At 36.8% G+C, this 285419-nt stretch overlaps 27 protein-coding genes, 1 non-coding gene and 2 pseudogenes across 43 annotated transcripts; 18 read left to right on the top strand and 12 right to left on the bottom strand.

The window, feature by feature from the left end:
• Positions 1-2753: 2753 nt before the first annotated feature.
• Positions 2754-7378, top strand: LOC103953279 (mediator of RNA polymerase II transcription subunit 1-like). The gene is made up of 5 exons (XM_009365014.3): positions 2754-3046; positions 3756-4289; positions 5270-5732; positions 6016-6093; positions 6706-7378. Exons 1-5 carry the CDS (start codon positions 3039-3041, stop codon positions 6757-6759), a joined length of 1137 nt encoding a protein of 378 aa, XP_009363289.2. The 5' UTR covers positions 2754-3038; the 3' UTR covers positions 6760-7378.
• An 11576-nt stretch (positions 7379-18954) lies between these two features.
• On the top strand, positions 18955-22064 carry LOC125470613 (receptor-like protein EIX2). The gene has a single exon (XM_048569917.1). The coding sequence runs from the start codon at positions 19006-19008 to the stop codon at positions 21952-21954; it is 2949 nt and encodes a 982-aa protein (XP_048425874.1). The 5' UTR covers positions 18955-19005; the 3' UTR covers positions 21955-22064.
• Positions 22065-25299: 3235 nt separating this feature from the next.
• LOC125470537 lies at positions 25300-30500 on the bottom strand (annotated as a pseudogene).
• Positions 30501-32276: 1776 nt separating this feature from the next.
• Positions 32277-35414, top strand: LOC103953351 (receptor-like protein EIX2). Its single transcript, XM_009365094.3, has one exon. The coding sequence runs from the start codon at positions 32315-32317 to the stop codon at positions 35255-35257; it is 2943 nt and encodes a 980-aa protein (XP_009363369.2). The 5' UTR covers positions 32277-32314; the 3' UTR covers positions 35258-35414.
• A 35423-nt stretch (positions 35415-70837) lies between these two features.
• LOC103953283 lies at positions 70838-73754 on the bottom strand. Of its 2 annotated transcripts, XR_007252886.1 has the most exons (4): positions 73420-73754; positions 73147-73245; positions 72891-73043; positions 70838-71202 (listed from the first exon to the last, which is right to left on the bottom strand). XR_007252886.1 is itself a non-coding variant. In XM_018648926.2 (3 exons), exons 1-3 carry the CDS (start codon positions 73331-73333, stop codon positions 71183-71185), a joined length of 360 nt encoding a protein of 119 aa, XP_018504442.2. In that variant the 5' UTR covers positions 73334-73367; the 3' UTR covers positions 70838-71182. The 2 variants fall into 2 exon arrangements, 1 of the variants encoding a protein (XP_018504442.2); XM_018648926.2 differs by lacking the exon at positions 73420-73754 and having other exon boundaries at positions 73147-73367.
• A 10521-nt stretch (positions 73755-84275) lies between these two features.
• LOC103953284 (CTP synthase) lies at positions 84276-90418 on the top strand. 2 transcript variants are annotated; one of them, XM_048569870.1, is made up of 22 exons: positions 84276-84589; positions 84724-84890; positions 85302-85381; positions 85826-85912; positions 86021-86071; positions 86161-86278; positions 86388-86444; positions 86529-86593; positions 86682-86765; positions 86915-86965; positions 87071-87133; positions 87221-87267; positions 87383-87452; positions 87545-87607; positions 87764-87853; positions 87940-87978; positions 88057-88284; positions 88365-88450; positions 88674-88722; positions 88804-88884; positions 88980-89073; positions 89721-90418. In XM_048569870.1, exons 2-22 carry the CDS (start codon positions 84773-84775, stop codon positions 90029-90031), a joined length of 1932 nt encoding a protein of 643 aa, XP_048425827.1. In that variant the 5' UTR covers positions 84276-84589; positions 84724-84772; the 3' UTR covers positions 90032-90418. The 2 variants fall into 2 exon arrangements, with proteins under 2 accessions (XP_048425827.1, XP_048425826.1); XM_048569869.1 differs by having other exon boundaries at positions 84277-84571.
• Positions 90419-90859: 441 nt separating this feature from the next.
• LOC103953285 lies at positions 90860-95841 on the top strand. The gene is made up of 8 exons (XM_048569760.1): positions 90860-91334; positions 91428-91480; positions 91603-91662; positions 91768-91845; positions 92930-93059; positions 93225-93322; positions 94243-94428; positions 95410-95841. Exons 1-8 carry the CDS (start codon positions 90860-90862, stop codon positions 95557-95559), a joined length of 1230 nt encoding a protein of 409 aa, XP_048425717.1. The 3' UTR covers positions 95560-95841.
• Positions 95842-100512: 4671 nt separating this feature from the next.
• On the top strand, positions 100513-103154 carry LOC103953286 (protein SOMBRERO). Of its 2 annotated transcripts, none has more exons than XM_048569886.1 (4): positions 100513-100725; positions 101244-101449; positions 101629-101909; positions 102191-103154. In XM_048569886.1, the coding sequence occupies exons 2-4, from the start codon at positions 101278-101280 to the stop codon at positions 102842-102844; spliced, it is 1107 nt and encodes a 368-aa protein (XP_048425843.1). In that variant the 5' UTR covers positions 100513-100725; positions 101244-101277; the 3' UTR covers positions 102845-103154. The 2 variants fall into 2 exon arrangements, with proteins under 2 accessions (XP_048425843.1, XP_048425844.1); XM_048569887.1 differs by having other exon boundaries at positions 101253-101449.
• Positions 103155-111649: 8495 nt separating this feature from the next.
• Positions 111650-117674, top strand: LOC103953288 (CTP synthase). Of its 2 annotated transcripts, XM_009365022.3 has the most exons (22): positions 111650-111908; positions 112156-112355; positions 113011-113090; positions 113212-113298; positions 113421-113471; positions 113562-113679; positions 113792-113848; positions 113964-114028; positions 114199-114282; positions 114369-114419; positions 114504-114566; positions 114680-114726; positions 114863-114932; positions 115025-115087; positions 115198-115287; positions 115412-115450; positions 115564-115791; positions 115884-115969; positions 116108-116156; positions 116285-116365; positions 116452-116545; positions 117026-117674. In XM_009365022.3, the coding sequence occupies exons 2-22, from the start codon at positions 112238-112240 to the stop codon at positions 117214-117216; spliced, it is 1812 nt and encodes a 603-aa protein (XP_009363297.2). In that variant the 5' UTR covers positions 111650-111908; positions 112156-112237; the 3' UTR covers positions 117217-117674. The 2 variants fall into 2 exon arrangements, with proteins under 2 accessions (XP_009363297.2, XP_048425875.1); XM_048569918.1 differs by lacking the exon at positions 112156-112355.
• A 385-nt stretch (positions 117675-118059) lies between these two features.
• On the bottom strand, positions 118060-123330 carry LOC103953287 (ABC transporter D family member 2, chloroplastic). Its single transcript, XM_009365021.3, has 10 exons — positions 122814-123330; positions 122537-122726; positions 122347-122414; positions 121573-121899; positions 121318-121482; positions 120622-120850; positions 119716-119954; positions 119293-119617; positions 118870-119141; positions 118060-118429 (listed from the first exon to the last, which is right to left on the bottom strand). The coding sequence occupies exons 1-10, from the start codon at positions 123153-123155 to the stop codon at positions 118244-118246; spliced, it is 2343 nt and encodes a 780-aa protein (XP_009363296.2). The 5' UTR covers positions 123156-123330; the 3' UTR covers positions 118060-118243.
• Positions 123331-127367: 4037 nt separating this feature from the next.
• Positions 127368-129605, bottom strand: LOC103953289. 2 transcript variants are annotated; one of them, XM_009365023.2, is made up of 5 exons: positions 129350-129605; positions 129059-129193; positions 128703-128740; positions 128524-128590; positions 127368-127882 (listed from the first exon to the last, which is right to left on the bottom strand). In XM_009365023.2, exons 1-5 carry the CDS (start codon positions 129521-129523, stop codon positions 127475-127477), a joined length of 822 nt encoding a protein of 273 aa, XP_009363298.2. In that variant the 5' UTR covers positions 129524-129605; the 3' UTR covers positions 127368-127474. The 2 variants fall into 2 exon arrangements, with proteins under 2 accessions (XP_009363298.2, XP_048425673.1); XM_048569716.1 differs by having other exon boundaries at positions 129333-129474.
• A 1088-nt stretch (positions 129606-130693) lies between these two features.
• On the top strand, positions 130694-136587 carry LOC103953290 (pentatricopeptide repeat-containing protein At1g79540). 8 transcript variants are annotated; one of them, XM_048569711.1, is made up of 5 exons: positions 130694-133184; positions 133650-134733; positions 135168-135257; positions 135366-135689; positions 135860-136587. In XM_048569711.1, the coding sequence occupies exon 1, from the start codon at positions 130719-130721 to the stop codon at positions 133074-133076; it is 2358 nt and encodes a 785-aa protein (XP_048425668.1). In that variant the 5' UTR covers positions 130694-130718; the 3' UTR covers positions 133077-133184; positions 133650-134733; positions 135168-135257; positions 135366-135689; positions 135860-136587. The 8 variants fall into 8 exon arrangements, with proteins under 8 accessions (XP_048425668.1, XP_048425667.1, XP_048425669.1 ...); XM_048569710.1 differs by having other exon boundaries at positions 135168-135249; XM_048569712.1 differs by having other exon boundaries at positions 133650-133717; positions 134494-135249.
• Positions 136588-136713: 126 nt separating this feature from the next.
• Positions 136714-141197, top strand: LOC103953292 (pentatricopeptide repeat-containing protein At2g26790, mitochondrial-like). 3 transcript variants are annotated; one of them, XM_048569707.1, is made up of 4 exons: positions 136714-139618; positions 139716-139873; positions 140028-140144; positions 140688-141197. In XM_048569707.1, the coding sequence occupies exon 1, from the start codon at positions 137026-137028 to the stop codon at positions 139543-139545; it is 2520 nt and encodes an 839-aa protein (XP_048425664.1). In that variant the 5' UTR covers positions 136714-137025; the 3' UTR covers positions 139546-139618; positions 139716-139873; positions 140028-140144; positions 140688-141197. The 3 variants fall into 3 exon arrangements, with proteins under 3 accessions (XP_048425664.1, XP_018504453.2, XP_048425663.1); XM_018648937.2 differs by lacking the exon at positions 140688-141197 and having other exon boundaries at positions 139995-140343; XM_048569706.1 differs by lacking the exon at positions 140688-141197 and having other exon boundaries at positions 140028-140343.
• A 151-nt stretch (positions 141198-141348) lies between these two features.
• LOC103953293 (isocitrate dehydrogenase [NADP]) lies at positions 141349-145335 on the bottom strand. The gene is made up of 15 exons (XM_009365031.3): positions 145067-145335; positions 144475-144518; positions 144288-144397; positions 143914-143951; positions 143745-143822; positions 143597-143650; positions 143420-143521; positions 143208-143299; positions 143006-143109; positions 142659-142727; positions 142465-142580; positions 142262-142296; positions 142033-142175; positions 141792-141914; positions 141349-141703 (listed from the first exon to the last, which is right to left on the bottom strand). The coding sequence occupies exons 1-15, from the start codon at positions 145116-145118 to the stop codon at positions 141610-141612; spliced, it is 1254 nt and encodes a 417-aa protein (XP_009363306.2). The 5' UTR covers positions 145119-145335; the 3' UTR covers positions 141349-141609.
• Positions 145336-146817: 1482 nt separating this feature from the next.
• Positions 146818-150423, bottom strand: LOC103953294 (serine/threonine-protein kinase RHS3-like). Its single transcript, XM_009365032.3, is given in 5 exon segments — positions 146818-147987; positions 148433-148962; positions 148964-149224; positions 149325-149405; positions 149929-150423. Coding segments are annotated over 4 exon segments (1701 nt in total). The 5' UTR covers positions 149364-149405; positions 149929-150423; the 3' UTR covers positions 146818-147116.
• Positions 150424-150983: 560 nt separating this feature from the next.
• Positions 150984-153697, top strand: LOC103953295 (peroxynitrite isomerase Rv2717c). The gene is given in 5 exon segments (XM_009365034.3): positions 150984-151246; positions 151249-151364; positions 151505-151645; positions 152438-152506; positions 153309-153697. Coding segments are annotated over 5 exon segments (492 nt in total). The 5' UTR covers positions 150984-151200; the 3' UTR covers positions 153429-153697.
• Positions 153698-157726: 4029 nt separating this feature from the next.
• Positions 157727-160731, top strand: LOC103953296 (aspartic proteinase NANA, chloroplast). The gene is made up of 2 exons (XM_009365035.3): positions 157727-158652; positions 159750-160731. The coding sequence occupies exons 1-2, from the start codon at positions 157985-157987 to the stop codon at positions 160573-160575; spliced, it is 1494 nt and encodes a 497-aa protein (XP_009363310.2). The 5' UTR covers positions 157727-157984; the 3' UTR covers positions 160576-160731.
• A 10701-nt stretch (positions 160732-171432) lies between these two features.
• LOC103953297 (YTH domain-containing protein ECT2) lies at positions 171433-175401 on the top strand. Its single transcript, XM_009365036.3, is given in 10 exon segments — positions 171433-171880; positions 172019-172095; positions 172444-172597; positions 172681-172695; positions 172698-172741; positions 172894-173304; positions 173385-173918; positions 174043-174255; positions 174348-174500; positions 174956-175401. Coding segments are annotated over 10 exon segments (1674 nt in total). The 5' UTR covers positions 171433-171843; the 3' UTR covers positions 174992-175401.
• A 2085-nt stretch (positions 175402-177486) lies between these two features.
• Positions 177487-195986, bottom strand: LOC103953298 (nuclear-pore anchor). The gene is given in 51 exon segments (XM_048569883.1): positions 177487-179239; positions 179370-179547; positions 179713-179817; positions 179984-180112; positions 180195-180262; positions 180351-180391; positions 180393-180418; positions 180420-180479; positions 180651-180704; positions 180810-180965; positions 181375-181446; positions 181533-181682; positions 181787-181864; positions 182157-182267; positions 182580-182633; positions 182727-182882; positions 183168-183260; positions 183352-183468; positions 184016-184118; positions 184195-184379; positions 184468-184542; positions 184620-184703; positions 184966-185016; positions 185167-185214; positions 185378-185557; positions 185777-185830; positions 185935-186075; positions 186151-186285; positions 186443-186545; positions 186989-187062; positions 189752-189795; positions 190057-190135; positions 190282-190338; positions 190340-190396; positions 190522-190626; positions 190736-190876; positions 191519-191587; positions 191662-191765; positions 192489-192510; positions 192512-192538; positions 192883-192975; positions 193085-193205; positions 193296-193405; positions 193718-193795; positions 193885-193974; positions 194199-194264; positions 194361-194453; positions 194634-194762; positions 194952-195050; positions 195151-195297; positions 195533-195986. Coding segments are annotated over 51 exon segments (6303 nt in total). The 5' UTR covers positions 195839-195986; the 3' UTR covers positions 177487-177854.
• A 2264-nt stretch (positions 195987-198250) lies between these two features.
• On the bottom strand, positions 198251-201655 carry LOC103953300. Its single transcript, XM_009365038.3, has 5 exons — positions 200545-201655; positions 200371-200428; positions 200102-200185; positions 199734-199869; positions 198251-199127 (listed from the first exon to the last, which is right to left on the bottom strand). The coding sequence occupies exons 1-5, from the start codon at positions 201236-201238 to the stop codon at positions 198840-198842; spliced, it is 1260 nt and encodes a 419-aa protein (XP_009363313.2). The 5' UTR covers positions 201239-201655; the 3' UTR covers positions 198251-198839.
• A 5765-nt stretch (positions 201656-207420) lies between these two features.
• LOC103953301 (18.1 kDa class I heat shock protein-like) lies at positions 207421-208277 on the top strand. The gene has a single exon (XM_048569885.1). It carries the CDS (start codon positions 207630-207632, stop codon positions 208107-208109), a length of 480 nt encoding a protein of 159 aa, XP_048425842.1. The 5' UTR covers positions 207421-207629; the 3' UTR covers positions 208110-208277.
• A 2624-nt stretch (positions 208278-210901) lies between these two features.
• LOC125470630 lies at positions 210902-210999 on the top strand. Its single transcript, XR_007252926.1, has one exon. It is a non-coding gene; the product is annotated as a U6 spliceosomal RNA (small nuclear RNA).
• Positions 211000-211969: 970 nt separating this feature from the next.
• On the top strand, positions 211970-213116 carry LOC103953352 (peroxidase 7-like). The gene is made up of 2 exons (XM_009365095.2): positions 211970-212254; positions 212361-213116. The coding sequence occupies exons 1-2, from the start codon at positions 211970-211972 to the stop codon at positions 213114-213116; spliced, it is 1041 nt and encodes a 346-aa protein (XP_009363370.2).
• Positions 213117-214267: 1151 nt separating this feature from the next.
• Positions 214268-216944, top strand: LOC103953303 (metacaspase-4). The gene is made up of 2 exons (XM_048569846.1): positions 214268-214688; positions 215679-216944. Exons 1-2 carry the CDS (start codon positions 214343-214345, stop codon positions 216506-216508), a joined length of 1176 nt encoding a protein of 391 aa, XP_048425803.1. The 5' UTR covers positions 214268-214342; the 3' UTR covers positions 216509-216944.
• Positions 216945-217017: 73 nt separating this feature from the next.
• LOC103953302 (protein FORGETTER 1) lies at positions 217018-229988 on the bottom strand. The gene is given in 32 exon segments (XM_048569847.1): positions 217018-217417; positions 217633-217744; positions 217922-218050; positions 218483-218585; positions 218673-218726; positions 218976-219094; positions 219180-219257; positions 219337-219460; positions 219548-219659; positions 219814-219925; positions 220025-220112; positions 220243-220338; positions 220810-220916; positions 220992-221127; positions 221203-221300; positions 222859-222952; positions 223083-223255; positions 223327-223397; positions 223752-223871; positions 223949-224048; positions 224130-224273; positions 224403-224531; positions 224658-224739; positions 224978-225037; positions 225139-225275; positions 225606-225683; positions 225811-225992; positions 226772-226848; positions 227774-227904; positions 227985-228158; positions 228339-228404; positions 229530-229988. Coding segments are annotated over 32 exon segments (3777 nt in total). The 3' UTR covers positions 217018-217385.
• A 15259-nt stretch (positions 229989-245247) lies between these two features.
• LOC103953305 (E3 ubiquitin-protein ligase RGLG4) lies at positions 245248-260366 on the top strand. Its single transcript, XM_048569818.1, is given in 13 exon segments — positions 245248-245760; positions 254880-255161; positions 258274-258358; positions 258478-258618; positions 258716-258829; positions 258911-259008; positions 259089-259168; positions 259266-259371; positions 259460-259587; positions 259685-259712; positions 259714-259812; positions 259931-259987; positions 260063-260366. Coding segments are annotated over 13 exon segments (1563 nt in total). The 5' UTR covers positions 245248-245502; the 3' UTR covers positions 260150-260366.
• Positions 260367-260444: 78 nt separating this feature from the next.
• On the bottom strand, positions 260445-262496 carry LOC103953304 (annotated as a pseudogene).
• Positions 262497-263335: 839 nt separating this feature from the next.
• On the bottom strand, positions 263336-265110 carry LOC103953306. Its single transcript, XM_009365046.2, has 2 exons — positions 264853-265110; positions 263336-263748 (listed from the first exon to the last, which is right to left on the bottom strand). Exons 1-2 carry the CDS (start codon positions 265033-265035, stop codon positions 263566-263568), a joined length of 366 nt encoding a protein of 121 aa, XP_009363321.2. The 5' UTR covers positions 265036-265110; the 3' UTR covers positions 263336-263565.
• A 6239-nt stretch (positions 265111-271349) lies between these two features.
• On the top strand, positions 271350-275071 carry LOC103953307 (NAC domain-containing protein 86). Its single transcript, XM_009365047.3, is given in 5 exon segments — positions 271350-271757; positions 272031-272159; positions 272162-272310; positions 273131-273505; positions 274474-275071. Coding segments are annotated over 5 exon segments (1053 nt in total). The 5' UTR covers positions 271350-271600; the 3' UTR covers positions 274717-275071.
• A 1767-nt stretch (positions 275072-276838) lies between these two features.
• Positions 276839-278360, bottom strand: LOC103953353 (transcription factor MYB8-like). 2 transcript variants are annotated; one of them, XM_009365096.3, is made up of 3 exons: positions 278121-278360; positions 277897-278026; positions 276839-277606 (listed from the first exon to the last, which is right to left on the bottom strand). In XM_009365096.3, the coding sequence occupies exons 1-3, from the start codon at positions 278248-278250 to the stop codon at positions 276880-276882; spliced, it is 987 nt and encodes a 328-aa protein (XP_009363371.2). In that variant the 5' UTR covers positions 278251-278360; the 3' UTR covers positions 276839-276879. The 2 variants fall into 2 exon arrangements, with proteins under 2 accessions (XP_009363371.2, XP_048425833.1); XM_048569876.1 differs by having other exon boundaries at positions 277897-278042; positions 278121-278261.
• Positions 278361-285419: the final 7059 nt, after the last annotated feature.

The raw sequence follows: 285419 nt of genomic DNA on the forward strand, positions 1-285419 counted from the left end.
GAGGCATCAGCGACTTTTCCTGCCAAATTTCTGGCGACCCAAATCAACGCGTGGCTGTCCGAGCAGCCGCCCCGTGACTGCACGTGAGGGAGTGTGCGGCGGCGAGTGGGGGTACCCGAGGTCCCCCTTTATGTTTTTCAACGTCCTGAATTTGTTTATGACTTCTGTTTCCCGAAATTCAACCGTTTTAGTATAGTTTTATTAATTGGTCCCTTTATGTGCTTAGGTGCGTTTGTTAGTGGCGTTTCCGTCTTCTTTATTTTGCACGGCTCTTCGACGACAGAATAAGGTGAGTAGACCCCTTCCAAAATGCATATTTTACTATTAGAAATGCATACATGAAAAGCATAATTTAATGGCTACGTTTTATGAAACATTTATGAGTAAACTAGATTTACGCTTTATGAAATATCATGCTTTATCGACATTACGTTCTTTGAAGTATATATGATTTATAATTATATACTTTGAACATGATTTATGATATGATGTTTGAGCTATTGAGCTCTGATGAGATATACATATATTTTAGAAATATTATGTTATGTTTTTATGTGCTTATTTAGTGGTTACTCATATGATCTACATATGGGAGAATGATACTGCCTACGGGCGAATGATATCATTATATGGCTTCGGTCGGGTGATGTAAGGCCTACGAGTGAATGATATTGCCTTCTGGCAATTTTGATACCACTACTAAGCACACTATATATAATATATGTTTTATGAAGTTTTATGGCATGATAGGGTTTTCGGAAAACCTATTACATACTATGCTATTGAATTTTAATAAACTTTGGGGGATAGTACGTTGTTGAATAACTGTTTTAGTATTACTTACATATAAACTTGGTCCACTCATGTTTTGTTTTGCACCCCCTCAGGACTTAGAATCAAGGCGTACAATTTCAGCGTCAAGGCACTCCTGCATCAGCATCTTCGAGTCCTCTCGGTGTAGGACCCATCCCTTTTGTTCATTCAATTTTATATTATTCCTTTTTAGTGTCTCGGATTAGTTGTATGCTCTGAACACGTTCCACAATTGCATCTTCATTATAATTAAATTTACAATTTTTATTTATGTCGGTTATTCGTTTTTAGTTCTCATGCATCCTAATATGGCTTCGTCACCTTCGAGAGTTGGTCAGCATGTGTCTACCGTGATATTTGGAGAATATTAGGGTCAGGCGTGTCATAAGATTTTGACATCTCCTTTAAATCAGAAAATCACTTTTTTTTTCTTTGTCAAAAACATTAGCATACTGAAGATAGTGAAGAAAGTTCAGTTTCCATCATAAAATAAATTGATAATATGGGAAGTAGCCCAACTCCTTTCTCAATATGGCTCATCACGTGTGTCAAAATTCAAGCCTACTACATGGAACACAACGAGGTGATGTGGAGTGGAACACAATGGGGGTTGATGTGGAGTGGAACACAATGGGGGGTGATGTGAAGTGGAACATAATGAGATGATGTGGAGTGCGTGTGACCGTTTGGTTTTACATATAGGACAACCTGCTATGATACTGTGAAAAAAGTTGAGGTTCCACTATAAAACTAATTGGCAATATAGGGAATAGCCAAACTCTTTATAAGCCAATACAAAGTCTTTCCTCCGTCAATGTGGAATTCATTCTCAACAAGAAGGCCTTTCTCATCATGCTTTAACAACCCAAAAGTTGTGGATATTTGAGTTAACATTCGGTTTTTTTTTTAGAAATATTTATATTTTTAAATATTGTATATTGTTTGTTATATTTGTATTGAAACTAAATTGCATGATTGTGCTTGGTTTGATGCTGTATTTATAATGTGAGGGTGAGTACTTTGACTCACCCTACTAACCCTTATTAACATACCCAACAAATGAGCAAGTGTCACAACATTTTGTATTTCCTTTGGTCGAGCTCACAACATTGTGTTTTGAGGCTTATTTTGTTTGAGGTCAAAAAATATTTTTAAGTTTCAGAATTAATTCAAACACTTTTACTTAAAGAAAATGAAGTATTGACCTTAACTGAGGGGAAAAATTGTTTGTATTGACATGTTTTAAAAAATGAAATATCCATCAATCTATGTCAAAATACGAAATTATTTGTTAACTTAAGTCAAAATCCACAATTTCCAAACGTTGGCTTATGGAGATTGCTTCTTTTACAGTTCAATTGAGATTCGTTGTTGCACACGTCTTTGATTTACTATCAAAGTTTTAACGAACATCGTTATTTTATCAAAAGAAAATTTCAAACGTCGGCCAAGCAAGTTGCTAGTTGGCCAAAACAACGTACTCGCCCCCTACACTTGATTTTGATACGTTGCTCGAGGGATCACAATAGTTTAGAATTAGACTATTGCCTTGTGAAAAAAAAAAAGCAATTCTTCGTGTTTCAATGTTAGAACCTCACCCAGTACAATTCAATTAGGTCACCACTCGATAGTTGGTCAGAGACCCAGAGCAGCGTGTGCCCAAACAATCTTACCTAAGTGGTTCACATATAGATAGAGATTAGGCCCAATCCTCAAATGTTTGTATAGTGGGCTGTATGAGAACAGAGAAACCCAAACCGAGTAGAACTTGCCCCGAACCATTCCCTGTTGCAGGTAGTGACTACCGGTACAAGTGCAAAGTGCGTCTTCTAGTTAGCCTACAGCAGCAGCCATATTTCACTCGTTATATAAATTTATGTTATCGCCTACTTGGCTTCTGCCTCTGGCTGTCTTCTTCTCTGCATCCCCCATCTCTCTCTCTCCCTCTCTCTCTCTCTCTCTCTCTCCCCTCCTCTCTCTCTCCATCTCTCTCTGTGGTTGTCTCTCCAGGCTTTAGACCTCCCTCTTCCTCCTCCCCCTCTTCTCTCTCCCTCTTTCTCTAGCTTCCCCTTGGATTTTCGTGCCATTGTTGATGAACAAATCCTCGGAAACAAACCATTGATTTCTGATAACAATTTGACTCGATTCTTCATTTGGGTTGTATCCAGAAACAGGTGTTAATGCTGTGAGTTGTTAATCCGAGAGGTCGAGTTCTTCAGCGGACGATGATGAGGTCTGCCTGCTGCTCCTCCCTTTTCATGTTTCTTGGTTTTTGTTTTGCTTGATTGGTGTGCGATTCTCAACGAATTAGTCCGAGCCATCGATTGGTTTTGTTGGCTGGTTGGTTCTTGGGATCGGATTTCATCATTTCTTCCTGTTTCCGTAACTTTATTTTCTTTCAATTTTCTGAACAATCGTTCGTCTACTGGATGAGAGATCTTCTTCTCTCTCTGATTTTTCCACTTGGGTCTGTGAATCAGTTTCTGGGTCCAATCGGATTCCGTTGCTGAAGCAGAAATGCTTCAGCTTCCGCAGATAACAGAGCTCCGATTCTTCAGATTCAGCTCTCTGTTGTCAGCTGCAGAAAAATGGTATTTGAAAACTGGTTTCGATTTTGAATCACTCACCAACATTCAAACCAATCTCACTACAACCCAGCTTCTGTTGACCAATTCCGATTCTCCGTTTTCAATCAGATTGCAAAATTGTTTCCAAAAATTTCAGCTAAGATCTTGAGTTTTGTCATCTCTTCAGTAAAACACCTAATCCAACCCAGAAATTTGATCTCGGAAGCAGAAATTCTGAGTTCGTTTTATTTGTTTCCTTCTCAATTCGTACACATTGACGTCGATTTGTTCTTCGATTTTATGAAATCAGCTGCAGAAACGAATTTGCATTTGGATTTCTCTAATGGGTTGTTCTTGAATTTTGTTTTTTTCCAGGTACCAGAGAGTGAGCCCAGATTGCGTTCCTCTGAGCAATGGCAAGAAACCAACCATGAGAGCCATATCCAAAGACGATGGGATTGCAGACACCGTGACAACAAACAGTACAGTCACATCTCTAGAACCCACCAAACCCTTCAGATTCCGATCCCAACCCACGCCTCAAGACCCGACCCAATCCCAATTCGGAGCCCGACCCACTTCCCCAAACGGTGAAATCCACCATCAGACCCAGCAGCGGCAGGACAAGAGTCCCAGCCGGACTCCCAGTCCAATCCGCGGCGCCGGCGATGTGCTGCTGCAGTGGGGCCAGAGAAAGAGGTCGAGAGTCTCCAGGACCGAGATCCGAGCTGTCACCGATGAGTCCTCTTCGTCGGCTCAAGCGAGGCAAGCTTCGAAGCTGCAGAGGAGAGACAAGTCCATGTCGCCGCCTCCTCCTCCGCCGCCCCTTCCGTCTTCTTCCTCCGCTACGTCGTCGTTTTCCAATGGCAGCAGACTGAGAAAGGAAGGCTCCGGGTCGCTTCCTAGCAGGTACCCTTTACCTACCTTCCAACGCCTTTCATTATTTTGTTTTTCTGTCTTTCCTTTTTTCTCCCTATGGATTGATAATATTTACCTCTTTTTTAGTATAATTTCCACTGCTCCGGATCACTCGGTAGATCTTGCATTGTCTCTGTTGTGAAAATATTTAAAGTCCGGTCCTCCAATCAAATTGGTTTTACTTTTTGGGCCACCATTTTTTCCTAATATATGCTATGATTTTATCATGGGGGTTTTCCCATTTAGGGTTTGCAGCCTGAGATTCTGTTTTTTCAGATACTGTTTAGTCCTTTGGTTCAAGATCTAAAATTTACAAACCATTTGGGTCCCTTTTGGTACAACAAACAAACCGATGTTCTTGTTCAGCTTATCCTGTTCAATCCAACTTGAAAGACCACTTTTTTTTTCTTTTATTTGACCCTTTTACCCCTGGACTACCCTCAAATTTCATTAATCGGAGACTCTCTCTCATCGAGTGGGTATCAAAAGAGAAAGAGAACAAATGGATTAGTGCTCTGTTTGGCTCCCTCTAGCTTTTTGCCTTGTTTTTTACTTTTTTTGTGGAGTGGATTTATAAGATTGTTCATTAAATTCCCCCTCATACCCTTTTGTCCTGATCTTCAAAACCCCCAAAATCTCATCACCTTCCTTGAAAATCCTCCCTCCCATTTTACCTTTTTTACCTCATTGGAATTTGCAGTATATTTTTCAGATTTTCTTGGAGATTGTGAGAGTATTTATCTAGTAAATTAGTATATAATAGAAGGTTAATCATGCTTTTTCTTCATTTAATTGGGTATTAAACCCTGTCCTTTTCTGCTGTCTGTCCCTCCGATCTGCTCTGAGAAAGTGTAGAAAAAACCCTCCACCTAATCTCTCCCACTCCCAAAAGTCCCCACCTTTTTCATCCATCTAAACCTCCCCAACTCACACATTTATTACGATCTCCTCTTCTCTTTTGCCATGACCAGGAATTTGGTGGATCGATCTGCTACCGTTAATGGGTCACCATCGAGAAACCCTGCTGGTGGCAGCAACGGCCGAGCTGCTTCCAGATCCACTGCGGGGAAACGATCTCCTCCGCCGGAGAAAAATGAGAGAAAGGTGCCAGCTTGCTCAGGCAGGTCATCAGCAGCGGCCAAAGATGACAACAAGCCAAATGGAGCTCAAGCTGATCGTGGGAATCATGCTGATTCTAGTTTGTTGCAATCGGATCAGTTGGCCGTCGGGGCAGGGGCGGATAATTCTTCCGCCGCAGCTGCAACGGCTTCCGCGGCTGCAGCGGAGAAGGTGAACTACGAAGTGGTGGAGTGGCCGAGAATTTATATTGCTCTGTCGAGGAAGGAGAAGGAAGATGATTTCCTTGCAATGAAAGGCACAAAGCTCCCTCAGAGGCCCAAAAAAAGGGCCAAAAATGTTGACAGAACTCTGCAGGTATATTAAAGTCCAAATCATTGTTCTTCAATTTTAATTTTAATTTGGGTTTAATTGAAAACAAAAACGGAACTGGATCCTCTCCTGAGTTTAGGATGGGATCGTCCTCAGCAGCTTATCCAGGCTGTTGAAATTTGATCTAACAGTTCCAAACAAATGATCTTTTCAAAAATTATAATAATTGCAGTTGTTGGATCAATGTTAAATGGCCCGAAGAGAGGATCCAGTTCCAACAAAAACTTAAATTAATTTAATTAAAATATTTTTTGGTTGTTGTTGGCAGTATTGTTTTCCAGGGATGTGGCTGTCTGACTTAACAAGGAATCGATATGAGGTCAGGGAGAAGAAATGTGTGAAGAAGGTAACATGCTTGCTCTGCTCTGCTTTTTCCTGGCTGTAATCCTCTGTCTTTTGTGTTTGATGAAATTTACTTTTACTTACCCTAATGGCATAACCTTCCCAATTTACCCACTAAATTTGAGGTCACTTTTTTATTTTTATTTTTTTTTTATTATTAAAAAGGAAAAATTAGGCTGTTTTACCGTTATCGCAATGTTTCGGTTCAATATTGCGTTGTTACGTGATGAAAAATTTAAACATGATAACGCATTAGTGGTTGTAACGTCACATGCCAGTGAACATGAACCATGTTAGTCATTCACTTTTTTGTTTAATCGACATGCTCAAAACATTGTGATTACTTGTCCTTCACTTTTTGTGGAGGGAATGATTAGGTGCTTTAAGTGGAGAATAATAATTAATAATTAACATTGTTGATTTGTTGAGCAAATGCATGTACTGTAATTAAATATCAAACGTTGATTTGTTTGTAACGTTGATTTGTTTGTAACGTCTAAATATTTGTTCTTTGTTATTCACATATATACAATGTAAGAAATAATTGTATAAAATACAAAACGTTACATAATATTTTGGTCCACTTTGTGCTGATTGGGTTGGGTTGCATATGCAGCAAAAGCGAAGGGGACTCAAGGGAATGGACAGCGTCGACAGTGATTCCGAGTAGCAAGCTTTTTATTTTTATTCCAAAAATTGTATAATTTATCCAAAAAAATTATAGAAAAGAAAAAAAAAAAAAAAACGCTGGAAGTCAGGGTGGGTGGGGGTCGGGGCCCCACTGGCCGAGTCGTTTCACGGCCTTTTCGTAGTCCACCTGCCCTTGCTTTGTAGGACACAGTGTTCTCGCCGTCGATGTCGATGATAATGGGTTTTGTTTTGAGGATCAACGGCTGAGATGTTCTTGGGGGTTTCAAGGGTAGTTGTGAGATTTTGGATTTTGGGGTGGGGGCATTTTGGTCAGCAGATGTCACGGACCGAGAGGTGGATGTACAGGGGTTATTAAAGGGGAGCTTTCATCCTCATGACTCGGTCTGTGTACGTCAGCCAACTCGGCAATTTAGATAAAATATATAACTAGAATTTTCTCCTTTTTTTTTTTTCGAAGGTGGCTTTTATTATTATTGTTTTAATTTGTTTTCTTCTAGTTTATTGGTATCTGTCATGTCATCGAGTAACTAATGTTGGCTGTGCATTCCTTTTGGTGTTTTTTCATGCTAATCTCGTGTACAAAGCTGCTTTGCTTCTGCAGTTCCCCTCCCATCAATGACAAAGCTGTTTCACTTTTCCATTTTGTTTTTCTTTCCTTGTAAGTACAAAATTTTCCTACGTTGTGTTTGGCATGCACCCGATGAATAAAACGTTGTATGGCATGCACACACTATCATTTTAGTTCTGGTAGTCATATGATGAGAGAGATAGACTCGTTAGTGTGCACTCCTTGGCCTCGTGTTGAGATGATATGGGTTTTTGCTTCATTGAAACTCGTATCATGGAGTTTGACTTAGTTACGTCTAGGTCTACAATACGAAGTCTGTTTTATTCTGACATAGTGTAAACGCGTAAAATACAATTAATACATTAGTGGTGGTGGGATGTTTGTGTTTAAATTCCATCATTACTTAAGAAAATGGCAACCCAACTCAAAAAAAATGCATCAGCTCTAATCCAGCATCCTGCATCCTGAGTCTGATTGGAGTTTGCAAACTTGTAAAATGGGCTGAAGACTTGGAATTTGGACACCAAGTCCAATTAATTTCACTTGTATGTTCTCAGCGGCCACCTGCAACCCAAAAAAAAAACTTTGTACAAATGGATAGCTGCCATGCTTTTTATTCAACCCTAACATTGCTCACTCTTTGCTCTTCTTGTTTTCTGGCAGTCACCTTTTTTTATTTTATAACTTTGTAGAGACGGATTAGGTGAAATTAACTATTCGTCAGGCACCAAATTTGTCTTCCAATGAGTTTGCAACAGAATTGCCTGCCTCCTTAGGAGTTCAAATAAACTTATGACACCTTTACCTCGAAGGCAACTTGTTTTGGGGCTCGATTCCAACTTCTATTGGAAACTTGTCATCCTTAAAAACTCTAAACCTTTGGAAGCAACGATATGAAAGGATATATTCCCGAAAGTTTAGGGGCAACTCTCTGAGCTAGTTGACCTGGGATTGTCTAAGAACTCATGAGAAGACATTTTAACATAAACTCATTTGATAAATCTCACGAGATTACAATGTATTGATCTGTCCATAGATCAAGATGTCACTTAGTTTCGATGTGACTTATGAGTGGATTCCTCCTTTTCCAGCTCCACACAATTTACAGTACAAACTGTAACCTTTCTGCATGGCTTAAATCTCAGACTGAGTTACTGAATTTCACCTTTAGCAGTACCAAAATCTCAGATATTTTCCAAATGAATGGTTGTTGAACTTATTTTCCAACATCGTACATGTCGATTTATCTCACAACCAAATCCGGTGAAAGCTTCCATCCCAACTCAAATTTATATCATATAGATTTGAGTCATAATCAATTTGAAGGTCCACTCCCACCTTTATCTTTTAATGCATCTGTCCTCAATCTCGAAAGCTATAGTTTTTTTCGGGCCTATTCCTTCAAATTTCGGACAACTGATGCCCCAATTAGAAATTTTGCATCTTGCCGAGAATCACTTAAATGGTACAATTCCATCCTTTCATTGCAGCATGAAAAACTTATCAATCTTGTCCCTAACGAGCAATCGGTGTAATATTCTGTGTTCAATGGGTGTCCTGAGTTCTCTTGTCATATTGAAGATGAACAACAACAATTTTGGCGGCAAAATTCCTTTGAGTTGAAGAATGCAACTTCTTTGTGCAATATTGATCGGGGCAACAAATTTACCGGAAGTGTTGCTTTATGGATCAGATTACACTTCTCCGAGTTGTCTACGCTACGTTTGCTATCCGACTTTTTAAGTGGACATATCCAGCGCCATAACAAACTTTCAGGGACATTCCCAAGTGTTCGAAGAATTTGACTGCTTTGAGATTATTTCCATACCATAATTATACAGTGCCTACATATTATGATGTGCAAACAACAGTCATGGCAAAGGAAGTGTACTTGTTTATTACAAGATTGCTTTGAAATGGGTGTATAACATTGATCTTTCATCAAATAATTTAGAAGGAAAAATTCTTGAAGAAGTGACCAGCCTCATTGCAATGGGGACCTTGAGCTTGTCAAGAAATCAGAAGAGGGAACATTCCCTCAATGATTGGAAATTTGCATTGGTTGGAACTCTTGATCTCTCACACAATCGCCTTTCCAGACAAATTCCTTAAAGTTACTCCTCTTTAACATTATTGGCTCACGTGAACTTGTCTTTCAACAACTTGGCTGGAAGAATTCCTTTGGGCAACCAACTCCAGATGATTGATGACTCATCCATTTATGAAGGCAATCCATCACTCTGGTGGGGTTCCTCTTTCAACGAAGTGCCCGGGAGATGAAACACCTAACAAACTGCCTTTTTGCTCTAGTGATGCAGGAGATAATAAAGTTGACAGCGATGACGGAAAGCTTTGGTTCTATGTCAGTATCAGACTCGGGTTCACCACAGGCTTTTGGGGTGTTTGTGGCACATTACTCGTAAGGAAGTCATAGAGGTATGCCTATTTTCCTTTCCTTGATGATATCAAAGATAAAATAGCATTAGCAATTGCATTGAAAGTGGCTCGGTTGCAAAGAAACTTTAGATTCGAAAGAAAAAAGTTTATTCCTGCTGAAATTCAAACACTTCAGATATTTACTGAACTCATATAGTACTAATACCATGCGTGATGCTTTCTATCGATCTTATAATGTGTAATAAGCTACTAGGACAGGATGTGTTCTGATTTCTTCTACTGATGAATATCGTACTTTTAAGCACTTCAGTTGTTTGCTGTGATTAAGATTTAACTTCAATCGATTGCCAGACGCTTGAAATTCAAATGCGATACGGATGAAAATCAGTGATAGAAAAAGTTGTTAAACAGTTCAATACTCATAACCCAAAACTTGTGAAGTGCAGCACAAGACTCAAGTCCGGATACTGCTGTACATACACATCTTAATCATAACACTTGCCGTTCTCACCAGTTTGCCCGTAAGTTTTTTATTTCTTTAATTTATTCTACCATGTATTGTTAAGATTTTAAGATTGTCAAGCGTGATCTGAACCCTGCATGACCATGGATACCAAAATCGTATGTCCATGCATGCATACGTTCTGGCTCGCACAGAGATTATTTGAGTAAAATTTTGTAAGGCCTCGGAACCAATAGTTAATTATGTAAATATTGACCTCAAATTCAACATTTGCCCTGTGAAATTACCTCAGATGGCTAGCAGTAGGCTTGTTTGCTGCTAAGAGCATGAAGGTCTATTTGATCAATGCCCTGCTCTTTCTTCTGCTCCATAAGCACCAAAAGATACACAAAGGTACCATCAATAGAACCCGAGTGTAACCAAGACTGCTCCAAACGGAGAAAAGACAAATAAAGATACAAATAAACCAGAATAATATGAAGGAATTACTAGAAAAAAGATACAAATAAAGGAATGATACCTATGTTAAGAAGACTCAAGAATACCTAAGTCGTATAGTCCTGACGCTAGGATCATGTGTCTCGATCCTAACTCTTGAGGGGGCGCAAAAACCGAAAAGGTGAGTGGACCATAATTTATAATAATACTAATGATATGAAAACATTTTATTTCTGAACATACTAACCCCCTGTTTTGAAAACACATATATAATACTACGTATAGGTTTTATGAAAAACCCTAGCATGCAAGGAAAAACGTTTATAAAACATGTTCGAGTAAAACCATGCTAAAAAATGTTGAAAACACCACCCGAAGGAAAATCCGTAAATCTCCTCAATACTGTACTCTCTAGGGGTATCATAGTCGCCTGAAGGCAGTACATGTCAATCACCCAAAGGTGAAGCTAAAAAATACCTGTCCATCATCCGAAGGTGAAGCTGAGATACCTGTCCATCACCTAAAGGTGAAGTTGAAATACATGTCCATCACCCAAAGGTGAAGCTGTTTAACATATCATAACATCCACACTAAAACTAGTCGTGGCTAATAAAGTTGTCCGACACCGCTTTCGACGGTGAAGCTAGGGGTATGTCATAAATCATATCTCACTCCTCCATCATCTGTGTCCTATGGCCATAGAGATCTATACCCATGGTGTGTGGATGTGCCGTATGATAACCCACTAGATAAGTACTAAAACATATCTCAAAATCTCATATCAAATCCGGAGCTTAAAAGCTCAAAGCCTCATCTCGTAATTCCATGAGAATTCATCCTTGTAAATCTGTAATGTAAATCTTATCCAAAATTCGTAGAAATCAATATATTCAAAATCCATAGAAATCCATATATTCAAAATCCAAAATTCGTATTCATTCATAAAACATAATTTTGATGATTCATAAATATAGAAATCCGTAACGCATAATCTAAAACATACTCGCAATCATGAAATATGAAATACATGCTAGGCTAATATTTTATAAAAATATATAAGTTAAGAAGGGGGTCCATTCACTGATTTTATTGCCCGAGAACCGCTCGAACTAGTGAGGATGATGTCACTTCCCGCCAACACGCCTAAACACAATTAAGGACCTTTTAGTAAAACTCTACTAAAACGTTATAATTTAGGAAAACGAATGGCGGATTTAGATTCGGCACATAGAAAAACCTAAGAAGAGACCTCAAGTTTTTCCCCGGAAAATCGAACTACTCCAAAAATTCCCAAATTTTATAGGAATGAAGATCTCGGTGAGTGGAGCAAGTTTTATACATGTGACTAGGGCTAATTTGGTTGGAAAAAACTCCAATTCATCTCGAACTCGCCGAAAACCTTAGAAAGGGTGGCATTCTGATTTGACTTCGCCGGTGCTCCGCCGCCTACAAGGTTGTTTGGGGTTTGTTCTTGGGCTCAAGGAGAGTCTAATGGTGGTGGTTATCGATGGTGAGGGTTGTCAAAATGATGAATCGCTGTTGGGGTGTTCGTCGCACCCACCGGTGAGGTTCTTCATGGGGTTAAACCTAGTCGAGTTTGGAAAAGAAAGGAAGAGAGGAGGCCGGGATGATGAATGGTGGGGGTGGATGGTCGCGATTCACTGGAAAAATGATTGAAATCGTGACAGAAACTGTGCAGGAAATCGGTCCAAAGTTAGGTCAAGAACCGGGTCAAAGGAATCCGGTGTTTCACTCCTATCTCATTTCCCCTCGTTGCTCTCTTCTCATTGGTTCACTATTTTCTCCTATTTTCTGATTGGGCAGTGCCCACCCTCATTTCTCTCCTTATCTTTCCCATACATATGGCTTTCCAGATTTTGCTCTAACAATTTGGAGCCTTCTAGAAAATGATCAATTAACCATTTTGTCCTCAACTTCGTTTGTTAATAACTCCTTCATTATAACTCCAAATTGCGTTATGTTTGCTCCCACGCGTTTGTAGTGACGATTACTATGAGGATGCGCTAAGAAAACGAATATTACATGATACAACAAGACGGTCAAATAAAGTCAACACATTTGCCTCGAAAGATATTTTTGTAATTTTCACATTTGAAAATTGTAAAAACCGAAATATTTGGGGGCAGGGTCGTTACAAAGAAAACGAACATTGCCTACCAAGGTTGTAATCTTGCCTGAATCTCCTTTATTTGTATTTATATAAAGTAGATCTGTTGTTTATGCATCTTTAATTAGATCCTATGTCATTTTCAATTACTTTCGTTCAAGTTTTATCTATGACTAATCATGCCAAACTAATCCATCTAGTTTCCTTGCTTTTAGTCCAAACTGATAAATAAAGGAATAACTTGAATGACCTTGATCAAAAGGCAAGAAAAGAACTTAATACAGACTTAACCCATCTGTGAACAATCCCTATGAACCAAGGAGTCTATGTGACTTATGGCACCAGTAAACATTTAATTTAATAACCAAGAAGATAATATGTTGAACAAACATAACAGTGGCATGCTCAAACCTATATTAGTTTTGATTGTAAGCCTCAAGGCTTAATAAAGGCCCCACAAAGGCACTATTCAAACTAATGATAAACAGATATTACAGAAAACCAAGCATCAACAAAAAAAAAACTTTGCCCAACAGGCAAGACAGGGAAGTTATGCAAGGGACAATCTAGCCCGAACAAGTACATAAACAATGATACTAAGTCGTGGAATTTTGTCAGTCATTAAGTAGTTTTTGCTAAATATATATATATATTTTTTTTGGGTTCCTCATTTTAAATTGTCTTATGATTGGGCTTATCCTTTCATGCTTCACACAATTAACATTGGCTACTGTAAAAGTAGGTTTTGCCTTCGGGGTATGGCTTTAGTCTCAAATTGAACTCCTTTTTGTCCAAATTCATAGTACTGGAATCTCGGATTTCATACCCAAGGACTGATTCTTGAAGATATCTTCCCAAGCTCAGTACTTGGGTTTATCTTACAACTAAATCCATGGAAAACTTCCAATCCAATTGAAATTCTCAAATACATTGATTTTGGATTTGAGTCATAAATAATTTCATGGGCCATTACCACTTTGGTCAGGCGACAATGTTGTTCAATTTAAGCTCCAAACCAATTCATTTTCTGGGTCAATCCCAAATGGGAATCACTCTATCTTGCAGAAAATCATTTGAACAGTACTATTCTGCCTTTCATTTTCAACATGAAATGTCCAAATTTATATCATATAGATTTGCGCTATAATTAATTTGACTGTTTAATCCCACTTTTATCTGCCAATGTCACCATCTTAAATCTTGAAGGCAATTCATTTTCGAGGCAAATTCCTTGGAACATTGACCGATTGATGCCCACATTACAAGGATTGTATCTTTCTAATAATCAGTTGAAATGATTGTATCCATTCTATATTCTTCTCTTTTTAGGAGGCAATATATAAGATACAACTTGTAACACAAGTAATATTAAAGTAATTATAATCAAACTAGGAAACATAATATATTCCTAATCTAATTGGGCTCACGCCAGCATTCCCCCTCAAGTTGGTGCATAGATATCTCCTAAGCCTAAATTGTCAAGTGAGTCTTGAAATCTTTCCGTAGATATTGCATGTGTTAGAATATTTGTCAACTGTTCTTCTATCTTCACAAACGGAATGTCAACCAACCTAACATCAAGCTTTTCCTTTATGAAGTGTCTATCCACCTTAACATGTTTGGTCCTATAATGCTACACTAGATTGTTAGCTATCTCTCGAGCTGCTTGATTATCGCAATACAACAACATGGATCCCCTGGGTTTAAAGCTTATCTCAGTAAGAAGTATCCTAACCCACAAAAGTTCACAAATACCATGTGCCATCCCCCTGTTTTTAGCTTCTGCTGATGATCTGGCCACCACATTTTGTTTCTTACTCCTCAAAGTCACCAGATTACTAGCTATAAATGTAAAATAACCTGATGTAGACCGCCTATCAGTAATGTTCCTAGCCCAATCTGCATCAGTATATTCTACCACCTCCATATATCGATGCTTTATGCACATTAGGCATTTTCCCGGAGCTTTCTTTAAATAGCTCAGAATCCGCATTACAGTTGCCATGTGATCCTCACTCAGTGTATGCATAAAATAACTCACCACACTCACTGCATAAGCAGTATCTGCTGGTTTGCACACCAGTATACCTATCTCAAATAACAAGTCCAACACATACTTACGTTGTGACAAGTAAATCCCTTCTCAAGATCTAGCAACTTCAATACCTAGAAAGTATTTAAGTCCCCTTAGATCTTTTATCTCAAACTCGGAGGCTAAGTATCCATGTAGCCGTTCAATTTCCTCCGTATTATCACATGTGACAATTATATCATCTACATATATAATAAGCAAAGTTATTTTGCCATCATTGCGTTTGATGAACAATGTATGATCTGAGTTGTCCTATCGATAGCCATACTTCTTTATTGCCTAGGTGAACCGCCCAAACCAAGTTATGGGTGATTGTTTCAGACCATACAATGCATTTCAAAGTTTACACACTTTCCCACTAGAGTTCACAACGCCATATCCTGGTGAAAAATCCATGTACATCTCTTCTTCTAAATCTCTATGCAGAAATGCATTTTTTTACATCAAATTGTCTCAAAGTTTGGGTAAACCCTTTAGCCACTAACCTTGCCTTGTACTTATCAATTGTTCCAATCTGCCTTATGTTTGATAATGAATACCCACTTGCAACCCACTGGTTTCTTTCCCTTGGGAAGTGAAACCACATTCCATGTTTATTCTTTTGTAATGCTTCCATCTCAATTTGCATTGGCTCTGTCAATTTCAAAATTTTCAACTCTTCTTCCACTCTGGTGGATATTTTAATATTATCCATCTGCTGAAGAAATGCACATTATTTCGACGAGAGTCGATGAGTGAAGACATAGTTCGCAATGGAGTACCGCATCTTCGTCTCTGGATAATACCTATTTGGTCGTTTTCTTCGATTTTGTCGAGAAGGTAACACATAAGATGATTTAGTAATATCTGAATGAGTACTTACCTTAGGAATATCCGTTTGATCATGGTCGTCCACTGGATGAGTATAAAGGGAGTTGTCGTGTTTAGATTATACTCTGATGGCGTTATTATGTAATTGTGGAAACCCACCACTTGGGCCTGCATCACTCACTCGCACATCATTGCTCAACAAACTAGACCCACTTGGGCCATCAAAAATCTGCTCTTAATTAACCCACACCTCTTGATTATTTAAGCAGTCCTGAGGCCCACTTGGGCTATCATTATTTATACAGGCTTGCGGCCCACTTTTAGCACAATGACCTGCGCTTTGGTCAACAACACCTTGGTTAATAGCTAGCCCAATTCCACTTGGGCAATGCTGATCAGTTTTTGCATGAGCTAAATTTAGGATGTCACGCCTACTTGGCCCCCTTGGGCTGCTAAGCCCACATGCGCTATCACCCATCTCAACGACACCGAACCCACCATAATCGTCAATTAAGATTGTCTCCCCCTGAGGAGTATGTTGGGGAGGAAAAAGGAATTGTCTTCAGAGAATGTGACATCCATGGGGATGTATGTATGGCCTATGGATGGATGATAACATCGATAACCCTTTTTGTTGAGGACTAAAACCAAGGAATAGACACCGCACTGCACATGGATCAAGTTTACTTCGTTGATTTTTGTGAAGATGGACCTAGGCCACACAACCAAAAACTCAGGGTTCTAGATGAAGGGTGGAAAAGAGCCAAGCATGATCGACAGGCACATCCAAAGAGGTTCTAAAAAAAAGGACACGCGATGGCATTCGGTTCATGAGATAAATAGTATAGGTGACTGCATTAACCCAATATGTCTTGGGTGCATAGCTACCAATAAGAAGGGCATGTGTAATCTTAATTATGTGCCGATTTTTCCTTTTGGCGACTTCATTTTGTTGTGGTTGGGGGGGGGGGGGGCTAAGGGCATATAGTTTCATGGAGAATGCCCTTTTTCGTGAAAAACTAATAAAGTTCCTGATTAAGATACTCACAACTGTTGTCTGATCAAAGCACTTTAATAAGGAGTGAATATTGAGTATAGACCATATGATAAAAACTTTTGAAGATACAACCCACATCGCTTTTATTTTTCATAAGGTGCAACCAAGTCATTCTGGTGCAGTCATAAACAAATGTTACAAACCAACGCATACCATGCCGAGTAGTAACCGGATATGGCCCCCACACATTAGAATAAATTAGCTCAAAAGGAATTGTTCTTCTACTCAAACTCGGGGGATAAAAAGCTTGATGACTTTTGGCTAATGTGCAAACATTACACTTTAACGAAGAATCTGAAATATTACCAAATAACGACGGAAGTAATTTTCACAAATAACCAAAAGAAGCATGACCAAGACGACGATGCCACAATTGAATGGCTTTCAACTTTCCATTATCACGACCTTGAACTTGATGAATACGGCCATGTGCAACATCATCAACATAGTATAACCCCCTTCTCTTAATACCATGCCCAATGATCGCCTGAGTTCAGATATCCTGAAGTAAACAAAAAGACGAAAACATTTGGACAACACAGTCTAATTGCTCAGTGACTTGTCCCACATATAACAAATGGCTAGAGAGTGTGGGAACAAGTAAGCAATTGTGTAAGGAGAAAGTAGAAGCGAGTGCAATCGAAGCAGCCCTTGTAACCCCCATTAGTTGTAACAATACTATCCCATGGTGGTGGTGTTATAGAGTTAAAGAGAGTATGATCATAAGTCATATGATCAGTGGCTCCGAAGTCAATAATCCAAATTGTATCAAGATCAATAGACTCAATTAAAATAGTGCATGTGTTACCTGGATCATCGGATTACTCTCAAGAAGCAATCAAATTCAACAGTAAGAGTTGTGGGCCCAAATTGTTTGGGTGTGGGTTCCATTCCTCATTAATTTTTGCTGGTGAAGTAGGCCTATGCCCAATCTGCCAACATCAACGCCTGGTCCAGCATCCGTGCATGTGCTCTTTGCACGCTGGCCTATTTCACCTTGGGCTTTAGACCCAGCCAGCCCATCCCGCTGGCATGGAGATTTGCAAGGTTTGCAAGAAACATATTCAACCATGGAAGCTTTGTTTAATTTTTTTTTTTTCTGGATTAGACGTGAAGGTTTCTTGCTTCGAAACCTTGGAATTTGGTGGTTGATTTCTGGATTAGGATTGAGGGAAGGTTTCTTGCTTCGAAACCTGGGCTTGAATATGGTTGCTAGTTGCAGATGGCTATTAGGCAACTAACAATTAAATCTCAAGTCGACAGAGAATGAATCTGAGGGTTTAGAGGAAGAGACAGGCCGAAACCTGCTCTAATACCAAGATAAAGTTTGTGTTTGGGGTTTTAATTCTCCATTCTATATTCTTCTCCTTCTAGGAAGCAATATATAAGATACAACTTGTAATACAAGTAATATTAAAGGAACTATAATTAAACTAGGAAACATAATATATTCCTAATTTAATTGGGCTCGGGCCAACATTCCACCCTCCATTTGCAACTTGCAAAACTTGTCAATCCTTTCTCGGAGAAATAATCAGTTATTTGGAGAATTTATGCAACAATGGTGTGTGGGCCCTAATGTTGATTGTTGATGTTGGATTCAACAATCTCTCAGGTAACATCCCTTGTTCAAGGGGTGTCCCAAGGTCGCTTCTTGTATTAAAGATGAACAATAACAATCTTGGGAGCACAATTCCTTATTCCATATGGCGAAGTGCACAAGTGGCAACTATCAAGTTCTCAAGATTAAAATACTATCGACAAGGTAAGTGCCAATTACCAAATTCATATACTACGTATTTACCCATGACTATCATGTACGTGTATTGTACTTGCAGGCTACTAAATAAAATCATGTTTCTTTTTTCCCATATTTTGTTGAATTTTTCTATTCGAATACAAGTTCTCACATAGAAAGCAAACATCATGACTATTGGTGATATTTTGGAAGAAGACTTTGTAATTTTGTTTAAATAAATAAATTTAATATTGGAACGATGCCTTTGAACCATGAACATTTAGTTTGAAAGTTGGAAGTACAAATAAGTGGAAGACGGCAAAGGAAAGAAGAGAAAATTCAAAGAATATAGTGATCAAATTCAAAGAAGAGAAAATTCAACAAGAACATGAGTGGAAAATACACGCACGGACAAATTTTGCTACTGTTCTTGTTTTTTCAAAACGCCCCGTTCCAACTAAAACGGGTTGAAGACTTTGAAAATTTGGAATATAGGAGGCATGATCTCAATTATAAATTCAATTATTTTGCTCAGAAGCTATCTCCACCAAAGCAACGAGAAATTTGTACAATAATGGTTAGCATTGCAACTTACTTATTCAACCCTTCTTATCACCTCAAAATCACTCACTATTTGCTCCTCTTGTTTTTGGCCTCTTCATATCTACACACTAGTGTGAACTCATGCCTCGATGAAGAGAGACGTGCGCTTCTCGCCTTCAAAGAAGATGTTATTGATCCTTCCGGGAGGCTTTCTTCATGGGTTGGACTTGACTGCTGTCAATGGAAGGGAATTTCATGCAACAACGGCACGGATCGTGTTGAAATGATGAATCTCCAGAATGCGTATATGTATACGCTTTCTGCTTTTGATGGAGAGTGGGACGAGATGGAGTACTCTTCTTTGGCTGGTAAGATAAATCCTTCTTTACTTAGCTTGAAACATTTGAATCACCTAGACCTAAGCCGGAATGATTTTCGAGGGATTTCCATTCCCGAATTCTTTGGTCAGATTAAAAGTTTGAGGTATCTCAATCTCTCATCTGCTTCATTTGGAGGAGAGATTCCACCCCATCTTGGTAATTTGTCAAACTTGAACTATCTTGACCTCAGCCAAGAATCTGACGACTCTTTGCTTGAACTCCCTTCCGAAAACTTGAATTGGCTTTCTCGTCTCTCTTCATTAAAGCACCTCAATCTCAAAGGACTGGACCTCAGTGACCTCAGGGTAAGTTGGCTAAATGTTGTCAACATGCTACCTTTCCTAATAGAGTTGCACTTGTCATCATGCCAAATTCAAAGCCTTCCACCACTTTCACCAGCAAATTTTAGCCTTGCATCACTTTTGATCCTTGATGTGTCATACAACGATTTGAAGTTTCCGTTTCCTGAATGGTTTTTCAATCTGACTAACCTCAGAAAACTTGATTTAAGCGGAAATTCTTTGAGTGGTCCCTTGCCAAGTGAATTTGAAAGCTTCAAATCACTTGAACACCTTGACTTATCTTTCAATAGCCTCGAGAGTCAAATTCCGAAACTTGTTGGGAGTTTTTGCAATCTAAAGATCTTAAATCTTGCACAGAACCAATTTGATGGGGGGATTCAAGAGCTTTTGGGTGGTTTATCAAGTTGTCCCAATAGTGTTTTAGAGTCACTAGATTTGTCTTCTAATATGTTGCAAGGCCAATTGCCTGCCTCTTTAGGGATGCTACATAATTTGAAGTTTCTTACCCTCTACGATAATAATATGAATGGGTCAATTCCTGAAAGTTTAGGGCAACTCTCTCAACTAGTTCACCTCGATCTATCGTTCAACCCGTGGGAAGGCTTTTTAACTGAAGCCCATTTCATAAACCTCCCAAGATTGAAATACTTTGCATTAGGCAGAATCGATCCAAACCCAATTCTACCTATTCCCCTCACTTTTAAAGTGCCTTATGATTGGGTTCCTCCTTTCATGCTTCACAAAATTAACATTGGCTACTGTAAAGTAGATCCTGCATTTGGGGTATGGCTTCAGTCTCAAACTGAACTCCTTTTTGTCAAACTTCATGGTACTAATAACTCGGATTCCATACCTGAGGACTGGTTCTTGAAGATATCTTCCCAAGCTCAGTACTTGGATTTATCTCACAACCAAATCCATGGAAAACTTCCACTCCAATTGAAATTCCCAAATGCACTGATTTTGGATTTGAGTCATAACCAACTTCGTGGTCCATTACCACTTTGGTCAGGCGACAATGTGGTTAAATTTAAGCTGGAAACCAATTCATTTTCAGGGCCAATCCCATTGAATTTGGACCAAAAGTTTCCCAAATTGGAATCACTCAGTCTTGCAGAAAATCATTTTAACGGTACCATTCCGCCCTCCATTGGCAACATGAAAAACTTGATACTCCTTTCTCTGAGAAGCAATCAGTTATCGGGAGAATTTCCACAAGAATTAAGTTTGTTGCCTGACTTAATGATTTTAGATGCTGCATACAACAATCTCTCAGGCAAGCTTCCTAGTTCAATGGGTGCCTTGGTTTTTCTTTTGGCGTTGAAGATGAACAGCAATAATCTCGAAGGTGAAATTCCTCTTTCCTTGGAAAATTGCACTTCATTGAGGCACATTGATCTTGGGGACAATAAATTTACTGGGAAAGTACCTTCATGGATAGGATTGAATGTGCCGTTTGTGTCAATCCTAAGACTGAGGTCGAATTTTCTAAGTGGACATATCCCACAACAGTTGTGCAATCTCGAGAACCTCCACATCTTAGACCTTGCTCTCAACAGCTTTTCTGGGACTATTCCCAAGTGCTTGAATAATCTCACTGCTATGAAAGTTGCTGCTTATTACAGTACTGCTTATGATGTATATCTGGTGTACCATCAACAAACAACAGTGATGAAAGGAAGAGAACTCCAGTATAACACATCTCTTATGTATGTCAAAAGCATTGATCTTTCAGCGAACAGCCTTGCAGGTGAAATCCCTGAAGAACTAAGCAGCCTCGTTCTGCTGCACAACTTGAACTTGTCGATGAATCAATTAAGCGGAGGCATCCCCTTGGAGATTGGAAATTTGTTGCAGCTAGAAAATCTTGATCTCTCACTCAACCAACTTTCGGGACAGATTCCTCAAAGTCTTTCATCCTTGACCTTCTTGTCTTACATGAATGTATCATATAACAACTTGAGTGGTAGAATTCCTTCGGGCAACCAGCTCCAAACACTGATCGATTCATCCATTTACGAGGGCAACCCGTTACTTTGCGGGTTTCCTCTTTCTACTGCGTGCTCAGAAGATGGCAATCCTACTGCCAAGGATCCAAAAGACAATGACAATGAAGATGGACATGAGGAGTTGTGGTTCTTTATTAGCCTGGTACTTGGCTTTATCGTAGGCTTTTGGGGCGTTTGTGGCACATTGATTCTGAAGAAGTCATGGAGGCATGCTTATTTTCGATGGTTTGATGCCATCAAGGATAAGGCACATTTGAAAGTACTTAGTCATTTTCAAAGGAACTTTTGATTATAGCATAAAATATAAGTAGTTTTTGAAATCAAAGTACTTGAGTAATCTGAATGTAATAAGTTAAAAAAAAAATGTATGTAATAAGTTACCAGTATGTTTTAATAGTACGTCGAGTTTCTTCTAGATAACAAGTTACCAATAAATTGTGAATTAAGTGTGTATCCTGATGTTTGTTTTGCAAGGATATCGACCTAATACAACAGCCAAAAGAGATTCACTTTCATTTGTTTTTCTAAATTTGAAAACCAAACAAAAAAAAAACGAAAAAGAAAAATACCCAGCGAGAGTCTTATTAAATGAAGAAGAAATTTACACCTGGCATTATGTTTAATTATGTCATTAAATCAAGTGGGTTTACGATTTAAGGTTTAGGGTTGTTTTAATTAAACAAACTTAACAGAGTTTGTTGAACTATTCAGTATCAGATGCTTCGACACTAACCTAATAATATATATATATATATATGTTGTGATGTAATAATTTAACTAACCTTCTAACTTAATTGTTATAGTTGTAATTGTGTTAAAACTCTTGAACATGTCATAATATTCTTGCTAGGTCCTATATTGAAAATCATAGTCATGCACTTTCTTTTCTCAAAAAATTAACAGTCTTGCTGTGCTGTGAAAGAGGCATGAAAATAATGAAATACTAGAATATAAAACGTTGGTACTGGAATAAATAAAATCCTAATATTATTTCTTTGCCAACTCTGCACAATGTCTGTTCTTTGAGAAACATATTTGAAAATTTGTTTATCAAAATGTTGTAATGTATAAAGGACTTGCTGATCATTAAATCAAGAAATTCTATCATATTATGAATGTTCCTCTAACAATTCCTCGTATAGAAACCTGAAATAAAAATCAAATATTAGATATTCAACATCAGAAACAACTTATGTTTCAACTAAATTTGTCATGTCAAAATAAAATTATTTATGTACACTAACTTAACCTGTTTACAGTGTTTTAAAAGACTCATCTTGGGGCGTGCTTAGACGGCCTTGATGGCTGGGCGGCTAGCTTGGTGTCTCTTTTTCCAAGAGCAATGTTAGGCGTCTCCTCATGGCGTCCAGCTTTTTTTTTTTTTTTTTCATCTTTTGCTTCCATTTTTTTATTTTTTATTTTTTTATTTTTTTTAGGCAGGACGTTTTTCAATTACCCTAAAAATAAAAAATAAAACAGAAAAAATCAATTTGTGTTAGACCAGCAAATAAACAGAGTAAATATTGCTGTTTTGGCAAAGAAAGTTATATATTCATGTGCAATAATATGTGTAAGTATTGTAGCCAATCAATTTAAGTATTTTACCATGCCAAACCTAGTAATGCATCATGGAACGTCCTCCTAAAGGCAATTACGATTCGACCAGCCACACAATATTCATACCAAAATCATCAGTATGTACAACCAGTAAAGTCATGCACCCTACCATTATTACTTCAACTGACTAAGTAAAAACCTTGGTCGTAGTTGATTTTTCTTTGTAACCTGGAAATTACCATCGGATTGAACTTTTACATAAGGAGAAATGACTCTTTGTGATAAGGAACTTGACTACCTCATCGGGCAGCGGTCTTGCATGTTGCGAACTTGCAAATTACAATCTCCACCATGTTCAGTGGTATTTTGACGTACGCCAATGTGAAAATTCACATTTTGAACCTTTATTCAAGATCCGACGTATAAAAGTCAGAGAGAGGAACTTTCAAGTTTCAACTGAAGGACAATAAAAATAGATATATCAAAGGAAAGAAAGACTTTGACTAGTTGAGTGTCAACATTATTGCTTTTACTTGCTGACTGCTTTCTATATGTTGAAAATAACGGACTAGGCGAGTCGAAGTACATGTAATGGACTACAGTAGCAATCTTACTCTCTAAATGTGCACAAGGCCACAAGGGGGTAAGAAAGAACCAAGACCCCATGAACAGCCATAACTACGAAGTAGACTACTTTATTCGCACACAGAGCAATTATAAAGGATTAACTTCTCAATAGAATAACCCCCCATCCCTATGAAATTTATTAAATAATGAAACACAAAAATAGAAGAATACAAGGGGGTATGAGGCCTAAACCCGCGAATAGAAAGCCAAAGAAACATCAGCGAAACGAAAAACAGGACGAAAGATATCAAACATAGCAGACTTGTCTATGCTAAGATTGCGATCCAACTTTTTAAGCGGACATCTTCCCTAGCAATTGTGCTATCTTCCCTCCTTCGTATCCTATATCTTGGTCGCAACAACTTTTCTGGGACCATTCCCATATGCTTGAAAAATATGACTTGTTTTGTCGATGGTAATTCTACTGTGGCCTACTGTGCACTAACTCGACTTGTTTATTGTTCGTATTTGACTAGTATTACATATGAGTCTATCATGTAATTACCCGCTAATTTCGCGCATACGGCTTAACTAATTAGAAACTTATCACAATGCTACCCCAGTTTCATCTTAATTAGTTTTGTTTATCCTTTTCTGACACACGCATACGGCTTAACTAATTATAACATTAATTGCATATTAAGAAAATTATTCATACCTTGCAATGAAAATCTGACCTGTGGCTCGTAACTCTAATAGTTAACACTACTATAGTAGCATGACAAATTAATAAATCTTGGTACAATGGATAGTTTAGTCCAAGAATACGCAATTGTTTATGTATACAATCAATAATCCAAACTCCCAAAGTCAAGAAAATTTAATCAATTCATCTACATTTGTGGGGGTATAGCATACTTGCTTTGGCAATCAGAGTCAAGAAAATGTGTTGAGGGCTTGGAATTTCTGGGCACCATTAACTTCAATACCTTTTTTTTGAGCTCGTTGCTGCCTCCTATAATTTTACTTTGATTGAGTAGCCATCTGCTGCAAAGAAATATTTGTACAATGGATTAGATGCTGTCCACTTCCACTGTTCACTGTTCACTGTTCACTGTTTGCTCTTTCTGTTTTTGATCACTTCCTATATGCAGATTACTACTAAGCTGTGTTTGGGTGGCAGACTTCCAAGCGCCGTGAAATCATGCATCGAGGGATTTTATGCAATCAGGGTTGAAAATCATGAAATTATTGTCAATGACGGTTTGATTATTGACAGTATCATGTCTTGATCTCTAGTGGAACTTTGTGCCTCTGGGATTTCTTAGATACTTGTAAACACTTGCACAAATAACAAAATGCTTTTATTTTTTTTTTTTAATTTTTATTCTTCCCTGCGTTAGAATTTACAAATGTACGTGCACTGCACTATTGTACAAACACTGGAATGCTGTCTCTCTATGACACCGAATCTAGACTCGTCAAATGATTAGATGGTGCATTCATCATATTTAATTAAGAGTTTGTTTAATGTTTTCATTTAAGTTCATGATTAGTATTAAATAAGTTCATACATAGTTTTAAGTTATGATTATGTATGATCATTAATAAGGGTAACCTATTCATGGAAGGTTATTCCATGCCTCAACCATTTAAAACCAAGTCATTCAGAAATTGAGAATTACTTTTAAACTTGGTTTAGTGAATAGTGTTTTCTTCATATCTTTAAACACTTGTCTCTTTGGTAGATTCCTTAGAGTGGCGAGTTGTTTATCTTTGAGTGTTCACTTGTGGTTTCTCTTTGATCTCCATTATCCGGTGTCAAATTGGTTGTCAGAGCTTTATTCGATCATATCGTGGAGGCCAACAAGCTCGTCCGGACTCACCACAACGTGAGAGAGATATGCGTGACATTGTAATGGACAACCTAAGGAGGCAAGTGTAGGAGCTCCAATGTCGTCTTGAGCGCTATGAACCTCTAGAACATGATGATCCCTGTCATGAAACAGAGAATTAATGATGGATTCGATGAGAATCTTTTTTCTAGTGACAAATTTCTATATCTTAATCTTCCTCCAAAGTTTGACCTTTGACCAAGTGGTGCTTGTGAAATTTGTTGTGGTATATATCGATATAATTTTGTCCATGATGATGGTGATGACGAGCGTACAATTGATGACGTTGGTCAAGAAGTTTTCCAGTCTTTGTCAGTTTTTAATTATTATAATGGTAGTGAAGATGTGATAACAATGGTTGAAGAGTTCCAGGAATAGCTATATAATGACGCAAAGCCTGAATTCATGATACTTTTTGGGAAGATTTCATTGTTCAAGGTATGAGAAGGAAACCATTGAATAGAATTTTTCAATATGGTTTGAATTATTTCTACTCAATCCCAAATTATGAGTATGAAGTGATTCAGAAGCATTATCTCAAGGTAATTGTTATTAAGGGAAAAATATTGGTGCGTGCATGGTTTATAAGAATGTGGAAAATCAAAAGTTCTTTGTATTGTTTTGTTTCTTGGAAATTTTCAAGTTCTTCAAATTTATTGGTGTTAAATTGGATGAGTGGAAAATGTTAGTTGGACATCCGAAAGATTGAGGAAAACCAAACAAAACTCGAGAATGAGTTAGTGCGCAGTGGAAGCGTATGACACCAAATATGGACTCGTCTAATTATTAAATGGTGCATTCATCATATTTAATTAAAAGTTTGTTTAGTGTTTCATATAGGTTCATGCATAGTTTTAAACCATGGTTCATGTATGATTATTAGTAAGGGTTAACCTACTCATGGAAGGTTGTTCCATGCCTAGACTATTTAAAACCCCTACTCATGTACGGAAATAATCATTCAGAAATTGAGAATTGCTTTTGAACTTGGTTTAGTGATGAATGTTTTCTTCCTATCCTTAAGACTCTTATCTCTTTGCTTGTGATACAAAATACTGATCAGTCAATTTAACATAACATGTGCATGTACCGAGAGACAAGGGAGGAGGAGAGGGTGGAAGAAGGGAACACAAATTCCAGTTTTCATTCAAGTTCTCTTTTCTCAGGGTAAAATCAATTTAGAAATTTTAGAACGGTGGGGGTTAATATAGAACCACTCAAGATACTATCAAGCAACTGAAGAAATACAGATAATGTAGCTTAAATTATACTGGAAAGAGAAAATACTACCTCAATAAAAGTTTCCACCGACGTCTCATCCTTGTATGCATGAAACCCTCTGAAACACTGCAAAAGAATATGCACAAAAAGAGATTGAGATCAAACATATCAAATGAAGAAATACATACACATTAATCAGTGAAGACATAGTACGCTTCCAAGCTGCAATCACAGTCAGTAAGTTATAGACAGACAGAACAAAAAAGTTGTGGAGGACATGGACTAACAGCATGAAAATGTTGGTCCAGCATTACTTATAAATGAAGTTTGGAAAAATTGAATGACGGGCTGTAAACAAGAGTAAATCAGACAAAGCAAAGCATATACGACAAAGAAAAAATCTTATTTCCAGCACATAAGATACTAACTTTATACAATTCCCATATCATATCATATCCAGTCATCAATAGAAAAGTAATATGACATAATATGTTTAAATGATGAGGATAAAAGATGGAAGTAACAAGTTTAGGTGAAAAAGGACACACCTAAACATGGTAACTAATATAAGCATGAAAAGTTGATAAACTCCCAACTGTTCGATCCAATTTCTTGCCTTCCACGTGACGAGGAAAAATAACTGCACTGGTACACTGTACAATTTATTAAAGTGAAAATAAAAAAACAAACTGACCATTTCCCTGACATTACCAAAAGTGACAAATCCTGGCAGACACTGCTTCTCAGTGGGAGCTTCCTTTAAGTTCTAAAGGACGGGTAGGAACAAGGAGGGGCATTATTAATTCCGGCCATACCTCTTGATTCAACAAATTACTAAATGGTAATAAAACCATCACACTTAGTAATTAAAAAATGTCAAAACGAGAGTAAATAGATCCAAGGAAGCGTAGCTTGGAGGGTAGCAGCGTTTAACAAGCTAGCATATAGACTTCAAATTCTCTTCCCGGGTAAAAAATTTATATTTCCAATTTAAGATTGTATACTTATCAAACCTGCAAGAAGGAAGTTGCAAGAACAATATCTATAGTCCTTGAATCTCATAGGGAACACTACCGTCACTTTGTTTGCCTGCAAAAAACATCGCAAGTTGTATCAGAATATGTTTCTACCGCAGTCACTCTAAGTAGCTAAAGGTTAGAACATAAAAACTACAAAGAGCAAAATGATAACTTGTTTAGCCTTAACATGTAATTTTACCTGAGGAATAAGGAAAAACTGACTCGTTTGGTCAATGCAAAAGAGCAACAAGCTCATCAGTATTGGACGCAACAGTCCTCGCAGCAAGCTTCTTCAACCCCACGCAATGGAGCGCCTAGCACCACTTCTCTTACAGATGCAATCTTTAGCAAAAGAGCATGTCTGTACTCTACTACGCAAAATCGACATTCACAGAACAAAGTCAATAAAAAGGAAAAATTGGAAGTCAGCCAAAAAAAAAAAAATCAATAGATAAATGTATAAAATTGGAATGTATAAGAAAAAGGAACGCCCGAAAGAGGATAATCTAGTAGAATCCAAATAAAGTTAAGACAATGTTGGGTTTTACACCAATGGACCAAGCAGTCCAAGAAGGGTTTTATAGCAATGAACCAAGCAGTCCAAGAAGCTAAAGTTATTTGGAAACAAGCCAAACTTGTCTAACAAGCTAAATGCATACTTAAACGCAATAACATCGAAAAGAATACCACCCCGACTATTATTCATTGCCTTGACTGGCTTTAACAAGATCTCCTAAATGTTTTGAAAACATATACCCATGGCAATGGCAAGCTTTATAATGAACTTAGAAAAGGAACTCGTTGAACCTTCATCTGGAGGAGTTTGGAGAGATTGAGCTTCAAGGTAAGATTAAACCCATCTCTTTGGGGGTCAAGAATTTGAACCACCGCGCCATATGCAGCCTCTATAGCTCCGGAGGGAGGGGCGCCCAAGAACACAGTTTCCGGAGGTGGAGTTGTTAGCGATACCGAAAGCAATAAGATATGTGGGTTCTTCATTGTCAGTTGTCACCTGCATAATATCAATGTCATTACACGACCCATCTAATCAAAACTGTTCAAAATTCGAAATTGAATTCTGGGCTATCACCTGAATGTGGTAGCGAACGTCGTCTAACTCGGCCCGGTGGTAGTACCATACCAAAATGAGAGGGTGACAAGGAGGAGGAGGAAGAAGAAGAAGAAGAAGAATTGAACCGTTGAATTGGGAAAAGGGACGAACTTTTGGAGGCGATTGAGCAAGGTGTCGAGGAGGAATCTTGACTGGGACTGCAATAGAATCATTGGGATTGAATTGGGTTTGAAGATTTGAGGGCTTTTGTGCGTAGGTAGAGAGAGCTCAGAAACTACAGAAATGGCTAATGGATCTACAGTGGAGAATTTGACATGGCGGTCCAATCAGGGAGTCGGGAGTTCCAACGATGTCGTTTTTCGCTTTTACCTCCCCTTTTTTTTTTCTTTTTTTTCTTTTTTTTTTTAACTTTTACCTCTTTTTTTTTTTTTTGCTATTTGCTCCTTTTGAAATTTGGATGCCGGATGGTTGATGCTCCAGTTTCGGAATTTTGTTATTAACTTGGGTACCCTAGTTCTTTTCTATATTCCAAAATTCCACCCCCTCTTTGCAAAAAATAAAAAATAAAAATTCCACCCTCTCTTCTTCTCACTATGCCACTTTGTGTAGTTGCTCTTGACTTCCGAGGTCTTTGAGACATTTTGCCAAATATATTGCTTCCATGGCACAGCCTCACTAAGGAGAATGTCAAAGAAAACATTAGCTAGATTCATGTTTATCATAAATAGAAAATGATTAAAATGAGAGAATCACATTTACTAATCCTATTACGAATTTACTATAATCTCTACTTAATTTGAATGTTTAATAGGCCAAATAATCAAACATTTATAATTTAAATATTTACGAGAACAAAACAATTTTACCTGATATTTTACATGAACTTGTAACATTTCAACATGTAATTATCAATGAATTTATCACTTCACTAGTATATCTTATAATGGAGTAAGTTGTGAATTTTTTACCAAATAGTTACTTGCCTTATGATATTACTCTTTTAAATGTCGAAAAAGTTCTAATTTCAAAACCTCTACCCCATTAATGTAATGCATGTTGAAGAACATTATAATGCATGTTGAAGAAAATAAGAAAGGTGATGATGATATTTGGGGGGAAAAACATTGAAGATGTTTGAAGTTTGATAGGTGAGGAATAAAAACACAAATGTATGAATTCCTCCGGCTATTGTGTTGGTACTTCTAGTGCAGTATCGTTTATTTGTATTTGCACCAATGATTCATGGAGGCCTTCTATCCAATTATTTTAGGTTTACTTATGAGTATGGCGGTTTCGCGCCCTCTAAGACTGTAGTCTACCTCGTTGGACCTTATGAGAAAACTATGATCACAACTTTGAAGCTCAGGGATATTGATCAATTGCCTGCTGATTTTCATTCACACCGTACCACTACTGTTTCATCTCCCTAGGAAATCGACAAGTTTGCCTTGTCATGACGGATTCACAGAGGGGCCGGGACTCAAAACTTACGGATTCTTGTCATGACGCTTCAAATTACACCCAAAAAGGAAGGGAAGGAGAGGAGTGTCCAACTCAAGGCTACTCGCCTCTTTGGCTGCAATACCAAATCTTTCACAGATTTGTGACCCTGGATGCGCATATTATTGGTTGTTTTGTACGTACAACAAAATTCTTCTATCCAATAATTCATGGACACCTGCACCTGCTATCACCCCACATTCTTCTTCAAACTGATTTTATTCTTATCATAATATCTTATCTCTCCATCCGCTTTTTAATGAAAATTTTAATTACAAGGTTACCTATTTTTAAAATGACCGATAAAGACCTTAAAAGATAATAATAATTTCACGGCCACACCTGTACCACTAGCAACACGTAAAGGACTTTTGCTTCTTGCTCAACTCAAAGATTTTGTAAGTTTATTCATAATATCAAATTTTGGTTTGTTCGAATGGTTTCAAGTTTATTATCTTCCAAACTCGCGCGTCCCTCAGTGACTACACTATTACGGCTGGGATGGCAATCGTGAAACTCGTCCTGCGGAGGAAGAGAGAAAGTTTTAGTGTAGGAATAATTAAGCTTCCTGAACATCATCTTTGGTTGGTTTTATAACCATTCCCTAGATGTCCCAGGCTTTGGGACAGTCAATAGAAGAAAGGGGTACTGTATGCCTAATTCTATGATGGAAGAAAGCAAGCAGATAATTATAGCCAATAACCAGTCTTCTTGCCCCGATGATCTTACTGCATTTACAACTGTTCCCTATGCTTATGCAAGCATGTTAGATGATGGCCATCCAGTTAGAATTGAGAAAGCCCACTGCTTGAATGCCAATGATGTGATTAAAATTTAATAAGTGCGGTGACGGAATCTAACTGTGGCGGGACTTTTGTGTTTGTTAGTGACATAATCTTCATGGCACGCTCAGTTCAGTTAACTGCACATCGACCTCGCTGGGCATTTCCTTTGAGTACATATCTTCCAAATGTACTAGAGAGGATTTTGATATGCACATTCCAAGTCTCACTAACACTTGCCTGATGAATAGTGAGTGAGGGGGCATCAAACCATCGGCTATCCCTGGTATTCGACTTCTAGAGCTGATAGTTGGACTTGCTGTTCTATAAAATCCATAACTTATGAGTTTAGAAGATAGATCAACGTTACTCAGATGATTTAATTAAGGGAACTTTAACGAAAAGCTCATGTTACTGTTCACTTTAACGAAAAACCATATTTTTACACTAAAAAGTCAATATCGATACTATTCACTTTACCTTTTATTTTGTCCTTATCGTTAAAACTCAAAGTTTTCAAACCCTTTTCATTAGTTTTCCTTTTAATTAACTTAATTTTGTATGATCAGTTACTTTTAAACTTATTTTATAAGTTAATAACTCGATGGTTTACGCAACAATACTAAACCAATTAACCCTATCATGTTTGTGTAATGTACTTGCAGGCTACTAAATAAATCATGGTTTTCCATATTTTCTTGAATTTTCCTTTAAGTATTCGAGTACAAGTTCTCACATAGAAAGCAAACATCATGACTTTGGTGATATTTTGGAAGAAGTATACTGTCAGTGTCGGCAATTTGTTTTCAAAAAAAATTAATATTGGAACAATGCCTTTGAACCATCCAACACTTAGTGCGGAGAATTGGAGGTTGAAATAAGTGGAAAACATCCCAATCAAAGACTCTGGTGACCAAAACTTAGAGCACTCATGAAATTTGGAATTTAGGAGGCATGAGCTGAATTATAAATTCAACTATTGTGCTCAGAACTTCAGAAGCTATCTCCACCAAAGCAAAGAGAAGTTTGTACAACGATGGTTAGCTTTGCAACTTACTTACTCAACACTTCTTATCACCTCAAAATAGCTCACTATTTGCTCCTCTTGTTTTTGGCCTCTTCATATCTACACACTTGTGTGAATTCATGCGTCAATGAAGAGAGACGTGCGCTTCTCGCCTTCAAAGAAGGTGTTACTGATCCTTCCAGGAGGTTTTCTTCGTGGGTTGGACTTGATTGCTGTCAGTGGAAGGGAATTTCATGCAACAACGGCACAGGTCGTGTTGAAATGATGAATCTCCGGAATGCGTACACGTATACACTTTCTGCTTTTGATGGAGAGTGGGACGAGATGGAGTACTCTTCTTTGGGTGGTAAGATAAATCCTTCTTTGCTTAGCTTGAAACATTTGAATCACCTAGACCTAAGCCAGAATGATTTTCGGGGGATTTCCATTCCCGAATTCTTTGGTCAGATTAAAAGTTTGAGGTATCTCAATCTCTCATCTGCTTCATTTGGAGGAGAGATTCCACCTCATCTTGGTAATTTGTCAAACTTGAACTATCTTGACCTCAGCCAAGAATCTGACGACTCTTTGCTTGAACTCCCTTCCGAAAACTTGAATTGGCTTTCTCGTCTCTCTTCATTAAAGCACCTCAATCTCAAAGGACTGGACCTCAGTGACATCAGGGTAAGTTGGCTAAATGTTGTCAACATGCTACCTTTCCTAGTAGAGTTGCACTTGTCATCATGCCAAATTCAAGGCCTTCCACCACTTTCACCAGCAAATTTTAGCCTTGCATCACTTTTGATCCTTGATGTGTCATACAACGATTTGAAGTTTCCGTTTCCTGAATGGTTTTTCAATCTAACTAACCTCAGAAAACTTGATTTAAGTGGAAATTCTTTGAGTGGTCCCTTGCCAAGTGAATTTGAAAGCTTCAAATCACTTGAACACCTTGACTTATCTTTCAATAGCCTCGAGAGTCAAATTCCGAAACTTATTGGGAGTTTTTGCACTCTAAAGATCTTAAATCTTGCACAGAACCAATTTGATGGGGGGATTCAAGAGCTTTTGGGTGGTTTATCAAGTTGTCCCAATAGTGTTTTAGAGTTACTAGATTTGTCTTCGAATATGTTGCAAAGCAAATTGCCTGCCTCTTTAGGGATGCTACACAATTTGAAGTTTCTTACCCTCTACGATAATAATATGAATGGGTCTATTCCTGAAAGTTTAGGGCAACTCTCTCAGCTAGTTCACCTCGATCTATCGTTCAACCCATGGGAAGGCTTTTTAACTGAATCTCATTTCATAAATCTCACAAGATTAAAATACCTTGCATTAGGCAGAGTAGAGCCAAAGCCAATTCTACCTATTCCCCTCACTTTTAAAGTGTCTTATGATTGGGTTCCTCCTTTCATGCTTCACAAAATTAACATTGGCTACTGTAAAGTAGGTCCTGCCTTTGGGGTATGGCTTCAGTCTCAAACTGAACTCCTTTTTGTCAAACTTCATGGTACTGAAATCTCAGATTCCATACCCGAGGACTGGTTCTTGAAGATATCTTCCCGTGTTCAGTACTTGGATTTATCTCACAATCAAATCCATGGAAAACTTCCACTCCAATTGAAATTCCCGAATGCGGTGATTTTCGACTTGAGTCACAACCAATTTCATGGGCCATTACCACTTTGGTCAGGCGACAATGTGGTTAAATTTAAGCTGGAAACCAATTCATTTTCAGGGCCAATCCCATTGAATTTGGACCAAAAGTTTCCCAAATTGGAATCACTCTATCTTGCAGAAAATCATTTGAACGGTACCATTCCGCCCTCCATTGGCAACTTGAAAAACTTGTTACTCCTTTCTCTGAGAAGCAATCAGTTATCTGGAGAATTCCCACAAGAATGGAGTTTATTGACTGACATAATGATTTTAGATGCTGCATACAACAATCTGTCAGGCAAGCTTCCTAGTTCAATGGGTGCCTTGGGTTCTCTTTACATGTTGAAGATGAACAACAATAATCTCGAAGGTGAAATTCCTCATTCCTTGGAAAATTGCACTTGTTTGAGGAATATTGATCTTGGGGACAATAAATTTACTGGGAAAATACCTTCATGGATAGGATTGAACGTGCCGTTCGTGTCAATCCTAAGAATGAGGTCAAATTTTCTAAGTGGACATATCCCTCAACAGTTGTGCAATCTCGAGAACCTCCACATCTTAGACCTTGCTCTCAACAGCTTTACAGGGACTATTCCCAAGTGCTTGAATAATCTCACTGCTCTGAAAGTTGCTCATTACAGTGCTTATAATATATATCTGGAGTACGCTCAACAAACAGGAGTGATGAAAGGAAGAGAACTCCAGTATAACACATCTCTGATGTATGTAAAAAGCATTGATCTTTCAGCGAACAGCCTTGAAGGTGAAATCCCTGAAGAAATATGCAGCCTCGTTCTGCTGCACAACTTGAACTTATCGATGAATCAATTAAGCGGAGACATCCCCTTGGAGATAGGAAATTTGGTGCAGCTCGAAAATCTTGATCTCTCACTCAACCAACTTTCGGGACAGATTCCTCAAAGTCTTTCATCCTTGACCTTCTTGTCTTACATGAATGTATCGTATAACAAATTGAGTGGCAGAATTCCTTTGGGCAACCAGCTCCAAACACTGATCGATTCATCCATTTACGAGGGCAACCCCTTACTTTGCGGGTTTCCTCTTTCTACTGCGTGCTCAGAAGATGGCAATCCTACTGCCAAGGATCCAAAAGACAATGACAATGAAGATGGACATGATGAGTTGTGGTTCTTTGTTAGCTTGGTACTTGGCTTTATCGTAGGCTTTTGGAGCGTTTGTGGCACATTGGTTTTGAAGAAGTCATGGAGGTATGCTTATTTTCGGTGGTTTGATACCATCAAGGATAAGACAAAGTTAGCAATTGCAGGGAAAGTACTCCGTCGTTTTTAAAGGAACTTTTGATTATAGCAGTAAATAGTACTTTTTGAAATCAAAGTACTTGAGTAATATGTATGTAATAAGTTACCAGTGCATTTTAACAGTATTGTATGTAATAAGTTATCAATAAATTATGAATGGAGTATATATACTATTGTTTGTTTTGCAAGGGTTTCGACCTAATACAACAACCAGAAGAGATTCATGTTCATTTGTTTTTTATTTTGACAAAAAAAAAACCTCAGCAGGAGTCTTATTAAATTAAAAAGAAAGTTACACATGGCATCATGTTTAATTATGTCATTAAATCAAAGGAAAATTAATAAAAATAGTTTGAAAACTTTGAATTTTAACGATAAAGACAAAATAAAGGATAAAGTGAATAGTACCAGAATTGCCTTTTTAGTGTAAAAATGTGGTTTTTTGTTAAAATGAACAGTACCATGAACTTTTCGCTAAAGTTCCTTTAAATCAAGTAGGTTTACGATTTAAGGTTTAGGATTGTTTAATTAAACAACCTTAACAGAATTTGTTTAACTATTTATTATCAGATGCTTCAACACTAACCTAATACATATATATATATATATATATATATATATATACATATATATATATGTTGTGATGTAATAATTTAACTAGGTCCTATATTGAAAATCATAGTCATGCCCTTTCATTTCTCAAAAAAAATTAATATTCTTGCTGTGCTGTGAAAGAAGCATGAAAACATACTGGAAGATACAACATTGGTACTGAATAAATAAAATCTTAATATTATTTCTTTGTTGGCAATCAACGTCAATACACTTTGAAAAATAAAAATGGTTATCAAACGAGCCATTAAAACACGAAGGTATATTATGCATTTATTTTAGGCCAAATTGGATTAATCATCCCCATGATCATTGATTACTTGCATAGTGACACATGTAGAAAAAAAGAAATTAGGAATTAAATCTTTGTGGTCAAGACCGTTAGCAAACTTACCCCGTAAAGAAGATTTCCGTTAAAAGTCGGTTAAAAGCATAGATAAGATGTATTATAATCTAAATCTGGCCTTATTAACTCCTTTCTCTTTCATCTTTGAGAAACCCACCAACCCACCAACCCACTAAAGACTTTAATGTCAAAACATTACATGGTCTTATCTATTTCAATCCCTATTTGCTAATCAAATTCAGTAGACTTGCAAGTGGCAAACATGGAAAATGGATTGAACACTTGGAATCTGGCGGGTAATTAATTCAAATATTGATTTTAACTTGCCGACCTCCATAAAATTCGGTTATTATGCTCAGTAGGCCAAACCCACTATGTTTTGCCCGTTGGCCATCCCAATTTCTACTTGTCAATCATGAAAAATTCGTAGAAAATGTCTTGTATTTCCCATTGAGGAATGACTATGCAACGACCGTGACAACCCCATCGCACAGCGGTCTTGCAATTTAAATTACAATCTTCACCATGTTCATTGGAATTTTGACAAACACCTAGGCGCTTAGAATTTTGACAAACACCTAGGCGCTTAGAATTTTGACGAATTCCTAGGCATTTAGGCATGTCTAGACGTCCTTTTTAGTTTTTAAATATCTAGTGATTAATCGTGACGGTGGTCAACCACTTAGCGTTTAAACAGGCCCTAACCAGCCTTAGGCGGCGCTTTTTAGAACAATGATAAAAGGACAAAAAAATAGATATATCAAAGTCAAGAAATACTTTGACTGTCACTTAGTACTACGGTCTAGTGGTATTCTTTTACACTGGTAAGTTCGAGGTCTTCAATTCAATTCTCGCCAAATGCAAATTTCAATCATATTATTGTTAGCTCATTATGAGGTTTAGCCCACTCTCCCACCTCTTAGTGTAGATAATATCATTTGTTTAAGAGAAAAGAAAAAGACTTTGACTAGTTAAGAGTCGGCATTATTGCTTCTCTATTATCTACGAGCAATTCATTTGACGAATTCTTTCTTGGGGTCCGGTACGAGCATTTCTCGGACATTATCAAAAAGTGACATCCTGCATTGGCACACGGGAAATTTGTATAAATAACCAAAAGGGAAATTTTATTTAAAGCCATTTAACCTCTTTCTACACCTAACTTAAATTTTAAATGTTAATTGTCTATTTTACCCTATTTCATAATTACTATTCAGTACAAAATGAAATTAATAATAAAAATCAAATTTATCAATAGAACCACATACTATAATTAAACTCTAGCATCACCCTTTGTTTATCCTACGTTCATTCCGACTAAAACCACAATAGCTCTGATAGAGAAAAACCAGCTTTTCTATTGATAGATGGTGATTTTGAAGTTTTTAATTCTCCAACTAAGGTATGACTCAATTTATGGATATTTTGTTTGTTTGCTTCTTCTTTAGATTAAATTTCATACTTTTTATATTATATTGTATTTGTTTTTCTCTGCCATCTATATGCCCCCCAAAACACCAATGCAAGGACTTTTGATTAGTATTGCAAAGACATAAAACTTAAGTCTTGGTGCAAATAAAGATTGTTCAACCTTAACCACGAACTAGTGGGTGGCATGTCTTGCACCTTTTTATTCGAAATAGCACCAATGTGTTTATTTGTTTATTAACATAGCAGCAAAACACTCAACCCTATGTCACTTCAAAGTTTCTTAAAAAGTACATGACAATGCTCGATTTAAAAAGGACTTAACTGGAGACTGCATAACATTCTCTTGGCAAATTCAAGTCTATGGAATGATCTCTTGGATCCCAAGTCCATGGATGGGTTGTGGTAGCAGAAAGAAAAAAAAACAGCCATTGAAATGCTAGTCCTATACCGCATATGCAATTATAAAGGGGCAAAGGATACCTCTTTGAAAGAAAAAAAAAATCAATTAGAGATGTTATTTTATAAAAAAAAAAAAAAAAAAAAAAAAAAAAAAAAAAAGGTGTAAAGATACTTTTACATTTTGAATTGGGTTTGAGAGGGTAGTTTAGGTAATAAATTTAGGTTTAAAGAGATATTAATTCTTTAATAAAAAAAAACAATATGGGTGAATAGAGCAAGTTGTGTGTAGAAAAATGTTAGATGGGTTCAAATAAAATTTTCTTAACCAAAATTTGAACCCTATATAGAATTATAGCCACAATTTCAAAATTATGATAATTATAACCAAAAATTAATGTGAAGGTACTAATATACCCTATTTAATAATATGGGTCTGCGATGTCTCGAGCTTTTCTTTTCATGCCAAGTGTTGTCGTTGCGTTGCTTTGCACTCGCACTGCAATGGAGACACAAGCTTCTTTCTTTTTAAGGAAAAATAATGAAAATGGCTTGAAAACTTTGAGTTTTAATCAAAATGACAAAAAGATGTTGCAAGTGAATAATATCATGAGTGACTTTTTAGAGTAAAAATATCTTTAACGTTAAAAGTGAATAGTATCATGTGTGTTTCGTTAAAACTTCCTTCTTTTTATTCATCAAACACAAGGACAAGTTGCAGTAGCAACAGTAGCACCTTCTTGCCTATAATTTCCTCGTCAACCAACAATGATGCCATTTCATCCCTAAACCACCGCAGGTACCCTCTCTCTTGAATTTTCCCCAAAATCTGACTGCATTTTGTTTAATTAATGGTGTTCTGGGATTGAAATGGTAGTTGGGTTATGATCCTTCCGAAGACTCATTCGTGCTCGAGGCCAATTAAAAGCCAAGGTTTGTAAATTTGTAAAATTTCCAACTCTTAAGCTTTCATTTGTTTATAGTATCTCACTGCCTGTTATGGCGCTTCAGGCGCTCGTACGATGGCGATACAGAGTAGGAAGAGTTGGTCAGGGCTTCTTGTAAAAGCCTCTTGTTCCTAAAATCAGAGCCCACGATTTGCTCCACAGCTGCCACGGATTGCTGCGTTTTTTGCAATGGTTGGACCTTACGATCCATGATAGAAATCATCATTTGCGGATTTTTTTTGTAGTACTTTTTATGTCACATCCCGATGACGTACGTCCAGGATCGACACGTGACGTCACCAAATATTCGTACATCTAACATACCCTGCCTCTAGAATATGGACATACACCACTCAAGATCCGAATCGCGTAGTAATTTTTGTATACTTTATGGCTGCATCTAACCTCCTTGTTAGACTAGACTGCCTATGTACCCTAAATAGGGATCAAGTCATTCGTAGTTCACCTTTCGTCAAACTCTAAGCTTTCCCTAAAATACTTCTAGCAGAAATCATAGAGTACCACACTACACATCAACCTTGCACCAAACAATAATTATCACCTTATCATGCATGCAGTTAAGCCATTCTCACACATATGCTTTCTAATTCATACATCATATAAATCACTATGTTTCACATAGTACCGCAATTCATAGTATGCAACATCTCAAAGAACAGTCAATGAAGCACAAAGTTATTCTCTAGCCACATCGGTTAACAAATCTAATCATAATGACAACAATCACAACCAACATCATTCCACAATCACATCAATCAATAACACATATCATAGACCGAAAATGCAGGGTTAGAGTGACATAGTTCGGCCAAAGCCTACATCTCTGAAGCTAAAATCAAATCCAAGGAACCAAGATGTCACATGATGCGATTTTGGACCACACAATGAAATTCAAACCAGGATATGATTCCAGACCATCACTTAATGAAATTGCGAAGTAAAAGGGATTCCGGACCATCAATCAACGAAATCCATGTGGATACGATTTCGGACCATCACTCAACGGAATCCATGTGGATACGATTCTGGACCATCACTCAACGGAATCGCGGAGTATAAGGGATTCTGAACCATCACTCAACGGAATCCATGTGGATACAATTCCAAACCATCACTCAACCGAATCACGGAGTACAATGCATAACAACCACTCAATGAAACAAGACATGGATCAAGTTACTCAAGTTACAAAGGCTCAACGAAACGAGAAATGAAAACGAGGGGTGAAACAAAGGGTTAACGGTCCACTATTGGCCTTCACATTTCATCACATCAAGCCAATCAAACAAAACAAACCATATTTCCAATATGCACGTCAAATCCCACTTCATAAAACTACATCGATGGCTAAATATAAAAATTAACAATTTTATAGGAAACATAATTATAAAACCATCTCATATCCACACAGGATAATAGTTACGAAAACAGGGTAATCACGTATATCACATATATTAAAGTCACTCACATTTCACAAATAATTCAATATGCATTTCAAATCACATGTCACAAACATTTCCAATACACAAGTCAAATCACCCTTCGTAATAATAGATCGATGGCTAATTATTATAATCACATTTCACCACATCATACCAATCACTTTGCTCTCAACATGATAGCTCAATCGATAGCTTGTAACATATCAAGAATCACGAAGCACAAGATTAACATTTAACTATGTTAATCAATAAGTGACATAGCATATCATTTCACGATTTTAATTAAAGAACTCTACATAATTCCCTACAAGGATTATGAGTAATAACATGGCAAATCTAATTTATATTCACAAGATCTATTGTGGGTAATTCCCATTCACTCGAATCTAGGGTTCTAGACTAACCTTATGGAAATGAGCAAGAGTAAGGATTCTAGGATCACATTGTCATAACAGTTAACATACATATCATTCGTATTATTAAGAAGATAAATAAACACACACATAACGCAATATGACGTCCCTTTCACGTAAACCGATATATATACTATCTGGGATAACTCACTAACCAATATAGGCGCACTAAACCCCACAGTCTCTAGTAATAGTGTTTTTAATATTTAAGATCAATTCGTAGCATATTGACCAAAAGTCAAGTCTCTATCAACGGTGGAGTCTCTAACCCTATACAAGTCAATCTAGAACATACGTCCATGGATTTCCGATCCATAACTCCCCAAGGGTCTCATTTATCTTCTAGAACAATATTCTAAAATTTCGGAACAATCCAACGGTCGAATTTCCGCCAATTGCTAGAATTAGGTTGCTACCAAAGTTTGGTATTAAAAACTTAGAAATCCAATTTGGGAAGATCTGTACGTCGGATTCCCAATCCGTTAATTCCTATGGTCCTCAAATATTATGTACTATAATGCATTAAAGTTTGGTAATGATTTAACAGTCGGATCATCATTTGCTACACTATTCAAGTGGCGGACCTTAATGGAACTAGGTTCAAACGACCGAATTTCGTCAATTGGATGTCACAGATGGATTCCGCGTATCGAATTTAGCCTAGAAAGGGTAGGTGAGGTCTCGGCCCACGCGCCGCCACATGTGGCGGCCAGTCGCCCCGACTCTCCGGATAATTTAACTATTTTCAAAAATTACCAAATCTCACATAAATGTATATCTTGATGAGTGGAGCAAGTTTCATAACTGTGACTAAGCCCAATTTGGCCGGGAAAAGCTCCAATTTCCCTCGAACGCGCTAGAAAACCTAGAAATGGGTGTTCCTTGATTCATCGCCAAAACGAACTCCAACGCCTCATCCAATGCTTGGGTCTTGCTCCAGGGGTTAAGGGGAGGCTATTGGTGGTGGTGATCGACAGTAATCATTGTCGAAATCACCATAACATGAGAAAACTCGCCGAAAAACCCTCGGCACTTTGTGGCTTTGACCTAGAAAAATGGAAAAGAAAAATTGGAATATAACACTACAAGGATGTAAGGCTCGTCAAGAGCTTTTCATGGACACCAAGATCAACTAAAACGGAAGTCGGATGAAGGAGACAAGGCCGGGTCAAAAATGGTGGTTCGCAGGTCAAAATGACCCATTTCGGGTCTCTCCTTTCCCCTCCTTTCCTTCTTTCTGATTGGCCTCACACTTCCTCCTTTTTTCTGATTGGTTCTCTCTATCCTTTATATGATTGGTCCCTTGCCTTCCACTATCTTCTCCTAATTGGGCCCCCTTCCCACAAAGTGGGAGTTTGATTAATTTCAAATCTACAGTTTAGTAAAACAACTTCAAATGTTTGTAATTATACTGTTATAATCCGGATTCACAAACGGTTTGCTTATACGCTCGTGGTTTCGAGATTTATTCAAAAACATTAATTGTGACCTCGAAAGGTCAACGAATTTTAAAGATTAATTACGAAAATTCAAACCCGATAACTATTCAATTTAATTCCTAAAATTAACTGATAAAGATAACGTAAACGTGAAATACGAATTTAAATAACGAGATACATAATCAATAGTAAAATTCCGGGAACAGGATTTCACATTTTAAATTTTTAATATCTATGGGTTTTTGTTGGGTTTGATGAGACTGGAACTTTGAGACTAGTATGAACTTGGTTTTGAGTTTGAAGCCCCGTTGTCTTTTTGGACCTTCTGGAAACCTTATTTTCAGGGTATATTAGTACTTTCATCTCAATTTTTTATTATAATTATCATAAACTATGTGCTTTTAAAGTGATTTTTTTGGTTATAAACTATGTACTTTCATCTCAACTTTTGGTTATAATTATCATAAACTATGTGCTTTTAAAGTGATTTCATCTCAACTTTTGGTTATAAAAATTTGGCATAGGCAATTGAAGTGATTTTTTGTTTTTTTGTCAAACTATAAGTGATTGGGGTTGGGGATTTGGTGAGTAGCTTGTTTGGATGTGCTTTTAAAATGACTCAAAGCCCTTTTAGAAAAAATGTTTCAAAAGCACTTAAAGTGTTTTTTTGCAAGAAGCATCAATTATGTGATTCTTCTAAGAAGCACCTTACGTGCTTTTTCAAGATTTACTTGTATTTTTACTAATGATTGGTTTTAAAATATTTTCACCAAAAGCGCTTTCAATAATTTTAAAAGCACATCTAAACGAATTATTGGGGTGATGAGAAGTGGGGATGAACGAGTTTGGGAAAAGGGGGGGGAGGGTGTGAAGGTGGGGGAGGTGGCTTGGGGTTTCCATATTTCTTTTAATTTTACAGTTAAAATGATTTTAAATTCCGACATCAGTTGGAACCATGGCGCTGTAAACCATGTAAACCAGTCGAAGGTTCTCAAGAACACAGGAAACAGAAATACAGTGAGAGAGGTGAAGAGGATTAGAGAGAGATTTAGAGAGGGAAAAGTTATATCTTCATATCTGAATATTATCGTTAGTTACAACTGTTTACACCAACAGTATATATCAGCAAGCCTAGCTTGCTTACTAAGCTACAATCTTTAACAACCTAACTGCATTCTTATTCTTTGGCCACATGGTTCTTTTGTAGCCATTGGATCTTAATATCTCTAACATCCCCCCACAAGCGCAGGAGCAGGAAAGCTGAGCCTGAGATTGGCACAATGTGTCTGAAAAAGTGGTGCAGAGAGCCCTTTTGTAAGAATATCAGCATATTGGTCATGTGAAGACACAAAATGAACTTGGAGCTGTTGTTTAGCAACCCTTTCGCGAACAAAGTGCACATCAATCTCAATGTGCTTAGTTCTTTGATGCTGAACTGGATTACAAGTTAGAGCTATAGCAGATAAATTGTCACAAAACAGAACAGGTTGCACAGACAATGGAACGTGAAGAAACAACTGTAATTGTTTGATCCAATCAAGTTCAGCTGCAGTTGTAGATAAAGCCCGATACTCAGCTTCCGTGGATGACCGAGAGACTGTGTTTTGCTTCTTAGAAGACCATGAAATTGGATTAGAACCCAGAAAAACAACCAAGCCAGTAGTAGACCTGCGATCATTAGGATCCCCGGCCCAGTCTGCATCATTATATGCAGTAACATCCAAAGAACCCTTGATATAGTGAAGACCACAACCTTGTGTAGCCTTTAAGTAGCGAAGGATGCGTTTAACAGCCACAAAATGGGACTCCATTGGACACTGCATAAACTGACAAACCTGATGCACTGCAAAGGATATATCAGGTCGAGTGAAAGTCAAATACTGGAGAGCACCAACTAAGCTTCTGTATAACGTAGGATTATTATAGGGCTTGCCATCATCTTTGAGTAAACGATTATATGGCAAACATGGCGTAGCACAGGGTTTGGAAAGCAACATTTCAGATTTAAGTAACAGATCCGAGACATATTTAGCTTGAGATAAGGAAACACCATCCTCTTGATGCACAATTTGAATTCCCAGAAAATAGTGAAGGGGCCCCAAGTCTTTGATATCAAATTCCTTAGTTAAGGATTGAATGACTGCAGTAATAGCTTGTGTTGCACTCCCTGTGATGATGTTATCATCCACAGAGGTACCCACAGTCTTGACAAACAATGAGGAATCTGCATATGTGGAGAGGAACCCCAAGGATGGTAGAAAGCTAGTGAATCTCTCATTCCATGCCCTTGGGGCCTGTTTTAAGCCATATAAAGATTTGTGTAATCTACACACATAAGCCTCATGTTTTGAATCCTGAAAACCAGGGGGTTGAGTCATGTAGACTTCCTCTTGTAAGATGCCATGAAGAAAGGCATTCTTCACATCTAGTTGCCTCAAGGACCACCCAAAATGTGCAGACAGAGCTATAACTAATCTCACAGTGGTAGGTTTCACAACTGGACTAAAAGTCTCTCCATAGTCAATACCCTCTTCTTGATTGAACCCTTTAGCAACAAGTCTAGCCTTATATCTCCCAATAGATCCATCAGCATTCCTTTTGATCTTGAAGACCCATTTGCAGCCTACGAGGTTCTTGTGCTGTGGGAGAGGGACCAGAGACCATGTACCTTGTTGATGCAAAGCTGAAATCTCATCTTGCATAGCTGCATACCACACTGATGACTTTAAGGCAGATTTATATGTGGCAGGCTCAACTTGACTCAGATCAACTCCCCCATGTTCATGAACAGCAGCTAAAAGGACAATTTTCTTGGAAATACTGTTGGAAGTATGCCCACAAAGCCACTCATTTGATGTAATAGCTTTTTGGAATACTTATTGTGTTAAACTTTTATATGTTTAATAGAGGGCAAAGCTTATTGTTAATCACTATTTATAGTATCTTGTGTTTAAGCAATAAGGGAATCCAAGGAATGTATTTGATCTAAGAGACAAGTGATTTAAGTTAGTTAAATTAACGAGACCTTTCTCTTATGTTCATTCCTAAAACGTTCCTAGCCATAGGATTGCCAATTGGGCATTGACAATCCGCTAAGGTTAGTATGTGTTATGTCGACTCAAGCGTGAGTATGAACTAGTCTCAAGTCATTTGGTGTTGGACACTAAGGCAAACACATAGGTGCTCGAAAGAGTAATCGAGTACACTGAACAACGATCAAACGAGAGTTCGAACATACATGCCATGTGAGAACTCAATAGTTGCAATATGCAAAGTAGTCCTTTGACCTGAGGCATCATTGATGTCTAATGGTTAGGTCCTTGATCTTTGATTATGTCAACGGCATTCCATTGGAGTGTCCACGGCATTGTTGGGGTCAAGCTATCTAGTCATGTAGGCATATGAATGTACAACAAGGGATCTTTAACCTTCCATGATGGAAGGATAATACTCTAAGATATGATTCGAGAGTCTTTGGCCAAAGCATATGAATATGACTAAGGAAGATGTTCCAAATCTTATTCAATTGAATCATATAAAGAAGTATCACATTGGATAGTAGACCTGAAACAAACTATCACTTAAACAATGTGATTAAGAGTATTGTATTAGAGAATGACCGTATTGCATTGTAGTTGTAACTGGATAGGTTCTCCAACCACTTCTACTTAGCTTGGGTAACCATGACATGCTGCTAGGCGTCACCCATGGTTTGTGGAAGCCCTAAAGATTAGCAAACACTAATTTTAAGGGAGAATTGAAATGTGGTTTCAATTCACAATCGATCGTTAAGAGTAACATCGCCCACTACCTCGCTAATTGGAACCTAATGGATCGTACACCGAGTAAGGATATAAGTGAAGAAATTATATGAAATGGATAAGCAATTAAATGGTTTAATTGAAGAATGGTCAAGATTAATTAAATAGTTAATTAATTATACGAAACGTTCGTATTAGGCGTTTAAGTTAGTTTTGGGCTTCGGGGCGCAAAAACGTTTTGGTCCACAAGGCCCATTATGTTTAAGTTGTATGACAACTAAAACAAAATGGGCAATTAAGCCCAATAACAACATATGGCCGGCCATAAGGGTGGAGGGTAGTGAACTTGGCTTAATTGCAAGTTTGCCACTCCATTGTGAGGTGGTATAAAGACATCTTTATAACCATTTCATCCTAGGGTTTTTCTAATTGAATTTGGGTGAAACCTATTCTCTCATTTTCTACATAGAGGCCGGCCACCTTAGGGGAAGAACATCTAGCAATCTTTCTTCCCTAAGTCATCCATTTCATCTTCACACAACATCTTTGGTGTGGAGACTTAGAGACACCAAACTTTTGGTGTTTTGGAGAACAAATCCTCAAATCCTCAAAGAAGAAAAATGAGCACTAAAAGGGAGGAAATCACAAGGAAGATCCAAGGAGCAAGGAGGTGACTTGAAGGCCCTCCACTTGGGTGAATCCCTTGTGCAATCAAGGATGAGCTTCAAGGGTAAAGAATCTCTAAATTCTTATTCTCTTTAATATTGTTAAAGAGTCTTATGGTTCACCATATACTAGGCTTTGAAAGTCATGGGTTTTATGAATTGTTTTTGAATGCATGCCTACTTTAAAGTGTTATTAGTATGCCTATGTATTCAAATGTTCATGCATGTTCTTAGCTAGGACAAAATTTTTCCTTCAAATACCACTCTTGGATCGTGTTTGCATAGGATGAAGATTGAGGGGTGGTATAGGTAAAACCACTTGGAGATGTTCAGGTTGGAAGTCAGGTACCACAGGGAGTGGAGGGGATAAGGACTGTGTAACTGGTAGACCACTGGACTGAGCAAAACTGGAGGATCCTGAGGGGGAAGTTGAAACTGCACCTGCTATGTTATTGAGCTCAACAGAGGATGGAAGAACATTAAGAGTGGGCAGAGGACTCAGTGGAGCAGCAGAACCTATATGTGGAGACCCAACAGATAGCCTAGGAGTAGAAGAACTCGGAATAGATGGTAAAACAAGAACATTATTGTTATCAGGGATTGGAATCTGGGGTGATATGAATGATGGTAAAGGGGCAGAACAAATAGAGGAGTTTTGAAGCACCAAAGACTGGTAAGGAAACTCAGTTTCATCAAAAATCACATGTCTAGACACATACATTTTCTTTCTAGACACAGCATAGCACAAATACCCTTTATATTTGGATGTATACCCCAAAAAGACATATTTGGTTGTTCGAGGTTCAAGTTTGGTGCTAGTGTATGGTCTTAACCAAGGATAGCAGGAACATCCAAAAACCTTGAGGTGGTGGATCACAAGTAAATCATTATGCAGCAATTCAAATGGGGACTTATTGCCTAATACTGGAGATGACATTCTGTTAATTAGGTAAACTGAGGTTTGACAAGCAAAAGACCAAAACAAGGGTGGTAAGGAGGCAGTTTGTAACAATGTAATAGATGTTTCAATGATGTGTCTGTGTTTTCTCTATGCCGTGCCATTTTGCTCAGGTGTATGGGGACAGGACAGCTGGTGACTAATTCCTTTATCAAGGAGAAACTTTTGAAAAACCTTACTTATATATTCCCCACCACCATCACTGTGAAGAACTTTAATGGATGTACGAAACTGAGTTAAAATAAAATTGGAGAATGAGACAAATGTGGCAAAAACATCACTTTTATTGCAAATTGGGAAAATCCAACAATACTTGGTACATTGATCAATAAAAGTCACATAGAATTTGAACCCTTCTAAAGAAACACAAGGAGCAGGGCCCCACACATCACTATGGACAATATCAAATGGTTTGACAGATGGAGAGTTCGAAGGACAGAATGGAAGTTTACTAAATTTACCCTCCAAACATGTTTGACACAGGGAAGGAGTGCTATCTGCAATACAAGATATATTGGACTTCTTTAAGATTTGAGAAACTATAGGATTGGAAGGATGACCTAATCTTTGATGCCAAAGACTGATTGTCACTTGTTTGCCAAGAAAAGCTACAGATTGGGCTGGTGGCTGGCCTGGAAGAGATCCTGATGAGATGATAGGGTACAGGCCATTGTTACACAGTCCTTTGTAAAGAATCCTCCCTGTGGCTTTGTCCTGAATCCAAAATGAAAAAGCATCAAAAATCAACCAGCAATTATTGTCCAAACAGAGACGATGCACAGACAGTAAGTTGTGAGACAATTTTGGAACATAAAGAATAGAATTGAGCTTGACAGGATGTATTGGAGTTGGTAAAATAGAGGAACCAATATGGGAGATAGGTAAACCTTCACCATTAGCAGTCTGAATTACTTCATTGGTTGGGTATGGGGTGGCCAATGAGAGATTACTCAACTCAGAGGTCATATGGTTATTAGCACCAGAATCAGTAAGCCAAACTTGCTGCTGCATTGGTGCAGAAGGCACTGAAGAAGAAGAGAACGAACCAGTGCGAGTAGCTGCATGCATTGCAGTCAGTTGTGTAGAAGAAGCCTTCTGAAAACAAGTTTCAGTACTATGATAAGGGTTTCCACAAATCTGACATGCTGGAGATTCCACAGCATTCCTAAACCTGCAGGTATCAGCAAGGTGATTTTGCTTTCCACATATTTGACACCCTGGAGAAGTATTTGTATTTCTGAACCGGCAAGTAGAAGCCAAATGATTAGTCTTTCCACAGATCTGACAAGGTTGAGCCTGAAAGCCATAGTTTTGAACCCGTGGTGGAGATGAACCAAGAATGCCAGGAGCAGGGCTTGAATGAAAAGTCTTGTGAGTGCCAAACTTTGGATTAAAGTTCGAGTGATACCGATTTCGACCCTTATTAGTGCTGGTGAAGGACTTATAAGCAGGGGAATGCTGACTGTTAGGATTAGAACCAGGACTGAAAGCAGATTGGTGTTTGGAAGAGAAACTATTGTTCTGTGCCACAAGTGCAGTTAACCCAGGTAAACCAGATACACTGTCAATTAAGGCTTCTTCCGCAAGTAATTGAGAACAAAGATCTTTCAGAGAGATAACAGTTTCACGACCTCTAATTACAGACCTAATGGTATTATATTCAGCAGGCAACCCATTCAGTGTAAGAATCACAACATCATCATCTTCAAACACCACACCAGCAGCAGTTAACAAATCCCTTGCTTCTTTAATCTTCTGCAGATATAATGTGATAGAATCAGTCCCTTTCTTTATAGTCTGAAGCTCAGACTTGAGTTGAAAGATGCTTGCTTTTGTAACAGTAGAAAACTGTTCTTTAAGTCTGAACCATAAATCCTTAGAGCTGGTACTGCCAATAGCACAGGAAATAGCAGCAGGAGATAAAGTGGCAGTAATCAACTGCATCAATGCTTTGTCATGCATTTTCCAAATCTTGTACTCATCTGTTATTGTTCGAATAGAAGAATCAGCACAGAGGACTGCAGAATCCGCAGATGATTCTTGAGCAAATTGCACAGGACATGGTGTTGATCCATCCACAAACCCAATAATACTATGTCCTTCAAGAAGCAACTGCATTTGAAAATGCCAAGCCAAGTAATTCGTATCATCCAATTTCATATGAACTGAATTTGAAACCGACGAAATCAATGAAGTAATCGGGGACTGGAGAATCTGTAACTGAGCAGCTGTGACCATTGTTACCGAAATCAAGGAATTCTTGAAGTAATTTGACTGAAGAATTATCACAAACACTTGGTGTGCACACTGTGTATATCGCAGAACAGGAATAACGGGGATAGAAGAAGAACCCCAAAATTTATCAGACAGAAACACAATTTCACAGAAGAATATGGAGATGGAGCGGAAGCAGATAACGATCGAAGAACCGTCAAGCTGTTATGCTTGTTCCGGCGATGATACCATGTAAACCAGTCGAAGGTTCTCAAGAACACAGGAAACAGAAATACAGTGAGAGAGGTGAAGAGGATTAGAGAGAGATTTAGAGAGGGAAAAGTTATATCTTCATATCTGAATATTATCGTTAGTTACAACTGTTTACACCAACAGTATATATCAGCAAGCCTAGCTTGCTCACTAAGCTACAATCTTTAACAACCTAACTGCATTCTTATTCTTTGGCCACATGGTTCTTTTGTAGCCATTGGATCTTAATATCTCTAATAGGCGCCACCGGTAGCGATTCGGTGGTCCGCCGTTGTTTGGTACAGTGCGAAAGAATGTGGGAAGATGGAGAAGAGAGAGCAGCACGGATCAGTCTCTTTTTCTTTTCTTTTTTCTTTTTTTCTATTTTCTTTTTCTTTTTCTTTTTCAATTGTCATTCTTACTCATAATAAGTTGCAGTAAAATAAAAAAGAAACTTAATTGCACACGTAAAGCGTGTTACTGATTGCTAGTGGTAATAAAACCATCACATTTTTTTTTGTCGAAAACAAAGCAAGAAATTTCATTGAAAGAAGAATGCTCAGTACAAGTACATCAAATTAGCCCAAGAAGTGGGGATAGCCGAAGGCAAACTAGCAAAAATGCAGAAAATAAAAAAACCCTAATCCACAACCCGCACGGCCCGACCTCCACCGCGCCACCACCTCGCCAGACACTGGTAGTCAACAGAAGAAAACCAACTCCGCGTTGAACTCGACGAAGGGATCGTAGTGCAAAACAAATCAACCTGCAACAATGAAAAAGTCCCAACCAATTTTTGCCACCAAAATTGCAACACCGGAGAAGAGCCAATAAATCTGAACCCCGAACAAAAGCACCTTCAAGTAGAACCAAAAACCAAAACAAAAAGAAGGGGATGGGGCTAAGGGGCATCTTAAAACCATCACACTAAGGTAGCATTATTTAATAGACCATCACATTCTCTTCCCGAAGAAAAAGTTCATATTTCCAGTTTAAGATCATATACTTATCAAACCTGCAAGAAGTTGCAAGAACGATGTCTATAGAGTCCTTGAATCTCATAGGGAACACTACCGTCACTTTGTCTGCCTGCAAAAAACATCGTTTTATCGGACTAAGTTTCTACCGCGGTCCCCCTAAGTAGCTAAAGGTTTTACACCAATGGACCTAGCAGTCCAAGAAGGATTCTATACCAATGAACCAAGCAGTCCAAGAAGCTAAACTTGATCTTTAAGTTAATAACTTGACGGGTTTACTCAACAAAACTAAGTCAAATAAACCTAATGGTGATGAGTGACATGTAATCTTAGTTAATGTTACTCATATAATCTCGCCTATAAAGAATAGTAAATAAGATGATAAGTTGTGATTCATATAATGGACGCTGAAGACCCTTAATTCAAAGTCCCTCCTGCATGTTTCTACAACCCGACACATAAATACTAGCCTCACATTCATCAACCACGGCGATTGAATTAAAATAACAATATGCATTGTTCTTCCGACAACCTTGGCGATAACCAAATAGATCGATGATAGGTCGCGCACACCAGAGCAACTGCCCCCGTATCATGTCGCGAAGAGTCCCCGATTTTTGACATTTACAAATAGAAATAAACTCAATGTGCTAACTGCAATCCCACCAGCTTGCTCGTCTTTAGTTGGTTCAGTACTAATTAAAACTTGTGCAGACGGTTCAGAAGTTCCATTGTTCAACAAATTGATTTTAGTCACCTTGTTATCTGCAACCAGATATACCTGCCAAGACAACCGCACAAATAAACAACTTTTTCAAAAAGTGCTTTCAAAACTTGGACCACACTTCAGATGTCAAATTCAATCAGATTTACTCCGTAGCTCTACAATCTACATATTACACATGACCAAACGCGCTTTTGAATAACCAAAAGCATTTCCATAAAATAATATAATTGAGTAATTTCAAATTTAAAATATCGATGATATTTGATGGCTTATATGACAATTTTATTTTTTTTCTGTTTTATGCTCCATTTCATATGTTAAATAATAATGTTATTTAATTTTTTTCATCTATTTGTGAGCTCCAATTATTAAGACAACCAATCAAATACTTAAAACACACAACCACATCTATTATATATTGTGTCACATCTATTAAAAAATCATTAAATAAATTTGACAACATATGGCTTTGCCTTCAATTTGCTCAGCGCCACATAAAAAATTAAAGGTTCTATTGAACAAAGTTTGCTGCCATTTATTATTATTGTATGTTTATATGACAATTTTGATATCTTATTTAAAGATGCTTTCACCCGATCAAGAGTTCCAATGTCAGTTTATTTGGCTGTTACCTTCTTTTTTTTATAACTTTTGCCTCTCTTTTTTCGCTACCTGCTCATTTTGGAATTTGGATCCCGGATGGCTCCAATTTGGAGTTTATTATTATTAACTTGGGTACCCTAGCTCTTTCCTATATTCCAAATTTGCACCCTCTCTTCTTCTCGTTATGCCACTTTGTGTAGTTGCTCTTGGCTTCTGAGGTCTTTGAGACATCAAACATATTGTTTCCATGGCAGCTTCATTAAGGAGAATGTCAAAGAAAACATTAGGTAGATTCATGGTTATCATAACTAGGGAATGAGTAAATGAGAGAATTTCATTTACAAATCCAATTATGAATTCACTATAATTTCTACTAAATTTGAATGTTTGATAGATCAAATAATCAGATATTTATAATTCAAACATTTACGAGAACAAAATAGTTTTACATTATATTATAAATAAACTTGTAACATTTCAACATGTATTTATCAATGAAGTTGTTGCTTCAATAATAGATCTTAAAATGAAGTAAACAGCGAATTTTTCCGCAACTAGTTAATCGTCTAGTGATATTACTCTTCTCAATGTTGAAAAAATTTCAATTTCAAAACCTCTACCCTATTAATTTAAGTTATATAGTCTAGAAGATATATAGATCAAGGTTGCTCAGAGGATTTAACTTGTTTAATCTTCTGTGGGATCCTCAATAGAACGAAGAAATGCTTGTGCTTTTGTCATTTTATCTGGGAACAAACCCAGCTCAATTTTGGCGGCTTACGTTCAATTTTGTGCAAGCTGTGATTGTAAAACGATTCAAGTTGTGAACTTTTTTTTTTATATTCTGGAACAGTATAGAGGGAAGAACCTTGACTGTACAAATGTGTCAACCAAATGGTTTTGCTTCTGGTTTCAGCTCCCCCCACAGAAAGCCTAGGTTTTATTTGATACATTTGGAGGCAAAGCCCATATTTTTATGTGCGCTTTGCTTTTATGGATGCAGATGTGCATTCAGAATTGATCAAGGGCCTTGAAAGTAGGGTTAGATCCATTTCTAAATTGATTTGGGTTTTTGGTGTCAACAATCACAACTCTTTTCTTTTTCCTCTGTTTTCTCTCTTTTTTACTAATGAGGGACATAGGATTAAAACCGAGAATCCTTCAAACATCGAGAACAGACTTAGCACTAGACTAAGAGCTACTTGATACATTCACAGTTTGACCAAAAATTCTTGAATGAGAAGAGAATTACCGATAGACTAAGAGCTAGTTTTTGTATATGGTGTTATTTTGCCAAAAGGGAAGTAAAATTAAAAATATAAAGAAAGGCCCAAAAGAACATGCCTTTCTCATCATAACTATGATAACAGGTATTGGGTTTCAGCCCACCAATGGATCCAGCCAGGCAAAAGCAGATGGTGGGAGAAGTGGTAGAGGTTGCAAATTTTTCGAATCATATAAATGTTTAATTATTCCTGAAAAGAAGTAAAGATTGTTGTGCTTTCTTGTTGTTAAACCTCAATCTCGGAAACAATCAAAAGTTGCAGTGGTCAAGAATCCCATTAGGTCATCAAGCATGAAAGCAGCAAGCCTGGGTTGGAGGATGCAGCATGCCACCACTTACCTTGGATTTCAACTGTAAAAGATGATGATAGAATAAAACAAAAAATCATTCCTAAAAAGGAGATTAAAAAAACAAAGTGATAATTTTTAATTAAAACGATATTTTAATCTAATTTAAACTATTAGAATGAAGATTCGAAATGATTACCACAATCTTTAACCAACACCAATATGTAAGAACAATTGATTAATGATCAAAATAAACCATATACAAAAAGAAATAATTTCTACAGACCCATATTGTTCATCTTATGTACATCTTTTTTTCTTTCTAGCTATTGTGTTGAATAATTAAAAGAGAACCAAGGGTCAAAATTAAGACAGGATGCAGAAAATGAAAAGAATCAGCGGTAATCATTCCCTAATACAAAAACAGCATGTGGATTCATTGTAAGGATGCTGCGAGCGTGTTTTCACCCCCATTGGACCTAAAACTACTTATTCACTTAGCATCCTAAGAGCAAGTCCACCAGGAGTGGATAGCCCCGCATCGAGCCAATTCCCTCCAGCCCAGTCCAATCGGCCAGCTGACAACCCAAGCCGTCCCATAGGGCGACCCATAATGTGCTAAGCCAAAGCCCGACCTGTGTGACTTCATGCTGACGCCAGCGTGATGTCACAGGCCATTTTAAATTTTTTTTGCGCCAGGTTCGTGGAAAACACGTACACGTGGTTGCAAGTGGCCGACAGCATCGCAGAGGCTGGGCCCACTGTGCAGGCGCATTATGGGGTTTTGGCATGGAGACACATGGCTCATCTCTATCCCTTGGATTTCCAACGGCTAGTTTTCTGGGCCGTTGGATTTCCAATGGTAAAAAAAAAAAAAAAAATTAAAATTAATGACTACTGATGTGGTACAATGAGGACCGTTCGATTTTCAGTTCAACAATCCAAATTTTTCAACAAAAAAAAATTAAAAAAATAAATAAAACTTCAGAAATTAATAATATTTTTTTATAAAGTCAGAAATTAAAAATAATAATATTTTAATAAAATTGACTAGGCTATTTATTTTTAGGAGTGGAGATGCATTTAGCCTATTACTGTTCAGTGAGGTCTATCATTGTTCACTAAGTAGATTAAATAGGTTGAATGTTGGTGCTTTTTTTTAGAGGTGGACTTGCTCTAAGGATCTCCCCCTAGTTGATTAATATAGGTACGCATTTCGGATAAGGTTTTTTTCATTTGGTGCACTCATGTGTCCCTCTTTACATGTGAAGGGGTTTCGATTCAATAGGCGCAAAGGGGATTTCCATTCTTCCCCCTTCTATTTCTATATATTCGACCCCAATAATTATATAAACATTGAAAAAATCACCTAACCTTACTGCCAACTTTATAGTTTTTTGCAACTATAATAATTTCGTTCAGTTCACATATGCGTATTTCATGCAACCAACACAGAGCCAGATGGAAGCAAGGAGGATCTATCTGGTAAGAACTTTTAATGGTATTGTGGTCCAGTACTTAATCGTGCTGAATGCTATTCAGCTCCTTATTAGACATCCCCTAAGATCAAAGAACAATTGATTCAAATCTTTTGTATGATCAGTTAGCTTTTAACTTATTTTATAAGTTAGTAGCTTGACGGTTTATGCAACAATACTAAATCAATTAGACAATAAAACACGTTGTGTAACATTCCACATCGACTAATGAAGAGGGAATAATGTACCTTACATGTACATGCTCCTTTCCCTATAGCACGAGACATTTTGGGAACTCGCTGACTTCGGATTCCGTCGGAACTCCGAAGTTAAGCGAGTTTGGGCTAGAGCAATCCCAGGATGGGTGACCCATTGGGAAGTTGCACGTGAGTTCCTAGAAACAAAACCGTGAGGGCGTGGCCGGGCCCAAAGCGGACAATATCATGCTACAGCAGAGTTGAGACTGGGATGTGACAATTTGGTATCAAAGCCACTCTGCTGTTCGGTACAAATGTGCCGGCGAGGACGCTGGGTTCCCCTTAAGTAGGGTGGATTGTAAGATCCCACATCGATCAACAGAGAAGGGGTGATGTGCCTTATGTGTACATGCTCCCCTTCCTATAGCACGAGACTTTTTGGGAACTCACTGGCTTCGGATTCCATCAAAACTCAAAAGTTAAGCAAGTTTGGGCGAAAGCAACTCTAGGATGGGTGATCCACTGAGAAGTTGCTCGTGAGTTCCCAAAAACAAAACTGTGAGAAAATGATAAGTCCAAAGTAGATAATATAATGCTACGACGGAGCTGATTTGGGATGTGACACGTGTTGTTAAACGATTGAATTGATAGTGTCACTTAGTTTGACAAACTAACAAAGATGTATAGAACGAGTCTATAATCTCGAAAAATTTAAGCTAACAGATAATGAGTTGAGCAGTGTGTATGTCAGACTTGCAGAAAAATGATAATTAGCCATCAATCACGCGTAAGATGGACAAAGTTTCAAAGTTTCGTGCTTACGTCAAGCATCCTTGAAAATGCATGTCCGGATTCAGTTGGCGGGAAGGCATTGCGTTTGCTTTTATTATGACATGTTCTAGCGCTTTATTCCATAACTACCGTAGCTTCCCCATCAACCATCACATGCAACTGCCTTCCTTTATCTGTTGGCGTCTTTGAGATTTGATTCCTCTCTCTCAAATGTCTCTCACACCCCCTACGCACACGGTATTTCACTGAATCAACCATGTTGGAGAGAGGAGAGGCCCCAACTATCATCCACCAGATCTGTTTTTATTATTTTGTAAAAGATCATTGTCGGTTAGGTGCTTACTTCTGTTTTACCTAATCACATTTCTTTTATGTGTGTGTATAAAGCTCATGTATACAATCACAATTCCTTGAAAGAAAAAAAAAATCACAATTCAGTAAATTTTCAGTTATGTTATTACGCCAATAGGCACTTAGACGCTCGAAATAGACGCCGTTGAGCATATAGTATTTAGTTAAAGATCCTGTAAACATTGTTGTAGTTAGGTGAAATTTAACGATTGCTAAATAATAGACAATTGGTAACGCCTATTTAAGCGTTTGAGTGATGAATTCTGTTAATAGGTCATTTAATTACAATAATCTTAAAACCACTTTAAATATGCATTGAATTTGTTTATAGATACACCGATAATATTATATATAACTCCTCTCATATGTAGGTTATGATATCAATATCGATGAAACGACCAGCTAGTATTATTGAATCCGAGGGCTTCGGTGAATCAATGACACATACATTGTCGGCATATTACCCATTCGACGAGGCAGCAGATATGACACTCACATGGCCCTTCATATGGAGCTAAATATACATAGTTATGTAAGCAGTAGTACTCTATCACCATCATTCATACCTGCCTTTTGGAATTTCTGTAAGATGATCTCTCTCTCTCTCTCATGTGTTCCTCTTTGTTATTACAAGAATCCTATCACTTTTGTTTTGGTTTCACAATCACAATTAAAATTAGGGTTTCATGATTCCCCAACTACTCGATCGATTTGAAAATGTGAAGGCATATATCATTCTTGGCCTGCATCATCATTTTTTCGCTTCCACGTACTTTTGATTCTTAAATTTCCTATTATGCATCATATCATGAACCAAACAAGTTAGTACTCACTATAACAATTTATAACATATATATATATATATATATATATATATATATTATATCTTTGTGAATTGAACATTTTACTAAACTTTATTCTGAAACAAGTTGTCTGCCATCATGTGAAATTTTTCTACTTACATTACAAGGAAAAAAACGAAATCATGTGAGCTTTTTCTTCAAAGAACAATGCTTCTTGCATAACAAGCAAACAAACAAGAAGGGTATGTAATTCACATGTTGATGTAGGTCAAGAAGGAGGTCCTTTTTTACGAAGAAAATTTAGGAAATGAATTCGACTCAAGATTAAAATTGTAGTCAAGGTTCATCGTTTTTGTTAGAGATTCTACATCAAGAGTTTGACAAAGCAAATTACGATGCATTATTATTACACCGAGCATTTTAAGATAAAAACATATATATTCATGTTGGAAAAGCAGATGGTTAAGTTGGAGACAATATTTGTGATAGACCATTTGGCCCGTCTCTTTGAATCTTAACATGGTGTCAAAGCAACTACTAGGTTTATCTTAAACTTAAATGACCAATGTAGAATTGGTAGCATGTGTAGAATTGGTTGTATGTGTAGCCCACTAAATAGTGATCTCACGTGAGGGGGCGTGGTTAATGCATCTATATTATTTGTAGTCAAGGTTCATCATTTTTGTTAGAAATTCTACATCGAGTGTTTGACAAAATAAATTACGATGTATTAACAAATGATTTCATTATTACACCGAGGCATTTTAAGAGAAAATCATATATATTCATGTTGGATGAGCATATTGTTAAGTTGGAGATAATATTTGTGTTGGATCATTTGGCCTGTCTCTTTGAATCTTAACATGGTGTCAAAACAACTAATAGGCTTACCTTAAACTTAAATGACCAATGCAAAATAGGTTGCATTTGTAGAATTGATTGTACGTGTGGCCCACCAAATAGTAATCTCACGTGAGGAGGCGTGGTTAATGCATCTATATTATTTGTAGTCAAGGTTCATTGTTTTTGTTAGAAATTCTACCTCGAGAGTTTGACAAGATAAATTACGATGTATTAACAAATGATTTCATTATTACATCGATGCATTTTAAGATAAAATCATATATATTCATGTTGGATGAGCAGATGGTTAAGTTGAAGACAATATTTGTGTTGGCCTGTCTCCTTGAATCTTAACATGGTGTCAAAGCAACTACTAGGTTTACCTTTAAACTTAAATGACCAATATAAAATTGGTCGCATGTGTAGAATTGGTTGTATATGTGGTCCACTAAATAATGATCTCACGTAAAGAGGCGTGGTGAGTATACCATTACAACTTAAGTTAAATGATTCGATTTCTAATTGCAGCTAGATGTGTTTAAATTGTGCGAAATATGATATGATTAATGATGGACCCTTGGCCAATCTATGAAATCTTAGAGTTTCAGCTTAGGTTCATCATTCGTGTTAAATAAAGTACATGCATTGTAGGAGGCAGATTATCTGACCTTTCATTTTCCGTGTCCTTCCGTGCTTTCCTTTTTTGTGTAGTTATGGTAAAGTCATATTAATATTTTATATTATTTTTTTTATAAAAATAATAAGACAAAAAAGAATAGTAATATAAAATATTGACGTGATTTAACCTTGATCATACAAACAGAAGATTACGAAAGAGCACGAAAAGTAGGAGGGTAGAGAATCTGCTTCCTGCATGGTATCTCTCAGTACATGTATGCATTTATATATCTAGGATCGATGTATGTAGCATACGCATGTATCATCTAGCTTTATTAGGGTAGCTTCTACTCTTAGTTTCTCATTTCTCATCTATCAATCAATAATATATCTAATTTGTCTTATTTGTTCTTTCCCATGTGGATTCAAGGATCTCGTTGTTGAATACGAATAGTTATTCTTCAAGTTTGGCTTTTATCATGCGTAACATATGTCATCTGATTTTTTTGTTTTTTTTTAAAACATCAACGGTACAAGGAGAATTTATTGATATAAAAAAAAATATACTCAAACATAACGGACATAAACCTAGCCTCTCATAATACAAGAAAAAAAGAATTAAAAAAATACATGAAAAAGATTGGATTTGAATCATTAATTTGATGGACAATAATAAACCGCAAATATGTATTTCTGTGCATAGTTTACCTAAATAGGTTGCAACATATTTCCAATGGTCCTTTTCAAAACCTAGCAGTTAATTTGGTTTCAACATAAACTACAACAAACATTCGGTGTTCAGGCTATCTTTTTCTCTGTTTCTTTTCCAACTTATTGTGTGGTGTTTGATGAGAAGTGAAAGAGGATAGCAGCAGATATTGATCATTCACATACACTTGTGAGTTCTGAGACAGTACTGACTACTGAGACGGGAAAATAACTAGAAACAAGGTACACATGGGGTATCAAATATCACTACCCACATGGCTTTGCCTACAGAAGGCATCTTCAACCCAGCGATAGTGTTAGGTACGCGGTTGTTGCAAAGTCCAATTCCCTCTATCACTTCATCTTGGATATAATATATGTACTAGTATAATATAATTGTTTTCCCTATAGTTTCAAAATTGATTGCTTTTAAAATGCAGATATGTCATTTTTGATAGTTGTTAATGAATTTAATCTGCATATTTTTTTCTCTATCTGATTGATTCATTTTACATTGACGTTAGGTTAGATTCCTTAAACGTGATGAGACTGATGAAACTCACTTGATCAGGAGGAGTCAAAGCACGGCATTGATTAATTATATATGTCGATAGTTTTGTTGATTAAAGCACGCGCATGCAATTAAGCAGCGTAGAATGATCCTTAATCTGCGTTGTCTCTGACAAAGCACATCTACCCTCTCGAAGAAACAAAGAAGGAAAAAAAAAAGACTAGCTAGAAGATATGACTAATTTTTATTTTGATATATCTCTTTAAAATTATTCAAGGTTGTATTCAGAAAAGAAGCACGATGATATATGTGTGTGTGTGTGTGTGTGTTTACATTTTCAATCTCGTTGCATGTTCAACTTTTTTACTTGATTGAGAATTGTTTTGCTTTTGGAGACGTATCTAAGTAGACCCAGTATGTTCTAGTGCTTCCAATGTTTTATTTTGTCTATATTATTATATTAAAGACTTGGTATGCATGGTATTTCGTGTCAGTAAAATAAATGTATTTGTATATGCTTTTGTCCACATATCTATTTTATTGACACGAGACATAATTCGTAATATGTAAGTTGTTTTTATATTATATCTACAGGACCATGGTTACGCACAGGAGCTGTTTAGATCTTCTTGGTAAGATTATGGATCAAGAAGAAAATTAAATCATTTTATTATCCATCTTTTGCTTATGTGTACACTTGGTTTGTGCTCCTGCAGGCAGCAGGATCCAATTTTTTTGCTAATGCCCTCATGTAACAGTTAATGTATATGTTAATTCTTTTATACATGGATCCTTTTATCTTGTTATCTTGTTTTTCATGATCTAATCCAAAACAAGAGACAAGAAAACAGCTACGTACGTAAATGTAGGGGTGGAAAAAATTCCCAAAAATCCCGAACCGAACCGAAAAAATTCCGATCCCAAACCAAAAATTTCCCAAACCGAAATTCCCGAAATTTTCGGGATGCTCTGCCAAACCGATCCCAAAATTTCGGTATGGGATTCGGGATTGGCTTCTCGATATTTCGGGAATCCCATACCGAACCAAAAATATATAATATTAATTATTATATATATATTATTCTTTTATAATTGATGCTATAGTTTCTAATTCATGCTCTGCAACCTGGAATGCCATACACCTTGCATATTTTTCATGTTTTGTTTGATATTCATATGGGTTTTATTATTGCTGCTGCCATGGCTGATGATTTTAGAAGGCTTGATTTTTTTGTCTCTCAACATATTGCAAAAAGGGTTTAATTAATTTGAATTTTGACTATGATAAAAACAGTCAGGCATGCCAGTGTTTAATTAAATGATAGTGTGAATGAAATGAAATTCCTAATTCATGAATGTGTTCTTGAATTATATATTTGAAGAACAATTCATAATTTCATATTTCAATTTGGGATTCCCGATTTATCCCAAAATCCTGAAAATATTTCGGGATTCCCGAAATTTGGGATTCCCGAAAATTTGGTTTGGGATTGGTCTTCAAATTCCCGTCCCGAAAAATTTTGGTTTGGGATTCGGGATACTAGTTTCGGTATGGTATCCCATACCAAACTACCCCTACGTAAATGCAAGAAATCTGGATCCATCAATATTAATTAATTTTTTAAATCCTTGACCCCCAAAAGAATATTCTGTAAGATACAAATTATATAATGACTGGTGAAATTGCTCATTCAGATCGTTTATAGAATTGACATGCATCAACGAGGTGGCTTGCCCGATCGCAATCTGAGTTCAAAATATTGCTCTATAGTCAAAAGCTAACTGCTCTCCTCCAAAAGGCTTAATTAGCTTAATCTTCGTCTCCCTACTCATTGACTTATTTCTAGGGCCACTGGTTGACTTGGTCAGCTACTTCTCTGAAAAGATTCATGTCATATTGTAAAACTATTCATTAGCGTTTGTTTAATGATTTTGATTGACAATTGAACAACGTAATATATGTGAGAGTACGTGTTGTATATATGAATAAGATCATATTCTAATTATGTTTTATCTCTTGCTTCACTCGTTGATTCTTTTTTATGGGATAAATAATTGACCCGACATCTTCTTTTTTTCCTACAATATTTGATGTTGTGAGCCTGGAAAATCAAACATTGTAAGAGACTAAAGACATAGGTTAAAATCAGTCACGCCCAAAGGCCAATGGTCGCAACTTATTCATGTGATTAAAATTCTATATCATTTCATTCTAAGCTGTAAAGTAGAAACTTCACTACTTGAATCAGGGTACAAAATGTTTGCCTTGGATAGCATATATAAACGAACACTTCCAAAATATTTCTCGACCGTGACAATAACTAAACGAAATGTTCAAATTCAGTTAGATGGCAATCGAAGAACGAATTGTCCTTTTTGTTTAATTTCAGCCTATATATATGCATTGACAAACTTGCAAGTGCATTCCTAACGTATGGCATTAATCATGCCGGACAAATTGGGATTCTTCGATCCTTGGATTAAGGGCAGACTCCATCTGTGCATTGTGTCTCAGTGCACAACGACATGAATGGTCGCCAAATAGGACAAGTCAAAAGAAGCAGCTGATCATGTGGTGAAGTTGATCGGAATCAGTTTTCTGGCGTTTTCTGGGACATATATACCAAGTTTTTTTTTTTTTTTTTTTTTTACTAGAGGGTTGCATATTAATTGTTCCTAGGAATTATTTGAAATCATATAATATCTTTCTACACCCAATTTAAATTTTAAATATGAGACATCCTTTTAAACCTATTACATAATTACTATAAAGTACAAGATGTTATTAATAATAAAACTAAATTTTATCAATAACCCACACCCAATAGTCAAACTCTTACTATCACCAATCTTTCTTCTACGAAACTTAGAAAGAAACAAATAAGTTAGATTTGTGACTGAATGCCTCACATAAATCACAAGTCCATGAAGGCATATGCCACTTCCCAGTCCATCCTATAGAAAACTGAGTCAATCACTCCAACGTCAAGGCAAACAAGACAGAAGATGGAGATTATGTACTAGTTTTTCTTTTTCTTTCTTTTTTTTTTTTTTTTTTTTTTTTTTTTTTTTTTTTTGGGTGTGAAAGGAAGCGATAGTAGATTCATTGATTGAGGAACTTCATTACATAGTTTGAGATACCATAAGCCATATCAAGGCAACGCACATTCTTCCAAGAGTAAATCAGAAATAAATAAAGGAGGAGAAACATCCCATTCACACTCCTGACTCAAGGAGAGACCAAAACGTGCTAGCCTATGGGCAATAGAGTTGGCTTGGCGGCAGATATGGGTAAAAATAGCTTTAGTGATTGATGGAATTAACGCTTTGATATCTTCTATAATCTGTCCAGTTGGGGATAATTAATAGACGACACCTTAGACGCTTCCACAATCTAAAGCGAATCACTTTCACAATTGTTAAGTTTTGAAAACCCCTATTCGCCGTCCATCTCAAGCCTTCTCTAACCGCTATTGCTTCCGCTTGAAGTAGAGAAAACACGTCCACAAAGCACCTACTTCTTGCTGCCACAAAATTGCCAGTGTCCCCACGAATAATAATACCAAAACCGGCCAACTTCTTTTCTACATTCCAAGAACCGTCAATGTTCATCTTGGGCCTCCCCGTTGGCGGTGCAGTCCATTTTGCTTGAAGTGGAGACTATGTACTAGTGAAAATTGGTAAGCACAAAACCAGGTTGATGATATTTATGTAAATATTCATAAAATTAAATTCAAATGGCAAAGAGCATAGGCACCTACAGAAAAATTATGGGTTATTGCTATAAAGTGGTAACAAGTTAAAGGAAAAAAACATAAACTTTTGGATAGCAATTTTGACGCTCATCTTTAAGTGTTTTGCACTCAAAAGGAGGAGTGCAAGAGATTCGATCGACTATAAAAATCACCGGCCAAGTTTTTTCCGAACATTGTAACAAAGATTTAAAGCCGAATGTCAATAGAAAAGCTGTAATCACCATAAAGGATACAATGAAGAGAGTAAAATTGCTGATGGAATTGGCAACAATATGACCGCAAAGGGTGGTGAGGCAGACATCAAACTCAGTAAAAACCAAAATTAGGGATACATAAATCAAATCTAAATCATATTGATTTGGTTATTCTACGAGAGAAGAAGTTATCCACAAATTCAACAAGAAAGAAGACAAATTCAACAAGTTAGTAGTATGGGTGTAAAGATAAGTTTACATATTGAATTAAGTTTGTGAGGGTATTTTAGGTAGTAAATTTGGATTTCAAAAAATATTGGTAGTTTAATTAAAAATATTATGGACGTAGAAAATAAATTAAGTGTAAAGAAAGATTATATGGATTCAAATAAAATTTTCCATTACTTTATTTTTTTTCTCAGCCATAACAATTGTGTGTATGAAAAAAAATCACATAATTGTAAATAATCAGTAACTTAAAGTAAGATGATGAACGTAGGACGAGTTTAATTACCTTTTAGCTTTTCATCTTCAATTCTACTTCCGATGACCAAATTGTATATACTTTAGCATTACCCTGTTACTAATATACTTTAAAAATCATATATATTAATTATATTGTCAACTCATATTATAGCATATAAAATAATATGTTATATACTAAGTGTTTTTTGGTACACGTAGAATTTTCTTCGTTATAGAATCGACCTCGGTAAAGTGTCAGTCCGCTGCTTGTGCTTGACCAAAATCCACGTCCTTTTTTATATATGAATATGATGTATGATATCTTCCAGATTAAACAACACATTTAGCTAAAAATTAATGTTTATCCATTTTTGTAAAAAAATAAAAATAAATAAAGTATCGAACCATACTCATTTTATCCTTATATTATTAACTAGATGATCATGCATATGTCATGAGATGCGTATGCAATGACGATAATATAAAGATTGTGCTATTTTTTTATTTTATTTTTTATACATTCATCCGTTAATTTATATCATTTAATTCTCTTTAATTTATTAAATAGATGGTCAAAATTAAGAGATGTGTAGAAGATAAAAAGCAATGTGTGAATAATACCACCTTTATATAATCGGAGGATTGAGAGAACAAAAATTCAGCACTTATTTCATAATTGTTGTAATTGAAGTCTCATGTTGAACAACTACGCATGAATTTATAAGACTGAAAACAGAAACGAGTAAGACTAATGACAGCCTGCCTTTTTCCCGATACTTCACTTCTTTCAACCCTACAAACAGACCCCTTTCCCTGCTTCAGCGGCAGCCCACCCCATTTCTCATAGAAATCATCAACTGATCCCGTTATTTCACACCAATTTCATGGATTGCCTATATTATATTTATTATACATATTTTTATTATAATAAGACAAGGCATGGAAAGGTTTATGCCTCTCAACGCTACGCCTCGTATTTTGAGACAAAAATACCTCGACTTACGCTTTCACCTCTGAAAATATTTGTATCAACTCATATAACTTCAAAATAAAATTGACGATAGGGATCAACTTTTCTGATTTAACTAGGTTTAGCTACATGTAAACAAGAGATACACCATATCCAAATTTACAACTATTTATCTTAACAAACTCCGACCTTGAACGTCTAACAAATATGTTGACTGATTCAATGTTTGTGATTGATTAAATATTCTTCGGGTTCACAACCCTCATCGTCAATTAGTTTTTGAATGAAGCCTCAATTTTTTTTACGATATCATAGTAGGTTTGTCCACATGTGATGAAGCCTTCGCCAAACTTAAATTGTCCACAAGATTCACGTAAAAAAATGTTATCATGAAAAAAAAAGGAATCCAATTTTATAGTAGTATCAAATGAGATTTAAATGATTAGCTCGTTGTAAAATTTAGCCCACTCCGTTACTTTTCAAAGTGGATAATATTGAAGACCTTAAAAAAATGAGAATCAAATCAGATATCTTTTACATTAAAAAATAAACAAACAACAAACTTTCTATGGGCTAATAAGGAGTTAGATTACTCAACCTAGATTTAATTAGTTTTAAAAGTGAATTCTTAACTTACTTTAATTGTGAACTAAAATAAATTAAGTGAACCGAAAAAACAAAAGTATCTGGTTGGTCCCATGTAAAGAAAATTTTGACATATCATTCGTCTACTAATATCTTTTTTATGTAGTAGGTTAAGGTACTAAATAAAATACTTACCTTTTTGTATTTATAAACGGTATTAGGGACATGAATTCAAACACAAAGCTTTTGTGTCTAGTAATGCTCTTAATTACTTGGGTAATAAATATATCTTGCCTGATGAAATACCTTAAAACGTTGAGAAAGATAGCTGGTTGTGTTTTTCTGCTCACCAAGAAAAATTGATCATTTTAGCATATCAACATGTTGCTAGATTAATGTTACGCAAATTTATACGAGAATCAAGTGGGATACTAGTTGGAGAGATGATCAAAATACAACTATTTCTGTTTAGTTTGGAGAGATATGGTTAAAGATATGTTGTCCAACCAAAAAAAAAAAAAGCAAACGTTGTCGGCAGCGGTTGGGATTGGTAGGGCCAAGCTGCCGTACAGAGGAACGGTCAACCGTCGATCACTGGCGGGTCCAGCTAACTAACACCAGAATATAACACCACGTCTCCCTAACGTGGCAACTGCCATACCCGACAGTTACCGTGACTTCGTCGTCTCTGTCTCGGTTCACGTGTAGGTCTGCAAACCACATTCAACAAGCTTTCTTTTCAGTCAAAAAGCTTTCATTTTCAGCGCCAAAAAAGCTAGAAAACAGAAATTAAAAAGAAATTCATTATATCAGTTTTTCAAATTAAAAAAATGATACTTTTATTGCGTTTATATCATCATTCTAATAAAGATGAAATTCATCTATATTGGTGAATTTTATCTTTGTTAATAAAATACTATAAATATGGTATGAAAAATGTAATAAGTGTAATTACTCTTTTTCAACGCTTGGCCGACTCATAGAAAGAAGGAAGAAAAAGATAAATTTGATGGGTGAGAGATTGGTTTGAAAAGGTTTTGAATACATCATTTTTGTATCACGTATCTTTAATTGTGATAAGTTATGCATACATGTTGATTAGTAACTCTATCTCATTTGATATGAGTCATATGTTTTACTTATCACTAGCATCTTGCCATACGTATACGCGTGACAATTGACTTTTTTATATATTTTTATTTAAATAATTAATTTACATATTTTAAAAAAATTATTAAAAAAGAAGAAATGAATTCAAGATGTGAAACCATCCACTAACATGGGAGTTTTTGTTTTTATTTTTTTTTTCTATAATTTTAAATATTAAATTCATTCAAAATAAAAATATGGTTAAATACTTTAGTTTCTTTTGGTTCAATTGTAATTTATGAAATTCCTAAAGGGCAATTTATAATATTTTGAATGTTTCACCATTTTAGAGTGCTCACATTATATATATAGATATCACATAGCACACCAATGTAATTAAATAAGTTACCTCTCGTAGCATTACTTGTTGATTTATAATATTCTTTTGTTTTGAGAATTGTTATTAATACTCCAAAAATCTCATTTTCCATTCAAACTTTTTATAATTAGAAAGAAAAATACACTTGTAAGGAGTGTAGAATGATATTTTTGAAGTGCTAATAACAGTTTCTGTCACATCCTCGCCCAGGCCCCCACCACATCCTAGGCTCGACTTCACCGTAGCACAATATTGTCCGCTATGAGCCTCTACCACACCCTCACGGTTTTGTTTTTGGGAACTCAGATGAGAACTTCCTAGTGGGTCACCCATCCTGGGATTATTCTCACGTGAACTTGCTTAACTTCAGAGTTCCTACGAAACTCGAAGAAATGAATTAAAAACGCGAAACCATCCACTAACATGGGAGTTTTTGTTTTTATTTTTTTTCTATAATTTTAAATATTAAATTCATTCAAAATAAAAATATGGTTAAACACTTTAGTTTCTTTTGGTTCAATTGTAATTTATGAAATTCCTAAAGGGCAATTTATAATATTTTGAAAGCTTCACCAAACTGGAGCTCTCACTTTATATATATAGATATATATCACATAGCACACCAATGTAATTTAAATAAGTTACCTCTCCTAGCATTACTTATTGGTTTATAATATTCTTTTGTTTTGAGAATTGTTATTGACACTCCAAAATCTCATTTTCCATTCCAAACTTTTTATAATTAGAAAGAAAAATACACTTGTAAGGAGTGTAGAATGATATTTTTGAAGTGCTAATAACAGTTTCTTTCACATCCTCGCCCAGGCCCCCACCACATCTCGAACTCGACTTCATCGTAGCACGATATTGTCCGCTATGGGCCCCTACCACACCCTCACAGTTTTGTTTCTGGGAATTCAAATGAGAACTTCCTAGTGGGTCACCTATCCTGGGATTACTCTCGCGTGAACTTGCTTAACTTCGGAGTTCCTACGAAACTCGAAGCCAGTGAGCTCCCAAAATGTCTCGTGCTAGGTAAAGATGAGAATATACATATAAAGGTTACAGGATCCTCACCCCTAGGCGATGTGGAATGTTACAATCCACCCCTCTTAGGGGCCCGACATCCTCGTCGGCACACATACGGCCAGAGATTGGCTCTAATACCAAATTGTCACATCACGGCCCAGGCCCCCGCCACATCCCGGGCTCAACTCTACCGTAACACGATATTGTCCGCTTTGGGCCCCGACCACGCACTCACGATTTTGTTTTTGGAAACTCACACGAGAACTTCCCAGTGGGTCACCCATCATGGGATTGCTCTCGCGCGCTACTCGCTTAACTTCGGAGTTCCGATGAACTCCGAAGCCAGTGAGCTCCCAAAAGTTCTCGTGCTAGGTAGAGATTGGAATATACATATAAGGCTTACAGGATCCATTCCCCTGTGCGATGTGGGATGTTACAATTTCCTTTGTTTTTTGTTTTAATATTGTGGGGTTATAAAGACAAAACTATAGAAAAGTGAAGTAATTTTTGTACCATTTATGTTGGTGGGCCTTATTTTTAATAAAGATATGATGCAAATATAGTCCAAAAGGGTAATGTTTGGAAAAACAAAATTTAAAGATAAAATTTACAAATTAAATAATATATTATCAATAGGAATTAGCACATTTATTAACGGCTAAGTAATAAATCAATCATCAACTTCCATGGCATTTAATTTACAAAATTTTGTCACTAAATTTAGTTTCTTTAGCATTACCACTGTAAAAATGTGATAAGAGTAAAAAGACATTAAAAAAACAAGACCAAGAAGAAATTTATCCCCACCTTTCTTCTTCCCAACTAAAATCCATCCCTAATTAATCGTTCATCTGTTAACCCTCATAACAAAAAATATTGATGAGATTATGACAAGTCATAGAGTTCGTTAAGCAAGGCTGTTAGATTGTTTAAGTTTTGAGTACTGTAGCACTATCAACGACTCCATGATTTTCAGAAAACTTGGTCAATGAAATTCAATCTTCTCTCTCTCATTTCTTCAATCTTAACATGGTACCATTTCCGTAATTAAATTGCTTTTGTAGGATAGGTATTTGTTACTGAAAATCTGATAGTTTGCTGGTGTTCGATGAACATTTTCCGGTTTAGTGATGATGCTGATAGCTTAAAGTTTTTGGGATTTTGTCCAAGATGGTATCAAACAGCTCCGACTATAATTACATGAGATTATCAGTTCTAAACCTCCAAAGTCCAGACTCTATCCGTCACTTATCACTTATCACATTTGTCTCTCTACGTACATTGTGGACCGTATGATTAGCTGGTTCAAGGCGCAGTAGTTTATCAACAAACATGACAAGAAGCTGTATGTAATAGACTACGTCTCCTTGTTTCGTGGAGCAGTTCTCCAATAATTAAGGTCCGTAATGACTTTAGGGTAAGACCATTGTACGTACGTAGTTTCAAGTTGGTTGCTTTAAGTTTCTAACCACCTTTCACTGTCAGCAGCACCTGATGGAGCCACTTCAGACACATATATTAATTTATACAGAAAACCCTAGGGTTTCTTTTACTCCTTTGGGCCACAATGTACCATTCGCCAATTGGTGGGTTTGACTTCGCATCCCTAAGGTCACGGAATTGTGACTACCATGCCTCTACGTCTCCTACCAAAAAACCCCGTGCCTCAAATGGTAAGCTCTGATTAATTTCACATTTTTTTTACGTGGACAAGAATACTAATATATATAGTCCGGTGGATAGAAATTCTAATAGCCCTCAAGAAAAAACAAATAATAGGCAAATAGTCCTCACTGGCTCCAACCATTTGTCCGCCACTGCTAACGAGAACAAGTCAAATGCTCAAATGGTTGGTGCCAGTGAAAGTGATTCTCCTTGATGCCTTTCTACAAACAAATTATCGCAATTTTCACTACTAGAATTTTGGCCCTTTTCATTGGTGTCTATTATAAAGAATGGGCACTGATATTGGTGGCAAACCCCAATTACTACCAAACAGCCACTAAATAGAAGTCCATGTCCTATATAGAAGTCTCTATTGCTACAATCACCACCAATTAGATAATGGTGGTACAATGAATAATTACACCTTTGAAATATTATATAATTTTTATACATCGGTGTTCATATTGTAATATGTTTTTTTTTTTAAAGGGCCCATTAATCTGGGCACCCATACAGTTAATAGACTACACAAAATTGCATGTTTGCTGTAGTCTTCCATAACTAATCACATATTAAAAAACATCAGGTCTAAAACCAATGAACTATACTAAAAAATATGAAACTATCCGTCAAAGTATGAAACAGACACCAAATTTGAAGGAAATTGCCACGTAAAAGACTTCACATTTTCTTGAACACCTCCAAACATGTTTTTTAAGAGTGACATGCTCTTGGTAATGCTTGAGCCTCAGTAATTGCTATCTCTACCTGCAAACACATAAGCACATGGATCAAATGACTAAAATATACACAAAAGTATGCCTTTACAGTTTTATTGTTTCCTACAACCTGCATAAAAAGCATATACTTGCACGTACAACTCTCTAACTTTCCACACGAAAAATTGAAGTGGCAAGTAGATCAATTTTTCAGCAGATAAATTTATGAGTCTCAACATTTCACAAGCGATATACTTGCGAGTAGATAAATTTTCGATCAAAAGATATGGTTATCAATTATGACATCACAAAAACATTCTAAAGGTAAGACTCACTGTTTTGAACTAGTGGCTTGATGTTATCAATTTACATCAAAGTGAACCATTTATCTAATTTTTGGGTCTTAATATATATATATATATATATATATATATTACAAATTCAACATCAACACAAGCACCATCAAATTTCAATTTGTTTTCATTTCTTTTTATTCCTTTTTGTTCAACCCAATCAACTTCCTTGAGAAATAAAACAAAAGGTAAAGAGAGAAAGAGAGAGTTCCCAACTTGGCTCAACTTTGCCTTTGGAAACCAGGCACTAAAAATAGAGATGGACTTGGTGAATATAGATAGACTTGGTGGCTCTGAAAACAAGTAATAAGATAAATTTGTTAAGTAATTTTATCATGGTCAGGTTTTTTTTTGCTTCACAAGCTATACAATAAGGACAAAACAATCGTCCCACCAACTGGTCCTCATATTGCCCACCTAATCTCTACTAATTTCTTCTAATTAATAAAATACTCATTATCAACCAAAATCTTATAAAATTACCACTTTAACCCTTTAATTAAAACATAATATGAATAAGAAATATGGGGTAGAAAAGTAATTTCACACAACCAAATTTTGTTTTTTTTTTTTTTTCAAAACCTCATCTACATGTGATGTTAAAATACATCCATCATTAAAAAAAAAAAAAAAAAAAAAAAAGAAAACCTCTCACTCCCCTCACGTTCTCTCTCTCCCTCTCTCCACCTCATTTTCTAAAAAAATATGCTCATACACACAAAATGTGTAGCCAAATGCTAGTATCATATATAATATCCTTACCCAACAAAAAAGAGTAAGGAAAAAAATATACAGCAACTAAAATTACGGATAAGAGTTAAACACTAGGGTCACTTAAGCAAAAAGTATGTGCAATAAAAAAATTGAAAATTAAAAAGGAATTTTACCTTCAGCCACAAACCTGTGCAATTCTCTTATCCCTCAAATGCACAACAATGAAAGAAGAGAAACTAAGAACGCTAAATAAATTTAAAGAGGAAATTACTTAAAGAGGTAATGTATAAATCAACAAAAACAAAACCCAGCGGGAAATAATAAGATAACCGTTCTTGAATTTTAACCTGACAAATTCATGGCATTATTAGGCAGCCACAAATTTTCTGTTTTGACAGCCATTGTTTTCAATGGTCTTTATCACCTGGATTCAAGACGACACACAATCTAATAAAGCTGACACCTTCATATAAGTTAAATTTATCAAACTCAAATACCAAATTGTAGAAAAATTAATCGAAATCCAATTGAACAGAGACAAAACCCAACTCAATAACCAAGAGAACAAAACCCAATTAGCAAAATCTCATATTCAAACCTAGAAATCACCAAATCAGACAAAACCGAGAAAACACAATTGAACACAGGCAAACCCCATGAGGAAAATCACCTGAGTTGCAGACTCCGAGAGCCAGAAGTGGCGGAGAGATTACAAGTTTAGGCGAGTCGGCAGGGTTGAGGTATGAAGATCGACAATACGTACGAGTTTGGGCTCGATGGGCGAGGTCATTGACGTGTGCGGAGCAGAGGGCAATAAAGGGACCTATAACCGGAGATTTTGAATTGAAACCGATTGAAATTTCTTAGATTGAAAGGGAAAAAAAATCTAAAAAATCGAGAAAAAAATTCATAAAATTGAAAGGGACCTGAAATTGAAAACATGTTGTCCTCGGCAAACGAGCTGACGAGTGAACCGTCCACGTCTGAGACGTCAATGAGGAGAGGTTGTGGATCTCCAGGTCGACCTGAGGATAAAGAAATCCAATAAGGACGTTGAGAATGTAGATCCCTAAGCCATACGACACGTATTGTTAGAATTCCTCTATCCCACATCGGTCAGAAGGCTTGAGAACAAACCCTTTAAATAGAATTACATTACTCTAACTAACATCAAGACCTTTTGTATTAAAACTCCATACCTAATAGATTGAGCAGGTGGCTAAGTGGGGACAATATCGGTGTTGTTTGAGTGAACTCATGGCCCGCCTACCTGAAATTTAAAATGGTATCAGAACTTGGAAAAGCCTTAGCTCGGTAGGCTCTCTATCTCAATCCGAGGAACTGAACTAGAACTCAGGAAGAAGCTAGCCTTAAATCCGCTTTTGATAGTCTACTTCTCTTTTTGGCTCCATGTGGTTGCCGATGTGTGGAACTTCACATGTGACCGATAAAATGGGGTCTCACGTACGAGGAAGTGTTAGAATTGGCCCATAGCCTGTCTACCTGAAATTTAAGATGTAAAAGCGAGGACCCAAGAAAGCTGTGACCGATAAAATGGGGTCTCACGTACGAGGAAGTGTTAGAATTGGCCCATAGCCTGTCTACCTGAAATTTAAGATGTAAAAGCGAGGACCCAAGAAAGCTTTACCATCAAAAAGGTAAGGAAGCTAGGGGGAGGAGGAGAGGGGTTGAGTGCAAGAAGGAGAGAGAGATAGAGAGAACGGCTGGTTAAAAATTAGGGTTGAAGTAAATTTTGTTGTTGTCGCGTTCTAGAGAGAGCGAAGAGTGGGAGATAAGATCGGCAAATGCCATGGTTATTTTGGGTTGTCGGCAGTGAGAGAGGAGATAAATCTGGAAGAAGTAGAGAAAGAATAAGTGGGAGTGAATTGAGATCAAATAGAAAGGAATTTTTAGAGTTGTGGAGTTGGGGTTGCTGTGATGAGTTGACATTGTAAAAATAAGGGGTTCATCCAAAAGCCTTCGCTCCTGTTCAATAAAATCTCTTTTGAGCTTCTCGTAATCTCGATCTCGACGACCATCGATGTCGAGTTCAAACTCTGTGACAATTAATGTACGCGGTCTTCCTTCTGGTCATGTGGTTGCCGATGTGTGGAACTTTACATGTGACCGATAAAATGGGGTCTCACGTACGAGGAAGTGTTAGAATTGGCCCATAGCCTGTCTACCTGAAATTTAAGACGTAAAAGCGAGGACCCAAGAAAGCTTTACCATCGAAAAGGTAAGGAAGCTAGGGGAAGGAGAAGAGGGGTTGAGTGCAAGAAGGAGAGAGAGATAGAGAGAGAACGGCTGGTTAAAAATTAGGGTTGAGGTAAATTTTGTTGTTGTCGCGTTCTAGAGAGAGCGAAGAGTGGGAGATAAGATCGGCAAATGCCATGGTTGTTTTGGGTTGTCGGTGGTGAATTGAGTGAAATATGAATATCAGCGGATGTTGAAAATATCTTTTAGGGTTTGATAACTTTGTGTTTTATATGGATGTGAAAATATATGTGGAATAATACTATTAAATAAATATAAAACTATTTTTGACAAAAAAAAAATGGAAAGCAAAACTGAATCCTAAGTTAAAAAACAAAACAATATGACTTTGGTGTCAAAATTTTTACAGTTGACACTAATGAATAGTGTTGAAAAGGTTTAAGGCACCAAATTTAAACGATAGTGACACATACATTTACAAAGCCACTAATAGAGAAGAGTAAACTGTCGATTTACCCTATGAACTTTCATCTAACTTTCGATTTCCCCCCTGAACTTTTCTATTGGAAAATTAATGACTCAAACTAATTTCTTTTAGCCGATTTGCCCCCTACCTTTAGTTTTTCATATGGTTCATCCATATTTTTGTTAAGTGAGGCTATGTGCACAACATGTGAGTGTAGTTAAGTCATTTCACTCTTAAAAATGATTAAAAAACTGAAAATAAATAATAAAAAAAACAAAACTTTCCCTCTATTTTTTCACATTAATTCCTATCCTCAAATTTATTTTTCCCTCTCATTCCTATGCATGAGAAATGACATATGGTGTTATTGTCTTCATAAGTAGCTAAGTTAGTCTTTTTCTTGAAGCATCTACTACCATTTTTATTTTCTCTAACAAATTAATAATTTGATAAATGCTCATGGTGTTACTGTCTCCAAAACAGTGCATTAATATAAGAAACATGTTCATAATACTCATAAAAAATGCTCAAGATAATTACATAATTTTCATAATGTCATAATAATCTCAATACAATTCCACAAAATAATCCTTAAGAAGTTGGAAAACGTAAGAGATTTTACCATCCATAAGGTATATAACTTAGCTACATTTGTAGTACATGCTTCAAGAAAAAGATTAACTTAGGTACTTATGAAGATAATAACACCATATGTCATTTCTCATGCATAAGAATGAGAGGGAAAAATAAAATTGAGGATGGGAATTAGTAGGAAAAATAGAGGGAATTTTTTTTTTTTTTATATTTATTTTCAGTTTTTTAATCATTTTTAAGAGTGAAGTGACTTAACTATACTCACATGTTATGCACATGATTTCACTTAACAGAAATATGATGGAATATATGAAAAACTAACGGTAGGGGGCAAATCTGCTAAAAAAATTAGTTTGAGTCCTTAATTTTCCAATAGAAAAGTTCAGGGAGGAAATCAAAAGTTAGGTGAAAGTTTAGAGGGTAAATCAATAGTTTACTCAATAGAGAATAGTATCCTCAAATCGGTGTCCTATAGCACATTTTCTAGTAGTGTTTGGCCGGCAAGACAGGTGATGGTTTTTATGTTGTGCATATGGAGGCCAATGGAGGCCTCCCAAGGAGGAGATGAAGTTGGTCACGTATTAATTTCAACGCTGATGTGGTCACATGTAAATCTGAGGTGTTCAGTTTTTCATGGGTCCAACCATAAAGTATCATATACACGTACCTACCCAAAAGGATATATAACTTTCACAATTCAACCCACGTTGAGTATAAATGGTTTATAATCAAGGATAAGCTTCGTCAGCACCACGTGTCCCTATTTATTATGCCATATAAAGAAAATATTTACATAAAACCGTTACACTAGCACATACCGTCTTGTGTTCGTCAAACAAGTTTACACATGTTTTAATTTATTAACACAAAACATTATATTAGTATACTCATGTAGTATGTTACCAACCTTTAAGGATGTTAGTTATGGTTAAGAAATATAAAACCCTAAACTGGTGTAGCATTATTTCATTTATTTGTTCCGATATTTATTGGGCTATATATAAAGTTTATTCCTTTCTGGAATAAACCCTGATTGATATGAAGTTTCATTATAAAATTAATTGACAATATAGAAAGTAGTTCAGTTTACTTATATGTCTATTCAAGGTCCATTCCATATCATTGTGAGATTCATTCGTAACACACCCCTCACATGTGACGAATTTTCAAGGTAACACGTGGACAACATATTGGGATGACGTGGAGCTAGCAGTGTGGCTGTCAGGTTTCACGTGACACAACTTACTATGATACTATGAAAGAATTAAGTTGAGGTTCTACCACAAAACCAATTGACAATATAGAGAGTAGTCCAACTTACTTATAAACCTATGCAAGATCACTTCTTCTATTAATGTATGTAGGATTCATTCTCAACGAATTCTGATAAGTCTTGAAAAATACGGTCGAACATCCGGCTTCCCTAAAAAAATAAACAACTCGGAACAAACATCTGCATGCATAAGTCCGAAGTAATAAAGATATCTTTCAGTACGTGGCCCCGAGTCTCTTGTTGTTTGGCCTGCATGCATTCCAGTTGGGGGTTTTGGAGCAAGTGAGGAAACAATAACCGTTTGTATTTCTTCTTATATTTTTTTTTTCATTGTTTGATACGGTTCCTCTTTGATTTGATTTGATTTGATTTTTTATTGGATTTTAGTAAACCGTTGAGAAAAAAAAAGAAAAAAAAGGGAAAGACATTCCTCTAGCATTACATGTCGTTCATTGTGTATTTCATTGTGTATTGTATATAAGTTAGAATTTTTCTCAATCTCAACCATTGTTTAAACAAGATGGTTAAGATTGAATCCAAAACTACCATAATTTCAATCAATTAATATTTGTACATATGAATGATGGCATTGATTAATGAACTAAAAAACTATAACTCGCATACACGTAGCTTGCTGTGATTAAAAAAAGACATTTCACATACGCAGAAGTGCGGGCAAAGAGGTTATTTAATATATCTGCATGCATGCAAACATACGCCAGCTTCAACCCCACTGGCTCTGCCTCCTTGTACACCGCCGGCCTTGGCTCCCACAGCCTTTTCTCTATGGCCCTCCCCTTCTGCTCAGGTCAGGTCAGGTCACCCCCTCAATCCTAATTCCCCATTTACTCTCTTTTCTTATTAATTATTTAATTTGCGTATCAATGTTGTGGATATATATGCAACTTAGTCACTTTAATGGTCGTATTCCCTAGTGTGTATATTCCGAAACTTATTGGACAAGTAGCGTCCACAAGTTTAACGCGTGATAAATAAGTTCTAAGATGATTGACATAAGATGAATGATGCAGGTGAATCTATAAAATTATGACTAAAATCTTCCATTAACATTAAGCACTCTAAGTTGCGTGAGTAATGATTAGCTTTGATATATGAAAGTTGTTTTCATCTGGTTGTCAATGGTTGCAAGTTGGAGTCACATGGACGTGAAGACGATATAAATTTGTGAAGAGTAATGGATACCAATCGTGAACGCATGGTCTCTCATTATGGTGGTCTACAGCTTTGTTGTCTAACTTGTCTTATCTCGTTATAAAAATATCGTTTAAGTATCTTATTTTGTGTAAATAAATAAATAAGAGTAATGCTTACATCTCAATGAATGCTAATTCGAAAAAGAAGAATTTGAACTATGAGGTGAGTATGGTAAATACTTGATACCAGTAAGCTTACAAAACCTGACCATAGACGATTTATTTTAAATTCTGATTTGTACATATATTTGAGTAGTTTACTGACGTTCTTTCAAAACAAACTAACAAGGGAAAAAAAGAAAAACAACAAAATAAACCATGAACAAAAGGTGCTTAGGCATACTTTTATGAACAGTGCATATGATTTGGAGGTATTGATGTAGTTATGTATGAGGAAAAATAATTAAAATTATAGCTTAATTCATTTGTATTAGAGAGCGTGGACTTCTTGTTCAATAGTTGGGTGCACTAACTAGGCGTGGGTTGTTTGCTTCAATAGTTTCATGTGATCATTTCTAATCTCCTTTTATGGCATGCTAATTATCTTATACAAGTGAGTTTATTAGTACAACAATCATAAGTTTAGTGCCTTAAGGAACAATTATTTTGACTTTTTGCTGCAATCACGACATGTATTTAGAAGTGCGACAAGAAGTTATCCTAAAATCTGAATATATATACCTTAAAAAAATGAGAGCGGTACATTGGTTCATTGGCCGTTGGACGTTGGTTAGTAATTGGCAGGTAGTTTTCTTGGGATACAAGGATGCTTGTTTGATCTTCTCTTTCCTTTTTGGACTGCTATTTTATCCTTTTGAGTTTTCCACAAAGTTCTTTTTATCCTTTAAGAATTTTGATCCCATTTCTTGTTCTTTGTTTTTCTCTATTTTATTCATCTTTTTAGCACTTTCGGAAAGTGGGTTTGGATTAAAACCATTAACTCGATCAATGTGAATGCATGCGAATATCCTTTTCTTCCATGCTCAACTCACATATATTTTTCTTTTAATTACCCATCTAAATAAACAAGCATTTTCTTAACTTTTTTTCCCTTGTGAAGGGAGATCAATTAAATTTCGTCACAAGATTATCAAAATAAAGAAAATAAGGTGGATCCCTTGTTGTCATATGATAGATCTATTACATTGGAGATAGCTTAGGGCTTACGTGGTGGGGTTACATTCTAAAGGAATTAGCAAGTGGGTGGTCGGGACATTTATTCATACTTACTGTACTTGAAAAAAAAATATAAAAAGGAAAAGGAATAGCTCTCCTTTTAACAAATTATATTTCGATATAAATTGATTTGGGGTCAGTTTGCAGTGGGTTAATTATATTTTGTTTCTTAATCTTGTTATCAAATTGCGGAAGATACATGATTAAGGGAAATATTCTTTCTCCTCAAAGATTGACTTTGATGTTGCAAAAATGAAGCCTTATTGGAACTAAAAAGCAAAAAAATATGGAAGTAACACCTCTCGTGGCTAAAGGCTAAAAGCAATATCACCGCCATCCAATTTTCTGCCACCTCTTTATATCTTATTTGCATCCTTTTTGTAACATCAGAGTCAAGCATGGCAAACTGGTCAACTTCAGATCATAATAGATAGAAAGATACTATATTTAAACACTAGTGTTGCGTAGCATATATCTGACATTTTATATTATCATACATGATTGGTTATGAAATTTTAGAAATCATGTACAAAATTAAGTCGAGAGCCTTTAAAAGGCAGGGTTAGCTATAAGATTTTAAGAGTCGTGTGCAAAACTGTGAAAGGTTTTGAAATTTTGTGCATTAGGCAAGATTTGAACCCATAGTTCATGCAACAATCCGGAAGCGCTAGACCATTTGCGTCGGGCGCTCAATATGTGAAGAATGTGCAGATATGGATATAAATATCATACATACATGTGAAACAGAAAATTAGAGGCCATGTGCGATGCCACTGCCCACACACCTTCATAGATGGCCCAGTTATCACTTTATGCAAAGGGATTTCTATTTTTTCAAAAGAAAAGGGATTAGATGTGGAACTCATTTCACATCGAACTTCAACGATTTGAATTATTTTGTAAGTCTCAATTCATCTATCATCTTCGCAAAAATTTAATTCAATTCAAAATTATTTGCTTATTTAAATATCAAGATAAAATTTTATTGTTTCTTATATAACAAAATATTCGTTAGTTTCTTTGAACCTAATTAGATGTCTTAAACATTTCCGATTTGGCTAATATTTTGCAAAAATGATCCATGAAGTGGAACTTGAAAAATAGACGATACAGTTCGTTAAAGTTTGATTTAATATGGACCTCATAACTAATCCTTATTTTTATAAAAAAAATAAAAATCCATTCTCTTAAAAGATTTCCTTACTTTTGAGATTGCCCTCACCACTCGATAACTTCTGAATAACCAACCATCCACGATCCTAACACAACCAAAACAAAAATCCATTTCCGCCGGAACCTTTTTGTCTTGTTCAACTGTTAGTACATAGCATCAGCATATTTGTTTCTGACAAAAGAAAATAAGTTGAGGCCTCTCCCAAGAAAAGGGCAGAAGCCAAATTACCAAAGACAAACGAAAAAGGGAATCCTAATACAGGTGATAACAATTATCTATTATCTATAAAATATATATACACGCAATCTATGTCATAAGGATAAGGTAGCTTCAGAGGTAGTAAAACTATATTATCCTTTTGTAACTAAGATTACGTCTTCTCTTGTACCTAAATATTTGTTATATGTCAACGGTATTGTACTATATGTTAGACATTTTGAGTAGAAATTTCATTGTTTCATATTGGTCACTATTAAAAATTTCTCTCACTTTATAAGGCTTTATCCCGTATAAAAAATGATTGGAGTGATGGACCATGAAGAATAAAATTAAGCTCAACCTTAATATTGGACTTTTGAGTGCACAAATTAATTGATAATTAATAGATCATTAATATTAATATATAATTAATTATCAAAAGATGGGCCTTGGAGCTCTTGGGCTCGGGTTCTAATAATTAAATTATTTATTTAATTAATTAATTATTTTTTATATCAACAGACTCATCTTTTCAGATGAAGTGATGAAAGAACGCCAGATAGAGCAAAGCACCCCTTTGAGAAGATGTCTCCCAACAAACGCATCACATTCTCATATATGTTGCGAATAGGCATAAACCTATTATATATACATCCATATGCATGACATTTAGAACAACAAAAAATAAAATTCTTCTTCTACAATCCCAAAATTCTTACTGAGAGAACCACAAATAAATTCGCCATAAGTCAAGTTTTCCGGTGCTGGAATTCTGACTTAAATCGTTGAATCATGGTGAAGTAGACGTCTGTAGAACTACAAGCACTGAGTAGGGACGAAATTTCTGTTTCAAGGACATTGTGGTACGCAAGCCTCAATCTTCAATTTGCATGTTTAATATTATTTCGTTTTGTTCATACTTTGTTAAATTATTTATTCACATTTATTATTTATTAGCATATATAAATTTCTCATTGATTGTTGATATTTATCCAACACTATACACATAATAGACCTTTGATATGGTGAAGTGGGAATTAGTTAGGTTTAATTTGTAAGAACATCGGATATAGGTATTAGGTTTTGGTTTTTCTATTTAGGGAAGAGAATTAGGCCTCGTTTGATAAAGCAATTAAAAATTTTTTAATAAAAATAAAATATCTTGTTTATTTTAAAAATAATGGTCTCTAAACAGCAATTTTTAAAACCATCATGCAAGTTGTTTCGAAAAGTTGCTTTAATAGAAAGTAGAGTTGAACATTTAATGAATATTTTCAATTCTTGTAATAACCTCATTAGTTTTAAAAGTGACATTATTTAACCTTCTACACTCATTTTATCCCTTGAAGAACAAAGTGACCGCCACCACTTGCCACTACAAATACTAACCTTACACCACCACTGTCATTACCACCATAACCATGACCGCCACCACCGCCATTACAACCGCCACAACCACCATTGTCACAACTATTGTTGCAACCATCATTGCCACCATTGTCACCATCACCACCATAACTAGTCGCCACCACAACCGCCACTACCATCACTGTTGTTGCATCTACCCCCATTGTTAACTCTACACCTCAACCATCACACCCCACTATTGGTGTCACATCCCAGCCCGGGAGGGACCACTTCTCGGGCCCACTCCACCACCGTAGCACGATATTGTCCGCTTTGGGCTTACCATTCCCTCACGGTTTTGTTTTTGGGAACTCACGAGCAACTTCCCAGTGGGTCACCCATCATGGGATTGCTCTCGCGCACTACTCGCTTAACTTCGGAGTTCCTACGGAACCCGAAGCCAGTGAGCTCCCAAAAGGCCTCGTGCTAGGTAGGGATGAGAATATACATATAAGGATCACTCCCTTGGGCAATGTGGGATGTCACAATCCACCCCCCTTAGGGGCCCGACGTACTCGTCGGCACACCACAGCCAGGGTTAGGCTCTGATACCAAATTGTCACATCCCAGCCCGGGGGGGGACCACTTCCCGGGCCCACTCCACCACCGTAGCACGATATTGTTTGCTTTGGGCTTACCATTCCCTCACGATTTTGTTTTTGAGAACTCACGAGCAACTTCCCAGTGGGTCACTCATCATGGGATGAGAATATACATATAAGGATCACTCCCCTGAGCGATGTGGAATGTCACAATTGGCACCACCAAAATACTGCCACTTTTGTTGTTGCTATCACAACTGCCACCACCACCACCCTCGCTACCATTGTCATCACCACCACCTAACTACCATGTCCACTTTTGTCGTTATGTACAATTATATCACTTTTACATTGAAATTTACCAAACGGTTTTACATTACTTTTCATACTCACAACATTTAAAAATACAGTTTATCAAAGCTCAACTGCTTTCTTTGACAACTGATTATTCTTAAAGCACAACATAACTTTTTTTTTTTTGTATAAAAACACAGCAATCCCAAACTGGATCTTAGTTAGGTCTAATTTGTACGTATATCGAATATGGTTAAGAGGTTGTTGTTTTTCTTTATTTGGGGGAGATAGAAGAAGAATAAAATGCATATATTACGATCATAGAGAATTTTAATCACAATTTTATATTAAATACAATTATATCACTTGCACATGAGATGATAAATAAATATGGAACAAAAATGTGTTCTCCCTATCATTCTTCTTTAAAGAAAATAAACGCCTCATCTAGTACTTGTGGTGGGTGTGCGACTGTGCGTTTATACATATGTATATGTATATATAACATTATTTGAAGGTAGATGGGGGAGAATACCATTGGGATTATTTGGTCATGTAAATATGCATATATTTGGTAACAATCTGCGGAGGTTGCAAGTTGGAAGGTTGAGTGCGACATATACAAGTGGAAAGTAGTGGTTATAAAAAGAGGATATGTTTATTAATTATAGGGATTGTATTGCCCTCAAATTTGTTCTAGTTGGCAGAAAAGTTATACATTTTTGTCGGGCCGTATGAAAGTGTATACCCAAAAATTGTTTGAAGACCTTCTATATATGTTAAATTTGTTAAAGTTAACAAAAAATCATGCAGCATAAAATGCAAAATTGGTCAACTTTTACTAAATTATCCATTACCGACCAGTTTTCTAATTTATCTTAATCTCTTATAAAATACAATTAATTTGGAGTAATGGTATTCATATCATATTTTTGTACCATATTTTTATATTATATTAAATGACATTTGATGTGGATAGTCATATCATTTGAATTAATCAGATTTTTAAATTAGGAATTTTAACAAAAAAAACTTATGGTACTGTTCATTTTAACGAAAAACCACATTTTTACACTAAAAAGTCAATCACTTAAAGTTTTCAAACCCTTTTCATTAGTTTTCCTTTTTAAATTTAGTTCATTATTTAATAAACTAATAATTAAAAAAAACTAGTTAATTAAATGATAATTGTGGTATACAAGAAGAAGTCTTTCTTCTTCATTTCCTTGGGTTTTACAAATTTTTCAAATGATATGGCTGTCTACATCTGATGACACCTAAGACGGAATAAAAATAGGGTACAAAAATATAGTATGAATAACATTATTCATTAATTTGACAAGAATAAGGAGATTAGTGGTCGTGATTTTATATTATAGTTCACGTACAAGTTATTGGTGGGATGGGGTATACCTCGGCTGCTCAGCTGCAGCAGCTGTAACGTGAAAAAAAAATTGATAAAATGGAAGAGCATAAACTTAGCCCTTTTTTTAGAGGGGAAAATGAAAAATGGTTTTCTTTGTCTATAAAAGGCAGTCATATGCCTAACCAATTCCTCACTGCATTAACTACCACATTATTCTCTTCTCTCTCATTTTCTCTGTCTATTGCTGTTAAGAAGCTGATGGTTTTTCCTTGCTTGGGATTTTGTATGATATAACACATCCTCTTTACACTTCTGTGTTGGATTAAGGAGAGAGAGAGAGAGAAATCAGATAACGTTTCAAAGTCACCAAGAAACAACTGTAGAAGTCAAGAAAGTAAAGATTTAGTAAACGCTACTGTGCTGGTGGCTGGTGGGTTTCTGTTACAAAGTAAAAAATTCATAGCAAAATAAATAAATCCAGCCTTTTCTTTTTCTTCTTCTTCTTCTTCATTTTGTTTACAGAATCAATGCTGGAGACTAAAATGCTTATTGGGGCTGATGGGATTTGTTTGATTTGCGTAGGAATAATTACACAGAAAAAGTTGGTGGTTTGAAAGACGGAGAAGAAGAAATGAAGTATATTTTGGTGACAGGGGGAGTAGTAAGTGGACTTGGGAAAGGAGTGACTGCTAGCAGTATTGGCCTTCTTCTCAAAGCTTGTGGACTTCGAGTCACTTCCATTAAAATTGGTCTCTTTCTCTTCTTCTCTTCTTCTCTTCTTCTTCTTGTTTTTGTTCTTTTCGTTTTTGTTTCCTTTTATTTATTATTGTTATGTTGCTAATCTCTGCCGTTTTAAACCTTTTGAGGCAACCCATTATGCCGGTTTTGTTGGAAAGCTCATCCACTTTTTCCATTTTTTTTTTAAGGAAATAAAAAAAAAAATAGATGCATCAGATTTAGCTTTTTCTGCTAAACATTCTTCTTCTTTTTTTTTTTAATAGCTGTATGAAAGATTTTAAATTTCAATTAGTGTAACTTTAGGAAAAGAAACCTGAATGCCTGCAATTCTCTTATCAATTTTCATATGGATTTGCATCTCTTTTGTGGGAATTTATTTCTCTATTTTCTGATCATGATTTCTCTGTTCTTTTGTAATTCAGATCCTTACCTAAACACCGATGCTGGAACTGTGTCCCCAATTGAGCATGGTGAAGTGTTTGTGTTGGATGATGGTGGTGAGGTACAGAAACTCACTCTCCTGCCCCCTTCTAGATACTTATTTCCCCTTCTTTTTAGGGACAGTTTGTGAGAGGAACTGTGATTTGTTAGAAGCTTTGGATCTTCCGAAGAAAAGTTGAGGAATGTATTTTTGGATGGCAAAAGGCAGAAACCTTATTGTTTTTTAACTAAGGGATATATTGTATCTACTCTAATCCACAGAGAAGGGATTAATTCACACTCTGGTACAAAGGGGTAGGCACACCAGTCCAACTGGCTTAACCCACGTTTGCATAAGCCGAAAACTTTATTAATGTGAAATATTTGTTGTTTATCAGTCTAATCTGAAATTTTGACTCGAAACTAATAAATTATAAATATGAAATTTGGACTCAACTGTCAAAATCTGAAACAATATTTGCTAATTTGTCGTTTTTTTTTTTTTTTTTTTTTTCAATGTTCACAGGTGGACTTGGACCTTGGAAACTATGAAAGATTTCTAGATATCAAGCTGACCCGCGATAATAATATTACTACTGGAAAGATTTACCAGGCAAGTGAATATGTATAGATATATATGTGTGGCTGTGTGTGTATATTATATTTACAATCTACATAATACCTACTAGTGCATATTCCAAAAATCTTTCTTGTGTCGCAGGAGGTTATTGACAAAGAGAGAAAGGGAGATTATCTGGGAAAAACTGTCCAGGTTTTTGCCTACCTCTAACTTTTGACTCCATAGTACTATATTTATTTAGTCCTTATGTTTCTCATATTTTTCCCCTTCTTTTTCTGCAGGTTGTTCCTCACATCACAGATGCAATCCAAGAGTGGATCGAGCGTGTAGCCAAAATTCCAGTCGATGGAGAGTCAGGTGCAGCAGATGTTTGTGTCATAGAATTGGGTGGAACTATAGGTATACATACATACGTACATATATATATATATATATATATATATATATATATATTTCACAACAATGTTCTTGATTTCTTTTAAATTACTAAAAACATTTATGGTTGCAGGTGATATTGAATCCATGCCTTTCATTGAGGCATTAGGACAGTTCTCATATCGCGTCGGTAAGCAAATTGTATTACATACTTCAGATGACACATTATGTAAATTCTTTCTGAAAACTTGGTTGAATTTTTTTTCCATTTCAGGTAGTAACAACTTTTGCTTGATTCATGTGAGCCTTGTGCCTGTTTTGAGTGTTGTTGGTGAGCAGGTAAAGCTTCTTATAACTCGGTAAATTTTTCTGTTATTGAGAACAAAAAAACTACTTTGCTCTAATGGATGTATCGAATCATGTTCAGAAAACAAAACCAACGCAGCACAGCGTTCGTGGACTGAGATGTCTGGGTTTGACACCACATATCATAGCTTGTCGCAGCACAATGGTCTCTCTCTCTCTCTATACATACACACACACACACACACACACACACACACACACACACACACACACACACACACACACACACAAACGCGCACATATGCTGCCCAATGTTTTCTTTGTCATGTTGCCTATAAGGTTCTAAATTTACAGGCATTAAAAGAGAACGTGAAGACTAAAGTCAGTCAATTCTGCCATGTACAGGTAAATGTTTGAAAAAATTTAGTTCAAGCATTTTACTTGAAATCTTGTCTGTCTGCTTTGTAAGATGCTTACTTTACTAAAACTCCAATGCTAAATATTTTGTAGAAAGAGAACATCATCACTCTCTACGACGTTCCCAACATCTGGCACATTCCATTACTTTTAAGAGTAAGTTGTTCTCCACAAATTCTGAAATGTATCGACTTTCTTAAATCATTTTGAATCTCTAATTATCACACGCTTCTGGTCAAATAGGATCAGAAAGCTCATGAAGCAATCTTCAAAGTGCTCAACCTTCAAGGGTTTGTCCAATGAACTCTTCTCTCTTTTTTCTTTTGCCATGTAATTTTGGGATGGAATCCTATTCATCAGTTGCCGTGGCGTTTTAGTTTTCAAACATTCATCCATAATGTGCAGATTAACAAAGGAACCTGAATTGGAAGAGTGGACTTCTAGGGCTGAAATTTGTGACAAGTTGCATGAGCCGGTAGGTTCCAAGACCCAAGCAATTCCTAATGTCATGCGTCTAGGTCTGTCTGTTGGTGGAAACTTGAAGTGCCAATGTCATTTGTGTAACAGGTTCGCATTTCCATGGTCGGAAAGTATACAAGCCTTGCAGATGCCTACCTCTCTGTACAAAAGGTGCACCTAGCTACCACTTAATTCTGTTAGCAAGTGTTAATTGTTTTGCTTTCATTTTGACACTCAAATTCTGAAATATTATGTATGATTGAGTTTATTAGATGGTTTGCAAATTGGTGATGGTGCTGGATGTAAAATCTGTACTACTTTCTGCAGGCTCTTTTGCACGCTTCTGTTGCTTGCGGCAAGAAACTTTTCGTGGATTGGGTTTCGGCTGAAGACCTTGAAGAAGCAACTTCAAAAGAGGTTATTATTATATATTATATTTATTCGTAAAATTTATGTACATTTTACCTTAGATAAAAACTTGACAGAAAATGTGCATATTGCAGAATCCTGATGCCTACAAAGCTGCATGGAAGTTATTGAAGGTTTGTACTGATGCTTAATAGCCTTCTTACGTTGTAGTTTCTTTCTTTGTTACCCTTCTGACTGGCGTTTTTCTTCAGGGTGCAGATGGTATTCTTGTTCCCGGAGGGTTCGGTGACAGAGGAGTGCAAGGCAAAATTCTTGCTGCAAAATACGCTCGGGAAAAGAGAATTCCTTTCCTTGGCATTTGTCTAGGAATGCAGGTTGCTGTGATTGAGTTTGCACGATCTGTTCTTGGTCTGAAAGATGCTCATAGTGCAGAATTTGATCCTGACACTAAAAATCCCTGTGTTATATTCATGCCTGAGGTCTGTATTTCTTGAATTTTTCAGCGAATGGACTTTTATCTTGTTTTTCCCATTATCTGATATCTGTGCCATGTAAGCAGGGCTCGAAAACTCATATGGGAGGCACGATGCGTGTTGGATCCAGGAGAACATATTTTCAGTCTACAGACTGCAAATCAGCTAAACTGTGAGTACTAATTTGGAACGGAATACACGCATTTGATTTTCATAGATCACATCTGTTTGAATCTTCACTCGTACTTTTTCATGAGAATCAAAGTTTCTGAGGAAATTATTGATCTGCAAGGATCAATCAGTAACTTGATTTAATACACATAAAAATCAGAGGGTACCAGCATGCTGAATGAGATGCCTATATTGGCTAATCTGTGCAATTTCCGTTTTGTTAGATATGGAAACAAACGCTTCATTGATGAGAGACATCGGCACAGATATGAGGTACATAACATCCCAATGCAAACAGTTGTATATTCTATGACACTAATTTTGTCAGGAGGACTGATTCTGTTGGATATTCAGGTTAATCCTGAAATGGTAGCACGCCTTGAAAATTCCGGCCTCTCTTTTACTGGCAAGGATGAAACTGGCCAACGCATGGAGGTATAAACTTTCATTCTGTCTTTTCAACTTTAGAATCAAATGGATTTGTATACTGCAGTGATTCTGAGGTAACAATTGGTATATCAAAATCACAGATTGTTGAGCTGCGTAATCATCCATATTTCATCGGTGTCCAGTTCCATCCTGAATTTAAATCGAGGCCTGGAAAACCTTCTGCTCTATTCTTAGGTACATGCCTCATTTATCCTTAAACTTGTAAACTCAGCTTTTTGTTTCAGTCATACGACGTTACATAAACTTGAGACTTACACCACACATACTGCTAGTTTTTGGTTGAAAGTTTTGATCATCACTAACCTTCCAACCATTGGATCCAATCTCTACACTTGAGATTCTAAAAATAGCTAGAGACAAACAAAAACTGATTATTCATAGCAGTTGGTAACTTGGTACTCAACTTGAAATTAAGAGTGCTCAATATTGTTCCTCTAAAAATTAGGCCAAGCTTAATTATTATGCAATATAGTTCAAATGTTCCATTAAGACTCTATAGTTAGAGAGGCGCAAGATCATTTAAACCGCTATGAGACTTTAATTCCCCAATGTGGAATTCACACTCTCAACATAATAAGGTGAAAATTTCTGAAGTTGACCAGCCTGATCCAATTTACAGCTAAAAGTGTTGTAACATATTTGAGCTAGATGATGGTTCTTCAGGTTGTGTACCTCATTGCCGCAGTTTGATCATTCAAATCTTACTTTATGCCAATTTTGAGAACCCGAATTCAAAACTCTTCTCTACTCACGACGTGCATCAGATTGCAGAAGTAAAACAAAACCTTGTAAATAACCATCAATTTTGTAATATCGTGCAGGGCTTGTAGCAGCAGCATGTGGGCAGTTGGACAATCTCTTGCAGGGCTCCGAGAGCAAAAGAAACGTCCCAAATCTAGCTGCCAATGACATGCTGTCCCAAAGGAATATTGTCCCAAATGGAGCAAGCAATGACATGTTGTCCCAAAGGACTTGTGTTCCAAATGGAGCAGGCAATCATATATTCCAAGCAGCATGTGGAAGGAATGTCCCAAATGGAGCAGCAAAAGCATACCAAAACGGATCTGTAACAAAGTTCACCAATCGAGCACAAGACGGTGCTTACAGCATTTTCAATGGGATGCACTTGTGAAGGCAGTTGATGCCTCTATTCAATATTAACTAGTAGGAAATAATCTTTTGTTTGTGGTGTGGTTTAGGGGACGATTATTATCATTATTGCTAATTAGCAGGGGTTTTAGGTGATACAATATGATAGGATTGGTTTGTACAGTCTTTTGATATATGGTTAGATATACAGCCATCCAAAGACACAAACGTTAGAAAGAATGGAGGAGAGAGCCGAGTCCTGTGGTGTTTTTTGAAAAGCAGGTTTCAGCTTGTCAAAGTCTACGTGCTGCACTCAGAATTGTGCAGGGCATTTGTTGCCCCTTCTTCACCCCCCATGCAGATCCCTACCCTTTGTTTTTGTCTTGTTTTTAAGGCAGTAATAACTATATATTATATATGTTTTGGCTCTCTATGGTTAGATGTATTGCCCAAATTAGCATTCCCATTGGCCACTACTTTCTCTGGATCAGTGCATTTTGTAATCAAGCTTGTTCATCTTTTGATAAATGACGGGTTTCATATCAGTGTTGAAGATAATGTATCGATAACATGTTAATACATTTTGTTATTAATATGTTATCAACAATCCGTCATTTAATAAAGAAGAAACATTATGTCCAAAAAAATGATTACTCATGGTCCGAACTCCAAAAAAAAAAGTTCAGTGCAGATATTCAAATCATAATGGTGTTAAGTTTCTAAACTAAATGTTTTAAGTGCTCAAATCCAACTGCTCACCAACTTTGAGTAGTTCTAGGTTCGCTGAAATGTTCAGCAAACCAGCACCCGAACTCGAACTAGTAATTCGGTAACACTCTGCCGAGCATAAAAAAATAAACTGAATTGAAGGATGTTCGGTGGCACCCGGCCGAACAATTTCAAAACAAAAGTTCCGCAGGTGGCCCTGCACTTTTCTGAGAGACCACATCCCTTAAAAATACCGAAAACCGACAAACGGATAAGAAACAGTGAAGTGAAGCTGCTGGGGATGGAATTGAAAACAGCGATGGCTCTGCTAACTAATAGCCTGCTAGTCCTACGCGCCCAACAACTCGGTCCGAGTCGAACTCACGCCCCTGCTACGAGTTATCTATACCATTCACATCCCTGTGGAGCAACATCCTCCGTTTCGCTTCGGTTGTGTCATGGGAACCGAAAAGTCAAGACACAAGCCTCCAATGCAGATAACCAAGCAGTGAAAGTGGAAGAGAAAAAGGAGGAGGAAGAAGAAGAATTTCAAGTTCTGACGGCCATGAAAAGCGGTTTCAACGACATTGTAATCGTCGACACTCCGAAATCGAGAATGCTGCTCCTCGATTCTTCTTGTATGTGTTTCTTTACATATTTTTCCTCAGTCCGATTGTTACCCATTATTTTGTTCTGCATTTAAATGTTGTTTTTGTTTTGGGTTCGTCCAGATGATGTGCATAGCATTGTTTACAAGGACCAGAAGTGGACTGCTTTCTACTGGGTATGTGTATTTCAATGTGTTTACGCACCCAAGTTCGGATCTTACTTATGTAGTTTAGATTAGATTAGAGTATCGCTCTAATATGTGAAAGAAAGTCTTTGTGTTTGTATTGTATTGTGCAGGATGAGTTTGCTAGCTTGCCTGCTATTGTTCCGAAAGGTCCTATTGCCATCCTTGGCTTGGTAATTCATTTCATTTTGGACAAATGTTGAGCATCTTGTGAAAATCCTTTCGTATTGTAACTAGTGTTTTCCCAAGTACAAATGTTGCTGAATTGTTCACGGCAGGGTGGTGGAACAGCTGCTCATCTGATGCTCGACTTGTGGCCGTCATTGCAGCTCGAAGGTTGGGAAATTGATCAAATTGTGAGTGTTTTGAAAAGCATTTGACTTGACTTCATAGGTTTGAACAATCTTTCATAATTGCACTACTTGAACTCTACATATATAAGAGAAAGCTTTTTCATGACATTGAATTACTATCATGTGGTAACTTAAAGAGCACATTCAGACTATCGACCAAAGGATTCAAAATCGCTTTGTTTCAGTTTGAAGCATTATCTACGTAGACATCTCTAGTACTAAGCAGTTCTATGCGCTTCATCTTATTTCAATTCTGATGTAATTTGTTGGTGGCTGCAATTCTATTGCAGCAATGCCAAGATGCTCTACTTTTGGTCTAATATTCTCTTGTCTAGCATTACTAGTGCATTTATTGGTCATGGGAATCGTAACACGTGAATATGTCATGGGAATTTTCAAATCATATGCCACCGGATTGAAATCATGCTGATGGTGTGGGCCTGCTAGCACAGTGTATCTCTCCATTGTCTAGGAGAGAACATGTAAAGCATCTCAATGTTTCCCTAACTGGGCTTGAAAATCTTATATTCGTGGAATACAGTGGCATCACTATCTAAGGTCATTGCCCTTAGCGGCACCTTTAAGAATAGTAATCCTAACAAGTTCTTTCTGGAAGAAATAGAAAAACCAAGTATATGTGCTGAAAATTATTTAGCTGTGAGAAAATTTCTTTTGAAATTTATTAAGTTATGAACATGACTCTTATCTCAAATAGCTGAAAAATATGCTGAACTACTGAAAAAGTCAAACGCACAAGGTTAACAACATTTAGATTAACAGTGTAAACATCACGGACAAGAAAAATATCACTAAACAGGCTACTTGGTCTGCAGTCCATTTCTTAAAAATGTTACCTTGAGAAGTTGTACTATCTCATCTGTTTGGCTCTCACGACTAAAGTCACTAAGCTGCATTGTTTGCTGAATATGTACTTGGACATATGATTAAACTAATATACGGGATCCATCGTGGTTGTAATTTTCAGTTTTTTCATATGTTTAATCTTGGTAAATCATATTTGCTGATATATGCTATGATCTGTTAGTACGGTGAATGCTTCCTTACTCAAAATTTCAAATGTTTTTAGTTGATTGATAAAGCAAGAGAATATCTTGGACTGTCTGATCTTGAGAAGCATACTCAAGCTGGTGGCGTACTTAATGTTCATATTGGTGATGCCCTTTCTCCTTCAGTTAATATTCCTGGAGGATATGCTGGTGAGATCCTTGTCTACATGGCTCGTTGTATTACCTGGCTCACATTTTAAATTTCTTAGGATGTTGTGGACAGATTCGAGGGTTTGTTTTGTAATTTATGTACTCTTGTGCATACTTCCCAAGTACATACATTGTATATGCCTCATTTTTTGCAATTCCCTACAGTTCTGTCCTACTGTATTGCTATCTTGTTCTTGCAGCAAATATCAGGCATTGTCATTGACTTGTTTTCTGATGGAAAAGTTTTGCCACAGTTGCAAGAGGTATGAAGATTGCTATCTGACTTGTTACTTTTCCAACATTTGATACACTTCATCTCCAGATGATCTTGTCATCAATCCCACTTTTTACACACCAATATCTGGAAACATATAGAGAATGCTATCCCCTTGAACAACCTTATTCTGAGTTCCATTAGAAAGACCTAGAAGAAGTATTTTGAAGGGGTGTAGTGAAATTTCCATGAGAATTTATGCTTTATGCAGAGAATGCAGTTATTTAATCAAGGAATAACAGGAGGAGCAAGGAAATAAGGAGAGAGAAACATGTATGGTATAGACTTAAAAAAGTCAACTTGAATTTGCAGAAGAAATCATCGAATGTCATTCAGAATACTGCTTTGACTTGGCCAGAGAAAACAGCCCTTGTAAACATGGATGTGAGAATGAAAAAGGAAGTCATAAAGGAAGGACCCATAGGGAAGTGATGTTAAATGTTGTTAAATGCAGGATCAATATTAGTTGAAAGCTCAGTTATAAGCAATCTAAGTTTTGAGATCAATTAATTGTAAGTTGTACAACAATCAACAGGCTCACGCACTTAAGGACGTTTTGCAGAAGTCTGACTTTAGGGTTTAATACAGCTAATGAAGATTGAAACCAACAAAATGTCCAATTATTATGTATGCTCAAGTTACGTGTTAAGGTAGGAGCCTGGTAAGAAACAATCTGGATCTAAGATTTGTACAACCTAGTAATTTCGCTAGGACTAGCTACTATGTACTTTCATACTTGCTAATTGTATTTTGGCTATCGCACAGCTGTCCTTTCTTCCAAAATAAGCTATGATGTATCCAACTGCCTATATGTCTTGATAATTTCGTTGTCCTCCATTATGACCACATCACACGTTACCTTGTGTTTTAAACTTTTAAGTTATGATTATATTGTATTTTATATGACAGGTTACAACTTGGTTGGAATTAAAGATTCAGCTGATGCCCTATGGCCGCCTAATGGTGAATTGTGGCGGCATAGATGAACCATCTGATGTCAGGGATGGAACAGCTCATCCAAAAAATATATCCACCGATGACAGTTGGCTGCCAAATTCTACTATCCAGGCATTATCTAAAGCATTCCCCGGACAAGTAGGGCTTTTTGGCTTGAAAATCTTTTGATTAAGTATTTCCAGCTTGCAACATCTAATTACTTATCAGGATTGCACTAATTTGTTTATTCTAATCATATTTACAAACCGAAGTTTAGATACTATTATAACAGATGAGAAAGATGAGCTATTTTTCTTGTTTATTGAAAAGTCCAAAAATATAATCGGCATGTTTTTTCTGTTCTGTGAAATTAGAATGGCTCAAATCCGAATGTTTTAGTCTTGAATCACTTATCTTTCATAGTTTCCAAGGGTTATCTTCAATCATGGCTAGAGCTAACAAGTTAGGTGGTGCTCGTGCACCTGTATCCGTATTTGAGTTTGTGCATAAGCACAAAACACAATGAACTTGTTGGTGTGTCGTGTTGATATAAATTATATGAATTATTGGGCTTGTGTTTTTCAGCTTAAATTTTGGGATCAAATTTCTTTGATTTTAGTCAACGGTTACTTAGCTTGGTAATGAAGCTTTGATTGTTTGTCTGATTAGTAATTATGTGCTTGAATCTCATGGTGGTTGGTCATTTCCTAAGTTTAAGGATTTAAGTTTTGAGTAACACTGAACTGAAACAATTACTTTCCACTGAACACCCCAAGTGTCCTCTGCTTTTACGATACCAAACTTGATACAGAGAAAACATGCAGTATATACACAATCTATACAAAGAAAATTCAACTTAATCTGCTCGTTGCTTTGAAATATGTTTTGAGTTTTTTTTGGGGTACCATCGCTTATCCCTTGTACTGAATTCTGTAGTTAAAATGCTATGATAATTTTGGGCGCCAATTTGTTAGTCTTTAATTTGAGCTTCTTAGCTTTTCTGTGCATGCATTCTCCAAGTCTTACATGGATCTCATTGTCTTTGTTCATGCTCTGAGTAAATCAGATTTTTGTTTCATTTACTAGGTTAATGCCTCTTATATTGAAGAAAGCTCACAGTTTGATATATGAATAACACAGGTAAGCTGGAAGAAAATGCCGCAAACTTTTGGTGAAAATTATCTCGCACTGACGGGACCTTTGCCAGAACTGAATTCATGGTCTGCTGCAGTAACAGGTCCTTTGACAGACAGTGTGAAGCAATGGAGACCATGCGAACCTTTTTCTTGACGGAGTACTCTAGCTTTTGTTGTGAATGCGATCCATTAAACACCCACCCATCATGTTCTTGGAGATAACTACGGAGCATCCCCAAACATCGCATGATCACAAAGAATGCTGCATCAGCTGAGGTTTAATCCAACGAGTGAAGGTTGAAACAGCCTATACTAAGATGTATACATTACTTGTATCTTAAGCTTACAACCAACAACTTGGTCAGCTTTGCTCTAATGTATCAGTTTTTGCTACATGCATCCCAAATATATAAGATCTGATCAAGCGTTACCACCCTTTTTATGTTTCTGAATTTTGCACGGTATTTTTAGATTCTTGCAACATCATGGGAAACCCAAGGTACAGTAGATTCGTATGACCAAGAGAAAATCACGTTGCTCCTTTCTGGTTACTCATGCCCCTTTCCAATTTTTCATATGCAACCATACTTTGACTGCTTGTAGTTGCGGTACAGCTTTCTGTTTGACATTCAGATGTACCACATGACATGTAACCCTAATCCTTTTCTGAAGCAACAATACTCTAATTTAAGGGGCTTTGGCTAAGACAGATAAAATAGTAAGCGATAATAATTAGGTACCGAACTTGTTATTTATGTAAGTCAAACCTAAAATTTCTAAATTACAAGTGAGAAATAATTACCATATCAATAGACTGTAGTTTAGTGACAAGTATATTTTATTATGTTAAATCTCAGGACTTGTATCCAAATAGAAAAGTCAAATAGTAGACGTTTGATTTTGTGGTTTAATGGGACGAACACAAAACGCGCCATAAGAGTGTTCACTTTGCATGCATCTAGGTCGCCATGCAAATTAATAATTTAGAGCTGACCAGAGAGAGTGGAGTGGGTTAATGATTGTTGGAGTTGGAGCTACAATAAGAATCATGGAAATGAGCGTACGATACATAATATATATATATATGTATGTATGTATGTATATGTATTATATCTATGCATATATTATATATGGAACATGATGCGAGGAAGAATAGAAGCTCCCATACTCCATGGGATTCCCATATTATTACATGTTTAATGATGAAATTAATGCAGTGTATACTTATAATCTAGTAGTGTTCGTAAAGGCAACGGCACCAATAAGTGTTGTTGCATGTAAACAATAACCATACAATATTTCTCTAATACGTATGCTACTACATTGCAAATTTGCATAAAATACACTGTTACACGCTTAAATTGAAACAAGGCTAATTATTGTATTACTAGAACCCTTAAATGTATTTATAGGCTCCCCAAAACCCTAGTTTACTAGAACAAATTATCATTTGATGAAATGAGGAATCCAAAACATGAAAAGGCTGCACACACTTTCTATTAGTTTTGAACCGCTATTCCGACCAAAACAAATCAAACTAGAAAAGCCAATGGTAATACTAACTTGATCGGAGAATATGATTGGAATAACTTTTTATAGGTGTCGCAATTAGAGTAGTTTAAGTAATACCACGGTTTGCTAAACACATGATCAACCTAGAACCCTCTAGTCAGCTTTACATCTTTGTTTCTTATCTCTCTAACGGTTATAGAAACTGTGACGGTTTAGGATCTTTCCTTGTTGATAGTCAACATAATAATAGGTTTCGACCAAAAAAATTTGGTTGAATTTAATCTTGCTCACCACTAATTAACCCTATCAACTTTTTGTAACTAACATTATTGTTGTCCACAATAGAAACACTTCGAAGAATTTAAGGGATCAACTTGGAACCAAAATTTGTTTTTAAGGACCAAATTTGTACAACTCCAAAGTTAAGCAGGCAAATTTGTAATTACCCAATAACCAAAGACAGTATCCACATGTACATTGTGCTAGTGAAGAAAGATTTTGTGGTTTAATGGACCAATACGAGACTTCTCAAAAATATAAATACTTGCATGCATCTAGGTGCAAATTAATTGGGTGCTGACCAGACTCCAGAGTCATGAATAAATGATTGTTGGAAGTCCAACAAGCATCATGGAAAAGAGCGTTTAGGGTTCATGATGCGAGGAGAATAGAAGCTCCCATACTCCATAGAATTCCATTCTATATTTGATGAATTAATGCTGTGAATGAAGGAATGAAGTATGTAGCAGTGTTCGTAAAGGCAACGGCACCAGCTGTGTTGTTGCATGTAAATAATATACAAATAAATATGTATATATATACATACATAACCAATATGTATCAGAAACCAGTACTACTCTTACTGCTTGAAGTAAAGTAGTATGTGTACTTATATAAGATAAATGATAAGAAAACTCTTTTAAAGTGAGACTTTCTATTGACTCTTTACGCTAAAGAGACTCTCTTAAAGAGGAATCTTTATGGATTCTCTGACACACCACAGTTTAACGTTAATTTCTGTATCAACATTATAAGACATTATGTTTAAAACATGAAGTAACATAAAATCTATAAAGAATCTCATTTTGAGAAAGTTTTTTTTAACATTTCTCTTTATGTAACACAGGTGCACTCATTCAGCGTGTTTGACCAGGAAATATATGCATACAGATATATAAATAAGAATGATAATATTTATATATGGAAGATCGCGTGGGAATCCCTTTGGGTCTGAATAGAACTGAAACAAAGCCATCCCAATCCCGGCTACTTGCATTGCATTTGGTATTAAATTAATCTAATCGAGGCCTTGAATTGTGTATTCTGTGTTGAACCAGCACGTGTAAATGCCACGGACTTTAAGCATTCTGCTTTCTTATCATCCATATTCATATATATAATATGATTTTTCTTCATCTCTTTTGTGATGTTTTAGTTTTTAAAACTTAAATTACCTCCTCACCCCACAAGGCTCCCAGGTTCAATATCGGGGAGCTTTTTCCATTCTTATTGAATATATATGTAGTAGAGAAATATTCTCTTGTCAATATGCTTGTGTTGTTAGATTAAGAATTTGTGATTTATTAAACTATCAATAAACTTCGTCTCTTATTTATTAAATGTGTAATTTAGATTCATAATTTAACAATATAAGTATCGTTCGGTAAAATAATTAAGTCTGTTAAGAGAACATTTATTTATTCATTCAATTATGCAAGGACTTTTAATTAAACTAATGATCAAAGATAAACTCTAGTGTTACATAAAATAACAGTTAACTTAATAGTTAGACAAACATAAGAATCAATGCTCTAATAAGTTCTTCATAGAAAACACGATGTTAAACAGAATTAGAAATCGACATGGTTAAACTGTCATTACAGTGTGATATATGGAAGATATAATTAGGTCAATGTATACATAAATAGTTCATATCCTTTTAGGATGAGTTGCATTATCCTGGAGAAGTTGTAGCATAATCGGAAACTGACGTGGTACCATTATCATTATCAGGTCAAGTGGACTAGCGGAGATATATAGCTAGCTTTGGCATTGGTTGCAATCCTATTGAATGGTATGGTAGGACACGCCATACATATACCTTCATCAATTTGGGTGGTTTTTATGGTTTCTTTTACTGATCATATACTTAACATTTTAAAATCTGCCTAGGATCCGGAATCATGATATGCATCAAAGTCCTCGATCATGGTCGTCGATTGCATGCAGCACAGCGCCCCATTACCCTAAAACACTGCCAATGGCAATGGGGATGGGTAAATAAGTAATATGGCATGCATGCATGTTTTGAACAACTAAATGAGGAACCTCTCAAGTTTCTCGTTTGCACTGAATTTGATGCAAATTTTGTCATTTGATGAACGCGTTTCAGGGCACTCAGTCGATGATCAAACGTACATCCTTTGGGTTTGACCGCAGCTTTTAAGAAAATTTCTAGCTTCTATGAAAATTAAATTATTAAATAATTTAGCATGAAAAGAACAAGTAGTGCAAATGTAGCTATATATATATAGTAATTTCCATGAATAATATTTGAGCAAAAGGGTCACATGGTTTATGGAAAGAGCATATACGAACTAGATTTGGAATATAAGGGGCTCTGACCAAATACTATGAGCATGCGTAACTGAAGACAAAAAGATAAAACTGGATAGAAAAAAACGAAAAATATAATTTAAAAATGGGGAAAGAAGAAAATTGACTGTACTAAATGGGAATAAATTGACATTCTTGCAGATTTTCTTCATTTTATTGAGGATTAAGGTCTCCCGTTCAACGACATTTACCAAAGCCCCTACGCAGCATACCCTCATGAGACAACAAGACACCGCCCGCCTCATACGTTATTAACTCACCAAAAATTACATCCTTTTTTCTTTCCATACATTAACTTAAAGAAAACAATATGGAGACTATGTTTTTATACCAGATGAATATATCATTTGATGAGATAAGTGATGTGTACAAATCATGTTAATTGATATATTTATCTCATTGAAAAATGCTAGAGAGATCATATATTTGTACCAGCTTACCATTGATGTGGCAAATTATGTATGCATGTCACTTCATTTAATGAATTAATATCATTGGAGGTTGATTGTAGCATCACTTGCCGCATAAGATAGTGCACAAGTGTTGTATGAATATATGGTCTACCTAGGATTACTCTTTATCTCATTAGATGTTGGATACGTACATCATTTGTCACACCATGTGGTATACCATGGAGTACAAAAAAGTGATCTCCCTAATATTATTCGTTCACTTAATTATTTTCTAGATTTCTTCTTTCCCATATTTCATGACAATAATACTAGCTGTAATATATAAGTAACATATATGGACACACAAAATTAACAGGCTTACTAACATGTCTTCTAATACTGGTGAAAGGCTCACATGCATTAGCTAGTGTGTTAACAAGTATGTTAATTTTACGTATGCAATTAGCTTATATTATTTTTATCTTGTTTATTGTTTATTGTTTATTGTTTGTTTCTTTATTTCTTTGCCCATATTCTTCTGTCAGAAGTTAGGCTTTAAACTCATCCATAACTCTCTCTCTCTCTCTCTCTCTCTCTCACTGTCTCCTCCATATCTTTCTCTCTCTCTCTCCATCTCTCTCCCCCTCTTTAAACCTAGGTACGACGTCGTGCCCTTGAAGCGAAGAAATCAGCAGTATTGCTTGTTCTCTCAGTTGTCTGCCTTTTTTCCTGCGTTACCGGTTGTCTTCATTTCCTTGTCTCAGAGGAAAAGTGGGAAGCCTTCTAGCTACCGCAAAAAGGTATGCTACTTGCTTTTTGTTCTTTCTCTTCATGCATCCTTGCACTTTATAATTTTCTCTTCTTCTTTTCTTTTTTTTTTTCCCCAACTTTATTTCGACCTAGCTATATCTCTTATTAATCACTTTTGAAGCTTATTTTGTAAATATGTGAAGTTTTTCTCCAAATAAACCCTAATATTAGTGATAAATAAATAAGTATTTACTTGGATTTCTAGGTCTTGCATATCTCATGGGATTTCTAGTCTTACAAATCTCATGGGATTTCTAGGTTACGTTATGATTAATTTCCTCTGCTTACATACAACTACAAGCAAACATCTTTACTTTGGGGGATGAAACTCCATAGAATATGATGTAAGGGTTAATTATAAAAGGTTTTAGGGATTATGTAACTTTGGGGGATAAAACTCCATGGAATCGGAACGAATTTGTTTGAACGAGTGCAATTAATTGGTTCCTTTGTTTTTCATATTACTTTGTATTCTAAAAGTAATGGCATGCATGCCTTTCTTTTTTAGGGTGAGAAGTTTATTTATATAAAGAAGGAGGAGGATGATGGCTGCAGGAAATGGACAACTGACGGTTCCTCCAGGGTTCCGTTTCCATCCGACAGATGAGGAGCTTCTCTACTATTACCTTCGGAAGAAGGTGTCTTATGAAGCCATCGATCTTGATGTTATTAGGGAGGTGGATCTCAACAAACTCGAACCCTGGGACCTCAAAGGTGTGTGTGTAGGGTTTTGACAAGAGACCTGTTCTTGACACTCCAAAAAAGTCATTATATATGCACTCTTTCATGCGTCCCTATGGATTAGATATCTACATGTTCTGAGCTCATATTACACACAGACATATGTGACCTAAATTAAATTTTGGTAATAATTGTTAACATTGTGTATACAGAGAAATGCAGAATAGGGTCAGGGCCTCAGAATGAGTGGTACTTCTTCAGCCACAAGGATAAGAAATATCCAACAGGAACTCGTACAAACCGCGCAACCACAGCTGGGTTTTGGAAGGCAACTGGGAGAGACAAAGCCATCCACCTCCCCAACTCCAAGAGGATTGGCATGAGGAAAACCTTAGTCTTTTACACTGGGCGCGCTCCCCATGGCCAAAAGACCGACTGGATCATGCACGAGTATCGCCTCGAAGATGACAACACTAATGCTGATCAAGTTCAGGTAAAATATTGAAGTATAATTAATGTTAAAACATCACATTTTTATTACACTGCTTGACTGAATCACATGGAAAACAATTTTTGCGCACTTTTTTCAGTACAAATGTCAAAAAGCTAGGAAGAAGGTGTGCGTCTAAAAAAAGTGTGAAATCATTTCCCTTATGTGATACATGATGTGTCAATTTATGGAATGTCCTTATAATTGATGCAACAAGTGATTGTATGTCACATCATATAATACGGTTCACTCATGTCGATATTCAAAATAACTTGGTTAAGCAGGAAGATGGGTGGGTGGTATGTAGGGTTTTCAAGAAGAATCACAACAGAGGTTATCTACCAGAATTTGCTCATCAAGATCATCGAGAGCATGATCACTTCACGAACATGAAGGCAAGTGGTTCTCATGTTCCGATACTACTAGATCATTACGATCATCATCAGCAAAAACAAAATCACCATCATCTGGAAGGACTATATAATTATCCTAGTAGCTTTGATCACGCTGGATCCATGCACCTCCCACAGTTGTTCAGTCCAGAGTCGGCTGTCGCTGCTTCATCTTTTGTGTCACCTCACAATATCAACTTGAACACCATGGACATTGAGTGTTCCCAAAACCTGTTGCGGCTAACATCCACTGCCGCGGCCGCAGCTGCAGCAGCATCTGGTAGTTGTGGTCTCATGCAACAGCAGGAGAGGTCCTTCATTAGTGGTGGTGATTGGTCATTCTTGGACAAGCTCCTTGCATCTCATCAGAACCTCGATGTTAATCACTCAGCGTCGCAAACGGCCAAGTGCAACCCTTCTTCATCGACTCAACAACTTAGTAACTCTCATGATCATGATCATGTGGGTACTTCATCATCAACGCAGCAGAGATTCCCATTTCAATACCTTGGGTGCGCAACTGACATCTTAAAGTTTTCCAAGTAGCTAGCTAGCTAGGGCAGCTAGGGCTCTGCAAGCCCGCAAAGTCGCGGATCTAAGGATACAGCCACTTCATGCATGGATGGATGTCCATCCTATAATTAACCTGTGTGCGGCAGTCCTTTTCAGTCTTAATTGTTTTGGTACTTTTATCAGAAATTTGGTTTCTATATCCTTTTGCTAATTAATGTAATAGTTTTCCTTTGGTATGAAAATGTATATAACTAAGTTCAAACAAGAACGAGATTTTCTTTCGAAAATACCTGGTAGCTTCCATTCCATGTTTAATATAAAACAATATTGTTTTTAAATTTAATTATTCTAGCTAGTTTGAAATAAATCTCCATTACTACAAGAAAAACAGATTAGAACCACTGAAGTTCACAAAATGAGGATGGTAAAAGACATATCAGTACCTAATCGAGTAATTAAAAGATATTAATGGCTACTTTTAGTCTTTTAACTTATCTTATTCTGTACAACTAATATTAGTGACTATTGTTAATTTTTTTTAGTGCAAATAAATTTATAACATTCTTTTCTTTTAGGCAGCTAGTTTTCGGTTCTACATTTTCTTGCCAAAATTGGTCATAACTTGCAGGTTGAAGGTCGGACCTTATGTCCATTTGCATGTTTGTATATGCGCACAAATATACATTGAGAAGGCTTAAACTATGGTCACCAATTAACTATAGGCTCAAAGGTTCCACCAAAATTGATGGATAGGGCCTGGAAACCCTCCCCCCAAATAAAGCTATATATGGAAGGGCACATATCTCTTTCTCCTTACTCTCAAGATTAAATTATATATGCATGAGGAAATATGGAAGTGTCCCAACTCCCGCACTTTGCCTTGTATGTGTCAACTTTTCCACACAGAATTTTTTTTTTTTTTTGGGTCACTTTTACAGACACAATTGAACACGGCCTCCTACTGTTTTTCCTTTGGACTGAATTAATTGTCTGGTCTTAATTGTTACACCTTACAGGCCTAAGCCTAACAAGGTAGCATACACACACACATACGTACACAGGGTTATATTAGTTGTTGCTATACCTAGCAAATGGGGAAGATATATTAGCTAAACCTAACTTGGTATGGTAGACTATATGTAGTAAAGGAGATGGCAACATATTCAAGCCTTCATCGACCAGCTAGAGCTAGCTAAGGTTCCTCATTTGCTCAATTGTGGTATGCTTTTGCTCCCCGGATAGCTTTAGAAAATTTATTTTGTGTTGTTGGTTTTTGTTAGATTGTTTTGTTACTTTGTCATTTCCTGAATGCACTACATTATCTATCTTGCCTGCTTGTGACAAGGTGTACAATATAAATGACAACTTGGCCATATCATGTGAAATCTCTCTTCATTTATATGATGAGTTGCAATTTCATTTTTTTTATGTTGCCTAACCATCTCACTTGAACTTTTTTGTTCTATCTCTTTAGCTATCCTTTTTATCATGCAATGTTGTTGATAATTGGAACCATTTACTTTCTGTATCGTCCTTTAAAGTTGAAGATTGTAAAAATTCTGCCAAATCAAAAATCGTTTAACCACTTGATTAACGTTGTTCAAATTTCAGTAATCTATTTATAATAACCATTAGATGACTAAATAATTCCATATTTAGTTAATTTTTTTACAAAGATGATCTTTAAATAGTAACAAAAAAAATACACAATTCTAATAATTGTTAAAAGATGACAAGAAAAGCCGAAAAAGTCCCAATTAAAAGGTTTTCAGCATTCGTCTTTTTATTTTAGGACGGAAGAGAATTTAATTCTTACCAAACCCGAAACTAGGACCCTTGCATACATACGCTAGATCTTGCTTGACTTTGTAAGGCTCTTAAATCCTATGAAAAATTATTGTTTTCGATATAGAGGAACTTTAACGAAAAGCTCTCAGTAATGTTCACTTTAACGAAAAATCACATTTTACACTAAAAAGTCAATCATAATACTATTTACTTTATCTTTTATTTTGTCTTTATTATTAAAACTCAAAATTTTCAAATTATTTTCATTAGTTTTTCTTTCAATATATCTCCAAGTTCCCTGCAGACGTTGAGTTCTTTTTTAACTTTTTCAACAGCTAGGAATTGTCTCAGACATACGCATGCCAGTGGGACATGATGTGCCTCGGACTATATACTCGTGTCTTTGCATCGTTGCAATTGCCTATATTATGTGTTGAATACTGAGTATTTTGCCGGCGGTGTTGACACGAACCACAGGTTACCATGTGTCGAAATTTCCCAGTGACAATAATTGAACCTCCTAGTGTTCCTTCCCTTTGAACAGAAGGGAACTCTCATATGTTTGAACTAAATATATAAGTTGCTGAACTATAGCTAAGGCTAACTAGATAGGCTAAGAGCACTTCCAGCGTGCTCTTTTGCCTGTGGACAGGCTTCATTTGCAATCCAATCTCCTTCCAAAGTCACGCCAGCTTATTCGAGCAATTGGGCTGAGGGGGAGCCCGTGGGAGAGCTCAGACCATCTCCAACCGATGGCTGGCCAAATGACTCATTTTAGCCCTCTGGCCCTCCAAGATTCTCCAAGATATTAATATTTTAATAAACAGTACAGGGTCATATTTGCTTCCGTCTCCAACCGAGGGCCAAAGGGCCAGAGGGCTCGTTTTAGCCCTATCACAAAAAGCCGTCTCCAACTGAAGGCCACAGGGCCAAACATAACTTATTATTTAAAAACTACAACTTAAATGTTGTTTAAGTTTCATGTTGTTAAATGTTTTTTTTTTAAACAAATATGAAAAACTAGAAATGTTTTTAATAATTTATTAAATGTTGTTAAAAACTACAAATTTTGTAAAATAAAAGTTACAGGAAAAAAAATGAAAAATAGAAGTTATAGGAAAAATTTAGTAAATAAAAAATAATAATAAAACTGTAAAAAAAAAAAATTCAAATCAATCCTGTCGGTTTTAACCGACATGATTGATTTGAATTCTGGCCAGCCCTCTAGCCTTCTTCGATTTCGTGGGACCCTCTCAGATTCCACAGCCATCTGGCCCTCTGGACCCTTCGGTTGGAGATGGCCTCAAACACAAGTCCAGGGACCGAGTGCCTGAAGGAGAGTGATGCAAGGCTGACGTTAGCCACATTATTAAAAAATTTGCGTCAGGCGCATGCATAACACGCGCGCGTGGTGGGCCCATTACCGACAAGATTTCAGGCAGTAGGCCCCGCGCTTTACAGGTTGTCATAGCTGTTACCGGAGGCAATGTGGCACCCTCTTGGCCGTTGGATTTCAATGGCTTTTTTTTCTGGACTATTTGATTTCCAATGGTAAAAAAAATTTCAAAACTCCCCCAACAGCTAGATGACGTGCCACAATCTAAGTCGTTCAATTCCAAATCAACGGTCCATATTTTTTCGCTTTAAAAATTAAAAATAAAATGAAAAAAGTCTGATATGTTACCGTTATGCCACATGTCACAATCTGCAGGGCTGGATTTCAAATTTTCTGTAATCCAACGGTAGAAATTAACTAAGTTAATAAAAAATTTAAAAAATGTTAAAAATTAATAAAAAAATTAGAAATTTTTTTTAAAATAATTTAATTTAATTTTTCTATAAATACCTTATCATTATCTTCCACCTTACACCACACTTTCATATTTTCTCAAATACTTTCAACCACATTCCAATCTTTCTCTCAAAGTTTCTATATACTTTTGTTTCCAAAAAAATGGCTAATGATGCAGGTACGAATTGGACGCTTATTGAAGTTGTACTTTTGGATAATGACACATGATGTAACGAGACTGGTTAAAAATCTTATCTGAAATTATAAATAAAATTAGTATTTTGTATTTTATAAAATAAAAAATACTAATATTTATTGCCTATTGCCATAACTATTCAGTTTAGGGATAAAGATGCAAAAAATAATTACTATTCATTAAAAATAATTACTATTCAATAAAAGGGATTCAATTACCAATTGCTATGGGGAGAGCCCTTACATACAGCAAGTGCTCTAAGTATCAATTTGGTTGATGGGCCTTGCTGACGAGGAGAGAGGATACACCACATGCATGTTTTGTTCAATCAAGCTTGTGTTTGCTTTCTATATATAGATTTATTTTTCGACAAGACATCCGTTATCTCATGTATTAATACATGCTATTTGGGATTGCAAAGGCAAATACTTTTAGTAATTGCAGATTTTTTTTATTAAAATTACAACTGGAAATGCAAAAGCCAAAATTACTTTCTCTCAAATGCAGTCATAAATGATTTTGATTGTCATAAAACGCTTTTAAGTCATTCCAAAAGTAATCCCAAATATAGCTTTAATTTGTATCGTTAGCTTTTGTTGTTTTGATATTTAATTTGTATATGTATTGACTGAATCAATCTTATATATATGGAACAGGAATTACACGTATTACATACTTACGTCCCTTATTATTGCCTAGCTGTGAACAAGTTAAGAAAATCTTTTCGTTTCTATATATGATGAGAGAAAATCTTTTCGTTTCTATATATGATGAGTTGCATATTCAAGTTTTGCTTAATTAAGCTATATATTGGTCTCTTCTCTTGCATTATCTTCTTTCTTAATTTCTTCTTAATTAAATTTGTTTCGGTTCTATTGAATCCAAACAAGCATGCCCTCCCCCCACCCTCAATTGACTTGGATATATAGGGCTTGTTTGTAAGTGTTTTTAAAATGACCAAAAGTTAGTGCTTTTGGGGAAAATATTTTTGAAATATTCCGTTATGTCTGACGGAATATTCCTTGGTTCCGTTAGTCACTCCCAGGCGCGTGGCCTACGCATGGGTGCGCGCATGACCGTGGGCTAGGCTACGTGTGAGAGCGAATCCGGCCTCCAGCCGACGAGTGCTTGACACGTACGGGTGATCTGTGACTTCATGTAGATCATTTTCGTATATTCAAACCTTCCGTTTGAGCAAAGTATGGGAGATTTACCTAGCCTTTTTGAATATGTCCTATTTAATTTAGGAAAGTGTTATTGACACTCCAAAAATCTCATTCTACACTCCTTACAAGTGTGTTTTTCTTTCCAAATATAGAAAGTTTGGAGTGTAGAATGAGATTTTTGGAGTGCCAATAACAATTCCCTTAATTTATTAGTTTAGTTATTTCACATATAGGTGAAAATTATCCCGAGGATGTATGAGGTCAAGCAAGGCTAGGAGGCTATGATTCGACCACGTATCAGTGAGTGGGCATTTGTTTTCGTGTGTGTGTGTGTATATATATTTATTTATTTATAAACTTTATAGTTTCCACAAATGCTTTTGAATCGAATTATGCATATCATGCCATTATTGTTTTTAGATTGATATTACGTTTATTATGCCATGACTAAATATGTTATAAGAAATGTTATATTGCTGTGAAATGCCAAAATAATCCTACGGGATGCACAAGTACGTTTATTATGTTGACTAGAATTATTGAATGGTTATGGCATGTTTATATTTATGCATGTAGTCTGCTCATCATTGATGCACCTTGGTGTTAGTGCCGCCCGGGGCCAGGGCTAATCTTTCACTTGTATGTTCACCTCAGCACCGCATGCTCGCCTTGGATCCAAGTAGGTGCCAGTCTTGTTGTACAAGTTGCATTAAGCAACTTCGACTCGTAGGTGACCGCGATTATCGCTAGTCTTCACGTAATTGTAGCACTAGAACGTACTTATATAGTACACCCCCAATCCTGTTCATGTCAGAAACTATCTGCATGAACTCGTGTGCTAGTGTAGATTGATGAGCAACCTGTTTTCATTATTCTATTGTTGAAATATTGTAGTTTGGCATAGTTTGGCATTATTGTTTAATTACGGTTGTTTTCATACTTGTAAGTAGTATGATTTTATGGAAACTATACATGTTTTACAGCGAAAGGTTAGTATGTTCTGAAAAATAAATGTGTTTTATAAACCTTTGTTTTTGTGCCCACTCACCCTTCTGTTTTTTGCCCCTCCAAGTCCTAGATAGCAGAATTATTCTTTGGCGTACGAGGATTAGCCGGCGATTCTGACATATCCCTATTTAAGTGTAGGAACTTATCTCGTTGTGTACTAAGTACTTAACTAGTTTCGACTACACACTCTTTGTCATTTATGCTCTGAATATTTGTATTCTATGGGTTCTATCCACTAATGCGCACTCACTTTATTAGTTTAAATAAGTTCTAGTTTCGGTTTTAATTTATTCACATTTTTACATCACCTACACCTTTGGGTGACGGCCAGCATAACTCGACTCCGGTTGGGGTGTAACAACATAAACTGGCAGAAGTTTAAAATTATTATCCCATACATGCATCATACATCTCTATCTATGTAAAGTCTTCAGAAGGATTTTGAATCTAAAACCAAAATTAGTTAACCTCAAAAAATATTATTAAAAAAAAAAAGTTCAGTGAAAAATAAAACTTGAGGCTACAACCGTTGTTCGACAATTAGGAGCGTAAATTTTACACGGAGAGAAAAAAACCGCTTTGGGTCTAAATCCAAAATTTTAAGATTTAGACCCATAAAAAATGTCGAAGGGAATAAAGTCTAAACGTTTGAGCTAATTAATAACTTTCAAAGTCATTGAGTTGGATAAGAGTGAAGAATTTGATATATTAATTCAAAGACAGAGACAAAAGGGTTCTCACTTAAGGAAAGAAACTCAGGTAATAAACCATTTTCATACCCTTCGATCTCTTACGAATCTGATATTCTTGGTCGTTATCTTGCCATTTCTGGAACGGTTTTACTTTTTCAAATTGTAATTTGTTTGGTACATTAACTAAACCACCAAATTCCATAGTTTCTCCAGTTGGATTTACAAACTTTGCAGAGAAAATTTGCACACACAAAACTACTTGCCACAATTTCTTTAAAAATCAACTGAGAGCTTATTGATTTTTCTACGCAAATCATAATATATATATATATATAACTCGATTTCCGTCACAATGAGTGCTTGAATATTTGACAAAATACCTTAAAGAATGATTCTAGATAAAATTTAACTAGACAACGCTTGAGCATCGTTTGTCCCAACCTCCACCCTAACATGACTACTAAGGGTCTAAATCTTTCTATCGAAAAAGTTAAAAGTTAAGAACAGCATGAAAGCATGGTTTGGATTAATAGGAAAAGCCAAACCTCAAAGCTATATTTAAAAAAGTGATTAGGGAGGATTAAGAGAAAGTCCTAAGATGTAACCTAAGTAAGGGATAATGTAGATTAATTAAGAAAATGAACATATTAAACAAAGAGGAAGGGACTCGTTCTGCACACGGGATAGGTGGATATTGCTATTGGGCAGATGCATCCACAGAGGCATGGAAGCATATCAGGTTATCAGCATATGTTAGTGTCAGTGACTCAGTGAACCCTAGATACATGGTCACTGCCACGTGTCTGGTTTTGTGTAAATTATTATTAAAATCCCTAGTTTGTCTGGTGTGAATGAATGGCTAAAATGGAAAAAAGAAACAAACAAAATTGAAAGATAAGATACTCTTCGGCTCTTTTTATCTTTTAATCCTTTGATTCGATTCCCTCAAGCCCATAAACTTTTTAGTAAGCCATCAATTGAAGGGTCCCCCTCTTGGAAACCCTAAAAAGTTTAACCGCTAGATATTTGCAATTTCATTTAAAAATGGTAAAGTGAAAAATGAAAACCTTTAACCTCAGCTTTCTAATCACTAAACAATATAAAATAAAAGTGGAGACCACACGATATTTATTTTGTAGGTGTTCAACTACCTCATTTTGATAAGAATTACTTACATCGCTTATACTGTTGTGACATACATTATTATGTGTGTTAATTTCTTTATCATATAACAATACATTATTAACTTTCTTTATCATATAACAATGCATTATTAACTTAAAATGTTGTCACAATGATATACTAATTCATGAATGAATAACCCATCAGAAATTCATTTGGTCTACTCATTCCGCTTTCACATTATTTTTGAAATTATCAACCTTTCTCATAAACTATTACTTTCAACAAATTATTTTTGAAAAAAAATAATATAGATTTTAGACATCAAACTAGTTGGATAGAAAACACATAAAACATAAAACTAAAAATAATTTTGATTCAGGTGAAATTTTAAACATCTTATATGAATTATTATTATTTTATTTTCATATAATTTAGTAAGTAACTTTAACGAAATTCAAATTCAGACTTCTAATCTTCACTTAGTATGACAATAGGGAAGTGAAGAATCAAAGAACTTATAAACATGAGAAGTAAGCAAGGGAAATCGATCAATCACTCTCCTAGTTGATCCAGTTTATGGTCTTCAAGGTACTTGATCGCAGGTTTACAGTGAGACCTACGTCGTTTTCTTTATGTGTTTGTAAACATAAAGAAATTATGAATGAGAGTAATTTTCCTCGCCATACACATGACCTGCATCCAAAACTAACAAGAAAAATATCATAAAATCATAGCGCTGGATGGCATCATTGGTTACAAATTAATAAACTTATCATGTAAATTAACCAATTAAAGGGTCCTACGTTAAACAACCAATTAAAGGGTCCTCTAGAAAAATCCTAAAAAAACTGTAACTGCTCCTAGATTTTTTATATTTCATTTATTTTAAGGAAAGAAAGATAAAATGGAAATCTTAGTAATGTCTTGGGTTGGGTTTTTTACAAGTCAAAAAGCGAAGGTCTTTTTGGCTTCTTAAGCGCTTGGGTTCCGCCACCCGCCGCCTGGGGACACAAGAACAAAGGAGAGGCCTTTGGTCCTCTATCTTGTATTCCAAGTCCTTCTTTTCGTGTTTAACGAGAGCCATACCAATCTCTCCCCCGTTTCCATTATTTCCACAGAAAAAAAGTGCAAAAAAGAAGAAGCAAAAGAGAAAAAGTTGCATTGATTTTGCGGTTTTCTATGGTTTTGGCTTTGGTTTCATACTCTGTGTAGATTTTTGGCGATACCCAGTTGAGTATTTATCTGATAGTTTGTGAACCCACATCAAATCCCAGAGAGCAAAGCTTAGGAGGGGACCAAGCCCTTTGTAAACACCGCCATTGTTAACAAGGTTTGATTTCTCTCTCTCTTTTTTCATTCCTCTTTATCTATCTAGCCTGCACCCATAATATCTATGCAGATTAGCCTCTCATTGGTAGGAAAATTTAATTATTATTCTTTGGTTTTATCAGACAAAAACACCAACTGGGTCTCACTGGCTATAACTGATTAGCCTATAAGTAGTGCTAGTCTTACTTGTTCTTGCTATTACATTTATTCTGCATTTTTTGGGTCTTAGACATGTTGGGTTTTCTCAGATTTTGATAGCATCAGTAAGCAGAGGGAGGTTCCTTTTTTGTTTGTGGAAAAGATACAATTTTTGTGACAGAAATAGACAAAATGAAGTACGTGTTGGTGACGGGTGGTGTTGTTAGTGGACTCGGCAAAGGGGTCACAGCCAGTAGTATCGGATTGCTCCTCCAAGCCTGCGGCCTTCGTGTTACATCCATCAAAATTGGTACCTTTCTCTTTTATAGAGTGTTTTCCCAGTTGGTTTTGTTTTAAATGTGCAACTTTTAATGTTGTTTTATCCTTTGGATGTGTGTACAAAACAAATTTGCAAAGCTTCTTTTTGTTGTATTAGGACTGGTGTCTTTTTTTATCAATTCCGACATTGTAACAGTACAATTTTCTTCCACTAGCTTGAGGGCCTGTTTGGGATTGTTTGTGGAAGGGATACAAGTTCTTTCTGACAGCCAATAGTGTTTCTGACTCGGTTGGCATAAATTTTTTTAAGGTTCTTATGACTCATAGAAGTGCTTTCTGCAAAAGCACCTGCCAAATGCATTTTAGGAAGCACTTCCAAGTAATTTTTCAGGCAGCACTTCTGATTTAAATAAAATTTTCAAAGTGTTTATATGCTACAAGTGTTTCTGGAGAAGCGATCCCGAACGGACCCAACTCTTGAATATAGTTCTGTTATACTATTTTTGGATGCCAATTTCTCTGATGGAGAAATTATATTGAAATGTGTGTTTTTGATGCATCGAACTTATTGGGTATTTTACCACATATTCTTATACAATTTACTTTTATTTTTATTAAACAAGGGAATTTTGGTGCTTCTTCATACTTTCGTACCTGCTAATGTGAAGTTTTATCTATGTATGCAGATCCTTACTTAAACACGGATGCAGGGACAATGTCTCCTTTTGAGCATGGGGAGGTGTTTGTCTTAGATGATGGCGGCGAGGTAGTGTGCCTGATAAATGGATTTAATCTTGCATGCTGTTCTTTAACTTTTGTGGGTTTTGGAGGTTTCTGTTGTTAAGGTAGAATGCTCTGGGCATGACCTGTTTGTTTTGATTTTGAAGGTGGACCTTGACCTAGGAAACTATGAGCGGTTTCTAGATCTGACTTTGACCCGAGACAACAATATCACGACTGGAAAAATTTATCAGGTTATTTTACTTGCTCCTTTTGGTTTGTGGAGATATGTTTGAAGTTTTGATATAACTGAAGAATCATTTAAGCCATGCCAAACCACTTTCATCATTTTAATTATTATCTTGGTTGTTTTCAGTCTGTTATTGACAAGGAGCGAAAGGGAGATTATCTTGGAAAGACTGTCCAGGTCTAAATCAACATTCTTTTTTTTTCACCTTCCAATATTTGAATAATTTTCCCCCTTTGTACCTGACTTTTATTTCTCCCTTCACACCAGGTTGTTCCACACATTACAGATGCCATCCAAGAGTGGATTGAGCGTGTGGCAATGGTACCTGTGGATGGGAAAGAAGGTCCAGCTGATGTTTGTGTCATTGAATTGGGTGGAACTATAGGTACATTAAAATCTGTTAGTTGTTTAGGATGAGGTATTTTCCTATTGCTAAATAGTTTAAATACAATCTTATCGAAATAGATTAAAATAAAAATTTGCTTCCCATATTGCAGGGGATATCGAATCAATGCCTTTTATTGAGGCCCTTGGCCAGTTTTCATATCGTGTAGGTAAGGCAACGAACGTGATCAACATAGCTTCTTGTATTACATATATGTATATAAATTAAATGTGTTATCTCTTTGATTTAACTGGTTTTCCTTCGGAAAATGTTTTTTGCTGTAGGACGTGAAAATTTCTGCTTGATTCATGTCAGTCTTGTGCCAGTTCTCAATGTTGTTGGTGAACAGGTAATCGAAACAGTGTCTATTATGCTATATTATAAACATTGTGCAGGTTATTAGTAGTTATCAGTTCCACTGATCTGGAACCTGCCAAAGTATAGTGTATGCATCTTTTGACTAATTTGCAGTCATATACCTGCTCTATTTAACTTTTTGTTTAAATATTGAATTTGTAGAAAACAAAGCCTACACAGCACAGTGTTCGGGTACTCCGAGGACAGGGTTTGACACCTAATATTCTAGCTTGTAGGAGTACAAAGGTCTTGTCTTCTGCCTTCCTCTCCAGATCTCTTTTTTCAGTAGTTTGTGGCTGCAGAATCTCAAGTTTTCTTTTTGTCTTTGACAGCCACTTGAGGAGAACGTTAAAGCAAAACTCGCTCAATTTTGCCATGTGCCGGTACCATAACGATATAATATGAATGCTAAAGTTTCTCCTTTGACTTTAACTGTTATTTACTAATTAGGTGACGGCCTTATGCAGGCTGAAAATATTGTAACTCTTTATGATGTTCCAAACATTTGGCACATCCCTTTGCTTTTAAGAGTAAGTACGGTGCTTTTGCAATAAATTTGGCAATATACTTAATTACAACAAGAAAATTTTCACTCTGTCTTTTTCTGTTTTCTTATCTTTTGGTCTTCTGTTGTCACAAATAGGACCAGAAGGCACACGAAGCAATCTTGAAAGGATTCAACCTTCTTGGGTTTGTCTTGCAAACTCATTATTTGTTTTCCTTATAATATCTTGCTCTCTTACTTGCTGCATGGATGCTCCCACATACTACGAGTAACAATTATATGCTGCTTCAAACTACCTTTTAACCTTCCCTTAATTAACAGTGTTGCTAGAGAGCCAAATTTGAAGGAATGGACAACCAGGACAGAAATTTCTGCTAATTTACATGATCCTGTGGGTTTTCAAAAGTTCCTCAATTTTGGATTTGATTTCTTTTATTTATGTAATACCATTATCTTGATCTTAACCGTTCGTATGCTTTACAGGTCAGAATTGCAATGGTTGGAAAATACACAGGTCTTTCAGATGCTTACCTCTCTGTTTTAAAGGTAAATCGTTTTGTAATCTCATTGTTATTTTATTTCAGACCTCTTATACCATGAATTGCATAGTATAAAAATTGTGAGATCAGATTCTAATATTTAGCTTCTTGTTCCAGGCTCTTTTGCACGCTTCTGTTTCTTGCCGCCGCAAACTTGTTGTAGATTGGGTTGCAGCAGGTGACCTTGAAGATGTTACTGCTGAAGAGGTTGGCGCTAATTTAACTTTCCATATTGCCATAAATTTAGTTTAGCGAAACAAAATCTTCCCCAATGAAAAGCATTTTTGTCCGCTCTCTTAATATTTTTAATTTACTAATTTAATGCTTGCAGGCCCCCGAGGCTTACAAGGCTGCATGGGATCTTTTGAAGGTGATCCTTTTATAATAATCGTTTCCGTTGATGGTCATTTTTCATGATGTTAAATTGGCTGTATATTCAGGCAGTACTTCCTTCATTGATCCTCTAAATGGTCTTCATTACAGGGTGCTGATGGTGTTCTAGTTCCAGGAGGGTTTGGAGATAGAGGAGTGCAAGGGAAAATTCTTGCGGCCAAGTATGCTCGCGAAAACAAAGTTCCATACCTTGGCATATGCCTGGGAATGCAAATTGCTGTCATTGAGTATGCACGATCTGTTCTTGGTATGGCTGATGCTAACAGCACAGAATTTGATTCCGAAACTACAAGTCCTTGTGTCATATTTATGCCAGAGGTATGCAATTCTATACTAGTTCATAAGGTGATATAACTTTTATACTTGAATGGCTTTAGTTTTTCTAAAGCTGTCTTCCTTTCAACTGGAAGGGTTCAAAAACTCATATGGGAGGAACTATGCGTCTGGGGTCTAGGAGGACTTACTTCAAGGTTAATGACTGCAAATCTGCAAAACTGTGAGGACTTCGAATTGATTTAAGCTAACATCTTATATATACAGTACATATATGTATGATGTATGTGTCTTCATAAACTTCATGGACCCTGTTCGTCAATCATGCTAATATAGCAATTTGTTTTGGGTTTATGTTTAGGTACGGTAATGTGGCATCTGTTGATGAACGACACCGACATAGATATGAGGTAAGTTTTGTTCATGGTCAGCACATGTAATTTACATGCATTCTACATAGCTGACATACGATGATAAAGAAGAGGAATTGTCCTGAGTTGTCTTCTCTTTCATGAAGCAGACTTTGTGTTATGTGTAGGTCAATCCTGATATGATATCGCAACTTGAAAATGCTGGTTTATCATTTGTTGGAAGAGATGAAACTGGTCGGCGCATGGAGGTAACCATACGTTGATAGCTGTATATGGATCCAAGTTGCTGAACAATTCTTTTACTCACGAAATATAAATATTTAAATAAATGCAGATTGTTGAGCTGCCTACACATCCATACTTTGTTGGCGTTCAGTTCCATCCTGAATTTAAGTCAAGGCCTGGGAAACCTTCTGCTCTGTTCTTAGGTACTTTTTTGTTCTTTTTCCTCTTTTTTGGTCTGAACTATATTTCGGTCAGGCCATGTTACATTCATGAAACAATGATGCTATCGATAAAGGTTGCAGCTATGAGAAAATTCTTCTGTCAAGTGTTAGTTACCCTGTTATGTTAATAACTTATCTGGATGATTTAGTAAGACATCCAGAGGTCTGGATGAAATTTTGGTTGCATCTTTGTGAAAGTCTCCGAATGCTTAACTTAGGGTACATTGCACCAAATAAGACAATTGTGCTTTACACCAGCTCTTCAGCACATGGGGATGCACTGCGGAATAAGTGTAGAGATCACTTTAGGTTTTTTTATGTGAGTGGTTCATTGTCAGAGAACGACAATGGTTGTAGCATAGCATTGGCCGTTCTATTTGTTTTCTGTGATCAGGAAGCTTGATTTTAAGTTGCGTCTAGTTTGGCTAACGGGATTAATTTCTTGTTCTGTCACACTCACAGGACTAATATCAGCAGCATGCAGGCAACCGAATACAATCCCACAAAACAATGGCCATCTACCAAAGCCAGTTGCAAATGGGACGAGTAATGGACATGTGACAGTGAAACCCCACCAAAACGGACACGCTTTCAAGCCATCCAATGGCTCCCTAAATGGTGTGTATAGCAACTGTAATGGCGTCCACTTTTGAGAGAAAAGTTGGTGATGGCATCGTGGTATTGTTTTCTCCGGAACTGCTTTTGGTAGGTGTCGGTTTTGTGTACAGACGGTGAGTATGGGTAGATGGTGTAGCGCTAGAGGGCTTGTCTTCGGGATGAAGCTGGATTTTGAGTTTTTGAACGACACAGCTGGTAACTCCAAAGAAGATTTGGCTTGGAAGTTTGATGTTGCTCCATTGAACTGTCTTGGTTTTTTTGCTTTTAATATATGTGAGGACTTTTGACAGTGTTGGCCTTTGGCAAAAGAGATTAGAGGCAACGTTTTCAGTTTTCAGTACATGTTTTTAAAGAACATGTTTTGTTTAATCTGAATAATTACCAAGGACTGAAGATCTGTGTTCCCCTGTGATGGCTTCTTTTGTTCCCTTTTGTTTTACATCTTTTGGATATTTGGACATCGGAAATGAAAGGGTTTGTGGTTTGAAAATTATCTTTAGAGGAGTGTTACCGACCACTAATTTGTATTTTTACTCTATTTACAATCTTACACTTTTTGGTGTCGCAAGGTTTTTTTTTTTTTTTTTTTGGGGATTGAACTCGAATGCAAGAAGACAGATACACTGCCCTAACAATTGCTTGAACTACGCACAACCCATCTGTAATTTTATAAAAATGTGACAAGTCTGCCAAACTGCCAATTCATCACTCTATTCAAACTCGTTCTAAGATTTGTTGTCTGCAAATGCTTTTAAAATGATCAAGTGTTTTTCACTTTTACAATGAATTCGTTGCAAAAATATTTTCACCAAAAGCACTTTCAACAATTTTAAAAGCATTTTCAAATGAGCCCGATTTAAAGACAGACAAGAAGCACATTTGCCGAACTACTTTCATTGCATAAATATCTGTTGACTCATAGCATCGGATATGGAAATTGGCGTTTTACAATTTTTCACCTTCTGCAGTTTATGAAAAGCTCGAAACTTCCTCATTTAAGAGAAAACGAGGGACGTAAATGTCAGACAGGCAGCAAATCATGCCATGTGAAGGCAACTACAATTACGGATTTGATAAGTTGTACAAGGGTTCTTGAATGATGGATTCAACGTTCCAATTCCGTTCGGCGCTGCTGGGTTCTGCGGTGGATATCCGTAAGTTCTTCTTGTGGAAGTCGTATAGAGTTCGCCGGTGGCCAACGCTTATATATGTTATGCCTGCCTTTTCAATCTGCTGATATAAATGAGCCTGCCAAACCGGGAGATCATCATTATAACTTGGAATTATATCATGTTATCTTCATAGTGATTCAACAACTATGCTTCTAGGCCTCATGGGAAAAAACTGAAGCAGGTGGACATCGTATGCATATGATATCGAATGAGTGGTACAAAATCGAAACTTCGAACAGACTTGGAACAAGTTCAGTACCCTACACTTCAACTTTTTATAGACCAGATTATTCGTTTCAGGTGTTCGTGTGCATAGCGTGAAATTTAACTAACTGTTGCATGTATGGCATCCATTCCATGCCAGTAAACGGTTAATGAGGTTTAACTATAAAGGCGTCCAATACGTTAGAGATAGTTCCTGAAGATGCTTTGGACTGAAAAGTCCAATACATGTGGGAAGGACTAGGAAGATAAACAAAAGAATCTTGAAAGTCTTAGGAAAGAGCATGGTAGTACCTCATTGGCTTCATCTAAAGCACTGGTAGATTCATCCAGTAGAACCAACTGTGGTTTCGAAAGCAGTAAACGTGCAAAAGCAAGGCGTTGCTGCTCTCCAAGGGAGAGAACACTAGACCATTCATATGAAGTATCCAAACTACTGAATCGGGATAATATGTAGCCAAGTCGGACATCCTCCAAAACCTGTATCAGGTCCTCCGTTGTGGGCTTACTAGGATTTTCACTCGTATGTTCCGAATTTGGTGCCTGCATCAAGAAAGGAAGTGACCCTGCAAGAATTACAAAACAATTGTCACAGCTGAATAACAGCTTCCTCAGAACACATACCATGATATATGATATACTGAGATTAATACGAAATAACAAATCTACACGTTTAAAAACTTCTATACATGTGGCAAAAGGAATTGAAGTACATACCAGTTGGTTTAGTACTGCCCGCTGTGGAAATCGAATCCTCAGCCCATGTAGGATAAAGTAACTGTTGGCGAAGTGTTCCCAATACCATATATGGTCTTTGAGGAAGGAAAAATATGCCTTTATAATTCCTATTTGAGGGCTTTCCAAGTTCCCCATATTTATCATTACCAGTATCTACCTCAAGATGTGCCACACCAGAAGAAATGGACGGTTGATTATCTTCTCCGTCCTTCACATAGAATATGATTTTTCCTTTTCCAGTACTCCAAAGACCAGACATAGCTCTCAACAAAGATGTTTTACCGCTCCCACTTGGTCCTGTTACCTGTTCAAATGATCATGTACCGGAAAAGCTGTTCAGCACGCAGTCAAGACATGTTTAGAAACTAATGATAAATTCAATAGAACAATGGAGTTACTAACCAATAAATGCTCATTCTTGTTGATTACCAATGACAAATCCCTAACCAATGTAGTACCACTTGGAGTCTGCACAGTCAAGTTCTCTATATCCACTAACATTTGTTGCTTTTCTATGGGAATGGATCCATTTGACTCCAGTTCAGATAAACTTTTGACGTTACCATATATAAGACGTATCCCTTCTGAGGGGTCTGAATGGCGTTCCAAGTTGCTGCTATCCAACACATCGTCAAATTCACCTGTACATGTCAAATATCACTAGGTAAATAAGTTTATAAAGTTAAAACACATCTCCGACAGTAAAGATCTCCTTGCGTGGAACCAGAAGAGAAAGCATTGCCATATTGGACATCATAACTAAATTTATTAACGAGGTCAGACAGAATGATAAGATATATATTATTACGAATCTGTAAATGATAGAATAATCTAATTAACCTGAAGAGTAAACTTCAGAACTTCCAAGTATGAAAGATTTGGTTTTAAAAAAGTGGTAAGTACAACATAAAAGCTATGGTGAAGAGTAGAAAAGTTGAGATGAAATTTTGGTCACATTCTAGTAGTTTTTGCATCCCTAGTCGTAACAAATATTATTGAAGATGGCTTCAAATGCCCTGAACAAATACAAAAAGTTATAACTATGTGGTCAAATGATGTCTGTAACTATCTGACTGAATCAAAGAAGACATTAACCCTGTATAGAGATTAGAACATCAATAAGAAAACGTGCCATTATTCTGTCAATTTCTTTCTAGGGAGACTCTAATCCACATTCGTTCAATTTTAAGACCCCGTTATATCATGCAAATTAGACAGCTTCCTTATAAAGTTCTATCTGGTCATATCAAAGTAACATAACAGATACTCGTTATAGCAGATATATAAATAAAGATACAGAGACAATACCAAGTCGATCAATTACAGCTGAAAATGCACTGATAGACTGAAATTGGTAGACAATAAGGGAGAAGTCTCCAAGAATATGACTGAAAGCAGATACTGACTGATTAATGACACCAAACTCAATTTTGCCTGAAAAATACATAGGGGCAACAACAGCAGCGGGAAGAATCTGAATAATATAGCGGTATCCATTGGTGAAAAACTCGAGATTTCTTGAAGATATCAACAATTTCTGCAAGGTTGGAATATGAGTTAAACACAACCAACTGGATGTGCATGGCATAACAATCTACATGCACAGTAATTATAAAGCAGTAAAACTACTAAATGCAAACAGAACATCATGCTCTAGATCAAACCTCACAGGCATTTGTGTACCAAAATTAACTTTAACAGGAAGTCCTAAGCATAACTGTATAATTCTTAGGCCTAATGATACAGCTCAGCCTCGGGAATGAGGCACAGATATCATCGGAAAAAAATTGTTTTTGTTGATTACCAAAGCGATAGAGGTGACATCAACAGAGAGTAATATAAGTTGAAGTTGTGTAGGATGCTTTGTTGTGATTAAGTACACACACAAAAACAATAATGCATTGCATCAACTTAAATTTGTGAGAGAAAAAGGAGTCCTCAGCGTAAAGGCTAATGACTGCATGCAGAGAAGTGAAAACAGAAGAAGATAAAAGCTATTCATACACTTAGATTATCGAAAGCACTTGTGAAGCGTTGTAGCAAAAGTTGCATTTCATTTGCTTCACCACTATAGAAAGCAATGGATTCAGCATTTTCTCTGACGCGCACAAGCCCATAACGAAAATCAGCTTCCTTTTTCTCTTGCATGAAGTTTAAAGAAACCAAATCCTGAAAACACAGATACAGCATTCTCAATAAACCGAGTTTCAATTGCATGCATGGGAAATATTTTTTCTGTTAAACAGGGAAAAAAATTACCTTTCCAAGAAAGACACTTATAGCTGTTCCACCAATTGAATATACAAGTAGAACAACAAACAGCGGAGGATAGATACCAAATAAGATGTTACTGAATGAGATGAGATCTATCACAGCATTGAAAAGTGTTAAGGCGAAGGATAAGGCAGTCCCTGTGAACGAACTCAGATCGTCAACAATGCGCTGATCTGGATTATCGATGATTGATTGGGATTGAATTTTGTAAAAGGTTTGGTTGCTTAAGTAACGATCCATGTAATATTTTGTCATCCAAGATCTCCACCTCAAAGAAAGAGTTTCTCTTGCATAATCTCGCAACACAAAAATCTGCACAAAAAGTTGTCAACACAAGAAACAAATATATCAGAAGACCAGGTCATTGTTCCAACTTCCATGTAACTGCACAGGCAAACGAATCAACAGCATTCATACGAATACAAACCCAATGGCAACGATCAAAATGCAAAGAAGTGGAAACTTGTGAGCAGAAACACCGGAAACACTATATGCATCTAACAGCTTTAAATTTTTTTCCAGTGTGGGTTGCAATTTACTGACACAAACCTATGGTAATAGTTTCACCGTTCATTATTCTCATGTTGTCCTCTTTTTGAAAATATCTTAATTATAAATTGCAAGAAGCTGCCTTTTGTATTCTCCTTTCTGGTGATTACAGAAGGATGGAGGCGAAGACGAAGACCCGAAAAATTGGGAAACAAACAAAGCAGAGGGAGGGATACCTAAGTGAAAGTGCAGCAAGCAATTGGTGCTCACCGGAATTCCACCAGCAAAGGCACCCAAGTAGTAAAACAGCTGCTTCGTGAATTGTTCTTGATCCTTGTCTTCAAATCATCATCAAAATCCAATTGTTCAAGCAAAAAGGAACAAAATTCAGTACAAATTTTAACTTAATTGATCACCAATAAGATTTTAACAGATGAGAGAGAGAGAGAGAGAGAGAGACTGGCAAGGGCGTTATAGAAGTCACGGCCGAGGAAATTGAAGCCGACGCTGATGCCGGTAGTGGCGAGAGTGAGAGCGAAGACTGCGCCGAGCTGCATCCTCGCTTGCGCCTTGTCGTCGGAGAACCAATAGGGAGCCGCCACCTTCCAGAATCTTCGGAGGAGCGTCTGCAGTTCAGGCACCTCCCTTTGCTGCAGTAATGCGACCAACTCATGAGGAAGAAGAAGAAGGAGAATCAAATCAAAGAGAAAAAATAGAGAGAGAGAGAAAGAACGGACCTTTTCTGCAGCTGGCGGAACTGGCGTAACGGGCGGCGGCGGTGCAGAGCCCGAGGCGGCTGCGCGGCCAGAAGATCTCGAAGAAGAAGGTGATGATACGACGTCGTGGCTCCTCTTTCTCCTCCTCATCATCCAATTGCTGCTTCTACCAGTGCTGGACATGGTGGACAATGATGGAGATCTGGAGAAGAGGATCCAATTAGCATACGACGGCGTTGGTCCTCTTTCGACTCCGACGCTAACTCTCACTCCAAATTGGCGGTGGTTGGCGGAGTTATAGGCGGAAGATGAGCAGAGTGAGAAAGAGTGTGCTGGTTGTGCCTGTATAATCATTTTTTCCATTTTTTTTCTTTTCCCTCTTTTAACTGACTTTCCTTTTATTCTCCAGTGATTGATTTTCCTTCCATCCAAACAGTTTTTTTTGTGATAATTTGATTACTTGCAAATATCAAATGAGTGTATAGTTACAGTGCAGATTCTCAGAAAAATATGGATTATCCATTTCAGCAAGTTTTCATCATACGAATGATCCCAGTTATGCCACGCCATCATGCCACCCCTCCCTCGCATTTCCATTTTTATTTTATCCAGGGTACTTGTGTTTTGCAATATAGGGTCTAATTTTGATAGAAATATCCGATTTTGACCCATTTTGATTTAAAAGAACGGATTCAAAATCATTGTTCTAAAAATCGGCACTAGTCAAAATCATTGTTTTTAAAAATTTCTGTTTAGCACCGCTTAAGCTTTGTCTAGGCACTAGGCGGTTGGCCACAATTCCGATTAATGATTAGACGTTTGAAAATTAAGAAATGGTATCTAGACCTATTGAGCCGTCTGTCTAGACCGCCTAAACTCACTTAGATATCCGCCCAGGTTGCGACTCACTTAGACAGAAAATAGATAACTTTCATTTTGCATTTACACTATGTTTGGATGAGGGAAATAAACATGGACTTTTGGTAAAAGTTGGAATTTATAAATTGACAGACACCAATTCTCTTGTTTTGGATTCATAAACATAGAATTTAGAATTTCCTCGTTGAAAAAAACTTGGAATTTGGGACCACCAAATCCCACGTTCAAATTCCATGTAAATAAGTGTCATTTCTCAATTCTATGATTGAGAGTTTAAAAATAACAAAATTCCGTATTCAATTCCATTGTTATTTTAGGTTAACTAAACAAGAAAATTTACAAATTCTAGAAAATAAAATCTCGTCATTTCAATTTTCGTCATTTTTAAATTCCTTAGTAATCTTAAATTTCTTCACTCAAACATAGTGTTAATTTTTTCAATAAATTGTAAGAGATTTGTTGAATACTTGAGCACACATTATATATTTGTTCCTCATGTTTTCATTATGTTCCAATAGATCATAATATATATGTCATTCTATTTTGTAATTTATGATGAAATAATCTATATTTTAAGTATAAACAAACACTTATTTACACGAAATGTAATATATTTAATTAAATCCGCCTAGTCCACCTAGACGCCTAGGCGCTAGACCCTAACCCGCTGTCTGACTAGCGCCTAACATCTTTTAGACCTTATCCAAAACTAAAGTTGAAATTTTGAAATCCGAAATAACAAAACATGAATTGAATGTATTTAATATTTTGAACGATTTATCGGATTCTAGGTTAGGACTGAATAGCTTTTGTCTTGACAAGGGGTACTCTCCGATCCAAAATTTCGAAACTTGCATAACTCTATTATGTACACTTAGTTATGTACTTATTGACTTTGAATTTTTAATACAATGTTCTCAAACATGTAATATTTTTTCAATTACAACTCCCTTGAATCCATACATACAAAAATGAGAATTTGAAATACTCTAAAATTTGTGTTATGTAAGGGATCCATGACAATGAGATATTTTTTTATCTTGGTATAGATGAATCATACAACTCCCATAATTTTGAACATCGGTGGCGGCTAAAACCATGGATTATGACAAGCAAATCATATTCCGATCGAACATCAGAGGTTTCATTTCCTGATGTTCAATTTTTCCCTCCATCAATGGCGTAGCCAGAAATCATTCGGTTGGTGGACTAAACTAAAATTATTACTACAAAATCAAGTTTTTAATCCTATGTTGCCTACATAAAGTTATATAATAGTACAAACTTGAATGTAGTAATTTGAAGCAAGAATTTTATGCTATGTTTTCTAGGTTTCTAGCCTTCAAAGCTTTCAAGTGAATAAAATAAGGAACCATTTGTGATATGGAAGTTTTAATTTATTACTATTAAATATAATAGTGGTTAAAGTGAAGGGTTTATTTAACATCTATTAGCTCTTATTATTCTTAAAAATAGGCTTACTAATAAAAAAATTCATTTCTTATGTGAAATATGACAATTAAAAATCATAAACTAACCTAAAAATTAATATTTTTAAGCTTGAAGAACCAAACTCTCTCTATGCTATAGTCTAGGGAGCCTTGTAATTGGCTCCGCCCTTGCCCTCCATGTAGTCCCCTTTCGTATAGAGTTGTTATCGCTTGCTTAGAAATGTTCTAAACCCTAACTTCAATACCTTAATCCTAGAGTTGTTTACGCGTATTGATCCTTGGGTGCAAGCATTTATCGAAAATCCTTTTATAAGGAAAAATAATTTCCGTACACATCTTTTATTCAAACAACAAAAATAAACGTGTAGCGAAGAAAAGGGATGCGCGGAAGAGCTATAGGAGCTCGAACTGCTGCACAAACTAGAGGCAAACGGAACACAAAGAATAGCTAATTGAACGATTCATACAAGTATACTGTGTCAACAATGGCTCGAAAAGCATAATTCAAAGAGCATGGCAACAGAGATCGATAAATAACTCCCTAAGTTCTTCGTGCAAGGGACCTCACTGCTGTTCCTGTGTGAACTCATCTGTTATGACGTACTTGGTAGTTTGAAAATTGGAAAGTTTACTACTTGACAATTTTACATTTCAATACATTATACAATCAATGCTTGTGGAGTGGGACTGAAAGTCTCTAGATTTTGAAAGTTAAATGAAGGTTCCAAATTTTATGAGTGGCGTTAGAACCAAATTTGCTCATCATCATATGTGGAGGAGATGCACAAATTCTGAGTACTTGTAAAAGAACAAACGATCTTGAACATTGGGAATCGGTGGGGTACCGGCCAAAGGCTCTCCGACGGTCAAGTTAATAACAATATTAAGAGTCTAAAGTAGTGGGCAATAGAATAAGCAAAGAGCAGAGTTGCGTTATGAGTATTAAGTGTTACCAGAGTTATGCCCTAAATGTAAGTGTTACCAGGGTTATGCCCTAAATGAGGGTATTTAGACTAGCTAGGAGAGAGATCTTTTGAGATTTGGAATATGTACTAAACCGGGAGAATCTTAAATGATATCTAGAGACAGATGTTTCCTTTTAGAAGTGTGATTATTTGCGGCGCACACCAATTCTGCTGGCGCGTGTGTTGACCCTAAAAGCTACCAAGCCTACGTGATGCGTATGCCGAATAACTAATGAAGCTTACTTGGCGCGCAGGCCGAATAACTAATGAACTAACTACGTCCTTCTGGTGAATGCTGGCTTTCCAACCCATGATTGAGCTCCATTAGAAAGTCAAATGAATGTGGTGGTGGAGTCAAACACTTTGCTGACTTTTGTATCTAAGCAATCATGACCAAAGAAAGAACACATCTCAGTCTCTGGGTTCTAGAATCTGAAGACAAGGTTGATAGTCATTGTGAAGTTCAAATAAGATTCGGCTTTTCAATGTGTCAAAAATTGAGCAACATGCTAACACCTCATTTCGCAAGAAGACTAATGAGATGACCTCTTCCAATAAGAAGACCGAAGACTCCTCACTGACAAAGACTTGAATAGATAGTTAGTTGAACTCGAAGCAGTCCTATTACTCCAAACTGAAGTTGCTTATTCGTCACCTAACTCTACAACTTTGATGTCTATAGTTGCCAACACAGTGTACTTAATCCAAACTGAAGGTATGTTGATGAAGTTAGAGAAGTTAGTGTTTTCTCAAAGCTTTGAGAGGGTGTCGCGTAGAGCGAGAATTTGGGCATGACATTTTGTATTTTGAGTTGAAGGTTCTTTGAATGTTGCAGAACTGTTTCTATTTATAAAGGTGAATTTCGTGCTGATCATTCACTGTAGAGTCCACCTACTTCTTCGACGTCTCTTGATCCAATTTCTTATCAGATAATTGTGAACCATGCACAACCTTTGGTTGCTCTTACTAGAAATACGGCTCTAAACCCAGTCTTTTTTCTGCATTCGATTCATTCCCAATTGATCAACATAAGCCTTGATTCTTAGAATATTGCAAATCTGTTTTACTGTACTTTTACTACTGTTTTGCTTTTTAAAGATTCATTTGTATTTATAGTAAGAATTAGTTCCAAAAGTACTGTCATAAAAAACGCTCTCAGTTATTTTTAATTCCAAACACAAAGTAAAAATTTGCTCAATTAATACTTACCTCCGAAAAAAAAACCTCGATTAGTCTTTTTCCTTTTTCGTCTAAAAAACTAAAAATTTACTCGTATCAACTCAATTAATACTTCCTTTTTTTCTCAAAAGAGGAAAAAATATAAATTATTTAGCAAACAATGCTCTATGTAACAATACACAGTACAAAAATGTGAGAAACCGAGGCATCACATTATCTCATACACCGCCAATCCTACCAAGAAACCCAACAAAGCGCCGGCCGCGACTTCTACTTCACTGTGGCCGATCGATTCTTTTAGCCGAGTTGAAGTATTGGCAGCTCTTTCTAAACCTTCCTCGGCATTACTTCCTAAGCCCGAAGAAACCTGCGTCTGAGTAGCTTGCATTGTTATCTCCTTGGACTGAGACGCTAAAGGGCCATTTGTTGCTTTTGGTGAGAAAATGTTTGCTTCCTCAGACAACAGAGACTCAACGCTTTCCGACTTCAACAATGGTTTTTTACGTTGAGAGTTAATTCTACCTCCGTCCTGGGTGGGGACTGAGTTCACCATTGTGTTCAGGGGCAGCGTTTTGTTCAGTACCTTTGCATGATTGCCAACTTCTCTTCTCACCCCCTGCAAAAGTAAGGATTTGCCTTTAGTTTTGATCATGATGTTGAAAAAATGCACATTGACCAACTCATGAAGCGGGAAGAGTTCAATGCAGAAAAAAAAAAAATTACTGTCATTTGTGATTTTCCAATTCACCATAGACAAAGAAATGCAATATATTCACTAATCTCACAAAGAGAGGCATCCATCTATGTTTTTCCCCTTCATGTAACGACTAAGATGGAGATTAAACGGATCATGCAGTCTCTGTAAGTTGAATGTATAAATCTATACAAGCCAATCTCACACTGATATTTCCAAACTAGTTATTTGCATTACGTTACACCGCCTTGCAATCTGATTCATAAGTAAACTATCAGAATGCTTCTCAATGCAGCAGTGCGATAGTTTTACGCAATGTATCAACCCGAAAAATCAGACTAGTCATCAAGGTCAACCAGTAATCCGTTGCACCTCATTCTTCTTTAATAAGACCTTACAAAGCAAAAGTTAATGGGGGCTTTAAACCACAAATCATGACAGGCGAACGATCCCAATTTAAATTTTCGTTATTCAAAGTATACCAACTTTCAAAATTAATAGGATTAAGGAACAATGAGAGAAGAAAGAGATCAGTGGTGTAAAACTGTAAAGAACTTTTATACCTGAGCATCATACATCACAATGCCTGCATAAACAACGGTAAGGCCAAATATTGAATCCGAAAGGCCCCTGGAACGAAACAATACAGTTATGAGTAAGATACCCTGACAAAGATGTTTGTATCCAGAAATGTTTGTTTATACACATGAAATTGAGGAGAAAGTATACGAGCGGTGCATACTTTTCAAGGCCAAGGGTTGTAGCAGTAGCCACCATTGCCTATCCAAAAATGGAAACAAAAATCGAGTTAATCAGCGTCAGCTAATCAGTATCCAAAACTCAACTGAGTAAAATGAATCAAGGGCCTGTTTGAAAGTGCTTTTTGTGCCAATAGCGCTTCTAACAACATTTGACAGTTAAAAATTAAAATCACCTTGAATTCTTAGTAAACATTTATGTGTTCTTCCAGCAAAAGCTGCTCATGCGCGGAAGTGCTTTCTAAATAAGCATTTCGAAACCGACCCTAACTTAATTATATCGTTTACTGATTGAACATTGAGCAAAACAGTAGTAAAAGTACAGTAAAAGGGGGCTTACAGAGGAATGGGAGGAAGGGAATCCCCCAGCCTGAACGACCGCCTTGAAATCAAACTCTTTCCCATACAAAATCACAGAAGTCACCGGCTTCGTGAGCTGCCCAACTGCCATTGAAATTCCAGCCGCAATCAAAACCTTCCCAATCCAAAACAAACACAAAGCCCAAAACTTTATCTCAGTAACTAACTCCACCACCAAAAAAATCCCAAAAAAAATGCAGAAATTCAGTAATTCCAAGCAGAAGATGGTAAAAAGCAAGAAAATTTAGAGGTACCCGGAATCGAATTCCACCTTGTTATGCGCGAGCTGATCGATTCCGTCTAGCAACTGAGCTCTGAGGCAAAAGGGTGCTGCTGAACGGCGTCGCTTATAAATGGCTTTGTGCTGGGTTTCCGAGTGGGAAAAAGCCAGAGAATTGTGAAGCGCTGTGGAGCTCGAAACGCTCCAAGGCTGCAGCAGCAACATTGTCTCCGACTTTCTCGGCGTCTCTCGACCTCGCCGTCTTCCTGTCCACGTGAATAACTTAACCAAAAAAATGGAAAACCTCGAACGACGTCGTTGATGTCTTGCATCCTTTGTATATATTATTTTTCGAAATTTTTACGAATTACACTTTTGGTACTGTTCAATTTTAACAAAAAATCACATTTTTCCTTTTCTCTGATACTATTTACTACATCTTTATTTGTCATTTCCCATTAAAACTAAAGATTTTTTAGATTTTTCGTTAGTTTTCTTTTTATTTTTTTATGAAGAGCAATTCATTGAAGAAAAAATCTACAAATACAACCGTATTTAGAACCGTCAAATAAAAGGGGTACAAAGTAGTATTAAGTAACTTTTTCATCCCTACTTACTAAGTCTTTGCACGTATTAAGTAATTTTTTTTATCTTTGCTTGCAAAGTTTTTATTTTTTTTTGAACAATACATACTAAGTTTTTCTTCATGTATTTTTATCATACTTTATATTCTATTTATATTGTCTTCGGCAACCATGAATATTTGTAATGTTCATCTAAATTTTTCACTATTAAATAGAATAAATTAAAAAAAATCAATAACAACAAAATAATTAGAATATATAAAATATAAATAAATGTGTGAATAGCAATATATGTATTTTATCTCAAATAAATGAATATTGACCTGAAAAAAAATAAATCTTTTATTTTTCTCAAATAAAACCCTAAATACTCTTTTTTTTTTTCTTTTCCTGGAAGTAAAACCCTAAATCCTTGTTTTATTTTTTTATTTTTTATTTTTAATTCTTCTGAATTTTCCCTATGGTCTAAATGATTAAATCCTTAAAACCCTAACAAATCTCCTGATACAGCAAAATACTCCCAATTGGTGCAACAGATTTCAAAAACCCATCTCTTCTAATCCTCTAATCCCACTCAGCCTTCGCATTTTTCAAAGCCTCCAACCCCGTCTCCTCCATTTCGGAAAGCTCCATGCATAAGCTGCAATTAGCTCCCTTGCAGAATCAAAAAGTTGAACTGAAACTCCTCCCTGATTGGTTTTCAAGGTTCAAATTTTCTCATCGATCCGAAACGGATTGAGGATTTTACAGCGAATAATCCCGAGTAGATTGCAAAGCGCAAAACCCAGAAACGAAAAGCTTGAGAATTTACTTGCAGAGATTAAAACAATGAGAGAATGAATCTCTTACCTCCTATACTTCGACCCATCTGCTACTTCACTCTCAAACCCCCGTGGCGGCGCCATTTCAGCACCTGCTCGGAGGCCTCCGTCACTGCCAATGAGCTCCTCACTATCCTCGAAACAGTCAACGGTATGGAGGACGCCCTGGAGCCCTTGGCCCCCAAGCTCTCCAGTGACGTAGTGAGATCAGTGATTCGAGAACGGGTGAACCCACAACTGGCTTTTCGTTTCTTCATCTGGGCAACCAATAGAATGAAGCTTTGCAGCCGAATGTCTCAGAATTCGGTGATTGACATGCTTGTCAGGGACGATGCCTTTGAACTCTATTGGAGAACGCTGGAGCAGATAAGTGAATACGGGTTTCCGATTGGTTCTGATGCCTTTGCTGTGCTGATCAATGGCTATGACAAACTGGACAGGGTTGAAAAGGCTGTGGAGACGTTCGCCCGGATGAAAGATTTCAATTGTAAGCCTAATGTCTCTACTTACAATTCGATACTGCATGTTTTGGTGCGAAAAGAAGTGTTTTTGTTAGCTTTAGCTGTATATAACCAGATGTTGAAGTCGAATAATAGGCCTACTAGAAATACATATGGAATTTTGATTGATGGGTTTTGCAAGACAATGCAAACCCAGGACGCGCTCCAAATGTTTGACGAAATGACCCAGAGAGGCATGGCACCCAATACCGTAACTTATACTATTGTTGTTTCTGGCTTGTGCCAGGCAAAGAGGACCGATGAGGCGCATAGGTTGGTTAATATGATGAAGGGAAGTGGGTGCTCTCCAGATTTGATTACTTACCATGCTTTACTTGATGGTTATTGTAAGACAGGTAGAATTGGTGATGCTTATGCGCTCCTCAGGTCATTTGAGAGGGATGGTTATGTTCTTGGACTCAATGGATATACTTGTTTGATTCAAGGTTTATTTAAAGCTAGGAGATTTGATGAAGCACATGGGTGGTATAGAAAAATGATCAAGGAGGGCATTGAGCCTGATAACGTCTTGTGTACTATAATAATTCAGGGATTATCAGATGCTGGCAGAGTTCACGATGCTTTGAGTTTCTTGAGTGAGATGAGCGAGAAAGGTTTGGTTCCAGATGCCTACTGTTATAATGCTGTCATTAAAGGGTTCTGTGATTTGGGTCTTTTGGATGAAGCTCGGTCTCTTCATCTTGAGGTCTCAAAGCAAGATTGCTTCCCTAATGCCTGCACATACACCATTCTCATTTGTGGTATGTGCAAGAACGGGCTGGTAGGGGAGGCTCAACAATTATTCAATGAGATGGAGAAGCTTGGATGTGTTCCTACTGTTGCAACCTTCAATGCTCTTATTGATGGACTTTGTAAGGCTTCTCTGCTTGACGAAGCACACTTACTATTCTACAAGATGGAGATAGGACGAAACCCTTCATTATTTCTTCGTCTTTCTCAAGGAGTTGATCGGGTTACCGACAGTACCAGTCTTCAAACAAAAGTTGAGCAATTGTGTGAGTCAGGATTGATTCTTCAGGCTTACAAACTTCTAATGAAGCTAGCTAATAGTGGGGTTACGCCTGACATCATCACTTACAACATTCTAATCAATGGGTTTTGCAAGGATGGTAACATAAATGGTGCTTTTAAGCTCTTCAAGGATATGCAACTGAAAGGGCTCTCCCCAGATTCTGTTACATATGGAACACTTATAGATGGACTTCAAAGGGTTGACAGAGAAGAGGATGCCTTTGTGGTCTTTGACCAAATGGTGAAGAATGGGTGCACGCCTAGCTCTGCAGTTTACAAAGCACTGATGACTTGGTCTTGCAGAAAACAGAAGGTTTCTTTGGCTTTTAGTCTTTGGTTGAAGTATCTGAGAAACCTTCCTAGCAGAGAAGAGGAAGAAATCAAAGCAATAGAGGAGAACTTTAAGGAAGGAAAAATTGAGAAGGCAATCAGAGGCTTGCTTGAAATGGATATAAAGTTCAAAGAGTTTAATTTAGCACCATGCACCATTTTGCTTATTGGTATGTGTCAGGTGAGAAGAGTACATGAAGCTTTGAGAATATTTTCTGTTCTTGATGAGTACAAAGTCACTGTCACTCCACCAAGTTGTGTGCACTTGATCAGTGGTCTCTGCAAAGAAGGGAATTTGGACCTGGCAATAGGTGTTTTCATTTATACTCTGGAGAAGGGTTTTATGTTAATGCCAGAAATATGCAACACGCTGCTCAAATGTCTTCTTCGTTCCCAAGACAAAAAGGATCATGCCCTTGACCTCGTTAGCAGGATGAGATCTTTAGGATATGATCTCGATTCTTATCTTCAGCAAACTACAAAGTTTCTTCTACAATGTCACGGGAACTAAAGAGAAATGGAAACTGTCTCTTGGATAATTTTTGCTCATGTCTGGCACTGAGGAGCTACTTTGGTCCTGAGCCTGCAATTGCTTGTGGGTTTGATTTTTACTGACAAGGTAACATCTCTTTTCTCCTTTTCACTCAATTTTAATTTGTCTGTCCGGTCTTTGTTTTACATGTTGTGGTGTTGTTTCTTTATTATGATAATGATTAGCATTGGTTTTGCAAGCTCGCAATGTAGTATTTGTTCTATATGTATAAGAACTTCTAGCCTTGACAGTTTTCTTCTTGTCATGAAATTCTAGCATTTATGTTTCTACATTCTGCTAGAAGAGCTGAATTTTTAACTACATTGGACTACTTATCCTTGTTTTTGTATTTGTTACTGGGTATGTGTGAATTATTGTTGCTTATAAGGAAAACATTGGAACTGTGGCCTTTTAATTTTTGGTTTCAATTAGCTTGTGGATTTGTTTCATTGTAGTTCTTATCTTCAAAGAAAAGGATAAACTACAAAATACAAATATGTAACCAGCAATTATCATGTTATTGATATTTCTTCCTTTCCCTTATGTCTGCAGATGTACCACATGTATCTTTTCAAGCTTCTGGAGTTGTTCAATTGTAGCTCCCGTCTGTGGAGAAAAGGGTAAACTACAAATATAAAAACAAATAAACAAGCAGCATTTTTCGTGTTATTGATATATTCCTTTCGCTTATGTCTACATATGTAACACCTTATGTATCGTTTCAAGTGCTATATTGAATTTATTGATCATTATTTGATGTGGCAAATAGATAATTACTTGAGAGACCGGCACATTTGTTTAATGCGTATACTTTTTTAATACTTAAGCTTTCACCAAGCGCCCTATTCATGAATAAAGGCTTTTTTTTTTTTTTTATTTTTTATCTTTCTTCACGCTGTTTCAGTCTATTTAATTAACCTAAGCATACTTGTATGTATGTGTGTACTGTGTAGTTATGTGTTTGCAGATATGCCTGTGTTATGTGAGGACCGTGTGTTCCACTTGTTTAACCTGAGTTGTCACAATCCTGTCGACTTGGTGTGAAAGGTAGCAGGCTGAGAAGGCCTGTGCTAGGTTATATAATAGATGGGTCTGTGATATGTTTCTCTATCTTGGTCGACCCTTAATTTTTCTACCCTTGCACAACTGCACTAAGATTTCTGTTTAATTAATATATGTTGCGCTGTTTTATTTTTATTCTTTTTGCAACATGGTGAGCATGATATTGTGTTGATCCCATCTATATGTTTACATAGGCATACTTGTTCTGCTTAACAAGGAAGTCAACAGAAATTTGATCGTTTTGGTTTTCCTTTCTTTCTTTCTGCTTAGACATAGTTTCTCTTTTGCATTTTTCAAGTTTCTTCCCTGATATGATTGGTGATTTTTGTTTCAGCAGTCCAAAAAAGCCAAGGAAACATTTCACCTGATCATTCTATGATTTCTCAGGAACTTGTGTTATTTTTTGTTTTCCGGATAAACCAAGGAGCAAGTTTATTTGCTGATAGTCATGCCATCAACAAGAGTATTGCCGGGTTTTCAGTTTCTCATTTTTAGACTAGAATTATGCATGGTAACTTGACTTGTTCTCAGTGGTTCTCTAAGATTGACTTGCCAAGTGACTTGATATATCTTGGTACGTAGTATGGAGTTTATTTAGTTCAAGTTTGACTTTTCTGGAACCTATGAATTTCGAGCAATTACATCCCTCTTATTCTGGGCTTATGGAAGCATAATTTTTTTGCAAACCATTGCTTTCTATATTGCATTGATTGTCAGCTTATGGATATGCACTGCATCTGGTATGGAATTTCTCATTTTTCAGTTATGTTCTCGGGTTGGACAGAATGCATTGCCTTGCTACCCTAATTGTCCTAAGTGGTGCAGCAGCAGTATGTTTAGTGTGTTAAAGAGACTTGTTAAAGCATCTTTGAGTTTCTGTAACCATTGTAGGTGCAATTTAATTGTAATTAAGTGGACGTATTGATGTGTAAAATTAAATATTCTATTCTCATTTATTTCCATGGACAGTTTTCTACTGATTGTCTTTATATCTATTGCTTATCTCAGGTTTGCTCCTCGCTGGCATGCTTCTCTTTCGAGTCTCTCTTTTCACACCCAAGTTTCTACTTGGGGTTCTTTTATTGCCCAGGTTGGAAGGTTGATTATAAGCTGCAACTTACAAGAGTTCAAATCGAGTTTTCCTTTGTTATGCCTTGAAAAGCATCTTTTCTCCTAAAGAATTTTGCCCACTACCAATTTTGACAGGATCACACAGGAGCAGCCGTTGCTATATTGGATAAATGAATGGTGAAGAACAACAAAGCAGCAGTCACTGAAGTCTTATTTCAACGGCAGTGTCATACTAAGGAAGATGTCTTCACCCAGGAGAGTTTCCGGATAAGGATTGATTTTTTGCCACTGGGAAAATGTTGGCAAACGAGAGCTATTCCAGCAATTCTAGCAAGTTATCATGGATATGCAGGACACCAAGAAACTTGGCAGGAAGTCTGTTAGCAGTGAACTTTTGTAGTTAGGAGGGTGTTAGTTTTGGCAGAAGAAGCCTAGCTGCAAACCAAGCTACAAGGGCGAGTAAGTTTTGCACTTTTTTTCGACATGCTTTGTGTGGTCAAGACGCGAGAATCATTTGTTTCGGTATCTTGGTAGAAGGTTCTGTTATTATCGTCTGATTAGAGGTTGAGCAGTGGATTAATGATTTGTTGAAGGTTAATCTTAACTTTGATCTTCTATTTCTGTTGTAGGTTCCATGTTTTCTTAACAATCCTTGTAAGATTCGGTTTCATAATTCGTGAAGGCTGAAGCTCATCAAGTAAAGAAAACAGAGGAATACTGAAGCATGCTCAGGACAATTGCTTGCTGAATCGGCATGTATGTGATAAATGTATACCTAGGACAAACTATCTTATGAACTACTGAGCAAATGCATCGTCAGAGCAAGATTATAGTTTTCTCAATTGAATTGTAGGTAGGTCGAAGAGAGCAACTTACATGTCACATGTCACACGGCTTTTGCCTATCTCTCCTCGTTACGTGCCACCACGTGGAGAAATTTAGCAACTTTATACTACTTTTTGTATGCACATTGGATTATTGAATTGAATCTCATGACCCAAAACAAGCTGAGGGAATGAGTCCTGAAAGCTGACCCACCTTTTGTACTACTTTTTGTCTGTGCCCTTTGCTACTCGACTCTTGAGGGTGCGGTTTCCTTACATGGAGACATTTTGTGGTCCGGAACCCGGTGTTTCCTAGTGATGAAGAGACAAACAACACCCCAGCCCCCTCTCACATGTCCCTGTGCCGGGTTCTGCACACAAAACTCTCCACATGAGAGCTTAAGGAGTGTTTAATTTGAGTTCAATAGGTGATTATGAATCTTTTAACCGTGATGTTTTTTGTCGATCTTTTACCTAGTACATCATTGTTGTAGCGTCTTGTGCTAATCATAAAATTACATATAATTTTTTTTACATTATATGTTTAACACGAGATGCCATAATAATTATATATCCACGTCATAGGAATTGATCTCAGAAACAAGGTTCCACAAAACCAAATTTGTAAAAATCCGAATTGGAAAAAGCATGTTAACGGGCCCCTTTGAACGGACCCGGATTATGTGGGCGGGGTTTAACCGAAAGCAGAACTGGAAGTTGGTAACTTGGTCCGTTGGCGTAGTAGGGTTTTAGGTTTTAGTAATCGTCCAAACCTCCGAGTCAGTGACTCAGTCTCCATTTTTTATTGGTGAATCGGTGACTCAGCCTCAATGAGCAAAAACAAAACTTGGAGAAGCTTCAATGGTGAATCCCAAGTAAGTTCTCTCTCTCTCTCTCTCTTCCCCTTTTGGTTCTTCTCCAATTGGAAATCCATGAAGGCGTCGTTGCTGCAATGAGTCTGAAAATCCTCCATGTATATGTTGCTTTCGTCCATTAGACTGGGTTTTCCCAGAAAACGCAGTCACCCCACCCAAAACAATCACAACCGTTTGATCTTCGCCCATGGCGGCAGTGGCGGCGGTGCTTTCAAGTGGGCATCTTCCCAGGCGGCACTTGCCCTCTGGAACTCCAGTTCCTCCCACTCTGATGAATCATCTGATGATAATTCTGTCACTGTTTGTACCACAAACGTCGCCACCAATGCCGCCAATAGAACCCATTTCTTCTCCGAATTAGATACTTCTGGGGTTGTTAGCAAGCTCAACTTTCTAAGAAACGAACCCAGTTTGGCGATTTCGTTCTTTCACCGGGTGAAAGGAGATGGCTTTCGACACAATGTCTACACGTATTCCGCGCTTATTAGAATATTGTGCTGTTGGGGTCTGGATAGGAAGTTGGATTCTCTCTTTGTGCACCTTATTAATTGCTGTGAAGACCTTGAATTCGAGATTTCGGATTTGATGGAAGCGATTGAGGAGGGAATTGAGGCTTCCCCATCAATGATCCGAGCTTATGATGCATTGCTCAAGTCTTTTGTCAGTTTGAACATGTTCGATGAGGCTATTGATGTTTTATTCCAGACAAAAAGGCGTGGGTTTGTGCCCCATATCTTTACGAGTAATTTTCTAATGAACCGCTTGGTTGAGCATAGTAAAGTGGATATGGCTGTGGCTGTATACAAGCAGTTGAAGCGGATTGGTATGAACCCTAATGATTACACTTACGCAATTGTCATCAAGGGACTCTGCAAGAAAGGAAGCTTGGAAGAGGCCGTGGAAGTATTTCAGGAGATGCAGGAAGCCAGGGTAACCCCTAGCGCCTTTGCTTACACAGCATATATTGAAGGGCTTTGCACCAATCACAGGCCGGATTTAGGGTACCAAGTGCTCCAAGCATGCCATGGGGAAAATGTCCTTATCGATGTGTATGCTTATAACGCTGTCATTCGTGAGTTCTGCAACGAGATGCAGTTTGATGAAGCTGAAAGCATCTTTCTTGACATGGAAAAGCGAGGGCTGGTCCCTGATTCATATACCTACGGTGCGATGATCAGTGGCTACTGCAAGAGTTCCAAGTTGTTAAAAGCTTTGGCTCTTCATAATGACATGGAGTCAAAGGGTATAAAAACAAATTGTGTGATTGTTGGTTTGATTCTTCAATGCATGTGTAACATGGGCATGCCTTCTGAAGCGGTGGATCAGTTTAGAGAATATAAGAGCTTGGGAATCTATCTTGATGAGGTTTCCTACAATATCGCGGTAGATGCCTTTTGCAAGCTGGGGAAAATGGAACAATCCTTAGAATTGCTTGAAGAGATGAAGTGTAAGCATATGGTTTTAGATATTATGCATTACACGACATTGATCAAGGGCTACTTTCTCCAAGGGCATGTTGTTGAGGCCGTAAGTTTTTTAAAGGAAATGAAGGAAAAGGGTCTGAAGCCAGACATCACTACGTACAATGTACTTGCTGCTGGGTTTTGTAGAAATGGCCTCGGAGCCGAGGCGCTTGACCTTTTGGATTATATGGAGGCACGTGGTTTTAAACCAGTCTCTGTTACACACAACATGATAATTGAAAATTTATGTGTAGGAGGAAAAGTCAAGGAAGCTGAAGCGTTTCTATACAGTTTGGAATATAAGAATGCGGCTACTTATTCTGCCATGGTCAGCGGGTACTGTGAAGCCAACCATACAAAAGAGGCCTATGAACTTCTTATTAGGTTAGCAAAGCAAGGAACTTTAGTTAAACAAGGCGCTTGCTTTAAAGTACTCAGTAAACTTTGTATAGAAGGTGATAATGACAGAGCTATTTTGTTGCTTGAGGCAATGTTGGCGTTAAATGTGGATCCTAAAAGAATTATGTACAACAAAGTCATAGCTTCTCTCTGCCAGGCTGGAGAGGTGAAAAAGGCCCGTTGGGTTTTTAATTCTTTGGTTGAGAGAGGGTTACCTCCTGATGTCATTACATACACAATGATGATGAATAGCTACTGCAAGGTGAATTGTTTGCAAGAAGCCCATGCTCTCTTCCATGATATGAAAAAGAGAGGGATTCAACCTGATATCATCACTTACACAGTTTTGCTCGATAGTTTTCCCAAAGGAAATGTAAGAAGGGTTAATTCCTCTGGAGATGCAAGTAGAGATAAGGAAGAAACTTTTGATGCGTGTACTGTTTGGACTGAGATGAAGGAAATGGAAATAAGACCCGATGTAATTTGTTATACTGTTTTGATAGACAGGCAGTGTAAAACAGACAACTTTCAGGATGCTATTGCACTTTTTGATGAAATGATGAACAGAGGATTAGAGCCCGATACAGTGACATACACGGCTCTTCTAGCTGGCTGTTGTAGAAGGGGAGATGTGGATAGGGCTGTAACACTCGCTAATGAGATGTCCTCTAAGGGAATGCTGCCAAATGCCCGTATACTCTCGATTCTACAACGTGGAATCCTAAAAGCCACAAAAGTGCAGTATCGGAAGTAAGAACTTTCTTCGATCATCTGTCCTGGATAGACCCATGATCTGTGAATCAATGAAGCCCGAACGGCATAGCATGGTAAGTTTTCTATCAAATAATGTGGATAATTTGTATTGATTTGCATAATGCACAGCTTTTTGTTGTTCTGTTTTGATGGATGGCAATTATTCTGCAGCTGGAGTGGTGTCCTGAAAAAAAGGATATGGCTTGCCCAAAATGACTTGGCGGTCACGGCAACAGGGATATGTATACATTTAGCCCTCCCCAGATCCCACAGCGGCAACCAAGAAGAAAACTTTGTTTGTAGGTGACCTGGAAGTCAATTATGCCTAGGTAACACTATAGCTTTGCATATGATTAATTTACAGCATATAAGATACTCGTACTTAACCGTCATATTTGTTTCTATTATTCGTGTCACCCCTCTTAACTTTTGATATTGCATACTGAACAGCTTTGTTGTTTCATTATGATGGGTGATATGCAGTGCTCAAAGTGACTTGCGTCGTGGAAATAGGGATATGCATACATCTAGCCATCCCAGGCCCCATTGGTAGGAGCCCTGTGCACTCGAAGTCAGCTAGAGGAGAAGAAAGCTTTGCTGGTCAGTTAGCTGGAGGTCAACTACATATTTGCGTATGATCAAACTACATCGTTTGAGAGTCGCAAAGTAGTCGTATATACATTTCTAGCTTCATACATAAATATTGCATATATTTGTTTCTATAATGTCTTCGCTAACAACACGAGAATCGCGTGTCTTCTGCTTTCATCTAATCCATCAAAGGCACTTGATTGCATGACTAGAATTCTGCTTTTCCCCTTTTTCATTTTAAATATTTTGAAGGGGAACGCGAGAGTCGAACACTAGCCATGAGTTTGGCAGTAAGTGCTCTACCGCCACAACCATTTTAACAAAGTTCAGCAAACCTCTTTCTGGGCTTGAAATTATTTCCGTCCTGTTCCCTCAGCGTATACTCGTTATATAATGAATCAGATATTTTCTTTGATCCTTACCGGGATTTGCCTTTTATATTCCGTCCATTGCAGTGCCTCACTCACCGTTTCCGGTCTGTATATATACTTTTGTAAATGTCGAGAAAGAATAGTCGAAAAAATCTGAGCTTTGGGGTGTACTTGTTTGCAGGTCAGTTTCTGCATAAGCTATACGCAGCAAGTCATGGGATAAATGAAGTGCCGAAACAGTGGAGAGAGTTGCTACCGTGTCTATGAAAAACCATGACCTGAAAGAAGTTGAGGAACCCTGACATGGTTTTTTGACTATTGCGACTCGATGATGCCAATGCCGAGCCAGCCTTCACCTTCAAATTTTGCCTTGTTAATTTTTCATATACAAGCGAGAGTAAGAGGAAGGTGAATCGAACTTGGAACTTCGGGTGCAAATATAAATTCTCCCAGTCACATCGAACTTGGAACTTCGGGTGCAACTATAAATTCACCTAGTCACTTAGCCTACAAACCACTTTCTCTATCAATGAAATTATGAAATTCAAACCATCAACTCGTCCCAACAAAATTGATGCATGTTTCTTTTTATCTTTTTCTTGTATTATTATGTGATTCAATTGTGGATGAGATTCAAACGTAGAACCTCACTCTACAAAATCGGAGGATTAGTACCATTAATCTAATTGGTATTTGGTGGATGATGTGCTTTCTAGGTTTAATTAAACATAAGAGGCTTGTAACTCAGTTCTTCGGAAACATTACCGCTTATGATCGAGGTATCTAACAAAATTTTAATTGAAATTGTTCAATTCCTTAATCTTAATTTGAAAATCATTCCTAAAAATAAATAAATAAATAAATCATCTGAATTTCAAATTGTTTATGCACACACAACTGAAACTAGATGAAAAAACAACTTTTGAGTCCCACATCGGGTAAACTTTGATTGTCACAATTATTTATTAGGAAGCGCATTAAATTTAAGTATCGCAGAGCCTAGTAATGTAGACTTGTAACTAAGCAAGGCCTTAAAGAATTTGATGGATGATGGAGTTTGGGTGAGTATACTCCACCTTTTTATTTTGAAGCTAATACCGAGATTACAACTTCGCTCTGCTAGACAATCGTACTCTCAACTCATCAGCCACGGCGTCTATAAATTCTTGGGTATTCAGATAGTGAGACCTAGTGACCCTGCACAAAACATCAAACTTTTTATCATACAGGAACAGAAAACGCAGTTGAAAGTTACCAACAAAATACAACTCTTGACAGCACGCACTTAGGCCCATGGATGAGGAGTGCAAGATCCTTGGTCATCTTCCCAGATTCGACGGTTCCTACGCAAGATGCTTCAAGTTTCTCTGTAAAATCCAATAGTCTGGCATTGCCATCTAACTTTGCCCTGATACGATAACACAGGTTTATTCAAACTCTTATCTGATGTTTCAAACAATTTCTAAACATAGACACAAAATCGAAATACTAACTTTCAACCACCAGACTGCATACTGAGCTAATACCTGTGTGCAAGACCTCGTGACCATGCAAAGATCGAAGCTATGCTGTTTGTGCTTGTTTCGCCTCCTTTCTGGTGGACCCGGTAATGGCGGGTTACTGTACCATGGGCTGCTTCAGCTTCAATGGTCTTTCCATCTGGGCACACCTGGAACCAAAACCAAGTTTTCATACATCCAAAGTCATAAACGTACCCCTACAAGCAGAACGGATATATAAGACAGAAACGAATACCAGTATAGACGTCATCAGCCCCAGAGATCCAAAACCTGTATCAAAGTTTATTGAAAGGTAACAAAACGTTAACAAACACATTGGCTAGAACCATCAACGAAATAGTACATTTCCATTTGCTTCCAACAAAAGCAGCACCAAACGTTAAAATGGACAAATAGTTGAATACTAACTCTCAGGCTTTAACAAAAGTAAATACAGACCTTGGGCCAAGAAGTCACTTTGTACATCCCCATCATAATTTTTGCATGCCCAAACATAACCTCCTTCACTTTTGAGAGCATAGGCAACCATATCATCAATAAGACGGTGTTCATACCTTCAAATCAGAGTATTAATTAGTTGAAAATCACCAAATCTACGCAAACTAATCTGCGTGCTTTACAAGGTATCTCACCAAATCCCCGCAGCCTCATATCTTGATCTCCAATGAGCTTCATAAACTTCCTGGAAGATGTCCTTGAATCTTCATCAAATTCAAGAGTAAGAAAATGGTAATAAATATCCAGTAGTGAAACGTTACATCTAGTCATACCAACCAATAATGTAACATGGGTAATTATGAGCACAGAGCGTCCCATACCTTTCTCTATCTCTCACTCTTTTGCATGAGCACGCACAGATACACTCATGCTCTAAGGTTTATGAGGGAATTTAATGGTTTAATTTTTTCCCCAATAACGAATACTTAGAAAAGAAGAGATTAAACGGACAACGATGAAAGGCAAAAGAATAACAGCATACCTTCCATCATATTTCTTCAGAATAGTATTTTTAGTGCTAAGATAAAGTGGCCACTTTTTCTGGTAGGCAGTGTTCATGGAAGCCTCAGCAAAAGCACGGATTGACTGCTCTCACAATTTAAACATATAGCTGTTAGCAGCTCATTTACATTGGTAACAAGGTTACAGAATATTTAATTTTTTGCTCAAACGAAAATTTGAACCTCATCTGTGTTATACATGGACAAAGCTATGCCTCCTGCGCCAGTAAATTTGTAAACCTCCCACTCTGTCTTCTCATTGGACCCATCAGGTACTGCAAAGCAATTGATAAGGTAAAAATGTACCTATATGATGTGTGTGTGCAGATAAGCAATTTACACAAGCGCACTAGATTTCAACTTCTCTACAAGCAATTTATCAAGTAGCAATTTACCAAAAACCATTTTAAGTTTTCCAGGTCCTTCTATGATTGCATCAGTTGCTCGGTACTGATCACCAAAAGCATGTCTCCCGATACATATTGGCATTGTCCAACCTGAAATGAACACTAACTTATAGCTCTTTTGACGTTGATACGAGGACAAATTTAGATGACATAATTATAGCCAACCTGGAACAAGACGGGGAACATTTCTGCAGATAATAGGTTCTCTAAAAACAGTACCTGCAGAGCACAGAAATGCATTGGCTACTTACAATCGATCAAACACAGAATATACAATGGTAAATACTAAATATTGAGGGATTATTCAACTGACCATTTAAAATGTTCCGTATTGTCCCGTTTGGACTCCTCCACATCTGTTTCAAGTTGAACTCCTTCACACGAGTTTCATCTATTATATCCAAGTAAATGATTCAGATCATCGCAATAGTACATTAGCCAAATTATGTCCATCAAAAAAGCCAAGTAGTCCATCTATATACCAGGAGTTATGGTTGCACACTTTATTGCAACATTGTACCTACAATGACAAGAACAGAAACGGTAAATTACAAAAAGAAAGTAAAGAAGCATCAATATGTGATAAAGTTGTCTTCATGATAAAGAAATAGGTTGAACCAATATGATAATGGTACCAATAGAATACGGAAAATCTTGCCTAGTACGAACCATTTGAATCGTCATTCCATTCAATTGCGACAAAAACTAGATTGTGTGAGCCCATTTAAACATGTCAAACTCGTTCCAGTAATATTTAAAAATAGTAATAAAGATAAAATGAAGATAAAAGTAGTAATGTTCTTCAAGGGTACTCCAGTTAGCAAAAGAGCAGTGAAGGAAGAATAATAGGACATACTTAAGAGTAGCTTCAGCACTTTCAATTGTGACTCTGTCATTGGTGGCATCACGATTAAGGATCCCGAGATCAAAGTACTTGATATCCAACTCCAGAAAGGGAAAGATAAGCTGTGGAACACAAAAAACAAGTTACAGTTTCATCAAGAACATGAAATCAACGGGAATGCCATGATAACAAAATTTACCTTGTCTTTAATCCATTTCCAGAACACCCGAGTCATTTCATCTCCTGTATCACGGAAATAATACATCATAACTAAACACAGGTAACAAGATGCTGAATAAATCTTTCTCGTACAGCTCCGAGCCTCCGGATAATATGTATACGCCTCAATTCAGATGTTGCATTGCATCTATGTCCTAGGATTTTAATAAGGTAGTTTGCACGCAATTCGGCTTAAATCAACAAAAAAAGAACATTGATCATTTAAGTCTATATGAAAAAATCTCAGCTCAGAAACATCATAGTAAGGTTGGTAAGGTAAGAAAGCCCTCAAAAATTGATCAAATCCTGTAATTCTATGATCATCATCTACTTTTATGGAACATAATTACTGGGTTGTCCTTAAAACATGGATTGAAGGGCATGCTCTGATCAATGGGATCAATCCAAAAACACAACTTTACTTTGATAATTTGTATTATGCCAATCAAATCCATATTTTCCAGATTAATTCAGGCATTCAAAAAAGCAGAGAAACATGCCATTTTTGAGCAGCTTAAACAAGAGTTCACAACAAAACAATGGCGGAAAGTAGAAATCAGAGAATCTCATACCGTCCATTTCGACAATTGGGTTGGTCACCTTGATCTTATCGAACGCCTCCATTTCTCCCCTGACACCAAAAGAGGTGAAAGTTTCGTGCTTTTTGCCTCGCAAGCTTTGGTCTTTGGCGAGAGAGAAATTAGAAGCAGTCAAACTGAAAAGAGTAAATTTGCTGTTAGTTATGGAAATTGAAATGTCGGTGGATGAATTGGGAATTGAGAAATGAGAGTGAGTGACGACAAAAACGATGTAGTTCTCGATCAGATTGAGAGTGCAAGTCCGTGCCGTGTTAATAATTGGTCTCAATTCCCAATACATCCACCAACATTTCAATTTCCATAACTAACAGCAAATTTACACTTTTCAGTTTGACTGCTTCTAATTTCTCTCTCGCCAAAGACCAAAGCTTACGAGGCAAAAAGCACGAAACTTTCACCTCTTTTGGTGTCACGGGAGAAATGTAGCCGTTAGATAAAATTTCAACGATTCAATATTACCTTTCGTCGAGGAGAAACTCTGCCATCTTTCTTTCCTGTTTGACTCCAACTAATTTCCCATTTATTACACGTGCATTCCTTTTCAAATATTTGTATTTCTTGTCCAACTATTTTTATTATTTCATCAAAATGCACCCAAATTCATGGATTGCATTATTTTTGTACAAGGTAATGTGAGAATTTGAACTCGAGATGTTTTTTAATATTTAGAAGAGAAATAGCTAGTTGATATTTGTTTACATTTGAGTTGTCCTACAAGTAAGACAATCTCCAATGGTTGGGTTAAAAGCCAAATTTTTTAGCCCGAAAAATTTAGCTTTTAGCCCAGAAACAACTTTTCTGCTCCAATCGTTCTAGTCTAAAATTTTAGCCCGGGATTATTAAAGAATGAACTTATGCTATTTTTTTTGTTAAATTAATTTTAAAAAAATAAATAAATATGTAGACTATCGTAAATTAATTTTATGAACATTTTAATTTAAAAAAATTAAATTCCGATAAATATTGGGTGGAGTCCACTCCAATTTATGGGCTAAATTTTGGGGGGGAATTTGGCATTGGTTTAGCATTTAGCATTTAGTATTTAGCCCAAAATTTCCACTCAGGTTGGAGTGGGTTTGGGGGGTAATTTGGCTTTTAGCCCACCATTGGAGTTGGTCTAATCATACATAGTTGATCTCTTCAGCATTTATTTTTGTATTCACGATGGTCGGACATTTGTCTTAGCATTTTTCTTTGTACCTTATCAATGTAAAGTGTGTTTAGGATGAGACCCCAATTTCTTTTGTTGTATTGGAGTCTGTACATGTTTTTTTCATTCATGTGACATAGGAAAGGAAAAATCAAGCTCGAAACCTCATGCAATGGGACGAATGCTAGAAATTTCGCCAATTAGTTTTTTGATTGAACTTCAACTTCATGGTTAGCTTTTTAGTTATAAGAGTTTGGTATTTACTAATCACACCTTGAAGGCTTGAACAGGACCAAACAGCCGCCTTACAGTTTTCATCCCAACCCCTTTCCTCAAACATTCCTTGTATTCAGTCTTTTGAATATGCACTTTGGTTTTCAGAATATACCCATTTTTTGCAGTCCCAAGGCCTGCTTGAGTAGGCATCTTTACCAAGTGCAAGGAGGAGACGCCTAAACAAGTCAAGGGTTAGAGACACAATATCCAGGAGTTGTATAATCAAACACGAAACTCGGAATCAACAGAACAAATATTAGTCCTACTGAATCATTTGACAGTGTGTTACACCAGACCAGATACAAATCATACAATGTAGTACATATCAACAAATCCTTAACACACAAATCTACGTATATACACACGAAATATTAGAATGACATGCAAAACTTCGGATGCAATTTCCGTCCCTATATATGAGTTTTTATTTCCCCTTGCCTAGAAAGAAATCAATAATATTCTGTCAACAAAAGTTTTCCTTGTGAAACCCTCAACATGTAATGCTATAAGTATTTATCTCATTGGGTTGCAACGTTTTGCTCTTTGTACAGTGTAGTTTTCCTCTCTGAGAATGTAAAATATCATCCGAAAGGAGTGCTAGAAGTACTCAAACTCTACATAAGATGAATCATTGCTACCGTTCTTCTTATCAACTCCCACATCTGTCATCTTTTTGTCTGCAGAGTTCGCCTCCTTGCTGGTGTATTGTGAAAAGTCTACCGGTTCAGGAATGTGGGGAGGCATGGCACATCTCACCAGAGCCCAGTTCACTCCCTCGAAAAATGGGTGTTGCTTTATTTCTGTGGCACCCCTTTTGTATGCAATTCGCTTATGTGGTTCTTTCACCAAGAGTCCTCGTATGAGATTACGCGCCACAACGCTCACTTGTGGTGTTTCTGGGAATTTCAAAGACTGGCCTACAACATTGAAGAGTGTGGCACGATTTCCATGACCCTTGAAGGGGGTTGTCCCATGTAAGAGCTCGTATATGAAGATACCAAATGTCCACCAGTCCACTGCACTACCATGGCCCTCTCCACGAATAATCTCTGGGGCTAGATACTCATGTGTTCCTACAAATGACATGGAACGCACATTTGTCGGCTCTGCCATCAGTTCAGGGAGGGAACCATTAGCAGAAAGGCCAAAATCTGATTTGGATTTCCGGTTTTTCTTGGTAGGTAAAATGCGTGGAAAGAAATGGGATGGCTGCATACAACCCTGCACAGCAAGGTCATCGTCTACAATGCCCCCACCACCACCACCGGTAGCACCACCATTGCTTACATGAGCAGATGAAGACTTGACTAGCGTAGGATTGACAGAACAACGGAGTGAGAGATCAAAGTCTGAGAGCATGATATGACCCTCGTCTCTTACTAGAACATTTTCTGGTTTTAAATCCCTGTACACAATTCCTAGCATGTGCAGATACTCAAGTGCTAACAAAATCTGTGATGCATAAAACCTGCCAAAGGTTACAAAGTAAGAACAGCAATCTAAACGTCTAAACTTTCATCAAGCTTTAATAAAAGAATTCTATCAGTCAACATATAACATATGCAGCTCTGCAGCTGGCAAGAACCATTCTTCCCCTGCCACTGTCCATAAACACGGCAAGGATAGAGACCTATAATCTACATTATGTATCCAACTTTCAATGAAGTAACTCTTGCATCTATAAACGTAATTTCATGACATCTACATCCCTTACAATGCAAGAAAGGTACTTTAACTGTGCAACTTCAAGCAGTGAATTGAAGCGTCAAACTAGTATTTCCAAGACAAACCTCATTGATCATGCTTGTAAGGAAATTTAATAGTACGGATCAAAGATCAAATATATTAAAAACGAATCGCAATCAACAATTAACTAAAAATTATGCAATCAGAAGAACTGGAAAGGTACTAACCGTGAAGCTTCCTCTGTAAAATGCTTGTTTGGTTGCTTCTGCCGAAGAGAATGTAGATTACCTCCACTACAGTACTCCATGACCAAGCAATAGAACTTATCAGTTTCAAAGTAAGAATAGAGAGTGGGCAAGAATGGGTGGTCAAGAAGTCCAAGTATCTCTCTTTCTGTCTGTGCTCGCAACAGCTTGTTTCTACTAGCAAGAGACGCCTTGTCCATGACTTTCATGGCAAAAAATGTGTTTGTTCCTCTGAGTTCAACAAGATAGACGCTGCCAATATCTCCATATCCTAGGCGCTTGAGAAGCCGAAAATGGCTAAGATTAAGTGGGGAACCTTTAGAGACCATGTTAATGGCATCCCACCGCACGTCGCCACCAGTATGAGGCCTGAGGGGTGCACTGGAGGAGCTCTCTAAGCTATCAGAGCGGGAGCTAGTGCCGCTCATTTGGGTAAGTTTGGTGACAGAATTGTTACTTTTCATACCTCCTGTAGCCATTCCTGTTGAAGTGGTTAGAAGTTCAGAATTTGCATGGTGCCATTGGGCTTGGATATGGACGATTGTTGGTGGTTGTCTCAGCTGTAGTCTTAGTACTGAGTTCTGTTCCTTTGGAAACTTGATCCACTTGCTGAGGTCCACGTGATGAATTATTGGTTGACCTGGCATTAGATTTTCCTGTTCTATCCATGTTTTTTGGGTTGTAAACCTTATCATTCAATGAATTGGCACCACTCTTGACCTGAGATTTGATCTTGGTTCCGCATTTTGTTTCTTCTGATGAGCTATAGCTCATCTGCATTAGAGCAAGAAAATATTCTAAGACATAAAAATTGCTACATTAACACCTTTACAGAACAAAAATGCATCACCAAGAATTGATATCGAGCGCTTACCTCAGAAGAGTCAGAAAAATTGGCTGGATTTGAAGACATGAATTGGGGTAACAATGACACAACACCCCTCAAAGGTAATTCCTGATCATATCATCACAAAAATCCATTACTTCTAGCACAAGATAATGTCGATTTAACCTGTACTCACACAAGAAGATGATCGGAGGTCTTTAGCACGTAAAAGTATACTATACTCATCAAAACATCCTCTACCAAACAAAAGCTAAGCCTCTATCCATCCAATTACAAAACCCCTTAAACTGATATCATCAGGAGAAGAAAGGAGCCCAAACTACTCCTCATTTTTTATCATGTTTTATATGCATATATTTGTAACAATCACCATTAAAAGAATAACATTCCTCTGCTACAAGCAACAATATAACACCCTTTGTATGCATATACAAATAAAAACAGTATGCGGCGGGCACGTATGAGACAGAGACACGTAAACCGAAGTCAACTTACAGAAAATAAAACTGAATTAAATAAATCAAATTAGAACTAGTCATATCTACAATAAACTAAGCAAAAAATCAAAGAACCCAACTAAAATAAAAGAAACCCAGCTGAAACAAAAGATTGCAGGGAATGAAGAACCCACCAGAAATTCAATGCGGCAATGAAAACCAACAAAGCTGCAATCTTTTCCCCTCTGAAGCAGTGATTGTTTGTTTCCCAAGCAATTGTCAAAGGAAGACGAAATCTTTCTTGAAAAGTGGAGAGAAAACAAAAGAAGGAATCATGGGTTGGAAGGGAATGGGAATTGGTGGGAATCGAGAAAGGGAATGCGCTGGTTCTTGAGAGGACCACCACACAAGCCCGGAATCAGGAGGAGGAGGAGGTGTGAGGAGAAATGGGAGAGAAAATTGTGGAACAAAACGAAACTAGAATTAGGAAAACCCAATTTTCCATTTTCCATTTTATAAATGTGAGAGAAATCAAAGATTTTGGGAATTTTGGGATTGTGTTTTAGTTAACTTCAGCAAAGAGAGGGAGGGAGGGAAACGGTCATAGCTATGGGGATGGATGGTTGGGCGTTTAATCCTCTGTCAAATAGTGGCCGGGCTGCCTTCTGCGAGCTGGCCTCTCATGGTCCAATGGCTGGTGGACACGTCGGATACAAGTTTTTCCAAGTAAAATTGTGATCATGAGCTCTTTGTTAGATATGGAGAGCCATGTGTTTACTAATGTGTAATCGGTGAAATCAGAGAAAGGAAAGATAAAAAATGAGAATGAGGACAATTACTTTCGTAATCAATCTAATTCTTAACTTTCTATGGCATAGGATTACATATTTTATTGTTGGAGTCGCATCTTGTCAATGAGTCTAAGATATTATTTATTCTAACAAGAGGGGTAGACTTGGTTTTATAATGAACTAGTAATAATGTGATTCAAATTTGCTTTTGGCGAAAATCGAACATAAGACCTCTTACTTACTAGTAAAGTGGAATATCACTAGACCGTAGTATTAAGTAGCAAAAAAAAAATCATTTATTTTTGTCTCTTAATTCATGTTTGTTTGAAAGATGAGCTCATGAGAATGATACTCAGAATCAAAGAGTAGATAACAAAGACATAGTAAGATTTTGAAAGAGATTATAAAAAGATATAAAATACTGAAAACTTTGCGCAAAACCGAACCTAATAACGTTTTAAACTTGACGCAGAATCTAAATATTTCTCTCATTGTTTTTCGGTAAATTAAAAAATAAGTTAATAAAGGACTTAGCTGATGATGAAGTCTTGAAGATTAAAACTTGGGTAATTTGGACGAGCACCAGGCACGCGCGGCAGAGCAGAGACAAAAGAAGGCGAGAAGAGCAAAGCCATATTTTACTGTTAGCCTCAGCCTGCTGCCGGAGATAAGAAGATGGAGGGTGTCACTACTACAGCATCACCGGACATGCCCATGCACCCAGCATAGGACCAATCTCGTATCTGCTGGGTACATGGAAAGGACAAGGAGAAGGTGGGTTTCCCACCATCAACTCCTTCTCTTACGTCGAGCAACTCAATTTCTCTCATTCCGGCAAGGTACGTACGCCCGGCCCTCCTACTTTCTCTTTTCAGCAACTGAGTCAGCGAGTCGACTCAGTCAGTGAGTAAACAGTAAACTCGCTCTCTGATTATCTTCTTCGCTTGCCTCTGACGATTTGGTTACAATTTGATTACAGCCCTTCATAGCTTACACTCAGAAGACATGGAAGTTGAATTCTGGGGAGCCAATGCACGCTGAGAGTGGGTTTTGGAGGCCCAAACCAGATGGTTCCATTGAAGTTGTCATTTCTCAAAGCACCGGCCTTGTCGAAGTTCAGGTGACTGCTTCCTCTAACTCTATTGAATTGCCCCTCTCAAACTTTCTTATGTTAATTTTGACCAATATCTCGCTGCCCTTTTGTTTTTTCTTCGCATTTCTTTGGTTATTTTTGAAAGGAATTGACAATTTATGTGCTTTAGCATTTACAAACAACTTCATTCAAATAAAGATCGAGTCTTTTGATGACCCAGATTCACTAATGTACATACCCATTTGGACCATTTCCATTGCAACTTTCGGTTTTGTAGGATTGGATTGGTATGGATAACTTACTATATTCGAGGTATATTGAAAAGAGAAGTGCGATTCACACACCAATTTTCACGTCTCACACACCAACGTTGTTAACTTTTTTACTATTAATCTTCTCCAATTCATTCGCTTCGACGGCCAAATGTTGAGAGGAGTGTGTGAGAAGTAAAAATGGGTGTGTGGTTAGCATTACCCTATTGAAAATAGTGGGGTTGTTCATTTTTTTCTTCAGAGCTTCTAATTTTTGTTGTCTCTTCTGGAAATAAGGTATATTTGAGATTTCTCTAGGTATTTCTACCAAGGAGTTGATTTGATTTGGTTTCCCCATTTGGAAAAGAAATTTACTTGATATGGAATTTACGGTTCCTAATTTTGGAATGCTTACTTTTGTAAAAAGTGAATGCAAGTTTAGCTGATAATTATGGCTATCTGCATGACTCTGAAAACAATTGTATGAAATTTTTTCAACAAGTTTTCATGTTTCCTACTTGGTGCTTTATTTGATCTGCTGAAATTTTTGTTTATATAATTCCTTTAGAAAGGGACGTATGATGCAGAAGAGAAAGTAATAAAGCTTCAGAGCGAGCTTGTGGGCAATGCTTCTAAGGTAATTTAAGCTGATCATTGGATAAAATAATTACCATTATTCATGTCGAGGTTCCATAGAACTGGCTCAAAAAATGCATGCTGTTTATTTTCCTGCTACAAGTAATCTTCTATGGAAGAAATAAATTGATATACATATATTGAGAACTAAAGTTGGCAGCAAGATCGTGCTGGCAGGATATGGCTGCTGTAGAGTTTATAGGTATAACATATAAGCTATATCGGCACAGTTGAGAGCTTCTTTGACAAGTATGATGATTTTGCTGCTAGAATCATGGCCGATGAGGTGCCACAAGGATCTTGAGATATTACAAAGAGAGATGAACTTTTTACAACTTTTTTTCTTTCGAACCTTTCAAGATCTGTTCGATATGAATTTTCCAGGGGCAATGTGTTGAAAAGTTGCAAAATGGGTGGGGGTTTAGTATGAACAAAAACAAAATAGAAAGTATAAGAATTGGATGAGGTCAGGGCCTTAAAATAGGGAAAGACAAAACCGAAGTATATCTACAGAATAGGTGACAGGATATCATATCTAGATTCACTTGGAGTCCTTTCCCTTGATGTTTTTTTAGTATACTAGTTATTCTTTTGGTTTAGAGATTTATGAAATCTGGTATCTTATTCGTGGAGGTGACCACAAGTTGAAAAGAAATATGAGTTATTTTCTAAGATGTCTGATTTTAGATATTTTGTTCTATGAATTATAAGCCAATCTTGATGGTTTCAGTAACAAAAATGTTTTCTCTGTCCTTAAAAATGAAATTTGAATAATTTATGATGCTTTTCTGTTTTGGGCGTAGGTGAGAGAGATAACCCGAGTTTTTAAGTTGGTAGATGAAGAATTATCTTATGAGGTTCAGATGGCCACAAATCTCACCAGTCTTCAACCACATCTGAAAGCTTCACTCAAAAGAATCTGATGCATTTACGTCGAAGGAAAAGTGAAGTTTAGAAATTAGCATCAGCTTAAGTGCAAAGGGCATATCAGAGTTTGAAAGAGAAAAAGCACTACAGGATACGATCTTCTGATATTTTATGGTTATGTGATTTATCCCTGTACTGTGACTCAAATAACCCCTTGCACAAGCCTTGGGTGTATTTATCTCAATATGACAGATATTATTGAAGGCTGTAAGTTTTCGGCAAGTTACTAACTTGAGGATTACAATGACATGTATTTGCTTTCTCAGTTCTAACCTCAGGATGAATTTATTCTTCCAATTCAAATATGGTAGATGAAAGGTTTAACTTCAGTTTGTTGATCAGCCGATAAAGCTCAGTCTGCCGTGCAGAAGGAATCATGCAGCAGCTGACATGAAACCCTTCTGGTAAGACTCCAATCTTTGTAGGGATGATCCCTTCCATAGTGTGGTGACGGAAAACATGACTCGGTGTTTTCTCTGACATCCTATGTAGCAAGTTAATCTGTGGTGGTTAATAAATCCTTAATTACCAAGCAAATAATGAAAGCATGCTTGGGAATGGCTCTACCATGCCAAACAAGGTGCCACCATTCCTAAGGGCCAGGGCTGCCACAACTCTGGAGGTTTGGGCTTCAAATTGGGCCAAAACCATTGCTGGATTATATCTCATAAGGGAGGTTCTGTGTACACCGAAGTGTCATCTCTGGACACTTTTATTTCTCTGGACAATGGTATACTCTCACACTTTTTTTTTTTCTTTTGTTTGGGATTTTTTTAGGAAAACTAATGAAAAGAGATTGAAAATTTTGAGTTTTAACCAAAATGACAAAAATGTGTTGTAAGTGAATAGTATCAAGAGTGACTTTTTAGAGTAAAAATGTCTTTAACGTTAAAAGTGAACAATACCATGAGTGTTTCGTTAAAAGTCCTTTCTTTTTTTTAGAGAAGATGATTGTTTACGATGGAAAGAATAAAATCAGAGTTTAGGGGTTGATGATTTGTCGAGAGAGAGAGAGGAGAGTGTTGCTGCTGGAGAAAGAAGGTTGATGTCCATGGGAGTAGTCGGCGATGCCAATGGCGGCACAAGTGGTGTTGATGGTGGTTGCTTTGGGGTGATGAGTTGATTTGCCAAAGTTGACAGTTTCTAAAATCAAGTGTGACATCACATGAAAACGAGCACCATCATCCAAAGTTATTTTTCTTTTAAATAAAATTGACGGGTGTCGAACGACGAAACGTGAGTGTACAAAGAACCAATCATCTCGTAATTATTTGTCCCCAAACCCACTTAAATTTATAGAACGTTGTTTGTCTTGTTCTCTGGAATGATTCTTTCCTCTTTATCTACTTATCATATATTGATACATATATATAAAACTGGCGACAAGTCTTTTCCTTCGTATTTGTATCGTGTTGGCCATGAACTGCACCTTTTAAAGAATCACTCGTTGACGAACCATTGTTAACGGTTCCTTAACGAGTGATTTGAGAACCGCTTGTTAACGGTTCCTTAATGAGTGATTTGAGAACTCTTTTGAATCCATGACCAAAGTTGCAGATAAATGTTCTCTTACTCTTTAAAGTTTAACTAGTTACCTGCAATTTGACACGAACCAAACCATTTCTTAACCGATTCATTTCTATCAATTTGAACCGATACACCCAAGCTCAAAACTGTAATTTTTCATGTGAATTCACGTTGTGTGCAATTCTATCAAATATATTTATACAATAATATCTCATTAAAACACACGCGTTAGACTATGATTTAAAACAATGAACTAGCGAATGCTCCCCAAAAGTCGATATCCCATGTGGAGGGTTACAATAATATTTCCAAAGATATCAATTCAGGTAAGGGCAGAAGGAAGAGGTCAAAATCTCCATCTAATAAGGCAGATTTGGTGCTACTAACTCTCAAATTCTCCCAACATCAACAAACATGCCTATGAGTCCGCTGGTAGTACTAGTCAATTCTGCCTTTGAAATACGAACCTCTTTTGCTCTTGCAAGTTGCAAATTGCAATTGCAAATTATATATCAAAACGGTGACTAATTAAACAATTTTTACCCACCCATTCTGCTTCCTTTTTATTCAATTTACAAGTCACAACAACTACTCTTTTGATATTGCTTGTTTGGATAATTTAAACAAAAAATAAAGTAAAAATAAACCCCAAATCTTTGTTGTTTTATATGTTGGGACATATAAGAATGTCAAATCTTTGATGATAAACAGCTAATTTTTCTCCATTGGTGGGATTCGCTTAGGTATATTTGTACTGTATACACATGTTTGGTAATTGGTGTTGGTATAGGCTTTGAATTCCAACAATGTATAATTTCGTTTGATTCACAAACAAAGATATTTAAACTCGGGTGCTAAAAAGTGGATAAACTTGTATGTTCAATTAGACCAACCCACGTAAGGGGGAAGTTTTATTTTCTTGTAAAGAAAGAATGACCTTTTCCCTTTGGCTCTGGATATTGTTTGCACACCAAGTTATATAATTAAATCAAAACACCAAATTTCCACAATAATCTTACTGGAAATATGAGCTGGAGAGTGAAAAATAGAGTAAGCTAATTAGACGCATTGTACTGCAATTATGCTCTGACAGTTTGACTGAAAAAGTTTTAGGTCAGGCGGTCTGATCACGTATCTTGTTCGAGCTCTCAATAAGTTATTACATTGTTATGTACTTTTGATCCAATTAACTAATAGTTTAGTGGTTTTTATTTGTTAGTACAGATGATCTGACAATCATATCGACACAACAACTATGTAATTGAAGTATCGATGGTATTAACAATACCAATGGTATGTCAGTAGTCATGCATGTCACGTGATTAAACCCACCTGACCTAAAATTCTCTAAAGGGCATGTTCATATGCTTGTCAAGTGGAAATGATACGTTTTGTCATGACAATTCATCTTCTACCTTCATCTCAAACAACATTTCGAGTTGACGTCTATTTCTTACTTTAACATACTTTAAATCTAGTAAGTCGTCTAATTCAATCTAATTCTGGTGATGATCATGAGGCTTAAGTTGGTGCACAATCTAGTGAGTCATCCAATTCAATCCAACTCTAAGAGTCAAAATTATACCATCGTCATCTGCTATATTGCTACTTCGGCAACCTTGTAAGAATAATCATATTTACAAGTGATATAATCATTTTTTGTATAAGAGATGTTGGACGGAGGAATTGAAAACGGGATCTCAGCTACATACTATGAACCAGTTGTTTACAAGCCCTTTGCCTGAAACTCGGTTGAAGAAATGCATGGATTCAACCACCTTCAAAGTCCATGTCCGTTGGAAGATGAGTTGTAAGACAACTGGATATAAGTTATGTTGCGAGACCGTGAATCAGTTATTGAACGGTGAAATTCAACGAATTTATAAACGAGAATGTTGACATTTGGCAAACTTTCACTTTCAGCCAACTGGCCACGTTGAGCAAGTGAAAATATCACTCGTCTTACTCCTATATTAGTTAAGGAGGCAGTTCTTACTCTATGACCCTTCCATGTATTTGTTTCTAATTTTGTCACGTTACAGAACATCTTCAAACTAAAACCGTGTCCATCCACCAAGTTTTCTCATAGCCATGCATCTAAAATTAGATCTTTAATCATATTTATCTTAGTCTCTGCTATATATATTTTTAAATCTTTTCTGGAAAGCACAAGTTCTATGCATGAGTTGGCAGATGCTTGTCTTTCGTCCATTTCAAACAAATAAATAGTTTTCAATGACTAAAATATTGCATCAAATCTTGTACAAATTGCATCATTACATTATTAAACAAAAACATAGGATAAAAATCTCATATATTAAAAGAATATTTGTTCATTTCAAACAAAATCATATGATAAAAATCTCATATATTAAAAGAATATTTGTTCATTTCAACCCCTGAAGTTATTGATCATGGATGACGCACACATACATTATTGTGGGAAAATTGACCAAATAGTACGTGAAGTTTTTTAGCTTTGTGCAATTACCATTTAAAAAGTGTAAATTTTGGACCCTAAATGGTATATGTTTATGTCACGTACCATGTGGATTTAGGTGCCAAACACAATTTAAAGTCAAACACAAAAATGAAAAAGTCCAGGTTCCATTTGTGGAATTTTTTTCCAAGATATAGTAAGGCTAGACATTTACATATAAAGGGAATTAAAAAACAATGATGTGGTAGAAAATAAAAATAAAATAAAAGAACAGATGCAATCCAAAAAATAAAGGGCCCTCCCTTTATGGTTTCCAACATCTCACACTTTAGCTCCCAAACAAAAAAAGAAACCCTCCAACTCTTCCTTTTGGGCCTCTTGTTACTCCTCTTTACTTGTTAATTAACATCCAAAATTGACTAATTAGGCCTCAACTGCAAAACCAGAAATCCCAGACTGGCATTTGCTCCTCCTCCCAAAATATAAAACCTAATTTTAGCTTTCTTCCGTTTCTCCTTTCCTGTTTTTATACATTCCCATTTCTACACTTTTTTCATTTGTGGGTTTTGTTTCATTTTTCCGACGATGAAGATGGAGCAAAATTCAACCCTCTTCATCATTTTCCTCCTCTCCGTAATCCACGGCTTCGTGTTCGTTCATGCACTCCGCGGCGCGAGCCCAGAGAAAGCCTTGAAGCTCAAGCTAATCCACAGGTACTCTCCACATTATAATGGCCTGCATGGGGATGAGAAGCCTAAAAACCAGCAGGAGCTCCTCAGGTTGCTCCACCGCCACGACGTTGTCCGCCATCAAATGATATCGTACAGAAGGCGACAACAACAAGAAGAAAGCCTTCTTGATGCTGAAGAGGTAATATTAAACAGCAGCCGGATTGCGGCGAGGCGGATGGCTTGGGAAAAAAGAGGCTCCATGGTAATGCCGATAAGTTCGGGTTCGGATTACGGTTGGGGGCAGTACCTGGTTAAAATTAAAATCGGAACGCCGGCACAAAAGTTCTTGCTGGTCGCGGATACCGGCAGTGACTTGACGTGGATAAACTGCAGATACCGTTGCAGAAATCGGTGCGAGAAGCACCAAGGAAGGTTGCAACACAAGAGGGTTTTCCGTGCAGAACTTTCTTCTTCCTTTAAAACTGTGCCGTGTTCTTCGAAATTGTGCAAGGTTGGTCTGTGGACTATGTTCTCTCTCCAACAGTGCTCCACTCCAACGAGCCCTTGCAGATATGATTACTCGTACGTACGCTTGCTTCTCAATTTCCATTTTCCTGCGTATTGATTCTTTGTTTTTGTTTTAATTTGCTTGTGAAAATGTCAAATTGGAGAACCCAGCTGTTTCCAGTTTAGGATCAGGTCCAAAATTTGGTTCCAAACTGGGATAAGGGAATCTTAATAGTTATGATTTTACGCTAATTATTGTGTGGTATTAGAACATAACTAATATGCTCATGCTATAATAGCAGACTAATGATACTACATGACTACGTACCATGCACTTTATTTTTGTTAAAATTATTTTAAATTAGAAATGGAAATGGAGAGAAAATCCAAACCAGAAGTAGTTGGAAGTGTCTATTCTGAGGTACATACGTCCATTTCATTTTTAAAGCCGACCTAAAATTGTTCTACAACTTGTCTTTAAGGAACTTGGTTTTAGTTGTGTTAACAATATACATACTAAATATTAAAGTCGGTATAAACAGAAATTACATGGTCATGTGTTTGTCCAGGAGTTTTATAGGGTCTTTTGTTTAGCATCATCCTCCTCGTCACCACTTGTTGTTCATGGACCATTTTTGCTAAGGCTAAAGGATAATTAGGGTTTTTCCAAAATTCAGAATCAACACAGAGTTAGCTAAATTTTTTAACAAGTCTCTATGCAATCAGATACAATTGTGGGGTACCCCAAATTCATCAGTTGCAGAAGATGTAGGCGCTGCATTTTACCTACATTCAGCACAAAGATTTAAATGGCACTTATTGTAAGTAGTTGAGAGTCACATGATGCACATTTTTGTACCAAACACAAAGATTTAATATGACTCGTAGGTGGTAGCTTGATTTGTATTTTGTAACGGCGTAATCTTTTAAAGGATATCTAGAGTTTTGGTTGTTGGACATCCTAAATTCAAAACTTAAGATCCAAAACCCTAAATGTAAATCTTATCACGTAATTTATGTATATGCCTCTCCACGTGCTGAATCAGATTGAAAGTGTGGAAAAGTGTTAACCTAGTATACATTGTTGGTTCATACCCTAATAACAACTCAATCTACACCTATTTATGAATGACCAACAACTTAATTTGTTTTTCACAATGCTATTGTGTTAGGTACATAGAGGGGACTCATGCATTTGGGCTGTTTGCCAATGAGACTGTAAGAGCAACCCTGGCAAGTGGCAGGAGAACCAAACTGGAAAATGTGATAGTTGGTTGCACAGACCACATCAAGGGCAGTGGAGGCATTAGACATGGTGATGGTATATTGGGGTTGGGCTTTGGCAGGAACTCATTCGCTACCAAGGCTTCCCTAAACTTTGGTGGCAAGTTTTCTTATTGCCTGGTTGATCTGCAAAGCCCCAAAAATGTCTCAAATTTTCTCACGTTTGGTGGCCACAAATCAGCTAGATTGCAGAAACCAATGACCTACACAAAGCTGGTTATAGGTGACTCCGAGGATAAGGGGTCGTTCTACGGTGTAAATGTGCAGGGAATCTCAGTTGGGGGAAAAATGTTAGATATACCACCTCGTGTGTGGGACGAAAATCTTAAAGGTGGAACCATTGTTGATTCAGGCACAAGCCTCACATTTCTGAAGGTGCCGGCATATAAAGCTGTCATGAAAGTAATGACAATGGCTTTGTCGAAAGTGAAAAAATTGTCACCAGATAATGACCCTTTTGACTTTTGCTTCAGTTCCAAGGGATTCAACAAGTCTTTAGTGCCAAAATTCGCAATTCACTTTGCAGATGGAGCTATATTTGAGCCACCAGTGAAGAGCTATGCTCTGGACGTTGCTGACGGGAAGATGTGCCTAGGGTTTGTGCCAACTAATGTTGGTCCTTCTGTTATTGGCAACATAATGCAGCAAAACCATTTGTGGGAATTTGACTTGGGGAGGAGGACACTGGGTTTTGCTCCCTCCACCTGCACCTAGGGACTTGTTCAAATACTGGAATTGGATTGATTATGCTCTTGTAATAACTTTTTCTATTTCTTCCCATATATAATTGTGTATGAAATTCATTGCATTCTTATGGTGACGTCTTGTGCTTGATCATAAATCATAATTGGGTTTTCACTTTTGTATCCATCCAAGTGTTTCACATACGTATATACCTTAACAATTCTACAAATTAAACGTTTGTACATCCAAGTTAGTGATCGACTAATTCTTGGTGTAGTGCGTTATCTCTCTTTGTAATACTAAAAGAAATTTCAAAGTCGAATTCTTGTTCTGTTACGAATAACTAAGGGCTGGGTGAAATAAAGTTGAAACTAATGGGCGTGGGATAACAGAATTTGATTTCGTGGACATATTCAATACATGTTGGAAAAATATAACTTCTAAGAGAAAAATTTCATGAACTGACAGATGCATAGGATCAATAATGTATGCAGTTGCTCTTATCCTGCATTCTACATCATTGCTATCCACGAAATAACGCAATGTTCTTTTTGAGAATGACTCTCATGGGCGCAAGATGTCCACTCTAAAAGGCTGAAGGGGGTAAGAAGCCAAATGCAACTAAGTTTTGGTCCTATCTAATTTTACGTCTCTTGAGAAGAAAAGTTCTTGAATCCGCTAGTGCTTCTATGTTATGCTCCTATCTAATTTTACGTCTCCTTCATTTAATAAGTTTAATGATCACGAGCAAGTATGAATGATTCTATTTCCAAATCAAGTGTGAATGATTGAATTAAGAGCACAGAATTATTAAGCATGAATGATTGTCTACATGGGAAAGTGAACACAGAGTTAGTGTGCCTGAATAATTGAACACATATTAAGAATATCGAGTCCATTTGAAGAGCACAAAATATTATATGGTAGCTTCCAAAATGTTAGTCCACAGGAACAGATGCTTCATGTAAATAGCTTGCATAATTAGTTTTTTTTTTTTTTTTTTTTTTTTTTTTGAAACCCGCTTGCATAATTAGTTTAGCAGTAGAGTGAGCCTTTTCTTCTTCTTCCTGCAGAACGTGAGAGATACCACTCCTGACGTGCACGCTTGTAATACTTGGATAAATGCCATTATTAATCACCAATCAGACTTTGTCGTTGTAGAAGATTGATTGGTTGGTTGGTTGGTTAAGATTCTTCTTTGTTTGTCGTTAATAAACATGAAAAGAATGAGTCATTGTAGGCCCCGATTAATCTATTAGTACAACATATCAATGATCATCCATAACAGTTTAAGACAAATCTATTGCGTTAAGCAACTTATCCATCTTTCAGAAAGGATAATTGTCTAGATTATGCATTTCATGTTTAGAGTTTAGATCAGCTATTGCGTTAAATTGAGAAATTATTGTCGTTATAATACGTGTATTTGTTTATTAATATTGTATTCTATATCTTCTTTCATGAACTCATTATAATATATGGATATACAATGATAAACAAGTGACAGCACATGATCTACCACACATTAGTATATATGTAACATCTTATATCTGAAGAACATAAAATTATGACCCATATTATGTCAATCTCTTTTTGGGAAAGAATATTTATATTAAACGTTAGAATTGTTATATCGTAATATTAGTTTCTTGTCAATCTAGGATGTTATTGTTAGACAATATATTTAGACCGTTGAGTGTGATTCAAATAATAGTGTGCACATAAAACATATCAGATTGTTTCACATACAATTAAGGGATATATATACTGATATGCAGTTTAGAAGGCATCATGTAAATTTACATGAATCAATTTAGGTGCTTCTCCCGTTACCCTAACAACTCTCGTCGCTCACTATTTTTATCATGTTGTGAATAATTTGGCCATCACTCTAATAAGAACAAGTACCAATCTATCTATCTAGCTAAGATGTAAACGTCTATCTAACGGCCATGTGCATTAAGTCAGTGAGGTCAAACTTCATTGTTTAATTCCCCTTATATATTTTTTCACATTAGTACATAAAATTTGCAGGAACTTTGTTGTCTTCTTGTCTGTCTCATGCATATACATACTTGGCCTTTTGAGCAAAGTCTTGAGTTGTAGATAGGAGCAGGTAATTAAGATGCTCATACAATGAAGACATATTAAGAATATCGAGTCCATTTGAAGAGCACAAAATATTATATGGTGGCTTCCAAAATGTTAGTCCACAGGAACAGATGCTTCATGTAAATAGCTTGCATGATTAGTTTAGCAGTAGAGTGAGCCTTTTCTTCTTCTTCCTGCAAAACGTGAGAGATACCACTCCTGACGTGCACGCTTGTAATACTAGGATAAATGCCATTATTAATCACCAATCAGACTTTGTCGTTGTAGAAGATTGATTGGTTGGTTGGTGGGTTAAGATTCTTCTTTGTTTGTCGTTAATAAACATGAAAAGAATGAGTCATTGTAGGCCCCGATTAATCTATTAGTACAACATATCAATGATCATCCATAACAGTTTAAGACAAATCTATTGCGTTAAGCAACTTATCCCATCTTTCAGAAAGGATAATTGTCTAGATTATGCATTTCATGTTTAGAGTTTAGATCAGCTATTGCGTTAAATTGAGAAATTCTTGTAGTTATAATACATGTATTTGTTTGTTAATATTGTATTCTATGTCTTCTTTCATAATGTATCAACTTTGTCACTAACTCATTATAATATATGAATATACAGTGATAAACAAGTGACAACAGGTGATCTACCACACATTAGGATATATGTATCATCTTATATCTGAAGAACATAAAATTATGACTCATATTATGTTACTCTCTTTTTGGGAAAGAATATTTATGTTAAACTTTAGAATTGTTATATCGTAATATTAATTCTTGTCAATCTAGTATGTTGTTGTTAGACAATATATTTATACCGTTGTGTGTGATTCAAATTAACAGTGTGTACATAAAACATATCAGATTGTTTCACATACAATTAAAGGATATATATACTGATATACAGTTTAGCAGAGTAGACTAGTGATCAGTGAGAGGGTTGGAAAGGGCATCATGTAAATTTACATGAATCAAGGTGCTTCTCCCGTTACCCTAACAACTCTCATCGATCGCTCACTATTTTTATCATGTTGTGAATAATTTGGCCATCACTCTAATAAGAACAATTAAGTACCCATCTATATCTATCTAGCTAAGATGTAAACGTCTGTCTAACGCCCATGTGCATTGAGTGAATCAGGTCAAGCTTTTCATTGTTTAATTCCTTTATATAGTTTTTCACATTAATATATAAAATCTGCAGGAACTCTGTTGTCTTTTTCTCTGTCTCATGCATATACATACTTGGCCTTTTGAGCAAAGTCGTGAGTTGTAGATGGGAGCAGTTAATTAAGATGCTCATACAATCAGCTTGAAGTCTTGATCGAACTCCCTCCAGCAGGAGAGCGACTAACACATTATTAGGAGTATTTAGAAACTCCATTTGTTGAATTAGGGTTGGAATTTAGATCCTTTTTGTGGAAGTCAAAAGGTGGGCCTCTTTATTCTGAAGATAAGTTTGGAATTTTAGGTTTTAGTAGTGATTAGAAGTTGGCTGGAATATGTAGAATGCCCTCTTTTTATGGTTCTGAGTTTAAACTTTGTAGTTTAAATTAGTTTAAAGTAAAATATTGCTTATAAATAAAACACTATTTAGCACGGTATGTAAAATCATCTTGCAACAAACTGAGAATGGATCCATAAAAACATCCAACCTTTTCCAAAATCTTCCCTAATTTAGAATTTGGGAAATTGACATAAACAGCTCCAACCATAGTCTCCCAAATTTAGGGTTTCCCTAAAAATTTACCGGAACTCTTTCCAATTTTGACTATATGCATACAACAAACATACAATGAGATAAGTCCATTTATTGACGTGCTATGAATAAAAATATGATCTCTCTAACATTTCATTTCCTAAAAATTAATATGAGGCAACATCATGAAAAGTTGGAGTTGCTCTAATGTTGTCTGAGTTTCATGTTTTGTAACTGCACATTTCAAGCTCTGTCTGGTGTTGTTACACAAACAAAAGAATGATGAAAGATCAAGTATTTTGCGTTACCATGAGCATCAAACAAAGTTATGAACCATGAACTAAAATAAAGCCTAATGAAAGAATGTCTAAATGGGCTGAGCATTGGACCCATGTTTAATAGTTTGGTGTAAAAGTGGACTATCTGGCCCGTAAAACTCTTGGGCTCTTAATTTTCAATTATTTAGCTTAAAAACTATTATTAGAGAAAAATTATGTAACTAGGGGGTGTATTCAACTGAGAATTTGAGAGATTTTAATAGATTTATAAATTCATGAATTTTTATATAGTTTAATTGATTTGTAGAGATTCCATATAAAATTTTGATTCAATTCGCTCGAAATCTCATGGAGAGATGTGAGATTTGTGGATGCTTAAAATACACTACGAAATCTCCCAATTCTCTTTAATTCCTCAACTTTCTCAAATTCTTTAAAATCAATTTCTAATTGAATACACTTAGAATATTATAAACTTCTTTAAAATCTTAATTGAATACACCCAGATTTCTAAGGATTTTAATAAACTATCTTAAAATTCTAATTGAATACATCTTGAATTTCAAAGGAATACTTAAAATTCTAATTGAATACCTCTAGATTCATTAAAAGAATCAAAATCACTCAAAATCACAATTGAATACACCCCTCTAAATACCACTTCTAAATCATTTAGTACTACGGCCTAATGGTATCCTCTTCACTTATAAGTGAGAGATCTTAGATTTAATTCTCACTAATGGCGAAGTTGAAACACATTATTGCTAGTCCATTGTGAGGCTAAGCCCACCTCATCTCCATTAGTATAGATAATATTTTTTGTTAAAAAAAATACCGGTTCTAAATGGCTTATAACATTTCTTTTTTTACTGGGCATGACAAAGATCTTTTGAAAAGTCAATAAATCATTTTTTCACAAAAATGTAACTCATGATTTTTAGTACATTTTGCAAAGTTGTACAAAAACAAGAATAAAACAAATTTACTAGCATTTACCCTGCACCATAAGCTTCATTACAATTTTTTTTTCCTTTAATGCATCGATATATTTATACTAAGTGGTGAACAATTGGTTATTAAGCCGCACAATGAGTCATCACATGATTTGGAATCAAACTTGCTGTATACAAGACTTGAATCTAAGATTTCTCACTTACAAATAAAAAAAAGACCTCCAACTTATAAATAGAGAAAAATATCTTTAAACCGGAAAGTTAAGTGGTAAGGATTCATAAAGTTAATGCAAAACATTTTAGAGACAAATGTAAAACCAATTAAAACCGTGAGTTGCGCTTCTTTTTAATAACCCTCGCTGAGTGCAAACTAATAAGAAAGAAAAAAAGTGTTATTAGTGAGTAGTGACTCGATCTTTCCCTCCTTTGTTTTCAAAGCAGATTAAATGTACCTAACAATTTGATTAGGACAATAGACCCAAAATAAAATAAATTTATCCCAACTTGGGCAAGTATGCTGATGAAAATTCAAAAGAAAAATCAACTCCTGGTTGTGCTGATTGGAGAGCAAGAATGCAAGTTCATTAGGTACTTCTGTGATGTGTACGGATCAAGTTGTTTGATCAGCCCTCAACAATAAGAAGTACCTGCATCATGAAACATACATAAGATAATTGTGAGGTCAAATTTCAAACTCATGACTCACAATAAAATGGAAGCCTCGGTGTCATCGATCGGGGATTGCTTAGTTTTGTTTACTATGAACAATTTTTTGGATGGGATGAAAGTATAAAAATAATATGAGACGTAACAACTGTTGCAACCTTAATGGGATTGCTTAGTTTTGTTTGCGCTGGACAATTTATAATCAAATCGAAATTAACACCATATTCAACGTACATTTTTCAATCTTTACGCAAACAAAAGTACTTAGCACTTGGAGGCAAAGTTTAGTCAAGAATAGAAGGAGATCTTGACCATGTATGGGGGTTCTTAATTAATTGGTATCACAATGCTTATTTATAGACTTTTCTTTTCCTAATATTAAATTCAGTAATTAGGGAAAATTGACTCGGTTTTGGTTTTTTATTTTTTTCTAAATGATATTCGGGATGATAAGGTACAAATATTTTGACATGAATGAATGTTCTTAATAACCACTTGAAATACAAACTTTTTACATAGCTACACCATTAGGGTAAATTGACTCGGTTTCGGTTTTTTTTTTTTTTTCCTAAACGATATTCGGGATGATAAAGTACAAGTATTTTGACACATAAATGAATGTTCTTAATAACCACTTTAAATACAAACTTTTTACATAGCTACACCATCTAACCAAACAGGTTCTACATTTTCCTTGTGGTTTTTTTCTTTTTCTTTTTTCTTTTTTTGTTAAACAAAGGGCCGGACTAAAAGCCAAACAAAAGGGAAATTACAAGATAATGGCGCGAGATCGAGAAAGATGGAGCTTGCTCAAAATAGACCGGATCCAAAGTATGAGAGACGCTCAGGTTGGCCAACTTATCAACTACAAAATTCATTTTACGATAGACATGTTGAATATTACATTCTCAATCACGTTGTAACATCACACAACAAACTTAAATCAATTCACCAATAGGATGATTATCAGTGGCACCATGTGAAAACCCAAATTTCAAAAGTCTTATCAAATTATGTAGAAAACCCTAATTCTAAATGGTGTAAATTGCGTACAATCCAGATTCAATATTTCAAGTGTGCAATACACGTAGATTGAATTTTATAAAGAAATTGGGGCTGGCCAATGTCAATGGTTTTAAATGGTTGGAGATGGATGGATGGATGGATGGATGGCTAGGAAGGAACCCTTACCCACTAAGAAAACCTTTACATGCCCTCTTCTTCTTGGTCCTTCTTCTAGTTCTAGATCTCTGGCTTTTCAGAAATTTCCAGGACACTACCTAAATTTATTCTACTTCTTTTCTATCATCTAATTTATTTTATTTTCAGGCTGACGCTTAACCTAAATTATTGAACTATTCAAGGTCATTTTGATTTTAAAATTTTGCCCGCCCACACAATTTTTTTTATTTTTTTTTAAATTATAAAAAACCAGGCCAAAGCATTAAGCATGCTATCTTTAAAAGTTAGGGACTATGAAAAAATAATAATACAAATCTATGCAGTGATGTTGCACTTACACCTGCTTGATGCAATTTAAAATCTTAGATCGATGACTTAACTACTATATCTCTTTCTCATTTGCGATTATTGCTATTTTCTAGGTAAGATCGTTCTGGATATATAACTTATAAGTGTATATTTTAACCTAATTTCTGTGCAGTTTCCACAATGATCATTGTCTTTTTTTTGTCAACACACAATTATCATGAATTGTGTAAGATTATAATTGCCATAAACTCATAAACCTCTTGTTTTTAGAGCAAATAAAATTACAATTTCACGTTATGTGATGCGAAAATTCTACAATACACTGGTGTATGACATATTGAACAACTTGAATTGCATGACTAAATTTTAATAATTATTCAATCTAAAATTAATGCATCTCATACATATATGTATTATAAAGAATTTTGACGTCGGTATACAACATGATGTGAAAAATAAACCACTAGCTTTTGATGAAGTATCATTGGTGGCATTAAATTAGTCTGGCTACCAGATAAAAAGGAGCATAAAGGCCAAAGATAATGCGCCTGTTGTAGGAAGGCATCTCAATCGGGATATGTGGATCGTTGCATTACGTTACCATGAGTGTTTTGGGGCGTCTTGCAAATATGTTTCAAATACCGGGTATATAATTGCAATTTTTTTTCTTTAAAGGAAAAGCCGTATTGTGATTATATAATAGCATTTTAAGTGCTTATAGCATTCTTTTCAAGACGTGCTCATAGCATCATCATTAATTACAATAGTCCTCTACTTAAAGTGATTTGTATCATTGATGCACAGTTCAACGTATCATGTTATTATTCAATTTTCTCCTTTTATATTTTAATAAAGAATGACATTATAAGTATACAGTAGTATGTCAAGCATATCTTCGAGATATCCTAAAGTGTGACATCCCACATCGTCCAAGGAAGTGATCCTTATATGTATATTCTTATTCCTACCTAGCACGAGTCATTTTGGGAGCTCACTGGTTTCGGGTTCCGTAGGAACTCCAAAGTTAAGCGAGTAGCACGCGAGAGCATTCCCAGGACGGGTGATCTATCGGAAAGTTCTCGTGTGAGTTCCCAAAAACAAAACCGTGAGGGCATGGTCGGGACCCAAAGAGGACAATATCGTGTTACGGTGATGGAGCAGACCCGTGAAGTGGTCCCCCCAGGGCGGGATGTGACATAAAGCGTTTTTAGTATCACCATTAATTCTATATTTGCTCAAAGGTTTTTATGCTTAATTCATTGTATCATGTTCATTTTAACGAGTTCATTTCCAAGTACGATTCTAAGGAATAATTAAAAGAGAATTTTAAGATATTAAAAATTGGATAAAATAAAAATGGAGGATGAGGAATGTAGACCATATAGAGGTTGTAGGTGGTGAGGGAGTGGATCATGTAAGCCTTATATGTATATTCTTATCTCTATCTAGCACGAGACTTTTTGGAAGCTCACTAGCTTCGGATTCTATAAAAGAACTCTAAAGTTAAGCGAGTTTGCGCAAGAACAATCCCAGGATGGGTGACCTACTGAGAAGTTCTCGTGTGAGTTCCTAGAAACAAAACTGTGAGGGCATGGTCGGGGTCCAAAACGGATAATATTGTGCTACGGTGAAGTCGAGCCCGGGATGTGACAATTTGGTATCAGAGCCAATCCCTGGCCAGAAGTGTGTCGACGAGGACGTTGGGTCCCTAAGGAGGGTTGATTGTAACATCCTACATCGCCCAGGGATGTGGATCCTGTAAGCCTTATATGTATAGTTTCATCTCTACCTAGCACGAGGCCTTTTGGGAGCTCATTGGCTTCGGGTTTTGTAAAAACTCCGAAGTTAAGCGAGTTCGCACAAGAGCAAACCCAGGATGGGTGACCCACTGGGAAGTTCTCTTGTGAGTTCCCAGAAACAAAATCGTGAAGGCGTGGTCGGGGCCCAAAGCGGACAATATTGTGCTACGGTGGAGTTGAGCCCGGGATGTGGTGGGGGCCCAGGTTGAGATGTGACAATTTGGTATTAGAGTCAATCCCTGGTTGGAAGTGTGTCGACGAGGGCGTCAAGCCCTTAAAGGGGGTGGATTGTGAGATCCCACATCGCCCAGGGGAGTGGATCTTGTAAGCCTTATATGTATATTGTCATCTACATAGCACGAGACCTTTTGGGAGTTCACTAGCTTTGAGTTCCATAGGAACTTCAAACTTAGGCAAGTTCGCTCGAGAGCAATCCCAGGATGGGTGACCCACTGGAAAATTCTCGTGTGAGTTCCCAAAAAAAAAACCAGTGACGGAGTGGTTGGGGCCTAAAGTGGACAATATAATGCTATGGTGGAGTCGAGTCCGGGATGTGGTGGGGGCCTAGGCCGGGATGTGACAATTTGGTATCATAAGCAATCCCTGACTGGAAGTGTGCCGACGAGGACGTTGGGCCCCTAAAGGGGTGGATTGTAACATTCCACATCGCCTAGGGGTGTGGATCCTGTAAGCCTTATATGTATAGTCTCATCTCTACCTAGCAAGAGGCTTTTTGGGAGCTCACTGGCTTCGGGTTCTGTAAGAACTTCGAAGTTAAGTGAGTTTGCACGAGAGCAATCCCAATATGGGTGATCCATTGGGAAGTTCTCGTGTGAGTTCCCAGAAACAAAACCGTGAAAGCGTAGTCGGGGCCCCAAGTGAACAATATGGTGCTACGGTGTAGTCGAGCCAGAGATGTAGTGAGGATCCGGGACGGGATGTGACAATATCTTCGAGACATCCTAAAGCGCTTTTAGTATCACCATTAATTCTATATTTGCTCAAAGGTTTTTATGCTTAATTCAGTGTATCATGTTCATTTTAAGGAGTTCATTTCCATGTACGATTTTAAGGAACAATTAAAAGAGAATTTTAAGATATTAAAAATTGGATAAAATAAAAATGGAGGATAAGGAATGTAGAGACCATGTAGAGACCATGTAGAGGTTGTAGGTGGTGGTCCAGGTGGAAGAGACGTGAACTAGCATTGGTTTTATAGAGGCCTTAATATGTTGAATGGTATTCATTTCACCACCAAAAGAAAAAAGAAATGAATGGAGATTTGGAAATTGGGATTTATGAATATGAAAGCTACGTGTATATATATATTACTACAAATATATATATATATATATATATAAGGAAGTGTTATTCGCACTCTAAAAATCTCATTCTACACTTCTCATAAATGTATTTTTCTTTCAAATATAAAAAATTTAAAATGTAAAATGAGATTTTTAAAATGTCAATAACGATTATATATATATATATATATATTAAAAGGCGGTAGCTTCAGGCTTGATGAATATTGATAATGATTATGGATCCATAAAAGTTAAAACTTTAACCAATGGTGGTGATAAAAAATAGAAAGATCCCACAAATAGGCAAGAAAACAGTAACCTGAAGCAGAAAGTACAACCAGAATAATATGTCTGCATGGTTGAAGAAAAGCAATATCATTAAATATTTAAATGATTAATTTCCATAAATATTTAACAAGAATAAGGAGAGGACGTGGAGGCCTCAACACCGTCCATTTGCCACAAATTGTTGTTATTGCTGTTGTTGACTTTATCGTGTCTCTGTCTGCTGTTAGCTGTTTTAACTTGAAGCTCTTTCTTGTTCTTCTTGTTCTCATGTAAAACCATTTCTCTCTCTCTCTCTCTCTCTCCTTCCAATTCAAAAACTTTTTGTGTTTTCTGTGTGTGATTTGGTGATTGTTGTTGGGTTTGGATTAGAATTTATTTTGTTTTGGAAAAACAGAAAAACTCCAAAAGAAAGAAAAAGTGGAAATTTAGTAGTAAAGGCAGCAGAAGAGGAGTGGGATTGTTGGAGTTTTGGGCAGCAGAGATTACAGAGCGCCAATTTTTTAGCCGGTTTTGTTGTGTTGTTACAACGTTAGATTGTTTTAGATAGATAGATAGATAGACAGACAGAGAGACAGATACTAATATTGTTTGAGAAATTATAGGATTCTCTTTCAAAACAAACACACCCCAAAAATATCTTTGCTTTTTATTTTTAGTTTGATTTCATTTGATTGATTCAAAAGGATTTTCTTTTACCTTTGGAGAGAGGCCATGGCTGCTGCTGCTGCACCTCAATTTCATCACAACTGTATGCAGTCTCCTCTCCTTTTCTTTTCTTTTAATTTCTTTTTCTTCTGAATTTTGTGTTTTTATTTTTTTATTTTTTGTTTTGTTTTGTTTATGTGATTGATTGAGCTAACTCCGTAATCTGATTTTATGTGATCAGCTCTTAAAAGAGAGCAGGAAGAAGAAAAAGATTCAAACCCACATGTTCAATCCTCAGAATTGTTCACTTCCAATCTGGTAATTTTCAATTTATTTCATGTCTTTTTTGAATTTCAATTGTCATGCTGTATATCCAAATAGTACAACTCTTTTCGCACTCCCTTGTTTGTTTCTGTCTCTTGATTCACCGTCGATTTATTCGAGTCCAAGGGACGAAGAGGGTGTGAAAATCATTTCCCTTATTTAATTGCAATGATTACTGGGTGTTTTTAGGCCTAACCGCTTAAGCTTTCAAGGTTAGATTGAGTTGCCGTGTTGAATATTTAGATTTCGATGCGCGATTCGCAGAGTTTTTATTTCTGCTTGCTTATGATCCATGAAAATCTGATTTATGAATTTTTGGGTTTGTTTGTGTGTGTCTTAAAGGCCCTCAGCAAGGATGGGAGCCCATCTGATACAGCATCATGTATATCAACCGTGGGAGATACAAATGCTAGTGTCAAAAAAAGTGATGCAGATGCAGATTATGAATCCTTGACTTCTTATCCACCCACCACATATTACGGATACACGTATCCAGGTTTGCTGCAGCTTCTCATGACTCCGGTCCATAATTCGTGTTCATAGAATACTTTTAACATCTGATTGTTACCATGTTAGCAGGTTATGAAATGGAAAACAAGGATACTATGTTGGTGGAACCGGGATGGAGATGCAATACCCGGTAAGTTCCCTTACTATCTCACAATTGCGCACGAAAAACATTGATATGTATCTGGATTCTTACAGCCGTTGATTTCAACGTGCCTTTTGATTACTTCTGGTATTGTGCGATTTGTAACAAAATGATCTTATAGTCACTATTGCTTCATTTAGGTCATGCAAGCAGATAATGGATCTTTTGTCTACTTGATGCCAGGATTTCAGCCTGGTTATGATCCATACTCAACGTACATGCCCTTTTCTCCAATCGGTAGTGATGGGCAGTACGTTGGTCAACAGATGTATCCCCCCATGAGCCCCGTGTACCAAGCTCCTATTTCCTCTGGATATAACCCTTCTCTTCCTCCTCATGGGGAGTTCGTCCAGTCACCCTACTTGTGGGATCCATCTCTTGTTAGAGATGGAACATTTGGAAATCCCTACAATGGAGTCCTAGAAACACCGCCCCACAAACCTAATTTCTCTTCCCCTAGTCACACTCGTGCTCCACTCTCTAAATCTTCCAAGCCGTTGGATGTTGAATCAGGTTATGGTGCGCGAAATCAGTCAAAACCAGTAAACAAGGTAGAGTACTATTTCTTTCTGCTGGTGGCATTGTATTCTCTTATCTTGGGCATTTTGATGGATTTTTCAATGATGTCCAGGCCTCGCTGCGTCCCCCAAGTCTTCAAACAGAAGCGCTAGCGAAAGGTTACTTTTCGGTAGTAAAGGGTCCGGTCTATAACCAAGGGACAGCCGGACTGCTCTATCCAAACAATTCTCCAACTTTAAAAACAAATGCAAAGGGCTGGGGTGCCTCTGACAAGTTGAAACCAAGAAGTAAGGCTAATGGTGTTAAGGATATTAATCTGTTTAATGAGAAGAACCATGGTCCCAGAACAACCAATCCTAAAGGTGCATTGGTGTCCGGAGCTGACAAAGAGAATGGAAAATCTGATGGCATAGCGTCTGTCATTAGGAAGGATCAATATAACCTCCCCGACTTTCCAACCAAATACGAGCAAGCACTTTTCTTTGTGATCAAATCTTACAGTGAAGATGATATTCATAAAAGCATTAAGTACAATGTGTGGGCTAGTACTCCTAACGGGAACAAGAGGCTAGACAATGCGTATCAAGATGCACAAGAGAAGGCGGCACAGAAGGGATGCAAGTGTCCTGTCTTCCTTTTCTTTTCGGTATGCTGGAGATTTAGACCTTATTTTTGATGCAGGAATTTTCTACTGCAGACTTTTAGGCCTTTGGTCTCTGAAATGATTTACTAATGCAATCTTTGCTTCTCTGTTTTATGATGTGCTTCAGGTTAATGCAAGTGGTCAGTTTTGTGGAGTAGCTGAGATGATTGGTCGTGTCGACTTCAATAAGAACATGGACTTCTGGCAGCAGGATAAGTGGAATGGTTATTTTCCGGTCAAGTGGCATATCATAAAAGACGTCCCAAACCCACAGTTACGGCATATAATACTCGAGAATAATGAGAACAAGCCTGTGACCAATAGTAGAGACACGCAAGAGGTGTGCAAAACCAACTAATTGTTTGATTTCATTTCTCTGCATATTATCTTAAATTATCAATCTGAATCTGTGATTATATTTATATTTTACAGGTGAATTTTCTTCAGGGTATTGAACTGCTGAACATATTTAAAAATCATATGTCAAGGACATCGATACTGGATGATTTTGATTTCTATGAAAACCGCCAGAAAATGATGCAGGAGAAGAGGATCAGACAATCTACACCTTACTACGAACTGCAGGTATGCCGCTGCTCTTCCTTTCTCTCGATTCTTTTCAGTCAAAGAAAAAGTTGATTAAGTAAAATTCTTGCACGTATAAAGGATCAAATGCAATATTGGTGTTAGAAAGATGATTCTCTTTAACTACAAAAGGATTAAGAATAAAGCAAGTAACAAAGTGGAGGGTGTGGTGCCATTCAAATTTTTGAAATGGGGATGACTTTATTCTATTCTTTCGGATAGGATAACATTTATTATATTTTGTGGGGAATTGATTTCCGCACTCTCGTTTTCTTTCCCTGCATCCCTCTCATTTCTTCGGGCATTGGATAAATCAAAGAAAAAAAATATACAGGCATAAACAAGGAGAGGAGTGCAGAAGGACAAAGCGGGAGAGTTAAATTTTGTTCTTTCGGTTTGCTTGAAACTTGTTTTCATCTCGGAATGTTAACCAGAAATTGTGTTTTATGTTGCAGCAAAAAATAAGTGAGTTAAGTATCGGTGCTGAGTAGGGGCCTCAGGTTAAAGGCAAAGGAAAGGATGCAGAGATATGGGCATATGACAGACTAGACTATACACCAGAAAACCAGAATCAACGTTTCGAGCAGTTAAAAGATGTAAATTTGCAGATGAAATCCGAAGACGTAGAATCGCCATCGTCGTTTTCCCATCAAAAAAATGAGAGAGGAAATGGTGGCTTTGGAATCCAAGTCCTCTCTCTCCCTCCTCTGCCTACATACAGTAGCTTTTGTTCTCTCAGCATAAAGTGTATTTGGTTCCTTGTTTTGTGTTCACAAATGTAATTCGGAAAAAGAAAAAATAAGAAAAAATAAAAAATGCTGGTAGCTTTAATTTCTTTAAAATATCTTGGTGGGAGAATAATCCGTCGATTTTCTATTAGTGCAAAATATTGATGACTCAATCCTAATATTGTGACCTCCTAACGTTGATCTAAAAATTCCTACCTACTGCTACTTAGGTTCTGTCTAGAGGCTATGCGATTGGTCATACCCCGATTAATGCTTAGGACGTATGAAAATTAAAAAAGGGCGCCTAGAACTGTTGATGCGTCCATTTAGCCCGTCTAGATCCGCCTATGTTGTGACTCACATAGACAGAAACTAAATAAATTTCATTTTGCATATATTTTTTTAATAAATTGTAATGGACTTATTGAATACTTAAATTAACACACATTATATGTTTTCCATATTTTCATTATACTTCAATACTTCATAATATATATGTCATTCTATTTTGTAATTTATATATGGGTTAATCTTAGTTTACTATCCTAAAGTTTCGTGGTTTTTAACATTTGATACATGAAGTTTTTTCATTCCAGAGTCATACCTCAAGTCTTAATTGGACATGGGAAGTTTGGTACGTCTATTAAGTTGGCTGTCAAGTCGGCTGTTAAATGACAGCCAACTGTTAAATGATGATGTGGCGTCTATATGAACAATGACTGAGTATCACGTATCAATATAGACCTACGTAGATATTAAAAAAAAAAAAATTAAAAACTTTAAAACTTAAATAAAATAAAATAAAAATAAAAGCAAACAAATTTGGAATGTCACACCCCTACCCACCTCTTCCTTCCCGTCCGACTGCCGCACCACCATGACTTCTGCAATTCCATCTTCTTCCCTCTCAGTTCTCTTCTTCTCTCTCCAAACGTCCATAACTCTAATAAATTACGAAGGCGTCTTCTCTCATCTGGCCCCTCCTTTACTCCCCGATCGTATTCCCTTGTATGCGGCGCGATCCAAATTAACGGCGCCGACGACCCCGACGACGCACTCTCACCCGTCCTTTGTCTGGTTCTGGAAATCGCGGCGGAGGGTGTCGTCTCTTGGATCGACGAGCAATTTTTGGTGTTGCGGGAGCACTGAGGCGGAGGAGGGACGGAGGGGCAAAATGGGAGGAAGACGACAGTGGTGCTGCGGGAGCACTGGTTGCTTGGAATGCCATGATTGCTGGGTATGCCCAGAAATAGAAATAAAAACCCTATTTTTAAATAGAAATAAATATCCAAATTTCTCTCTCTCCGTCGTCTTTTCGATCCAGCCTGCAACTACCATTCTCTGGTTCCCACGCATCGGTTCGACTTGCCATTGTTTTTTTTCTGTAAGAAATTTTTTTAGGGTGAGAGAGATTCAATTTCAATCCACTGTGTATGTATATGTATATGTGTGGTCTTGTATGATTTGATTTGAGATTTGGGGTTTGGGCTTTGGGCTTGGATTGTGATAAGTGGCTGTGGTGATCTGGTGTGAAATCGGAGAAATTGGCCCTCGCCAAGTGTCCTGTCACGATCAAGAATGTCGAGCAGCTTAAGCCACCAGCGCATTTGCTCGATTCCGTCGCGGATGGCGTTGCAGACGTCTAGGGCTTTGACAATGCGCTTGAAGTAGGAGGGGAAGAGAGAAATGGAGCGGGTGGAGTCGAAGAGGGAGGGGGAAGGGTGGGTGCATACGCCCAATTTAAAAAAAAAAAATATTTATTTTTTTATTTTTTAATATCACGTGGTGTCCAATCATTGCTTACGTGGATGTCATATCATCAGTTAACGACCTTAACAGATGTATAAAAGTGTTCCAAAATTATAATTTTATGTACCATTCTAGGATGAAAAAAACTTCATGTATCAAATGTTGAAAATCAAGAACTTAAGATAGTAAACTGATATTAACCCTTTATATATATATATATATATATATATATATATATATTTTAAGTATAATACTTATTTACATGAAATATTAAATTTATTTAAATCTGCATAGTCCGACTTGACGCTAAACACCGGCCCGACTAGCGCCTTTTAGAATCTTGCCTCCCAACAACTTACCCGCATTTTCTGTTTTAGCATTATTGGCCTCTCGCCTGATTCAACCAAATATGCAGGTCAATCGGGAATGGATACATTCTGGTGAAGCGCAAAGGTAACCGGAAAGTTCGAAACTAATTATAGCCGGAAAATTTGATATCACGAACGAAAGAGGGTCAATTTCGCGTCTTTTATTCCGCAACGAAAAAGTAAACCACGCGAAAGTTTTTTGGATGCAAAATATTAGGCAGGTGCTCAATCTCCATCATGAAGTAAAAAAGGATTTACGTTCGACTCACTGAGCACCAACACACTTATCCTCAAACTAACTTCTTTCCAAAATCCATATTCTACGGACCGGACAGTGACCATGCAAAGTGAGCGGTAATCATGTCCTTCAAAACGCCTAGAGATTTTCGCGACACTGTAAATCGCGACAACACGTTCAACTACAAAATGGATGTAAAATAGATGTAAAATAGAGACAATCCCCTTATGCTCATTTCAATGGCAGTATGGGGGATATATAAATTTTGGTCTCAACCTTGATTGCCTGATGTTCACCCACGAGAATGTCCGCGCCCACGCCCACGTCCAGGAGGTCCACGTCCAGATCTTCCGGTTTGTCTTCCGACAGGTCCTCCACGACCTGTGCTTGGTGTAGTAGAGAGCCCTCTGGCCTGTTGTCTTCGGCGTGCATTCTCCCGAGCTCGTGTTGTTAAATTTATGGTAGTTGACGGAATAGTCACAGGAGACACCTGTCTCACCTCTTCTGCAGTAACACTGGGACTAGCTTGTTTTGAAACGCTTACTTCTGCTGTAGTACTTGTTGAAGTGGTATCTACGATTACTGAGGTAGCTTCGGCAGCCTGGTCAGTCTCCGTCACAGTATGGTCATTACCATCAATTGACTTATCGGAACCATCAGCAGCTTCTTCAGTTGCATCAATGTCATCATTTTTCTCATCATTAAGAACCTCTGGAGAATTAACCTCACCGATATCCACAACAGAACCAGCAGCAACACCATAATCATCCCCCCTAGCTGGGGAAGCCTCGGGAGTTGTTACAGGTTCAGGTTGAACTTCCCCTATTTCAGGACTGCCCATCGCATCACCACCTTCAAGCTCAGAAATATCAGGGACCAGCTCTCCCTCTTCTCGGTCTCCTCCAAAATCACTGGACTGTTGCTCCAGCTCAACCTGATCTTTGGCTCCATCGTGCAGTGGTAGATCTTTTCCATCTGATCCATCCACATTCTCCGCTAAATCACTATCCTTCTGTGATTCAACTTGACTCAAACCATCAAACTGTCCTTCATTTGGCTCTTCAACCTTCTCCCCAGCAGTCTCAGTTTCTTCTTTCTCGGCATCAACAGCAGCTTCCTCGTTTGAACTTTGCGGCAAATCAACAGCAACGTCTAAAGGTTCATCTTTGACTGGAACACTCCCAAGATTTTCTGAAATAGCAGATGGCTGCCCTTCAGTCCCTTGTAGAGAATCTAAACCTTTGGCCTTCTTTGAAACAGGTGCTGCCACCTCAGGACAAATTTCCCCTTGGTTATTTGATTCCTCACGGGACTCAAAAGTAGATGAAGAAGCAAGACGTTTCCGAAGCAGCTGTTGTGGCAAAGTAGCATTGCCTTGAACTTCCATTTCATTCGATGGTGCTTGTTTGCCCCCATTGCGGGTCCCTTCCATCTCTGACATCTCTACATCACCTTGTTGTTCTTCAGGTCTTACAAGCCGGGGCCTAACCAATCTCCTTCCTTGTTTACGGGTTTCGACATTGCCTTGGGGTAAAGTGATTCTCTTTGCGCTTTCTTCAGTGGCTGTGGATGCTAAGCCCCTCTCTTCAGTTGCTTTGGATACTAAGCCCCTTGCAGGACTCGTTGAAGACACAACCGTGAGTGCTTGAGCGGTACCTGCATTGGCACACAAAGTTAACGAATTTACTCATGAATAAAGAAATAGCAGCATTTACAAAATGAAGGATGGGAATGAAAAATGAATAAACCAATCCTCAGTATAAAAAGAATTGCTTAACAAAAGTACCAGAGGTAGCCGGTAATGAAGTATCTGCAACTGGAGGAGTGTTTGCAAGAACACCGTGAGCTCCAAACTCACTGTGAACTGAATGTGCTGTCTTTTCGAAATTTTCGACAGCTAAACCGTAGGCAGCAGCAAGACCATCCAGTATGGTTCCCGAAAGCAGTTGAACAATTGAGGTACCCTAAGATACATGGAATATACTATTAAAACAAACCCAGGTGAAACAGCAAGTATAAACACGGTTTTGAAATATGATGAACAAAGTACGTACAACAAGTTAGAATATAGATATTCATAAGGTGAGTGAAAGGAATCTGCTTTCCAGTTTGATAAATAACAATCAAACCTGAGGAAGACTGTCTTTTGCATGTTTCAGCTTTTCAAGTTCATCTGAAAGCTGCTTCAGAGCCTGCTTATGCTTCTCGAGTTCATTCATGAAGTTCGACTTGTCCTAAAGCAAAAAATATCACATGCATCACTTTGTAATGCAGCATATATTCATATTGAAATTGAAGTACTAAGAACACGTCCACCTGAATTTCAGAAGTAAAGCCTAGGATGTATGGGTAGAATGTATTAACTGACATGGAATTTACAACAATGGACAGATAGAAAACCTGGTCAACATTATTATAGGAATCCGTTACAGCCTTCTCCATCTTCTTGCGCATTGCTTTCTCCATCCGATTTTCATCCTTCTCCTTTCTCAGCTCCTCTCTTTGCCTCTCCAAATGCTTTTCCAGAAGCTGAGCGAGCATAGTAAACGAGTCACAACTTGCTAAAGAGATCAAAGAGAGAGAAAAAACAAAAATGACCATCAAGTTGAACCTGAATTTTCTGGTCTTTCTCTTCCCTAATTGCTTGCACCCCGGTAGTATCTACTGATGCTCGTTTCACTGTAAGACAGTCCGATAACACAAACAGATAATGAGTGGATTATTTTACAACTGAATGGAAAAGGACTGATGGATGGTTTAAACATACCTAATTTGACTTCCTCCAGCTGTCTAGAAAGAGCTGATTCTCTTGCTCAGTTCCTCCTTTTCCTTGGACTAGTGTCTCCTTTTCTTTTGAAACGGTCTCTTTTTCTCTTGAGAACATTTCGAGCCTCCTCTGCAGATTGATGAATGGTTAATCACCAACCAACAAATAAGAAAAGTTTTCACCTTATAACACAACACTTAAATGTCAAAAACTAGTCAAGAGAGGATTAGAAATAATATATGCATTTAATTTCAAGTAATAATTGTTCATTATAAAGGACATGAAATTTTAAAAAAAAACCTTATACTGAGTGGCCATCTTCCTATGCTTCTCGATTTCTGATTTTAGACTTGCCTGTGCATGTCAGCCATAAGAAGGTTATACAAGAGAATCGTATAAGAAATCCAATGATAAGCACTTCTACAAATCTGATCTTAGAATACAGAAATTAAGGTGTACCTCAGCTTGCAAAGCATCACTCATTCTCTTCTCCATCTCAGTCAGTTCCAATCTGCAGTTAGCAATATCTCGCTCCAAACATGATACAGTCTCCATCTTTTCTGAAAGAAGTTTCTTGACTTCTAGTATTTCAGAATCCTTCTCCTCCAATTTTTTCTAAGAACATAAAAATTAAAATTAAATAAAGAAGCATACAATAACAATGACAAAATAAAGCACAAGAAATCACATTAAGTATTTTATATTTGAAGGGAACTGAAACAAAGTAAGATACAAATGCACTTATAAGCACACCTTAGTTTGTACAGATAATCAAATTGTAAAGTAAACCAAAAAAAAGTTTACTGCATGCATAACATAAGTTACGTAACCACTGATAAAGCATCGAGGATTAAAATACTATCATCATTTGTAATGTTTTTCAACATCTTTTTAATGTGGACAAGGATTCACACATATCAGCAATAACACGTCAGTATATCTCAACTAAGAGGCAAAGATATAATAACTAACAGCAGAAAGCAAGCTTAAAGCAATTAATATGCTTATAAAGGTGTCAGCCTACCTGCAACTGACAAACATCATCCTTTGCGCGATCATAATCTTGAACATCAATATTTCTATACCTTTCAAGTAACTTCAAGAAAGAGAGTACATTAGAATATTGAATATATTCATCAATAAGCTCATTTGTACTTTTATCTGCAGTTCCGAGATCAATACCTCACGAACCCTCTGTTCTGAGTGTTCTTTCTCTGTCTTTTGCATTTCAATTTCTTTCTTACAGGCTTCCAACTCAATCTGCCTCTCCTGTAGCCATCTCTCTAGGTTCTCAGTCTCGGCTCTAGCTTTTTGTGATATTTCACGGAATTTCTGAAAGAAAAAAAAAGGTATATATATATAATGAGTCATGTTTACATGGACGAAGAACAATTATCTACACGGAGGGAATCCTTTCCAGTAAAAATTTGAAATACCTGGCATTCCTCAAAATTGTGCTTGTTTTCTTCTCTGAGTTGGATATTGCTTTCACGAAGTAAGTTCATTTCTCTAACCTGCAAAGACATTTCATCATGACAGCATAAAGTTAGAAGGGGAAAATAATAGGTATTGGGATATAATCTCAAAATAGTCTGCTGTACAATGTCCACAGAAACACAGAATAGAGTTCAGTGTCAAATAAACAAAAGGTTAAATACTTGAGTGGAATATACTGACACTGCACATGTAGTTTGAGAAACACCATATTACAACAAAATAATGGAAAGAGATCAAGGAATAACAGCTAAGAAGTATAATATACCTCTGGAATTTGAGAACAATAGAACACAATGAAAAGAAACTAACCTGTAGTTGCAAGGATTTCATTTCCTCCTCGGTGAACAATGATCTTGAATTAGTGCGCTCGGCATGAAGTGATGACTGGGCTGTTTCTGAAGCCTTGAGAGCACTCTCAAGCTACAAAAGCAAATATAAAATGAATGCATGAATTCAACCAAGGACAGATGAAATAACCATGATAACACAGAAATACAAAAATCACAACAGACAAACATCCTCAGGATAAATGCAAGAGCACACTGGTACCATCAAATGATAGGAACAAAAACAAAGAGACCTCCTAGTCAGAAAATTTATAGGAAAACACTGCAACATGACAAGGCTTTTTTCATGTCAAGAGTTAAAGTTCAATCACAACCTCATTTTTCCATTTGTAAAATAACAAATAATGGCGGATAAGCAAAAAGAAAACGCCTTTTACAAACCCACTTGTGATTGTAATCGAAGCTTTTCTTGTTTCAATAAGGAAATCTCTGTCTCCGCCTGTCAAGTTGAAAACAATAATAATATCAAATTATACTATATATAAGTCTCTGCCTGTTAAGAGAGAACATTGATAACAGCAAAAGAACTTACAATTTCTTTTGTCCGTCGAAGATAACTTATCACATTTTGTAAACCAGCATCACCTGAAATATCTGGACCAGTGCTTGCAGAAGTTCCAACTGAACCACGATCTCTTTCAGTTAGTTGAATGTGCAAAGCCTCAAGTTGACTGTGCAGGATTTTGTTCTGCAAACAAAGTAGGAGCTTCAGAAGAAGACAAGGGAATATGAAAAAAGAAAAATTCAAATATGGAACAGAATTCCAATAAGATGTGCTAAATGCAAGATTCAGTCACAAAATTTCATCTTCCGTATCAAGTCCTAAAATTGGTTATCAAATACAGGACTAGGTTTCAACAAACTTGACTTGTACAGATTATTAACAGCAATTTACTCGACCTCAAGATATTGACGTAAAACTGATAGAAAAAGAGGACAGTCTGCAAATCATGACAAAATGCACTGCAATAACCTGTTCGTTGATTTCAATGTACTTCTTCTCGGCAACATTTTTTGATTCTTCTAATATTGCCTTCTCAAATTCCCACTTAGACTTGAGTTCATTCTGTAAGTAAAATAAAACAAAATCAGCTTGCATAACACAACCAAACAAGACTTATGGCAAACTGACAATTCCCATGAGAGAGTAAAGTTACATTTTCGCCCTTGAGTGCATCAGCCAATTTGCGTAACTCTGACATTTTTTCCTGGAGCATAGCCAAATCTTGCGATGTCTTGGTCAACTCCTGTATTGTCTCCGACTGGAGGATAACCTGAACGAGATAAAGAATCATTCCTTAGCCATCAGTGAATAAAATGTATATGAGGGTGAAACAATATGTAAAACATGTCAATCTCAGGTGCTCAACAGCTACTGAAGGAAGATTATAGTAATAATTGCTGACATCCTTTTATTGGGATAAATTGGGGGTATCAGAGCCTTTGACGACTAATTTACAAGAGCATGTACAACTTCTTAAACAACAGTTAATTACATATTCATTAGAAATATTCAGCTGATTGGACTCGATCACAGCCTTAAAATTCAATTCTGACAAGCAACACAAGTAAACGAGAAAAAACCACCTGAAAACCCACTATCAAACCACAACCCTATAGAGTAAAAGACTTGAAAAAAAACTGCTGTCAAGAAACCCCCAACATTTCAAACCTTGACAGGACAGGCCCATTGGAACAGTTTAATCAATGAGCATCAATGGTCCCAGTTTGGATAAGTTTATAAACCATTTTTCTAATTGAAAAGCAACAAATCACTTGACCCCTAATTATACAAGAAAAAGCAAACATATGCAGATTAACCTGTCTTTCATAATTGGCCTGAGCAGAACGCGATCGCTGACGTTCTTTCTCCAAGTCTTCTTTCAAAGCAGATATCTGAATCTCCAGTGACACAATTTGGGAACTACAAATAAAACAGAGATGAGATGCCAAATGGAATAATCAAATTCATGACGTAATGAAAAATATGAGGAACCCACGTTTTAGTTAAGGTTTCTTCCTTTAAACTCGTAATTTCTGATAGAGTGGAAGAAAGAGCTTCTTCCTTTCCTGCAGCCGCTGAAGCAACTTCTTGAGAATTCAAACTACACTCGTGTTCAAGTTCAGATACTCTCTCTCTTAGAGAAATAAGTTCGACTTCAAGCGATTTCTTTAGTTTTTCAGCCTGTAAAGTATTTGGGATCATAATTCCGTATAAACTGATGGACATTGAAGTACTAATTCATCCAGAAACTAAATACAGAGAGTAGTACCTCAATCTTGAAGTCTTCATGGGCAGATTCCATCTGCCTCAATGCATCTTCGTTTACCTGAGCTATGCTCTTATACTGTAAATTAAAATAGAGATAAATCATAAGTTTCAGTAGGCTTTAAGATATTAAGCAAGTCAAGGAACAGTAAGTACCTGTAGCATGTGATCCATGTTAGCTTGCACTTCCTCTTTCAACTTTTCAATCTCTTCCTTTGCAGCACGCAATGTCACCAAAGCCTAATCAACCAAGGCAATGTCAGGATCAAATGACTCAAACTCAATACAAAAGAATGGTACAATCTCCCAAAATAAAAAGCAACCACCGTCAACAAAATGAAAATAAACAAATGCATAGGTTGGGTCTATGGAAATCGTCAAATATCAATGTCAGTAACAAAGAAAACAGAATAATATTAGAAATGGCAACCCCAGAAACATCAATTAACAAAGAAAAAGTAAGCAACATTCAAGAAATAGGCAGGTAAACGGCAGAACTGACCTCGTCACTAGTCAAGGACGAAGATCCTCTCCCACCATCGACATCAACAACCTGCATCAGTACAAAAAGAGATGCAGAGGAAAACTATATCAGAATTACTTCAGTCCCAAATTAAGGAAAATCAAAGCAGGTTAAGAATATGACATATATCACAGACGAACTTCAGACATTACAAGAACACCTACTTATTAGAAAATATACCTTAACATCAGAGGACTTAATCCTTTTGTTCAGATCAGTCAGCTTAGCCTGTGTTATCAACAAAAAATTCAAATCTTATCTTGTAAATCATAGACATTGAATGGGGATAACAATGATACATGAGCTTATTCTGTGAGCCAATTGAAATTGCGGTTACAAACATATAGTGGAGATTATATATATAGAACACGAAAATGAAGGGAAAAAGGACCTCGGCTACAGCAGCTCTAGTCTCAGCAGATGCAACAGCATGCAAAGCATTAGCCAACTCTTTTCCCATTTCTTCAACTTGTCTCATAGCATTTTGTACGGACTGCTCACGGTCAAGTGTGAGAGTACGGGCATTGTTTCGCTCTTCTTGTAGATCTTTCTTGACATCAGCCCACTCCCTCTGAAAATGTAATCATATTGTAATATTTACGCCCTTAAACAAACAGACCTTAACATTAAGTATGGTTTCTATTTGAACACTTCCACATGGATCAAATTAACAGTATAACCCAAAGAGAAAAAACCCATAGACAACCACCCCATCAAACCGGAAGAAAAAAAATATCTGAAGCATCACGTGTACACATGGAGCTAGAGGTGGAACATTATGAGTACATACCTCTATTTGTTTCGTATACTCTTCTTGTCTTCTCCTCTCAGCAGCTCTTGCCTCCTGTAGTTGCACGATAGAAAATCAAATACAGAAATGAGATGTGAGGGATGAACGTAAACATCCAATTAAAATTAACTTAAAAAGAACAAAGTGAGATGAGCTACCTCACGAATTTCCTCGGCACTCTGAATAGTATCCAAGCTGGCCTGCAGTCTATGGACCCTTTCCGACAAACTACGAACTTCGTCACAAGCACGCTTCTCAGCATGTTCCAACATTTCCTTTTCATGCTTCAAAACAGACACCTGTATTGATACAAGATGTAAAGTGAGAACTTTCAAAAGTGACCAAGCTTCGTAAACTAAGACAATAAGCGTCACCTCCATAGTCAACTTCCTAGTACGCTCCTCAGCAGTTTGAACGGATTCAGAACTTTCACGCAGCTTTCGTTGGTAGTCAACTATCAACTGAGAGAACTCAACGTTTCTTGCTAAAACACCATTTGTTTCATTTCTCTGATATTTATGCATTACAAACAAGAAAACATAAATTAACACTTGAACATATATTGGTTATATGACTCATATCACACCGCACCAATATTAAAACTTAAAAAAAATGAGCCATGGGCAGAGAGAGATATTTGACAACACATTCTAACAAAAAGATCACCTGATGCTCAAATTCTTTCATAAAGCTCTCAAGTCTCTCTCGAGAAAAATTTGCTTCCAAAGCCAACTTGTCACGCTCTGACCGCAATGATATGATCTCACTCCTGACCATAAAAACCAAAGTGTTATTGAATAGGCAACTAAATACATGAGGTTGACAGTATAACAAACTAACCAAAAAGGAGAGCAAAACTGCATTGCAGAAACTTTTACTAAACCAATAAACCCAAAAAAGATGGATTATATTGGGAAAGAATTGTTGCGCTTGCCGAAAAGCAGCCATCAACTCCCGTCGAGCTTCATCCAGCTCGTTGACCATACGAAGGCACCGCTTGGCTTCGTAGATCTCGAGGCTGATCCACTCGACTATTGTAACAAATCAAAATAATAGTAGGCACCAAGATTATCACAATAATAACTAACTATTCAAAATTTTGACAAGAGGTCAAAAGTCTAGATAAATACCAAGAGACGTTTAAGTACGAAAAGCATACTTAAGAATACAATAAAAGATCTCTGAGGAGGGACAGTTAACAACTTTGTTTACCTGGTACTTGCCAGATCTTCCTCCAGACATTTCACTCGTTCTGCCGTCTGGTCTTGGGCCTTTCTTGTAGCTTCCTACATTAGTTCATATTTTCTATCATATCTTATGGCAGTACAAATTACATATTAAGGGTACAAGTCAGCAATACAGTTAGCATACAGTTAGCAAGTTTGTTAGTATTTGCTTAGAGTTGTTAGGCTTTCTAGTATAAAAACAGTGTGTACTCTTCATTCTTTGAAGTCAATATACAAATCTACATATTTCTCTCTAAAGTCTCTCTAGTTCATCTTTCTCAGTTACTCCTCCATTTTATTCGATTCTCAAATATTTCAATGTAGTTAACATGGTATCAGAGCCACCAAGGCTCACGCCATGGATCTTGGTGGTCGATTCCTCCTCTCATTTTTATTTTTTTTTCATTACTTTCTATCGTTTCTGCGTATTTGATCGTTTATGCTTCCGTATTCATAGTTCAATTCTCTATTTCTTCTACTTTGTGGTTATGGGTTCGTTCTGTTGATGCAATGAGATATTGACTACTTTCGAGGCTCTAAATCATCTGGATCGGATCTTCATCGTCTTCGACTTTTCAAGAATTCAATTATTTCTGGGCTTTTCAAGAGTTGAATTGTTTCTGGGTTTTTCCTCTGGGTTTCAAGATGAAGTGGTGAATTGGAAGCAGTTGTCTAGTGCATTCTTGCACATTATATGTTCGACCGAATTGTCAAGAGTGATTTGTTGGTTTCTTGGGTCTATTTCTTTCCTCTTGGTGGAGTTCGCAGATCACTCTTTGAGCTCTATCTCTGCCACTTTGATCAGTGCTCGGTTTTCTGGTGTGGAGGAAAGTTAAAGAAAATAATAATAATTGTGCAGTCCACATGTTCGACAAAATGACAGCTCAAGATTTTTGTGAAGGTTATGTTTCCAGTCACTTTCTCTGAATTCTTTGAAAAATTGGAATGATTTCTTAGTGCGATTACTTCTGGGATGTGACAATCAATTGTTTTCATCCAAATTAAGGCATGAATTCATCTCATTTTCGATCATCTTTTCTGAGTTTCATGTTGTTTTCTGATATTGGGGTTCAGTACTGTCAGAATAAGTATTTTGTTGATGGTTTGTGGATTTTACTCTCAATTGGGTGATTCTTGCTGTCCTGCTGGTGAAGTTACTCATGGTTTTGATAATGCAGCTGTTGCCATCATAATTTGTTCTAAATGGGACTTAGTTTCAAGATTATGTACCGTAAGTCCTTGAATTTCTGCTGTCTCTTCATTGGGTAGGAATTGTTCAGGAGCTTATCTCAGCCTATAATTTCAGAGTCTAACCAGCTTAGTTGTAGCATGTATCTACTAGAAGTCCGGTTGTATGTTTCTTGAAGAGATAAAGTTGGAAGAAGTTGTTGACGGTAAATCCCACGAAGGGTAATCCCGTTTTATGAGTAGGTAAATCCCACGAAGGGTAATCCTACATAGATGTTGATTTTCTGTTGTTGAAATTGTGAAGGCCGATGCATTGTTCAAAGAAGTTGTTTCTAGTAAAATCCACAAAGGGCGATCCTGTGGTGATATAGTTAAGGCCGATGCCACAATATAGTTTGTTAATTTTCTGTTTTTGTAAATATTAAAGGCCTAAGCCAATGTTGAATGAGATTGTTGACGGTAAATCCCACGAAAGGTAATCCCATAAGAAGTTGTTATACCGGCATGAGGGTGTGCTACAACTACTTTATAGAAGGTTGTTCTTGTGTAAAACTCCCGATAGAGGCAGAGGAATACATGGTGTCTTTATCTGTAAGGCAATGGAAGAAATTTGGACTGACAGACATAGGCTTTTGGTCAACAGCTACAAAGTGGTCATGGGGTACACTTGTTTGATTCAGGGCTTTGGGAAAGCTAGAAGCTTCAGCGATAAGGTTGAGTATTTTTTGGCATAAGATGATAGGCTTTGTGGGTAACACGCCTCACCGAGTTTAAGTCACTAGGAAAAGTTGCAGTTAGGCTCATCTTCCTTCATGCAACGTCATGTGGGTTCAAATGCAATTGGTCTCTATTGAGATGGGTGTCTGCCTATGGCCACTCAAGGGTGGGAATGGACAAGGCACATAAATTGATATTCATTGCAGCTCCTTCCGAGCTCGAAAGGTGGGATTTTTCCTGCAACGAAGACAAGGATGCGGAGCTACTTGTCTTAGCAAAAGTCTAGCTCTTGCAGTCTTTATTTGCCTATGTGCGGTTCTTAATTGCCTATGCACTTACTCTCTGTCGTATGGTTGTGTGAAGAAACTAAGGATGACGATATGGTGCTTTCTTGTTTGCAGCAGGCTAATCCAAAGTGGTGACTCTAGTCAAAGTGCTACATATGGACAGACGTTTGGGTATCAATCCAATGGTGGTTTTCCTAAGTCTACACTTTCAGCGCTACCATGTCTCAATTCTTCCAATCTCAAACTGGGTTTCCCCAGTTGAGATTGGGGGGGAGTAATAAGGGTACAAGTCAGCAATACAGTTAGCAAGTTTGTTAGTATTTGGTTAGAGTTATTAGGCTTTCTAGTATAAAAACAGAGTGTTTAATCTTCATTCTTTGAAGTCAATATAAAAAGTCTCATATTTCTCTCTCTAAATTCTCTCTAGTTCATCTTTCTCAGTTACTCTTTCTTCTCCATTTTCTTTGATTCTCAAATATTTCAATGTAGTTAACACTACCTAGTAACAACAATTCCAAACATGCACTTCCTTATATAATGTCCAATGATCACAATACCTGAGAACTCTCAAAAAGAAGCTTGACGCCAGTTCTTCTTTCTTCTGCAAAAAACAATAAGTAAGTTGTACCACAGTACCTTTTCTTTTTCTTGCATTGAAGCAAAATATGTTAAGACCTCTCAATCTACAATACTACTCCATCTACTAGCAAATCTGAAGATAGTCACAGCTTTTGTAGAGGTCTATATCATACATGTGTGTGTATATAATATGTAGAGAGAGAAAGAGACAGCATATTTATGAATTGTACTTCCTTTGATCTTTAGACTTTTTTTCAAATATATAGTTTGCGTAGAGGCAGACCTGGAGCAGCCTCTTCTATACAAGGACTAGAAGAATGAAGTTTATGCTCCTCTTCATATAGCCTTTTGTACATTGCAACCTAAGTAGAAATTATGAAGATGCAAGAGTCAGGGCAATCGTTTCATCACCAGTATGTGATTGCCATCACAAAAAGGAAAAAAGAAATATAGTACAAATAACAAATATGTGCGCCCTAGCTACTCAGAAGGCTTAAGAAGAGCTTACAGAGGTGTGAAGGGATTCAATCATGCGCCCTTGCTCTTCAGCTCTTTGTAACACTGCCTGCAACTCTAGAGGCAGCTTCATCAGTGTGCTTCTTGATCTCCATTTCAAAATTCTCCTGTAGTTCAAGATTCGCATCAGCTTATCAAATAGTTTTCACAAGCAAAGGTGCTAGTACTAACTACTAAGTTAAAGAAACAAGTTCCATACTGACAAACATTGAAATTTGAAACTCACACCAACCTTGAACTCCATTTCCCTATTTTCAAGCTGGTCAGAAAGATTCCGAACAAGGCTCCTAAGCTGCACATTCTGATCAACTAGTCCATTTATGTCCTTGAAGGTCAACTGTTTGCATTGTTAAACCCAAAAGAAATTTGATACAATCAGCCATACACAAAAAAGAAAAAGCATATGTTTTAAGTGTCATATTAAAGAAAATGCGCATCAAGCTTACCAGATGTTCAGATATCACTCTCTCGGCATCAGATTCAGTGTTCATCTCAACAACGGCAACAGTATCATAGTCATGACTATCATGACCAGATGATGTCCCACGAAGCTGTATATCACGGCATTCCTTCAGAAGGATTGTCACCTACATGTTATCGTAGAACACAAGATAATAAAATAATGGCATAAAACAAATGGGACCAAAAATTTAAACTCATAGTGACCAATAAAGCTTGCACATTTTTGCAATTAGCGGGAGTATTTTTTGAATAAATATTGAAAGACTATAGGACACTACAAACTATGGCAAAAGGTTATCTTGTAAAACATCATGCAGTGTAGTCAGGCAAAATGTATACAAGCACTCGATGTAGTACAATAGAATATTGATGCATGTGTAAGACATGTATTATTAATAGCAAATGATATAATTCTAGAGGCAAATAATAGCACGAATAAATAGCATATGATCTTGAAATATAGAAATGGATATTTGATTAATATAGTGAACTATCTTGTCATACCTATGAAGCATAAATACAGATACGGATATGGATACGGTGTGATACGAATTAATGTTAGTGCGTAATGTGTTACCATGATCCACTTAAAGGTCTGATTAGACAGTGAAATGAGGATGATGACCTGTATGGAGTATTTTTAGCACTGGTATGTTGAACAAATGAAGGTTACATAACATTGCCACTTGCCAAAATCAAGAATTTATTAAAGAATAGTCAAGCAAACGATACATGCATCTTATTATCAATCTGCACTTTTCTATTACCTCTCGCTGGAGATCAGCAATCTCTTTTCGTGCAAACATGTAGTCACGCTCATGCCTCCTTACCTCAGCCTGGAAAAAAATGCATAAGTATATATGATAGACAAAAATGAAGTATGTACAAAAATCAGGATAACGTCAAAAACCTTTAACTCCTGGATGGTCTTCTCCAAGTTTGCCTGTTCAGAAATCGAGTTCTGCAATTTCTGGTTGATCATAGAATATGCCTCAACCATTCTCTCATGTTCATCTACATAGATGACAACAGTAATTTCAGTGCAACAAATAGTATGCTGTAAGTTGCAAGCAACAAGTTTACCTTGTCCACTCACCAAATAATTATTATATTTTTAATAATAAACACATGGTTCAATCATATGGTCAATCAGAAGTAAAAATAATAGATCTTTTTTTTGCTTTTGTTAGCCTAAACGTGGATATTTATATGAAAAAATTACGCAGCAGTAGAAATTGCCCAGAAACAACTAGATGAGGTGCCAAACCCATAAACCAGAAGTCTAACTCTTTCTTATATAGCCTAACTGTGAAGAACCTAAATGACAGCAAACAGTGTCATGTTGAAATTGAGATGTACAATCCTGCTCAGGGAGGCAACAAATGTCTGTTTTTTATAATGGCTGTTTAGAACTAAAGCATCACTATTTGGACTCTTTAGTAATTCAGGGGAACGCCTATTCATATACCATGTAAAACATTTCGATAATTTACTTTCATTCCCTACAGATGCTATTAACATCATTGGTCCTCATCCTAGCATGCAATAGACTTCTCAAACACATAAAATGCCAAACAATAGAATATAATGTCTCAGTTCCTGATGCAGAGTAAGTATTAATTCACTTAATCCTTATTCACAAATCACGAAAAATGGTCATTTCTATCAATAGTAAAACATGACTGCTTCCAATATAAGAATATATATATATATATATATATATATATAAGAATATACCTCTTTCATCAAAAATGACTTCCTGCTTTCTCCTCTAATTCATATAGAACCTGCAATAATTGGAGTCAACACAGAAGTAAATCAGCCTAACACATAAAAACTTAGGTTAATAATTTGATACAAAGGTTTTATCAGGAAAAAAAAGTCTGTATGCAAACACAAGTCCCACAATGTTATGCAAGTTCAACAAACACAGGCACTATATTGAGTATTGTCCACTCCTAAAGAGAGGACATATTAATAATTTGATAAAAAGGTTTTATCGGGAAAAAAAAAAGCCTATATGCAAACACAAGTCCCACAATTTTACGAAAGTTCAACAAACCGAGGCATGATCTTGAGTAATGTTCATTCCCAAAAGAGGACGTATTATAAATCACAATATAGATCATACCCGTTGCAAGACTGCCTCAGATTCCTTCCTTCCCAACTGCTCATGACGAAAGGCATCAACGGCCTCTTGGTACTTAGCATACATTTTTGCAAGCTATATAAGGAGGGGAGGCATTCAGTAGAAAAGGCAAGAAAAAAACCACAAACAATAAACTGAAGAGATGACAAAATATGACTTGCAGTATATTGAAATAACTACTCACACTCCAGCCATCCCGCAGAAGTGAAGCTGCTAATGCTGTTCCTGAAACACCAGCAGGAATCCTTGGGACAACCGCTTGATCAGCCTCAATAATGTCGGTAGATTCAAATGAATTCATCCATCTGCAACAAAAAAATCATTTCAGACAAAAAGATACATGCGTATCAGTACAGTCTTATAAGAGCTCCAAACCAAAAATTCTTCAAACGTACGCCTCGGTACTAAAACTACTGAGTGGAAGAAGATTAAGCTCAGTTGATTTCCTGCTAGCTTCGATTTCTGCTTCACATTTTTCAAGTTTCACTTTAAGATCTGCAGCTTCCTATAATCATCATAACCCAAGGGGCAAAAAAATACAGTGAAACATTGTTACGCACTGCCTTTACTAACGGAAAAAAAAATAAACATCGTAATGAAAATGAAACTCAGACACCTTATTGTCTGGAGGTCCAGAGAAAATAAACAGAGCCAACAACATTATAACAAACGAAAAAATACAATTACCAGCAATATCCCATCTCAAATCATCATACCCAAAAAAGATTGCAGAATAACCATGCTCATGAAAATTTAAAAAAAAATAAAATAAAATTACCCCTTGCATCAATGGGAATAGGGGAAGAAACGCAGATACCTTCTCAAGTTGATTTCTTGCAGTCTCAGCTCTTTCAAGTCTTTCCTTGTAATCATTTTCCGCTTGATTCAAATGTGTCTACATGATAGCACACAGAAAATTATAATACAGAAACTCCAAATAAAAAATAAAATAAAGACAAACGAGATTAACCAAGAAATTATCACCTCCAGAGCCTTGATCGCACCTTCAAGGTCTCCTGCCTTTTTGGACCATTCCTCAGAACTTTCTTTGTATAGTTCAACAAGCTTATTTAACTGCAAAAACAACAAATTTTCACATTAAATATAACCAAAATAAGTAATTAAAGAAGCCAACCATTGTGATAGAACTAACTAATCCTCCACATTCTCACAGCAGAAAGCAAGGTACTAGTACTTTATTAACTAATAACCTATAAAACTCAATTCACAACGACTCCAGTCGAACATATGGCTAAATAAAATAAATTTTAATATAAAAGCTATTTCAAGGAACTCACTGTTGAGAGCTCAGCAGTTAATCGCTCTTCATTGGCTGCAGCAGCATCTTTAGATGAGTGGAGCTCCTATAAGTGTGAAATAAGTATGAACATGTCAGTTCAGACATAACTGATGAACCACACAAAACATATTTTAGAACACCAAAAGGAATATATCCCCACCTCCTGTAAAGACGTCAGCCTGTCGCCTAATTCCCTCACTCTTTGCTTGTTCCATTTTAAAGAGCTAGAGCAATCATTGAATTGTCTCTCAACCTGGAAATGTTAAAAATCAAGCAAAGAAATAAATACATAGATGTATGTGTATACTTTACAGGCATGCTTACACAGACAAATGCTATGTTCCATGTCAGACAAATCTGCCTCAACATCATGCTTTATAGATGCCCACATAAAACATAGAGAATCTATTTTCATAATGAAAATTACACTTACATCTGCAAGTTTAGAAGACAAATCAGCCTCAACATCAGCATGCGTTCTACGCAGCCGAACGAGACTGTTAACTTTCTCTGTTAACTCATCATTAAGCCAGACATTATGCCTCTCAATAAGTTCCTTCTCCTGTAAATTATAAGATTTGGCACGGTAAACACATTTACAGCTCCAGAAGATGTTGAAAGATAACATTATTTTCCAATGGCGAGCAACTATCTAACTAAAATGTAGCAGCATAAGAGATAGTGGAATAGTGAACTAAAAATAAGTTTCATTTCTTGACGTGAACTATAAATAAATTTTACTTGGACTGACCTGTGATAGACGAGTACATGCAGCCTTGGTACGTGCTAATTCTGCCTCCGCTTCGCTCAAACGGGCCTCCCTTTGAGCGGCATTGTCAGAAGATAATACCTTCAGAATCAACAAAGAGGAGGCGAAAATGTCACTAAATGTATGGCGGATATGGTTTCACCTCAGGAAATGCTAAATAGGACAATGCAAGAAATCTTACAATCCTGTCGATATAGGACTTGATGGTGGCATTATTTTCACTAATCTCCAAGTCCTTTTGCTCCACCAACTCTATCAACTGCCTCTTCGATTTGTGCAATTCCAACACCTCCGCCTTAATCCTCTCTATCTCCCCATCCTTCCCAATCTGCACACACAGCAACGCACGAGCGAACGCATCAATACACCAAGATCAAAATATATTCATACGTACAAAAAATCGAAAAAAACTAAAACCAAACAAGCATAGAATTGTAGGCTATAGCTATAACTATAACAACCTCCTCAAAAACACTAACAAACAGAAGCATTTGATTATGCAAACTCTAAAACAGAAAGCAACAGAACGAACACAGAAATTAAAGCAATATCGAGCTTCGTACGGATTGGAGATGGAGCTGCTGCTTCTGCGACTGGAGCTCGGCGACCTCGGAGAGGCGGCTGTCGAGGGAGGACTGAAGCTGCGCGTATTCAGACTCGAGCTTGGAGAATTCGTCGGCGATGGAAAGGTACTTCTGCTCGAAGAGGGAGCAGGTCTGTTCGGCCGTGATGGAAGCGGCGTCGTTCTGGGCCCTGACAGTCTCAAGCTCCTTGTACAGGTCCCGAATATAGGCGTCGGCCTTGTCCGCCACCCAGACGGCGTCGTTGCCGTGGCGGGAGAAGTCCTCGTCGGAGACGAAGAGCGGCATCGTTTCCGAGTATCAGGTAGGGGTTGGGGTTTTGTGTTGTGCCCTACTTTTAGAACGATCGATCAGAGTTCATGGGAAAATGCAGAGAAGATGACAAATGGGAGGAGAGATTGAGAGAGAGTGGGAAAGTGACGACGGAATTGATTCGAAGGGAAGGGAAGGAGAGGAAGGGAGAGAGAGAGAGAGAGAGAGCGCACTGGAAATATGCGGCGGTTCGGGTTTTTTCTGTAGGCCCTCCTCGGACCCTGGTTTGTTTCCGTTATTGGACCGGGAGCTGGGCTAGTTCTGCTGGATCTTATTGGAGAAGGAGACCCGGGCTTATTGTAGACCCTCCTCAGCCCATCAAAATCTGTCATTATATTTCGGGCAGGCCCAACATAGAGTTTGATTTTTTGTTTTTCCGGATATGCGTAAATACAATTACGATTTTGTTCTCGTTTTATTATTTTTAAGAAAAAACTAATGAAAATGGCTTGAAAATTTTGAGTTTTAATCAAAATGACAAAAAAGTGTTGTAAGTGAATAGTAGGAGTAACTTTTTAGAGTAAAATTGTCCTTTTTCGTTGAAATGAACAGTACCAATTTATGTGTATATGACAATTTATGTGTCTTTAATCAAGCAATGGTTTAATCAGGATTTTAAATGAGTATATGACAATTTATGTGTCTTTAATCAAGATTTTTCGTTGAAATGAACAGTACCAGAAGTGTTTCATTAAAACTCCCTTATTTTTATTCAAATAAAATTTTAAAAGATTTTAAAAATCCTTTACAAATTCAAGCAATGGTTTAATCAGGATTTTAAATGAGTATATGACAATTTATGTGTCTTTAATCAGGATTTTTTTGTAGCACTCCTCGACTAACTAAGCATATATCAAACATTGATTCCGCTTGCATATGCATTCTTAAACGTGGCCCTAAGCGCATGTTAAATTGGCACGTAGCTCCCTTCATGTAAGGGGAAAGAGCTTCTGCCTCTGCCATAAGAATAGTAGCAGGCCTTGGGGGTTTTGCACCTCCAATCAAAGGAAAAGTTAAACTTTGAGAACACCGGTCCAAGCTGCATAAGCATGATCTCTTTATTTGCAACCGAGAAATGATGACCTCGGAGGTATTTTATTTTAATTGGTGCGTTGGAGATACACTTTCAAAGAATAAGAATTTAATTACTTCCTTTTATATTCTTTCCTTTAACTAAAATTTATGTACGCATCTCGTAGCTTGTTTATGTTTCTCGTTATTGTATATGAGAAATTCCACTCCCCGGGATGGAGCTCCTTTGTTTACAGGAATAGTAGGTGTACATTTTGTTTGCTTCTAGCTTGATAAGGAATTTGTATTCCTGTCTTTTTGTTATAAATTGGCAAAACCACTATGGAATTAGCATGATTTTTACAATAATTAGCACTTCAGATTTGAAAACAACTCGAATTTTGAGAGAGAAGCCAACGGCAAAGTGAAGCTATCGAACTCCAAGAAAAGGAGACCTATTGCTTAGAAATTGCTTGTCCTCTTCACTTCCCTGCATATTTCACTTCAACATTTGCCACATACTACAAACAACTTTATTTTTTCCTTAAGTACAAAATTTGCCACTAGTGATGCCATGGTGGATAAAGTAGGGTGGTGCTATTCATACATTATTTTTTACTTCTGATACACATTTTTCAATTTCTAGCAGTCGAATCAAATGAATTGAAAAAGATAAAAAAAAAAATAACAAAATTTGTCAATGGTGATGCCATGGTGGATAAAGTAGGGTGGTGCTATCCACACATCATTTTTTACCTTTATTACACATTTTTTAATTTCTAATCGTCGAATTAAATAAATTGAAGAAGATAAAGAAAAAAATAACAACTGATGTGCGAAAAGTAAAATAAGTATGTGAATATCACTACCTATAAAGTATTTTCACTAACCCATTTTATTCTACGTTCAAACCATTCTCACTCTTCTTAATCTGACCTCAAACAATAAAATATTACTTGTATAAAAATAAAGATAAAAAGTACAAAACTGATGGCTCCACAAAGAATTTTCATTGTGGGACAGAAATATTAAGGTCCACTATACAATTGTCAACACTAATCAAATGAGGCCCTCTACTTTGTGTAAACATATATACAACTTCATATCCTCTCAATTATTGCACTTGAACACCCCCATGCACTGTGCAAAACACCCTTCAAAATGTCAAGCAATCCTTTTTGGAAATTGATAGGCAGAGAAGATATCTAACTTATTTAGTTAATAAACATTTTAAAAAGGGGTATATAGTCACTACGAAGCAATCAGAACAGAAGCACATGCCATTTGATTAAAAATCACTCAAAACCTCTCACATCAAATCCAAGAATACAACGGGGGTATAATATTTCCCCAAAGCAAAAGGAAAAAAAAAAGTTAGAAAAATACACTAACAACTCAATTAACAGAGCAGTTGAGACATACACGTAATGGTAGTATCCCACACAGGACACAGCCTGTTAAAGGAATTCAAAAGCAAAAACTGACATCCAACACATGCCTTGCCGCCCAAATGCATATGCACATGATGTCTGTCTCCTCCTTGAGCTTCCACTACACCACCACCACCTCCCTCCATCCCAAACCTTTCTTTTTTCTCCAATTATCAAACTCATCTGTCTACTTCAAACCCATTAATTAAAAGAAATTAGGAATACTACAGTCAATCATCTATACGTGAAAACTAACTGTTTGATACATTTTTAATGCTGATCGCAAATTTTGGCTGGGGACGCATTTCAAACCCTAATTAAAATCTCATATCTAGTCACAATCCTTTCCTCTAATCTATATTATAAACACAACTCACAACCATCAAAAGTAACTACTTTTTGTTTTTCTTAGATATAGTTAGCAAACTATATGCAAACACTTCTCTAATATATTGAGCATCGAACACACTAGGGTTATAAATTTTGTCCATGATTTTCTTCTCCTTCTTCTTTTTCTCCCTTTGATGTCAATAATTCTACAGAACTTCTTCCAATGCCGGGCGGCGGGCTGCCAATAAGGTGCATTGGAGGTGCCTGTGGCAAGTGATCAGATGGTCATTCGTGACGCCTGAGGCTTGCATGAATGAATGAACGACTGTTGGACCCACAAACCTAAATCCCCTCCGAACCATGTCTTTGCTAATCGACTCTGATTTTGATGTCTTCACTGGGATTTTGTAGCCTAATTTATACTGTGGTGAGATGGGCTTTTGATTGACAAATCCCCAGATGTACTTGTCAAATGATCCAAATTCCTTCTTAATCTGCAAGAAATTATACAAAAAATGAGTTCATTTGTATAAATAGAACACATAAGTACCGCTGCTCAACCAAACGATATTACTTTTCCAAGTGCTAAATTAAAAAGGGGTACTATATGTAATATTTTCAGAAAAAAAATTGTTATTAACGATCCAAAATAATACTCTAGCTGCAACTGAGAGATAAATACATATAATTATTTTGAAACGTCAACGATTCAATAATAATTATATATTGCAAACATCATGCATCACAGTTGGAGCTCACCGGTCAAGCTTTTCATCAAACAATAGAAGAAAAGAATCATACATTAGATTATGCTTTAACCCAAAAAGAATAATAGATTAATTCAGATTCTACCCAAAAGAAAAATAGATTAATTAAGATGTTAATGATGTTTAAGTCAATATTCTCTTTAATAATATTACATTATTTTAATGGGTTTCTTAAACTAATCAAAATGTTTCTTTGACAAGTCCATGAAAAGAAGGCGTGATCATTGATCAGAATAAATAAAAAAAGGTCCTTAAAAGAAGGGGACAGAATAGATGGAAAAGATTTGATAAGAGGACAAAAAACAAGGAACTGCAGGTTTTGATAGTATTTACCTCAAGAATCCTGTTAGAGTTGTCTACAACTCCTCGGATCCTGCTGATTTCAATGCCATATTCTGAAGCAATTGACATCATCTGTTTCTCACTTAAATTTGCCACAGTTTCTGCATCAAATCCTGAAAATGCATTCCTGCAGAGTTGGAATATAAAAATGCAATTTCTTAGAAACATAAGTGTTTGATTCCGTCTGCTTAATTAGTAAAAATAAGCAGGATAGTAAAATAAACAACAACAAATGACTACTACTTGATCGTTCTTGCTTTCACTTTAATTGTTACGTGATCAGTTATTGTGTGGAGTATCATTATATACAGTTGTTAACTGTTTTTATTAGGAAAAAATAAATGACTACAAAGACTCACCTGAAATCTTGACGTTTCTTTAAAATGGAAGTCCAATCTGAGCCAACTTGAGCTCCACTTAACACAAGGAGTTCAAACAACATCCTGCAACATGAATAAATTGAAACCAAATGAGTAAAAAAAAAAAAAAAAAAAACAAATGATTACTTTATAAGTCTCTTTTTCACCCTAATTTGTTGGTTACATGATCAGTTATTTTGAGATGAACGTAATATACACCTCTTTTTTCTTTCTTTTTTTGTGTGCAAAAGATGCTCAATTGGACTTACTTGTCATCATGGACAGGAACTCCCCATTCTTCATCATGGTAAGCAACATAGATGGGATCTGAGCATAAAATTAAATTAAAATAAAATAAAACAATTAATAATCAGTTAACAAACATTACCTATAATTTACATTTCACAAATTGAGTCCAATAACATAATTGAGTATAATCTTACCTGAGTTAGCCGTGATAAAGCTGCATCTTTTCTCTTCTTCAGCGGCCTTGGCTTCTACATTACCAGAAGCATCAACAGGGACAACCCTCTCAAAGTTGGCAGACTTTGACCTACCGTAATGCGCAATTCTCATCTTTCTCTGTGCATGTTGAAGCGCCATCTGCTCCCTCCTCCCAGCAGCAATGCTGCCAGGTGCCTCAATGATCAAAGAAGACGAATAACTCAACGACGCCTCGATATTCGAAGCAGAAAATCCACCATTACTAAAGCCGCCATGATCAGCACCAACATCAACACCAACGCTAGCCCGCTTAAAACTCTTGGACTTCTTCCTCTCCAATATCTTTGCTCTTGTGGTACCTCCTGGTGTCACAACTTTTTCGGAACTCGAATTCAACCCATTAGGGTCATTTCCTCTCTTGATTGCTGGTGGCCGTGGAGACTTCGATTCTGGAGAAATGGGAGGTGTTAACAATGGTGAGGCCTTGTTGGTAGTTCTAGGACTTGTACTAGCAGAAGAAGCCGGCAATGGTAGTGGAGGTGGTGGTGGCGTCGATATTCTCTTAATTGAACCACGCCGGTCTAGGCTAGGAACCCGGTTGCAATTAGGCTGAAGGACTGGCCTGCCATTGATTCTAGCCACAATGGGTGTGACTTCAATCCCTAAGGTCACCTTGGCCTTTGAGCTGCACATAATTTCTTATGTTTATATATGTATGTATTTTGTGTTTGGAAATGCAAATAGCTAGGAAGGATAAGGAGTCTAGGGTTTTGAGGAAAATTTGGCTCAATAATGTGCAGAAGGGAAGAAATCAATGGAGGAGGTGGTGTGGAAGTGAAGGAGGGGGAAACGGAGGGAATGGGGATTTTATAAAAGGAGAGGAAGGGGGGACAGGTAAAAGAGGAAGTTGTGTAACATGGGGAGGTTGGGGCCTGCCTACTTACTTGGCCATTTGGGATTGTTTCCGACTAATTATTGTTAATATTATAATTTGTTTAATGTTTTATTGCATAGGAAGAGAATCAAATTGAAATTGAAATGAGGATTTGTTGGGTGGGAGAATTATGGGACTATGTGCTGAAAGCCACCATGTTTTTTTTCACTTGGGACTCCCCCCCTTCCAACTTTACAGATGATTTTTGGATATATTCTTCTATGATATGCCAGAACTTAAAGCTTGAGTGGTGGACAAGGAAGGTAACAATGCAAGTAAAAGACCAATTATTGATACCCTCTTTTTAGCTGGACGGAATCTCTCATTCTCTCTCAAATATTTTTTTGGTGAGTTGAAGCCAATGTGAAAATACTCGACTTTTATGTGTAACAAGTGTGAATCGAAGATCTACAGATACTCCGATTAAAAAATGTATTCATGAGACAGAGACTCAGGGCAATAGGGGTAGAGAAAGATCTAGAAAGACTTGAAATGAGACTTCAAGAAAAGATAATGAGTACTTGGAGCTAACGAAAGATTTGCAGAAAAAGAGTGTAGTGACATTCTAGGATTCATACAGCCGATCCACTTAGTGGAATAAGACTTTGTTGTTGTTGTTGTATTGTAATGAGTTATTTTTGTATACGTGACACATTGTAATTTGCATGTAGAATGAATGATTCCTTACATCTAATTAAGGATATCCTTCGTACGTGTATGTAGTCAAGTAGTATTCAAAATAATGTAGGTTACATTACGTGTAAGGAGCCGAGCACTGTTCAAAGTAACGTAGAGAGTGATTATTTTATAATCAAAACCTAACGGCCCTTTTGAGTAAACACAAGGTTGAACTGTGGTTCGGATTTAGTAATTGAACTAATCAAATGAAAGATATTAGAAGTCCATACAAGACCTTTCTGAACTTACACATGTACCAGCATTTCATTAACTGGTATCTTTATGTAATCAATAGGATTCTCACACATACTTTCCAAACAATCTGGGCTGCTTTTGTTTCCAATTAGGTCATTATCCAGTGAAGCTTTTGACACCTTTTCTTTCTTTGATATCCATTTTTTTTAACTTTTTCCAATATGTTTTTGTTTCTTTTGTATAGAAAATGCCGAAAGGATACTTGCAGCCTGGAATATAGGCTTTTGAACATCTGCAAGAAGGGATGAACTAACAAAATAATGTACATGAAGAAAGGAATAACCGTAGCCTAACAAGGTTTTACACACAAATGTTATGTAAACATATTGGACCTTCATATTTCAACCATATTAGTGATAAATATTAGGGAATTACATCAATAATGACTCCTTTATTGAGTGATCAACTTTCTTTTATTGTGGAACCTAATGTTAAACTATTCTAACTATTTGGTCATTTCGGAGCAAAATGCTCCTATGTTCGACCATTCACTCGATCGAGTCGGAGTACTTAATCTTTTCACATACTAAAAGAGTTAATGACTCATTAAATCGAGTCGTTTCACACAATATTTCTGCTCTAATGTTTGCTTGATGTGGTTCCAGCTCAAGCAGATATGATAGCTAATCTAAAGCATGGTCTCTAAGATATGGTGCTGTCATCACAGTGCAGAAAAATTGTTTTGGGATCTTTGCACCTTGTGTGCATTGAGCGGATGACGTATGTCATCTAGTACATGTAGTGTTTTGTGAAGTCATGAGCAATTGAGATTTATACTCAAGCTACCATAAGACTTGTGAAGCCTCATTGATGGGTTGCGGACCCTTAATTTTGTAGGTTAAGCTTTCTATCCTCTGACTTTTACAGAGTCACAGACTCACAGGGCCTGCAGAGAGCATAAGAAACTTTGCTTCCAAGTGAGAGTTAAGTCCCAAAAGTCAGGATTTAGGATTTGAAAACTTGGAACTGAAGAAGCACTTTTGATATCTTAGAATTTACTGCTCTTGGCCTAATTGACGAGAACAACTTACCTATATTTGGGATATCCAAGTTAATAATGCATTGTTATGTGATAATTGATAAACACAATACATAATTGATTTAGAACTAGTATCATCACAGTAATATTTTGAGTTTTGATTAGTTTCTCTCACAGCTGATAATAAGATCATCTTAAGCAATGTTAACCGCAAGTGCATGCAATTGGGTATTATTAATCACCAAATCACACTAAACTTTTTAACCCATTAGGCTAGTGGTCAAGTGGTACACAAAAACATGTCACATGGAAAAAGAACACCTACCTACATGGGGTGTTATAAGTTACAAACCCTATCCTTAAAGAACAGATAGCAAGCATCTAACTTTTCCTATTCATCTCATTTTAACATTCTAATTTGTATTTGGAAATGGGGTTGGTGTGGACCAAACCCTTGTCTAATGTCTATCTACAAATCACACCTCTCACCACATGAATTTTCTGGGTAATTGATTATGATTGATTTGATAATTTATTGAATTACCTTTATTTTAACAGACAAATTATAGTTTGACAATGATATATTTTCTTTTTTAGTAAGGACCCATTATTATTTTTACACAAAATTACAATTTGAGATATATGCCAAGAAGAAAATTGTATTACCAAGCAAGATTCTAATCACTTTAATAGTGAATACTTTACAAATTGACGAATGCCAACCACCTTGAACCTTTCTCAACTCCTCTTCTCATTTTACAACGATAATGTAAACTGTTATTTTAAGTTCTAACCTACCCAAACCATAATCTATTTCAGCTATAATATCACACCAGTGAGACATCCCATGTGATACAAAACTGACGTTTAAGCAATAATTAGTTCTCTTATCCACAGACAAAAACAGGAAAATCAATCATCTGACAACTTCCATTTTACAACCTCGTGTGTCTACTTCTACTGTAGTCTTTTTTTTTTTTTTTTTTTAGTTATTTCCTAGAGCCTTCCCTTTGGAATCATCCAATTCGGATTGTACGTTTTCCCTTCAATAATGTGTTAATTCGTTGAGATTGAATTGATGAGTATTCTACTTTCATTATTTTGCTTTTACAAACGAGCACATGGTCAGACCTAGTGGATACTTCATCATTCAACCTCTTTGGAATCATCTTTACTAGTTAATCACATTTTGTAGAGATGAAACACATCAGACTTAATTTGGTAGGACACGTTATAATGAAATAAGAATCTATATGCCTTGTGGTTTTAATTTAATTCGACTAATCATTTCTTTTTATGTCAAACTTGGCAACCTATTTGGAATCATCTTTACTAATTAATTACATTGTGTAGAGATGAAAGAGTCCAGAGTTTCTATATATAAGCGATGTTGTACACTAAACGACATTAAAATGCAGAGAGATAGATTAAAATTCGAGTGCAAACGAGCGAATACACTACCCTAGTCAACTTATTTAAGCTTATATATGCAAAATACACCAGATTTGGTTTACTAGTCATATTATTCTTAAATAATAAATATCTGTTTGCCTTCTGGGTTATATTTGAAAACGCAATTATGAAGCTCATGCGTGCTTAAAATATTAAACCTAAAATCTGGTTAAGGATGTGTCTAGGGTTTTGCTTTTTTGTTGTATTCACCGCCACTACGATGAAGCTTCAAGGGCACCACATAATAAAGCATATATGCATTTGCAGATATGGAGAATGTGAAGCACATTCTGACACATTCACTTGCACAGAAAATCATATTCGTGGCAGAGATGATGACTTTTGTTTGAATTCTTGGAAAAGAAAACTCCAGTTTCACAGCCAAAACCCTGCAGGAGAGGATTTTTATATGATTTTGCACTATTGTACGGACCAAATGGGGGGGGGGAATATTTGAATTTGCATTAAAGACGTGCATGTTAGGGCACTAGTGGACATGAAACCATGGGAACAAAAAGGATATAATTTACCATGTTTTTGTTGGCACAGTTCATCGAATATGAGTATGAGATTAGAGTTTTAGGCCAGTATTGGATTCAATTGGTATAAAAAAGTCTCGCTGGAAGAGGAGAGCTAGTCCTTATTCAAATTGGATTGTATTATAGCATTGGAATTGATTTCCCACTGGATAAGGAAACACTTTTAGTTTCCTATATGGATTTAATACGGAATTCTTATTGGTTTTGGCAAGAATTGTATATCTATATATAGTGGATTCTGCTTGTGCATATATTACGCTCATTATTGGACTTAAACTTATTGTGAGTCAAGCATTCGACTTTCTGTGAGAGAGGAGAAGGTTCACTGAGAGTTTTGCTGCTATGGCTTCGACTGCTGGTGCTCTTCGTACTTGGATTACACTTTTGTGTCTTATTGTATTGTGAATCATGTCTTGATCTTAGTTCTCTTATTTAGTCTAACGCATAAATTCATGATCCAAGAATAAAACGTTTATATGAAATTGAGGTACAATAATTCTATCAATATATGTACCTGTGTACGTGACACACATTATATTTGGTACATTTTGTTTTTATTTTTGTTACAATTATACATCGGCATTATTGGAGAGAGATGATGAGTATGTACTAATTCAAAAGATTAACGTGCATTGTAAGCATGATTAGGAATTTTTCGAGTACCATTTTGTTTTTTTCATGTATTATACGCGTTTCTGATTATGGTTTAGGACTTTCCATTTCGTTTTGGTCTGAACTACTGAAGTCATGATTTAGGAATTAAATAGAATAAATTGGTCATTTTTATCGAATATTATTGGCTAGGTTGGGAACTCTGCAGAAAAATCCCACACATGAGAGAGATTTTTCAATGTGACCGGTACACGGAGAGGTACACCATATATCACTAAACAAATGATGGGATATGTGTGTTAAAAAGTTAATAACTTAAAAAATAAAATTTTCATTAATTCCTATTAAAACACGTGATGTATCACTTGTGTTTCGGTCGCAACTAAAAATTTCTCCACACATACCCCTAAATAGTGAGCGTTTTGTTTTCAAACCCTGAATAATGTTTTGAATCTGAACTCTTTTTATTAAGGCTGTGCATGGGCTGATCAAAATAAGGTCAGATGTGGAGGCCTACTTTTTTCTTAAGGCTGTGCATGGGCTGATCTTAATTAGGTCAGATGTGGAGGCCTTAAGAAACTACTAAGCCCATACACATTTGAGAGGATGACCATCTTCGATCTGGTTGTAAAATCATGAAGATTCATAAGCGTGTCGGAGACTAAGGGTTGTGTGGCTCGGTACAAGCTGCTACTGTGGATGGACATAATCTCTTCTTCAAAAATACCACAATAATCTACAAGTTAGAAGTTGGTGTTAAGTACTAATAGCGCCCACGCCTAGGTTGTTTAGAAAAACTTCACATATTAATGAGTTTGTTACGGCCAAAGTCATCCAAAATGTTGAATATATGATTAAGTTTGAACCAATATCAGCGTTAAATTAATTTCTTACACATGTGAACCATTTTTCGTTGTAATTAAAGGCTAGCTTATTTGTTGAAGTGACCATTTTTTGTTGTCATTAAAGGCCTAACTTATTTGTTAAAGTGACCAATTCTCATTGGGGTTGTAATTAAAGACTAACTGATATCTTGAAGTGACTAAAAATATTCATTCTCGCACTTGACTCTTACACAAATTTCATATAGTGCTTTTTGATTTAGATAATCAAAAGTGCTTTTGATAATGTTTAGGCATAAGAAGTTTATAATGCTTATAGATTGTATAATATTTTATAAGATTTTTATTAAAAAAATTCAATGTGCTTCCGAAAGAAAACCGTTTATAAGCAGAAATGCTTTATAGAGAAGTATCAATTGGGGCTTGAAAACTTCTAGAAACCATTTCCAGGTTCTCCCAGAGAGTTCTCCAAGATTGACTTCCATGCTTATCTGTTTGCTCAAAAAGCACTTAATGAAATGGACCCAACAAAGTCAAGCATCAAAATCAATGACATCAAATTCTCTAGGAGAAGCCAAACACCGTCCAACTCCAGAACCTTCAAGAAACTTACCGTCTCCTCTTCCCTTCAGATATAAATACTCATCAAACAATTCACCAAAACCATCACTTGGAAAAATCTGCAAAACCACCAGTCCTATAACTAAAACAAGAACGCAAATTAATAGCTTTATTCATCCCAACCCCAAACCAAACCACAAAAACAAAACAAAATAACCCCAAATCTCTAAAAATGTCCCATTTATTACAATCTCTCTTGGACCAACCCAACTTTGCTCCTTTCAAGGTTTTCGACTCGGAAATATCCAACCAAAACAACACGTACATGGACTGGAAGGAGACTTCAAATGCACACATCTTTGAAATAGATCTTCCAGGCCTTACAAAAGAGGACGTGAAGCTTGAGCTGCAAGAAAACCAAGTGCTTCATGTTAGTGCAGAGAGAAAAGCGGAGCCCGAAATGGAGGACCCCAAGAACGAGACGTGGCACTGCAGGGAGAGGGAAAGTGGCAGCTTCTCGAGGAATTTCAGGTTGCCTGAAAATGTCAAGGTTGATGAGATTAAGGCTTCAATGCGCGACGGGGTGTTGGTAATTACAGTGCCTAAGGAGGACTTGAAGAAGAAACACAAGCTTAAGAAGGTTGAGATCTCTGGGGATGATGAAGGACATGCTCCCAAAGGACTTGGACGTTTCGTGTGCTGCAAAGCTTAATTAGAGAACATAATTTGTGTGATTAATTTGCTTTTTCGTTTGGAGAATGTTTTTGTTTATGATTAATTTGTATGGTGTGAATTTGTGTGGTGATGGGGCTGTATGTGTTAATTAATAATACTTGTGAAGGCCAGTTGATTTCACGTTTAAGTGCAGATTTAATTTTAAGGTGTGACTTTTGCAACATTGTGATTTTAATTCCATTGGAGTGAGTCTGATATCAACCTCAATTAAGTCTGGGCCACATGTCCCCACTTTAGCCTTTTTTATTCTCAGAACTCATCCTTAATTGGGTGCTAGAAAATGTACCCAAAAAAATTTAGGGCCAAATCATCGAAGGCTTGCTACATTCGGCCCGTTTCAAACAAAAAAAAAAAAAAAGAAAAAAGAGAAGCAAATAATGGTTTATAATTAATTTAAATAAAACAAAGTAGTTGATGTGTAAGTGTGGCCATAATATTTTTTAATATGTTAAAAAGTAATAAAGTATTGAGAGTAATAAAATTAACTCCTGCATTATTGGAGATGGAAAATTATATTTGCACTACTCCTTAAAAGACTATATTTTTAGTATATTAGAGTCATTGCAAAATATGGTCAAACCATTCGAGATGGGCTTAGGGCTTGTTACTAAAGGTTCCACATTTTTTGCTTAGCAATCCGTGATCACTTTTCAGAATTTTGAAATATAATCACTCAAGACCTCCTTAAGGAGTTTACGACCACCCTCAACACGCCTTGAGGAATGCTTGAACCTCTTGAGGTCTCTAAGTAGTTTATGAGCGTTCTCAAAACGCATCAAGCAATGCTCCAACTCCTCTTGAGATGCCTTGAGCGATTAAAATTCTTAAAAGTAAGAAAAAAATAGGCTAAAGATCTTTGGGACCCACTTAATATAACAAAAAATTAGCTGCTTTCGAGCAGCATCCCATAAAGAAACCCAAATCCTAGAATATCCCCTTACCATCTTTTAACTCTTGGTCTAAAATCTAAAATTTTTAACCTATAAAATTTAGATTTTAAACTAGAAACAGCTTTTCTGTTATAACCCTTCTGGCCTAAAATTTCAGTCCTGGATTATTAAAGAATAAATTTAGGCTTCTTCTTTTTTTTTTTAAATTAATTTAAAAAATATTATGGAGACTATCTTAAATTAATTTTATGAACATTTTAAACTAAAAATATTTAAATTTCGATAAATATTGAAAAATCACTAAATCAATAAATGAAACTTAATACAAATGACAATTCATAAACCACATAAACTTAATACAATCGATAATTCATAAACTACATAAACTTAATAATGATATCCACCATCTTGACTTGGTGGTGGACTTGAGATATAGCCTTGAGATGAATCATCATCTTGAAATATACTCCTTGTGGCATGCCTTCACAAAATTTCATTTTGCTTATCAAGGAAGAACTTCTTCCTCTTTGGAGTGTATTTGTTGAGGTCTTCCATCATAAAATTGTTACGGCTTTCAGTCAATCTTGCAAATCCGGTAGCAATTTGTGCACTAATCAGATCTTGGAACTTCCCATTTCTCTTTGCTTCCTTTTGCTTATCTCTTCCTGGGGGCCTTGTAAAAGAAAAAGTTGGAGTCAACGAATCACACCTTCATTGACATCATTTGTCTGTGCGGCTTTAGTATGAAATAATCTTTCCCATTGTTGGTCCACATAGGTTCCCCACCTCAGACAATCCTTGAGGACGTTCCAAGCATGATACAACTTAAAAGCTTGATTTTTTGGTGTAGTTCTTGTCTTGTAAATTGCTATTACTTTGTCACCCTATGCAAGAAATACATAAAAACAATTAGTTGCAAAAATAATATTATGTACATGACAAATAAAATATCAACAAAGAAACTCACAACTTCTGTGGCACTCCTTCCACTAGCCATGTCAACCACGGCTCTCTCCAAACTTCCTTCCATAAATTGCACGCTTTGTTGATAACCTTCCACCGATCGTAAACATCACCACCATCCCTTTGGCCGGCATTGGAGTTTTCATTGAATTTATCAACGATTTTACCCCATAAAACCTTTTTATTTTGATTCGTGCCAACAACACCATCTTCACTAATAGAAACTCATGCCAAGTATAAAGCAACATCTTCCTCAAAGATCCAATTACGACCTCTAATATGCTTTTTTGCCATCTTGAAAAATTTGGAAATGGGAAGAAATGGTAGAAAGAAAAATTGGAAGAATTGTAGGAGAAAAGTGAGTTTTGTGTGGATGTTTGAACAAATACAAAGATATTTATAGACTTTTTGGGTGAATTTTGAGTTAAATAATTTTTTTAATTATTCTAGCCATTGGATTTAAATTTGGGCTATTAGATCCTTTTCTTTTATGTTAAATTTTATTCTATTTGATCTCAGCGGTTGGATTCAATAAATATATAAATATAAAACAAAAAAAAATTGAATGTAGGTCATTGGTTGAACTAACGGCATGTTGATCTCAGCCATTGGCTCTCTGGCGTAAGTGGCTGACATGACCACGTGGGTGTGCCCATGCTAGTCTCTGCCTTGGCATGTCGCCTGTGTGTGCACGTCTCTTGGGGTCGTCTGGCGCTCAAGCACTGAGTTTCACTTGCGCTAGTGGGGCTCACACCATTTTCTAAGCTAAATCATGGTCGTTTTTTGGCTTTTTTTTAGGTTTTAGGTTTGCGGCCCAAATTAGAACTTGAGTTGGAATGGATTGGGGGGAATAGAAGGGAAATTATAGGTTTTAGGCCATAGGTTGGAGTTGGCCTTATAGAAACTAAAAAAAACAGAAAAAGCTTCATTTAATAATTGGAACGATACGGAGATGATTACCATATCCTTTGTGCAAGGATGATACGCATAAATTGAGAGATGATTCAAAATTTAAGCCACTTAGTATATGCTTCAGTGGTATTTTCTTTTTATTTGTAAATGAGTGGTTATATGTTTAATTCTTGACAAAGACGAATTTGAACCAAATTATTATGGCTAACCCACTGTTAAGCTTATCTAACTTCTTCATCCCGTAGGGTAGATAATATCATATGTATTGAAATAAGCTTCATTATTTTTATTTCTTTTGGAAATAATTAATAACTAAAAGTTCTCAATGACAATATGCAATTATGAAGACGATAATTTGGTGTTATGACAAGGGAAATAAAAACAAACAAACAAAGCAAAAACCAAATACCAGACGACTCCAAAACGGATGGATCAGTAAGGCACTACCGACTTTTATGGGGAGAACCGGTAACAAAACTCCGACTCTCTCTCATGAAGATCGGTAGTTCCATACCGATGGTTCCCTATTCCTTTTTTTTTTTAAGAGGATAAAGGGGAAATATGCGTTTTGGACGGATATCAAAATGCTTGATTACTCAGCCCCCTAATTGTTTTTGAGGTTGAGAAACTTTAATATATGACGTTTTTGTGAAAGTTCAAATAAATATATACAAATGTTGAAGACTCAGAAATCTTGAAGAGCTAATATATATATATACATATATATATATATTATACACTAATTAATTTGGGATCCAGGTGTAGTTTGTGCTGGAGGTTTCAGTATCTCTGGGGTGGGTTATTCTCCAGTAGGACCTTCCCCTAGTGGAATGACCTCAATTAAAAGCAGTCTTAATCTTTACAAAAAAATAAAAAAAATGAGACTTACAAAAGCTACATGTTTGCATGTTACTTTTTGTGTGTTAAGACTCAATAGTGCTTCTCACGTATTTTCGAAACCCCACAAACATATCAACTCAATCTCTAGAGCTTTATATAAAATCATGGGTGGTCAAGGTTAAAACTAAGCGTACACAATAATACCGACTACCAAAAACAAGTTTTCTTAGACATGAAGTTGTGTATTTCTACACTGTCTGTTGTTCTTGTTCTGTTGGAGCTGTTCGTGATCGATGTTGTTTCGGTGACTAAGTTACCTATAACGGCAGCTCTCAACGTAAAAAAGCCTCGGGCCAAAGCTGTTCGTGCTGAGGATCTTCTGTCTTTTGATCACTATGTTAAAACATGCCCGCAAGCTGAGGGAATCATTCAGCAGAAAGTCGGAGATTGGACTCAAAAGGATTTCACTTTGGCTGCTAGCATCATTCGCTTGCATTTCCACGACTGTGTTGTGAGAGTAAGCATGCATTCACGTTAACTTTACTTGCGGTTAATAGAACAAAGGCTTAGGATATCAGTAAATGACATGTATTATATGATCGTAAATGAACATTGCACTGCAGGGCTGCGACGCATCGATTCTGCTTAACCATCGAGACAGCGAGAGGAGGGCATTTGCTAGCAGGACACTTAGAGGTTTTGAAGTAATCGACGATATCAAGGCTAAGCTTGAGAGGCAGTGTCCTAAAACCGTCTCATGTGCTGACATTCTCACCGCTGCAACTAGAGATGCCACAATCATAGCTGGAGGTCCATTTTGGGAAGTTCCCTTTGGGCGCAAAGATGGTAAATTTTCAATCCTCAAGGAAGCTGACAGTGTTCCTCAGGGATACGAGAACATCACTCAATTGATCGATTTTTTCCAAGCGCGTGGCTTGAACATGCTTGATTTGGTCACCCTCTCCGGGGCACACACCATTGGCAGAAGTTCTTGCTACGCCTTCAAGCACAGGCTCTCAAATTTCAATGGAACAAGAAAGCCTGACCCTTCGCTTAACTCGATGTACTTAAATAATTTCTTGAAGAAGAAATGCAAAAACGACTTGGACTTGGTTTATCTCGACGCCATAACTCCGAAGACATTCGATACAATGTACTACTCGAATCTTCACAAGAAGTTGGGATTGCTGTCAACTGATCAGCTGCTCAATTCGGACGAGAGAACCGGTCCTTTTGTTGCTGCATTGGCGTCCCAGCCGGGTCTTTTCGAAAGCCAGTTTTCGGTGTCAATGGTGAAGCTTGGAAATGTGCAAGTTCTAACAAGAAGCAATGAAGGAGAAATCCGAGTGAACTGCAATTTTGTCAACGCTAAAAAATAATGTCGAGGACATGATTATGTTTTCTCTAATTTTCCATTTTACCGGTTTGAGAATCTAATTGCATTTTAATAAGTTTGAGCTTGGATTTGTGTTTCTGATGATTTTATTGTATTATAATAAATTTACAATATATTTATATAAGTTATGATCATAAGTGTTATTTCTGACATAGATTTCAAAAGAAAAGCACAAACAAAAGTGATAAAATTAAAACAAAAAGAGGAGATTAATGTTCTTGAACATACAATATCAGTATATGTTCTTAACCAATTAGCATGATTTTTTCGTAACGTAACTTTACATGGTGCGATATTGTACACTGAATGATAATATACTATAAATTTGTGAGTCTGGTCATGTTGTTGCTTTTGCTCATATTGTGTGGGAAAGTTTATAAAAGACTTGATAAAAGCTAGACAATTTTTCTTTAAAATTAAAGGCTAGAAATTTGTGCTAATATGGAAGAGTAATGTTATTCAAACTATATTTTTGTACCACATTTTCATATCATCTTAAGTGATATTTGATATGGACAGTCACATCATTTAAATTAATCAGATTTTTAAATTTAGTTCATTATTTAATAAACTAATAATTATAAAAAAACTAGATAATTAAATTATGATTATGGTATACGAGGAGTCTTTCTTCTTTTTTTTTCTTTGGTTTTTAGAAAATTTTCAAATGATATGGCTGTGCACATCAGATGTCACTTAAGATGATATGGAAATATGATATAAAAACATAGTATGAATAACATTACTTAATATGGAAAGATATTGTACCAACATGGCAAACTTATCACACATAAAATGGTAATGCAATTAAAATCAATACGTGAAGCTGATAATTCTTTGAGTAAAAATTTGAAAGAACATATGTTGTTCGACTATAATCAGAAATTCGCTTAAATACTTTTTAACTATTTTAGACTCTACTGTAAATAAATCTTACTTTTCGGAGATATCTCAGACTTGGAAAGTATAAAAAGCCAATACGTGCATCCAACTATCCACGTCATCATTCACTTTCTTCTTTGCCGACAGCCACCCAAAACCCAATTAAAAAAAAGAAAAAAAAAACTAAGATTTGTATTATTAAAATTTATTTTAATTCCAAAAAAAAAAAAAAAACTATTTTTAAGTCAATTATTGTCGTAAGGCAATCCAAACAAATCAACAAATAGCAAGAAAACAGAGAGTGAGAGTGATCGGAATTTGGAGAAAATGGCGAGGAAGGCGGTGCTGATAGGATGCAACTACCCAGGAACAAAGGCGGAGCTCAAAGGCTGCATAAACGACGTCAAGCGAATGTACAGCTGCCTCGTCGACCGCTACGGCTTCTCCGAGGACGACATCCAAGTCCTGATCGACACCGACGACTCCTACACTCAGCCCACCGGAAAAAACATCCGCCGGGCCATCACCAACCTCATCCGATCCGCCGACTCCGGCGACGTCCTCTTTGTCCACTACAGCGGCCATGGGACCCGCCTTCCCGCCGAGACCGGCGATGATGATGATACGGGATACGATGAGTGCGTCGTCCCCACTGACATGAACCTCATCACTGGTTTGACTCCGTTTCTCTTATCTTTTCTGCTCAATTTTGATTTTTGAGCTTTGGGTTTCATTGGAGTTATTGTTGTCACGATTGCTTTGATCTGTTTGGAAAATTGATGGAAATGATCGTTTTGCGAATTTCAATTGCTGAACTGATCAAAATTATAGATCGACGACATATTGATCAAACATTGACGGGCATATCAATCAAGCATTGACGATATATCCATCAAATGCTCAAAAGGATTTGTAAAGTGATCATTTCAGCCAATTTCCTTTGTTTTAATCTCTGGTGAACAAAATCGGTGGATTATAAATTGAATTTGATCATATTTTAGAAAAAGTTGAGATCTTGCTTGATGATCCAAGAAAATTTGGATCAACTGAATCCGTTTGGTTGGAATTCTGGATATATAGTCTTTTAGTTCTTGATCCGCTTTTCTGCTTTTACATTGCGTGTAAGCATAAAGTTAAGTCATTTCTATCTAGTGTTCTCTCTAATATAAATATGGGGAAATGGATCTCTCTCCCTTCCTCCTAATCCACCAAATGAGGGATTCGTGCAGTTGAAATTTGATCAAACGGCCGCAGTTATTATATCTTTTAAAGTGGGCCCTTGTTTGTAACCGTTGGATCAAATTTCAGCAGTACAGATTCTCTAATTTGGTGGACTAGGAGGAAGGCATCAGGAGAGGATCCCTTTCCTAAATATGGAATGCTGAACACCGAAAATATAGGAGTAGATTCTCACCCCTCCTATTTTCCTCGCCCCCTTCTCTCTCCCTTCTCTCACACTTTCCTCTTTTGTCTTTCTTTCTCTTGAAAGATATTGACGTGGGGAGGGGAGGGAGATTAGGAGGGAGAGAATCTTACTCCGTAAACATAAGCGGAGTGTTGTGTTTCAAAAATGTGTTAATATGATATGGTCATATTTGTATAAGATTGCTTTGTTTGTTTTCGGGTTGATATTACAACTGTTTTTGGACGGTACTTGTAACAGATGATGACTTCAGGGGGTTTGTAGACCAGCTGCCAGCAGGTTGCAGGCTGACAATTGTATCAGATTCGTGCCACAGCGGTGGGCTCATTGATGAAGCGATAGAACAGATAGGAGAGAGCACCAAGGGGCAAGAGCGTGAGCACAAGTCCGGCTCCGGCAGTGGCAGTTTTGGTGGATTCAAGAACTTTCTCAAGGACAGGGCGGGAGATGCACTGGAGTCTCGTGGGATCCACATGCCATCTGCATTGCGCCGCGGTCGACATAATGAAGAAGAAGAAGAAGAGACGGAAGACAGAGAGATCGAAACTGAAGATGGGGACAGGGTCTATGTCAAAGCCAAGTCTCTACCACTCTCTACTCTCATAGAGATACTCAAGCAGAAAACAGGTAAGGACGACATTGATGTTGGGCAGCTGAGGCCAACACTTTTCGATGTTTTCGGAGAGGATGCCAGCCCTAAGGTGAAGAAGTTCATGAAGGTGATCATAAATAAACTCCAAAGCCACGAGGGTGGAGGTAGTGGGTTACTGGGGAAGATTGGAAGCTTGGCTCAAGGGTTTCTTGAACAAAAGCTTCAAGACAACGATGAGTACGCAAAGCCTGCCTTAGAGACGGAAGTGGGCAGCAAGGAAGAGGTTTATGCCGGAGCAAATCATCGCGGCTTTCCTGATGGCGGGATTCTCATAAGCGGTTGCCAGACAGACCAAACGTCTGCAGATGCCACTCCTCCAGGAAATGCAGCTGAATCTTATGGAGCTCTTAGTAATGCAATTCAGAAGATACTCTCAGAGCAAGACGGTGAAATTTCTAACCAAGTAGCTTGTTCTTAAGGCGAGGGAGACTCTGAAGAGACAGGGTTTCGCTCAGCGACCTGGCCTCTATTGCCATGACCATCACGTCGATGCTCCTTTCGTTTGCTGATCTGAAAGCGTGTGTGTGTGTGTGTGTGTCTATATATATATATATATATATATATGATTGAGGTACTTTGTGCTGTGCAATATGTATAGCTATTGTGATAAGTAACTATGAGTGGGTTACTTTGTGCTGTGCATGTGGATAAGACTTGCATAGAATTATGGTTCACCGTTCTGTGACATCTCAGTCTAATATTTGCATTGCTGCCACATGGAGAAAACTTGTACCTAGCAATGCATTATAAAATTGAGATGCCACAGTGACGAGGAACCAATTACATGCAAGTCACTCTGATATTTTCGCAGGTTTTATTGGATTTTCCATTTTATCCACTTGATTTTTAATGAATTTATTCTGGTTTTTTTTTTTTTTGACAGTTTTTCTATTTCATCTAAGCAATATTTGCATGTCATAAATTGTATTGAACAAAAAAGGGAATTTCTATTTCCTCTACCATTTGAATAACTGTATGGTAGTGATACAAATTGATTCTGGCAAAACTAATGACCAAAGACGGCCTACTACTCTAACCTCCAATGCCGTAAAACGTCATCGGCGATGTACAAAATAAATAAGGCAAAAAAAAAAAAAAAGAGCAATGGAGGTTGAGGAACAAATACAATCAAAATCAACGACTGCACGGTTCCGTTACAGTGTGCAGAAAAATTATCTTCGTTTTTCTATTTCTTGGGTATTCGGCTTCTGCCTTCGTCTTGGAACTATTCCAAGATTATCACGGCATAGAGGAGCAACTCAGCAAAATTTACAACCAGACTCTACCGCATCATCTCAATCGTCGATTTCTTGAACCCATGCAAAATCTGTAACATAATCAGAGAAGCCTCTGTCAAATGAACTTCTAAGGGAACGAATGAGTTCATATCGCTAGTCATTGACGAGTTTTTCTTGCATGAGAAATTGTCTTAGTAAATGCTCATCGTTAAAAGAGTTTGAATTGGAGCGTCGTTGAAATTTCTTACTGGTCAAGGGCACTAAGCAGAGGAAAAAAAGAAATTAACAAGAGAAATGGAGAGACCTTGAAGTACGGATTCCACTGCTGCATTTGGGACTGATAGACCAACGATTCTGCGGTTATCCGTCGTGGTTTCTATACGCACAACACGTAGCCGCTTGTGGCTTTGCCGTTGCTGTAGAAATTGTCACAGGAGTTATCGGTAGTTAGAAATGCTTATTTGTACTTTCACTAAATATAAGCTATTCGGGAAAAATTCAGTGCAAACTTTAAGAGATGCAGTCTGTACTTTATTCAATTTACATCACTGAGATCACCAAGTCAAATTAACTAGCAGATCAAAACAAGTTACCTGCTTCGAAAGAGCCTTCTCAATAGTGCCCCAGACAGGAAGAATGAGGCCACCTAATACATTTACTTCCTGCAGTCTTCTGCCAACAGTACAGAAGTTGCCAAGCTTACAATTGCGTCCGTGCATGCACTGCAAAGTAAAGGTGAAGTCACAAGATTATTACAATCAGCAAACGATATGTATAAACAGCTAGGAAATTTTCAACTAATCGGTTTGGAATGTGAGCTGCTAAATACATAACTAGCAGATATGAGTTGTTATCTGATACGGAAACAATATCCAAGTCTTCATGAAAGAAATAATGAGTCAGACGTGCTTTGTATGTTTTTTAAAGGTTAAATTGACCATTAAGGTAAGCATAATATACATGACGATTTGATATAATCGGTGCCTTTTTTTAACATTCTTGATTGATCAATAGTTGATTTGAATGCATACAAAATACAGATTTTCACCATCACGTTATAGAAAACAGCAACAAAGTTAATTAATAACAGTACAGAACTATTTGCACCAAAAATAATACAGCCATTTTGAATTAAGTTCATCAAGTATCTACACCTGTTTGGACGAAACTTCATATTCATCTTCCCAACCACTGCGAGCCTTATCCACCGTTGATGTTTTTCTGTATTTGCTTTTTAGCTCTGACAGAGGCATTTCTCTGGATAGGGGAAAAGTAGTAGGTGAAAGTGAAATATATGTCTTTTAGAACAAGATGAATGAAGCACATAAAGCATAAATTTGGTACCTCACTGACTCTCCAACTGCAGGACGGACTATCTTATACAATCCAGAAGTAGAACTGAAACATATTTAGGGTAAAACAATGAAACTAGAAAACGAAACAGCAAGATTCACTAATTGAAGTACAAGAACTATGAAGGGAAGGTACATTATAATAATGATGAAGACAAGCTCAAAAGGGAAAAAAGTAATAAAACATGTATATATATATATATATATATATATATATATTTCACTCAATCAAATATGGGTGGAACAATCCAAGTTTGAAACCAAAAAATACGCATAATAAACTTCAGATGCAGACCTCTCAAAGGCTAATATGACATGACGTCTCCCCAACCATTCCCTCCTAGATTCATAGAACCCATCATTGGCAGAACCAAGTCCATCCTTTTGTTTCTCTTCAAGCATGGCACTCGCAGACTACCAAGGATAAACATAGTTTAGTATGGTGAATTGACATAGTGATAAGCCACCACTCAACTAGTCACTTGAAAAACAAAGGTACCTCCCACGTAACCCCACGATCCAGGGTAAATGTAAAAAGCACCGTCGATGCTCCAGACATTTGATCAACATACACAGTCTGCAAGAAATTGGAAGTCAATATAAATATAATATCTAAAGCAAACAAGCAACAATTAATTAATTAAGCAAAGCTTGACCTTTGGAGTTCCTTGAAGCTCTATAACATTGGCTTTCATATCAACAATCCCAGAGTCAAGATTCCCTTCAATGCGTGCATTATGGACAATAAGATCCAAAATGCTAACGAAACACTCAAACAGCCTGTGTATTGAAATGATGTCAGCATATGAAACCCTGCTCTAACTGCTATAAGGAAACTATATTTTAATTGGAATGTCAATCACAGACCTATTCTGTATATCGGGCGGTACTCCTAAAATCCGATTGAGGAAACGTCCAACATCATGCATATCTGATTCAATTATACGGCCAGTGAGCCTGCCATGATCTTTCCCATGAGCTACATCATAAGAAGTAGAAGTCACCATCAAGAAAATAAAATATAGTTAAAAGAAAATTCTCTGTGACATTCTATCACGTAAAACAAAATTTTTAAATCAATTAACTGCACAAACAAAGTATAATACACGCCGCAATAGCTCAAAAATTATTACCATCCCTAATTATTCCTACTAAAACAAGAGCAGCTTTAGCCCTCTCAATAAAATCTTGGATTGTTTCCGGTTTTTCTGATGAACATCCTGGCGGTACAACAGGCAGAGAATCCTGAAAATAGAATTCTAGTTAATTTTCCATCACAATTTAATTTTGACTTGTTAATAAATTATGGAGCGATATTATTTTTCAGAAGAAGTTCATACAAACCTGCTCCATGATTCCTCTATACATCAACATCAGGGCCTTCTTTCCATAAGCACTATCATAGTTATAGGCACTCAATGATGGCCCTGCCCTGCAATACATCAGACCAAATAATGAGATAAGCAAATCACTCACAGGATGGAGGATAAAATTACAACACATATTCTTATACCACAATAGTAACAACTACCAAATGTACATATAGATGAAATTCAAGTAACCTGCGGTCACCCTGTGTTAGTGCTCCTAGAGATTCTAATCTCTTTGCTACAATGGATGCAAATCGACGCTCTCCACCAAGATTAGTAAAGAGAAGCCTGCAAAAGAAATAATGGAGTAAACCACATCAACTTGAAAAAACAACCAACCATGCATGATCCTCGTATCCATAATCGCATTCATTAAATAACTAATTAGTAATCATACTGATCAGAAAACGATAAATGAATAAATAGAAAATTTTATCATGTAATCTTAATTTTATTGACTCCCAAGAGACAAAACTCATCTGGTCGTAAAGCCACCCCTTGAGTTGGTTTGACCATAGATTCAACCAAAACCACTCTTATATCAGCTTGAGGATTCACTAAGTAAGGATATTTGGTTTCACTAAAAAACTAATGAAGGATATCTGGATCTGATAGACCAAAGTGTACTGGCACAGTGGACAAGCCCTTGCTTCTATAAGTAAGAAGAAACAAGTCAAGACTAATATAGCTACCAGCCTACCAGCATAACACCGGTGACCCAAATAAAAGAAACAATGTATACATGTAGTGTCTATCTACCTGTATTCAGGAGCAGAGGCTTGATTTGACCGGTGAGTTCTTCCAAACTGTTGAATCGCTCGATCAGCACTCCAAGGAAGTTCCAGAGTAAGATGCACCCTTCGTCTCTGTTGTTAAATTAGAATGCAAGGAATGAGGGGAGCAACTGTTCAGAAGATAAGCTCTATAAAATATAGGCATACCTGATTTGTAGCTCTTCTATCTGCCTGCAAAGACACGCCAGCAGATCCAGCTTCAGAAATGATGGCAACCAACTTCTTGCCTTCCATGAAAAGCTGCTTCTCATGCATGTTTACCATCTCCATGGAAATTTCCTTCCTAAACCGAAATACAGTTTAGCCAGTTTAAACTTAGTTCAAATAAGTAAGAGAGTGAAAAAATACCATAACTTACGTGTTCCGTGCCTGATAGGTAACACCTTTTCCACCAGATGCCCTCACAAGCATACCTCTCCTTCCAGTCATTTCTGCTACATTATCAGGGCCTCCAAGCTGACACCCACGCCAAAAGAAAAATAAGAAAAAAAATTCTGCTTCACAAACATAAAACGTTGCAGTATACCGTCGAGAGTTGTGGAATATGAACATTAGTTTAGAATCTGGAATATAGCAGACGGTCTTGGCAAAGTGACTGTTAGATGGGATCAAGCAAGTTCTTTGTATACAGAACAAGAGACTGATTGTCAAGTAGAGACTGAAAATGGAAATAAAAAACAATGCTACCCTTGGATCAATGGCCTCTTTTGTCTACCATCTTTTTTTACTGGTATCCTTTACCCACCTATACTGTGTCTTTGAATTAAGAATTACATGTATATACATTGTCACGCCTGCTCATGCAGACCGGAATATTTTCATATTAAGTGTAAGAAACCTACATAGTATTGTTATAAACAATTAAATATGCAGAATGGGAATTAGCATTTCCTTTGGATCAGTATGACACAAGCAACCCAGTATGAATGGCAGGACCAGTACAATAAAAAAAAGAACTGGTACAACTTGGTGTGAACAAACCAAAAAGTGTAAAACCATTCAGGGGTTCTCTATTATGGAGCAAGTTTAAAAAGTGATCTAAAAGCACCATTAGTAAAGGAATCATACAGGCCCTTAAGATTAAAAGGGGTAAATTTATTATTTTTTTCAAAGAGTCAGCTTTTTCCAGTAGGACTTTGAGTAAGCTCATGGTTATTGTTTCACCTATCTATTTCCTACCATGGTCAACCGTTGGGGTTTTCTTAAAAAGCAAAGCTGGTGTGGGATCCAATTTTTGAGCCGTAACTAAACGGACTCGGAGGTTAGAAAAAATAAACCTATCAAAAGTTGAGAACTGGATTTAATTCTGAGTACCCTCTCCATTATGCCTACATAACTTGCGTCACTGTTATGAAGACTGAAGAGTACGATATTCTTCATGTCTCAGTTGACAGAATCCTCGCCTTCTCTCTTTGTAGTGGCAAGAAATCTGTCCTGGAAAAGAGCGGAGGTGCTTTTTCCCTTTGGTACAAAGGAGAGCACAAGAGAACAGGTTTTTTTTGGACGGCTAAATTTGTTAGTAACTTCCAACGATTGGGAGTTGGACAAGATAGCTCATTTCTTTGATATCCTTTATGATGTCAATTTCTAGGTAACATTATGCCACAGACATACTCCACAGATTTACAATTAGAGATGGTGGTTGTGCTATAGATAAACTTATGACCAAAACTTTCCTTTCAACAAGTATGGTCAAACTTATGTATGAAAAATGCTTAATATAATATAGCATCTACTGCACGTTATAAGAAAAGACTTGTTCAGTTTGGACTTTGGACCTAACTCAAGTATTTCAGAATCTAACACTTTCACAAAATGAGGATAGAATTAGACTACAGCATGGCATAACAGCCTACAATAACTAACAAATCATGGGCAAGCTTTTCCAGTTGGATTTTAGGGAAAAAGAGGACAAGCATGGATGTTCTACAAAGGTGGATGCAAAATTTAGCAATGAACATGTGATTTAGTATTTTCAAAACTACATGAGAGAGAGAGAGAGCATTGCCACTACCTGATCAATGATATCATCCAAAGGATTGTTTGGAAGATCCAAAGAACGAACTATCTCCAATATGTTTAACTTACGAGCCAAAGCTTCTTCATACCTAAAAGGTTATGAAAATTGCATTGATGTGGTTAAAAAATTACAATAAGACAGTGAATATCAACATGTCATGAAAAATAAGTTATTAAACATGAAACTCTTGCGAGGAAAAAGAATCAAATTAAACTAACATCTTTGTAAGTACAGCTATATACTCTTGTCTTCTTTTCAAAAATTCCTCTGTTTTTTCCTTGCATGAATGACATGACCAATCTACTGATACTTCATCTGTCACAGGTGGGATAAGACATGCAGCATGGACCAGTTGGCCACAACAGGAACAATGAAGCAGTTTCTTTCTTTCCTGCAGCAAGTATCTAATGGATAAGTAACATATTGCAAAAGCAACCATCTTAACATGCCAAATGGAATTACCTCCTCAGATTGGCAAATTTCACATATTTGAAACTCGTCGTCAGATTCAGTAGATTCCTGAGCAGAATCAGCTGCATTAATCAAACAATGCTTGAGAACAAGAAAAGGTACTAAAGTAGTTGCATCATTTCTCAACTACATAAGATACAACCGGTTGTAATTGATGTGCCCTAAAAGGAAAAGATGTTGAATAAACATATAGGAACAAGTTAAGCTGAAAACTTCGGTAGGTGCACTCTGCAAACAGGCTAAAAGTGATGCACCAATAAGAACCATAGAAACATTTCCTTCAAGGTGATTGAGAATCCAAACAAAACATGCTTGTGGCTTTTGTGAAGAACAAGTAGTTACCAAAAACAAATAATATTAAGGGCCCAAATACAAGCGTTAGAGTCTTAGAGATAAGCCAGTTTCTAGAAACTCACTTTCAGAATCTTCATCACTTGCCGGTTTCCATTTTGCAACTTTCCTCACTCTCCCTTTCATTGATACACCAGGAGTTGCTGAGTGCCTCTTCCGCTGCAGCTCCTTCACATTATCTTCTCCTAATATAACTTAAGAAAGTAAATTGGTAGTGACATTAAAATAAATGATTGCAAACAATAGTAAATCACATACATACCTTCGAGAGGTTCAGGCTTTTCAGGCAAAGGATAATTTTCCTCAACAAATTTCAGTAAAAGTTCTCGAGGTCCGGAAATAAAATCATCAAGTTCAAGACCCTGCTTAAGCATGGAAACACAAAATAAATAAAGATGTACAAATCAAAAACCAAGTACAATAGAAATAACCAATTGGCTCACATATTTGGTCACAGCTTCCTCAGTTCGCGCCTCTCCAGTACTCTGAAGGCCAATAACCACACACTTGCCATCCATCAATGCTTGCTTAGCCAGTCTTACAGCAGCTGGCACCTTAGCTGACATGCACATATGTCTAAAGAAACGCTGCAAGATATGCACAAAACCAAGGACAACAAAAAAGTTATTAAAAAAAAAATCTGAAAACGTATTTGAAAAGTTAAGAAAACTGTAAAATGTTAAAAGAAACATCCAGGAACAGAGACTGTTGAATACCTGATGGCTAGCCCAATATAGTCGCCACACTTGACTAGAAATTGGCTTTTCATTAGTGAGAAATTGAGATGCTGTTAGTATATCCTGTCGCAGCTCTGTCCAAAATTCTGCTGCTTTTTTGTACATGTCCTAAAAAGACAACAAAGTAACATAAAAGAATAAAAATCTTTGCTTATAATTAAAAAATCAAGTAATCAAAGATAAAAATATGCCCCTCAACATAAGAGTTACAAATAAGAGATGAGTATGTTAAACCATCATTTCAGCTTCTAGCGGTGCTTCAACAACTTCAAACTCTGCCCCTTTGTAGCTAAGAGTTCGGCATACATACATCCCCCTGAAATATCAAAACACACACATTTTTAGATCATAAATGATGGCATTTTGACATGGGCGTGGAGGACTTGCATATCAGTTATTAAATGTGTGTGTGTGTGTGTGTGTATCATATATGATCTATATATGGTTTAAGAGCTGACATATAAGTCCTCAAATTGAGTCCCCATTTAGATCCTTATTACATCGTCTTTGCTCCTAATGTAAACTTTACACGTAATTATTCTCAGCCTTGTTACCTTGCTTTCATATCCATGGCAACAAGTTCGAGTGCTCCAACACCTCCTTCTCAATAGCACCTACACACACTGTGCTGTTAGAAAAAATATTCTACTTTCTGTAAGAAAGTAAAAGTTTATATTAATATGACAAACAAATGTATAGGTAGTCCGTGAAAAACCCACCTAGAAATTCACGGAAATCAGCAAAAGATGTTCCAGGCCCCCAAAGACCAAGCCGTACCATGTAGCCCAAATTTCGTGGTTCAGATGCACCAGTTGCTGAGCAATAAATAACACGGGCTTCAGGAAGCTTAGCCTGTGACAATACATAGAAAAACATTATGAGTTAATACAGTCACTTAATAGTTAATACTATTCTGGCCCTTTTACTGCAAAAATTTATTTACTATTGTACAGAGGAACCATCGCTATTGCAGTCAGGCATAATTGCATAATGTGTCAGAAGAGGAGTTGTATCAGACCTTATAAAGTAAAATACAAAATGGGGACTCTGCAAAGTCAAATATCTTAAATATGCCAATTATTTATTAAATCACCCATAACCGAAATTACTGATCTAAACCTTGAATATAAAAAAAATAAACAATAGGCAATATTTGTGCTTTCCAATTCTGATAGGATAAACCTGAATTTCAAGAACTGCTTCACCAGTACGTGTTGGCTGACTTCCAGATTCAGGCACCAGATTTTTGGCCTTGTGGCACTACAATGAAGCCATTGACCTTTAGAATGAAAAGCAGAACATATTGACACCATGGAACATTTCATTCCATCAATTAAAGCATAGGTTAAAAGTCATTGGAAAAACATTTAAAACAAAAATATACTACCTCATCAAATATGATTAGACCATTAAATCCTGGTCCACACCACTGCACAAGCTGCCCCATACGTGAACGACCTCTCTCAGAGGATGCAATGAGGCTGCTGTATGTCAGAAAAATAACGCCCTCCTTGACGCCAACAGACTTTGAATCAAGTTTGGAATAAGGCAGCTTGTTCAAGGCATGTACTGCAATCAAGATTATATCTATTGTTTTATTGTTCAGAAACATAGAGCCTCTCATGATGGAAGAAAGGCTTAATTCCAATTGGACATTTATGAAATTCAAAAAATCAGTAACCTGTAGCTAAATCTAATCAGAGTCCTGATGCCCTACCCTATCTGAAAATTTAATTTTTTTGAACTCTCATCCTTTTCTATGTTTGGCAGGTGATGTCATCTCATGCCACAACCTTTTACCAAACAATGTAATATAATAAGTACAACCAAATGCAAGCCTAATCACAGAGTTTCCAATTATGAGTGAAGAAAAGGTAACAATCCTTCAATTTTTGAATCAAAACAATCAGATATTCTTTTCTAGAATAAGGAAATCCATGACTTAAAGCACAGTTTCAGTAGGATTCAAGAGAATTACTATCACCAATTAATTGCCAGTTGCCAGTACAACTTTGGTCAACTGCATCAGTACCATCTTTCCCTAGCAGTTCTAAACTTCTTTCCACTATTAAACCATCCTCACAGAATTTTCAAATGTCAATAAGCTTGAATCAAATTATAACACCACAAAACAAACCCATTAACCACAGCAACACACTGGGCAGAAACTTCATGTACTACACAGATGAGGAAGAAATTTATAATGCAATTTTATACGAATGATTTTCACAATTCGTCCCAGTATACAAAATTGTACTTCTAAATACAAAAACAGAATTAGACCAAGCATGTTTAGAAAAGCACACACATAAACACAAACAAGAAAACACTAGACCAAGCATATTTACCTTCAATGCAAGTTGCACCTACATCATCTAAGTCTCTTCTTGCATCAAACTTCAAGTCTGAACCAACAGAAACCCACCTGTTTTAGAATCAACGCAGAGAGGATAAAAGCATTAAACAAAGAGTTGAAAAGCATAGTTCCGGCCTAGGAACACATTCAGCATTGCAATTCCAACCAACAAAACAAAAGGCAGTTATGGATTGCTTTTAAAACAATATCAACGTAAAGAAAAATACTGAAACTCCCACAAGTGAGATTCTTCGATAAAGAAACCCACAGAGTTGGAATTTTCTCTCCAATCCACAGAGCAAAACTTTGTACGAACAGGTCGTGTTTTACTTTTTTTTGTTACTGAACAGACAGTACCTAATATGATATTTTTTTTTGTCAACACTGAGTATTCAGTCTTTCTAAAAACAAGCCTTGAGGCGTACCTAGGCAGCCTTCAAGGCAGGGTGGTGAGGAATACGCCTCTGCCCAGCGGGAGTAGGCTTAAACACGCCTAGGCGTGGTCGAGGCATGCCTAGGCGCCTGAGGCGTCAGCAGGGGTTTTTATTTTTATTTTTAAAGTTAAGGTTTCTCGCCCACAGTGAAGAAATTTTAAATTTGATTGTTGATTATTCTTCTATAATGTTTGATTTCAACTGTATATGTTTGATTTCGACTCTAATGTTGATTATATTATATATATTAATAACTTTAAGTTATCCATGAAATGCCTTGGCTTTGCCTTCTCCTTTTAAAACATTGTGTGTATTTACTTCTGCTGCTAGTGTTTTAACTTCCCACATGTACCATGTATAAAAAGACATTTCTATAAGTGATTTCATATGTAACTGGCAATGGGTAATTGACTGACAGTAACAGTTACAATTATAACTAGCAATAACTCCAAGTGATGGGAGTTTTCCATATCATCCTTTTTGGTCCATGGGGGCACTGTTTTATCCTTTTATGCACATGACTCTTAAAAGCCGCCCACAAACTGCAACCAAAAACTTACACTGCTTTCTTCATCCCACGGTGCCAATTCTCCCATATTAACCCTGCTATTGTTCGACCTTTCCCCACACCAGCTCCATCCCCAACAAAGAATCCTGCCCTCTCACCACTTGGAAGATGCTGCAGGTGTCTCTGTCAAGGAAGCAAACACAACTTTACAATGGAGCAGACAATTGACAAGTAATAAAGAGTGGCAAGAACAGGACGGCAACCTGACAAGCATAGACCAATGTCTCAATCTGTAAACATGACAAAGCCTTTTTATTTTCCAAATCATCCTTGATTTTCAGATCATAAGTGGGCTCAGGTGGCTGCACAGCAGACAAGGACGATGTTTCCACAACAGGATCTGGATGAGGAGGGCCAATGGATAGTTTTGGAGGGCGCTACACAAAAGCAATATAAAATGTATCTCAGATGCCGGTTCCAGTGGTTTAAATAACAAGTGAAGACACTGACATTGTCAAAGAGAAAGAAAACTCTAAAATAGAACTTGTAACCATGAAGCCTTAGCAGTTATGAACGTAAATTACATAGTACTTGTAGATGAAAAACAAAAAACTCACATAGTCCATAAATGTTTCTCCTGCCATGCCACCTTCATCCTCTTCTCGCTCCACTTCAATGGCAACCTGACATGTCAGAAGCAGCAGTAAAAGTATCAGCCTACATGTATCTGGCAATAGCATTTTCAAAGATAACGTTCTACAAGAGTGCCCAATTTTTAACTGTCGTAGAATATCCAAAGCCACCACCAAGCATGAATTTGCTTTGCAGACTTAATATACATGCTCCTCACTAACAGAAAATTTCATAAATGGACACCAAGGAGTGCAGCATCATAATGCTACAGTCGTGATCCTATATAAATCCTAATCAGTCCGAAAGATATGCAGCTTTTGGTGATTATAATTAAGCTTTGCTTAGTTCTGTAAACAAGTTATACTTTACTGGATAACTTTAATAGAATTCAAAGATTTAATATTTGAGTCCCTAGGCTTTGCAAGTTTTTTTTTATTTTGTATTTTTTAACAAACGATATTATCTACACTAAAGGGGTGGGGAGTGGGCTAAGCCTCACAATGGGCTAATAGTAATGTGGTTTAAATTCGCCTTTGGCGAGAAGAAAACCTAAGACCTCTCCCTTAACAGTGAAGAGGAATACCATTAGACCGTAGTACTAAGTGGCTTTGTAAGTTTGAATGCTGCAGTTTCTGACCTGAAATAGTGTTCTTTAACTTAAGTGACCTGGTAGAAGTTTAACCCCCCGATCCCACCCAATAAGCTTCCCTTTTGTGCAATTAAATTACTTTAAACTCCAACGGCAACCAAACATGCAGGAAAGGTGGAGGTTTTGAGCACATACGTGGACAGTTAACTATTGTTAGTGATCCATCAGCCAGTCACTTCGGAATCAAAGTATAACAAAAAAAGAACATCGTCCCCAAATACAAGTCCCCTAGTTGAAACCTCCAATAAATACTAGCTAGAAACCGAAATCATCATCGAGGCAAGTAACGGAAGCACACAAAAGTGAAACTTTCTAACATACATTGGTCGGAGTCTCTCACAAAAATAATTCACAGTATTCGCTCCCAAGTCCTAAGCCTTTTACTTGTTATAACTATCAAGAAACCATATCTATAAAGGAGTATGGTAACAAAGCAAAGTATTTCTAGCACTCATAGCATTAGCATTAACACATTTCAAATTCATACTTCCACATTCCCGAAAACTCTCAGCAACCAAACAATTACCTCATTGACCTCCTCAGGCGGAGGCGGCAGGGGCAGACGGGGCGGGAAGAACTGCTGGAGCTTTGACACATCGACGGCGAGGTCAACTTGGCACTGAGGGCACCGGAACCTCGCGAGGCCATGAGGCACGTTGAGGATGGCCTTGCAGTTGGCGCAGGGGATCTGGATCTTCGAAGGATCAACGCCGTGAGGCGCAACATGGGGCGGTGGAGGCGGCAGCGGAGGCGGAGTGCGGGCCTTGTTGGGCCCAGGGTGGGCCTGGGCATGGGCCTGGGCTCGGGTCATGAGCTCGGGCGGCAGCATCTGGGGCAATTGGCAGTCGTCGCAGGCGAATTCGGTGACCCCCGCGTCCAAAGTCAGGATCTTGGCGCAGCCGGCGCAGCGGACCTGCACTCCGCCTGGGGTTCCGGCGGTCTGCGATTGCAGTGGGACCGGCGGAGGTTGATGCTGCTGCATCATGGTGGATCAGTATCTCCGCCCTCCTCCTCCTCCTCCTCCTCCCTTTGCTCTCAAACGGCTCAATTGTTCAGGAAACGGTTTGGATTGGATTGAGAGAGAAGGACGTTAAGGCGCGAAGAGAGGGTTTGGGAGTTTCGGGGTTTCCCACTTTCTTTCTGTCTCTGCGTTTTTTGCCTCGGTGGACTGTAATTATGGAGACCAAAGCGACGATTGAGATTTCGTTCTATCTCGCTCGTCTCAGCCTGGCACGTGCACTAGCACGTGACCTTCCCATTTTCATTTCTTTTCACCAAGCACGTTAATAACTTGCAACTCGAGCGGTTAAAAACTTTTACTCTAAACTCATTGAACAAATTTGGACAAAGGAGGAACAAAACAACTTATTACTATGATAAACTATAGTTGAAAAAAAGGTTAATAGTTACTTTCTACGTCCACAAACTCCATTAATTTTGACAGCCAAGTACCACTTAATATTACAATCTAATGGTATTCTCTTCACTTATAAGTGAAAAGTTTTAGGTTCAATTATCGACAACGGCGAATTTGACCTACATTATTGTTAGTACATTCTGAGACTTAGTTCACTCTCACACCCATTTAGTGTAACTAAGGGGTGTAGTTAATTTGGATTTTAGATGATTTTAATGGACTTTTTAAAGAGATAGATTTTAAAGAATTTTAATATATTTTACAATTTAATATGGATTTTGACATATTATTATGAATTTCTATTATAAATTTTTATGGACTTTCTCTTTCTCATTTGAATTGTGATTTCTTTACGAAAAATAATTTTAACTAACCAAAACAAGTAGTGCTTCTTAAATCAAATGTCTCAAAATTAACCACTTTTCCTCAACAATTGATTATTTCATAATGTATTGTTCAGTTTAAGTACATCTACCAATATAAATACCAATATAAATAGGCTTTGGAAGATACTTGCACCCTTACACTAACATGATTACACGAAAAAGTACAGAAAACTTGAATTGACAATAAGATTCTTAGAAGTAATTTCTAAGAGTTCAATTAACATGGTAAAAAAATAACATCTTCAGATAGAACGCATAATCATTACAAGAACTGCTAGTAGCCATTAACACTTCCTATCAAAGCATTACAAGAAATACTATTACACAGTCCAAAATAAATGAAATAAAAATTCAAAAAATATTGTACAATTCAAAAAATTCAAGTTCACAACTGGGACGGTGACAGATGAACGTGAAAGAAAATTAGGTTGGTAGATTCTACGTCTGGAAGAAAATGGAGAGTGAGAAAGAAAGATCGAGTTGCATAATGGAGGGAGAGAAAGAAAGAGTGAGGGGGTTGAAAAGAAATTCTAGAGGTGGAGATAGGATTTTGTTATGCTTATAATTCCTTCTCAAATCCTACAAAATCTCTTATTGAAAGAAATCTTTCAAAACCTATGAATTTTTAATACCTATAGATTTGCATAGACTCTATAAAAATCCTTTAAAATCCTAGTTAACTACACCAGCATTCTAAAGTCTTTTAAAATTCTTTAAAATCCTTATTTGACGATACCCCTAATATCATTTGTTCAAAAGAAAAAAAAAAAAAAAAAAAGGTATAGCAGTGCAAACAGAAAAAAATTCCCAAAGCATCTCTAGTTTTTTTTTTTTTTTTTTTGAAAGAGTACAATCTTTATTACAAAACAGAGATCACATACATACTAGGATAGTGTGCATTAAAGGCCTCGATAAAAAAAAAAAAAAAACATCCAGCACAACAAGAAAGCTATCCTCACATGCCAATACTGAAAAACCAATCCAAATTACAAACTTTCATTAAGCAAAACAACTCTAAACCTCCAACTCCAACCCGAGCCCATTACCATCCCGCTGCACATAATTCAAACGCACCTGAGGAAAAGACTGTAATAAGAATCTCAGGTCATTAATGATAGGCCCTAGAACTGAGCAATCCTCCTCCTGCCTCTGCATGGCAGCCAAAACCATTACTCGCGTCACCCTCAAACACCATCCTTGCACCCACAGGACAAAACGATTGAGCCAACATCAGAGCTTGTCGAGCAGCAAAGAGCTCCGCATGGAACGCAGAACCCGTGGGACCAATCAAACCCGCACCTGCAGCGATAAATATTCCCTGATGGTCTCGAATTATGACACCGAATTCCCCCTCGAACTTTGCTGGATCTAAGCTCCGTCGAAGTTGCAGCTTCACCAAACCAACATCCGGTTTCTGCCATCGTTGCGTGGAGTAGTGGACTTTGCCGAGCTTCTTTTATGCCACTGTTGATAATCACGCAACCAACCGTTAGCTTCAAGCACCAGGTCCTGCGCCCTTACCTGCTTACCATTCCAAAGCACATCGTTTCGATTCTTCCATAACCGCCATAGAGTCCTCAAACAAAGATCGAATACCATCGAGGAGGATTGCATCGCAACAGAAGTTATCCAAGAAATAAATTGAGTGTGGTTGCTATCGTCGACCCTAATCCCCAGACCTCCAAACCAAACGGTCTTTGCCAAGCTACAGTCCCTTAATACATGCTCAGGTTGATTCACTATAGCCTCCGCAAATACTGCACACATTCTCCATAGCCACCATTCGCCTAGCAAGATTAGCATGCGTGGGTAAAGCATTCATGCATGCTCTCCAGGCACAAATCCTAACTTTCCCAGGCACACAGGCATTCCAAATCTTCCTTAACACATTACTACGTCCATCATTAGACATTGAGTCGGACCCATTAGCCCCCGTTCCTATGACAGACATCAGAGCCTTAGCCACATGATACGCACTTCGGACTGTGAACTTCCCGTTCCCTTCAAAATGGCAGATTCTACGATCCAGGGACGAACGGAAACTCAACGGAATACTCAAAATAAGATCCGCTTCCTCTTGAGACAACAAAGCTCTTACCCGAGCCACATGCCATTGCGGCAAACCTGTAACAAACAGGCTATCCACCGTAGCCTCCACATTTCAATCAGCCGGCGGATGACTCAACACACAAAAAAAAGTATCCCTAGGAAGCCAGTTATCTCGCCAAATCTTAATAGAGGACCCATCCCCCACCTGCCAACGACAGCCTTTAAAGATCACATTTTTAGCCTCCACGATACTCTTTCATACATACGGACTATTAGTCTTAATTAACGCAAGCACATAGAAAGTCATCATTTGGAAAATAACGAGCTTGAAACACCCTAAACGCCAATGTTTCAAGTTGTTGAAGAAAACGCCAAGTCTGTTTAACCAAAAGGGCAAGATTGAAAGCATAAAGATCTCTAAATCCCAGCCCTCCCTCATGTTTAAACTTACATAGTTGGCGCCAATTAAGCCAATGAATCTTTCTCTTACCCGGATCTCCACTCCACCAAAACTTGGCAATCATTACATTTAGTTCTTCACAAAATGACTTTGGAAGAAGAAAACATTGCATGGAATACATTGGCAACGTTTGTGCCACAGTTTGGACCAGCAATTCACGGCCTGCACTGCTCAACAGCCGACCACGCCAACTTTGCAGTTTTTTCCAAAGTTGGTCTTTCACAAATGAGAAGGTCTCTTTCCTTGATTTTGTGACAAGCACAAGTAATCCAAGATATTTGTCATGAAATGCCACACGCCTCGTACCAAGGCAATCGGCCAGGAGCTGCTGATCATATTGCATGAGATTATTACTGAACGAGATGCAACTCTTCTCCAAATTCACCGCTTGTCCTGAAGCGGCTTCATACACATTCAACACATGCTTAATACTCAAGCACTTATTCAACGTACCCCTCGCAAACAAGAAGCTATCATCTGCAAAAAACAAATGATGGATGCTTGGGGCACTACATCCCACTTTAATACCCTGTGAAGCACCTAAGGATTCAACCTAGTGAGTAAAGCCGAAAGACCCTCGGCGCACATGACAAATAGATACGGCGATAGAGGATTGCCTTCCCTAACACCCCTTCCTAGCTGAACACACCCCACTGGTTCACCATTTAACTTAAGGGAATATGTCACAGTAGTTACACATAACATAACCATTCGAACCCAACTCAGTGAAAATCCCAGCCGAGTCATGATGGCCTCCAAAAAATGCCACTCCAACCAGTCGTAGGCCTTACTAACATCCAGCTTTAATGCCATAAAACCATTCATCCCCGAGGATCTTTTATGCATATAGTGGGCAACTTCCGCTGCCACCAAATAATTATCTAAAATCAACCTCTCAGGAATAAACGCACTTGAGTGGGAGAAATTATAAGAGGAAGAACAGACTTCAAACGATTTGTTAACACCTTCGCCATAATTTTATAAATTACATTGCATAAACTGATAGGTCGCAACTGAGACATCTTCATAACTTCTTTCACTTTAGGAATCAAAGTGACATGAATGTAATTGATCTTGCGTAGTATTTGACTAGATAGCACCATTTCACAAATTCCTCTACATACATCCGACCCTACAATTCCCTAATGCTTTTGGTAAAACCCTGGAGTCATGCCATCAGGCCCCATAGCCTTAGTAGGGTGCATTTGAAACACCGCACACTTTACTTCATCATCCAAAATAGGTCTCTCGAGCTCAACGTTCATATCCTCCGTTACCAAAGGCGTTATGTTATACAAAACTTCTTCAAGCCTAGCAGCATCATTCGATGTAAACAAACTGGTAAAATAGGAAGCACGACATTCTCCATACCCTTTCGGTCCTCATGCCACAACCCACCCTCGTCCGTAAGGTCTTGCAACCAATTCCTTTTATTCCTCCGATTAGCTTTCTGATCAAAAAATTTCGTATTCCGATCCCCAAGCCTCACGCAATTTTCCTTTGCTCTTTGTCGTCAGAAGAGTTCCTCCTGCTCAAGTAGGAGATTCAACCATCCTACCAATACTTTTTTTTGTTCAATGGACTCACTTGTAAACAGTTGCCCCAGCAAGCTTGTGAGTTTATCACTTCCCTAATTTCCTGGGGCCCCAACCTTTTGATACTTCGAGCCCACCTATTTAGCAACATTCTCGTGGCTTTGATCTTCTTAGTCACCTAAAAAATAGTGGAGCCCTCCACACTAGTGTCCCAACCTTGCCATATCACCTCATCACATCCCTCCTGCAAATTCCAGGCCTCCTCATACCGAAACTATCTCTTCCCTCGGCTGATACACCTCTCATCCCATGTGAGCAGGATTAGGACGTGGTCAAAAGAGGTTTTATTTAAATGCTGCAACCTGAACCTCGGAAACAAATCAAACCAAGTTTGTGTACCCAAAGCACGATCCAGACGTACCTTGATACCACCCCCTCTGGTTGTAAACCATGTAAAGATGTTCCCAGAATAACCCAGATCATTGAAGCCCTCTATTTGATTCTCACTCCGAATATTATCCCTTCCTGTTTGTGTGCTTGCAAAATTTCGTTAAAATCGCCTACGCACAACCAAGGACTTGACTCATTGCCACAGAGTGTGTCCAATAGCTGCCATGATTTATACCTATCACAAACCGCCGAAGAGCCACAGAACCCAGTCAGTCTCCAATATCTACGATCCCCAGACTCCCCTACACCAAAATCAACATGGTTCTTTGAATAAGACCACAATCTCAAGTTAATCTCTTCATTCCATAATACACATAAACCTCCCGAATTTCCATTGCTAGCAACTTTGAAACTTCCATCATAATTCAACTTCATCTGTAGGCGTTCCATATAATGAACATTGCTCTTCGTCTCACAAAAAAAAAAAACCACGGTGGGATCTTTATTCAAAATCAAACGTTGAAGCACATGATCTGCACAGAAGTTCCCAAGCCCCCGGCAGTTCCAACTTATTGAGACCAGCGGGGTTGACCACCGTCAACCTCCGCCGATAAAGTGGAATCAACCTGATTGACCATAATCCTTCTACGTCCACCAGAAGGTGTCAAAATATCATTCCATTCACGCTCAGCGCATTTCCCTAGAGCTGGTAACCTCGTATTTGTGGACACTTGAGCAGAAGAGGGGTACCACGTTAAGCTGTGCCCCCCACCCTCCTAACTCGTTTTGACTTCCTCCTCCTCTTTGCCTGCAATTGTTCAATAATTGGCATAAGGTTAAATGGGTCAGACCCCATCTCAAACTTACCATACCCCACAGCACTAGATCCCTCCTCAAACTGCCTGCTATGAGGAGGCAGCCCCAGACGAAAAGATACCTGATGCCGATCGATATTAGAGCTAACCACATGCCTACTCCCTCTCACCTCATCCCCCTTGGATGCTTCATTGGGCCCATCAGTTAACATCAAACATGTACTCCTCGAAACCACGTCATTATCAACATTCGGGACATTCAAATCAAACCCAAATAGTCTCAAACCATATGAGTCAATTGAAATGTCCCATTGATTAGTCCTCATCAACGCTAGATCAACTGGAGGTTCCTGAAAATGGACAATAGCTAGGTCATCAATGGACATCTCATCCAAGTCGACGCCCTCATTCAAATCAGGTATAACAAAGCCACCATTATTGATCCTATTATTCCGATCCTTCCCCACTTCACCGTTTTCCAGTTCATCATCCCTCGTCGCCACCAACCCAAGCACAGCTGTCCTTGGAGGCCGAACCCAAAGAGTAATTAACCTCCTCCTCCTTCTCCACGTCCATCGGTGCTTTCATTAACCATACATGTGAAGGCTCCAAGCCAAAATGAGTACCATGTGGTCGACGGTAGTTGGCGTCAAGAACATCATTCTGGAACTATCGACCGTAAGGTTTCATTAAATCATCTTCATTCTTCGCTGAAAACTTCTCACATTGTTCTTCCATATGACCAACAAGTCCACACAAGTAGCACGTGATCGGAAGCTTCTCATAGTGAAGATCAATACTCACCACGGAACCCTCAATAGAAAGTAGCAGACTCTTGCGAAAAGGTTTCGTAACATCCAACTCCACCCGTATACGCAGCACTCGGCCTTCCAATTCTCCCTTTCTGCTTTGATCCGTGAGAATATATTTACCTATCTGATTTCCGATGAATTGCCCCATATGCCGCGTCATATACCCAAGAGGCAAACCCTTGATTTGAATCCAAAACTCCTGGGTGTAGAGTGGAATCTTTGTAGGGTTAGCTAAGGTAGCGTTTGGTACGCAGACGGGACGGGACGGGACGGGACGGGACGGAACAGATGTTCTGTGTTATGTTTGGTACGCGCAGGACGGAACAAGACGGTTGTTCCGTCCTGCGTATGGTAGTACATGGACGGAACGGAACCAAAAGATTAAAATGACTAAAATACCCATGTTCCGTCTGTTGTTTGGTACAATTTTATGGGCGAACGGGACATAACTCTTTTTTTTTTTTTTTTTTTTTTAATAAGTTGTTCAAATTTGAACACTATTATCCATTATTTGTTTTTCTTGGTCCAAATTTTAATAGGTATATGTTGTGTTTCACATGCAAACCTCTTTAAAATTTGTAATTTTTCCCGTTTTCCACACCTTCATTCGAATTTTCACCACAAACCCATCAAATTTTATTGTGCAAATTGCAAAACCCACACCCCAATTCAAGTTTTAGTCCCTAATTTTGGTCCTTTCAATTGTGGGTTGTTGTTCAGGGAGTTTAGGTTCTACAAACATTAGAATTGGCCTTGTTTAGATGGACACCCCTCTAAATATTCCCCATTGCAGGAATAAGGCAAACCACATAAGAGCACATGACAAATGTTGAAAAATATATAAGTTTAATGATAATGCATATCGTAAACATTTTAGGGTTTAAACATTTAGAACTTAAACAAAGAAAATGAAATATGCATAACTTAAACATGAAATATCCGAAATCAAACATTCGTCCCGACTTAAAAAACAAATAATGTATTGCTAAAGTAATAATGAAAACACTTAGAAGTTGATAAAGTTCCCCATACTAAAACCACAAATACTAAAACCTCAAAGGCTCTCCATAAACACTTTAATGAAATCTGGCTTCTGTGAGTCATCCAAGGTCGTCCAAATGCCCATCAAATCTGCACTCACACAGTTTAATCAAAATCCATTTTAATCCAAACTGCACTCACACAATTTATATCACCAAGAACTGTACTCACACAGTTTAATCAAAATCCATTTTAATCCAAACTGCACTCACACAGTTTATATCCAAACTGCACTCAAACATTTTCGAATAATTTTCAAACACATGCTGACTATAATACAAACAAGTGGGACGGTCATGAATAAATCTTGCAAACTTTCTGATAGAGCTATTCTCAATTGCCACAGACTGGAGAGCAAGTGATGAACATGGCACACGGTGCTATGGACAGCGTGAAGAACACACTTGGAATGAATGAAAAGAAATGAAGAAGATATATACCAGCAGCAGCCACATCTTCCTATTACGATTTGTGAAGATGTGTGGTATCAACTAATTAGCATCTACATACGTACTTTGATGGATATAGGGTTTTGTTAATTAGGAGCATTTCTTGCTCTTAATTCCTTATCGTTAGGGAGACTCAAGTTAATTTGTCTGTTAGTGTCAGACTGAGAAGTCTTTGAAAGGAAGCTCATGTCATCAGTTGGAATAAACTCTACAGATATATTCTTTAGTTTGTTTTCCATTTTTCTTCCACATTACAGCAATCAATGTAATAAAAGCTTAACAAGTACTGCAATATGCCATGCAATGCAAACAAATTGTTTTCTTTAATTACCTTTGTTAACTCCATAATATATCTTCTGTTAGTAATCCTATAACACCACCAGGGAGTTAATTTCAGTATTCAGTGCTCGACGCTGACACCCAAATCGTTCAAAATTCTTGTCCAAGTGAACTACTACTAGCTCCCTATCAATTCATCTAAACTTCTTCCTAATTAGTTGCTCAACGCTGATACCTCAAACTCCTCTTCCTTCATTAACAAGTTGCTTTTATTGTTCTTTCTACCTAGGCTTAGGGTTAATTTCTTGTGATCCCCAAGTTAAAATCAACAGAGGACCAAACCAAAATTCAGTCCAGCAAAATATATATTAGGAAGCAAATCAAGCTGATCTGAACTCCAAATTGACCTTTTTGCATTAATCTTGACAAGAACTGCACTCACACAGTTTATATCACCAAGAACTGCACTCACAAAGTTTAATCAAAATCCATTTTAATCCAAACTGCACTCACACGGTTTATATCCAAACTGCAAAACTATAAAAAACCACATGCAAATAATTTTAAAACAACTGCACTCACACAGTTTATATCACCAAGAACATATTAAAAAAAAAAAAAAATTAAATCACAATCTAAACTAATGTTTCCTCTCCTCCTGTCCGTGTTTGTAACCCCCTGCAACATAAAACCCAGAAAAACAAACCTTCACACAACCTCAACAACTCCTCTCATCAAAAACTACGAATCCATTTAAATCCAATAATTACCAATCCATATTAATTGTAAACAGAAATAGTTTACAAATGAAATCAGGCACTTATTAATACTGTAACTGACAAACAAATCTTGATTTTGTGATCACCAATTCAAACATTCAAGTTACCCAAAAATACAGAGAGGAGAGAGAGAGAGAGATACCTGAGGACCACCAAGTTCGCAGAGCTGCTACACGGAAGAGGACGAGGAGGAAGGTTGCGAAGGGGACGAGGAGGAAGGTTGCGAGGCTGCACAGCACAGAAGAAGATGAGCAGGAAGGTTGCGAAGAAGGGGAAAGGGATGCAGAGGTGAAGAGAAACGGCTGAGAAGAAAAGAAATAGTTTTTAGGGTTTGTTAACTGATTTTGAAGTTGTAAATTTTGAAAAAGACCAGGGGCATTTTTGTCTAAAAATATTGGAAATTTCTGTCCCACAGACGTGGAACAACCCGTTCCAGGGGGGAGAGGTGGAACAAAAAATCATCCAAAACTTGTCCCGTGGAACAGCTCGTTCCACTCATTTTAGGCGTACCAAACGTGGAACGGAACGCTTCGTCCCACTCTGTTCCGTCCCGTCCCGCGTACCAAACGCGACCTAATGTATCAGCTTCTGCCATCAACAGCAAAGCCCCGTCATACAACCAGGGACCGCCTTTTAACACCATTGTTCGCTCTCGTTTATTCTCGAAGCCAAACGAGAACAAATCATCATCCAATTCTACCACCGTTACCCGAGCCTTTGGACGCCAAAGATGCATCATACGTCTCCTAAACCTATCATTTCCAGTTATATTTTTGTATCTTGTATGATTTTGATGAGAGAAATATCATAGTCATAATGTTTGTAATGCATCCTAGGTTTTAGAGATTTGATTGGACATTTTTCAATGTGGACTTTCATGTTTTATGAATGAGATTACAAGACTTATTGCGTATTTAGTAATCTTTTTACTGTTGATAAACTCTTCCTATTACTCATCTCGCTACTCTATTTTTTCACTCATGTTATACTCACCTCACATATAAACTTAAAACATAAAAAATATTGTTTTTCTACCCACAATATTACTAAAGTGTCCTTCGATCAATTCCTCTAAATATTGGAATATATATAAAAATATTAAAAGTTGATTTATTTTTATTAGAGAACCCATCCGATGCCACCAACCCACAAGACCCTCTTATCCCAAAAACCAGGTCTCATGACCACTTTTTAAAAGTGAAAATGAGTTGAACTATTACATAATAGTGTAAGTTTAATTTCTGTTGGGGACTAATCTAACAAAATTTATCGGCTGACCAAAAAAAAAAAAACCCTCTCCAACCTACATCACACCCAAAAACCCCAGTAGCAGAACCCCACATCCCTAAGAAGCTAAGACCATCGGATGCATACCTAAATGGCACATATTTACGAGGAAAATAGAGACTGGGAGAGAGAAAAAGAGAAAAGAGAGGGAGAAAGAGGAGGCGATGAAGAGAGGGAGAGAAATGAAGCGATAGAGTTTTGACGTCGTCGATTTGGCTCTGCCGTGAGGGACGCATGTGGGTGGACTTCTCGTTGTGGGATGGGGTTTTTGTTATTGGTTTTTCCTTTTTATGTTTGATATTTTTGTTTTCTTAAATATATGACTCGCAAAATATAATTGATTAATATATATGTCCTTAGTGGTAATTTTCAGGGGTGGTTTAAAAAAATTCAAAAACTGAAAAAACCAACCTAAACACTGCACCGAAACCAAAAAACCGAACTGAATTAAACAAAACTAAATCGAACTAAAATGTTTTGGTTTGGTTTCTGTTTTAGTGGTTTGGAAACCAAACCGAACCAAATTAAATATAATTACTTTTAGTTATTTATTTATTTATATTGGATATTTATTTTCTAAACCCAATTTTTAATCATTAATATAATTTTAGGCTCAAATATGTTGAAAACTTCAAGCCAAATAGAAATCCCAAACAAAAAACTTTAGTGTACATAATTCAAGTTTTATTTGTAGTGTATTCATTTGCGAGAAGTTTTATTTATATGCATGTTTTCTTGGATTTATTCTCGTATATTTTTTATACTTGGAGATTTGGACGGTTATGGCTCAGTGACCTCCTCCATTGCAATTGAGTGAACAACTCCATTGCAATTGCCGTCAATGGTGTACTGAAAAAAAAAACTGACGAAGTTCAAAAAAAAAAAAAAATAGCACCAAACTACAAAGTAACAAGCAATCTGTGACCCAAAAAGCTCAAAATTAACACTGATGGTAATTACTAACTGAGCAACTGTAAGTTTTTCAGTAAGGCAGAGTCCTGTGTTCCATACCTTCATTTTAAAGTTTCGTAAAAATAAAAATAAAAATCGAATCAAACCGAAAATAATCGAACCAAAACTAAACTGAAAAAAAATCGAACTAAACCAAAACTTCGGTTTGGTTTTTTATTTCAGTAAAAAACTAAACAGATTGAAGTCGAAGCCACCCCTAGTCTTTTTATAGGAGGATAAATTTATCATTAAAACGTGGGTGAGAAAATAGGATTGAGAGGTGGGCATACCACCACTCTTTTTTTTCTGATTAAGACAAGAATAAGAGGCTCTATTTTGTTTATTTTGAAGAGAAATATCTGAAGCTACATATATCTTTTGGTTGTGCGTTTGTTTGCCTTCACTAGATTGGAATGACTTAGCTTAACTACGGTTACTAGTCTGCGTTTGGTGCAAGCAAAAACTGATCTTATGAGATTAAGTCAGATTCGATTAAATGCTTCATTAGGTGGTCTTAGCGACACCCCCCCCCCCCCCCCCCCCCCCGGGGAAAAGTAGAAGGCTTGATAAGACCGTTTCACCCTCATTTGCACTGCTTCACCTTGTTTGCTTCGTACCTCATAGCATTTCCAGTGTGCTCTTTAGCCCCCGTGGACAGGCTCCATTTCCAATCCAATTGTCCCCCAAACTAGCTCCAGCCCATTCAAGCTGTTGGGCTAAGGGGGAGCCCGTGGGAGAGGGCAAGCGAGAGTCCAAGGCCCAAGTGCCTGAGGAGAAGTGATGTTAGCCACGTTTTAAAAAAATTTGCAAGTTCTAGAAAGGAAAAAAGAGAATTAATTTTCATTATCTTGTTTCTTAATACAACATTATAACAAACACTTTATTAAGTCAGTCCAGCTTAGTTTATTTTAAACCAGTTCAGCTTAGGTTCCTGTAGCTAGTGCAATCCAATATAGTTTGGTACAACAAACACACCCTTATGATCTTGATAAGAGAAAATTTGTTTTGCATCATAGATTATAAAGTGTGTGCATAAATAACCAAGGATTTTTTTATCATTAAAACGTGGGTGAGAAAATAGGATTGAGAGGTGGGCATACCACCACTCTTTTTTTTTCTGATTAAGACAAGAATAAGAGGCTCTATTTTGTTTATTTTGAAGAGAAATATCTGAAACTACGTATATCTTTTGGTTGTGCGTTTGTTTGCCTTCACTAGATTGGAATGACTTAGCTTAACTACGGTTACTAGTCTGCGTTTGGTGCAAGCAAAAACTGATCTTATGAGATTAAGTCAGATTCGATTAAATGCTTCATTAGGTGGTCTTAGCGACACCCCCCGGGAAAAGTAGAATGCTTGATAAGACCGTTTCACCCTCATTTGCACTGCTTCACCTTGTTTGCTTCGTACCTCATAGCATTTCCAGTGTGCTCTTTAGCCCCCGTGGACAGGCTCCATTTCCAATCCAATTGTCCCCCAAACTAGCTCCAGCCCATTCAAGCTGTTGGGCTAAGGGGGAGCCCGTGGGAGAGGGCAAGCGAGAGTCCAAGGCCCAAGTGCCTGAGGAGAAGTGATGTTAGCCACGTTTTAAAAAAATTTGCAAGTTCTAGAAAGGAAAAAAGAGAATTAATTTTCATTATCTTGTTTCTTAATACAACATTATAACAAACACTTTATTAAGTCAGTCCAGCTTAGGTTCCTGTAGCTAGTGCAATCCAATATAGTTTGGTACAACAAACACACCCTTATGATCTTGATAAGAGAAAATTTGTTTTGCATCATAGATTATAAAGTGTGTGCATAAATAACCAAGGATTTTTTTTTTATCAAGTTCTATCAAGTTTGGTGTTGCATCATATGAATATATTCATTAAGTGAGACACACACTTAGGAGTTAAATATAATGAATACAAGACGTTGGATACCTTAAGAAGGTTGGCGGGCAAGGTGTAAAATAAACGTATTGAAAAAACAAAATTGTTTAAAATTGTCTTCACTTTTAATATTTTGTTATCGTTCATTCTTCTTTGCTTACTTCTCTCATATATTTTTTTATATTTCAAGAACAAAACCATAAATCAAACACAAAAAACAAAATATTCATCAAACAAACCATAAGAATCTCATCTTCAAATTCCTCATTCTCATTAACAAAGGAAAACAAAAAATTCAAAAATAAAATAGTTTAGGAGGTTTGAGATTGTACTTTTAGGAACGTTGCGATTCCACTACAACAATGGATAGGATCACGTGCGACACATTTCTTTTACTTCATTATTTATAGGGATTTTTATAAGAAAAAATAATGAAAAGAGTTTAAAAATTTTGAGTTTTAACGATAAAGATAAAATAAAAGGTAAAGTAAATAATATCATGATTGATTTTTTAGTGTAAAAATATGATTTTTCATTAAAGTAAACAGTACCGAAATTTTTTTGTTAAAGTTCTTATTTTTATATGACCAATGAAGGAGAATATTGTAAGAGAAACTGATTGGAAATTTCCCAAAAGTATTTGAATATGAATATAATATTAAAAGGCAAAATGTTACGTTAGATCATCGAAGCAAACAATATGCTTTGTAACGGTTATATTTTCATTCATTTAATAAGGTCTATTTATTGACCAAAAAAAAAAGGTCTATTTATAAATTATTGAAAACTACTTGGCTCTTTGTACGGAGTTCAAATCTTCTACACTCATTTTATGTGTGATTTCTATTATTAATTAATGTTTGTTAAGTTTATGACAACAAAGTTAAAAATCATTTTTTGTGTGGTCTCTATCATTGATTGACATGCGTTAAATTCATGACAACAAAGTTAAAAAGAGTTAACTTTATTAACATGTGTCAATTAATAATAGAGGTTACAAAGATGATACATACAGATGCGCGTAGAAAATTTAATCTCCTTTGTACATAAGGAGTTATTTCTCATTCTATAACAACGTGACCCCATTTTACTTTTCAAATATTATAATTCACATTATTGCTCTTTATTATCGTCTAAATATTATTTCTAAAAAATTCATTTAATTTTGAGATCATTTGGTCATTTATGATTCGAAAAAATAGACAATTATGGTAAAAATATTCTCATGATTGATCGTCATTTTGTTTTATTTTTGTTTTTTCATATGGATGATTAAACAGCAATTAAGTTGAAAGAAATTTCATACAAAAAGATATTCAAATATGATTTTATACAGTAAAATAATATCACATCATCATGTCAAATGGCATGACACTTTACATGTAAGAAGCCAAATAGTGTAATAGTTTCTAAATTACTTAGGACTAGTTTGATAATGCTTTTAAAACGATCAAAAACGTTTTTGATGAAAATGTTTTAGAAACTAATATTTAATAAAAATCTAAATGAATTCTGAAAAAGTACTTTTAAATGCTTTATCCAAGAAGTATATATTTTATGCTTCTTTCAAAAAAAACTTTTAAAGAACTTTTGAAATTCAAAATCAATTTCATCAAAAATATCTTGAGTTATTTTAAAATTATTCAAACGAGTGATCGGCCCATTAAATACTCCTGGAAAAAAAAGCATGTGTGAAGCGTAATGGTCAACTAACGTTATCTTGCAATAAAGCTCTTATTCCTCCTCAGAAAGTCTTCTACTTCCTTAGGCAGCGACAAAACAAAGCATAGATTCCTAACCTCCCTCCCCTGCAAATCCCATAAGTTCTTCTTTTTTTTTTTGTCGGCTTCTGAATCGAAAGCAGACATAGTGCATAGTTTCACTCTCACTACTCTCTACTTAAATCTCTCTTTTGCCCTTTGTTTTCCACTATATTTACTGTGCGTTGAAGAACAAAGGAAGAGTAGATGTTGTTATGGGCAGCCTCTTCTCATTTTTCAAAAACAAGCAGACCAACAGCCGTGTAGTTTCAAGAAGTATCTCCGGTAGCACCGCCGGCAGAAATCGCAGCGTAACTGGAAGAACGCCGCCGTATGATCCAACGATGTTCAAACAAAGGAGCACAAATGATCCAGGTGGCAGCAAAACAAAAAGCGGTACAGAGAAGCAGCTCTCCACCCAGAAGAAGGAGAAGTACGCTTATATTCCTGATAACTTCACATCCATTGAACAGGTCTGTCTGTCTCTCTCTCTAATAATTTTGTCTGAAATTAAGAAGAGAGCATATGAAAATTTTCCTTTTTATTTAAGTGTATGAAAATTAACCATTAATTTCACCTAAAATTTAGGGAATATCTGTTTTAATCAGAGGATTGTTTCTTCTATCCTTTAATTGTCCAAGGTTTTGTTTTGGATAGAATTTTGTTTTTGGGTCTTCTCCTCTAACCGTCCTTGGTAAATTGGTTTTGACCAAAAATCTGTGGCTTTGTTCTAAAGGTTACTATGGACTTTTCAACATAAAAATTTCGAATAATTGAATATACAATGACAATGTAAACCTCTAAGAGACACCTATGGGGTTAGTACATCCTTCTGAAAAAGTTCTATCCACCTTGTTCCCAAATATGTGCAAAGTTACAAGTCCTTGTGATGTTTGTCATTTTTCTAAGTTTACTAGATTACCATTTACTTCCTCTTTGTCTAGGGCTAGTAACCCTTTTGAAATTGTGCATTCCGATGTTTGGGGACCAACTATAGAGTCTTTTGATGGATATAAATATTTTGTAACTTTTGTGGATGATTTCACAAGGATTACTTGGTTGTATCTTTTGAAATTTAAAAGTGAAGTGATGGAAGTTTTTCAAGATTTTCATAAACTTGTGGCCACCCAATTTGCTTCAAAAATTCATATTTTACGATCAGATAACGGCACAGAATATATGTTTCATAGCATGTCACACTACTTGAGCACGCATGGTATATTACACCAAACAAGCTGTGTTGGAACACCTCAACAAAATGGGGTGGCCGAGAGGAAGAATAGAGATCTACTTGAGAAGACTAGAGCTCTTATGTTTCACATGAATGTGCCTAAGAAGTTTTGGTCTTAAAGAGTCCTTACTGCGGCATATCTCATCAATAGATTGCCTAGTAAAGTGTTGAATTTTAAATCACCTTATGAGGTCTTGAAAAATAGAAAGATCAATTTTTCCCATTTGAGAGTCTTTGGGTGTACATGCTTTGTTCACATTCAAACTCAAAATCGTGACAAGCTAGACCCAAGGGCTGCCAAATGTGTCTTTCTAGGTTATTCATCTACCCAAAAAGGTTACAAGTGCTATAATTCAACAACTAGAAAAATGGTTGTTTCAAGGGATGTTAAATTTGAAGAACATGTTCCTTACTTCTCACAATCACTGGATTACTCTAGACAGGGGGAGCATTTGATGGACTTATTTCCTTTTCCATGTCCAAACGGAGAAGATGCAACATGCATTCCTAGTGATCATGTGCCGGATGATGTTAACCTTCACTCGGTGGAACATCTTCAAGATGAAAACCCTTCCTCATCAGAGATTCACAATGCACCCTCCAGTGATCCTTCCAACCATGATGTTGTTCAAATACCTGTAGTTCAATCTCCTACAGTTCGTCGCAATCCTGCACGAGAGAGGAAACTTCCATCCAAGTTGCATGATTATGTGACCTACACTGCCAGGTATCCCGTGACTGATGTTATTGATTATAGCAAAGTTTCATCTTCTTTTGCTACATTCCTAAGTGCCATTAATGAAGCTCGAGAACCTCAAATTTTTCAAGAAGCCAATCTTTACAGTGAGTGGAGAAATGCTATGGCAGAGGAGCTTCAAGCCCTCCATGAAAATAACACATGGACTATAGTGAAACTTCCAAAAGGAAAGAAGGCAGTGGGGAGTCGTTGGGTGTACAAAACTAAGTTTCATTCAGATGGCACAATCGAAAGGAATAAGGCTCGCTTGGTTGCTCGAGGTTTTACACAAACCTATGGCGTCGATTATAAAGAGACATTTGCTCCAGTGGCAAAAATGAACACTGTTAGAGTATTGTTGTCGGTTGCAATTAACAATGCATGGCCTCTCTTTCAAATGGATGTTAAAAATGCTTTCCTGCATGGTGAACTTGAAGAAGAGGTTTACATGAAGCTACCCCCAGGTCATCCTCAATTAAACAATCCAGAAATGGTGTGCAAACTCCATAAATCCATTTATGGTCTCAAGCAAAGTCCACGTGCATGGTATGCCAAGCTCAGTCATGTTCTGGAAAGGGTTGGTTTTTGTCGAAGTATTGCGGATTCTTCCCTATTTGTTCGTTCCAGCTTAGTGGGTAAACTAGTTGTGCTCATTTATGTTGATGATCTAATTGTGACATGTGATAATATGTCAGAGATTAATGCTCTTAAACAGTATCTCAACAACAAGTTTGCTATCAAGGATCTTGGCACTCTCAAATACTTTCTGGGCATCGAGATGGCACACTCTCACAAGGGTTTCTTCCTCAACCAACGCAAGTATGTCATGGATCTTCTTCACGAAGCAAAAATGATAGATTGCAAGCCTGCTCGTACCCCCTTGGATAGCAACTTGAAGCTAAAAACTCACGGTGATCCAGTTCCCAATTTAAGTTACTATCAAAAAATGGTTGGCAAACTCATTTATCTGACTATCACACGTCCTGATATATCATATGCTGTCAGCATTGTTAGTTAGTTCATGCATGCTCCAAACACAGGTCACATTGAAGTTGATTGTCATTATGTTCGGAATCAAGTGCAATCCAAGGTAATTGCTACACACTTCATTCGCAGTCATGACCAGCTAGCAGATATCTTCACCAAAGGACTGGCATTTACTACTTTTCATCATCTGCTATCCAAGCTCGGATCAATTGATCCCTTTGATCCAGCTTGAGGGGGAGTATTGGAAGAAGTGCCATAAATCAAGGATTTGCTTTTCCATGTTTTATGATTCCATGTTTGCTGCTGCTTTCTTTTTCTTGTTTTGTTGCTTTTTGCTTTTCCTTGTTTTGCTGATTTCTTTTCCTTGTTTTGCTGATTTCCTTTTCCCTTGTTTTTCGGCTTCTGTTGCTTTTTCTTCCGCTCATTTATATGAGCTCCTTGTACTTTGTTTTCACATATACAAAAATAGACATTCAAAAATTCAATAACTAGCAACTTTGAAACTTTCATCATAATTCAACTTCATCCGTAGGCGTTCTATATAACGAACGTTGCTCTTCGTCTCACAAAGAAACACCATGGTGGGATCTTTATTCAAAATCAAAGTTGAAGCGCATGAACTGTACAGAGGTTCCCAAGCCCCCGGCAGTTCCAACTTATTGAGACCAGCGGGGTTGACCACCGTCAACCTCCGCCGATAAAGTGGAATCAACCTCATTGACCATAATCCTTCTACGTCCACTAGAAGGTGCCAAAATATCATTCCATTCACGCTCAGCGCATTTCCCTAGAGCTGGTAACCTCGTATTTGTGGACACTTGAGTAGAAGAGGGGGTACCACGTTGAGCTGTGCCCCCCACCCTCCTAACTCGTTTTGACTTCCTCCTCCTCTTTGCCTGCAATTGTTCAATAATTGGCATAAGGTTAAATGGGTCAGACCCCATCTCAAACTTACCATACCCCACAACACTAGATCCCTCCTCAAACTGCCTGCTATGAGGAGGCAGCCCCAGACGAAAAGATACCTGATGCCGATCGATATTAGAGCTAACCACATGCCCACTCCCTCTCACCTCATCCCCCTTGGATGCTTCATTGGGCCCATCAGTTAATATCAAACATGTACTCCTCGCAACCACGTCATTATCAACATTCGGGACATTCAAATCAAACCCAAATAGTCTCAAACCACATGAGTCAATTGAAATGTCCCCCTGATTAGTCCCCATCAACGCTAGATCAACTGGAGGTTCCTGAAAATGGACAATATCTAGGTCATCAATGGACATCTCATCCAAGTCGACGCCCTCATTCAAATCAGGTATAGCAAAGCCACCATTATCGATCCTATTATTCCGATCCTTCCCCACTTCACCGTTTTCCAGTTCATCATCCCCCGTCACCACCAACCCAAGCACAGCCGTCCCTGGAGGCCGAACCACCGAAGATTAATTAACCTCCTCCTCTTCCACGTCCATCGCTGTTTTCATTGACCATACATGTGAAGGTTCCAAGCCAAAACGAGTACCCTGTGGTCGACGGTAGTTGGCGTCAAGAACATCATTCTGGAACCATCGACCGTAAGGTTTCATTAAATCATCTTCATTCTTCGTTGAAAACTTTTCACATTGTTCTTCCATATGACCAACAAGTCCACACAAGTAGCACATGATTGGAAGCTTCTCATAGTGAAGATCAATACTCACCACGGAACCCTCAATAGAAAGTAGCAAACTCTTGCGATCGAAAAGGTTTTGTAACATCCAACTCCACCCGTATATGTAGCACTCACCCTTCCAATTCTCCATTTCTGCTTTGATCCGTGAGAATATGTTTACCTATCTGATTTCCGATGAATTGCCCCATATGCCGTGTCATATACCCAAGGGGCAAACCCTTGATTTGAATCCAAAACTCCAGAGCGTAGAGTGGAATCTTTGTAGGGTTAGCTAATGTATCAGCTTCTGCCATCAACAGCAAAGCCCCGTCATACAACCAGGGACCGCCTTTTAACACTATTGTTCGCTCTCGTTTGTTCTCGAAGCCAAACGAGAACAAATCATCATCCAATTAAACCGCCATTACCCGAGCCTTTGGACACCAAAGATGCATCATACGTCTCCTAAACCTATCCTTTCCAGTTATATTTTTGTATCTTGTATGATTTTGATGAGAGAAATATCATAGTCATAATGTTTGTAATGCATCCTAGGTTTTAGAGACTTGATTGGACATTTTTCAATGTGGACTTTCATGTTTTATGAATGAGATTACAAGACTTATTGCGTATTTAGTAATCTTTTTACTGTTGATAAACTCTTCCTATTACTCATCTCACTACTCTATTTTTTCACTCATGTTATACTCACCTCACATATAAACTTAAAACATAAAAAAATACTGTTTTTCTACCCACAATATTACTAAAATGTCCTTCGATCAATTCCTCTAAATATTGGAATATATATAAAAATATTAAAAGTTGATTTATTTTTATTAGAGAACCCATCCGAGGCCACCAACCCACAAGACCCTCTTATCCCAAAAACCAGGTCTCATGACCACTTTTTAAAAGTGAAAATGAGTTGAACTATTGCATAATAGTGTAAGTTTAATTTCTGTTGGGGACTAATCTAACAAAATTTATCGGCTGACCAAGAAAAAAACCCTCTACAACCTACATCACACCCAAAAACCCCAGTAGCAGAACCCCACATCCCTAAGAAGCTAAGACCATCGGATGCATACCTAAATGGCACATATTTACGAGGAAAATAGAGACTGGGAGAGAGAAAAAGAGAAAAGAGAGGGAGAAAGAGGAGGCGATGAAGAGAGGGAGAGAAATGAAGCGATAGAGTTTTGACGTCGTCGATTTGGCTCTGCCGTGAGGGACGCATGTGGGTGGACTTCTCATTGTGGGATGGGGTTTTTGTTATTGGTTTTTCCTTTTTATGTTTGATATTTTTGTTTTCTTAAATATATGTTTCGCAAAATATAAATGATTAATATATATGTCCTTAGTGGTAATTTTCAGGGGTGGTTTAAAAAAATTCGAAAACTGAAAAAACCAACCTAAACACTACACCGAAACCAAAAAACCGAACTGAATTAAACAAAACTAAATCGAACTAAAATGTTTTGGTTTGGTTTCTGTTTTAGTGGTTTGGAAACCAAACCGAACCAAATTAAATATAATTACTTTTAGTTATTTATTTATTTATATTGGATATTTATTTTCTAAACCCAATTTTTAATCATTAATATAATTTTAGGCTCAAATATGTTGAAAACTTCAAGCCAAATAGAAATCCCAAACAAAAAACTTTAGTGTACATAATTCAAGTTTTATTTGTAGTGTATTCATTTGCGAGAAGTTTTATTTATATGCATCTTTTCTTGGATTTATTCTCGTATATTTTTTATACTTGGAGATTTGGACGGTTATGGCTCAGTGACCTCCTCCATTGCAATTGCCGTCAATGGTGTACTGAAAAAAAAAACTGACGAAGTTCAAAAAAAAAAAAAAAAAAAATAGCACCAAACTACAAAGTAACAAGTAATTTGTGACCCAAAAAGCTCAAAATTAACACTGATGGTAATTACTAACTGAGCAACTGTAAGTTTTTCAGTAAGGCAGAGTCCTGTGTTCCATATCTAATTGTCGTCAATGGCTATCATTTTAAAGTTTCATAAAAATAAAAATAAAAATCGAATCAAACCGAAAATAAACGAACCAAAACTAAACTGAAAAAAAATCGAACTAAACCAAAACTTCGGTTTGGTTTTTTATTTCAGTAAAATACTAAACAGATTGAAGTCGAAGCCACCCCTAGTCTTTTTATAGGAGGATAAATTTATCATTAAAACGTGGGTGAGAAAATAGGATTGAGAGGTGGGCATACCACCACTCTTTTTTTTCTGATTAAGACAAGAATAAGAGGCTCTATTTTGTTTATTTTGAAGAGAAATATCTGAAACTACATATATCTTTTGGTTGTGCGTTTGTTTGCATTCACTAGATTGGAATGACTTAGCTTAACTACGGTTACTAGTCTGCGTTTGGTGCAAGCAAAAACTGATCTTATGAGATTAAGTCAGATTCGATTAAATGCTTCATTAGGTGGTCTTAGCGACACCCCCCCCCCACCCCGGGGAAAAGTAGAAGGCTTGATAAGACCGTTTCACCCTCATTTGCACTGCTTCACCTTGTTTGCTTCGTACCTCATAGCATTTCCAGTGTGCTCTTTAGCCCCCGTGGACAGGCTCCATTTCCAATCCAATTGTCCCCCAAACTAGTTCCAGCCCATTCAAGCTGTTGGGCTAAGGGGGAGCCCGTGGGAGAGGGCAAGCGAGAGTCCAAGGCCCAAGTGCCTGAGGAGAAGTGATGTTAGCCACGTTTTAAAAAAATTTGCAAGTTCTAGAAAGGAAAAAAGAGAATTAATTTTCATTATCTTGTTTCTTAATACAACATTATAACAAACACTTTATTAAGTCAGTCCAGCTTAGGTTCCTGTAGCTAGTGCAATCCAATATAGTTTGGTACAACAAACACACCCTTATGATCTTGATAAGAGAAAATTTGTTTTGCATCATAGATTATAAAGTGTGTGCATAAATAACCAAGGATTTTTTTTTTATCAAGTTCTATCAAGTTTGGTGTTGCATCATATGAATATATTCATTAAGTGAGACACACACTTAGGAGTTAAATATAATGAATACAAGACGTTGGATACCTTAAGAAGGTTGGCGGGCAAGGTGTAAAATAAACGTATTGAAAAAACAAAATTGTTTAAAATTGTCTTCACTTTTAATATTTTGTTATCGTTCATTCTTCTTTGCTTACTTCTCTCATATATTTTTTTATATTTCAAGAACAAAACCATAAATCAAACACAAAAAACAAAATATTCATCAAACAAACCATAAGAATCTCATCTTCAAATTCCTCATTCTCATTAACAAAGGAAAACAAAAAATTCAAAAATAAAATAGTTTAGGAGGTTTGAGATTGTACTTTTAGGAACGTTGCGATTCCACTACAACAATGGATAGGATCACGTGCGACACATTTCTTTTACTTCATTATTTATAGGGATTTTTATAAGAAAAAATAATGAAAAGAGTTTAAAAATTTTGAGTTTTAACGATAAAGATAAAATAAAAGGTAAAGTAAATAATACCATGATTGATTTTTTAGTATAAAAATATGATTTTTCATTAAAGTAAACAGTACCGAATTTTTTTTGTTAAAGTTCTTATTTTTATATGACCAATGAAGGAGAATATTGTAAGAGAAACTGATTGGAAATTTCCCAAAAGTATTTGAATATGAATATAATATTAAAAGGCAAAATGTTACGTTAGATCATCGAAGCAAACAATATGCTTTGTAACGGTTATATTTTCATTCATTTAATAAGGTCTATTTATTGACCAAAAAAAAAAAGGTCTATTTATAAATTATTGAAAACTACTTGGCTCTTTGTATGGAGTTCAACTCTTCTACACTCATTTTGTGTGTGATTTCTATTATTGATTAATGTTTGTTAAGTTTATGACAACAAAGTTAAAAATTATTTTTTGTGTGGCCTTTATCATTGATTGACATGCGTTAAATTCATGACAACAAAGTTAAAAAGAGTTAACTTTATTAACATGTGTCAATTAATAATAGAGGTCACAAAGATGATACATACTGATGCGCGTAGAAAATTTAATCTCCTTTGTACATAAGGAGTTATTTCTCATTTTATAACAACGTGACACCATTTTACTTTTCAAATATTATAATTCACATTATTGCTCTTTATTATCGTCTAAATATTATTTCTAAAAAAATCATTTAATTTTGAGATCATTTGGTCATTTATGATTCGAAAAAATAGACAATTATGGTAAAAATATTCTCATGATTGATCGTCATTTTGTTTTATTTTTGTTTTTTCATATGGATGATTAAACAGCAATTAAGTTGAAAGAAATTTCATACAAAAAGATATTCAAATATGATTTTATACAGTAAAATAATATCACATCGTCATGTCAAATGGCATGACACTTTACATGTAAGAAGCCAAATAGTGTAATAGTTTCTAAATTACTTAGGGCTAGTTTGATAATGCTTTTAAAACGATCAAAAACGCTTTTGATGAAAATGTTTTAGAAACTCATATTTAATAAAAATCTAAATGGATTCTGAAAAAGTACTTTTAAATGTTTTATCCAAGAAGTATATATTTTATGCTTCTTCCAAAAAAACTTTAAAGAACTTTTGAAATTCAAAATCAATTTTATCAAAAATATCTTCAGTTATTTTAAAACTATTCAAACCAGTGATCGGCCCATTAAATACTCCTGGAAAAAAAGCATGTGTGAAGCGTAATGGTCAACTAACGTTATCTTGCAAGCAAGCTCCTATTCCTCCTCAGAAAGCCTTCTACTTCCTTAGGCAGCGACAAAACAAAGCATAGATTCCTAACCTCCCTCCCCTGCAACTCCCATAAGTTCTTCCTTTTTTTTTTTTTTGTCGGCTTCTGAATCGAAAGCAGACATAGTGCATAGTTTCACTCTCACTACTCTCTACTTAAATCTCTCTTTTGCCCTTTGTTTTCCACTATATTTACTGTGCGTTGAAGAACAAAGGAAGAGTAGATGTTGTTATGGGCAGCCTCTTTTCATTTTTCAAAAACAAGCAGACCAACAGCCGTGGAGTTTCAAGAAGTATCTCCGGTAGCACCGCCGGCAGAAATCGCAGCGTAACTGGAAGAACGCCGCCGTATGATCCAACGATGTTCAAAAAATGGAGCACAAATGATACAGGTGGCAGCAAAACAAAGAGCGGTACAGAGAAGCAGCTCTCCACCCAGAAGAAGGAGAAGTACGCTTATATTCCTGATAACTTCACATCCATTGAACAGGTCTGTCTGTCTCTCTCTCTAATAATTTTGTCTGAAATCAAGCAGAGAGCATATGAAAATTTTCCTTTTTATTTAAGTGTATGAAAATTAATCATTAATTTCACCTAAAATTTAGGGAATATCTGTTTTAATCAGAGGATTGTTTCTTCTATCCTTTAACTGTCCAAGGTTTTGTTTTGGATAGAATTTTGTTTTTGGGTCTTCTCCTCCTCTAACTGTCCTTGGCAAATTGGTTTTGACCAAAAATCTGTGGTTTTGTTCTAAAGGTTACTATGGACTTTTCAACATCAAAATTTCAAATAATTGAATATACAATGACAATGTAAGCCTCTAAGAGACACCAACGGGGCTAGTGGTTGAGCACTAATTTCATGCTTCTATTCTACATAATGTACGTTTTGAGTTTGATTTATCACTTGATGATAATTAGAGAGATACTGAAATAACTCTATGAGTTTTTTTGTCTTTAAAAAAAAGAACTGCACTGATAAAACCACCAATTAATTTTTTTTTAATTTTTTTTTTTAAAAAACCTCCTCTAAATCAAAGTTAACCATTTTTTTTCTTTCACCTCAATTTGTTCTCCAACTTTGACTTATGCGATTAGAGGCAAAGGAAATCATTATTTTATTTTAAATTACTCTAATTTACGTATAAAATTTGAATTTGATTGTAAAAAAGCATAGACACTGTTTTACCTAACTAATTTAAACCCATTTTCTTATTAATTGACTGTCAATGATGACTCTAGACCAATTTACACGACCATTCGAGTACAGTTTAGACTAGAATTTGGAGTGCAAGTACCACTACCTACCACTGGAACGTGGTTTGTCTGCCGTCCCTATTCCATACTTTTCTCATCCCTTCTTATATTTTGTGGTCACAATTAAGTTACGTTAATATTTTATATAAGTTACGTTATATTAGCATAACTTAACCATGATTACAGAATATAAGAAAGGATGAGAAAAGTATGGGATAAGAAAAGCAGACAATTCAGGTCCCTAGACTGAAAACTAAGTGGTTAGCTCCATTTTTCAACACCATTTATGGTCGTTGGAGTTGGATCTGGAGCAATTAAAATGACTGAGGTCCAAAACAGTCGATGATCTCAAAGACATGACATCATTATTGAACGTTTCTTATCTCATAATGGCTTTTGGGAATATGTTATTGGACGTGCTCAAAATGGAACCTAGATCTTAAAAAAATTGAGTTTAAGAATCAAATAATCCGAATCATTAAAATTTGATTTAAAAATTACAATTATTATAATTTTTAGAAATATCTCTTATTTATAATCATTGAATCAAATTTCAACGGTTTAAATCATATGATTCTTAAACTCAATTTTTATAAATCCGGAGAAGAACTGTTCCATCAAGTGCACTTTTTTCTGTTGGTATATGTATTCGTACACTTGCTTTAAACATACTTAACCGCATGTGCTCCACTAAAATAATTTATGTTATTTTTCATTTCATTAATTAAAGAGTAGGACCTACCTTTTAATTATTGGTCCTAACTATTGGGATAGGATCCTCTATCTAGACTCCTTTGGTCCGGATCTTCCAGGTCCTCCCCCAACACGGGTTTTCTCCTTCCTTCTCTGCGGTTCTGCTGCTGCTTCTTCAAATTTTCTTCTTCTTTCTTCTCGGTGATTCTGCCGCGTCCTTTGCAATCTTCTCTGCGGTTCTACTTCGTCAATCGTGACTACAATCCTGACGACGCCGTCGTCTCCTCTGACATTCGCCCCTTCTCAACCGTCCCGCCGTCTCGTAGGCGGAGGATCCAAGGCTGCCACTGCCATCGCAACTTCTTCTCATTTGGATGGCGTCAAGGTCGTCTGATCGTCTTCCGGCTGGTCAATTTTAGGTTGAAAGGACCAGATTGATGCATCCGGAGGATCCAGATAAAAGGGATCCGGAGGGAATTCCGTTCATAACTTTCATCCCGTCAACTTTATTAAACACGTAAATTGATAACAGCACGATATTTTATCAAAAGGATTCGGTCCTGAGATTTGTAAATTGTGTCTATTAGTTAAATTTTGTTAAGTATTGTTTAAATTTATTTTTAAATAAAAATATTTAAAATAATTTTTAATTACATGATATATGATGAACGTACACGATTTACTTCAAAATTCTTTTAAGAGGATCCAAAGGATCCGTACTTTGGTACCGGTAAAAATTTCCAAATGGACATCCACTCATTTAGTGGAGTTGGAGTCAGTCCTCCATGTGTTGACTTGGAGAGTCTTTCAACTTACCCAAACAAGTTGGAGGTTTGGATAGTGCTTTGAGTTGTATTCCAAACATAATTGCTCTTAGTCCTATCCAATTCTAAATCACCACAAAAAATACATGATTTTATTTTTAATTGAGTGGTTAATTTCAATTTATTTAATTAATCATGGCCCAAGCAGCTCTCACCATCTCAATTATTAATTGCATGTTGCACGCATCTTTCTTTCTTTGCATCAGTGACGTGCGAACGCATCTCTTAAAAGAATCAAGAATCTTATTTTTAGGCACAATGGCATATTGGATTTCTTTAGCTTAGCCAATGGGCAATGTCAGCACATTGACTACAAGCAAAGCAGTGGGGACAAAGATCTACTCCGATCTCACTGTTCGGAGTCCAAGGACAAGGCAATTCAAACTATTTAAATTTAATTTGATGGTTTCCATTAATTCATTTAGCTGGTCCACCTCACACAAATCAAAGTCTCTGATATTTCTTTCCCACAAATTATGGGCCCGGATTTTCTGGTCCTTGGGCTCTAGATAGTAAGGTTTGGAGAAGTGGTCCCACAACTTCCTGCTTAGATATTTTTAGCGTACTGCTAGAACATAAGTCGGTACATCACGTATTATGATATAAGTGGCTGAGAGTATATTTTTTAGTGTTCCTCCACTTGTATCATGATCATGACATGTGGTGTACCTCCTCGTGTTTCTGGAACACTTAAAAATCTCTCATGCTTATCTTTGTGAATACGACGACGCGTCTATCTCCCTTGTTGTATGATGTGTAACAACTGAAAAAATAAAACATGAACATGCTTAACATTGTAAAAAATAAATACAATTGATTCATTTTGCAGGTTACAGATGCCTTGAGAAAAGAAGGTTTAGAGTCATCTAATCTCATTGTCGGAATCGACTTCACCAAGAGCAACGAATGGACAGGTTCACGGACGAAAACTAAAACTGCAATGCCCTTCATATACATACACTTTCATGCATCATGTATTTTGTATATGGACATCTTTGAAGCTGATGACTTCTTGTTGTTGTTGTTACTGCAGGCAAAGCTTCATTCAGAAACAGGAGCCTGCACGCCATTGGCGATGAACCTAATCCATACGAGAAAGCAATCTCCATTGTCGGAAAAACTCTAGCTCCATTTGATGAAGACAACCTAATTCCTTGTTTCGGCTTTGGTGATGGTAGGGGCCTCTGGTTTGAAGCTCTGGACTATTTTCTTTCGTTTCATGTTTTTTTTATCACTGCAATGACTTTGCCTCCCTCCCAATTATTTTCTAGCTACCACTCATGGCGAAGGGGTGTTCAGCTTTCACACCGATCATTCGCCCTGCCATGGTTTCGAGGAAGTTTTGGCCTGCTACAAAAGAATAGTTCCAAATTTGCAACTTTCAGGTTGGTGCAATCTTATGTTTTTGTGTTATAATTTAGAATATCATTAGAGTCAGAGATTTATAGACATGTTTTGTGTTTAAGGGCCAACTTCTTATGGACCTGTAATTGAAGCTGCAATGGATATTGTGGAGAAAAGTGGGGGGCAATACCATGTCTTAGTTATCATTGCAGATGGCCAGGTTTATATCTGATGCTCTCTCTCTCTCTCTCTCCCCCTCTCCCTCTCCGTCGACTAAGTACGAGTTTCTTGATTGTAAAGGTCACGAGAAGTATCAATACAAGCAACAACGAATTGAGTCCACAGGAGGAGAAGACGATCAAATCAATTGCAGATGCAAGGTAGAACCTGGAATTTGTCATTTCCTTTGTTTTATGTGTATCTATGCAATGCAAGAGTTTTAAGTATATCAATGCAATTGAAAACTTGTGTGAGCAGTTTCTATCCACTCTCGATTATTCTTGTTGGAGTCGGCGATGGTCCCTGGGAAGACATGAGGAAGTTCGATGACAAGATCCCTTCACGCGATTTTGATAATTTTCAGGTATTATAATCTATATACCAATAAGTTAACTGTCAATGCAGAGATTTTAAGCAGACATTAATTCACCAACCAGTTTGTTTTTGTGTAGTTTGTTAACTTCACCGAAATTATGTCTAAACGCGCAACTTCCACTGAGAAAGAAGCTGCATTTGCTCTGGCTGCCCTCATGGAAATCCCAATCCAGTATAAGGCAGCTGTTGAACTCAGTTTACTTGGGTATGGTTAGCATAAACATCATTTTGATTGGAATAGCTACTAGCCTACTAGTAAGCGTATGCTTTACTAATATAAGTTTTATTGTACCTGGGAATAGACGCACGGCAGGGCACGGGAACAGAATCAGTTCCACGCCCTCCACCAGTTCCTTACTCTCCTCGTGCACCGCCAACTCGTGAACCAAGCGGTCTTTCAGCACCTGGGGGTGATGAACGAAGCGAGCTGGTATAGTTTCTTGTCATTTTTTCAATTGCTGTATGTAGATGACCAAAGCGAAATGTCTTTGAGCTCCTTACAAATTCGGATTACTGATTTTGTTTCCTGCTTTTAAATTTGAATGCAGGTCTGTCCAATCTGCCTAACTAATCCAAAGGACCTAGCCTTTGGCTGTGGACATATGGTGAGCTGCACTAGCACAACCATTTGTCTTTGTTCCTTCCTATTTTACATGGCACTAACAGTTATTTCATTGCAGTCCTGCAGAGACTGTGGACCAAGATTGTCTGCCTGTCCAATTTGCCGCCAGCCAATCCGCAGTCGTCTCAGGGTTTTTTCTGGATAACCGCACAAAAGGATTCGTTCGTTGTTTATCAGATTGTGTATATGTAGCTTTTAGAGATTGTCTGCCTTCCGTCAGTGACACCGGGGTGTTGAATTGCGCCAGATCGCAGTCCTGCTTTCTAACTCTAATGTGTAATGCTGCTTTACTTTTAATCATCTGTAAGATGTTTGGTTTGCTTAAAATCATCAGAACTCGTGAGTTGTGCTTCTTCTGTCAACTTTCGTGAATTAGCGTAGAAAATTGATGGCGTTATAATTCGTTCAATTTGCTGAAGAATCAAGTTAATACGAAAATGAAAAGCGTAAACTTTGTAGAACAAAATGCATTAGGTCAATAATCCAGAGCAATTGCTCTAACAGTGACAATGTTGATGATCCGTAAGCTTATCAAATCGTATAGCTCGTCTGGGGCACAACGATCACGTTAAACCATCACTGTTTCAGTGTTTCTTCTTCCATTATCCTATCCAGTCTCTGCAATGTGTTGAAAATCTGGTCTGTATACGGGTGAGATTCGTCATCTGCTCCAAATGTGTGATACATACATTCCACCTCGATTGAACTACTTCCGGTTGGTTTCTTGACGTTGTTGTCTCTCAGTAGCTTCCTCACTCTACCAGCATCCTCCCATCTACCTGCATCTTCATACATGCTGGCCAGAAGAATATACCTCCAGCATTTTCAGGGTCCAAAACAAACAACTTTTCTGCAGCTTTTTCGGCTATTTCTATGTTATTATGTATTCTACAAGCTCCCAGTAAGGCCCCATATACATCTTTACCTGCTTCCATGGGCATGGTTCTGATAAGTTCGACCGCCTGGTCAAGTAAACCAGCTCTTCCCAGAAGGTCGACCACACAAGCATAATGTTTCTCGCTTTTCGCTACTCCATATTCTCCCATTTTCTCAAAAAGTTCCAAGCCTTTCGTGATGAACCCCGAGTGACTACAAGTGGACAGCAAACACAAAAATACAATACCATCCGGGCGTAAGCCAGACTCCACAAACTGCGAAAACATTTGGAGTGCCTCATCTGCATGCCCATGCATTCCATAACACCGCATCATCGCACTCCACGCCCCCACATTTTTCTCGCTGATTTGATAAAAAATAACTCTGGCAGTGGTTACGCGGCCACAATTTGCGTACATTGTAATGAGAGCGCTGCCTAAAACAGCGTCGACTTTCATACTTGACTTTATAATGTAAGAATGAATCCAAAATCCAACTTCAATAGCTGATGCTTCAACACAAGCCGGAAGAATGCACACAAGAGTGGCATGGTCAGGCAAGCATGCAGCACGATCTTGCAGCATGGTGCGGAAAAGCATGAGAGCCTCGTGAGGATTTCCATTTGCCGTATACCCCGAAATAATGGAATTCCAACTTACAGAATCTTTCCCAGGTATTTCATCAAACACTCTTCTCGAAATCTCAATCTCCTCACACTTGGAATACAAGGCAATAAGAGCATTCCCAACGAACAAATCCGAGTCGAGTCCACATTTCACAACATGTCCATGAACAATCCGACCTCGTTTTCCATCTCTCATTGCACCACAAGCCTTGAGCACAAAAGGGTAGGTGTACTTATTTGCAGGCACACCACTCAACCGCATTCTATTATACACATTGAATGCTTCAACAAAAGGACCCACATTCGCATAACCCTGAATAACCATGTTCCACACAAAAGCATCTCTCTCAAGCAATCTATCGAACACCTTCCGTGCAGCTTCCATGCTTGATTCACTGCACTCCACATACTTTCCAACTAGCTTTGCAACGACAAATGGGTTTTGCTCAAAACCTCCAGTGGTTATCTGGGCATGGAGTTTTTTGATCGAATTGGTGCTTTTACAGTGTTGCAGTAAGTAGGTATAGTGATAAGAGTCTCTGCAATGAAGTGTCGTGTATGTTCTGCCACCAATGAAAAACCCTAATAATCTGAAGGGTTCCTTCCATGAAATTAAAACCTCTGCTTGTCTGGCTAAACCATTTATCTGGGTCTTGAGTAGCAGCACCATTACAGAAGGTACAGGAAATTACCTAGATGGTACCATTGCAGCAGTCTATCTGTGTCAATGGCAATACAAGCTCACAAATTCTTAATGGAATGCAAAAGGGAATGAGTTCCGCTTCATCCAACCCCCCAATAAGCAATTCTAATATTTAATTCAAGAAATAAGGTTGCTTGAGAATTTTTATCGTTCTACTTTAGACACTGCTTGACTCCTTACATGTAAAAAGTTATTCTTTCTTACACGACGACCTAACATTATTTACTGTACAAATATCATAATCTGAACCGTTCATTTTCTTTATCATCATCTAAAAATCATTTCTAGAAAAAATCATTTTATTTGAATATCGTTTAGTCATTCATATATGTTAAACAAATTGATGGTTATGAATCATCTACTTGTTCAATTTATAAGAATGGCAGAACGGTCCTTAACTGAATAAAACATTCTAATGATTTTTAGATTATGATAAAAATAAAAAAAAAAAATATTAAATGGTTTGAATTATGATAATAATTTCTTCCACTTCAAGTCCAATTAAGTTTTTTTATTTGTATTCAATTTGAATGAGGTCCTCTAGTTCTTGCCACTACAAGCGCACACATTCTATGGTCGAAGGCACTGTCTCTTTAAGGTATTGTACGGCGTGGCATCTTCCGATCACTTCATCTTCGACTTCTTCGATGGCGAGGCCTAAACCGACTCCGGCAGATCAAGTACATGACATGTTCAACGACACGTCTACGAGCTCGATACCCTGCCATTTGATGGGGGCATTTGACAGCTTTCTCAATCTCTCTCGTTTCCCTGCTTGCAACAGGGTGTCACAGTTCCACTCATCTTGCAACATATCAATTCTGTCGTCCACCCATATTGTAGCAGCGAAAGAGTTGCGTCAAAATCATCCTCACTCGTTCGACCAAAAAAACCAAAAACCCATCCTTGCTCACTCTGTCGATATGAGATACCAAAATTTGAACCTTTAAAAATTCAATTAAAAGTGTTTGCACCAGCACCAGAAGCCCCCAGTTCAACTTTGCCATCCCAATATCGCTTGTATAAAAATAAAAATGCAATTTAGAGTTACACAGGACCACTCAAAACCAGTTAGTAACTTAATACGGCACTAACCGCGTTTGGACACACTCCACAATATTTTCTCATATTCCAAACCGTTCATGATCTTCATTCAAAGTTTATCCTTGCAAAATTTCGTCTAAGTCGCAAAGCGTTTCAATATCTAATTGTGACAAAAATCAAATATCTAAAGTGGTTAAAAAGCAGACACATCCCACAAAGGTGTGCATAAGTATAACATCAAAAACGCAAAAACCCATCATCCATGTAGTTGTTCTGAAGAAATATACAGATACCCTTGACAGCATAACTCCATCTACTTCTGTTCTTTCTCAGATTCAGTGTTGCTTGCCTTCGGAATTGGTTGAATTCTCACATATGGATTCCTAGTCAATGTCTCTCCTTTCAGTGCAGCAACATAGCGATCGTTTGTGTTCTCCTTTCGCTGCAACTCCCCAAGGAATTCTGCCAATCTTTCTTTATTTACTTGCCCCATCCTCTGATTCACAATTTCAAGCAAAAAACTGTCAGCATTTGTGGTAATTCAGAGTACGAAACTGTTTCAAGAACAACCCGAAATTGAAATCCATCTGAAATGTACAAGTTAGCTTAGCTTTCAATAACAAGATGTTATAAAACTAACATGAGATTTCTTCACTGTTTCCGATCCAATAGGGATCAGTACCGAATGCCTTTGTAATAGGTGAGGAGACGAACGAGCAATGGTTCCTCGACAAGATTTGAGTTGATTTATTCACTGTTTCTGATGAATTAAGCTTATGGGAAGAATAAGTAAAATAAGGTAAACTTTGGAACCGAGACCAACTTAGAGGAGTTATCTACGAGCACTTATCTATTCTAGAGCCGAATGAGGAAAAATGGAAGCAAAACTTGCCCTCAAAACTTCCACTACGCTTCAAGACCACACTGAATTTTAGCAGTGCAAAAAATAAAGTAAAAGGCAAGCTCCTAAAGATTTTGTGATGCACAATCTTAGCAAAACAACCTTGTTAAAGATATTGGGGAAGCTAAACTACTTGGTTGAGTTGGTTCCATATCATCAAACACTGCAATTTTTCGACATTCTGGCATATGGATGTATGCGCTTCTTGTCGAAAACACTTTAAGCGCTTTAAGAACGCAAAAACATTTTCTCTAAAGTACTGTCAGTCATTTTAAAAACGCTTCCAAACGGACTTCCAAACGAGCCCGTACATTTGTTGTAAACTAGTGAGTGAAAATTATTCAACCAGATGCCTATCCTTTACCTAAAGTTTGAAGCTTACACACATTGGTTTCAACACACTAAATTTTCAGGTCACTTCATAGACAAAGACAAAGACAGTTCATTTTATCAAACACATTACTCATATAACATATTACAACTTCATGAACAAGTCAAGATTGCAGCTTTGAATTTGCATCAAACAAAAACAATCCACACAAACCTAATCATCAATTTGATCACCTAACTTCCTCGTGATTCGAAAAGGGGTTCGTCTAATACTCCATAAATTAACAATTTTTGCGTAATTACAAGCAAAACTCATTTCTTAAAGCCGAATATAACTTCAGAAAACCATGGAGTTTAACAAAAACGCACCATTGATTCGGGTCGGGCGTTGCGGCGGAGCTCGGCCTCCAGCTGTTGGTTTCCGGAGTTGGTCGTCTGCATAACGAAGTAACCAATAACGCCCGGAACGACGCCGCAGACGGTGGCGAAGGCCAAGAAGAAGGGCGTCGAGTCACGGGTCTTGTTCACTATCCACCTCCACAGCATCGGCATTCTCGACCTGAAGCTCGTCGGTCCGTCTCTTTTGCCTTCTCTGGTTTTCGGTTCGTTTTTCTTCTGTTCAGGTTGAATTGGGCTCCTATTGGACTTGACACAGTGTCTTTCTTCCGTGGACTAAAGACTTAGCACGTGGTCTCTTTAGCTGGACTGAGGTGTCACACGTGTCTGAACCTTTACCTGTACGGCCCATTGGTTTGGGCCCAATGACAATGCTTTTCTTACAATTTTTTAGGTTGTTGTTGGCGATGAGTATTTATCCGACCCAAGTGACTCGACCAGCCTATTCGAATGGAATGCGAATAGTTTGGTTTGGTTTGGTTTTGACCAAAGATACAAAGATACATTCAAACAACCTATAATACTATGATGCAGATATAGTATTGTCGAAGTCGAATGCGTGCAACTCAACACTATCAATCTTTAAGTGTGGTCTAATATCTTAGTGGATAGGTTGTTAACCTTTTACAGTTCTACCTATGAGTTTCGGATACGAAACTCCCTCTCTCTTTAATAATCCTGAAATAAAACTAAAAAAAACCATGAATTATCCCTATTAATGATAGATTGGAATTTAAACATGAACACTAGCAAAGAGTCATCAAAGCCTGCGTCACTTTATTAGTTTAAGTTAGATGATTAACTACTTTATTAGTATAACTAATTAACTACTTATCTGGTGGTTTGTACTTTTATTCCAATTGGTAAGGAAAGAAAACTGAAAATCAACCCCCATTGGGTCTTAGTTGCGGCTGCAAAGTGCAGACCACCACCAAGTCTCAGGTGTTTGAGATTGAGTTGATCCAACTTTAACCCTTCAACTTCAAGTTGTTAGATAGGCATGAGTAGTTTAGGTCAGAAAACTAAAGCTGTTTTCATCATGCAGTTACCAAATGACAGATGTGGCCATCCCAGAAGGGGCAGAGAACCCACATGAATGATACATCCCACAGCTAGAAGGAAAAAGAAGAATCTAATTAAACGTTTGTCTTTTCTGCACGTAATAAAATGATGTCGACAGAGATAGATAGAGAGATATAGACAGAGCCGACAATTGAGAATCTTTTGTAATTGTTCAAAGCCAACCTTCTCTCTATATTCTCTCTACAGTCTTCCACAACATCCCCACCACCATTCCCCCCCTTTGCTTTGCTTTATCTCTTACCCTTACGTAAGATCATCATCGTGTGATGAAAGGTTGCATGGCTTTAGAACCCATTTAAAAATCCACCTCTCTCTCTCTCTCTCTCTTCTCTCTCTCTCTCTCTCTTTCTCTCTCTCTCACTGTGTTTAATATTGAATGACTAAAATACATGTTAGGAAAGTGGTTTACAAATTTAATATTGACTGAGAGTTCGAGTTTGAATCATGGTTATTATTTTATTAGGAATCAAGAGTGATTTGTCATTGGATTGGGGACTGGGAAGAGTTTGGAATCTCTTTATGCAACTGATCAAAAGCTCCTCCTTCAAGGTTGATCATCAAGGGATTGTTCTCTTACAGGGCATAGTATTGCGAAGGACGGTTGGTAAAGACCAGAAAAAAGTAATTCTTTGCAAAGACCTTATAACCCTCTAGCTCCCTCCCTTAATTAATCTCTATCTAAATGTAATTGGTTATGTACAACTCATTTGTTGTTGTGGCCATTTAGAGAAAGAAAAAGCAAGTATAAAGGCCTGTTTTTCTGTAATCATGACCATAAGTTCACTTCTCAACCTAAGAATTACTCTTGAACTAAGAAATTAATGCTAACACTTTAAGCTTTGCACATATTCGTAGTTCTCGCTAGCTTAATTTGATGAGTACATAATCACATGTCTCATAACTATAAGTTTTGCACATACGTGAAGAATATGGTCAATAAATGTGGCGGATTTAGCATTTTAACTTAGATCGATCGAAAGCCAACATTTTTACACCATCATATTATACTAAGGCCAACTTTCATTCCTACTCAACGAGTGAGTCTTGCAATCAAGCTTCCGTATGTGTTTGCACTTGAGGGCATTTGAACAACTCTCTCATCACCTTTTTGGCTAAAAGCATGTGTATATACAAAATAATTATACAGTACGGTTTAAGACAACTTCATTCTATTATAAGTTATAAATATCATTTCTAAGGCTACTCCATAATGAATTTAATGATTGGAGTCCCCAAAAAATGATATCCGAATTCAAAATTGCTTGGTCATCTATGCAGAAAAATGCGGTTCATTGCGGATAATAAAAAATTGAATGGATAATCCTTGACAGAAAACTAAAAATTGAATGTTCTGATTGTTGAATCACATCCTAACAAAAAAAAAAAACAAAAAAAAAAAAAGATACTGAATACCATAAGGGGGATAGGGTTCCACCAATACTGGATATGTCTTCTATATTACTGATATCCTGTAAATATTGTGTTGATATAGGATGTCGGCCAGGTACCAAAATGGGTGCGGAAATATCTTATGACATGTTGTCGTTATGGTTTAGTGATGTCCTAATACATTATCACACTATGTTGTCGAGAATCTCCCTTCATGATTAGGAAAGCGAGATCACCCTTAAAAAGGAGCTTATACATCACTTAATGGGAAAGAATAGAACCCTATCCATGACCTAAACCTAATTAAGTTTATCATGAAGAGTATCATTTCATTGATATACACAACAAGAAGATATAACCATTATATATAGTTGTGGATGCAAGTGGCTCTCTACCACAGTGGTTAAGAGGAGTGTTGCCCTTACATCATCCCGTGAGTTTGAACCTCGTTGATTCCCTAATCTAGCAAGTTTGTCGTTTGACAAAAAAAAAAAATATACAGTTGTGGGTAAACTAAAATAAGGAAATGCAATGTAGTAAATACAAAGGAACCAATTGCAATCAACTAGGAAAAGGAAAGGCAGTCTATCAAGGATTATATAGGATTGGAACATTTCACATCTGGCGACGTGATCTGAGAAGAGATTTTTTAACCTTAACATATTTTCCACACGCACCCACCATGCGGCTAACCACAATGGCTTTATATACGGTACACATGGTACCATTTGTTAGTTCCAAATTCTAGTATGTTCTTGCAAACGAATCTGATCCACAAAATGTAGTACAACTACTTCTATAGGAAATTTTGGTTGCGTAGACAGAAGCATTGAAATTATGATAGTGCTATTCACACACTTTTCTTAATTTTTTATCATTGAATCGAATGATTGAAAAAATTTAATGACAAAAAATTAATAAAAATAAATGAAGCGTAAAAATAAATATGTGAATAATACTTTCTCAAATTATGCTAGTAAATTGGTATCCATCTTCCTACATCTCGCATTGTGAAGCACAATAAAACATGTGTAATTTCAACTTTTTTTTCTGCGTGATTGCTATATATACACCGTTCCTTTTCCTGTCTAATCATGCGCGGCTCAGTTAATCAGTATGAGAGTCAGGCAGAGAGAGAGACCAGTCAAAGATTTGTGTCGTAATCATGAAAGATGTTAGCATGTCTTTACCCAAATGGAAATGATATTTTAAGGAAAGGAACTAAAGGTTCACTATAAAGAACAAAAAATGGTAAAGAAAAAGCAATTTGGATGGCAGGAAAAATAAAAGGAAAATTATTAAAAAGAAAAAGAAGACTGTGACGGTGTGCCAGGTAAATTTGTTCAGTTGATCGTGGGTCCCCCACCAAGTCATAAACTGTTGAATGATAAAAGTGTTCTTTTCCCTTTGTGATAAAAAATAAAAGAGATCATAATTATCTGATGGCCCCATCAAACTCATCATAGTAAAGCTGAAAATAAAAGAAAGAAAAAATATCCTCCAATTTGTTGTATGATCATGAGTTCTACTTCTTATACTGTAACAACTTGTTTTTTTCCAGAGTTATTGTATCTCTTTAATTTAATAATAAAAGTAAAATTACTTGCATGAAATATGTTCATTGATGCGTTACATCTTGATTTAATAATACAATACTATGAATATATATAACGCTGTTTAGGTAAGAACGGTATAATGAAGATAAAATCAGTTACAAATAAGTCCTTATCCAACAAGAGGGCTTATGAGAAGATTTAACAGAGTCTCTGTTAATTATTAGTTGTTCGAAATGCAATTGGATTAAAACTGAAAAGGATCATTTGATGCCGTGACTCATATATATCATTACTACTTTTATCTGTTCAATACCATGCATGAAGTACGTATGAACAGAATTGAATTGGGGTCCTTTTTTTTTTGAGAAATATTGTACTCTGGATAATATACTTGTGCCCTATTCATATACCATATGAATATTGTATAATTATGTTCCCATCTGATTTTCATGCTAAAATATTGTATTAATCCATTACGACCCACCTCGTGGAAAAGTAGATCATCGTCATAAATCGTATGTTATACTAAAAGTACCAATACATGTATTGTTCATAGCTAGCTTTAGTTTTAGGGAAGACACTCTGTTCTTTGTCGTTCAAGACATTACCGAGAATTGTATGCAAAGCGTTGTCCTATAAGAGAATATAGCTACTATATTTAAAGTATACTTATCAACTTTATTTCTTGTCCTCTTTGATGTTTCTTATCCACGATGATCTTGATAGAGTTAACATATGATTTCTCTTCACTTAAGTGTGATTTAAACCTAGTTAATGAACTTCTAATTAATTTCCCCTTCCTTATTGTTCCGTGTACTTTACATTATTCTCTAGTTCTTCTTGTGCATTCTTTAACGTCAACTCGAAATTGGTGAATAAATCGTAAAACAAAAGGCCATAAAAAATGTTTAACCCTATTTATTAGGTTAATTGTTTTGTTTGGATCAATGGTAACATAATATTGTTTCAACGTGAAAGTTTACTGTGTAAGAATTTGAGTATGATTTGGTTTATTGTGGCCGGCTGTTTGGTTCAAATTTAATGCAGGAAGTATTGTAGGAAAATGTTTGGTTTAGTTTCAATTGAATAACGATTGGAATGTGGTTAATAAGCCCTGTGAATACACTCATTATAGGACAATGATTGCTTGTCAGTTTTTCTACTTGGATTCTAATAGGAGAGATAGTACATGCATATATATATATATGTATGTATGTATGATGGCCTCCAACTCTCACAAAACTACGTTTTTATATATTGAATCGAAAGCCTATTATCGATTAAGCATATCAGAGTTTTGACAGAGAGGAGAAGGACAGCCATTGAGCTCAACTATGGCTTCGTCTTCTACAAGTCCTGGATGTTTGATTGTTGGTTCTTATCATTTTGTCGCTTAGGGCAATTATAGAGATTTCATAGTGTCATCATAGTGCCCATATAGAGCTTGTGTAGTGCATTTTAAAGCCCTTGTAGTTTTGATTAATCTCGTGGTTTATTTGCTTAATCTTGGTCTTGTAATTGAGCGTGTTTACTCTAACGTACTCTACAAGGTTATTCTCATTGTTCTCCCTTTTCTTTTTTAAAAGGAGGATAAGTGGTGGTAAACCACGGTTATCCACCATTTTCGGGAGCCGAAAAGACTCACTGAGACATTTTAGCCTCCTCTGGCCACAAGTCTGGCTTTCACACCAGCAGCAGATTTCGAACCTGAAACCTCCAGTTTTTAGTTTTAAAGAAACCTCATAATTTGTTATTTACCACTGCATGTTCAGATGGCGTTATCCATATTGAAATTTGACGAGCTTCCCCCCCTTCTTTTTTTTTCCCATATCGCATGAATCGATCACTTGAACCAAAACCTTTAATTAGAGGGAGACACAGTGTTTTTGTTTGTTGAGTCGATTAGAGAGAGAAATAGTTGAACAAACATACTGCCTACGTTTATGATGATCTCCAGACCTCATCAAAGAGCTACTCTAATCCCAAATGTTCATAATCTAAGCCCTAATGTATACCTAGGTATGCAAAGAATATAAGAATGGATTGCAAAATAACCAAAAAAGCTGTGGAAAATGATAACGTCATTGATTAATGTATTCAATAGTACAATACATCAAATATTGTATGTATAAAAGTAAATAGATCGATCAAGTAATGTATACATAGGGTTTGTGATTGGAGAGGGATTATTAAATAGAGGATTAGGGCATAGTATTGCGTGTTGTAGGGTATGGACGGTTGAGTGGCCCACACAACCTTTTGAGAGGGCCTCTGTTTTTTGTTGGTTTGTGAGCAGACAAAAGCAGGGAAGCTTCTTATCCCTCCCCCTGGGTTTTCACACAAAACCTTACACATGGAATCTCTTCAAAAGCCAAGATCCAAATATCACCATCCTAATATAGTAATATTCCCTCTCTGTTCAACCCCACTTCACAGTCTTAACTACCAAAAAAACCATTCTCTCTTCTCTTGGATCTCATCAGTCATGGAAACAGGAATATAAGTAATACTTGGGAAATCTAAGGGCAAATGTTAATTGTAGCTTTGATGCCAACAGCGGCCTATAAAGTCCGTTGTCGCACAAGCCAGTTTATTAGTTCAAGTCCAGTGTTCTGTTCTCTCTCTCTCTCTCTCTCTCTCTCTCTGTGTTTAACTTCATCTCTCTCACAGTCACACACTCAGAGAGTGCTGCAATGGCACCCATGAGTCTTCCTCCTGGATTCAGATTCCACCCAACAGATGAAGAGCTTGTTGCTTACTATCTGGATCGAAAAATCAATGGTCGCACCATTGAGCTAGAAATTATCCCAGAGGTCGACCTCTACAAATGTGAGCCATGGGATCTGCCTGGTAAGTATTTGATTTTGTTTTTTTGCGTGGTGTAAATATACAATTCTAGTAATAACAATAATATGAATTTCAAGCGAAATTAATGAAGAAAGTTGAGGTTTTATCACAAAACCAATTGAAAATATATGGAATAGTCCAACTCCTTATAAGTTCATGCAAAATCCCTTGATTTCTCAATGTAGGATTCACACTCTCAACACTTGAATTCATTACAACAGGACTCCAGAAGTCCTCTAACTGTGCATAGAGTTTGACATATTCTGTTTACTGTAGATAAGTCATTTCTTCCGAGCAAAGACATGGAGTGGTACTTCTACAGCCCGAGGGATAGGAAGTACCCCAACGGGTCGAGAACGAATAGGGCCACTCGAGCTGGGTACTGGAAAGCCACTGGAAAAGACAGGGGGTGAGTAGTCAGAGCCGTGCTGTCGGCATGAAGAAGACATTGGTGTACTATAGAGGTAGAGCCCCTCATGGTATTAGAACCAACTGGGTTATGCATGAGTACCGGCTGGTCGATTCTGTGTGTGCCAATGCATCATCATCTCTAAAGGTATATATAAGTATTGTATCACATCACTGGTTGTATGGTTTAATATGCATCTAATGACAATGAATAAGGGCTAGCTGCTTGATTCACTGAATAGGATATAATTTAACTGTTTCAAAAACAGTATGCCACTGTTAGTGTTCGGGGGGGGGGGGAGAGAGAGAGAGAGAGAGAGAGAGAGAGAGAGAGAGACTTCTTGCACCCTTATAAATTAGGGTTTGGTGAGTTTTCCAAGAGAAAAAGATTTTAGGGTTTCTGATTTCTAAAGAAACTTTAATTATATACAAATTATTGTAACTACCATAGAAGAATTATTGGTTAATTAGGGTTTCCAATTAAGATGTACATGAATCCAGTGCTTGACTGACATATTAAAGAGCACTTCCCAGTATGCACTTTAACTAGTACACAAAGCAGTTAGCTAGGAACATTAATTGAATATGAACATCTTCCTGTATAAATATCATAAATATCATCATATACAGGTCATAGTTTACGGCATCATTTGTACATATGTAATGTCTTGGACTCGAATAAAGGCAAATTTCAATATCACTCTTTGTATTTTTTTATTGCTTTAATTTCTTTCTTGTCCTCTAAAAGGAATTAGCTTATCAGCATGATGATTAAAGACTCTTCAGTCTACACTTAGGTGTACTTGCTAGTATCTTTTTCTAGACTTTAGCATCAGATATATTTCTGCTCTTTTTTTCTCTCTTCTTTCTGGATTTGCTTTTCAGTTCTCGTCTTTGTTATGCTTACATGTATATATGTAATTTTATCATGCCATGTTTAACTTTTTGGTTATTTTGAACTACCACAGGATTCTTACGCATTGTGCCGAGTGTTCAAGAAAACAATACAAATGCCCCAGAATAACAAAGAAGAAAAGCCAGTTGGGATTAACAATGCAGACAAGGATTCAATCTGGGTCTCCAATGAACAATTGTTTGGGAAAGAAAATAGTGGCATTAATGAGGGAGCTTCAAGAGGGATTGAAACTGATCAAGATGGGAATTATTCCAACCATGATTATCCCAAATTTCCATCTGACACCTCTTCTTCAGATCTCACTCAAGGCACACCTACTGAAAATGGCATAGCTGACGATTTACAAGCTCCATTTACTTCTGATGAAGCAAACAGTTCAGCTGATCTATACTCTTTTGGTGTCCACTGCTCCTCAGATCTAATTCAGGTTTGTACAAAGTACTATGTACAATTTCATTTCTTCGGAACAACACATTTACGTGCTCATGATAGGAAGTGGTACAATGGCATTAGTTGGGTCATAGGATCATATGATAATAGTCAGGGTCACTTTTTTTTAAACAGTCTGTATATTATTATGTTATCAAACTATTACTTAAACATTATATTTAAGCATACTTGATCACATAATCAATCATTAAGATTAATAGTTTTGCAACCATACGCCTACATTTATAACAAAATAATATGCTCTTTTAAAGTCTTTTATAATCTTCCTGATATGATTGCTTCCTTTGCCAAGGCTACATTTTGGGAATATTCTACTTTTGTAGATAGCTAATCTGCTTTACCTCTAAGGCTTCGTGTTCACACCCCCATATATATAATTATAAGTTGAAGCTACGTAAATGAATCATGATCATGGGCACATTCAAACACGCGCAAACCCTACTATGATTGGTTGGAAGTGGCCCACAAAATAAGGCATTGGAGTTTTCTTTTGATCTTAAAGTAACAAAAGTCGCAAGTAATAAGTTTTATATCTTTTGCTAAAGCTTCATTCAAAAATCTTTATAGTAGACTGATCCAAATGGGCTTTCTTCATCAACTTCTATAACTTCTTTTGACTGACTCAAACGTCTTTCTTCCTAATTTTCCTCAGAAGTGCTCCTCTCAAACTTCTCTATCCCCAATGCCTTTTAGTTTTAGTCATCTCCCTAACAATTTGAGCGCTTCCCTATTTCTCTTTTTTGAAAGAAAAAAAAAAAAAAAAAGCTGTTTGAAATCAATTATGTATTAACTTTCCAGTAATTGCTTATATGAAATTCATTATATATATATAAAATTTGTTTACAATAAACTTCGTCATGTTATTTTGCATAGATACATGTCTACTTAATGTGTGTGTATGCACCAAAACACTAATTTATTGTATCCGCTTGCCAAATAATGCAGGAAACGTATATACCACACAATACGAGCGTATTGAATAGCTATCAATTTCCTTACCCACCCTTACAACTTGAAGACTTCCCGCAGATCAATTTAGCTGCAGAGACAAAAACAGCGAAGCCCGAAATCATCGATGAGTACATGTTGTACGACAAGTTCAAGGGTTGCATGAATGGAACGTTTGAAGAGATTTTCTCTTTATGTTCCTCTCAAGACAACTCTGTGGCCCTCTCCATGCAAGACTAAGTACTATACATACTAACACTCACATTTTCATACTACAATTCATTCATACACAAAGGTAGAATTAAAATATTGTGTTCCACTGGCTAAATAACTAGCAATGGTGGAGATTTCGTATTGCCAGAAATGAGATTATCATGATAAGGCTATATATAAAGTACTTCACAATGGAGAATGAAGTACTTTATATTATTCCCAGAGCATAAATTTTTTTTTTGTTACATAATTTTCCTTGTATTGGTTAATTCCCCCCTTTTGCATGTTGGTGTTGAATCGTCTTAGGTCAATTTTGGGAAGGGAAATGGATAAGCTGATTATTGTAAAGGTATTATTTGGAAAGAAGAAGATTGTTGGAACAGTGTACGTGTCTCTCCATTGGAAAATGGTTACTATATTTACATGGATTATATACTTAAACTAAGTACTTAATTAAGTAAGTAGTTAATTAAGTAACCAGTTAGATAACCATGAGACTTGGACAATTAACTCAAAGATGATGATCGAGGTTTTGAACTGACTAGGAACTGTATAGTAATTCTGATACGATATTAGACAACTATTGAATCTAATTCCAAATGCATCTTTTAAGTTATGGAAGTGATCCACAGTATATTAAAGTAACAGTTTACAAAAATTATGAAATTTTTTCTCAAAAGTACAAACTACATCAACCATTTTAGGCAACAGAATTCCAAAGCTTCCTGCCAATTCTGCAAGTTTTTTTTTTTTTTTTGGGAAACTGATTAATATATTAAACCAGAGGAAAGTCACAAAGGGCAGAAAGCCAACAAGGGCAACCGAACAGAGAATACAACTAGAAGTGAGAGAGGGGGTACAAACCGACACACCCAATGCCTTGGCGTCAACCCAAATTCACAACAAAAAACTAACTCGAGGTGTGACGGTACCGGCCACGGAAGCGATGTTTATGTCTAAGACTTGACCTGGAATTATAAGTCATGTTTATGCCCAAGCTCGTATTACATATTTTTAACATATCATAACCTGAAGAATATGTTTGACCAAAAGAAAAAAACCTTTAAAATATGAATATGTAAATTTTTCAACGAGGAAATATTATAGGAAACATTTTCATTGGGCCGCTGTAACAATCAAAATTTTCCGGTGCATTAAAGAGGTGAACATGAGCAGTGCGATGAGGACCAATGTACATGTTGGGATTCATGACATTTACTTAGGAAGCCCAAGGTGCCACTAATCTACATTATTGAAAAATGAATTTGCTTATAAAGAAAAAGTATATCTAATCATGGACAGCTGGTGCCTTGAGTACTCCTTGAGAATTAGCTAGATTATTACAAAAAGTCAAGCTATAATATATTGTTGGCTATCCCTGATTGGTGAGGTAAATAAGAAAGAAAGAATTTAAATATGATTACTTCACTCTAACTAATATCAAGGTATTTTGTGATAAAACTTCATACCTAACGGATTGGGCAGATAGTAATTATGGGCTCTCGGCCCGTAGACTTGAAAAATCCAACATGATATTAGAGTTAGGTTACAGCCTCATGCAAGCCAAACAATTTTGGACTCCATGGAGCCGACCTTTGAGTTTCATCTCCACGTGTGACCCAATTATTAGGGTCCCATGTGCGGGGGCGTGTTGGCTATCCCACATGGAAAGAAGAAAGAAAAAAAAATTAAATATAATAACCGTTCTAACTAACTAATACCGAGACTTTTTATGATAAAACTTCACTCCACACTTAACAGATCAGACATGTGATAATTATCAAATTGAAGAAGTATTGATGTTATTGGAGTGGGACCCTCGGCCCGTAGACCTGAAAAATTCAACATATATATGTATATGTCATCATTTCCTTTGGATTTTTCTCTTTAGCCATTGACAAAATTTATTTCAAATATAAACAGTTGAGCGCACTACAATAGTAAAATGTTCATATGTTTAGCAAAGATTTTTCCCTAGCTGAAATTCCAATTCCTCCCCAAGTATATGTTCTGGGCACTTACTCTCGCGCTGTTAAGTTTCATGCGACGATTAATTCGCTGAAAAATGGTCAAAGAGTCGCAAAAAGGTGGTTCCCTCACCATAGGATACCTCAAAACGTGTAAAATCTGGAAAATATGGCGAGAAAAGTTCAAGAAAACTTGGTTAAATTGTATAAACGCAAAACAAGTCTAATATCTCCATGCAAAATTACACATAGAGTTCAGATCCTGAGATATTTCTCCACACGACATAAGTGTAGACTCGACAAAGCTAAAATCAACACTAGAACTCTCAAATATTGAAGCATGATCCATATCCTCAATACCCTTAATTTCCATCTGATCCAAGAGCGTATTTTTTTCTTGCTGTAGAACTACTTCTTCTCCCTTTGACTGCTCTCCCACTAATAAACTTGGTGCTTCAAATGGTTCAGTACCAGAAGCCCAGATGTTACTATTTTCCAAGAGACCAAACACTGATAGGTTCACCGAGGAAGATGGCGATGAAGAGGAAATATTATTGATCAGTGTGCTGTGATCAGTGGATTGTTGATGAGGCAACCTGGTGATGTCATTGAAGGTAGGATCGTCAACCCTAGTCCAAGAAGCATTACTAGGGTTTTGACCATGATCATGATATTGATCAGTAGATAATGTCACATTAATAGTTGATGCATTCATTTCAGTTAAAGATACTGAAACGGGTTGCTGTTGATTATGTGACTGCAGTAGTGGTGATTGGCTGCTGCTTGAAGCGTTGTTAGAAGCCGACCTCTGATGATGAGAATTAGGAAGCAAGTTGTGGGTTTTTGGGTCTAAACCTTGTGACATGAGCTTTTTCTTAATACATGAATTCCAGAAATTCTTCACCTCATTGTCTGTTCTTCCAGGGAGATGCTTGGCAATCTGAGCCCATCTGTCACAACCAAACCAAACAACATCAAATTGTGATGAATCCACTTTTTCTTTCGTCCTTTTGGCATATGATGGAATAGAGTAATGTTAGAGAGAACATTAATTTTATTCACATAACGTTAGTTGAAATTAATGATGTGCGGTGCTACTGCTAATTAATTAACAACTGATCATAGTAGTTGATGTAATTCTACAACTGAGCATAATCGATGGCCTCTAATCTTACATTCTTAAGAAATGAAATATTGTTTGACAAAAAATTAACAAAAAATTGGTTAATTAAATCCTCACTTGTTACCCAAAATTCTGTGAACATCAATGATAGTCTGTTCTTCTTCAGGAGTAAAGGATCCCCTCCTGAGTTCAGGTCTCAAGTAGTTTATCCATCTCAACCTGCAACTCTTGCCACACCTCTGCAAGCCTGCCAGTACCCCAAGCTAAAAATAAAACTTTCTTACTCACAAACTCATGAACTTGATAAATGTAATCAAGTATATGTGTGTGTATATGTATACCTGCATGTTTTGGGACAGAACTCCAGCTGCCATGACCATGGGTGGTAATGTGTTTCCTGAGCTTCTCATCTTCTTCAGGTGACCATAGACCTCTCTTCACCTTCTGTTTGCCGCAGCAGCGGTGGCCCATCTCAACCCAGCTTCAATACGCTCTTCCTGATCTACATTTGTATATCATACATAATAAAGGCCATCACTCTAACGGGCGGTTTCTGTGCTTGTCATTAGTAATGAATTATCTACACACAATATATTTACTTATATATAGACATATACTTGTTTATAATCAGACTTAAAATATGTCAGTTTTCAATCCGAATAGATAGTCAATTGTTTGATTAATTAATTAATGTAAGAGAGAGACTCCTATATATACTACTGTGTCTGACATATGCATGACCAAGGCCAAGGCAACCTTTAAGTATAATATATGTTCGATATTCATAATTGATTGCTACACAATTACATTGCATATTCTTTCTACAACAAGGATCCTTATTGTAAGTAAAAAAAAATGCACCCAACTTTCTTAGGACTACCTACTCCATAATGCATTTTAAGGACTGAACCATTTATGTTTTAGGTTCTCAATCAAAGATTATCTCTAAAAAAATTATCCAAATCCAAAATTATTCTTCAGACATATAGCTAAAATGAAAATGCAGATAAATAAAAGAAGTGTTATTCACACACTTATTTTTATTTCTGTACACCATTTTACCTCTCACCATGTAACATGCTTTTATCACCAAATTTTTTTTTCATCTTTTAAAATTTGGTGTGTGCTAGAGCCCAGAGCAGACACTAGCTGGCTCCGCCCTTGCCTATAATAAAGATATGCACCTTCTCCAAAATTAGAGGAAACCCACATGTACAATATATAACATTTGGGCAACATTAGGGAGATCCCTTTAATTTATCTTCACTTGTGTTTTTTAATTGGGATTATTATGGACCTCATCAAACAGTAAGAATCCGATGGACCCCAATCCAAAACACATTTGAGAATTGCCAGAATAATAACATAGGATGCATCCATGAGAGGCAGGGAACAACATTTAATTGATTGACTTGAACTTTATTGGCCTTCTCTTAAGCCATCGGTCGCTAATCACAACTCCATCACAGAACTCATGTCAAGCTTATGTTCATGTCACACCAGTGTTACTCTAATTAAAACAAATAAAAAGCAAATATATTAAGGCTAAACAAGTAACTAAAATCTCTTTAATAAAATTAATTGAAGATCTGCAAAATTTGGTCATTACTCTTTCTCTGTATCATGTTTCTTCCCATTCAATAATTGGGAAAGCTTTCTAGCCACTATGGCTACGGGCAAAAACATATGCGCTTGCTTAAACAAGCAACGTCTCCCGTTAATTTAGTAAATTGCTTTGCCAAAGTAAACAAAAAGCCTCCACTTCAAGTATATACAAAAAGTTGGGTTTCCAAAAACGTGCAAGTGATCATCAGAATATTCAAAACAATAGAAAAATACATTGATAAATGTTTGAGGTATATGTATCATAAGCTAATGAGAGAAGAGGGTACCGCTGATTAACCCAAGAATGTAACAAGAGGCCATTATGTTGTACTAAAAACTGAAGCTTCCACGTTGATTATCTCAGCTAAAACCAAATACTGGCTCTTATCTTTCAAGCTACCTATGGGTGTTTTCCCTTGTCTTACTCATGCTTCATATTTTAAATTAAGTTCAACTAGAATGAGTAGAGGCATAATGACTAGGAGCAAGAGAAATTGGAGTACAGTTCAAGAGAGCACACATTCCAAAATACTATTATTCCACAATTGCAAATTCATCAAAAATAGAATAAAATTCGTCAGCCACATATTTGACTTCTTCCTAAACCCAAAATCCTAATCACAAGGACTGAACTTTGCAAGTCGCATAACTGAAGGCACCACGAGATAAGTTTCGCATCAACCGCTGATGATCTTGCAATCACCAACAAAGAAGCCCTTCAATGACTCACCTCCAACAAACACTAAGTGTCCTTCTCATAGTCATTTGTCAAGCACACAAACCAAAAAAACCATCAAATCAAATTAGAACAACATATGTCAAAGTTGCGACTACTACCACAACCATGAAAACTCTCTGGCATAACGAGAGAGCGACCACAATGGGAAAGAGAGGGAAGAGATCAAGAAGGATTGTCGCCGACCTCACAACCAAAGACAAGGAGTCGGTGGCTAGAGTTTTTCTTTAAATGTGTAGGGTTTTTCTTTGAATGTTTATTAGTTAGAAAACAAAATAATTCTCATAATTTTATTTTAATAAAAGTAGAAAACTCAAGAATCAGAATTATTCGAATTTTTTTTCTTTGTAAGTAAATATGCTCTGAGATTGCATCCTTTTGAAAGGGACAATATATCAAATCTATTGTTGATTTAAGAAATTAATCATTCATGGATGGTGGCTAAGAAAGTAATCACGTTTTTTCTGGCAATGGCTTCTTAAAGCATGGTAATCATGTTATGAGTCTTGTGACCCACTAATTAGTGGTATTGCTCACTAATAATTATGTTTTAACATATTATAATAGCTGCAAGTGGCTCTCTACCATAGTGGTGAAGAGGAGTAACGTTCTTGTATGATGACATGGGTTCAATCGTCAGTGGTTAATCTAACATCTAATTACTTATGATATCGCTCAACTAAAAAAAAAACATATTATAAGAGTTAAAATTATGACTCTGTCCCTGAGTTTATCTCAGTGTTTTTTGCACTATTTGGTAGGATTATTTGCACTATTTGGTAGGATTATGGGAGCGCTTCCAACACAGGTAGCTTGCTTACCCCCCATTTTCCGTTCATCCATGTGGTTCTTTGGCCCTTTTTCCGGGTGTTGGTGACGGATCCGCGGTGGTGATGCGGCTGTGTTGGTGAAGGTGGTTGTCTAAGGTTTTCGGTTTGGTTGATGCTATGGGCTGCTCACTTTGGGCCCTTCTCATTGTAATTTTCGTTTATGGTGTTGGGCTTTTGCTTGGCTTTTTTGGACTTTCTTTTGGAGTTGTCATTACCTTGTATTAGCTTTCTCTTTAATGAAATTTACTTTGTTTGTCCAAAAAACAAAAAAAAAAAGTTTCTTGAAGTTCATAATTGCATAATAGGAGTCAAAGTAGTGGCTGCCGCGCCCGGAGGTAACCCCAAGAGAGGGATAGGGCTAAGGGGAGCAATTGCGCCAATGGATGGGAAATGTTGAGTAGAATCTCTCCGATAAAGAACTTTACCATGCAGCCTTAGTATTCTATACGTTTTTCTTATTTCATGGTGATTTAAACATGCATGTGGTTCAATGAATGTATTCAAACTATGGAGTCGCCATTATGCCCAACGAGCTTAGGTAATCATTAAAAAATGGACCAAAATATAAAAGAAAAAGCTAAGTGCCTATATGGACTGGCATCGGAGAAAGGACAGACTTTACAATTACATACATTAACTCATTAAAACAAATAAGGAACACAGACTCAAAACATAAGTAGCTAATATACCGCAGATAATACTAGTCGAGTCACTAATATTACAAACTAATGGTACCTTCTTTGTATTTATATGTGAATGACCTTATGTTTGATCTCATGAATGGCGAGTTCAAATCGTCCATTCCCAAATGTCTTCGTATATAAAAAAAATATTGACCAAAATTTAATAAAAAAATGAAAACACAGACAATATCTGTTGAAAAACAGACATCTTAAAGCCTAATTAAACACAAGAATTCTCAGTTTTTAAAACAACCCAACAACTAATTATCTTCTAAGAATAGGATCGTCACTTTCTTTCAAACCCTATTCATTAATGTCACTCTACATTATTCCAGATATTTTAAACTAAAATGACAACTCAATCTGAATTTGAGGTTTCTTGTGGTTGCATACATGTTTTGTTTTCAACAATTTAACTGTCTTTTGCAAGTTAATCCTTGTCTTGGACGTCAATATATAGATAAAAAGGACCAATAGCAACTCATTTGTATGCTAATCTGATTACTGCAATTTTTGTCTCCTTATAGACCAAATTTTAAAATTTTTACAAATCAAATGATGTGTTAACCAATAGAAAATAAGCACGTTAATCAGTACTTAAGTAATAATACAATCATCAACAGCCACATCATTTGGTTTATAAGATTTACAAATTTGATATCCCTTGCATTACCCCCTAAAATAATTAATGATATGAAATCCTTTCGTTCTCATTCCTGCTTTACTTTTGTGATATTGTGAAAAGATCTGCAGCCAAATGGAGTTGCTCGCTGTACATACTGTCTTGCTCCACATGCATTGTTAATTAATTTATAATTGATAATGAAATCATTTGGTTAAAGTTGTCACCTTTAACCTAGGCTTATATTTGAAGTTTTGTAACAATCATATACTTTGTCTTCTATAGAAAGCGATAGAATATATTAATTGTTAAGAAACTTCAAATATAAGCCTAGGTTAAAGGTGCAGTTTGTACAATTTTGAATTAGTTCATACTTAGACGTACACTTAATCTTTGAGACAATCATACTACTGAGACGATCTAATAGGTAGCATTCAAGAAGAAGAAAACATGGAATATAGACAACAAAAAAAGAAGTAATGGGAGACGTCAAAAGTTGGTGCATGTTCAGGTTATTCTTTTTTGGATGCCAGCTCCGTGTAAACTATGTGAGACAAACGACCTTAGAAAGCTCATACATGTCAAAAACAAACTCTTTGAATAGACCATTAAAGACTACCCACGTTCGCTTAATGTTCCACATGACCACAAAAATTAACCAACAATTCGACGACGAGCACAATCCAATCTCGCAACAAAGTGTGGCTTTCATCTTTTAATCTTACGTATACATGATTAGATCTAATTTAAACAATGTCAAATCAGAAAGGCAAACGTATATTATATATATAATTCTTTATCTTAGCCAAGTAATATCCCACTACGAGTTAATGGCTGCAACGCCGTCCCTAATCAGGTTAACATCAAATTCATGGTTACTTCTCCTATACGTCACTTCTCTAACATGAAAATTGTTTTTCATTTTTCTTGTACAAATGATTAATTATGATCATAATTAATAAATTCAATAACACGATCAAGATGTCACTTCATTGATTTAAAATTCATCACTTTGGCTTCTGATTCAATTCCTTCCTCAATGTAAAAATATGTATTAGTTAGCAACTTAGCATAATTTGTATCGGATCAACAGTTTCTTGTAGAACAAGAAAAGACAAAGCTAGGTATTTAAAATGTCTAAATTTCACGTCAAAGAAAACTGTGTTGGAGTGAACTAGTGGATAATCAAGCATACACTTTAAACTAACCAAATATTCTAGTGAAGATTAGAAACACCTCTGTCCTGAGTACTGACTGACCAATTTGACAAAATCTGACGACCAATGTTGCCCTACTTCTGCAAGTTAGCAAATCTTTGGTCTCTGTGTCTCTCTGTTGTTCCAGAATATGAGCAGTTGTAAATACAGAATAATTAGCTACAGACACTTTAACAATTCTTCACAAGGTTACCAACTTAACTATCTGCAGGAAGCAAAAACCAACTGGTCAGTAATAGTCTGAAAGGAAGAAAGTTAAAGCGTTTGGAGTTGAAAGTAATTGCTATTTACCCTTAGTTAAGCTTAGCTCAGTGATGTGGGGGTTTGTGGTAATTTGGGGATGGAAGAAAGTTCATGATTAGATAATGGGTAATTTTTAGATTGTTAGGTAAAACTTGTTTAATATTTGTAATATGTTTATATGAGATTCTGATCTGATTGGAAATTTGGAAGGAAGGCAATGAACTATAGTGAACTTATGATATTTTTACTTTCTGTCTAAGATCACTCGTGAATGAAATCGGAGGATTAGTGGGACTTGATGTTCAAGGCTTACTCGGATAAACTATACCATGCCTCATGATCAAGGCACGCAAGTCAGATGCTCATGACCAAAGTTAAACATGTTCATGTTAATTGACAAAGCCAACCATGCACTATCATGCCCATAATATGGAATGAAATAAGAAACATGAGACTTAGAAGCCAAGGCGGAATATGATTACAAAGACCAATTAAATCACAAACAGAAGAAAAAGGGATTTGACATTATGCTATATTGTAATCTTGTTAAACTACAGAGACTTAAACATCAGAGTATTTTCCTGAACAAATAGGAAATAGCTAGCAAGTAGCAGCGCACAAACTATTGTGGTCAAACTGGATCCGTATAGGTTTGCAAAAGACTATCATCCCAAGTACTTGGGCTCATCGCTCATCACTCTGTTTCACTAGGCTTCCTTGTCGCTAGTTAATATTTGGGCCTGTTTTTTTTGTTGTCATAATTTGGTCCTTGGGCTGTACAAATTTTTTTACGATGAAATGTCGATTTAGTCTTTGAACTATCACTTCAATAAAAATTAGGTCATTGAATTATTTTTTCTGTAAAATAAGTCCCTAAATTTATTAAAAGTTACTAATTTCATCCCTACTATTATATTCAAAGCTATTTTATCCAATTTTTCGTCAACTTAAGTCACTTGACACACTTTAGAGTGTAACACTGTCATTTCCTCGCCTATAAGCCCTTAACGTTTCATATAGGTTGCGAATTGATAGGATTTTTACCACCTGCAAAAGTAGGGATAAAAATACTGGCAAGAGTACAAGGTTATCGTAGTGTAGCAGCTCAAGCAAGGTCATTTTCCGTATGGATTGAATGAATAATTTGTATTTAAACTAATCCTTAGCTAATTATTTAGAACAAAGTTTTGTAAAGGTTGATTTTAGAATTTAAAATAATAACAACGAATTTAAATAAAAATAATTAAATAATTGACAAAGTAAGGAAAGCAAAAGACAAAGGTTTTGGAAGACAATTTAAACACTAGGGTTCTGCTGTCACCATTAACAATCCTATGCAATTTTACCAACCACTTATAAATTTCTACATACATGCTTTGAAGGTTAGGCTTCCCTAATACATATTTTCCTCGTGATGTTCAAGCGAAATCGTATATCTAACATGCAACCCATGTGTGATGTTCAGATCAAATATAAACATGTAAGACTCATTAAGCTTTGTGAAAATTCTTTGAAAAACCATGCAACCCTTAAGAGCATGATGTTCGCCTTAAGTAAACTTACAATTACTAATCACAAGAAGCCCTCCTTAATTTCAGGGTGATGTTCCAACAAAAATTGCATCAAATTACTTGTCTAAAAACCCTAATGGTTGAGAATCATTAAGACAATTAGATAGTTTAATCGCGGTGATTAATAATTCAA

Source organism: the organism of the source record quoted next, unplaced genomic scaffold, assembly GCF_019419815.1.
Source record: "Pyrus x bretschneideri cultivar Hongxiangsu unplaced genomic scaffold, Pyrus_bretschneideri_v1 Contig50, whole genome shotgun sequence".
In the NCBI taxonomy this organism is placed as follows: Eukaryota; Viridiplantae; Streptophyta; class Magnoliopsida; order Rosales; family Rosaceae; genus Pyrus; species Pyrus x bretschneideri.

Bases quoted from the DNA above. Each gene is read 5' to 3' on its own strand.
- LOC103953284 (XM_048569870.1), top strand. From the start codon at position 84,773: ATGAAGTATATTTTGGTGACAGGGGGAGTAGTAAGTGGACTTGGGAAA. The intron at 86,445-86,528 runs GTAAGCAAATTG...TTTCCATTTCAG, and splicing joins ACAGTTCTCATATCGCGTCG to GTAGTAACAACTTTTGCTTG. The intron at 88,285-88,364 runs GTCTGTATTTCT...CCATGTAAGCAG, and splicing joins GTGTTATATTCATGCCTGAG to GGCTCGAAAACTCATATGGG.
- LOC103953283 (XM_018648926.2), bottom strand. From the start codon at position 73,333: ATGTGGGATAGAGGAATTCTAACAATACGTGTCGTATGGCTTAGGGAT. The intron at 73,044-73,146 runs GTCCCTTTCAAT...CTCCGGTTATAG, and splicing joins CAACATGTTTTCAATTTCAG to GTCCCTTTATTGCCCTCTGC. The intron at 71,203-72,890 runs GTGATTTTCCTC...ATGTGTTTGCAG, and splicing joins TCTCGGAGTCTGCAACTCAG to GTAGAGATAGCAATTACTGA.
- LOC103953292 (XM_048569707.1), top strand. From the start codon at position 137,026: ATGTATATGTTGCTTTCGTCCATTAGACTGGGTTTTCCCAGAAAACGC.
- LOC103953286 (XM_048569886.1), top strand. From the start codon at position 101,278: ATGATGGCTGCAGGAAATGGACAACTGACGGTTCCTCCAGGGTTCCGT. The intron at 101,450-101,628 runs GTGTGTGTGTAG...TTGTGTATACAG, and splicing joins CGAACCCTGGGACCTCAAAG to AGAAATGCAGAATAGGGTCA. The intron at 101,910-102,190 runs GTAAAATATTGA...TTGGTTAAGCAG, and splicing joins CTAATGCTGATCAAGTTCAG to GAAGATGGGTGGGTGGTATG.
- LOC103953301 (XM_048569885.1), top strand. From the start codon at position 207,630: ATGTCCCATTTATTACAATCTCTCTTGGACCAACCCAACTTTGCTCCT.
- LOC103953351 (XM_009365094.3), top strand. From the start codon at position 32,315: ATGGTTAGCTTTGCAACTTACTTACTCAACACTTCTTATCACCTCAAA.
- LOC103953279 (XM_009365014.3), top strand. The intron at 5,733-6,015 runs GTATATTAAAGT...TGTTGTTGGCAG, and splicing joins ATGTTGACAGAACTCTGCAG to TATTGTTTTCCAGGGATGTG. The intron at 6,094-6,705 runs GTAACATGCTTG...TTGCATATGCAG, and splicing joins AGAAGAAATGTGTGAAGAAG to CAAAAGCGAAGGGGACTCAA.
- LOC103953352 (XM_009365095.2), top strand. From the start codon at position 211,970: ATGAAGTTGTGTATTTCTACACTGTCTGTTGTTCTTGTTCTGTTGGAG. The intron at 212,255-212,360 runs GTAAGCATGCAT...ATTGCACTGCAG, and splicing joins TCCACGACTGTGTTGTGAGA to GGCTGCGACGCATCGATTCT.
- LOC103953293 (XM_009365031.3), bottom strand. From the start codon at position 145,118: ATGGAGGCGTTCGATAAGATCAAGGTGACCAACCCAATTGTCGAAATG. The intron at 143,110-143,207 runs GTTCAAATTTTC...TTGTGAGAGCAG, and splicing joins CCATGTATAACACAGATGAG to TCAATCCGTGCTTTTGCTGA. The intron at 142,728-143,005 runs GTATGCTGTTAT...AATTTGATGAAG, and splicing joins CTGAAGAAATATGATGGAAG to ATTCAAGGACATCTTCCAGG.
- LOC103953285 (XM_048569760.1), top strand. From the start codon at position 90,860: ATGTTCGGTGGCACCCGGCCGAACAATTTCAAAACAAAAGTTCCGCAG. The intron at 91,335-91,427 runs GTATGTGTTTCT...GGGTTCGTCCAG, and splicing joins GCTGCTCCTCGATTCTTCTT to ATGATGTGCATAGCATTGTT. The intron at 91,481-91,602 runs GTATGTGTATTT...TGTATTGTGCAG, and splicing joins AGTGGACTGCTTTCTACTGG to GATGAGTTTGCTAGCTTGCC.
- LOC103953288 (XM_009365022.3), top strand. From the start codon at position 112,238: ATGAAGTACGTGTTGGTGACGGGTGGTGTTGTTAGTGGACTCGGCAAA. The intron at 113,849-113,963 runs GTAAGGCAACGA...TTTTTGCTGTAG, and splicing joins CCAGTTTTCATATCGTGTAG to GACGTGAAAATTTCTGCTTG. The intron at 114,029-114,198 runs GTAATCGAAACA...TTGAATTTGTAG, and splicing joins TCAATGTTGTTGGTGAACAG to AAAACAAAGCCTACACAGCA.
- LOC125470613 (XM_048569917.1), top strand. From the start codon at position 19,006: ATGGTTAGCATTGCAACTTACTTATTCAACCCTTCTTATCACCTCAAA.
- LOC103953300 (XM_009365038.3), bottom strand. From the start codon at position 201,238: ATGTGCAGCTCAAAGGCCAAGGTGACCTTAGGGATTGAAGTCACACCC. The intron at 200,429-200,544 runs GTAAGATTATAC...TTTTATGCTCAG, and splicing joins CTTTATCACGGCTAACTCAG to ATCCCATCTATGTTGCTTAC. The intron at 199,870-200,101 runs GTGAGTCTTTGT...CCAACTCTGCAG, and splicing joins AAGAAACGTCAAGATTTCAG to GAATGCATTTTCAGGATTTG.
- LOC103953303 (XM_048569846.1), top strand. From the start codon at position 214,343: ATGGCGAGGAAGGCGGTGCTGATAGGATGCAACTACCCAGGAACAAAG. The intron at 214,689-215,678 runs GTTTGACTCCGT...TACTTGTAACAG, and splicing joins TGACATGAACCTCATCACTG to ATGATGACTTCAGGGGGTTT.
- LOC103953306 (XM_009365046.2), bottom strand. From the start codon at position 265,035: ATGCCGATGCTGTGGAGGTGGATAGTGAACAAGACCCGTGACTCGACG. The intron at 263,749-264,852 runs GTGCGTTTTTGT...ATTGTGAATCAG, and splicing joins ACGCCCGACCCGAATCAATG to AGGATGGGGCAAGTAAATAA.
- LOC103953290 (XM_048569709.1), top strand. From the start codon at position 130,719: ATGAATCTCTTACCTCCTATACTTCGACCCATCTGCTACTTCACTCTC.
- LOC103953287 (XM_009365021.3), bottom strand. From the start codon at position 123,155: ATGGAAAAAATGATTATACAGGCACAACCAGCACACTCTTTCTCACTC. The intron at 122,727-122,813 runs GTCCGTTCTTTC...GCATTACTGCAG, and splicing joins TTCCGCCAGCTGCAGAAAAG to CAAAGGGAGGTGCCTGAACT. The intron at 122,415-122,536 runs GTCTCTCTCTCT...GATGATTTGAAG, and splicing joins CTTCTATAACGCCCTTGCCA to ACAAGGATCAAGAACAATTC.
- LOC103953353 (XM_009365096.3), bottom strand. From the start codon at position 278,250: ATGGGCCACCGCTGCTGCGGCAAACAGAAGGTGAAGAGAGGTCTATGG. The intron at 278,027-278,120 runs GTATACATATAC...GGGTACTGGCAG, and splicing joins TTCTGTCCCAAAACATGCAG to GCTTGCAGAGGTGTGGCAAG. The intron at 277,607-277,896 runs GTGAGGATTTAA...TGGTTGTGACAG, and splicing joins CACAGAATTTTGGGTAACAA to ATGGGCTCAGATTGCCAAGC.
- LOC103953296 (XM_009365035.3), top strand. From the start codon at position 157,985: ATGAAGATGGAGCAAAATTCAACCCTCTTCATCATTTTCCTCCTCTCC. The intron at 158,653-159,749 runs GTACGTACGCTT...CTATTGTGTTAG, and splicing joins CCTTGCAGATATGATTACTC to GTACATAGAGGGGACTCATG.
- LOC103953289 (XM_009365023.2), bottom strand. From the start codon at position 129,523: ATGTTGCTGCTGCAGCCTTGGAGCGTTTCGAGCTCCACAGCGCTTCAC. The intron at 129,194-129,349 runs GTGGAATTCGAT...TGGATTGGGAAG, and splicing joins ATCAGCTCGCGCATAACAAG to GTTTTGATTGCGGCTGGAAT. The intron at 128,741-129,058 runs GTAAGCCCCCTT...ATTTTTGGATAG, and splicing joins TCCCTTCCTCCCATTCCTCT to GCAATGGTGGCTACTGCTAC.